Genomic DNA, 247550 nt, shown 5'->3' on the forward strand with positions numbered 1-247550 from the left:
TGGGAGTTCATTTGCACAGAAATACACAGTCAAAACAGGGATCTATTCTGTCTCTCTCTTTTAAGAAACATTAAAGGATTTTCCCGAAATTGGCTGTGGATCTGAATATCATTCAGGCTAATATTTCAAGTAATGTTTTCCTTAGGAAGTTAAGAATTTCCCCCCTTTGTTTTTTAGAAGGATGAGGAGCAAGTTGGGCAAAAGGGTAGACAGGCTTTATTTCTAGATCACAGTTCCCAAAATACAGACACCTTGACCACAAAATTCCTCTCCTTGTAAGATGAAGGATGAAAGGTAAGATTTTTAAAACTGTCCTTTTCAGTTCAGTTCAAGGAATATTGACTCTGCTCTTACTAGCACAGACCCCAGGAGTCTGTGCGCCAGGACTGCAACCCCATCCCACAGAAGGTCACAGAGTCACAACCTCTGACTTACCGAACCCCCACCCTACCACCTCATGTCAGACTGGTGCTGTGGGATCCTTTAGAGTCCCTTACCAAGATGAACTGTTAATTGTTTGCTTCTAGAAAACAGGTTTTTAAACACTCAAAGTGGAGAAGTTGACTGAGGTTTCTGGAATACACATCTCTTCTTAGAAGTGGTGTACCCACCTCAGCGGGACTCCAACAATGAGTGAGGAGGTCAAAAAGCAGATGTGTGACTTCTTGGCCTGCCACATTCTAGATCTTGTTGGGCCCCTATCTCTACCCACCAGATCCCCCAGACAAGAAGTCTTTGAGGGTCCCCAGTCATCCCCAGGGGCTCTCTCTATCCCACGGGGGCTACTCTGTGCCTTGCACAGAATCATGATGTGGTAACTTATTCAGGCAGCAAAAAGGAGAGACATCTTGACTGAACCTAGATGTGGGCTTTATAAAACGGACAGAACATTTTTTTTTTAAAGATTTTATTTATTTGTCAGAGAGAGAGAGAGCGAGAGCGAGCACAGGCAGACAGAGTGGCAGGCAGAGTCAGAGGGAGAAGCAGGCTCCCTGCGGGGCAAGGAGCCCGATATGGGACTCGATCCCAGGACGCTGGGATCATGACCTGAGCCGAAGGCAGCTGCTTAACCAACTGAGCCACCCAGGTGTCCCCCGACAAAACATTTAAAACACAAACAAGTTCACTCCCTTACACAGACATGTGAGAGGGTACCGTTTATAGATTAGTTCACATTGTCACATATGGGACATGTCTCCATGTTGTAACTGTTGGTTTTTATGAAGGCACTCTCCCAGGCATTATCTCATTTGATCCCCACAAAACCCTCTTTAAGGTCAAAGACTGATGGGATCACCCTCTTCCTACCAGTAGGGAAAGAGACGTGAAATGCTGAAGCCTCGGTTATGCAACTGTGAGAACAGAGACCTCAGTTTAAACCCCGGGGTCTCTGACATCACCGGGCAGTCTTCAGGACACAAAATGGCACCAAGCCTGTTCTTAAGACATTTATGAGAAAATACCTTGACCCCAGTTGCAAAGAATGTTCTGTCACATGGTTTGTGGTATCTTGGCAAACGCTTTGGGAGCTGAGAGAACAAAGCCATCCCCTGAAGGAACTCATGGGAAAATAACAGAAGGATGTTAAGCACCGATGCCTGAACCCTTGAGCACCTCGGCCTCCCTCAGTAGACATCAGAGCAATTATAACCTCCAGTAACGTAGTCTCTCCAAGAGCATCCCCCATTCCTGAGAAAAGCAGGTGGGAGGGGGCGAACAAAGTGGGGCTTGGGAAGAGACGTCAGCTTCCTTCCTTCCATAACTAGGGATGTAACCACTTTGCCCAAACTCCCCCCCCCCCTTTGGGAACCCTCCCCATCTCCCATTTGTACTCCTTGTGCCCTTTGGAGCCGTTGAGCCCTCCCGCCTCCCCCCAGCCCTGGAGTGGATGCGTGCCCCACCCCTCACTCCCATGTTATGGTTATGCCAAATGGCCGTAATGGTTACCATTAATAGAATGGCTAAGAGAAGTGTGGGGTCGGTAAATTAAGTGAGCATGGTCACGAAAATCATCCCTCAATCTTGGCCGTGCAAAGAAAAAGAGGAAACGTTTACCCTCTTGTGACATACTTTAATCTCACCAGAAGGAAGGAAGGAACAGAGGCAGAACCTGGAGTCAGTTGTTCAATGGGAACGGCAGATGTTATGTGAGGATGCTTTTCAGCGTGCACGAAAGGGGGATCTGTGGGCCGAGCAAGCTTGGGAACCTCTTGGACATCGTATCTGCCAGTGGGTCTTATCAGTAACAAGACAAGTACCCTGCAGGCACAACGATAACTCTCTGAACCGTCCCTGGTAAAGGAACCCCCCGGGTCAAGAGAGGACAGAGCTCCCCAACAACTTCCACACAAACAGGAGTTTTATAGTGGTTTGCCGCCTTTTGTGCTCTGCAGACCCTTCCACCAACAGAGTATCAGGCCACCGCACCAAAGAGGGTAAGATCAGGTCAAAACAGATCGCGAGCTAGGATTTCAGGAAAACAAAATTAAATCACAGGTGAGTAGAGTTGAAAGGGAGTCCAAGGGCCATCTATTCCAACTCCCTTATTCTACAGAAAAGGAGGTCCTGTGTGTCATGTCTGAGTGAATTGGGCAAGTAAGGACTCCAATACCACACACTTCATGATGAAATTGGGTTGTGGCCTGTCAGAGTAAAGAATTAAATTTAAAATACCATATTCTTCCTACTTCCTGCCGCCCTTCTTTTGTGATTGTTTTAATTAACCACAGGCCATTCTGCACACCTATCCTCTCCCTGAAATCTTTGGAGGCTGCATTTTGGCTACCCCCTGGTTGGACCTCAAGGCGAAGTTCCCTGCCCATCAACTTTATAGGCACAACAATTCAATTTTAAGGTTAGCAAGGGCTAACTTCATGTCTTATCTGCATCATGTTCCTATAAGTACCTGAGGTTACACTTATTTAAGGTCCTGGTATGTCTTATTGTCACCCCAGGATCTCAAGGGTCCCCTGGATCCCTGTCCAGAACTTTTCCCACTGCATTTAGAGTGACCTTGGGGAGCAGTTTATATGACCCAGAAACAAACCCCCCATGTTGAAATGAGAACCTAATATAACCCCTTCATCTCTATGAGGCAAGCAAGTACCAGAGAAGTTATGTTCTTGGTCCAAAGTCAGACAGCTGGTGAATCATGAAACTCAGTCTGGGACATGTGTCCTGACTCACAGACCAGGGCAGTTTCCTTATGGATCCCACTTCCCCCCCTCTTCCAAATTCTGTTCACTCTATGCTATTCTGCACAAGCATTGTGCCCCCAACACTGTAAAGCACATTTTCTACAACCAAAATGTTCCTCTTTCATTGCTTGCTTTGATGGGAAGTGGAAAATCAACCCTGTGAGCAGATTTGGTTGGATTCAACACGACAGAAATTAGCCAACGGGTTGAAGTAACATTCAAAATAACTCAAAAGGATGGACTGTTACGTCCATGTTTATTTTTATTATTACAAAATATGAACATTTTGTGGACTAAGGATATTCTCCCCACCACACTTTAAAAGATTAACTCATTCAACTAACATTTATTAGAGCCCCAGGCATGCCTCAAGGCCCCAAAGATACAAGGGTGGTCAAAACAGTTAAAAATCACAGCCTTCAGGAAACCACAAGTTCTTACATTCTCGTAGGAAACTATGAACATGCTTTCAAAGGCACAGTGGAAAGTACTAAATTCATAGTCTTTGCCTTTTATAAGTTCAAGTTTTAAGTACTTGAGGGAAGACAGACAAGGCACACAATCACAGAAACCGTTATCGATACATGATGGAGTGACCAAAGTGAATGGTTTTGAAACCAATCCTGAAAATAATTCAGGAAGAAGATAGCACATTTTGGCAGCAAAAGACTTGTCACAAGAAGGTTGGGGGAGGGGGGCTCGATTTGGAAAAGGCACAGCCAGAAGACATGATGGAGAAGAGCTAGCTCGTTCAGAGGATGGGAAGGATTCTGCTGGGCCCCACTGGGAAGAAGAAATGCCCGCACACCTTGAAACCCTGATTGAGAGGCTGCAGATTCAGACAGTAAAAATCAAAGCTGTCAAAACTTGTAAGCCCATGACTCACACATCAGTGGAGCCTTCCTCCTGGCAGAGGGAAACCAGAGAAGCCATGTGCTCTCTCATCAGACAGGCACCCTGCACACTCTGTGCTAAGTGCCCAGTGCCAGGTGCAGGGTGCTGGGTGAGAAACCCGCCACGACGGCCACTGCCTCCGGGTAGACCGACGCTGAGCACCTATGTTGTGCCCTGTGTGAGAGGGTCTGTGAGAGAATGAACAGGACACAGAGACCGAGACTCCCAGGAGAGCGGGGAGGAAACCTTGTAAGGAAGTGTAGGTTTTGCTTTACCCAGATAAAGGGGGAGGAGCCCCAGAGAGAGGTAGGAAAATTTCCAGGATAAGGCAGGAGGCTGTGAAGTCTGAGGGAGGAGCAAAGGGGTGGCTCCATCAACACATGAGGCCCCAGACCGTAATAACATACCAAAGCTGGAGACAAGACCCCATAAGCCAAAGAGAGCATTACAGAGATTTGATAAGGAATCCCAGGACTGTTCTTCCTTGGCTTTTGTTTAATTTTTTTGTGTTTTTTTAATTAAGTTTTAAAATTGCTTTAAGGAGAGTAGATTGGAGTCGGAAACAACCAAGGAAGGCAGTAGCTATGCCCCCACTGAGAAATGGCAAGAACATGGCGATGTGAGAATTGGGGAACAGTGGATTTGAACCCCAACTCCCTTTGCTGGATTGCACTCTTGGCCAGCCTTCTAGGGAGTAGAGGTCAATGCTATAGTCCAACACACCCAACAGATGCTGCTGCCCAAGCCAAAAATCTCTCTCAAACTGGCCCTTTCACTCCACTGACCGGTGGTGTGCTCTAGGCACAGAGGGCCAGCCTGACCATGAAAGGGGAAAGAGGAGGGCAGAGTTGTCCTCTGAAGTCTTCACCCAACCCTTCCCCTGCTTGTTGCCCGACTAGGACAGATTTCCTCCCAAGCTTGCAATTGTGGCAGAAGCGCTCTGGGCCCCCAGAGTCCTGCTCCTTCTCAGACCCTTGCAACCCCAAACTGTGGCCCAAAGACACAGAGGGAAGTCAACCCTCCCCGTGTGGGTGGCAGTCCCTGTGCCAACACGTCCAGCGGGTGACCCACCCACAGCAGCTGCTCGGCACAGACTGCTGTATGGAACCCGACTCTTCCAACTGCCTTTGGGGTTCCAACGGCTGCCCCGCCCATCAACTGATTCCCAGCAACTGCCACTGCCTCGGAACCTTCTCTGGGTCCCCTCCCCGTTCCCCCCATGGGACCAGCCTCTCATCTCCACTGCCTTTGCCTGGCTTCTTAGCCTGCTCAGGGCTCCCCCCCCCCCCAGAACTAGTTCCATTCCTATGAGATTCCCAGCAGTGCCAAGCATGGGTGACTGTCTCCCTCAGAGCCTCAAGCTTTTTGAAGACACACTTAAATACTCTGTCAAAGACTCAGGATTACACAGAACTATTTCTTTAAAAAAAAAGAAAAAAGAGAAAACTATATATGTATAGTGCTGTGGAGCGTTGTTTTGGCTGGGTTGACCGGCCCTATAAGATTTGTCTGAAGTCCGGTTCTGGGTCTGCCATTCCCTTCTGCCTCAATGCCAAGGTTGTGACATCCAGACTCCCATGTCCAGAAATCTATCATTTTCAAATTTTGCTGCTGGGCAGCCAGGCTTTGCTCTGAAGGCCCATGTTCTCACAAGCTGGCCGCACCTCCGGCCCATCTCTGTGTCATTTACCCTTCCCCCTCACCCAGGTACGACCTTCTCTTTCCCATACAACCAAATTTCTTGAAAGTGTTCCTCAGTTTGCTCCCCCTTTTCTCACACCCCTCCTGACCACTCTGCTTTCTGGCTTCCTTTACCATGTGGCCAACAGTGTCATCTGTCAAAGACGCCGGTGAGCTGCTCATTATCAAAAGTGATGGATACGTTTTGTCCTCATCCTGGGACATCCGGGGGCCACGTATTCCATCGAGCACTCTGTTTTAAAACTCTGTTTGAGCTCTTCGTATTGCCAAGCTCAAGACACAGTCGAGCTTCAGAAGATGAATTTAGGCCCTTTTAAGGAGTTCTGAGTCTGGTGGAAAACATAGACTATTTGGGGGGAATACACAAGGGGAGCACCAGGCCCAACCTAGAAAAGTCTTGGGAGGCTGTTCCAAATGGGGAGGAAGTCCCCAAATAGAGAAGATGATGGTCTGTCTCCTGGACCCCCAAGCCAAAATCACAGCTGGGCCTCCAACAGGTCCTGGAAATGACCTTTGAGGAGCCCTCAGCAGTCTCTGTCTGGTCTTACCTGTGATCCTCTCTGAGCATCAGTTATGTTCTTTTCTCTTTGCATACTGGCTTCTTCTTGATACTTTCTTGATAGGTTCTTGATACTAATTCTTGACTTTGTCATCCATTCATCCGAAGTTAAGGCTCCATCCAACCCAATTAGGCACGGCAGAAGGAAGGAGTCACACAGTAAGGGTGTGCAAGTCAGAGCCCCCCAGGTGGAGGGGGCACCACGCCCACAAGCATAAGGCAGACAGGAAGCCAAGCCCACCCATCAGAGGTGGATGGTAGACCAGAGCTACCACTGAGCAGGCTTTGAATTGAGTCTTCTTGCTAACATGATAAACTATCTCTTAAAGAATAGAATTAAGCTCCCACGTGTGGCATTCCCTCCCGCTCTTGTGTGTTCTTTGCCACTAGTCATCCTGGGAACCACTCTACTAAGAGTGAACTGGATATCTGTTTCGTTCCTGGGGTCCAGTTCTTCCTGATCTCCTCCTGGGATTCTGATTTGATTCCTAAGACTGTGTAGTCACTCAGGCAGTAGTGCTATGGAGCCCGCGACTGGAAACCTTCCCAATGTCTTTCCAACCCTGCTTTCGTGCAGCTGCCTGCTGTAAGCTAAAAGTGCTGCCACTAGGAAGAACAACTCTTAACGTGAATCAGAGCCATCCTGGCTTCCACAGAGAGCACTGCCATTTTCCTCTTCCATGCCCACATTGCGGGGTACTCTGCTCTTGACAGCTGCCAGAATTCTGCCAAAGTATGCCATACCCTGCACTCCTACCATGATGCCGACTGCCCAGGCCTGTCCTGGAGTCCCCCGTGCCTTCCTTTACAGGAGGATATATTTCCTGTATCCCTAGGGAGTGGGTCTCTGCCTTTCTCCTTCTCCCCTCTGCACCGACGTGGTCCCTTGCTACAAGCAAAAACCTACATGAACTACTGTAACTCCCCCTCCCCAGCACACACACACACACACACACACACACACACACACACACAAGTGCTCTGGGTAAACCTGAATTCTTCAAGCATGCCTACACGTCCACGTATTGTAATTGGTAGTGATCTTCACCCAATGCATTAATGTGGGTAACTGTGGGGACACACAGAAATGTGTGGGTCAGGGGATAAAGCAGGAAAAATAAAATGAGATAGGGACCTTCTATAGACCAGTGATGATAATGGGCCAAGAAGCAAGGAGTATGAATAAACCAGTCGCATCTTCTGAATGCTACCCAGGAGGAGGTGCTCTGCTGCCCTGTATCCTCAGGATATAAAACTGTCCCCAGCTTCTACGTCTGTGACCTTTTTCAGAAGATAACCTTTGGGCTACTGGAATGGCTTCAACTAGATGTGCTGATTGGTGGAAGTAATTGGGAGTTTGGGGTCCCTTGAGCAGCCTGTGGTCAGTGGCTGATCACCAAGGTGTGGGAGAGCGCCCCCCACACACATACCTGGAGGCAGGATCAAGACTGTAGTATAACATAGGCTCCATGGCTTCCCTTGGGATCAGGCCAAAGCTGAAACATGACCTGAAATCCAACCTGGCTTGGGTTCCTCCTACCTTATATTCCCTACTCTCTAACTATCTTCTCCTGGGAGGACTGCCTTAGCAAATCACTTGCATCCAAATCTCTTTCTCAGGGTCTGCCCCTGGGGCCCCCACCTAAGACAATTCTCAGCATGAAAACAAGAAAAATGAAAAATAGATTACGATCACAAGCATGCAGAGAATAACAGGTATTTTCCTACAACCCAAGCAAATTTCTGTTTGGAGACGTCACTCAGATTGAGTGAATTTCTGAGTCATTTACTGGCTTGTTCTCAGTGGTGTACTGGTAAACCAGGATGTCCAGGGAAGAGAAATAGGAAAAGTCCTGATTTCTAGCATTTGCTATTTCCCATGATATAAATACTCCCACCATAGCCAATCCCAAACTCCCAATATGATGTCACTGAATGGGACTGGAAAGAAGTGGCACAAAGTGTTCTCAAAAAGCCAGGAGAGCCAGCCTCACACCACTGTCCAATCAGCAACCCCCATTATTGGGGTTTTGTCCATGTTACTGTGAACAAATGTGATGCTGTGACTTCGGGTGTGGAGACTACCTACTCCCGGGTTCCCTCAAGAGACTTTTCTCATGCATGGCTGCCTCTTCCCTCAGATCTGTTGACTCTAACTTTCCTGACATACAAGGCTGTCTGTGGCCCTGTTTCCAAAGTGCAGCATCACCTCATAATTATCTCCTTCTGGGTTTTGCTGAAGTCCCTGAGGTACAGCCAGGAAGCGGGGCACTTCTCCTTACTCTTCTGTCTCTCTGTCCCCACATGTGGATAATCTACTCTGGGGTTGGGAAGTGAGATGGGGTGGGGGCAAGGGCCCCCCACTTTCTTTCCAAATGCTTCTCAATGCTTTGCCCCATCTCTTCTTTCTTTTTTTGATACTGTGTTTCAAATAACTTTATCTCACTCATTCACTGAGCTAGACACTGGATACAGGAAATTTGAAAAATTGGCTTCCTCCTCCCATGGAGCCTACATTCAGCTCCTGCTCCTTATGCCTAGCCGTTCACTCATGTTAGCTTCTAGCTGCCTGGGAATGCTGTCAAGGCAGAGGAAAGGGCAGTTGCAAAGGCCCTGGGGCAGGAATGAACTTGGTGTTTAAAGAAGAGAGAGAAAGCCAGAGACAGTTGTGCATGTTAACGGGGAATTAGTAGAAGAAGACTCAGAGAAGTAGGCAGAAACCAGATCATGCAGAGCACATAAGTCAGGGTACGGAGGTGGGAATTTTATTCCTAATGCAAAAGGAAATCCCTGGAGAAACAGAATGACATAATTGGACTTACATTTTTTTAAAGATTAGTGCAGCCACTTTGTAGTAGAAGTCAGGAAATCACTTAGATAAGGCTCCTGAAGAAAACCAGCTAAAAGGCGGCAATCATTGGACCCAGGGTACAGTTAACAGAGACAGAAATATTCAAGTATTCGAGGTACCTATGAAGGGAGAAGCGGCAGGACGTGATCACAGATGTGGAGCATGAAGTAGAGGAACAGGAGAGGCCTCCTAAGTTCCTATCTTGAGCAGTGGATGGTCTGTGGTCCCCTTATCTGAGTTGGGGAAGACAGAAAAAGGAATCCATGAGGGGGCAGGAGAATGAGCTCCATTTTGCACATGTTAAAATAAGATGACCATTAGACATGCATGTGGCATTTTCAATTAGTTTGTAAGCATTGGAACCTGGAACTCCGGAAGAGTATGCACGAGCCAGCGGTGAAAAACCGGGGTCACTAACACGGAGGAAAGGTTCAAACCAAGGTTTTAACCATGACCTGGGAAGAGAGAAAGGGCTGAGTCTGAGCACTCGCACCACTTAGAAACTAAGGAATAAACAAGTGGGGATAGAAAAGGAGAGCAAGACGGAGCAGCTCGAGAAGAATAGTAGGAGAGAGTGGTCACAAAGATGAGACCGCTTCCAAGAACTGTATCGAATGTAGCGAGCCCCATGGTGACCAGGAAGTGCCAGAGGGCTGTGGCAACAAGCAGGTCCCTGCTGACTTGGACCAGCGCTGGTTTCAGTACACCACGTGGTACAGGTGCTCAAAAGCGTGGGGCCAAAGAATGAAGTGGACCTGAATTCCTACTGGGAATGATTGACTAGAAAGGAAGAAATACGTGGTGCAAGAGAGAAAAGCCATAATTGCGGATAGCAGATGCTAGAGGAAGTGAGAAAGAATGACACCCCCCAGCAGATCTAGAGGGACAGCCTTCCACAGAAGCAAAGACCCGCCCCCCCCAAGAGGAAGACAGAAATCAGAGGTATCGGTGAAATGGTTTTCCATCTCTGGCCATGAAAAGACAAGCCTTCTGTGCTTTTTCTTCTAGTTTCTTGGTGAGATGAAGCAAGATCTCAGACTTAATCATCCTTACACAAAGAAGGACTCTTAAGGACTATCTTAACAGTGGAAAAGTACTTCTCCCCTCCCTACTTCCCTACCACCATGGGCATCTAATTCAAGACCTCATACAGAGCCCACAGAGCCGTCAGCCGTAAATGTTTATTGAAGACACTACATCTGTGTTAATCCAAAGAATACACAGCTGTAGTAGGGCCTACGATCACCATTTCATAAATCGGAATATCATTTACACCTAAATTATGATACTCTTTCCGGGGAAACCAAACTGTCCCTATAACTGTGATTTTGCTATCGAGACAAAAGCTATCCCTTGATTGAGTTTTCCACATCACAAGTTTCGGTGTCCAAAAAAAGAGCAGACTGAATCTGACCGATAATGCCTGATGAGAAAGTCTTTTTTCGAGAATGGAGCCACAGGAAGGCTTTCTTTAATATCAAAGCATTCTATGTATGCAATGTTGTGATCCCAAGGTGCACAGAGAATTGGATACTTGTTCAGTTTTATCTATATTTCGAACCTGACCCAAGAGTGCTTAAACCTCCACTACCTCTTTAAACCCCGTTAGGCTGAAATCAAACTAAAAAGAAAAAAGTAGGGGCGCCTGGGTGTCTCAGGTGTTAAGCATCTGCCTTGGGGTGGGGGTGGGGGGGTCATGATCCCAGGGTCCTGGGATGGAGCCCAAATCAGTCTCCCTGCTCAGCGCCGGAAACCTGCTTCCCCCTCTCCCACTTGTGTGTCTTGTGCTTGCCTCTCTCCCTGTGTGTGTGTCTCTGTCGAGTAAATAAATAAAATCTTTAAATAAATATATAAATAAATGTAAAGAAAGAAAGAAAAAGAAAAAGATGGTAGGAGTGAAGAAAAAATTTTGGAAGCCAGAACAGACAGATAGATCAATTGTAGATGAGGTAGCAGCCTGAAGAAAGTTGTATCTTCCGGCAACAGCAGGCAAATGAGAAAAGCCCCTGATTTATGCCATTAGACTACCAAAGACACAGGAACATAACAGACATGAACATGAATCTAGAAATGAGGGTAATCTTAGTGCTAAAAAAGTTTTTAAGAGCAGTTAAGCCCTTACATTCCCTCCCACACTCTACATAGCTGAAGGACCACCCCTCATGAGTCCCCGCAGAGGGCCCTGCCTGGCTCTTTGCAGAGTATAAATCAGGATGTCTGAACTGGGAGTGGCTGAAGAAGGGATTGCGGAACTGAAAATAAAGGAGATAAAGTGAACGTTGGCTTGCTCCATGATGAGATTCCCCACTCAGCTGTCACCATGCAAGGGGCCAAGCTGAAGCTTAGACTCTTGGGGCAAAAACGTGGAGGAAACTTCTGGAGAATCTAATCATCCAGAAGAAAAGATCCAAAGATACTTGATTAGGAATCCCCCTCCCCTGCCAGGAAACTTTTCCAGCCACAAGCTCCCCCCACCCCATCCAGGGAAGACCACACCATTGAACAGTATTGTTCGTGTGCACAGAGCTCCCAGTACACTTTGAAGGTCAGATAATGTCTAGACGGTTTGAAGGAAAAATGTAGAGAATGAAAGACACTAAAATAAACATGTAAAAAGAAACTTGGAAGAATGATTCAAGAATAAGAAAATTTCAAAATATTCTCATTCATATGCTCTCAGAGGCAAAGAAAGACATGTCTCCAGTAAACAGAGGTGGAATGGTTTTATATTTTATATATGTATCTAAAGGACAACCCAAGGAAAAAGCTGTTGGAAATGAAGAGTTTGATAGTAGACTTTAAAAATCAATCAACATCAAGGGCACTTGGGTGGCTCAGTCATTTAAGTGTCCGTCTTTGGCTCAGGTCATGATCTCAGGGGCCTGTGATGGAGCCCTGCATTGGGGCTTCGGTGCTCAGCCAAAAATCTGTTTCTCCCTCTCCTTCTGCCCCTCCCCCCCAATTTGTGCACTCTTTCTCTCTCTCAAATAATCTTATTTAAAAAATCAATAAAACATCATTAATTTGACTCAATATCATTAGTTATTAGGGAAATGCAAGTCAAGACCACAATGAGATACCACTTACACACACACTAGGAGGGTATAACCAAATGGCAAACAAAATATCAAGTGTGGGTGAGAATATGGAGGCATCGGGACTTTTTTATATTACTGGTAAGCATGCAAAAATGGTACAGCCCCTGCAGTTCCTCAAAAGTTAAACAGAGTCACCATATGACCTAGCAATTCCCAAGACGAATGAAAACATGCATCTGCACAAAATGTGTACAGAAACAGTCATAGCAGTGTTACTCACAATAACCAAAAAGTGAAAATAATCCAAGCGCCCATATCAGGTGGACGGATAAGTAAAATATGGAATACAACAGAAAGAATGAAGTAATGATACATGGATGAACTTTGAAAACATTATGAAGTAAAAGATACTGATGTAAGGGCCACATATTATATGATTCTAGTCATATGAAATGTCCAGAATAGGCAAATCCATAAAGACAAAAAGAATAGTCGTTGTTGCCAGAAGCTGGGAGGAGAAAGGAAGAGCAAGAAACTTCTAATGGATACAGAGTTTCTTCTGGGGTCAGTGAAAATGTTTGGGAATTGGAAAGAAGCAACAGTTTTACAATCTTGTGAATATACTAGGGGGGAAAAACACTGAATTGTATGATTTTAAAAGGTAAATTTTATGACTATGAGTTAGATCTCAATATATGTATTGTGGGGTTTTCTTAAAGCAAGGAATGCTTGGGATACAAAGTCAAGAAAAACCACACAAGAAGTAAAACAAGAAGGAAAATAAGAGAAGAAAAATAAAATAATGAAGTCTAACATCTGAATGATCAGGTGTCTTAAAAAGAACAGAGAAAAGAAAGGAATAAAAAAATCAAGTAATAAATTTTCTCAAGATTGAAACATCAAGTATCTGCATTGAAGGAATCCAATAGGTGATACCTTAAAATGAAAGAAAGGAAAAACTTAACACATAGATGCAATTAGACCCACAGCATCAAGACTCACATTGTGAAATTTCAGAACCCTGAAAGCAAGAAGAGAGCCCATAAACTTCCAGAGGGGAAAAATAAAACCAGGTTCCATATGAAGGATTAAGAATCAGAACAGCAATAAAATTTTTGAAAGCAACACTGGAAACTAAAAATCAACTTCATGCCTAAAACACTGTAAGAGAAAAATATTTTAAATACAAAATTCTATATCCAGCCAAACTAGCAAGTAAACATGGTGAGGGAGGCATTTTTAGATATGCAAGTTCTCTGCAAGTTTACTTACAATGCACCTTTCTAAAAACAAAACAAAACAAAAAAACCCAATGTTTTCTACAAAACAGAGTAAAACAAGAAAGAGAAATTCATAGCAGCCAGAAAGTAGAGAATCCTATATACAAGGGATCAATCATGCTCCTTGATATTTTTACCCAAAGGATCTGAAAACTTACATCCACACAAATACCTACACACAGATGCACAGATGTTTACAGCAGCTTTATTTATAATGGCCAAAATTTGGAAGTAAGTAGGTGAATGATAAATAAACTGTGGGACATCCAGACAATGGAATATTAATATTATTCAGTGCAGTGCTAAAAAAAAAAAATTAGCTATCAAGTCATGAAAAGACATGGAGGAAATTAAATGTGTATTGTTAAGTGAAAAAGCCAATCTGAAAAGACTACACACTGTATGACTTCAGCCATATGACATTCTAATAAACGAAAAACTGCTGTCAATAAAAGGATAGTGGTTGCCAGCAATGGGAAAGAAGAAATGAATAGGCAAAGCACAGAGAATGTTAAGGACAGTGAAACTATTTTGTATGATATTTGATGGTGGGGACATGTGTTATGTATCTGCCAAAGTCCACAGAAAACACCCCACCAGAGTGAGCCAAATGGGTCAAATTAGGTGTGTCATTTGTAACAAATGCATCGATCTAGTTAAGATATCAGTAATGGGAGAGGCTATGCACCTGTACTTACTGCTCAATTTTGCTTTGAACCAGAAACTGTTCTAAAAGAAAGTCTTTAAAAGAAAAGTTAAGGGGCATCTGGGTGGCTCAATGGGTTAAGCCTCTGCCTTCTGCTCAGGTCATGACCTCAGAGTGCTGAGATCGGCCCTCTATGGGGCTTTCTGCTCAGCAGGGAACCTGCTTCCCCCCCCCCCCTCTCTCTGCCTGCCTCTCTTCCTGCTTGTGATCTCTGTCTGTCAAATAAATAAATATATATATTAATATATATATATATATTATATATATATATACAAAAGTTAAAAGTTAGTTCATATCAACCAGTAATACTGCTTCTAACATTTCCTATGGAAAAAAAATCAGAATAATTAGGAAAAGTAATGTATGCCTAAATGATGAAATGTTACATAACAATTGAATTTTTGTTTTCAAAGGGACTGTAATAAAATGGAGGGAGGCGAAGACCAAAAGAAAAGAGGTGAAAACAATACCTAGGATGAGGAATTTCCTAGCGAAGGGAGAGAGCCCAGCAATACCCATGTCCCAGGCTGAAAGAGAGAGCAGATAGAAGCAGACAACGTAATTGATAATACTAATGTTTGAATGTGTTGAGAGGTGATTCCTACTATGGTAGGAATAGGAGGGTGGAAAATAGATTTGAATTAGTGATGAGAATGTAGAAAACCAAAGTAGACAGAGGATTACTCACTCTAGAGGAAATATAACCCCCTACAGAAATGGAAAAGTGATTCTGATCAGTTATGTAGCTCAGCTGTAGAGAGAATTTACCAGGGTGCCTGGGTGCCTGGGTGGCTCAGTTGATTAGGCCTCTGCCATCAGCTCAGGTCAATCAGCTCAGGTCATGATCTGGAAGTCCTAGGATCGAACCCGGCATCGGGCTCCCTACTCAGGAGCCTGCTTCTCCCTCTCCCTCTGCCCTTCCCCTTGTCCTCTCTCTCTCACTCTCTTTCTCTCTCTCCCTCAAATAAACTAATGAAATCTTTAAAAAAAATAGATTTTTAAAAATAACAGGAATTTACCTGATCATAATGATTGTAAATGTTAAATACTGGACTAAACTGCCTGCCTTTGGAGTCCCCAGATCAAAACCTGCATCAGGCTCCCTTGCCTCATGCTCTCTCTCTTTCACTCTGTCTCTATCTCTCAAATAAAATCTTTTTTTAAAAAATGAATAAAACACTATGGGATTTGGGGGAGGGCATGAAGAGTGATGTGTTTGTTGCAGCATTATTTACAATAGCCAAGACATGGAAGCAGCCTAAGTGTTCATGGATGGATGAATGGATCAAGAAAATATATATACAATGGAATATAATTCCACTGTAAAATAAAAGGAAATCCTACCATTTGCAACAATATAGGTGGACCTTAAGGGCGTTATGCCGAATAAAATAAGTCAGACAGAGAAAGATACCGCATGACCACACTTATATGCGAAATCTAAAAAAAAAAAAAAAGAAAGAAATGCAACTCATAGATACAGGGAACAGATTGGTGCTTGCCAAAGGTGGGAGTTGGAAGGCTGGAAAAATGGGTGGAAGGTTGAGAGGTACAAAAGTCCTCAAAAAGTAATGTGCAGTACAGTGACTATAGTTAATAGTACTGCCTTGCATACTTGAAAGTTGCTAACAGAGTAAATCTTGAAAGTTCTCATTACAAGGAAAAAATTTGTAACAGTGTATATTGACAGATATTAACAAGACATGCTGGGGTGATGATTTTGCAGCACACATACTAATTTCAAATCATTATGTTTCACACATAATGAATGTCTCATGTCAGTTACATATCAATTCCTTAAAAGAAAGAAGAAGAAGAAGAAGGCAATGTGAGGGGAGGAGGCAGCAAGCAGGGAATGTTAACATTTATGTTAATGTTTCCCTAATGAAACTGAACAGTCAAGCAGTAGCAGTGGAAACATGTAAATTACAAGAGTAAGATAAATATTAAAAAAAAAAAAAACAAAAAACTAAGAAAGTTGAAATTGGCTGCCTCCTCAGAGCCAGAAATGGGTGGGGAAAATTGGCAAAGGAAAGCCAGTTTTCATAAATGAGAGAACAATTTGCCTTTAAAGTATGTGTATCCGACTTTGATAAAAATAAAACTAAACAAAAAGAAGTTTCTGAGAGACGATGTATCACACACAGATGGCAACTGTAGCTGGTAAGCAACAAATGCTTCCTCAGAGCTCACTACGCGCCAGGCGTTGCTGGAGATGCAGGAAGCAATCAGACACTTCCACACACACGCTCTTCCAAAACACACATACATATGCATATTGTCCAGTATGTTCACACCGTGAGTAACGAGCCGGTTGTTCATTTGGTCCTGGTGTTCTACTGCCTGACAATAGAAACATGGTCTGAGATGCAAAATGTCTAGCTCCGTTTAAGAAAGCTAAGAGATGTGAAGCTTGTGTGGCATTTCAGGTTTCATTAGCTTGCAAAAATGTCTCCTGTCTCATTGGTGAATGATTATTTTCATCATACCCAGGATATTCGTTGCTTACTGTTTATGTGGGTACATACAAAGCCTGGTGATCATCAAATAGTGATCATCAAATAGCTCCTTTTCGAGTGCTGTGTTGGAAGTAGAGTCTTCATGCACAATTCAACCTGATATCCATGGGTCAGGCCAATGAAATTGCAGGAAAACATCTAATTTTAGATTGCATCATTATAACGTCTTATCCATCGTTAAAGGAAAGTATGGTAGTTATGTTTCTCCCTTTATTTCCTGATTTCCTTCTTTTTGGAGCTCTAGGGTTTGGTTGTTTTCAGTTTGCTAAGTGTTGCCTTTTCAAACAGAGTCTAAATATAAGGAATATCAAGAATATTCTAAGTCCATTTCCATGATGTTAGTGATTTCGCTTCTTTTTTTTTTTTTTTTTAAGATTTTTATTTATTTGACAGAGAACTAGAGAAAGAGCACAAGCAGACAGAACAGCAGGCATAGGGAGAGGAAGAAGCAGGCTCTCTGCCGAGCAGGGAGCCCAACATGGGACTTGATCCCAGGACTTTAGAATCATGATCTGAGCCAAAGGCAGACGCTTAACCAACTGAGCTACACAGGCACCCCGTGATTTCACTTCTTTGTGCCTCACTTTATCCATTCATTCCCCAACCGTGGAAGATTGTTGAACTATTTGGGGTGCTAGTTTAGAACAAATGTTGGGGATCTTCCTCATGACATTGGTTTGACCTGTGATCCACAGGCTAGTCTCTGCTTAGGGACCAGCAACCAGAACCCCATGCCATTCCAGTTCCCCACCGGAAACCCGTTCCAACAGCCTAGGAAGGTCCCACCCCAGGCCTCCCAGCATGCCTTGTGAGGAGCTCCCCAAGTAGCACAGCTGGGCAAATATCCTCTAAATCAGTGTTTTCCAATAGTTTTGTTCACCCAAGTCAGTGAATTTTAGCTCAAAACCTTAACATGTGCATGTTACCAGTCATTCTACTATATCATGATTGTTATGAAACCTACAAGACAGATACGAAAAGAATCTAGATATAAAATACAAGTTTACCAAGATGTCTTTTTATTTTCTATTGGAATTCCAGCAAAACCACTGTGCACAGCCCATGGGTGTATTAACCCACTATAGACATATCTTGTTTTATTGCCTTACTGAAGGTTTGTGGCAACCCTGTGTCAAGCAAGTCTACCAGCACTGTTTCTCCAACAGCATCTGCTGACTTCATGTCTCTGTGTCGTGTTTTGGTAATTCAAGATTTCAAACTTTTCCATTATTATTATATTTGTTATGATGATCTGTGATCAGTAATTACCACTTGCTAAAAGCTCAGGTGATAGTTAACGTTTTTTAGCAAAAAAAAATTTTAATTAAGGTATATACATTATCCTTTTAGACAGAATGCTAATAATTTAGACTTAGTGTGCACTTGATAGACTGACTACAATATAGTGTAAATGTCAATTTTATATGCACTGGTGAAGCAAAGCATTTCTTTAACTCAAATTTTTGCTGTATTTGCTTTGTTGTGGTGGTCTGGAAGCGACCTACAGCATCTCCAAGGTGCCTGTACTCTGAATGTCTCAGCTGCCTGGAATCTGGTTAGGAGAAGCAAATTCATCCCTCCTGGGTCTTAGTGTCCTTTTCTGCACTTGTGGAGATGTAGAAAAACAAAATGCCAGACGAGGTTTGGATTGAACTAGATCTCATCTATCTGCACAAATTGCAAGAAAGATGTCAATAGAATGATGGTGTTCATTAAGGGCGGGGGAGGAATGGAAAAGAGAACAAAGAAAAAAACTTACCCATAATTCAACAGAGACAACATTACTTACACTTTAGAAAGCAGGTTTTCAGTGACTTTCCATGCATTAAGATGCTTCTTTTCCACAATGTGCTGTTGTAGAAGCTCATTTTTTTCATTTTTGATGAATATTTTGTATGTCCTTAAATTTGTCAACATTTTTCATTATCATAATGTCATATATTTTTTATTAGTTCATGACTTTTAAACATTTTATTAGCAAAATTTCAAACATACACAAAGTAAACAGAAGGGTATAATGAACCCAAATATGTCAATCACCCAGCTTCAACAATTACAAACATTCTGCTATTCTTAGATCATCTGGACCTCGACCCACTTCTCACACTCCACCAGATTTTAGGGTTTTTTAAAGTAACATATAATATAACATATAATGAATAATGATATAACATATAATATACTCCCAGATCTTAGTTGTACAATTTTGAGAAATGGACATAACCCACACCCTATCCTATCAAATCTTCTTTATATCCCTGAAAATTCATTCAATGCTATCCACCAGAGAACCATTGTTATTTCTTTCAATTTGAATTTGTTATGTCCCAGAACTTCAAGCAAGCAGAATGTGTAATCTTTTGTGTCAGTTTTTTTCATTCAGCAAAATGCCAGTGAGATTAATCCATGTTGCAAAATTCATTAGTAGTTTGTTTCTTTCTATTTAGGAGTAATATTCTATTGTATGAATATACTAGAATTTGTTTAGTCATTGTCCTGACAATGGGTATTTGTGTTGTTTCCAGTTTGGGGCTGTTGTCAAAAAGCCTGCTAGGTTTTCTTCTACAAATCTTTCTGTGGTCACATCTTTAAACTGCTCTTGGATAAATACCTAGGAGTGGAATTACTGGCTTAAAGGACAAGTAAATGTATACTTTTATAAAATAAGAGTGCAAAACTGTTTTTTTAAAAATATTTTATTTGTTTGACAGAGCTCAAAAGTAGGCAGAGAGGCAGGCAGAGAGAGAGAAGGAAGCAGGCTCCCTGCTGAGCAGAGAGCCCGATGTGGGGTTCGATCCCAGGACCCCAGGACCATGACCTGAGCCAAAGGCAGAGGCTTTTAACCCACTGAGCCACTCAGGCGCCCCAAAACTGTTTTTTTCTAAAGTGATGGGACCATTATATTTTCCCACTAGAGAAACTTTAGTGTTCTGGTTTCTCCACATCTTCACCAACACTTGGTGTTGAGTGTCTTTTCAATTTTAGCCATTTTAGTTGATACAATATAAATTTGATTTTGCTGAGGACTAAAGATGTTGATCTTTTTTTCATTTGCTTGTTGGCCAATCATATCTTCCTTCATAGAGCATTCAAGTATTTCACATTTTTGAGGTATCTTATTTTTGCTGGTTTGTCAAAGCTCATGTATTGCAAATACTTTCAGTCTACCCATGTTAACGGTATCTCTTGGTTAAGCAGTTTTTAATTTTATGAAGTCCAGTTTTTCTTCTATGGTTAATTTCTTTGTATCCTACACAAGAAATTTTTCTATCCCCATGTCACAAAATTATCCACTTACATCTTCTTCTGAAAGCTTTATAATTTTAGATTTCATAGTTAAGACTCTGTTCAATGCCCATTTCTTTTGTGTGTATGATGTGAGGTAGGGGATAGGGCCCATTGATGTGAACATCCAGTTGTTCCACTGCAATTTGTTGAAAAACCTTCCTCTTGTTAAATAACTTTGGCACCTTTGTTGAAACCCAATAGACCGTGTTAGTGTGGGTCTATTTCTGCTCTGAGCATTCTATTTCACTGACAAATTTGCCTATACTTGTGTCCCACAGTATTTTTTTTAATTTTTATTAAATTTTTTAATTTTTTTATAAACATATAATGTATTTTTATCCCCATGGGTACAGGTCTGTGAATCGCTAGGTTTACATACTTCACAGCACTCACCATAGCACATACCCTCCCCAGTGTCCATAACCCCACCCCCCTCTCCCAGCCCCCCTACCCCAGCAACCCTCAGTTTGTTTTGTGAGATTAAGAGTCACTTATGGTTTATCTCCCTCCCAATCCCATCTTGTTTCATTTATTCTTCTCCTACCCCCCAATCCCCCCACGTTGCATCTCCACTTCCTCATATCGGAGAGATCATATGATAGTTGTCTTTCTCCGATTGACATATTTCACTAAGCATAATACCCTCTAATTCCATCCACATCATCACAAATGGCAAGATTTCATTTCTTTTGATGGCTGCATAGTATTCCATTGTGTATATATACCACATCTGCTTTATCCATTCACCTGTTGATGGACATTAGGTTCTTTCCATAGTTTGGCTATTGTGGACATTGCTGCTATAAACATTCTGTCCCATACTATCTTGATTACTGTCCTTTTGCAGTGAGTTTTGAAGAAAGGTGGTATAAGTCCTCCAGCTTTGGTTCTCTTTACCAAGATTCCTATAGATATTCTAGGCCATTTGCATCTCCATATCAATTTTTTATAATCCGCTTCTTAACACCTATGAAAATGGCTTCTGGGTTATAATTGATACTGCGTTGAACCTTTAGATTAATTTGGGGGAAAGAACAATACTGAGTCTTTCATGTTTATACCTCTCCATGTATATAGGTATTTAATTTCTCTCAACAATGTTTTGTAGCTCTCAATGTAGAGGTTTTTTACATATTTTATCAAATTTATTCCCATTCTGTAGTTGGGGCTCAACTGTAGGTGGAATTCTTAAAATTCCATGTTCCAGTTGCAGTGGCAGTGGTGGTGTTTTTGTTAGGATATAGTAAAGTAATTTATTTTTGTATACTGACCTGGTATCCTGGTATCCTGAGACCTGGCTAAACTCACATGTTATTTCTAGAATGCTTTTAAGATTATTCCTTTGTGTGTGTGTGTGCAGGTGGGTATGGGTGTGGGTGTGTGTATTTTTTTTAAGATTTGATTTGTCAGAGAGAGTACACACGAACAAGGGTAGAGGCAGGTAGAGGGAAAAGCAGGATTCCCGGTGCAAAGACTCCCCACCCCATGCAGGAATTGATCCCAGGACCCTGGGACCATGACCTGAGCTGAAGGCAGATGTTTAACTGACTGAGCCACCCAGGGACCCCTAGTCTTTTGAATATTCCCAGTTATGTCATTTGGAAATCCAGAGAATGTGTTCTATCAACCTTGCATCATGGGGATAAATCCCACTTGATTGTGACATATTATTTTCATACATGGATGGCTAATATTTTTAAAGCTTTTTTGCATCTACATTCGTGAGCCATATTGGCCTAAAATATCCTGGTCCTATATTGTACTGGTCAAGTCCTATATTGTATTGGTCAAGTCTTTGTATTGAGGTTGTGCCGGCTTCAAATAAGACACTGAGTTTTAAAATGCTTTCTTCCTCTTTATTCTGAGTTTAATATTGGTATTATTATTTTCCTTCAGTGTTTTATAGAATTCACCAGTAAAGTAGTCAATACTTGGAGTTTTCTTTGAGAGGACATATTCAGTAACAATTTCCATTTATTTGCTAGGTACGCCACTATTCAGTTTTTTTGTTGTTGTTGTTTCTTCTTTTGTTAGTTTCATTAAATTGTATTTTCAAAGAATTTGTCCATTCCACCTAAATCGTTGAATGTGTTGATATAAATTTGTCCATAACAATCTCCTATGTCATTTTGATGAATAAAGTTACTGCGGTGTTCCCTCTTTTATCCCTAATATTGATGATTTCCCTTTTCTCTACTTCTTGCTAGGAATTTAGTAATTCTATTGAACTTTCCAAAGAACCATGGATCATTCAGAAGTCTATTCCTTAATTTCCAAATGTGTGGATATTTTCTGGATACCTTATTGTCCTGCTGACTAAATTCCATCATGGCCAGAAAGCATGCTCTCTAAGACTTAATGTTTTACAATTTGCTGGTATATTTTTTGGCCCCGTTCTGGTCTATGTCAGTGAACATTTCACTAAAATTTGGGAGTAGCATTTTGCAATTATTGGCTATAGTGTTTGTATTTGTTATGTCTTCCTGATGCATTGACCCTTTCGTCATGATGAAGTAGTGTTTTTTGCTTTCAGCAAATCTCCTTATAATAAATTCTATGCTGCCTGATATTCATGTAGCCATTCCAGGTTTCTCATGACTAATATTTCCATATGTAGTGAGTAAAGCAGCATGTCTCAAAAATTCATGCCCTCCCCCCCCAAAAAAAACCCCAGAATGTGACCTTATTTGGAAATAACGTCTTTGCAGATTATAATTAAGGTAAGGATAGAGATGGGATCATATTAGCCCCAAATCTAATAAGACTGTGTTTATAAGAGACAGAAGAGGACATACAGAGACACAAGAAGAAGGCAAGTGATCACAAGGGCAGAGATTGCTGTGAAGCAGCCACAGTCAGTGGGCACTGGGAGCCACCAGAAGCTGGAGGAGGTCAGGGTGGATTTTTCCCCCCAGCTTGCAGAGAGAACATGGCCCTCCCAACACCTGCATTTTGACTGCTGACCTTCAGGACTGTGAAAGAATGAGAATCTGTTGTTTTAAACTTCTTAGCTTGTGGTAATCTGTTACTGCAATAGTAGGAATCCAATACACTATCATATACCTTTTTCCTTCTTTTTACTATCAACCTACCCGTGTCAGTAGAAAGTAGGGGTTCTTAGGTGGCTCAGTGGGCCTTCAGATCGGGTCATGATCTCAGGGTCCTGGAATCAAGCCCCGCATCCAGCTCTCTGCTCAGTGGGGAGCCTGCTTCCCCCCCCCTCTCTCTGCCTGCCTCTCTGCCTGCTTGTGATCTCTGTGTCAAATAAATGAATAAAATCTTTTAATTAAAAGGTTTAGTCCACTTTCATTTAATTATTAAAATAGTTGGATTTAAGTTAGCCATTTTGCTATTTGTTTTCTATTTGGTTCAGTTGTTTGTTTCCCTCTGTTTCTTCTTTTTTCGGGGCTACTTGAATATGTTGTGGTATTTCAGTTTTCCTCCCCAATTTGCTCTTCAGGCATCCCACTTTTCACTCTTTTTTGGTGGCTACATCGTCCAAAATGGTAGCCACTAGCCACATGCCACCATGGACTTCATTTTTATAAGTTATGAAAGTATCATTGACATACAACATTACATTAGTTTCAGGTGTGCGACATAGCGATTTGACAATTCTATACATTGACTCAGAGTTCACCATGGTAGGTGCAGTCCCCACCTGTCACCAGTGTTATTACAATATTATTTACTATATTCCCCGTGCTGTACCTTTCATCCCCAGGACTTACTCATTTTATAACCAGAAGTTAGTACCTCTTAATCCCCTTCACCTAGTTTGCCCATCATCTCACCCACCTCCCCTCTGGCAACCACCAGTTTTCTGTAGCTAAGAGTTTGGGGGTTTTTAAGCAATTAAAATTTAATTCTCAGGTGACAATACCCACATTCCAAGTGTGCAGTAAGTACATGTAAGTAGTGGCTACTTGAGAGAACAATGAAGATATAGAACAGTTTCATCCCTGAAGGAAATTCAGTTGATAACTTACCGCAACCTACTTATGGTTAACACTACTTTCCATCAAACACTGGAACGTGGTGAGAGTATAGTCCCTTTGCCCTCCCCACCCTTTGTAACATTTTCATAGATTGCACCTGCATACACTATAAACCCATAATACACTGTTAATATTTTTCCCTAAATAAGCATATGTTTTTTAAAAAAATCTTTAAAAGAAACATATAGTCTTCAGATTCACCCACATATTTACCATTTCCACTGGTCTTTATTTTTCCTCTGGATCTGAGTTTCCACCTGGCAACACCTGGTGTCCTCTATCACTTTAGCCATAAGACTTCCATTTAGCATTGTTCATAGTGCAGGTCACCTGATGCCCATTGTCTCCTATTTTCTTTAATGTTACTTTTTTTATGTAGAAGATTTTATTTATTTATATAACAGAGATCACAAGTAGGCAGAGGCAGGTGGGTGGGGGGGAGCAGGCTCCCTGCTGAGCAGAGAGCCCAATGTGGGGCTCAATCCCAGCACCCTGAGATCATGAACTGAGCTGAAGGCAGAGGCTCAAACTGCTGAGCCACCCAGGCATCCCTAATGTTACTTTTTTTTTTTTTCCCATTTTATTCTTGAAGTATAGCTTGGTAAGATATAAAATTCTGGGTTGGTAATACTTTTCCATATTTCAGCACTTCAGCAATGCTGTTTTGCTGTCTTGTGGCATCTGCTGTTCCTGAGGAAAAGCCAACATTTTTCATAGGCTGCTCCCTATACATCATTTCCCTGGAGTCCTTGGCTACATCTACATTTCTCTCTTCATGTTTGAAGTTCAACTCTTTTATCATACATGCTTGTGTACATTCTTCTTTATATTAATCCTGCCTCTGGTTCACTGGGTTTCTTGGATTTGTAAGTTAATGATGTCTCATCAAATATCAGAAGTTTGGGGCCACTACTTCTTCAAATGTTATTTCTATCCCAATTTCATCCTCACCTATTTCTAGGACTCTTAATTGCTCTTTGTTTAGACCACTTAATATTGGTGAACAGGCCTCAGAGAAGCTGTTTATTTTTCTTCAGTTGTTTTTTTCCTCTCTGTTCTTCACGTTGGATCATTTCTCTGGATCTAATTTTAATTTCATCAATTTGTCCTTTTTCTGTCTTCCCCCTGTTGGTAAGCACATGCAATGATTTTTTTTTTTTTAATTTCAGTTATTGTACTTCTGGGTTTAAGAATTTCCATTTGTTTCTCTTCTATAATTTCAGTTTTTCCAGATTATCCATTGGTTCATTCTTTATGTGCATATCTTCCTTTAACTCTTTGAATATGTTTGTGGTCACTACTTTAAAGTCCCTCTCTGTTAATTGTTACATCTGGTTCATCTGGTCATCAATTATTGTCTTTTTTTTTTTTTTTCTTAAGTACAAGTCACATTTTTCTGTCTGTTGTGTTTGTCTAATGCTTTTTATTGGACTCTGGGAATTATAAATGATATCTTGTAGGGACTTTATTTTCTGTTATATCTCTCGAATGAATGATTTTTGCTTTGCTATGTTTTTTCTCTAAACTAGTTAACATAGCTGAACTCAAAATCGTGTCTGTCCTGGGCACCGGGATGGCTCAGCGGGTCGAGCCTCTGTCTTAGACTTGGGTCATGATCTCAGGGTCCTGGGATCAAGGCCCATATCGGGCTCTCTGCTCAGCAGGGAGCCTGCTTCCTCCTCTCTCTCTGCCTCTTTGCCAACTTGTGATCACTCTCTGTGTCAAATAAATAAAACCTTTTAAAAAATAAAAATTAAAAAAAAAATCTGTCTGTCCTGAAGAAAGAAGATGAAATCTTTGCTCTGTCCCTTTATATTTTTTAGGTGTTCTCGTCAGGCTCCCAGGGTCTCCTCCTGCATTGTTGATAGTAGTCAACCAAAGACATGAGTGGATTTTATGTGCAGATTTGTGGGGCTCACATTTCTAAAGTTTCCTCCCTCCTAGAATTTCACTACTAATTTTCTGGGCTATTTCTCCACCTCCAAATTCTATTCTCTGAGATCTCAAGCCATTAAGTGGGCCCAGCTTCATTGGCATGTTATCTGCAAAGTCGCAGAGGACTTCATGGCTGATTTAATACTCCGTTATCATTGCCTTAAAATTCTTAAATTTTCAACAAGGGGTATGGGATTTTTATTTTGCACGGGGCCCCCCAAATCATGTAGCCAGTCGTGCCAGTAATATTGTGGCTTTCTGCCACCCACTAATGGTGAACTGGGAAGTGTCCTCAAGCAAAAAAGCCTTCAAATCACAAAGCTTACCTATGATACTTATATTTCAAGGATAGACTTGCTCTGGTTACTCTCCAGTACATTAAAATAGGAGATATAAATACCATATCTTTTAATTTATCGGTCCAACTGAGCTACTACTCTGCCAATCTATGGTAACTACGGTTTTGAACTTGAGGCAGTTTTGCCTAAGGGCATACTCGGCATACCTGGAGATATTTTGTTGTTGTTATTGTCACTACTGAGGAAGAGTACTACTGGAACCTACTGGGTTGAGGCCAAGGATGCTGCTAAACATCCTATAATACACAGGACAGCTCCCTCCCTCAACAAATTTATCTAGCCCCAAAAGTCAATAATGCCAAGGTTGAGAAAACATGCGTTATAGGAAATGAGCCCTCTTTCATTTTTAATGGATACATTATTATTGTATTCTTGAGAAGGTATCATTGTTTAATCATTCCTCTATAATACATTATGCTACTCAAATATAGCTCCACCTGGGGAGAAAGAAGCCAAATTGGCCTTAACTCATTTCTACAATTTTACTCAAGTTTCCAATTAAACAGTGTGAAAATTTGCAAAAATGTGCAATAATAATATGCTACTTTCATCAACGGAACATGATTTCCATACAAAGACCTAAGACATAAACTTTTCAACGTATCTACTTCTGATCGTTCTTAGTTCAAAGGAAAATTAATTTTGACTGAAATAATCCTATTGGATTATATCTTATATGCTATAATTTTATGTTTACTTTAGAGTTCCCTCATGATTTCTGTTTTCAGATTTGTAATCATTCTTTGACATTAGAAATTGCTTACTTGTATGACCTAATTATACATGAATTAAAAATCAACCTTGGATTGAAGAGAAAACATTAAATTTAACTAAAGTGTTATATAAATATTAAATATTTTATTCTAATTTATCCTATGCAGAGAACACATAATCCAATTTTTTACAACTGGTATGTAATTAAAAGTGCTGAAAGAAATTGAAATGTGGCCAAAATGGGTCCCCAACAGCTCTTTCTTAGGATTCTATTAACAGGATTTTAAGAAATTATTTTCAGTTTCAGTACCAACAGACAATGTTGTCTTCTATCTCTCTAAGTAAATCCTTAACTGAGTAAATTTCCTCTAGATACAAATTAATTCATGTACTTTTAAAATCTGTACTAGGGACACCTGGGTGTCTCACTCAGTTAAGCATCCAACTCTTGGTTTTGCTTAAGTCATGATCTCAGGGTTTTGATATCGAGCCCCAAGTGCTCTCTGTGCTCCACGTGGAGACTGCTTGAGCGATTCTCTCTTTCTCCCCTGCTCATCCTCCCTCTCTGTCCCTCCTTCCTCTCCAGAGAGGTCCTCTCTCTCTCTCTAAAATAAATTTTTAAAAGTCTATATTTGTTTCTGTTTTCACCTGGCTTCAATACATAAAATTTTATCCATCTCTTGTGATATTAGTTGATAAAGCTTAATAAGTTATAACAGGAAAAGAATTGGTACATATTCTTCTCAATTCAAATATCTCTTCCTCTGAATGGCTTTCCCTGTATCACACATGAACTTCTTCCCCTACCATTGTTTTTACTGAAGTATAATTAACATACAGTGTCCTAGAAGTTTCAGGTGTACAATATAATGACTTAATTCTTTATAGTACTCATTGCTCATCATGATAAGTGTGCTCTTTAATTTCCATCACTTATTTTGCCCATTTTCCCCCAGCCACCTCTTCTCTGGCAACCACCTGTTTGTTCTCTGTATTTAAGAGTCTGGGTTTTGCTTGTCTCTTTTCTTTGTTGGTTTGTTTCTTAAATTCCACATATGAGTGAAATCATATGATATTTGTCTTTTCCCGATTTATTTCACTTGGCATAATAACCTCTAGGTCCATCCCTGTTGCAAATGGCAAGATCTCACTCTTTTTCTTGGCTGACTAATATTTCAGTGTGTATATATGTATATGATACTATATATAATATATGTGTAATATACATTACTAATATAATTTTATAGTTGTATTATTGAATTTTTGTGTATTTATGTTACACTGTTGAATTTTCTGTACATAAAAGTAAAAAGTTCTCTTTCAAATATATATATGGAAACAGCTTCTTTATCCAGTCATTTATTGATGGACACTTGGTTTGCTTCCATATCTTGGCTATTATAAATAATACTGGTATAAACATAGGGATCCATGGGTTCCTTTGAATCAGTGTTTTCCTTTTCTTTGCCTCCTTTGCCAATTTTAAGTTGGGCCTTCCCTTATTACTTCTTAGAGAACCCTCTTCTTTCCCTTCACAGCATTTGCATAATTTGAAATATATCATAAATCTATTAACTTATACATATATGATTAAACATATTTTTACCTCATTAGTGTATACACACCATAAGGACCCATGTCTTTTGCTTCACCTGATACCAACCAGAATGCCCAGCATATTGTTGGTGCTTGATAAATCCTAAATAAGTGAAGGGATAAATGGAATATGGGCAGGTGAATAGCAAAAATCACACTGATATTTGATAGCTTTCTCTGTTTTCTCAGTTAGATTTTCTATAGTAGTCCTACTACTCTTCAAAAACCTAAAAGTGCAGCTAATTTTGGTGAATATGGGGGTAATGTTAGGTCCAAAACATTACATGGTATATACATTTGTTATTAATAGGGCCCTAAAATAAATGTGAATCTAGATCTCCAATTTCCTTTTTAAAAATGTAATCAAAATGTAGCCTCTCCTCCAGCCATCCAAGATGCCAAAAGGAAAGAAGGCAAGAGGAAGAATGGGGCCCCGGCTCTTGTTATTGTGAAGAAACGGGGGACCAAGAAGGCGTTCAATACCCTGTTTGAGAAAAGGCCCAAGAATTTTGGCATCGGACAGGACAAATGCCCCTGCTACATCCAGCTTTAGCGGCAAAGGTCTACTCTCTAAAAATGTCCAAAAGTGCCTCCTGTGATTTTAACCACTTCACCATGGCCTTGGACCGTCAAGAAGCGACTGCTTACATTCACCCACAAACACAGACCAGAGACAAAGCAAGAGAAGAAGCAGAGATTGTTGATCCGGGCTGAGAAGAAAGCTGCCGTCCAAGGGAATATCCCCACTCAGAGGTCACCTGTCCTTCAAGCGGGGGTTAATATGTCACCACCTGGGCAGAAAACAGGAAGGCTCAGCTGGTAGTGATTGTCCATGATGCGGACCCCATTGAGCTGGCTGTCTTCCTGCCTACCCTGTGTGGTAAGATGGGGGCTCCCTACTGCATTGTCAAGGGGAAGGCCAGGCTGGGGTGTCCATTCCACAGGAAGACCTGCTCCACTGTGGCCTTCACACAGGAAGACAAAGGAGCTCCAGCTAAGCTGGTGGAAGCCATCAGGACCAATTACAATGACAGATATAATGAGATCTACTATCACTGGAGAGCAACCATCCTGGATCCAAAGTCAGCAGCTCACATTGCCCAGCTGGAAAAGGCAAAGGCTAAAGAACGGGCCACCAAACAGGCCACCAAAATGAGCAGACACTGTTGAATTTTCTGTATGTAAAAGTAATAAAAAGTTCTCTTTCAAAAAAAGTTAAATATTTAATCAAATGTAGTATTTACAACCAAGTGCCAGTGGGTACAGTGTACCCTTGTTAGCAGGCCTTGCATGAAACAGACCAATCTGCTGCTTTTAATGGGATTTACATTAGATATATTTATCATATTTCATGTCATTTGGTAGAAATTAAGGAACACGTGTTAGAGCAGAGTTCTTAAAAACTATGGAAATTTTCAGCAGTTCCTCTCTAAGACGATGGATACTATGTGGGAAATAGTAGAGACAGTCGAGATCTCTGGTGGGGTTGTATCCAAAGGAGGCCTGGAGAAAGGGCACTTGGCCTGAATAGCCTCTGCTCCTCTCCGCCCTATACTGTGGATTTAAAAAAAGGATACAGAGTGCAATTCCATGTATTTGTTTTAGCAAATATAATATAGTAGATGACAATGACATGTTCTCCTTTTCAATATTCTAGTAAGTGTAATTTTTTAAATGATGTCATGGACCTCCGGATTTGGAGATTTTGTCGAGATCAAAGGCATAAAAGAATTAAGGTAAGAATGAAAAGTGTGCCGATGTGTGGGTGTGTGTAAATGAAAAAGAGGCAAGGTGATCTCTGCAGGTAATACACCCGGCAATTCGAGATCTGAAAGCTAGCACCTCCAGCCTTTTGTCTGGCTTCCCGCTCTTATTCACCACTGTCCCAGATCAAAGCCAGTGTGTTTTTCGAGCGCTGCAATGGCAGCTCTGGGTGGTGACGGCACCACCACCGCCACTGCGGCACTGGCCGGCTCGGGCAACCGTATTTACGGTATCGAAGACTCAAACGCGAGGCGGTGCCTACTGTCTTGGGGGTCGGGCCAGGCGGCTATATTTACCGTAACCAGAGTGGAGCCTGCGGTGGTATTTGCAACGGAACCACCCAGGCTGCAGTATTTACGGTAACGAGGGCCGGCCCTAGCGGCGGTATTTACGGTAAAGGGGGGCCGGACCCGGCAGCGGTTTTTACGGTAACGGGGACAGCCGGGGAGGCGGTATTTACGGTAACGGGGGCCGGGCTCGCGGAGGCCCGTCGGCGCGGCCCGCTCGCCGCGTTATCAGGTGATCTCCAGCCCAGGCGGCCGCCACCCCCTGCACCCAGCGGAAAATGCAAAATGGCCCTCTGGGACTGTGAGGGGCCGCGGCTCCCAGCCCGGGCCTGCCGCACCCCCAGCCCGCAGCCTGCGGGCGGCAGCGCCGCGCCGGGTCCGGGTGTAGCCCCCTCCCGCCCCTCCGCCGGGGCCCCGGCCTGAGCCCCCCACCCCCAGCACCCCGGCGTCCACATGGGTCTGTGCTACAGTCTACGACCGCTGCTCTTCGGGGATCCGGAGGACGTCTCCCGCGCCGCCTCGGAAGCGCCTGCGGAAGACGTGCGGCCCGGCCCGGCCCCGGCCCCGACCCCCGCCCGGGCCCCGGCGGCGGTCGGGGGAGACGCGGTCCCGACCCCGCTCCCTCGGGGCGCCGGCGGGAGCCCGGCGTGTACGCGGCCCAAAGCCGCCCCGAAGAAGGAGCGGCGGCGGCGTCCGGAGCAGCTGCGAGCCGAGGAGCGCGAGGCCGAGCGCGAGGCGAAGAAGGTCAGCAGGAGCATCGACCGCATGCTCCGCGAGCAGAAGCGCGACCTGCAGCAGACGCACCGGCTGCTACTGCTGGGTAGGTGCCGTCGGCGCGCGCCCCGCCCCGCCCCGGGCGCGGGGGCCCCTCTGGTTCCGCGCCGGGTGGGCCGCGGTCGCAGAAGTGTGCTCGGGGAGGTGGGGCAGGCGAAAATCGTCGCCGCGTTGATTTTTACACGGACAATATTTACTTTTGTGATGTGGCCCAGAACCCCTTTCCGTGTGATATTGCTGCTTTCCGCGCCTTGTGATTTTGGCCAGTTGTCCATTTGTTACTAATTAATGAGCTTCTCTGGGAATTTCCGCCCCCCTCGATTGATTTCCTCCCCCAGTCTGTAATCCACAGGGATGGCTAACGCGAGCATCTCATTTCCTGAAACGGTGTAGTCGTTTGGCACTTAGGTTTTAGGAACGCAAATGGCAGGAGGCTGGAAGACCTCTTAGCGCGACCACAAAGCTTTCATTCCAGTCGCAGAATGCGGGCAGAGCGGTCGGTGGGTGTGGCTTGGTCCCTTTGGAGAAGTGACTTCAACCGCTGGAGACATGGCACTTCTTTTTCATTGAGTAATTTCAACCCCGGGGCTCCCAGAACATACGCTTCCCTTTCAGAACCAGAAGCAGAGTAGCGTGGCAGGCTCCCCCAAGAGCTGCGCGTGGTGCTAAGGGCCTGCGAAGCAGTGGGTGCCAAATCACCAGCGTTTTAAAGGGAACAAACTACAACATGGTTTGCTAGGATTTTTCTCCGAGCTTTCGCTGTAACGAGCATGGCAGCAAGGCTTCTCCAAGTTAACGCCCAGAAAGCATTTTGTATACACTCTACTGTAGAATCTTAATAAATAAATAAATAAATGAAATGTAAATAAATAAAATCATGAATTCCTGATGTTGCTTGTTGCCTTTTAAAGTTTAAGACAAACAACAACAACAAATTTAATACGTGGGCTTTGACCCAAATTTTGTAACATATTAGGAAAAAAGAACTGTTTGCCTCTCTGCTCTGCCATGCATAGGAAAGGAACCAATCCCCGTGACCTGAGTAAGATACCTGGTTGTAAGTAAAGGTGGCTTTTGTTTTAAAATTTCGAGAACCAAATAAGTCGTCACTTAGAGGAGTTCACTTACGGCAAGAATGAATAACTAGAACAACACAAACCCAACTGCTGAATTCTAAGATAAGGGGAAACTGGGGAGGGGAGAAACAAAGAAGAAAAAAATAAAATAAGCAAGCAGTTTACCTGAAAAGGGAAGAGGACCAGATCAGAAATAGTTTTCATCTACAGTACTCACGTCTACCCTATGACAGAGCCATGTTTCCAGGGGTCTGAAAATAGAGAATTGTAATCTTAGAATTTCATACCATTAAACCATTACTTCTGTCTGGGATCTTCAGGAATGCAAGTGCTCAGAGTACACTCCTACCCACTTAGTTTTCTGTAAAGAAACTAATTTGAAATTACTCAAGTCAAAAATGTTAAGTGCTTCAGATTAATAGAGCTCAAAAAGGAGAGGATTGCGGTCTCAAGAAATAAACGAAGAATAAAATAAAGAAGATCTAGAGTTACGGCCATGCAATACTGTTACAGTGTGATGGTGCAGTTGAACAGAAATTCTTTTTAAATGAAAGGATATGTGAAGCAGAACATGCTTGATATATGTAAAAATTAATAAGCTCATGATTCTTTGAAAGGGAACTGGGAGATAATCTCTGAAGAAGGGAATGGTGTTCTCTAAGGAGCCCGCTTCTGGTGCATATGTTGAATGACTACCCTTGTTAAAGACATTATCTTAGAGCCTGATAGAGCTTGTGTATCAACATCGTATTGGAAATGACATTGACTCAAATGACTCACTCTTTGGGGATAAAGTATATTATATCTTTCATCCAGTGATGTCAACATGAAAACACACACTGTTGTGTCAGGATGACATCGTTTATCGGATTTTGTATAGATTTGAATTAAACTGAGAAAGGCTCTTGGTTTTGTTAGGATAGAGAGTGGATTTAGCTGGAAATCTTTGAACCAAAGTACCATTTACTGACCATTCATGCCCTCAGATGTTTGCTTCTGCCGCCATTATGTTTTGAGCAGGCATTTATCTGGCTTACTGATCCCTTTCCCTTCCTTCTTCTAGAATTGGAGAGCTCTTCTAGCATTGGAGCGCTCACAGGCTCAGGAAGGACGCATGCACTTTAGGCCCCTTCCATACTCCATGCCCACCGGTCTGAGGTTGTCCATCTTCCGTGATGATGTCCTCCCGGAGACACGCCCAGTCCTCCTATGGGAATAAATGTGTAACTCCCTTGTGTCCCTACTGAATTCCATTTGCACTTCTTGCATGGCATTTTATTATAGCCCACATGATCTCTGGGTCCTTTGCTGCCTACTGACACCCACCCCTGGGTCTATCCCGATGGCCTGAGCTTTGTTTCCTGCACACGACTTAGTACCCCACATGGTGCTAGGACTGCAAGAGTCTGGGAACCACTGTGACCTTGAGGGCCAACTGCAAGACCGTTGTGGTTCTGTTCTAACTCTTGGATGGGGCCTTCTTTCAGGCATGGAGTGGCTGGATTTAAAGGGAGAACAGAGGTGAGGTGCAGATAGGATGGACGTTCCAGTTAAAAGGCCACAGGTCCTGAAGGGCTCCTGGAGTCAGAGCTAGAGCAGTGTAGCAGGAATGGGGAGGGAATGGTCTCAGAGAAGGGGTCAGATGACCGGTATGTAGGACGGGTCACAGAGAAGGCCTCTTTTCCCGGCTTGCCGATGGCCACCTTCTTGCCGGTCCTCCCATGGCCTTTCCTCTGTACGCCTTGGCATGCACATGAGGGAAGGGGGAAAATCAGATTAGGAACCCAGCCTTATGACCTCATTTAACTTTAATAGCCCCCTTAAAAGGCCATGTCTCCAAATGCGGTCACTTTGGGGGTTAAGGCTTCAACTTATGAATGGGGGGTGGCGGGGGCGGGGCACAATTCAGGAGGAGGTTTCAGAGAGAGAGCATGTGCCCTTGTCTGAAAGGGACAGTTGTGTCCTAGTTTCAACATGTCTTTGACCAGTGAGAACGCAACCCCAGTGTTGCCAGGTCTTCTGAATTTCCAGAACAAGGTGGAAATGGCCGTCTTCATCTGACACCCGCTTATTTTTAAGCGTTGGCTCAAGTTAATAAAACACGCTCTCTGTGCCTGATGCAGTCCACAGGCCACCAGTTCTTACCTCTGATGTCTATCCCAAGCAGCACAGACCTCCGGGCGCCAACTACAGCCGCCCTGCGTCTACACCCAGTAAAAGCCCAGCTGACAAAACTGGGTGTGGGATCAGAAGAGCTCATCTGTCCAAACACCTGTAGCAAGCAAAGCTGCATTCGCCGTTCTTTGAGCAAATCTGTCTACCACTGAGCTCCCGGAGTTATAACATAGTGGTTGTCCCTGATTTTTCTTCCACATCTTTTGTTAACTGTGATGTGACTTCCCTGTTCACCACGTTCCTGTGGGGGAAGAGCGCTCACGGACCCCCTAACCGTTCATTTGATGCTATTCTTTTCCAGACTATTAGTCAATTTAAAAATTCTCCATCGTGGGTAGGATTTGTGGTATTTTTTTTTTATTTACTTTATTCCATTACTTCCTGTTATATTTTTGTGTGATTGCCACTTCCCTGCCAGGAAAACATCTTTCAAGAGGGAAGCAATCTCTCTGGGACATTTGCTGCTTTTCCTCTGCATTTGGCTCTTAGTATAAACCAGAATGACCTGTCTGTGTCTGGAGTTGCTTCAAGAGGAGGTGCTTGGTGCCATGACAAGCTCATGGAACATGGAATGTTCTTCTCTGTGGGGTTTTGATCACTTGTTTTTTTCAAAATAAATGTCGGGGTTTTGGGGGGTTTCTTTTTGTTTGTTTTGTTTTGTTTTGTTTTGTTTTGTTTTACTTAACCTGTGGTAAAGCGTACGGTGGCCAAGACAGCAGTTTCTGAGTTGTGAGCTACACTCAAGCTGTGAGGACACCTGGGGCCCAGCTTCATCGAGTCGCTGCCCCGCTTTGTCCCAGCCTCCTGTAGCACCGTGGCTTTTAAGCCAGTGGAAATCCCAGATACTCTGGCTATGCCTTCACTCTCCTGAAGACAGGAAAGCTTCACACTTCCTCACAGCCCTGGAGGGGGAGGCCGAGCCAGCGTGGCATTTTCCTCACAACTTGTGTGTCATTTTATTGTATCATCTATGAACTACAATTGTATAGGCCCGAGGCGGCCATTGTTCACGGGAAGCCAGATTCCATCCCCGGAATTCACGCTGTTCTCTGACCTGTCCACACTGGAAGGTCAAAGCCCTCCGTCAAAGCTGCTCTCTTTGACGAGGGTTTTAGTCAGCCGTGGCTGTAATAATACCTCAGACGGGTGGCTCAAGCCACAGAAATTGATTTCCTCGCACTTTACAGAGGCTGGCAAGGCCAGGATCGAGGCCCAGTAGGGTTCGGTGTCGGCTGAAGGCTCTCTTTCTGGCTTGCAGATGGCCAGCTTCTCCTGGGGCCTCTCACAGCAGGAGAGGGCACGGTCTCCCTTCCTCTTGTTATCAGGACACCAACCCTATTGGCTTAGAGCTCCACCCTTATGGCCCCATTTAACCTTAATTACCTCCTAAAGACCCTGACTCCAAATAGTCTCACTGGGGATCACGGCTTCACCATGAGGACTTTTGAGGGGACACTGTTCAGTCCATAACAACTTGCTAGCCCATCTCTGTTCAGACAGATGATTAGGACTGGCCCTGAAATGACTCAAACTGAATGCCATCTACTGTGGTTAAGGCATCAGTGGACTATATGAATACTCTCAAAACTTGGGGATACACCTATGATCCACGAGGAGATGCAGGGTGGTTAGGAACAAGGCACCAGAGTCAGACTTGGTCTGAAATTCCAGCATGCCCGTTTACCAGCTTTGTGGCCCGAAATTTGGGCTCCGGTTTCCACATGGGTAACAATCCCTATGCCGCATGGTAACTGAAAGGATTCAGTGGAACTAATTGACAAAGTTGTAGGTAAACTGACTTGGCGTAGAGCTTGGCACAGAGTAAACACTCCATTGATTGTCACAGTCTCTGAATTCTGTATTCAGCTGAGCCACTTCTCTCTGTGATACGCACACTCAAAATTGTAAATGCACAGGTCACATGAGATCACACAACCTAAAACGGCTAACCCCATCCCAGGCTCACCCAGCCTCTCTGGGACAGAGCCAGGATTCAAACCCCGGCGGTCTGGCTTCACTGCACCAAATCGGCAAATAGCCAGCTGGAGACAGTTGCAGTGGTCCAGTCACAAGATGCGAGAAGGTGAACACAGGCCGACGAAGTAATGATAAAGAAGGGCCAGAAAAGGGGCGCCTGGGTGGCTCAGTGGGTTAAGCCGCTGCCTTCGGCTCAGGTCACAATCCCAGGGTCCTGGGATCGAGCCTCACATCGGGCTCTCTGCTCGGCGGGGAGCCTGCTTCCCTCTCTTTCTCTGCCTGCCTCTCTGCCTACTTGTGATCTTTCTCTCTGTCAAATTAAAAAAAAAAAAAAAAAAAAAAATTAAAAAAAAAAAAGAAGGGCCAGAAAGGATTGGGACGGAGGCAAAATGGGATCCACTGAATCTGGTGACTGAGGAGATGGTGGAATGTAGGCATGGAGAGGAGTCTCTCCATGAACTCTTAGTCTTCTCTCTTAGGCAAAATGGCAATGACATGCCCCACCATAAAGGATTTAAGAGGAAGAAGCAAGTGGAGTGGAAGGAGAACAATGCTTTGAAGGTGAGCCACCGGGAGAAGCCAGTGGGCATCCTCGGGGAAGCAGGTGGGCGTTGACTGAAGGTCTGGAACCCACGCGGCCCACTGAGCCGAAGATAGACTCACAGGAGTAACCCCCTGGGGACCTCTCTCCCGGGAGAATGTGTACAGTAAGAAGAGAAGAGGGCCCAGGACAGGAGAACACAGAGCCCCCCTCTTTCAGAAGAGTGTTGGAGAAGGAAAGATACAAAGAATAACACAGACCCCCGGGAGAAACCGAGGAAGAAGGAGTTTCAGGAGGAAGGGAGGAGCCAGGAATTTCAGCTGGGAGTTCAAGGATTAAGACTGAAAAGGAATCCATTGTGTTTGGCTGTTTATGCAAAGGTGGTACAGGAGGTTGAAGACCACGGGGCTTGTGAGTGGGGAAGCTGTCACAGAACCCCTTCTGGGGGTGAGGTGGGGGGCAAAAGAGCAGTGACCACACCTTTCGAAGTGGGCCTTAATGGAACAGCTCAGAAGGATCCAAATGGAACCGCAGATACAGGTGGTTGCCTCCTGCAGGTGAAGAGGAAGAAGACAGGAGACGGATTATCAGGTCTTCCATTCTCAAGCGTTCCTGGCTGGCTTGGCACCGGCCAGGAGTCTGCCATCTGGTGCTCAGGTCCGTGAGCCAGCAGCAAGCAGATCGTTCAGTTGAGTTGAGACCAAGAGATCTAGCAAATTCGCTAGCTAATTCAGTCGAGGAAAGGTTTCCAAGCATAAGCATTTTCAAAGGTAAGACCAATCTACTAGGACCTAAGATCCGCTCATGACCTTGAACGAGAACCAAGAGACTGTCAAAACCCCACGACGTAAATAAAGTGATTGGAATACACGAAGAACCCTGATTCTTCCTTTCCCCACAGCGCCCAGAATAATTTACTTCGTGTCTGAATTTATTAAGATGTAGATATTTTGTTTAGTTGGTTTCAAACCAAAACAAACTCTTCAACTGGAAAAGAGGAGAATCAGACCCATCAGAGGAAGCAGTGACCCAGTCGTGTTTAGGGATCTAGTGAAAACTGCTCCCTAGTGTTTTAAAATTCCCTTACTAAGGAAGACTAGGCAGAGCACAGAGGAATTGTAAGGCAGTTAAACTACTCTGTATGATACTATAATGGTGGGTATACATCTTTATCTATTTGTCCAAACCCATGGGCTATACAACACCAAGGGTAAGCCCTAATATAAACTACGGACTTTGGGGAATCAAGATACATCAGTGTCGGGTCATCAACTCTAACAAACATACGGCTTTGTTGATACAGAGTGTGGGATGTTGGTGGCAGGGTAGGCTGCAGGAAGGCAGGGAGTATGTCGGAAATCTCTGTACTCTCTGCTCACCTTTGCTGTGAATCTACAATTGCTCTGAAAAATTAAATCTTGGGGCACCTGGATGGTTCAGTGGGTTAAGCCACTGCCTTCAGTTCAGGTCATGATCCAGGGTCCTGGGATTCAGTCCCACATTGGGCTCCGTGCTCAGCTGGGGGCCTGCTGCTTCTTCTTCTGCCTCTTCCCCCTGCTTGTGCGCGCGCTCTCTCTCTCTCTCTCTCTCTCTGACAAATAAATAAATAAAATCTTTAAAAATAAATAAATAAGGGGTGCCTGGGTGGCTCAGTGGGTTGAGCCTCTGCCTTTGGCTCAGGTCATGATCTCAGGATCCCAGGATCGAGCCCCATATGGGGGCTCTCTGTTCAGCAGGCTCCCTGCTGAGCAGAGAGCCTGTTTCCCCCTCTCTCTGCCTACTTGTGATCTCTCTGTCGAATAAATAAATAAAATCTTTTAAAAAAATTAATTAATTAAAATTAAAATTAAATACTTTAAAAATTCCTTTAATAGAAAAAGAGAAAGATTCTTATCCCTGATTTAGGATCCAAAGAGGAAGAGCTCAGGGCCACAAGCCTCTGGCCTTCCTCTTAAAAAGTCCAAAAAGTTAACCAAAGCAGGGAAGATCATGTCCCATTATTGAAAGCTATAGTTTACCAATTTAAAAAAAAAGAAGAAGAAAAAGAAAAAGCACCACTTGAAGACATTTCCATCCGCAGTACCACGGGGTAAGTTTTTCCCTCCAAAGAAGGATTTTAGACTCACACTGCCACCCAGCCCCTCCCAGTTCTGGGAAAGAGCCCACCGTGCGCTGTCCCTCCAAACTGGCCCTCCGTATGTTCTGTAGGGCTGCCTGATCTCTGTGTCTTGGTCAGAAGCAGGCACCACATACTTATCCTGCTGCTATCAAAAGGGGCCATACTGATGCCACTGAAGAAAGACGGGCTGTTGCCCATAACCCTCCCCCACCAGCCCTTCATTTGCCCTTCTGAGCAGAGAAGATGCAAGCTGCCAGAAAGGAAGTGTGGGCCACGGGTACAGCTGCTGACTGACAGAGGACAAGGAAGTGTGAAAACATCCTACCGGGTCAGCTCCTCTTTAATCCTAACAGAAGAGACCCAGGGAACGCCTGCAACCCCATCCCGTGGATTGACCTTCACTCAGTGTATTTTTTCTGCCCCTGAAAAGCGAGTTTTCCCTCCCAGGAAGTGAAACACGGCAAAAGAGTCTCCCAGGAAAAACTCAGGAAGAGCAGATTGGCATTATAGGAAAACAAAAAGCAATTCTCCCCCTCACCCTGAGCTACAAAGGAAAAAGTTGCTTTATTCATTGAATCACTTCAGCTGCCCGCCAACCACACACATTTCTTTGCGAGCCTACTATGCGGCAGGTGCTTTTCTGGGTAATACGGACATCCCAAGGGGGAGAGGACATAGTCTCACCCGAGGAGAAATCCAAAGGAAAAGGACAGAAGCCCTCAAAAGAATCAGCAGTATGCGCGTGCATGCGCTATGTGGTGAATGGACACAGCTCGGGTTAATGATACCATTATTAGGGTTCAACATAGAAGCCTAAATATGATAAGCATCCTACTTCCTTAGGGTGTGTTATTCGCAGGAGAGCCCAAGGAAGGTGGGAACTTAATTGCTTAGGGGAATGTTGGTGTTTGTGCATAAGTCCATAATGCTACTCTAGATCCTGGATGCATAACCCCCTGCAGAAACATCCTGAAACCTGCCCGGGGTTCACACCTGGCAGCCTGGTTTTCCTCTGCATCCCAGAGCAGCAGAAAGAACCCGGAAGTATTCTCAGCATCCAGGACGCCACAGAGACCTGGGATGCTGAACAAACAGGACCAGCGGTTTGGGAACATGAAGAAAGTTTGAGTGGCAGGATAGAGCAGGATGGAACGGGAAGGAGATGGCTCCTTTGATCTTCAACCACCAAAGTGCTCCAGAAATCAATACTAGCCCCTGCCTTTTATGAAAGACGCCATCAAGGGGGACTGACTCTGAAGCGGCATGAAGAAAACAATGAAAGGTTATCTTTTTTTTTTTTTTTTTTGTAAGGAATATAGTCATTGTGAAATTCAGGAGCTGTCATGTGATGGGGCGCCTGGGTGGCTCCGTCGATTAAGCAGCTGCTTTCGGCTCAGGTCATGACCCCAGAGTCCTGGGATCAAGTCCAACATCAGGGCTCTCTATACAGTGGTGAGCCTGCTTCTCCCTCTCCCTCTGCCTGCTGCTCTGCCTACTTGTGCTCTCTATCTCTCTGTCAAATAAATAAATAAAATCTTAAAAAAAAAAAAAACCTGTCCACATGTAAGCAATGGACACTGTTTATTTACTACTATTCTAACAGCAGCATCAGATTTTTTTTTTAAGTTTTCACAGAAGTGGTTTTAAAACGTGTGAGGGGGAGGGGAATAGCTAACCCAGGATCCAGGCATCAGCAGCATCTCCGTGCACAGAAGTGGGTGAGGAATTTTTGTCGGCATAATTCTAATGAACTGTTGTTTTATAGCTTGAAAGAACGTAATGGTAAGAATAAATGCCAAGCTCCAGTGTGGAACCTTAAACTTAACTGCAGAGAAGCGACTGTGTTTCGCGGGAGCTTCTAGAAGCATCGTGAGAATACAATTTTGCATCTCTGTGCTGCTCCAGCTGGGAGGCCAAGCCCTGCGTTTCTGATTCTCTTTCCCCACAAGTGGCTTTCCTGTAAGAGGCATCAGGTCGAGTCTGAATCATAAGATGAACTTAGACTCAGACCGTATTTCTTCTTTAGGGGAAAGACAATTAATCAGAGGTTGGCCAGTTACTGAAATCAAAAAAATCACCATTCTGAATGAGCAGAGCGAGACGCCGAAAACGGGTTAGGGCCCACAGAATGGACCAACACAGAAAGAGAAGGGGGTTGCTGATCCCCTGGGAGTGCTCGGGCCTCATTCTAGCTGAGCCCTCCGAGGCTGGTCAGACTCAATGGCCGATGTAGACAAGGCATAAGAGCACAGCTTCCCCAGAAGGAAACCTAGGACAAGACCAAACAAAGCCAGCTTGTTCCAGAGGGGTGGAAATTGCAAATCAAACAGCTGTTTGACGGCGGAGCAAATAGTATGTTCAAAAGGAGTCCGTGCTGTGTCGTGGGCTAGTGGTTTGCTAATTCAATCACGGTTAATGCACCTGCTCCAAGACAAGTTCTGCCGGGGGTCAGCATATATCATCCTCAAAAACTCCTGGCCTCCTGCAGGAGACACGGGTATGAAGCACCCACACCACACAGCCCAACCCAGCACCCATGTGACAGCACCAAGGACAGAGGGACAAGGCAACACAAAGGAGCTTGCAAGGGGAGGTCCCCCAAGTCCCACTGCCAGACATCTTTCTCACGAAAGAGCGAAAATACACTTGTTGAATATATTTCTGTTGATAAAGTTAAGGGGTTGGGGTTTGTTTGTTGTTTTTTTTTTTTCCATTTTGAGCAGTTTGTTGGAATACAGAACATTAAGGCCCCTCTCAGAACAAATGAAAAGCAAAAAACAGCACATTTTCCATAGTTGCATTGAAACTCTTCATCCGCGCCAGATTTCAAAGTTCAGTTCAGAGACGCAGTAATTGACTTAGGTGACCTTCCTGTAACATGAGGGATGCCCCTCTTTCTTTGGTTAGTATAGGTTTTCATTGTACAAAGAAATTCAAGGTGCTAAAGAAAGCCAATCAGACGCTGTGGGGGACGGGAGAGAGAGCCATCTCCTGAATCCGTTTCCTTCCGGGCTGATAAAGGACAGTTACATAATTCTTTATCTCTGAAGTTCTTTTAACTGGCATTTTATTGCAGAATGATTTTTTAATGTAACAGCTGAACATCCAGCTATTTCTAAGTGCTGCATAGAACCAAAAAGCCGGCAGAGAGGCAGTTGGTCTGACACGCTCTTGCTGTGGCTAATGGAGAATGTTTATTTAATATTCAGATTCACTTCCCTCTTCGGATCTAATGGCATTATCTCCGAAGGAAACTCTCCGATTTGGGCTTGGGTACAATAATCAGCTCGTAACAGGGTGCAGGGGGTCAGGGTCCATGGTCTCGCGCCGCAGGTACAGACGCCGGAGCTCTGTGGTCACCTGTGGATGGAGGGGAGTGGTGGTCTGGTGTCAGCAAGCCACCAAAGTGGACCCAGAGAGGCGAGCTTCCCGGGACATTGCCGGGGCCCAAGGAGGCCTTTAGTTCCAGCCTCAGCCTCTCCCTTGACCTAAAACTCCTAAGTGCAAATGGTCCCTGATTCAAATCAAGTGCGGCCAAATGTTCACTTAGGAAAACAGATGATGGGTTTCAAAATTCCTGTTGCTCGGGGTGCCCGAGTGGCTCAGTCGCTAAGCGTCTGCCTTCTGCTCAGGTCATGATCCCAGAGTCCTGGGATCAAGCCCCGAATCGGGCTCCCGGCTCATCTGGAAGCTTTCTTCTCCCTCTCCCGCTCCCCTGCTTGTGTTCCCTCTCTTGCTGTGTCTCTCTCTGTGTCAAATAAATAAATAATCCCCCTACCCCCCCCCCCAAAAAAAACTCCTGTTACTCAAGCCAAAAAAGGAAAAAACAGCATAGCCATTCTTCAAAATAGCCTGAACACCATGGATGGCCATGGGTCACACGGTGGGTCACAGCCTGGAGCACACAGTGTATTAGGAGTTACTCTTTTTTTATTTTTTTAAATCCTATATAGGTTTTCACTGTACAGAGAAATTCAGTGTGCCAAGGAAAACCCATCAGACACCGCAGGGGAAGAGTCTCTAGTTCCACTGGATCTCTTGTCCTGGCCCTCTGTGCCCTGACCCTCAGTACGGACCCAGGACCTACGGGGGGCCCAGGGTCTTAAGGCAGAGAGTGAGAGCAGTGAGGAATGGGCTGGGAACTTCAAAGAGGCTGGGATGGCGATGGCCAGTGACCCCCGTGGTGATGACGGGTTACCCCACATGAATGTGCCCCTGCTCCTGCCAGCCCATGTGCTGGGGGCCAACACCAGCTGCCTGGCCCGCTTACTCGCACCCGCCCTGGTCCCCAGAACCAGGCAGGTGGCCTGAGGTGGGGTCTTCAGGCTCCACGCCTGCATTTCTGTCTCTCCTCCTCTTTCTTCATAGCAGTCTTTTCTTTCAGTTTCTCCTTACAGCACCCTGTTCTTAAATGGGGCATTTCGGTTATTCCTATCAAGTTATTGAATGAGGTAAAGACTAAGTCCATTACCAAAAACATTTTATTATGAGAAACTTATCATTCCATGGGGGCTAAACGATGCCACAAAGATAGTTGTCATTTTTTTCTGTAGAGTTTCCAGTCCGATTGGAAATGTCTGGTCTCCGGCCCTGGACCCTCTGCAGCCAGCATGGGCTTTGCTCCTCCATGCTCCCTCTTTTTTCTTTTTTTTTTTTATAATTTTTTTTTTAAGATTTTATTTATTTATTTGAGAGAGAGACAGTGAGAGAGAGCATGGGCGAGGAGAAGGTCAGAGAGCAAAGCAGATTCCCCATGGAGCTGGGAGCCTGATGCGGGACTAGACCCCGGGACTCTGGGATCATGACCTGAGCCGAAGGCAGTCGTCCAACCAACTGAGCCACCCAGGCGTCCCCTCGGTGCTCCCTCTTAAGGGAGGGGAGGACACAGCCGCACCTAGTCAGGCTCCAAAGGAGAAGAGCTGTGGGGTGAACAGACTTTTTCACGCCAGTCTAGCCACCAGTCCCCGGGTACTCCACTAAACAGTCTGTTCCCTGCATCTCCCCTGCACCCCTTTCCCAGGAAGGGGCCACAGAGAGGAGAGCGAAGGACACCCCCATCCCAGCCTCCCTGAAGTTTCCAGCCACGGGCACTGTGGAACTCTGAGATGGAACAGCGCTTCTCGCAAAACACGGGGAGACGCTGACCTGTGGTGCTCCCTTGCGCTAACCAAGAACGATTTTATCGGCCCAACGCAGCCACAAGCTGCGTGCACCCAGCCCTCCACGTGTACCCAGCCCTCAGTGGCTTCTGAGAGCACACTGTGGATGTCAGTGAAGACCGCCCAAATGAGAGCAAGCAGAGGCTGTTCGTTCAGAGCTGGTGACAGCGGGAGAGTCAGGCACCATCACTTGATCTGGGGGTTCAAAGACAGCCAGTGGAGCCAGGAGGCTTTTCAGTGCTAAAAGAGCAAAGACCTCGAGTATAATCCCGCGGGATGCTGCTGGTGAGGGCACGACGTAGGCGGGCCAGCTAGAAATAGGGCATCCTGATTGGTTAAGAGAACTTGTCTGCTTTTCTCCCAATTGGTCCTGCTTTGGGGTGGAGGGCAAAAATGAAGGAAGCGGTCAGTTACTATTGGAGTCCTGGCCCTTTGGGGCCAGTTGTTACAGGATTGTTGTTTGCCTTCCTGGACAGGTTGCTTGAGATAATGGCCTCATTTCCTGGGCTGGGTGCTGCAGGCTGTGGGTCAGAATTTGATCTTTACATATGACAAAGCCATCGTCCTTTCCTATTTTCTGTCCTCCGCATGCATCCATAGAGAAAGCGGCTAAGTCAGTTAGCAGAGAGTCCCCGTCCTGTGTAGGCCCTGGAACAGGATCCAGGGCCAGGACCTATCTGGAATTCTGGCCCTTCCTACCCTGGAAGGTTACTTAGCACCTCTGAGCTCCCTTAGCTTCAGTATAACATGAAGACGAGAGTACTTTCCAGAAGAACCATAATGAAAATTAAGGTGATGCACAGGACACAGAGCAGAGCATGGTGACTGCCCTTTCCTGCCCCCCAGCCCCAATTCCCATCATGCCTCAATTCACACTGTGGTGTAAGGGCAGGATCTGATGGGTTCCCCTTCCCAGGAACATCTGCACCTTACAGGGGACAAAGTCCAAGTTTGATCTAAAGAAACAGCCCAGAATCATGGGATTTTTCTAAGGGCACCTCCAGTTGCCTGCAGCCAAACTGAACCACAAAAGGAAGGGATCCTAGGATTTGAGCCCCTCCAACCCACTCCATAACAACTTTTCTTTCCAGGGACCTGCCCAGGAGGCACCTCTGCCATGCTCCATCATTGCTGCAGCTAATGGACAACTAATGAGCACAGGGGCTGCTAAATGAGCACAGGGTTGCAATTTTAAATAAGTTGGCCAGGAAGTTTCATTGAGAAGATGGATATTTGCACTAAGGCCTGAAGGGGATAAAGGATGGGACCAGGAAAACTATATAGAGAATAGCTACTCAGGATAGGGAGAGGCAAGTGCAAAGGCCCTGTGGTTTGTATGAACATAATGTCAGGGCCACTATTAAGAAGAAAGGGCCCCAGGTATTTGGATGTGTATGGAGGCCAGCATTCAAGGCCTAGGGGAGCCTGTGGGGCCTCCCTGCGGATGGTACTAGTTTGCATGTTAGGCTATTCTTAGAGCCTATAGAGAACCGCACCTGTGAGAAATCATGAACAGCAAGTCAATGGCTTAGCAGTTGGTCGAGTTTTCTTGTGAATTTGTGAGTTCAGGGCTGAGACTGACAATTTTCTGCAAGAGTACCTTCCACCAGTGGTAGTTTCTCAGAGCAGCCCTAGCGAATTCATACACCATAGGTTTGCCTTTCCCAGAATATCATGTAGTCAGAATCCCACATGATGTAATCTTTGCAGATCGGCTTCTTTCACTTTGCAACACTCATTTAAGTTTCCTCCATGCTTTTTCATGGCTTGATAGCTCCTTGCTTTTTAAGAATATGCCGTTGTTTGGAGGTATTGTCATCCATTCACCTACTGAAGGACTTAAAGGCAGCGTGCCTTCTGGCCCTGGGAAGACAACCAAGGCTTAGACAACATTCCAGTTCAGCCCAGAAGCGTTCTGATTCCCTTTAAGCAAAGAATTTCTAGTTACTTAATTTCTTGTCTGTAAAATGGGATTGTGCTACCTGGCAGAATTTCTTCCACCAGGTGCAGGAAGGGGGAGCTCCGTGGTATGGTGGGGCAAGGATGCTGAGTGTGGTCTGGAATTGCTAAGGTGGTGGGATTTGTAGAGCAGCCTGCAAGGCAGACCAGAAGCTAGCTGTTGCAGGAGGACCTCAGCAGACCTGGTGGGAATTCCTGGGCTACGGATGGACTTTGGCCAGCCTCACAGAGACCCCTGTGCTGGGCTGAGGCTGAGCACTGGAAGGAAATGTCCTCAGGGCACAGGTGCAAAGTGCTTATTTCCAGAACATAAAAAGGAATCCTACAGACTGACATAATAAAAAGATGCCCTATTAAAATGGACAAAAGGCTTGAAGCAGACATTGCATGAAAGAAGATGCATGAAGAGGCAGTAAACAGGGGCGCCTGGGTGGCTCAGTGGGTTAAAGCCTCTGCTTTCGGCTCAGGTCATGATCCCAGGGTCCTGGGATCGAGCCCCACATCGGGCTCTCTGCTCAGCAGGGAGCCTGCTTCCTCCTCTCTCTCTGCCTCTCTGCCTACTTGTGATCTCTGTCAAGTAAATAAGTAAATAAAATCTTAAGAAAAAAAAAAGAGGCAGTAAACATCACTGGCCATCAAGGAAATGCAAATTAAAATCACAGAAAGCAATTCATACCCACTAGAATGCCTTAAAATCCAGCAATACCAAATGTGGGCCAAGATATAGAACAGGGTTCAGCAAACTTTCTCTCTAAGGAGTAGATGTTAAATATGTTCTGCTTTGCAGGCCATAGGATCTCTGTGGCAGCTGCTCAGGGCTAAATTGTACCAAGAAAGGAGCCACAGACCACACAGAAACACATGAATGTTGTTGTGTTCCAATAAAATTTTATTTATAAACACTTAAATTTGAATGTCCTAGAGTTTTAAGTATCGTGATGTATTATTTTTCTTTTGATTTTTTCCCCCTAGCCATTTAAACCCTTCTTAGCTCATGGATTATATACAAAGCAGGTGGCAAACCAAAGTTTGCTGAGTCCTGATCTAGAACCTAAAATGTCACTCTTTGTTGGTGGTACAAGTAAAATTGTACAATTAAGTCAAAGAATTAGTGGGAAATTTTTTGGGAAGTTAAACATAGACCTATCCTAAGATTCAATAATACCTCTCCTAGGAATTTACCCAGAAAAATGAAAGCATGTGTTTACATAAAGATTTGTACAGAATGTTTATATCAACTTTATTCAAGATGGCCAAAAGCCGGGGCACCTAGGTGGCTCAGTTCAGCATCTGACTCTTAGCTCAGCTCAGGTCTTATCTCAGAGCTATGAATTCAAGCCCTACATTGGGCTCCACACAGGGCATGGAACCTATCTAGAAAGAAAAAGAAAAAAGAAAGATAGCCAAAAATGGGAAACAACCCAAATTTTCATCAACGGGGGAATGAATAAACAAATTACATACATTCAGGCAATGAAATATTCAACAAAAAAAAGCTACTAATAGAAAACATAACATGGATGAATTTTTTAAATTTCATGTACTTACACAAAAGAGTGTACTAAAATAACTATTTATATGTAATTCCAGTAAAAGGTAAAACCAATCTATGATGATAGAAATCAGGATAATAGTTTCACGGGCCAGATTTTTGGAAAGAGTCATGAGGCAACTTTCTGGGGTCATGGAAATATTCTGCATCTCAATTGGAGTGGTAATTATACAAGTGTAAATGTGTCAAAACCTATCAAACTGTACACTTAAGATCTTCACTGTATTTTATTGTACTTCATTGTAAATCTTTTTTTTTTTTTAAATGCAGTCCTGAAAAGTAGTGCATGGCACATACATAGTAAAAGATTAATAAATTCACTATTTTAAAAAGGACTTTTTATAAGGATAGATACGTTAAAATTCAACAAGCATGATTCTAGGTATACAATGAGATAATAAATTATGGTTTGCTACATCATACCTAAATTTAATATGCTTCATACAGAAAGAAGGTGATTACCACTGTGTTCTAATGATCCCAAAGATTCAACACCAAACTCGGGAGTGGGACTGCAGTATTGGGCGGGCGGGGGGGTGGGGGGTCGCTTCTCTCCGTCATGAAGTTGGGATTGGAAGAGGAGTTTTGTGTCCAGACTGCCTGCCTGTTTGGACACTTACTGAACTGGTACATAATGACAGGGACCCCAGTACTGCTTTTTTTCTTTTATGCCCTGTTCCCATCTGTCTTCTCTCTACACCAGGACCCCAAATTGAAGTTATAAACCTGAAACTAAAAGGCAGAAAGCCTGATAGGAAGCCATTCACGGGGCCAATGGTGTAGAGAGAATGCACGTGGCTTGCTTTAATCCGCACTCTTTCTATCCTGAGGGATGGAATTCCAACTCAGGCTCATGGAAGTTGAGAGACAGAGGAATAGCATATAAACAAGAAGTCGATGACATCGGTGTCATGGGTGCTCCGTCGTTTCCAGGTCTCTGTTCTGCCATGTTCTGGCTGTTATCTCAGATACACTACCGGAGACCCTGTCATCACTGAGTCTCGAGAACCCCTGGGAAAGAGCCCTCTCAATGCTGGGCTGAACAGCTCAAATGAGAGTTGAAAATTGTTTCTAACTGGCATTTGTTCCTGTCACATATCTCAGGGTTGCTTTGAAAAAAAAAAAAAAAAGAAAAGAAAAGAAAAGAAACAAAGTCTAGTTAACATACCATGTTCCTACTAGTTGCAGGCATACAAGAGGGATTCAACATTACATGTATTATGAAATGACCACAGCGCTGAGTCTGTTCACTGTCTGTCCCCGCACAAAGTTGCTTTTCAAGACGAATTCACTTTAATATTTTCTAAAATTCTTCCTGACCTTAGTTTCACCATTAGTCTTTGGTAAGGTACCTATCGAGTTCTCCGTACTTTTATTTCCTTACGGTGAGGAAATGAACAGAAACATAGATATTTGCTACGTCACCATAAGGAAAGGAAATGTTCCTGGATTCCTGTCTTAGACAGTGAGTGTTATAACACCAATCAATATCGCAAGCTAAAAACACTTACGCATTTTGAAGGTAAATTGTTTCCTTGGGAGCCTACTGCTGAAGGACTGCTTCCTCTCAGGGGAGAAATCAGAAGGCATCACTTAAAGTCCTGGGGGTTTAAACACATTGGTGTGGGTGGACCATTTAGCAAAGTCTCACTGCGAAACGTCAGAACCACTGGGAGGGAAGGATCGCTGGTATCATATCCTTTATTTGTTCTTTGGTCTTTGTGTTTGGCAGCAGACAAGATATGTAAGCCATTTTTCTAAAACCATGGGAATGACATTCAGAATGTCGTGTTGGTGGGATCGAAGGCCCACAGACCCGTTGGCCATCGCATCATCTAACACACAGACATGGGACCTTTTTTCCCTGAGAAGTTAAGAAGAAAACAAGCTTCCCTGACCAAAGTTAGGTCGTTTTCAACATGACACAGCTGTGTTCCTTACCACTCACATCCTTGCCTGTGTGTGTGTGTGTGTGTGTGTGTGTGTGTGTGTGTATAATACCACCAGTAACTGCCATTCTGCCATTTCAAGAGTACTTGACAGCTGACTCTCTCTGTCCCTTTGTCCTTCTTTTTGGTATCTCTTCACACTTCCAGTTTCCACCCATGGAAAACTGGTCTTTTTTTTTTTTTTCTTTTTTTCTTATCACCTGCCTAAACTCCATCTTATCCTTCACATCGGAGCTCACTGATCACTTTCTCTTCAGAGGGTCCTTCCTGCTGCTCATTTTATTCTTCCCCAGGGTAACTGTCTCTTTTCGTCACAGAACTTACCACATTTCACAACTGTATTTTCATTCATGCTTTTGCTTAGTGTCTGATGCCCCAAAGCTCCTAGGACCAGGGATCTCATCCTTCCTGTCTTCTGCTCCGTCGCCAGGGGCCATCGTGATAGCTGCAGGAATGGTTTTCAATAAATAAATGTCAGAAGAAGACCAGAAGGATAATAAGCACCAAGTGTAAATGCTGGTGGGCACCCGTCCTTTCTTCTTGCACCCCAGCCAGTGGAAGTTAGGGGGCATGGTGCGGAAGATCCCGTGAAGAGATAAGGCAGCAAACTTTGTTTTAAGGTTATTTTGTTTTAGTATCTTTTGAGGCATGACTGAACCTGTAACATACGAGGTCCAGGTGTACAACATAATGATTCAACATCTGTAGATACTGCAAAATGATCACCATAATGAATTTGGTTAACATCTGTCACCACACAGAGTTATAAATAAATGGTTTTTCTTGTGATGAAGACTCTTAAGATCTACTCTCTTAGTAACTTTCAAATATGCAATGCAGTATTATTAACTCTAGTCACCAGGCTATGTATAACATCCCCAGGATCTACTTATTTTATAGTAGGGAGCCGAAGGGTACAAACCCCCCTTTCTAGTGAACCACTTCCCCCTTTGATCCGCACTGTGAACCCACCAGACAGGACCTCTCTGTACCCTCTGCTTGCCTTGTCCTTTGCTCCTGGAATCCCTTCCCCATGCCCTTCCAAGGCTTGATCCTCCCCACATTTCAAAGGCCATCTCAAGTGTTACCTCCTCTTTGAAACCTATCCTAATCCCTTCTGTTGGAAGTCATGTTCATATTATACGTACTTCCCTTATAACGCTTTTTACCATATATTGTAGATATTTATAAATGTAGCTTAAATCTGCTATCGGATTCTATATTCCATGGGAGCCATGTCCATTCTGGTTCATTTCTGTGTTCTCCATACAATCTGGAAGAATCTGGCACAGAATAAATCAGAAATAACCATTGACAAAACAGAAAGGAGAACAGGGACATCCCACTATGCTTTTTCATTTCAATCCAGAAAGACTGTCATCTTTTTTTTTTCTTAATTGAAATATAATTTTCTTTTTCTTTCTTCATTGACATATAATTCCCATACCATGAAATTCATTGTTTCTAAGATCTTACAAGTCGGTGGCTTTTTGTGTATTCACGAGGTTGTAGAATCATCACCACTGTCTAGTTTCAGAACATATTCACACTCCCCCCCAAAAGAAATCCCCTGCTTATTTTCCACCCCCTCCCAGTCCCTGGCAACTACTAGTCTAGCTTCTGTTTTTATGGAATGGTCTATTCTAGGCACATCACATAAATAATGATACAATATGTGTTCTCTGTTGTTTAGTTTCTTCTGCTCAGCATGATCTCATCCACGTGTGTCTGTACTTTCTTTTCATGGTGTAATAAGACTCCACTGCACAGACGTGCGACATGATTTGTCCATTCATTCAGTTGATGAGCATTTGGGTTATTTCCACCTGTTAGCCCTTATGAAGAACGCTGGCTGAACATTCATGTACAAGTTACAGCCTACACATATGTTTTCTTTTCTCTTAGGTAAATATCTAGGAGCGGAATTGCTGGGTCATATGATAACCCTGTCTACCCTTTTGACAAAGTGTAAAACAGTCTGCAAAGCAGCTGAATCATTTTACATTTCCACCAGCAACAGGTACAACCTATTCCAGGCTTTCCTCATGCTCGCTGACACTTGTTATGGGGTATTGTCTGTCTTCTTGATTTTGCCATCCTAGTGGGTATGTTGTTTTCACTGTGCTCTTAATTATTATTTTCCTAATGACTCATAGTATTGAGTCTCTTTTCATGTGTTGATTGACCATTTGTGTCTTCTTTATTTTTAAGATTTTATGTTTTTATTTATTTGAGAGAGAGAGTGAGCATGTGCAGGAGGGAGGAACAAATGGAGAGGGGGAAGCAGATTCCAAGCTGAGTGCAGAGCCCACTGCCAGGCTAGAGCTCATGACCCTGAGATCATGACCTGAGCCGAAATCAAGAGTCCACTGCTCAACTGGCTGAGCCACTCAGGCACCCCACCACTGGGCACTTTTTTTTTTTTTTAAAGATTTATTTATCTTGTAGAGGAAGGATGAGGGAGAGAAACTTAAGCCGACTTGCACTGAGCAAGGAGCCTGACAGGGGCTCTATCCCCTGACCTTGAAATCATGACCTGAGCTGAAACCAAGAGTCCGACAATCGATGGAGCCACCCAGGCGCCCCACGACTCACCCTTTTATGTGCTAGCCAACGGGTACAGTATATACTTCAAAGTATATTGAAGATGTCAATATACTTTGAATCGCTGTTTTTTTAATCAATGTCAGTGTTAAGTCTGCAGAGCCCAATGACTGATAATGAACAGAATATTTTAACAGCTAACAGCAATTATGTAGGCAGAAGTACGGGGCCATTCAGGAAGAGAGGAAACAGTATTAGGAGGAGAGAATGGAAAGAAGGAATGGATAAAGGAGATGCTGTGTATTTTTGAAGTAGCAATTTTCTGAGCTTTGATTAGCTGACACCTAAGAAACAGCAAACAGGGGGGAAAGGAGAAATGAAACTACACACCGTCCTGCTGAGAAGGAAAAGGAGGCGGTGCCTGGCAGCCCAGCTTGCATTGGAACTTGTGAGAAGTGCTTAAGTTCTGAGCTCACGGTTGGGTTATTCCTAGATCCAGCCGCCAGGTGGTGATGTCGAACTGGGAAGGGCCAAGAGCTCTTGGGAACAGGGTTTTTACAGTCAGCTACCTGTGCACCAGGGACTCTAGTAGCCAATACTGGTTACTTGAGGTGGCTGCCGCCCAAGTCAGTGTTCTGTTAGTGGGAGAAATAGCATGTATTAAGCTCCTTGGTATGAAATAGTGGGTACTGGAAAATTTCTTCCATTACCTTGCGTCAAAGGGAAATTAAATTGGTCTGTTTGATGCTTGCCCTGCCCAATGGGCTGCCACGCAGCCCCCATGGATGAGGCCGAGGCTGGGGGCGGCGGGGGGGGGGGGGGTTGCTTACCAGGACACCCCCCAGCAACACTCTGGAATTGGAGTTAAACCAGCAGCAGGCCCCATCCTCTCATCTGTATGTTCTCTTTCTTCTCTTCCGGGAGTATTTTTTCTGTGCTAGAGAAATCCAAGCCCCCAAGACGTGTGTGCATATTGTGTGCACTTGTGATTCTGCACATTCCTGGGCAGGCCACACCCCTGTCCATTCTGCAAAACTTCTCTGGTCCCCTCTGTCCCAGGGTTAGCACACCACCTGCTAACTGCCTCCTGATTCCAGTTTTGTCCTACCTGTAGTCCGTTCTCCACGGACCAGAATTCTTTTGAGACCAAACTTTCCCCATCACTGCCCTGCTTCTGACAGCTCCATGACTTCTGTGGTCCTTGGGATAAAGGATAAAATCCTTAACAGAACCCAGGGCTAGTCGGTGTGTGTGAATCACTCCTTGAGACACCTAGCACGTAGTCGGCGCTCAATAAATACTTGGGGAGATCAGTGATACACTCCACCTGAAATGCCCAAATTCCGAGACCCCCCAAAGACAACCACCAGAGTCCAGAGTCAAAGCCAAACAGCAAGGGTCGTTTATTACGAGTTCGAACCCAGAACTCCGTGCACCCGTTATTGGTGACGCTAAGAGGTCCCGAGCTCGGGATCACAACACCTTTTATACACTATTTTGGGGGAGGCAGGGACTTAGCATACATCATAGTATCGCCACATACCACGGGAAAATCATAAAGCAACTCTATAATATGACTGGCACACTACAGAGCGGGAAAAGGCTGGGAACAGATTATTGGTTAGGTCAAAGGGCTGTCATTCTTCAAACTGCTTGGTTGGCACCGCTAGGGTATGTGTCACCTCCGGATTGGCCGGGGTCTCCTTGTCAAGCCGTGGGGCGCCAGATGGTTATTATCTCTTGCACCCAGAGCCAGGTGGGGGGTCTGGGAGTGGTCATTCTGTCAGGTTCAATTCTGGGTGGGGGATGTGCAGTTACAGAGTGTCTATAGAAAGTCTGCTGGTATTTTTCCATCTCCTCATGGGTTAGCAAGTGAAGGTACAGAAGCAGAAATAGCGGTTAGCTGTATAATGGTCATAATTTTATTCCCTAAGCTTCTCACACCCAAACAAAACGCAAATATCAGGCAGGTGAGAAGGTAAGGAGCTGACAGAGAGTTAGCAGTCAAGAAGTGCTTCGTATTTTCCCCTGACTGATCTGTGCCACGTACTGGGGTGGGGGTGGGGGAGGGGTTTGCAACTGCAAGACTTTTTTCAAGACTTTCATGCTCCCAGCTCACCAGGAAAGATTAAAGCATGGGGTTGGGGGGAAGAAGGGGATGCTCTCATGTTCTTGGACAGATGCAACTGTCTTTCCAAAAGCTCAGTGGTTTCTTGGTGGACTTGAGGGGGTGACAAAGAGCAATAACCATTTCTTTATGCAAAAGGATCAAATCACACGGACTGGATTATGTTGAAACCATCATCGCTGGAGCTCTGGGGGCTGAAGGCAGGTGATGTGACCTAAGTGAATTACTCTCAGGCTCCAGGCAGCTCTGGGGAGAGGACAATGGCTTGGTTATTTGCATTTGTAGTAAAAACATGATCGACTAGATTCAAAGGAATCCAACTTTTCTTTATATACTTTTTATAGTATATACTGTACTTTATATACTTTTCTATGTTCCACTTTTAAAGGAAAAGGGGGAGGATGACGAAGGATCACATTCTTAACATACAGTCAAAACGGGATCAATAAAGATTCTGTCACTCTTCTGCTCTATTGTAGGAATTGTGCCTGGAGTTGGGTGTGTTTTTGTAAGTAAAGGATATGTTTTTAATTTCCGTTCCAATATACTCGATCAAATTATATCAGGAGTCAGGAAAGTCACATTTTTCATCTCATTGTACTTCACCACTAATTCTATAGCAATAATTCCCGTCTTGGGATTGGTGAGAGGATGGATATCCAGAGGTCCTTGAAACATCTGGATTTGGGAACTAGAGTGTGGGAACTCTCACTGAAGCCCGAGACCCAGTGTCAAAGACCCTTCTTCCACACTGACCGTGACTGCATATTTTATGACATTAAGCAATATTGTCAATTATTTTATGTAGAACTCATCATACTCTTCTGTCTTCCTTTGCATATGTTTGAAAATTTCCACAATAAAACCTTTTTTTAAAAAAAGTCTCCTGCAAGAGCCTGAGTCAGCTCAGGTCATGATCCCAGGGTCTTGGGACCGAGCCCCACATCAGGTTCCCTGCTCAGACCCCACCTCACTCATGCTCTCTCTCTCTCTCTCTCTCTCAAATAAATTAAAAAAAAAAATTTTAAGATATTCAAAAAATTTTTTTAACTTTTAAAAAATGAAGACATCTCCTGCATCCTACAGTGAAGAGTGTAGAATTTTGATCATTTCTTTTGGTTTCTATAAGATCTTATAAAATCAAAGAAAGATAAGTTACTTTAAGAACACTTTATTTGGTTAAGCAGGAATGCAAAGTAATGTTCCAGAAATATATTCCATGAAGACTCAACTATCTCCTTTTATTCTTAATGGCAGGGGAGAGGGGGTTCTACTCTGCCAGAAACATTCATATGCAGTGGTAAATCCTTTTTCCTTTATGGATTATAGACTTTAAAAAGATGCTAATAGTGTTCATGGAAAATCTATGTCCATAAATACATTACTTCAGATTTTTAATAACCCAAGATCATAATTTAGAATAGGGTAAACAGAAACAATTGTGAAACATGATCAAAACAGAAAGAGCTGAGTGTGAGGAGATTTCTGTCCATTTGGTACTGACAAGCACAGCACAGAACAAAACTAGGCACAGCTGGGTAGGGGTCCTCACGGGCATCATGGGTACCATGGGGACGTCAGGGGCCTGCCTAGGATCCTAATCTCCCCAAGGCATTGGCTTTGGGTTCCCAGAAGGATACCACCAGTCCCTTAATGGAGGCCCTGGAGTCTTTCTTTCATTCACTCAGTGAACATCAAGGATCTGACAACCATGGTAGGAAATAGCCTTTGGAGGGGCTTACTCTAGTAGAGAGTCCTGGCCTTCACAGAGCCACGGCCATGAGGGAGGGAGTTAAAACCCAAGTGGGATTTTCATGAGATGAGTCCAGGGACCTCTTTGGGCAGGAGACACTGGCAGGGGCCTAGGTTTGGGAGAGGATTTGCAGAGATGCACAGAGATGCTGTAGGAAACCTTTCCAGACAAAGGGAGGGGCCAAACTACCTTGGGAAGGACAGAGTGCTGGGTGGGTGGGAGGGTTGGCAAACACTGAGAGGATTATTAGCAAGCCCTGCTGGCAGAGCTGTGGGGCGAACTGAAGATGTGGCTACAAAGGATGGGTGACTTCAGTAATTTCCATTGCCAGTTGGTTTCTTTAAAAGAATGTAAATTAGGGGGCCTGTCAGTTGGTTAAGTGTCTGCCTTTGGCTCAGGTCATGATCCCATGGTCCTGGGATTGAGTCCCCATCAGGCTCCTTGCTCAACGGGGAGCCTGCTTCTCCCTCTGCCTGCTGATCCCCCTGCTTCTCTTTCAAGTAAATAAATAAAATCATTTTTTAAACATATAATAAAGGAGCACCTGGGTGGCTCAGTGGGTTAAAGCCTCTGCCTTTGGCTCAGGTCATGATCCCAGGGTCCTGGGATTGAGCCCCGCATGGGGCTCTCTGCTCAGTGGGGATCCTGCTTCCTCCTCTCTCTCTCTGCCTGCCTCTCTGCCTACTTGTGAACTCTGTCTGTGAAATAAAATAAATATATCTTTAAAAAATATACAAATTAATTGTAAAAAATGCAGAGAATGTGGAAGGACAGAAGCAAAAAATGAAAACCTCCCCTTCCCCCAGGCCCACAGTGTGCCTCCAGAACTGTTATTTTTCCCCCCCACTGGTGGGCTGAGATTGCTTTTATTAAAGATACTTGTGTGCAGTTTTATCTCTTTCTATCGTGGAGGCATTGATTTTACTTTTAACTAATTGGAAAGTTAAATAATAGTAAAGGCAATCGCCTGAATGTGGACTTGAAAAAGCACCAGGGCATACATGCAATGGAATATGACTCAGCCATCAGAAAGGATGACTAGCTACCCTTTACATCAACATGGAGGGGATATAAGTGAAGCAGAGAAAGACAGCTTCCCACGGTTTCACTCATCGGTGGAACAGAAGGAAGAGCAGGGAGGACCACAGGGAAGGGAGGGAAATCTGAAGGGGTAGAAATCAGAGAGGGAGATGAACCATGAGAGACTATGGACCCCAGGAAACAAGCTGAGGGTTTCAGAGGGGAGGGCGGAGGGGGGAGGGATAGCCAGGTGATGGGTATTAAGGAGGCACATGTTGTAATGAGGACTGGGTGTTATATGCAACTGACGAATCACTGAACACTACAGCCAAAACTAATGATGTACTCTACAGTGTCTAACAGAAGATAATAAAATAAGTAAAATAGAATAGAATAAAAATTTTTTAAATGAAAAAGTTCCAGGGACCCCTTGACAATGCCTTTGTACAGCATCTGTCCTAAAAGATTCACGCCAGTACTCCTCAACCCCCATTTGCAAAAGGCCCCCGGGGTGGGGGGGTGAGCCCGTGTCTGAAAGGAGATTTTGCTGTGTGTTTGGAAGCTGCTGGTGGTCATATTCTCCTTCGGCGCCTGAAAGGCATCCTTCAGAGTTTTCCCACATCAGCTGTGGGTGGACGTTTCCCAGATGTACTAAAAAAGACAGACATGACAGCTAAATGCTGTGAGATGGCAGGTCAGCTCCTGAAAGAGGGATGGAGGGGTGACTCTAAGAGTCATCTTCCTTTCTATTGGTGGACTGTCAATGGGGACTGTAGATTAGCTCATAGGACTGGAGTGATGTTAGCAGTTCGATGAGAGACTCTTGTTCTTAGGAAAGATACATTGACAAGGACCTAATATCTGCATCTTACTCTCAGATAGTCCCTGGAACATGCGTGTATCTATGAAGTATGTTTTCATAAGTATGCATGCATCATATGCATAGAGCGTATGATAAAGCAGATACAGCCAACGTGCTTACATGGGTGAAGGGTATGCAGACCAATGTTGTGCCATTCTTACAAAGTTTTGTAAGTTCAGAATTAAAAACTGCAAACATCCATGTAGCCAAATATCTATGTGGTGACGATGAAATTAGCTTGCACGTTAGTTGTCCTTGTCGCAGAATAGCTTGCTTCTTTGCAGTAATAACCCGTAAATGTTTCACCTTGTGTATATCGTCTTCTAGTCAATTCTAAGGATCTTGAGCACCTTTCCACTCACCCTCTCTGACCCCCCAAGTTCTAGCAAATTTTTCTCAATGCTTCTCCCTTCCACTCTTCCTCAAAATGTGTATTGTCTTCACCACCCTGGCTGGGTCTCCAGTTCTGTGTAGATTGGACCCCCCCCACTTGCTTGCCCCTTCCCTTATCTTTCCAGTGAGGGGGTCATTCTTCCTTCCAAAAGCATGGCCCACGTCGGATTACAGCACAGGGTCACCTGCCCAACATAGCAGTGCAGTCTCAAACCCAGGTGACTCTGCTTCCCAAACCATGAGCCTGGCACAGGGACACATCAGCTCAGAGGTATGGGTCAGGATCCTGGCAGGAAACAAACAGCCCATTCAAACCACGTGACTTAAGGGAGCTTGGTGAAGGTGTTACTGACAGGACTGCGGGAAGCACTCTGACCTGTGCCCCCACCCTTCTGTCCCCTCTGCACCCTCGGAAGCTGGGAGCAGAGAGCCCAGATGAGGTGGTGTGCAGATGCCAGCCTCCTGGGCACAAGGTGCAGAACCAGGAGAACACCCAGCATAGGATCCTCTCTGCTGCACATAAGGTAGTGGACTCGGGGATAATGGGCCTGCTGGTATCCCAGCACTAAAGGGAACCAGGCCTGATGTACGTGTCTTATTTAAATATTTGAAACTTCCCACAGACCCAGTCCGTCACCATTGGAGACAACTCTTTTCAGGCCAAACAGGGACATTGTGTGATGTGAGTCCCACGCGGGACCACTGAGGACCCATCTGATGGCAGTAGGACAGCAAATGATTCTCGGGGACTCAACAACGTCCAAGCTAAACGAACTCTCATAATCACAGAGGCTGAGGGGGGTCAGAGGCTCTTAGCTGTCCAACGTTAACACCATGTTATTCCTGTACTCCATGCTCTCGACATACCACTAAAGGACATGAACAGAAATACTGCGGCTGTGTAGGTTGTTGACAGAACAAGGACACACAGCCTGGAGAGAGCTCTGTGCAAAACTAGGTGCCCTTGGGGCACTTGATTCTTAATGAGTTTCTGAGCCTTTTGTGAAGCCTAGAATCCCTGTGGGGTTGTTCTAATTGTTTTACTTTTTATTTAGAAGGGGGATGCCTTCCCCTTTTATTTAGAAGGGGTTCCTGGCTGGCTCCTTTGGTTAAGCGTCTTCGTTTTGGCTCAGGTAGTGATCTCATGGGTCAGGGGATCAGCCCTACACCGGGCTCCGCGTGCAGTGGGGGAGTCTGCTTGAAGATTCTCTCCCTCTGCCCGTCCCCCAACCCGGTGTGCCTGCGAGTGCATACCCGGGCTCTGTCTCCCTCTCAAATAAATAAAGAAACCTTAACAACAACAAGAACAAAAGAACTCTCTGATACCTGTCGCCCGGATCCCCACTGCTAGGATTAGCTTCCTCTGCCTTACTATTTGAATTCTTTCCATGAATCTTTGGTCTAGATATAGATACATAATTTTTTTTCCCTCACTCAATGATGTGTCAGCATCACGACCCTTCACCCCTAAGAGACTTCAGCGTGCGCTCGTCTTACAGAACCAAGGTGCAGGTAGCAACTTCAGCAAGTTGAACGCTGACGTCATCGATCCATCTAATTTCCCCTCCGTGTCCCAGTTTCATCAGTTGAGCCATTTATCTCTTGTGTGGCTTTTCCCTTCCAGCACGGGATCCAGGCTCGGGCTGGGGCTGCGTGTGGTTTCCATCTCTCTTTAGTTGCCCTTGACTTGGAACAGCTCCAAAGTATTTTGCTTTTTGTTTTGGTTTGGTTTTTGTTTGTCTGTTTGTTTTTTGCCTTTTCTGACCTTGCCATTTTTGAAGAATACAGTCCTCTCCCTCCCTTTTTGTTAAAGTTCGCATTTGCCCAATGTTTCCTCCTGACTTAGGTTCTGGCTATGATGAAGTTCTCGAACCTAGGTGAGGTTTGGTGGGGTGAGGTTCGGAGCCGACGGCTAAGAAAGAATTCTTAAGATGTCTTTGGTGCAAAAAGGTGGTTTATTAGAGCACAGGGACAGGACCCATGGGCAGACAGCGATGCTGCTGTGCCATTATCCTGAGGAGTGGCTGGTTATATACACAGGAGTTGGGTAGGTGAGGACAAAGAGGTGTTCAGAAGGGCTATTGGGGTAAAGAAGACTGTCAGGGTATTGAAGACCTGGTTACTATCAAGCCAAGGCCGCTTTCCCTCTAATGAGGCTCTAACATGAAGACAATTGGGAGTCTCCTGGTGGAATGTCACATTCCTCCTATCAAGTGTCCTTGTTAGTGAGATTTAGGTTTAGAAGAAATTTTAACTTTATTTACTTTTCCTTCTACCTCAGCCTCCTTCAGTTTTTATGGAGGGGAGGGTGACATTCGGGCTTGAGGAACTGAGTTATGTGCCTTTGGAAATTGGGCTATTGATAAGGTAACTTCTTTGTTGTAAATCTCAAGGACATTTGTAAACCAAGGGAGACTCCTGCCTTGCAGGATTGTGATCTCTGCAAGTTAACTATTTGTTTTCCTTCTAGGGTAGTCAGGGGTGCCTGAGGACTGTGACACATATTACCGAGGGGAGCGGGTGGAGAGGGGGTGCAAGGTGCCAGCTTTTGCTTTGTCCTCAACCAGCCTCCTGCTCCCTCATCAGTTATGTCCCCTGGCTTGGGTACTACCTAAATGACCAGTGTCCCTCTCAACAAAGGTGCAGACCACATCTGCCCCTCCTCCTTTGATGGTGTTCATTTTAATCACCCAAATTGTTGTCTAGTTTCTCCACTGACAAGCTACTCTGTTTTACTCTGCAACTGGTAAGTAGTCTGTGGGGAGACCATGCAGAAATGTTGTCGCTCACGAAAATGATCCCCTGTGTCTGGCTCAGTCAGAAGAACATGCCACTCTCAATCTTGGGGTCGCGAGTTCAAGCCCCATGTTAGGTACAGAGATTACTTAAAAAATAGAATCCTAAAAAAAAAAAAAAAATAGTTCCCATAGATTGATTGTCATCTGTTTCTGGATCTTACCTGACCCAGACTTCACTAAGCATATGCTGATTCTCCCTTCCCAGGACTCCGTTCACATTCTCTGGCAGCTGGCTAGCAAGAGCGCTCCCTTCTCCAGCATTTATTTATCTCTTGGTTATTGGCACAGACACAGAATCTCTGTATTTTTCAGTGGTTTAGAATTCACTTCTGTACCTAAATATTTGAGTGCTTATCTCATCCCCGATTTGACTAACTGAGAGCCCCTTCGATCTGGCTCCTGTGTCTGATGACAGACCCCCAATGGTTATAAAGCACTTTCTTTCTGGCATGACCATGTTCCAGGTTTACGTGGCAGCGATCCTGCCCCCCAGGCTTTGAAGGAACCCTGGTTCCTTGGAGTGATAAGTAAGACTAAGCATCACACCTGGGTGGGAGGTGTGCTCATTGCTGCTGGTGTGTCTTAATGTCTTGCCCTTTTCAGCAGACAAAATGAAGAAATATATGCATGTACACTTGACCCTTGAACAATGCAAATTTGTACCGCACAAATCTACCTGTATGTGTTTTTTCAATACAGTACAGTACCATAAATATATTTTCTCTTCCTTCTGATTTTCTTAATAACATTTTCTTTTCTCTAGCTTACTTTATTATAAGAGTACAATATAAAATACATATAACATACAACATATGTATTTAATCAATTGTTTATGTTAACAATAAGTCTGGTCAAGGGTAGGCTACTAGCAGTTAAGTTTGGGGGAGGGGTTGATTCTTTTAAGATTTTATTTATTTATTTGAGAGGCCAGAGCAAGAACAAAAAGCAGCCTGAGCAGGGTGCCTGATGCAGGGCTCGATCGCAGGACCCTGAGATCATGACATGAGCCAAAAGCAAGTACTTAACCAACTGAGCCACCCGGACGCCCCATAATTAAGTTTTTGAGGAGTTAAAAGTTATACACAGATTTTTCAACTGTAGGGGGTCAACACCCTAACCTTGCATTGTTCAAGGTCGACAATATATACATACATATGTACACAGCATACAAATGTACACACATGCGTACCCAAACTAGCAACATACACATACATCTTTTGGAAATCATGATTTTACAGCGACCACTACAATCCCAGTTCATCCTCACAGGCTTTCCCTTGCCTTCTCTCCTTCTGTATTTGTATCTCATTCTTCATCTCTGAAAATCCTGGCTGTCAATAACAGCATTAACACATTCCTGTATTGGCTTAACCTTATAACACATCTAAGATGGACTGGGATTTATCTGCAGGCAAAGACTCCCCTTTCGAATGTCGGTCTTTCATGTAATTATAGTTTAAATCTGTTGAATCATTCCTACTTAATGACAAATGGAAACCAATCATGTAATATATAGATATATAGTCTCTATCTCCCTTATTCTTTGTCAACAGCCCTGCAAGCTTTAGGAAGAGCCATTCCAACTTTTCTGAGAAAGCTACATAGTCCCCACCTGTGGTAAAATGTGTCTGTGTTCCATTTAATTTCATATACAATTTGAATGTTGTCAAAGGAACACTGTTGCTTTAAACTCTGTAACCAAGCCAAATTCTAAAAGAAACCAGTTGCTATGGCAACTGGGCAAAGAGTTAATTAATTCATCAGTCATTATATGCAGATTAATCTGTCTAACTGAGTTACAAAGGAGGTAGGCTTGTTTGAGTTTTCCTTTTGGAATTAGAGGAAGAAGAATGGTGTGTTTTATTTCATTTTGTTTTTAATCTGTATGGGCTGGAGAGTTCCTTCTAGAAAAAGCACAGGCCTTGTGATCAGACAGGTGCTCAGCTCTTTCAGAACGCTGTGGGGCCTTCAGGCCAACAGCCTTATCTGCAAAATGTGGGTAATAATGGGCATCTTGTAGGCTGCTGTGATGATCAGAGAAGATGCCAGACATGAAGCACTTTTCAGTGTCTTTTTAAAATTAAGATGAAAGGTGACTAGCAAAGTTAAGCATGCATTTCTCCAGGAAGGGAAATTATATATTTTCTTTGCTTTTACCATTGGCCACACACACCCCTATGGGATCCCTCTGCAATCTCCAGAATTCAGAGAAATTTACCGCGTTTACTTGACTGCATGTCTGTCCCTCTCTACTAGACTAGTAAACTTCTTGAGATGGCGGATAATGTCTGATTAATCCTTACAATCTCTAGGCTATGTGTGTCTAGGCTTTCAAAAGAATACTTAATGGAGAATGAATGAATGTAAATGTACCACTATAAAACATCCTTCCCGGGGGGCGCGTGGGTGGTTCAGCGGTTAAGCATCTGCCTTCCGCTCACATTATGATCACAGGGTCCTGGGATGGAGCCCCATGTCAGGCTCCTTACTTAGTAGGGAGTCTGATTCTCCCTCTCCCACTTCCCCTGCTTGTGTTCCCTCTCTCGCTGTCTCTCTCTCAGTCAAATAAATAAATAAAATCTTTTTTTTTTTTTTAAAGCATCCTTTCAACCTCCATCTGTCCTTCCTGCTCTATATTGCCACCTTCTGGTAAAGGGCTACAATTGCAGCAAATGGAGTCCCTTAACTATATAAATCAGAAAAGTCCGAACGAATATCCTGAAACCATAACGGAGAAAGATTCTCTACTCCACCATTGTCATTATGAAGATTCTACATGCGATTTTTTCCTGTTTTTCTTCTGGTTAAATACACATAACATAAAATTTACCACATTCACCATTTTTAAGGGTAAAGTTCTGTGACACTAGGTGCATTCCCATTGTTGTGCCCAGCCACTGCCTCCATCCATCTGCAGAATTTGTCATCTCCCCAAACAGAAAGTCTGTGCCCATTAAACACTAACCCCCCATGCCTCTGCTCCCAGCCCCAGGCAACCACCGTTCTAGTTTCTGTCTCTAGGAATCTGACCACTCAAGGTCCCTCACAGAAGTGGGATCATACAGTAAATGTCCTCTTGTGACTGGCTTTTCTCACTTAGCATAATGTCTTTAAGGTTTATCCACGTTGCAGCATATTTTAGAATGCCCTCTTTTTTTTTTTTCTTTAGAAAGAGTGAGTGCGAGTGGAGGGACAGGCAGAGGGAGACAGAATCCTCAAGCAGGCTCCTTGCTCAGAACGGAGCCCCACATGGGGCTCAATCTCATGAGCCTGAGATCATGACTTGAGCCAAAAATCAAGGGTGGGCACTTAACTCCCTGTGCCCCAAATGTCCTTCCTCTTTAGAGCAGAATACTATTTTATCAGACACATAGTCCACATTTTGTTTATCCACTCATCCATCACCTATGCCTTTTTTTTTTTCCATTTCCAACCTGTCTCATTGACTTTATGTTCCTACCTAGAAGCTAGTACTTTGCTCAGCTGAGTACCTAAGCCCTCAACAAATCCATGTTGACTGTACCGTATGTCATTGCTTGTGTGTTCGCTTACTAGAAAACAATCAGGAGCTCCTCCAGGACAACATGCTGCCTCACATAGAGAAGTTAAATGGCTATGTATTTGTTACATGAATGTTGAATTCATGGAGACCTCGCTATTCGCCAGGCATTGTGATAAGATGACTGGATTCCTATCATTCTCACCATAACTCTGTGAGGTGAGTGCCACTGTCCTCACCCATTTACAGAGAAAGAAGCAGAACCACACGGCAAATGACGGACCTGAGTCCAACCATTCCTGCTCAGCAGCCCATGCTCTTAACCGCTAAGCTACACACACCATAGTAGAGCTTTTGCCTTAAGAGAAATTGCAGTACCAAGAATCTATATTTTCCTGTGGCTCATTGGGTTCACCCCACCTGAGACAGTGTTTGCTGTGTGTCCCTCCGCCTCCTCTAAAGTACCTATTCCCTCTCCTTTGCTTTTACTTAAGCAGATCCTCCTGGCCTGAAGTGTACTCCTTCTCCCTACCCGGTCCAACCCCCTTTTTCAAGACACACCTGGGGTCCCTTCCCCTTGGAGAAGCTTTTGCCATTCCCATGGACCCTCCCATCCCTGCAGGGGCCCTACCACACCTTTCGGCGCTGGGTGCCCATAGACTGTCACACCTTGCCCTCTGAATGGTGTAAGTGTGCCAGTCTGATATCCCCCAACTGCTCAAGGAGGTAATAAATTGGCCTCAGAGTCTCCTTACCCTTTTGGTGGTACATCTCTACAGATGATAGCCTGTAAGAAGAAATAAACACAAGTTCAATGCCATGAATCTAAGTTGTGTAGATTTAAAAAAAAAAAAAAATTGGATCCTCTTAGCTATCTTGCTTTACAGCATCCTGTTAACTGGATTTGCTTAAATTCTGAGAACAGTTCTAAGACAGGTAGACATTGCTGAAGTCCGACCCTGAATCGGTGTGTCAAACCCAGGATTCTTGTCTCCATACCTCGTGAAGCTCTGACCTTGCACAGGGATACCTCGCTGACACCAGGAGAGGGTTGGCAAGCATTTAAAATGCAGATGGCATTGTTTGTCTCTTTTTGTTCCAAATCAGGGGAAGAGGGTAATTCACTTTATTTAAAAAAAAAAAATAGGTTTGTGGGGAGGGTATGTGCTATGGTGAGTGCTGTGAAGTGTGTAAACCTGGCAATTCACAGACCTGTACCCCTGGGGATAAAAATATATTATATGTTTATTAAAAATAAAAAGAAAGAAAGAAATGTATTTTTTTTTAAAATTGGTTTGAAGAGAACTCTAAATCATTGGACACATTCTTATAACCCCAGAGACTGCATGAGATTGAATCTTTAAAAACAAACAAACAAACAAACAAACAAAAACTTGCGGGGTGCCTGGGTGGCTCGGTGAGTTAAGCGTCTCCTGTCGGCTCAGGTCATGATCTCAGGGTCCTAGGATGGAAGCCCCTATCATGCTCCCTGCTCAGTGGGGAGCCTGCTTGGATTCCCTCTCTTGCTGTCTCTCTCTCTCTCTGTCAAATAAGTAAAAATCTTTTAAAAAAATTAAATTAAACCATGATTCAAAATTCGCAAAACAAAGTGTAAATGAAATTTAAATAATTATGCGCTAACGCTTGAGAGGTCCTGTCTTAAATATCAACCAGAGTAAAGAACCCATCCCTCTGTTTGACCTTTGTCCTTTTGTCCCAAACTCTGTGCCTTTGCAATCCTCCTCCGGGGACCCAGGGCCTCCTCTGCCCTCCTAGGGAGGCGCAGGCGGTTCCCCGACCCGGCCACCGCCCCCTCTACCGGCAGGCAGCTGTGCGGCGTCCCTGGCTCTCCGCACGCAGGTGGGTGTGCGCATCTCGGTGAGGGCGATGCTGCCACAGCCGTTGCCTGGCAACAGAGGCCTGCACCGCCCGCAGCTCCAGGCTGCTCTCTGTGCTCCCCAAAAGGTCCGCTCCTGCCACTGCAGGTGAGCCAGCTGGAATTTGGGGTTCCGATCCCATGGTTTAAAACACCAAGGATTGATTTTCCAGACCAGACTAGGAGAAGGCCAGATGATTGGATTAAAGGGAGGGAGGGAGAAGGAGTCTTTTCTTTTCTTTTCTTTTCTTTTTTTTAATTATTTGACAGACAGAGATCACAATTAGACAGAGAGGCAGGCAGAGAGAGAGGAAGGGAAGCAGGCTCTCCGCTCAGCAGAGAGCCTGATGTTGGGCGCGATCCCAGGACCCTGGGATCATGACCTGAGCTGAAGGCAGAGGCTTTAACCCACTGAGCCACCCAGGCACCCCAAGGCGTCTTGATCTCCTACCTGATAACAGACTAGATAAAGCTGCCTTTACATGTCTCACTAAAAAAAGTTGCATCACTGTAAATGGCCATTACTTTTCTGTTTGGAATGTTTAGCGGCATGTTGTGAAACACACTAAACGTGCCCCTGTTAAGTCAGGATTCAAGGGTTTATATCCCAGATACACTGCTTACTGGCCCCTCAAAGCCTCTGTAAAGTAATGGCAACAATAGTTCCTTTTAGGGTTATTGCAAATGCTACAGAAATTACACCATGGGAAGGACTAGCGCAGTGCTGGCGGTCAGTGACCAACTAGGAGACGCTATTTTACATGGAACCTATTATTCTTGTATTGATATATTAACTTCTTGGGTGTAGTATTCATCATATAGGATCATCTAAATCTTACTGGAATTCCAAATATAAAAATGTATCTTTAAGCCTGTTTAATGATAAACTTAGGGATATTAAAATACTTAAGAGTTTATTTGAGCAAAACTTGATTCAAATCAGGCAGCATCCCATCTAACTGAAAGAAAGGAGCTTGGAGGAGCTGGGCAAAATGAAAGACTTTCATAACCAGCATAGAGCAGAAACAAGGACAGAACTCTAGGTTAAAAAGCAGGTTGGTTATTGTAAGGTGACAGTGGTGTATGAAGCAGATTACCTAACATGTGCTCATTGGGTGATTGCGGATTGACGGGTTTAAGATTTCATTTCTAGGGAAGTCAAAACTGTAATTAATTCTAAGTTTGGTCATGTGGGGCTAGCATAAGCATCTCGATTTGGAGCCCCTTGTCTTGTTTTTTGACACCCCTAATTCCTAGATCTGAACAAATGGAAACTTTTTGCTGCATTTTTAGGGTAACTAAATTATCAGGCTATCTGAAAAGTGTAGCTTTGGGGTTCTAATTTAATTCTCCCTTTATGAGTTTCCTTGGGATTTGTTTTGAAATTTTCTTCCAACTGTTTATAAAAGTCGTTGGCATTAAAGATGCCTCAGTGGTTGGCTTAGTGGCTTAAGCATCTGCCTTTGGCTCAGATCATGATCCTGGGATGCCGGGATCCCAGGTAGTCCCGCATCAGACTTCTTGTTCAGTGAGGAGCCTGCTTCTCTCTCTCCTCCCTGCTTGTGCTCTCTCTCACTATCTCTCTCACTATCTCTGTCTCTCTCTCTCTCGCACGCGCAAATAAGTAAATAAAATCTTTTTAAAAATCTTGGCATTAAGAAAACTGACAAGTCCTTATGAACATCCCACGATACTATGCAATTTTTATATACCTTTTCTTGCCTCCTGAGTGCCCACATCACCCGCAGTATATGCTGGGTTGATATTATTATGCGTGAACATTTGTGTTAACTCCAAGTGCAAGGCCAGGCAATGGTGAGAATAATCCCCTCCCACAAAACTCGAACCTTTCACCTAGCTCAGCATATAGTATGGCACTGTATGTTTGCTTCTGCCTGTGTCCAGAAGAGTAATTTATTACTCTTGTTTTTTAAGAAAGTATTAATATTTTCAGCATAGTACCAAACAGGACAAGTGCTTCCTGAACTTAAAATCTGATGACAAAATGCCTTTCATGAGACCCCTCCCCTCTTGGAGCAGGAGTTCTCTTTGACTTTCAGGAATTCATTCACCCATTTGACAAAGATCCATGGGGCACCTCCTTCTGGCCACACACAGGACACAGGTGCAGCAGATGGAAAGTACAGACTCAGGCCCCGCCCTCATGGAGGCCAAGGTCTAGCTGACTTTGGGAAAAGCTGTACATAAACCATTACAATTCAAGGAGCTGGTGGGATGATGGAGCATGGGGAGAGGCCTAACACTGAAGATGGAGGGAGTAGTGAGCCTAGAAGGGTAACTAGGAGGTGGCCAACTGAAGAAGATATCCCAGATATTCCAGAAAGCAGCAGCATGTGAACCCAATGGATAAGCCAAGGTGTTCCAGAAGTCCACAGGGTTGGAAGGAGACTCAGGGCAGTGCTGGGAAGGGGTGACCCTTAAGAGCTGAGGCCATAGAGTTTACACCAACCCAGTCTTGATGGATCATGGTCGAGGACTTGATGGTGGTGGGGACAGACATGGTAGATCTGTGCTGTTACTGTGGCAACATGGGGCACTAGACTATGAGCTGGAGACCATTGCCAAAATCCACGTTAGATTAGTGATCTAAGACCCTAGTAATGGAAGACAGTGGAAGAGACAGCTGGTGTTTAGGAAACTGACTCCATGGGACACAGGAACTGTTTGGGTTGGGGAAAAGGAAAAGGAGTCAGGAATGAGTCCCATGTTCTGGTTTGGAATCAGAGACCCTTATCACAGAGAGAGAACGGATAGGATATGGGCTGGAGATGTGAGGGGAGACTTAGGGCATGAACTCAGCCTTTGGCAGGCAGAACTGGGGATCTATGTCAGGGGGATGAAAGTGGAGGTCTGTTCCAGGATGGCAGGGGACAAGAGGGTGAGTTGAGCTGGAGATGTGATGTGGCTGCAGTCTGAGCTGTGTGCATAGACTATGGAGGGCACAGTCAGCCCTGCCAGAAGTGTGTGTGTCCAGGGAAAGAGGGTGGGTGGGGCCCCAGACACCTACACCAGCCAGAGGGTGGGCAGAGCATCAAAACCACCGTGACATGCCAGCCAAAGGGCCAGACAGTCTCAAAGGACCGTCAGTGCCAGCTCCATGGAGAGGTCAAAGAAAGCAAAGACCCAAGTTCTCAGATGAAGGTTAGTGCCTGGGAGGCCACTAATGCCCCTAAAGAGAATATTTTGAGCGTAGGGAGGGGGGGCCAAAGCCAGGATCCTAGGGCTGAGGTGTGAACAGGAGGTCAGGAAGGACAGGCCTGAGTCAGATTCCCTTTATAACTCTTTGGCTGCTGTGAGTAGGAGGGGTACATGGTGGCCCTAACAAGGAGCCTGCGACATAAGGAGGTGCTGTTGGGTTTGAATGAGACACACTGACAAGTGAGGCTGGCTGTGCCCCCTCGGGGTGCGGGCTACAGAGGGAAGAGGGCAGCAGAGCGTCGGAAGCCCCCCCCCCCCCCCCCCCCCCCGCCTGGTGCCATTTGCTCTCTATAAAGAAGATCGGGCCTTGCTGAATGTGAGAGAAATGTGGGTTGGGAGAAAACTGGAGCACTTGAAGACAGACGAACAAGGCCACATAGAAGAATCAGTGTGCAGGGCCTTGAGGCCCCCCAGAGCCTGGAGACCATCACTGTGCCCCAACAGTGCCACAGGAAAGGAGGTGATCTCTGTCCCGGACTTCTAAGTCATCCTTCCCTCAAGTCCAAGCATGCGAGTGCAAAGCTGCGGCGGACTGACCGTCTAGGCAAGGTGGTGGTAGCAGTAATCGAGGAACTCGCACTCAGCACCGTGGATGAGAACGCGGACCGGTCTCTACGCTCTTTGGTTCCGGGGCTACAGTGCCAAAGTTCGAGGCCGCAGTGTCTCCTAGGAAAGGAGTAGAGCGGCTCTGAGAACTGCGAAGGAGAAACGGGGGCTGGAGAGAAAGACAAGAGGCTAAGGGAGGCGGCGGCGTGGGTGCGCTGGAATAGTCTAGAAAATGAACGGAACAAAGGCGGTGTGACTGGTGAGCCTCTTACCGATCCTCCTCCCTGATAGAATATGCATGATCCTGAGCGAGTCCTCGCCTGCCTGGGAGCAGGGAGGCGTCCGAGGCAACGGCGGGGAGCGCACGCCCAGACCCAGTCTCCCGGGCTCGGGGTGCGAGAGAGGCACGCGGCCGAGGTGCGGACCCGGCGCGGGTGAGCCTCCCGCGGGCCCGGCTCGTAGACGTCAGCTCCCGACCCCTCCAGCCCCAGTAGCGCTAGTGCCCCCGGAGAGATCCCCGCGAGCAGGCCAGCTCCCCTTCCCTGCCGCGCGGAGGCCCCCGGGTCGCTCGGAACCGGGAGGGGGCGCGCGTCCGACGGCGGAGGCGGCGTAGGGCGCGAGCGGACCGGCAGGTGCGCACAGTCGCCCGGAGGGGACGGGACCCGCGCGCTCCGTGTCCCTGCGCCGCTGTCCGCCCGCACCCGGCGGGGGCGGAACCTCCTCTCGCTCCCTCGCGGGGCGCTTCCCCTGCAGCGCAGGCGGAGGCGGGGCTGAGCCGGGCTGAGCTCGGCGGGCGGCGCGCGGTGCGGACGGCGGGCGCAGCGCCACCCTGGCTGGCTCCAACAGAGCCCGGTGCTCTCGGCCCCCGTCTCCCTTCATTGTGTGCGATTTGTCCAGCAGAGAATTCTAAACCTGTATCTTTAAAAAAAAAAAAGGATCTGTTGGGCTCCGCGCGTCTTCCCCGCATCCTTTTTAGTTGCGAGTTTGCGGTGGGCAGAGGGAGGGAGAAGGAACGCCCGTTCCGATCGGCAAACACCGAGAGACCAGAGCATCTCTTTCAGCGGCAAGGAAGAGAAGCCGTCGCAGGATCCACACACAATCTACAACTCTCTATTGCTTTTTGTGCAAATACCTAAGTCTGCCTGACGTCCATCCAAGCGGGCAGGCATGGGGTGTCTGGGCAACAGCAAGACGGCGGAAGACCAGGGCGTCGATGAAAAAGAACGACGCGAGGCCAACAAGAAGATCGAGAAACAATTGCAGAAGGAGCGTCTGGCTTATAAAGCGACCCACCGCCTGCTGCTACTGGGTAAGGCCGGAGGGCGCGCGGCGGCTCCCGGCCCTAGCGGAGCGCACTGCCCGGAGCGCAGCGAGCGCGAGGGCCGGGCGGGCAGGGCCAGGCGGGGGCCGCGCTCACCGCCGCCCGCCGCCGGGACCCGCTCGCTCCTCCAGGCGCCAGCTGTCGTGTACTGGAAAATGCCTACGCTGGGGTAGGGCGATTGCCCTCCGGGGGGGGGGGGGGCAGGAGAGATGACGACGGCGTTGGGCCACGGACCCCAGCATTCTTTTTGTTTGTTTGCAGGGGCTGGTGAGTCTGGGAAGAGCACGATCGTCAAACAAATGAGGATCCTGCATGTCAATGGATTTAATCCTGAGTAAGGAATGATCCATTTCGCTTTTGCTTCCAAACTGCATGCAAACTTTTTCACTTCTCTCCAGCATTTCCAAACGTGCTTTCTCTGAATAGTTAATTTGATCATCGAATAAGACCTTTTTGGGGGAAGGGGGATTGAGAGAGAAGCGTGTTGTTGAATTTGGTATATGTAGGCAAATCTTTCTTTTGGTAGCATCTAGATTAAAAAAATGACATAACTTGCTTAACAAAATATGATCGATTAAATGTTCTTGCGATGTTGGTCTGTGCTGCATTTCTTAACCAATGTCAGTATACACTCTTCTCTATATCCTTGGTCTGTCTCTATTTCAATACGTAACAATCAACAGATGGCCAAATCAAGTAAAATAGATTTACAAGTGTAGCTGTAGAGTTTTTATATCCAGTTTTCATAACAACTTAGCCATGCTTTGTGTAACCTGTGTAGTTGCTTAAAACTACATTGTAATGCATGCATTCAAGTTTGCTTAGTGTACAAATTAGGAAAGAAGTATGGTTTCCTTTCCCAGTTAAAAACTATGCAGCTGCTGTTTTGGGGGTTGATGTTGACCTCTAAGAAAACCAGTCTAGCCCCATGCTGCAGCTGGAAGTTTAAAATCCCACTCAACGGATTCAGGTCAGTGCTAAAGATAAATTAAATTAATAACAATTCTCTTTTAATACAGAGAGAAGAAACAGAAAATTCTGGACATCCGGAAAAATGTTAAAGATGCTATTGTGGTAAGGATTTTTTTTAATGTTTGGTTAATAGAAAGGAAAGTAGAAAGTTAAATACTCTGCTCTCTAAAACTGTATAGACAAGAATTACATACTTTAGTTGTCATACAAGGAGCCTAAATATTATATTTATCCATATTTTTTTTCTTCATTCCATTTTAGACAATTGTTTCAGCAATGAGTACGATCATACCTCCCGTTCCGCTAGCCAACCCAGAAAACCAATTCCGATCAGACTATATCAAGAGTATAGCTCCTATCACCGACTTTGAATATTCCCAGGTAAGTAAATCCTTCTTGAAATATTTTAAATGGTGGAAGAGGGAACCATTTTCAATGAGATTGCTTGAAAATCCATGTTAATATTATTTTATCTTTGGCTTTCTTCAAAATCGAGCTCTCTGCCTAAGAAAAATGCTTTCCTTCATGCCAAAATATTAACATTTGTTAAAAATGTTAAAGACAAAGGGGTTGTAAGAAATGCTTTTATGAAGGTATTGGTGATATAGGTAATCAGGAAAATAGCCTATCTTTGAGAAATATGGGTAGTACTTTTTTCTATGTGTATTTCTAAATTAACAATGAGGCAGTTTCCCAGAGAACAAAAGAATAGAAGTGACATGAGCAGAGAGAAATAGTTATGGTGACTGCTTCCGTGGGGATAATAGAATAGAATTCAGTTCACTCTTAAGATGAGTATCCTATGGCTCCAATGAGAAGAGAATGCATGCTATAAAGAACATAGATCACTTCTGAACGTTTATTCAATGATGGGGGGAAAACATAGTTTGCCTCGCATCTGCAATATTTTGGGCCGTTTTCCTAATTCCTTGGATAGCAGTATTGCTTATGTGAAAGGGTGAAATGAATAATAATTTTCTCTTGTTTTGTTTACATACGTATTCTTAGAATATTGTTATTTCGTCATTTGATTAAGCATGCGCCAAAGGAAAATATACTTGTTAGATTTCTCAGAAAGTCATTTTTCTTACAGTTGTGCCAAAAGAGCATATTTGTGTGTGTGCCTGTGTGTGTGTGTGTGTGTGTGTGTACTCCCAACAGTAACAGAATTTTAAAGGGTTCCTTGCCTAGCACAGTGCTCTTGAGACATTTTGCATTCTTACAATCCCCTCTTTGAAAGGAAGGTGATGCAGAAAGCAGCGTGTAAAATAGATGGGTCCTGCCCGGCTCTGACTGAGGTCTGGGCCAGTGTGCATCTGCTCAGCTCTACTCCGCTCACTTTAGCAGAGCACCCTTGTCTCGGAGCTTTTGTAGCAGGATGGTAGATAAGAATGACCCTTTTTGTGGAACATAAGGAATAGCATGGAGGACGTTCGGAGAAGGAAGGGAAAAATGAAGGTGGGCGCGGGAAATGGAGGGGGAGAGGAACCATGAGAGACCATGGACTCCAAGAACCAAACCGAGGGTTTCAGAGGGGAGGTGGGGGGGGGCATGGATAAGCCTGGAGATGGGTATTAAGGAGGGCGCATATTACATGGAGTACTGGGTGTTACACGCAAAGAGTGAATCATGGAACACGACAGCAAAACCTAATGATGTACCGTATGGTGACTAATATAATAATAGTAATAAAAAGAATGACCCTTTTGAAAGCTTTTATGTGCATCCTCTCCTGTGATTTTTGCATCTGATAAGCATTCCAGGGTAGCTACCAAGAGTTCTAGAATTTCTAACAGGAAGGAGTTGGAGGTGGCAAACTGGCTAGAAAAGGGGGTTGGGTGTCTGCGGCAGCTGGCACCCTTTCTTTACTGAACTGTGTCTTTAACTGGATGGCTTAGAGGGGTAAAAGGAGTTGACAGGACGGAGGTGTCCGGGTAGGACTAAAGTAGTGATTCAGCTGGCTAGAGCTATAGGGTGTCATCCAGGATGTGTGACATTGCATCTATCAAAGAAGTTGATACTTTGGGGGAAAAATTAACTTTTATTTAAAAAAATGCCTATTATTGTTAAAGTCATAAAAATAGAGCTAAATCCAGTATCTTAATAGTAAATATAATGCAAACTTACTAAACCTAGGACTTTTGAGACTGAATCCTTGAGAAAGTCTTTTGGTGTCATAATCCAACACCTTAAAGGTTCATTTTCTTGCAGCTATAAAATAATTTTATAATAAAAATTAATTTCAGAGTTCTTTAAGAAGGAAAATTCAAATAATATGTATTAAAATTACTTGAGGCTGCCCCTTATAATATAAAGGCTAACCTTATCTTGAGATATCTTAATGATTCTCTCTAAAAATGTGACACTTAAGTTAACCTTTTGGTTTTCGGCTTTGGGCTGTTGTTTTTTGTTTTTTGTTTTGTTGTGTTGCTGTTCATATTGCCTTCCGTTTGAATTTCTTTCTTTTTTTTTAAGATTTTATTTATTTGGGGTGCCTGGGTGGCTCAGTGGGTTAAAGCTTCTGCCTTCGGCTCCGGTCATGATCTCAGGGTCCTGGGATCAAGCCCCGCATCGGGCTCTCTGTCTCTCGACAGAGACAGCCTCTCTGCCTGCTTGTGATCTCTGTCTGTCAAATAAATAAATAAAATCTTTAAAAAAAAAAAAAGATTTTATTTATTTATTTGAGAGATGGAGTGGGGGAAGGTGGGGAGGAGCAGAGGGAGACGGAGAAGCAAGCAGACTCCCTGCTGAGCAGGGAGCCCACCAAGGCGCCCAATGCTAGAACCCTGGGATCATGGCCTGAGCAGAAGGCAGAGGCTTAACCGACTGAGCCACCCATCCACCCCTCCATTTGAATTTCAGTTGAATTACAGGAAACCTAAGCTTTCACAGAAAAGGCCAATGTAGATGGTGAAGAGTGCCCAGTTGGCTAACTATTGATGGGGTTTAGAGAAAGCATTCAGGGTCAGACCTCACTGGCCTCGTAGGCCAGGTCTGTGTTGATCGGCGGGGGGGACCTTCAGAGAGCTCCGAGCAGGGCAATTACATGACCTGGTTGTGTTTTATCAAGATCACTCTGGCTGTAGGTGGAAAATGGTGCCGAGGAAGGCCAGGTTGCAGTGGAACAATGGTCTGGGAGTCCGTTATAACGATCCATACGTAAGATAATGGGGCAGCTTGGTGTGGGGTGGTGTAATTCACTGATAGGTGCCTAGTTAGTTCTTTTCTCGTTCATATAGCCAACACTTGTCTTTCTGTGGACTGGGGTCCATCCAGGAGCCCCTTTGCTAGTGGGCACCATGCCTTTGCATCTACACATGAGGAGATAGAAAACAGTCTCAGTTTCACGGTGACTAACATAACACAATTAAAAAATAATAATCATAAAGAGAATATAGTCTCAGGTGATGATCATGACAGATCCTCTCCACCTCCCAAAAAAAACTCGTAGCAGGACACCACACCAAGAGCAATTACTTAAATTGAATTATTAATTCGTCTGTTTGGTTTTTTCCTTCTTAAAATGTGGGTATTTGATCGGTTCTTTTAAAATTATAGTGTGCTAGGTTTTTAAAAGTTTTTTTAAAGATTTTATTGGGCGCCTGGGTGGCTCAGTGGGTTAAGCTGCTGCCTTCGGCTCAGGTCATGATCTCAGGGTCCTGGGATCGAGTCCCGCATCAGGCTCCCTGCTGAGCAGAGAGCCTGCTTCCTCCTCTCTCTCTCTGCCTGCCTCTCTGCCTACTTGTGATCTCTCTCTGTCGAATAAATAAATAAAATCTTTAAAAAAAAAAAAAAAAAAGATTTTATTGATTTGACAGAGGGAGATACAATGAGAGAGGGAATACAAGCCAGGGGAGTGGGAGAGGGAGAAGCAGGCTTCCCGCTTCTGGGATCGTGACCTGAGCCAAAGGCAGATGCATAACTGACTGAGCCCGTTGGGCGCCCCTTGCTAGGTTTTTTTAAAGGGGAAGATGAAAAAGAAGACTCTGTGAGAAATGTGACAGCAGTCTGACCTGTTGATCAGGGATCTGTCATTACCGCCTGGCATTTCCTACGTTGACGTTTTATCAGAACTGTGTGTCAGCATCAACCCAGAGAGGGGAGAAAGGACACTGTCCCCTCCTCCCGGGGAAAAGGACGGGTGGGAGGGTTGGTTAAGGAATAGGTTGGCACCCGGCAGGCACAGGGGCAAGGCCCAGGGAGTCTGGCTGCCCCCTCTGGGTCTTAGATCCGTCACTCTCTAAAGACACAGCCCGAAGCGGGTGGCATGCCACTCGGCGAGAACGGCGGTGGGAGCCAGGCTTCCCAGAGAGGCTCTCAGAGGGGTGCGGACGCCCACAGAAGGGCTGGGAACCGACCCGTCCAATGCTGAGGTGCCCTTAGTGGCTCCCGCCTGTGTGCTTGTCCTGTGTCCTCTGGGGAAGGCACGCAGAATTCTAGAACATCACATCATCAAGGTTAAGTGATCCAGTGTTTTTTAACCAACTGAACTCCTCATCCTGCCCCCCACCACCTTCCCACCACCACCATCCAGAAAGGCTTTGAAGCCCACAAGTTGCATCAGGAGCAGGTTTTCCCTCCGGAGCCCAAGATGCCAGGTCCACCTGGATCCCCAGCCTTTGTCCCTGAACCTCATCAGAGCCCTCTGGACTCCCCAGCACTGTTGGAAAACAACGAGCCACTTGTGTTAGCTCCTGGGGAACAAACGTCTTCTCTCTGGGCTGTCTGCCTGTCCTCTTCTCCCACCACTCGCACCACTCACACTGAAAACCATCCCTGAGTGCCTTAGAATGTAACAGAATCCTCTGTCCACTTCTCTAGGGAGCTGCAGGTGTAACAAGTCAGGGGCCTGGCCCCCTGGGACGTCGCACTGCATCCCAGAAAGGAAGGTTCCCCTCCATAGAGTAAACCAGCACTTTCGCCCAAGATGACACACTCAGATCCACCTCCCAAGCATCCACTCTTTCGAGGGAGTGAGGTTTAGCTTGCGTTTTAAAAGAGAAAGGAAACTAGAAAGTGTAAATTATGGGAACTACTCCTGTGGGGAGTGAACTCTTAGAGATTCGTCTATGTGGCATCCAAGAGAAAAGTCATCTTGGATCGTTTCAGACGTCATGAGTAAACCAGGATGACTGCACAGGGGCGCCCTGGGGCTGTGCTCTGAGCCCACTCTTCTTCCATCTCAGCTGCCCCTGGCGCGATAAACCACCCAAAGGGGGAGGAGACTGCCCTGAACCAGAGCCCAAGGGGAAACCAGCTTCACGGGGCTCAGGCTGCCTCTGTGCTTTCAAGTGCCAAGGCAGGATCTAGAAAGAACGTCCGCCTGGGGCAGGAATGCTCCAGAGGCACCTGCCCAGGACCTCTGAGTCTGCGGACTGGACAGTGTCCCTGTCTCAAGGAAATATACTGGAGCCAGATCACCTAGGCTCAGATTCTGACCTTCCTGCCACTGTGTGACCTTGAGCAAATCACCTCCTTGCTGTCTGCCTTTTCTCAACCATGAAATGGGGGTAGATGATCATAATACCGACTGCATGACATTGTTAGGAGGCTGGAAGCAGGGATGGCGTGTGGGAGGGGCACCTTCAGGATCCGCATCACTGCTGTGTGGAAGGGCAGGGGCTCTGGGATTGACTGGGTGCCGCCATGCCTGGCTGGCGCTCTTCATCACCATCCATTGTCCCAAGCCCTGGTGGCCTCAGATCAACTCCCAACTGTCTACACACTGTCCATTCCTCTCTGGGTCCAAGGAGGGGAGACAACTGAACCCTCTGGCTATTCCCCCACCAGCCAGCCCCACACTGCAGCCCTGCCTTGAGCCAGCACCTATAACCATGTCCTCGGTCCATACCAAGAGCTGATGTCCCCAACACCTCAAAACATACCTGGGAAGTGGTGACTGTAATTACCCCCAGAAAGCCAGAAAGCCATGGGCTGGCCCTGACTGCTCAGGAACACTGGCCTGCAGGCCTCCTCACGGCACCGACGTCAGGGTGGGAGGTCTCCCAGGCAGTGTCCCACCTGGCCTCTGTCACCTGAAGCTGCACCTCCCCCAACCCCCCGGATCTCAGCCTTCTTCCTCCTCCTTCACTTACTTCCAGTCAGATTTTCTGGAAGTAACATTGGCAGTCTTCCTCCTTTCCCACCAGCTCTGCCCATCTTTGTCCTCCCCTTCCGCTCTGTGCCTTGCCTAGCGACAGGTTCTCTGAGGCCACCTGGAACTGTCCTAGATTTGCCAGATCTCTGTCAGACTTTTCACCTTTCTCCCTGGGGCTACAGTCTGTGCCCAGTTTTGCCACAAGCTCCAGCAAACTTCTGGCTTATTCTTATAACCCAGTACTCACCTCAACATAGGCTTCATAGGCTTTCTAATAATAGGAAGATGAGCTGTATCCTGAAACACCCCCTCCCCCCACAAGGGGAGTTAATACTGAAATGCATCGAATGTCAAGAATAGGTGTCTCCTCAGGAAGGTTATCAGCATTTGACTTTCTAAATAAAATATTTTAAATGCCCTAGGTATGTTCTCTAGTTTGTTTGTTTGTTTGTTTTTAATAAACAACAACCATTCTTTTTTTAATTTGCACAACTGGGTTTTTTTTTTTTCCTTTTCTGAAGTTTGCTGAAAGTGGTGAGTGCCTGTGTCTTAGAGCAAGGCCACCATACTGATTCTATAGGGCATTGTCAAAGTCATATTTTAAAAACAGCACTGTTGAAAATAAACTGTTGGTGAGGTCTTAGAGACCACCTAATCTGAGCGTTCCCGCTGAGGAAACAGCAGCAACAGAGAGAAAGAACTTGCCAGGGAGGCAAGAAGTTTGATTTCCTGCTGTGCATGGAGCGCTGTGGTAGTTGGCAAAGATGGAACATGGCTTCCAGTGAGAACCTCTTGTAACAGAGTAGTCCGAACAGCAGTCTTCAGTGGGATAACATTAATGATCCCCAAGACTTTTTCTGACAAAACTAAGTGTGAAGGTGCTGCAGAGGGGGAGGAGTGAGATGAACAAGAGGTTACCTCAGCTCCTCTTTCTTCTTCAGTATTTAGTCAGTGAACTTAAGTGTCTGTGGATACTAAGATCCTCAAAGAGCTCATCTAGAGGGAATACAGCCTTATAAACAAGGTTGATGGTATTGTATAATGCTACAATAGAGGTATTTGTGGGGAGCTACTGGAAGTATGTGGGGGACCCCACCTGACCAGCTTCATGCTGAACCAAGGCCGGAGGATTTGGGCCTCCTCCTCAGGGCTATGGAGAATCATCCAGTGATTCTAGTCAGGGATGGACAAAAGGCAGGTTCTCTTTGGAAAGACCACTCCTGAACTCAGGAAGAGGCCACTATGGCATGTCTGCTCTTGGCATGGCGCTCTGAGTGTTCATCTGTCTGGGCAAAGGACATCTCCTCGGTCAGAAACCTGCTTCCGAGCCTTATTGCTTATGTCAAAAGGCGTACCTTTTGCACATCTGGAATACTAATGAAAGAAATTGCTGTTAATTTAATAAAATATTCCCATTGGATCCATCAGCTACACTAGAGCTTCAGTGGAAATGTTTTTCTAAATTTCCATTTTTTGTTCTTTGAAACATTGTCATAAGGGTTTTCCTAACAAATAATAACTTTTTTATTTTGAGACAATTTTAAACTTACTCCCAAAATGTAAAGTAGTACCGAGAACTCGCAGACATTCATCAGACAGATTCAGTAATAGCTAGTGGCCATATTTGCTTCCCCGTTGTATCCACATGAACACACATTTTCACCAACCGTTTCAGAGTTGGCTGCAGACCATGTGGTCCCTTCCCTTTAAATACCGCGCTGTGGATTTCCTATGAACAAGGACACGCATGTTTATAACCACAGTACGGTTATCAAAATGAAGAGATTTAACATTGATACGCTCTTGTTTTGGAACCTATAAGTGTTGTTCAGATTTGACCAATTGTCCCAATAATAATACAGTGAAGTTATAGTAGTAATAATGATAGTGATGACTCTGGCCAATAATCCAATCCAGCATCAAGTACAAATTCAATTTCCATTCCTCCTTCTTATATAGCAGTTCCTCGGCCCTCCTTTCTGGCACGACATTGACCAGACCTTAGTTTTGTGGAGTGCCCTCACTGTGGCTCATCTGATGTGTCCTGACCAGAGGCGATTAGGGCTTTGGCAGCAAAAGCACAGGAGTGATCTTGTGTCCTTCCTACTGCATCACAGACATGAACAATGAATCTCTTACTGAAGGTGGGGGTCTGCTACCCTTTTCCCCCCTCAGCAATTCCGAAGTATGTTCTAAGAATGCTTTTTGGGGATTGTATAAATATCCTGTTTTTTGGGGTTTTTTTTAAGATTTTATTTATTAGGACGCCTGGGTGGCTCAGTGGATTAGGCCTCTGCCTTCAGCTCGGGTCGTGATCTCAGGGTCCTGGGATCGAGTCCCACATTGGGCTCTCTGCTCAGCGGGGAGCCTGCTTCCTCCTCTCTCTCTGCCTGCCTCTCTGCCTACTTGTGATCTCTCTGTCAAATAAATAAGCAAAAATCTTTAAAAAAAAAAAAAAAGATTTTATTTATTTATTTGACAGAGATCACAAGTAGGCAGAGAGAGGGGGCGGGGAAGCAGGCTCCCTGCTGAGCAGAGAGCCCCCATGCAGGGCTTCTGAACCTAAGGCAGAGGCTTTAACCCACTGAGCTACCCAGGTGCCCCTAAATATCCTATTCTTATCAAAACAGTCACACTCTCTAATTTTAGCAGACTAATAAATTTTTTGTGCAATACATATTGAAGGGGTAAGCTGGGAGCAACTTTTTTGGCTATTTCTAAATACTGCAGTGAAAACCAAATACAATGTAGGTCATGACACTCTGCCTTTCACATAATTAAAAAGCACATCACTCCGTGTTCTTAATAATATAAGCGTGTGGAACGACCTCTGACCTAGACCGACACACCAAGAAATCCAAGCTGGAGGCACAAGGCAAGTCTTCCCTACAGTGTTTTTCCTGACAAAAGACACATGTTCAGGGTCCCAAAGTAAAGCAACATGTTTTGTTTTGAATTCCTGATACATTTTAAGGGTCGCAAAGTGAGACACCATATTTTTTTTAATTCCTTAAGTAAGAAGTCATCAAAACTTAAAATCCTTTGAAAGTACGAGGTTTTTGTTGTCAAGGCTCACCTCAGATTTTGATATATTGAGAGTTTGTCTCTCGGCTTACCAAAGCAGAAGTTCACTTCAAAGGACACTTGATCTTTTCAAAAGAATATGACATTAAAAATACCTTAGCGTTAAAGCATGTTGTCCTTATCGTTGCTCGTTTTATGTAACTGTGAGAGAAAAGGTCTTGAACTTTGCAGTTCTCTCTCTCAGAAAATGGTGGAAGGTACAGACAAGTAAGCTGTTCTTTCGACATGAAGCCTTGAATGAGTTGACACATGTGATTTGTGAGAAAGGTATACTGAGGTTTTAAGAAGCAGAATATTGAATTTACTCCTGAAAAAGATTCCTCTAAAACACTGACTTTTAAATTTTTTTCGTTTTGCATGAGAACATCATCCAGAATGTGTGGGGTTTTTTTCCTCACCTCTTAAAATAATCCTGTACATTTCTTTTTTATTCTGCCCTTATTATAGCACTGGGATTAAATTAAATCGACTTTATGCATAAAATTTTCACTACACAAAGCAGTTTCATTTTTTAAGTTGTATTTGTGGTTTTTTTGAATAGGAAGTATTTGTACACGGCACAAAATCCAAAAGATGTAAAGATGAGTGAAAAGTCTCTCTCATACTCTTGCCCTCAGACACCAAATTTCACACCCAGAGACAACCTATGTGGCATAAAATTGACTTAGGGCCCTCAGAGAGCAATGTGTTTTTATCTCAACGTGTTTTTATCTCACAGGGAGTAGTCAGTTATAAAACACAATTGGAGTCCATCTTATTGGTATGGAGAAAAGATCTAGCCTGAATCGCCAAGTAAATGTTTTTGAAATAAAATTTAACATGAAAGACTTAACTTTTAAATTGTAAGGTAACTGTCTTACTGCTCAGGCAAAATGCCAGAGTACTTGATTATGAAAATATAGAAAGATTGTGTTAGGCATCCATTAAATATCCACCTTCTAAAGAAGCCACAGTCTTCATGCCTCTGAGGGGAACCTTACAGTATACAATTAACCCCAGCAGAACACCTGGAGGGCATTTGACCTTCAGAGTCTGCATGGCTAATAACCTGTCAGAGCAGCTGGGGGCCCTTGGGGGCTATTTCTCTGGCCACATAGGGTCGGACCGCATGCCTTTCCCACATGAGTTTCCCATTCATTCCTTACCCATCCTGTAGTGTTCCTTCTTGGCTTTAGGGCATTTGGTCCCTCCCATGCTTCCCAGCCCTTGAAATCTCTGCACAAGGAAAAATCCCTTGTCTCCTCCCATGTGATGTGCTTATGTCCATCTGCATGTCGTACATTGCCCCGCCTGCCCCTCCCCCATTCTTGCTTTACCACCTGCAAAACCCGCCAGATGTTTTCTTCTTACTCTACCCGAACAACCAAGATTCCCAGAACAGTCTGGATGCTGTCTGTCTGTCCTTATCTAAATATTGACTTGCCCAAGGTCCATTTCAAACTCTTAGTATATCCTCAATTAATGCCTAGTGGTTAAAATAACTAAAGAAAGGCCTTATTTGCTCCATTTAAATTCCTCCAATTAACAAGACAAACTCACTCCAAAAGCAGATTTTGTGTCGTGATTTCAAATGTTTACGGGTCCTTTTTTTTTTTTTAAAGATTTTATTTATTTATTTGACAGAGAGAAATCACAAGTAGATGGAGAAGCAGGCAGAGAGAGAGAGAGGGAAGCAGGCTCCCCGCTGAGCAGAGAGCCCGATGCGGGACTCGATCCCAGGACCCTGAGATCATGACCCGAGCCAAAGGCAGCGGCCCAACCCACTGAGCCACCCAGGCACCCTTTACCTATCCTTTTTATTTAAAGTTCGGGTCATGGTCCTGTTGTGTTTGGCCACTGAACATACCTTTATTGGGCATTGAATCCATTTCCTCCTGGCTTGCTATGACATTTGCCACCAAGTTGTGCTCAAAAAATGTGTCCCAAAAAAGTCCCTAAAAGGTAACTGCCAAGTGCTTAACACTGTACTTAGGACTGTGAGTTGCACAAAGTTATACCAAGACTTCTAGCTTCAGGAACCGGAGGACCCAGTGAAGAAACAAAATGCACATACAGCAAAATCTCCAGTATGTGTTGTAGAATGAATGTAGAATGAATGAACAACCCAGTGTCGTGTGATGTCATGCTACCTCACGTGGGATAGACTAGAGGCTATGTAGCCACTCAGGATGACAGGGCTCAGACCAAAGGCTTCAAGGTCACACTGATGTGGTGGGTCTGCCGGGAGAGCAAAGCCAGAAGAGCCAAGGACAGTGGTGGGAAAAAACCAGCTTAGCTCAAGTCAAGCTGAGTGTTGAAAGGAAATGAAGGGTTAGGGAGTTGGGAGGCAGGCTGCCACCCCAGCTAGAACACTTTTTATTCATTATATTTAAAAAAACATGACACACTGTGTATTTGGAACATGGCTGCTGGGGTACTGAACAAGAGAGCACTGACGGGAGGGGATCGTGGCAATCCATAGACTCACACGCACACTCATCTGGTCAGGAAGCACATCCCCATCCCAAAATCAAGATACGTTTGCCAGAGTAGCCACTTCCCTGTCCTTCAGGACTCGGGAACTGTGAACTTGGCTGAACCCAGGGTGCACCCCTGGTCTATCAGCTCTGTTCCATGGTGTTTGGAAAAACAGAGACTGTCATCCTTTAGCTTAAGTAGTGAAGTCACAGTTGTGGCAGTCACCTTATGACACAAGCACATAGTTACTGAGTCTTTAAAGACGTGTCAGTAGTAAAAACTGTGTTCAGACTCATTGTCTTTTCTTCATTCTATAAAGCACGTAAATACAGGAAAAGAAAAGATAAATAAATATGCTGGTTGGTTCACTCATTTCCATTGGAACTTGTTCATCCCAGACTGAGGTGAAATGAACCTTACTGAAATCTTGTTTATCCTACGTATTTATCCACATACACATCTAAAACACACACACACACACACACACACACACACACATACACACACAGGCTGAATCCCACACAAAGTATTATGTAAGTTATGAACAGTGTTTTAAACATATTACACTTAGTTCAATGATTGTACTTCAAAAATACCTAAAAGGAATGAAAGATGTTACACAGCAAAAACTGCTTTTACGGTTATCTCTGGAAAAGGAAAACAGGCATTTTTCTCTTTATTTTTCTTCCCCTGCTTCCATCCATCCACCAGATAAGAGAGTGATGTTTGGTTTCAAAAATGACTTTTACCATCCCCTGATTCTCTATTGGGTTCTAGAACTATCTATGCAATCTCAGTCAAATGAGTATTTGTAGAAAAACAAGAATTGTTCCTTGCGTTTTCATTTTTATCAAAAATATTAGCAGTTTTATGGAGTTGTTATCGGGTTTCATTTATTTTTATCCCCAACAGTGTGTTTATTACTCTAAAGAATACCTTTGGTGAGAACATGATTGATTTGAGAAATTACTGGGGGAAGCCTAACCCCTCTTTCTCAAGCTTCCTCTTCTTACCCAGTATCCTAAATTTTGACATTATCTAAGTGTCCTATTGCTTTGCATTTTAAATGATGACCTCTCATTTCAAAGTACTAGGTCTTACATTTCTTTAGTTTTTTTAAAAATAATTCTTAAACCATTATATTTGTATTTGTTTTTATTAAACTATGTAATTGCTTACCCGAGAAACGAAAATGACTCAACTGGCATCTGCATCGACTTGAATGAATTAAGTCAATAAAGATTATCATCAATGTTTCCTATTTTTACTGTTACAAAGTTACTATTAATTAGTATGTCATATCATCACGTGAATTTCTCTAATTTACTAGAAGATATTATCTTACAAATTAACCATTATGAGTTTTATCTGCATAGCATTCAATTCCATTCAGTTCTTCAAGAATGATGAAGGAGTCAGGAGCTTGGAAATACCGAGGTGAATTTTTATATACCCAGAAGGAGTGACAGGGTGCACAGGGTTTGAATAAACAACCAGGACACGTTGAGATGTGTTGTCCATGCAGAAGAAAGTGGGATTCGCCTGTGAGGGAGCAGTTGGTGGCTCTGTCCTGGGCAAGTGATGCTTGGACCAGACTTTGAAGAATGAATGAGTTTGGCAGGTAGACCGGAGATGGAGGGCACTGTTACCAAAGTAGTGCCATGTACAAAGTGTGACACATCCGTGGAGTCCTTCTCACAACTAGAATTTAGAAAGAGAGTCTAGCCCTGCAGAAGTATCATGGTGAGACATTCTTAGAGTCATGGCTGTCTTGAAGTGAATTGTTATGTAATTCAGCTGGAGACTTTTATACTTTCTCTAGCATAAAATGTTATAGTATGAATGCTGTGGTAGAAATAAATAAAATCTATAGTTCTACAGATCATAGAAAAGAATTACAAAAAAAAAAAATTTAGAAAATGTTTGAGCTTCGGTAGAAGGATTGCTTTAAATGGTCCAAGTCAATTTCACTGAGGATAAAATTGCAACTGCTTTGTCTTTAAGCCAAATGACTACTTATGCTTCTCTGGTGGTTTTTGTGACCTAGAAATTTGGGAGACTCAGTCTTCACAAGGTTCTACTTCAAGTCCTTGCTCTGGCTTCTGTATTACTCTTACCCCAGTTCGTCATGGCTCATATGCAGTTGACTTCTTCCCCTCATTTGACCATACCTCCTCCCTTTTCTCTTTGATGGCTTCTCCTTGATTCATAACACTTCACTTGGAAGTGGAATTAAGTGTGTCCAGTTTAGACTTAAGTGTGGACTTACTTTATAGATGAGCAGGATGTGACAGCAGAACTTTAAGAGACTTATCTGGAGTCATCCAGATGTGTTGACTCAAGGGTCAAGTCAGAACTAGAACACAGAGTCTCCTAATCCTCGTTCAGTTCTCTTCTCATTGTTTTCATTTTCATCTCATTCAGCTCCCTTCTTGTCGTTTTCATTAAGTTTGTATAGCAGACTTTTATTCTCTACTAAATGAATAATAAGGGGCGCCTGGGTGGCTCAGTGGGTTAAAGCCTCTGCCTTCGGCTCGGGTCGTGATCTCAGGGTCCTGGGATCGAGCCCCGCATCGGGCTCTCTGATCATCAGGGAGCCTGCTTGCTCCTCTCTCTCTCTCCCTGCCTCTCTGCCTGCTTGTGCTCTCTGTCTGTCAAATAAATAAAAAAATCTTTAAAAAAAAATAAATAAATAAATAAATGAATAATAAGAAATCGGCAGTGGGACTACCTCAAAATAAAAAGGTTTTACTTAGAAAACTAAAAAGGTTTAACTTAGCAAAAAGTTTTACTTAGCAAAGGCAACTGACCTTAGGGAAGAAGAAATTTGCAGCTGATACAACCAGTAAGGGGTTAATGTCCCAAAATGTATAAAGAATTCATATAACTCAACCCAGAAAGAATTTAATTAAAAAATAGAAAAATGATTTGAATAGACATTTCTCCAAAAACATATAGGTGGCCAAAGATACAGGAAAAGATGTTAAACACCACTCATCATCAGGGAAATACAAATCAAACCCCCAAAGACATCTCACCTCACACCTGTCAGGATGGTTCTTATCAAAAAGATAAGAACTAACAATTGTTGGCGAGGATGTGGATTAAAGGGAGCTCTCATACACTGTTGGTAGAAATGCAGATTGGTGTGGCCACTGTGGAAAACAGTGTGGAGATTCCTCAAAGACTTAAAAGTAGAGCTACCATGTTGATGTAGCAATGCCACTTCTGGGTATTTATCCAAAGAAAACAAAAACACTAATTCAAAAAAAAAAAAAAAAAAACATGTACATCACTACGTTTATTGCAGCATTATTTACAGTAGTATAGGCAGGGGAGCAACTTAACCATCCGTCCATAGGTAATGGATCTACAATGGAATATTACTCAGCCCTGAAGAAGAATGAGAGCTTGCCATTTGTGACAAACATAGAGGGACCTAGAGGGCTCCATGCTAATTGAAATAAATCAGATAGAGAAAGATAAATACCATGTAATTTCACTTACATGTAGAATTTCTGAAACAAAACAGCAACAGAGTCCTACATAATAAAGAACAATCTTGTGGTTGCCTGAGGAGAGAGGAGGGAGCTAGGGGGAGGGGCAAAATTGGGGAAGGGGATTCAAAGGTACAAATGTACAGATTACAAAAAGAGAAAATTGTCCATCTATCGCCCTTTTTGACCTACAGTTGGCAGTTTCATGTGGCTTAACCTTACAGTTGGGTTCCAACCAGCAGTCTTCAGTGCCTCCACTGGCCAGGCTGCAGCAGGGCAAAGCTCTTCCCTTCTTGTTCCAGAAGTCTCCCTCTCCTCTGCCTTTCTGCTTCACGCTGGTCAAGTACCATCTATGAGGGTCCCCCCTTCTCATCATCCTCTCTCCTCTGAGGTATTTCTTCTCACATCCTCAGTCTCCTCATATGTTTGGTCAGAAGCCTTCCAAGGAGCCATCTCCTGTGGAAGCCTTCCCCGGCTGGGAGGTGAGAGGTGGCAAATCCTCCTGTTCGTTAGATCCTCGGGGTCCCCTTGTCTTCATGCCCAATGTCCCATGTCCCGTGCCCTGATCCATTTAATCTGAGCTGCATCAGTGCTTGTTGGGTCGAAGTTACACATTCTTGGTGGCCAAGGACATAACAGATTTGCGTGTTTCCAGTCATAACGAGAACGTCAAGCCATCTGCATAAAGGATTTGGTGTGTGGTTACCCTGGGAGAGTCTCGGGGTATGTTGGAGGTGGGAGGGAAACAGGAAGGTGCTCTGTGTAACTAGTCTCTGAACTAGTTCCCTTAGTCAGTTTGGTATCCTTTCTTCAGACCCTCATTTGAAAAGAAAGGAAGCAAAATAGTGCCAGAAATTTAATAATAATAGCTTTACATATATAGTTGTATTAAGACAGTTGTATCTGAGTCATTTTGGTGACTAGAGGAAAGGTTCCTTAACATTATGGAGCTTCTTGTCTTATTTCTGCCATCTACTCTATAACATTGGGTGAGCTGAATGACATCTCTGTGCTCAGTTTTTTCATCTATAAAACGGGGATGATAATACCAATAATAATAATAATAATAATGCTTACCTTGTGATGGAAATTAAATGCACTAACGCATCTCGGTGCTTGGCACTGTTCCTAGCACCCTGGAACTATCCAGTAAATGTTAGCTACTACCTAATTGCCTTCCTTATGGCATTTTAAAATGTACTTACACTGCCTTTGTGGGTGGTGCCACGTGCTAGAGCTTTGGAAACTTTCCTTAAGGGATTTTGCTATCAGACATGTGTGTGCCAGAAACATGCAGAGTACCTCTGCTCATGGGGAGGGGGACACCCCCTCCCCAGAAGACAGTGTAGTGCTCAGGATCCTTGCTGAATTCCTGAGCCCAGCAAGGCGCTCGGGAGCAGGGAGAAGGGAGCAGCCACCGACGTGGGAGGCTCGCACTGTCCACGTTAGCCGGCACTTCTGGGAGTGGCCCCAGAGCAAGTCTGGCTCAGGGCACAGGCTCAGACTGTCGCATTTGCAGGGGACTCTATCTCTCTGCGGAAGCTTTTCAAGGGTTGGGCTTGCGTGGGAAGAGCTAAAAATATTCTGCAGAGAATGTGTTCACCTGGAGTAAATTCTATAGCTTCGATAAAAAATATAAAGAAAAAACCAAATTGGGATTGTAAAATGTATTCACAAATCGTGAAATATCACCAACATTTTTTTTACCTCTCGGTTTTCATCGGAGTTTTGTTTTAGAGTTGTTGGTTTTTTGTTTTTTGTTTTGTTTTTTGGGGTTTTTTTTTGTGGATTTTTTGGTTTGGTTTGGGTTTTTTTGTTGTTGGGGGGTGTTGTTTTTTGGTGAAGTTGGTAAATTGAATTGATAGCTATGAAAATAGTAAGTGATGCTCAGACACGGCTCTTCAGGGCAAGGGCTGCCCGGGCAGGGTATTTCCAGCAGGGCTCTGTGGCGGGCACCCTTTCCCTCTGTCCTTTCACACCGGAGGAAACACAAGCACAGAGAAGCAGTTGACATGCCCAGGGTCATGGGGCTGGCGAGCACGTGGTTTAGGACTGGAGGCTGGGTGGTTGGACTTCCAGAACATGTTCTGTCACTTCCTGGGCTCAGGGACCAGTGGTCGATGCCACGCGCAGAGTCAGCCTGATTCCAGCAGCGGGGTGGGACCTGGACAGGTCACTCACTGTCATCATTTTGATCTTTGTTTTCCGAGGTCAGGTCAGTGGAACTTGCTGGTTCATGCGTGGGTCTCAGATAAGAAGGAATCAGTCCCTGAGTGCAGTCCTGTATCTGACTGTGTGATCACCTACCTGAAGGAGGGAGGGGTTCGCCCCGCTGGGGCCAACTTTCAGGCCCTCATTGGAGAGATGACAGCTCTTCCCACGACAGAGGCAAGGCTGCCATCTTGTGGGGGAGCCCAGTGTGTAGGCGGAGAGCTCCCGCTGAACCTGCCCTCAACGGTGATTTCTTTCCAATTCCTGATCACTGAAGACAAACCTAATGCCTTGAAGGGATTGCTCTGTATCATGTCCCAAGTCGGAGGGCGGGATGAATAACCAGTTGTTGACGCTCACTATGCAAGGGTAAAGAAGGTGGCCAGGCTAGTTTTGTTTCAAGTCCCTATGGCTTATCCATCCTCCCATGAGCTCTCATTTATGAAAATATCTTTAAGCCATTGGTTTGGGTATCACTGGATTCTGAGCTCTGCAGCACGTACCGTTCTTAAGTTTTACACAGATTATCTCATTTCCTTCACACTCGCGCATGCACACGTACACACCTGTGAAGCCGCCGCCATTACAAACCTTATGAAGTGGATGGAGAGGTTCAGGTGAACTAACTTGACACACATCCCTGAGCTCTGCCGAGAGAGCTGGTTCTTGCTGGAGCCCACACTCCAGGCCACAGTTTCAAAGGGTCTATCTATAATTTAGACGAGGAAGCCTGTATCAGATTAAAAATTAAGAAGGGGCAGCAAAAATACTATGGACAACAAGGAAAAAGACAGAAATGAGTAGAACACTTGCATCAGAACTCAGAAGCAAATCCCCAGAGGCATTCTGTGTGGTGACAAGTTTCCTGGGGTGTCACTTGTCTACAGTGATTGATGCTTGTGATTTCTATGCTGGGTCTTTAAGAAGCAAGAAGTGAAATACCAGATTTTCAAGAAGGCAGGGATGTATGGGCTGATTCAAGAAAGATTTCTGATCCCTGCCCCCATCCCTCATTGACATGGGGGAAGAAAGTTAAACCCATAAGTATCTAGAAGTCTTTGATTTGGATTGATACGTTCTCTAGAATCTTGTTAGCTGTTGGTTTACCTAGGGTTTAACTGTCATAGTTAATGCCTAGAGAGAAGAGTCTGGATAGAAGTGACCTGGAATCTCTCTACCCATTACCATGGTCCAATAATGCCTCAAAATAAACAGCTTCAGTTTCTAGAATCGCTCATTTTTCAGTAGAATCTGGAACATTTTGCAGTACAATTCTGAAGGATACGCATTTTTGCTGGCACTTGGCTCAAACCCACTTTTCTTGTTCTTACATTTCAGCTGTCCGTGTTGCTCTCTTGGTTTCTCCAGCTATTCTTGTTTTGACTATACAAAATGTTGTTATAGGTAACAACGCAATTTCATTCGGCTCACTAGAAAAAAAGAATTCCATACTTTTTAGAAAAGAAGTATTTTTATGGGGGCGCCTGGGTGGCTCAGTGGGTTAAGCCGCTGCCTTTGGCTCAGGTCATGATCTCGGGGTCCTGGGATCGAGTCCCGCATCGGGCTCTCTGCTCAGCAGGGGGCCTGCTTCCCTCTCTCTCTCTCTGCCTGCCTCTCAGTCTACTTGTGATTTCTCTCTGTCAAATAAATAAATAAAATCTTTAAAAAAAATTAAAAAAAAAATAAAAATAAAAAAAATAAAAATAAAAATTAAAAAAAAAAAGTATTTTTATGTCAAGAGCATGTTGAAGAGAGGTTTCAAGTCTTATAAGATCCACGCTTTCTGATGTATATAAATAATGAGAGATAACGCCTATAATAAGATCTGAAAACTTAGAAATAGTAGTCTTCTCTTCATCCTTTGGCTTTGTTGAAATCTTTAATTTTTTTGAAAATTTACTTTCTGTTCATCACTAAGATTTCCTCCTGGATCATGTACTGTAGGTTCCCTTTGCCATTTGTCAAAGTTCTTTACCTGTTATGCTCCCAGTCACTTGTGCATAACAGGGGGAGCACCCCAGGAATGAAACCTCAAAAATAAATAAAATCATAAAAGCCTAAAGATTGTATCAGAATAAAACGCCGTTTTGCTTTTCCTCAACATTAGGAAATCGGAAGGCCAAAAGCATTTTTTGCACCCTTCTTTCCTTTGGTCCTCTTGTAAAAACTCAGTTTATGGCGTGCATTAGTAAGCCCAGAGACGGCAGGAGTGACGTCATAGACAAGGAGCAAGAATCCCAGAGAGACGGAGGGATTTGCCCACATTCACAGCATGACTAGAAGGGACAGCCCTTCCTTCTGGGATAAGGTTTCTTCCTATTCATGTGTCAGATGACACAGAATCAGTGAGAATTTCTCACTTTAAGGTACAATGAACCATACGGCTTAAAATCCCATTAAATTCCCTGTTACTCCAGCTGACCTACTTCAGGAGCTCTGTTTGTACGGCACCTCCTGCGTGTGTGAAGGCCTGGGCAACAGGTACTCAGACTAATTCTACTTCATCTCCCAGCAAACTGCCCCAAGAATGAAGGAACGTATACAGATATACATTAGCCCAAGCAAGGCGTTCATTCGGACACTGCCGTTGGATGCGAAGGGTAGGCTCACGACAAGCGTCTTCAGATCTTAATAAGAATGACAGGATAAGAGAATAACCTACCGTTGTTCAGCCTGTGATAGAATTAGCACTTGGGAATTTTTTTCCTGAATGCCTTTCTACCTGCTCTTCTTTGCACGTTGTTTAGACAAAACCCAGTAGGTCACCTAGATGGGCGCCCACCTCTGTGGGGAAGGTTGCCAAGGATTTCAAGCTCCCCAGGAGAGCAGACACTCACCCAGCACTCTCTGAGGGCTGCAGACATACATGCTCCCGTAATCCTCACACACCCAGCCCCCCAGCAGCGGGGACTCGGGGCGTCCCATCTTATAAACAAGGAGATTGCAGTGCAGAGATGAAGCCCTCACACTGCTGCCTCTGGGTCCCCGAGTCTACACCCGCCTACTGGCTTGTCCGGTACCTGAGGTTCCTGTGACTGGCTTGCCTCCCATGCACAACTGTGTTGTCCCTCCTGTTTGGGAAGGGACTCTGACAACCACCCATGACATAGACACAGTGAGGAGTGACTGTTGTGGAAGGGGGAAGAGCAGCGGGCTAGCTACCTGCCTTTGGAGTTGGAAACTGGTTTGTCTGTGTGATTTTGATCCATTCTTGGAACAAATAAACATAGTTCAATATCAGAGAAGTTAAATTCTCCAGAATATCTGAACCCTCTGTGGTTCTCTAGACAAGGTACCTTTTGTGTCCAAATTAAGTCCCATTTAGTTCTCTTCTTTTCAGTTATTTCTTCAAAAGTGCTCCTAACTGCAGACCGACTGACCATCCTCTAGATCATTATGCAAGTCTTCTGAGCCTGGAGTCAACATCCTGCAGAGAAACTCTGTAAGAAGAGTCTTAGCTTCTCCTCCCTCAGTGAGGACAAGTGATGAAACTTTCAGAAGCATCACTCAATATCTAGGGGGTTGGTTACATCATCTGTAAAAATGGGTGCTGAGCGAGATGATCCCCGAAAGGTCAATTCAGCTCAGCGAGCCAGTAGAATTATGACAAAGGTCTCGTTTAAACAATGCAAGGGGTACATGGATGAAAATTCATATAGAAAGTAAAAATCCAGGGGCACCTGGGTGGCTCAGTGGGTAAAGCCTCGGCCTTCTGCTCAGGTCATGATCTCAGGGTCCTGGGATCAAGCCCCACATCAGGTTCTCTGCTCAGCAGGGAGCCTGCTTTCCCCCACCTCTCTCTCTCTCTGCCTGCCTCTCTGCCTGCTTTTGATCTCTGTCTGTCAAATAAATAAATAAAATCTTTTTTAAAAAAAGAAAGTAAAAATCCCTCTTCTCAAGAACCTGTTTTTTATCAGTTCTCAGCATGGATCAGGAGATACATTGACTACAACTACTGAAAGAACTAGAAACAGGGTATAAATGTCATGGAAGGATCTGCTCTTCCTAGCCTGGTAACCATGACATTGGTGGAGTGGAGACAAACACACTGTGGGTCAGAGAATGGACCTCATGGTGTTGCCAAAAGTAGGGCAAGAGATTATAAGCCATGGTTAGGAAGGAAGCAACTTTCTTGGTTCCCAAATCTAGACCTTTCTGATAGTTGGCCATTGTACCCAAAATTTCCATTAGTAGGTCTCATCCCATAGGTTGCAAGTATATGGTATCCATATTATGACTCATTACTGTCCCTGACAGATATTAGTGAAATGGATTGGTGGACACTGAATGGAATAAGTCGTTTGATGAAGTGCCTTGAGATTAGTGGGTAAACTCCCTTACAGAGAGGGACCTGCTGATAGGAGCTTGTGTAGCAGGGGCTCAATTTCCTATAACAGCCTAAAAAGAGGAGATTACCTGGAACGATAGGGCATTCTTTCAGTTCACTCTGACCTACCTCCAGCTAGTCCGTAAATAATCAGATGTAAAAGCCACTCTGTTTCTTTTTGGAGCAAAAATGCAAGTAGATGAAAATGGAAATATGGGAAAAACTGGATCATTTTTTTCAAGTAGCATTTCCTGAGCACCCCCTCGGTGATGTCTAGGGTAACCTGGGATGGCCTGGAAACTGCCCTGAAGGACAGTTCATCAACCCAACTTACACTTGCAAGGCAGCCATTTTCACTCGCATACTATTGTAGCTTTCTTTATTGCAACCTACCAGAAAAATTCAGTCTTGCCATCATGAACAGAAAGCAAGGGGAAAAGTGGGACCTTCCAAGTAGAGATTTCTTTTTCCACTCAGTTGAGGAATTCTGCAGCTTACTGCACCGGTTGAGAGAGGTCTTTAACATTATCATTGGACTACATGCTCCATTAAAACATGAATCTTGTTGGCTCACTTAGTGCCTTTTGCAGTGTTTGGCTATATGGTCCTCTTCTTTTGTAGGGTCTCAGGTGGTTTGTGTTACTCTTCTCTGCTGTAGCATAAAAATATCTCTGTGATAAGTTTCTATTATAAGTTTTTAAATTTCTTTGCAAGTGCTCTTACGCAGTTACTCTATAGGGACTTGAAATCAGTCCCTGAAGTTGAGGGATTTTTGCTTAGTCACATTCCCACTCTCTTGTCCAGGAGGTTGGCCTAGCACACTGCTTTTATCTATTTGAATCTTAATACGTAAGGCCTTTCTTGGAGCACGTATCTAAAGTTTCATATTATGCCCCTTCTATCTAAAAAAATGATACGTTTCTGTCAAATTGAAGACGTGCTAACTCTAGATCTTTAAATATTTTAAGGTCTTCCAAAACCATAAATACTTACTTACAGTTATGTTTTGAGAAACTGTTTAGCTCTTTAAAATAAAAATATTTTAGCTATATGGAAGATGGGTCATCTGTCTAAGCAATTTTTCAGAATTATTCCAGTCAGCCCTAGTGAAGCATGGTATAATAGAATGAGCCCGAGATTAAAAAGATTTAAGTCCTCTCTTGGCCAGACATGGCCTCTGAGCCAACTTGCCTTTGAATTTTCCCATCTGTACCATGGGGAGAGTTATACCTAATTCATAGAGTTGCACTGGGGAATGAATTAGATCCCATACATGAAAAAGCTTGGTAAGTTAAAGAAACACCATAAATGTAAATTATTGCTATTACCATTGGCCAAATTCCAATACTAGAACCAGAAAGGGACTTGAATCATAATAAAAATTAGCAGGTAACACAAAGACTTTGATGTACATGGTCCTGACAATTCCATGCCCAACCCTGGAGAACTAAGTCTCACCAAGGTGTGAACGACTGATACCAGACTGCTAACCCATTCCCCTATCAAGTGTCTTGCCATTTTAACCAACTCAGAGCCTGTGGCTACAGGATCGAAATTCTAAAGGATTAAAATATCAACCAGAGCATGACTGAAATTACAAGTGATTTTTAGGGCTGTTTCAAATGAAGACTTTGGGATGGGAAGGCGGTTTGGCTGGGACACCTGTCCCCCTGTTAATCGCCAGGATTGATTTCCCTGGTCAGGCTGGCGAGGTGGTGGCCTCTTCCTCCCTCACCACTCCATGTGTGTCCCTCCTAATCAAAGAGGGCGACCTTCCCCAAGAGAAGAGGACCAAGGACCGTTCTTTGGTCAAGGGTATACAAGTATACCATATACCCTTCTCTGCTAGAACCTCCAAACGAGGTCTCAAATTCTTTCAGTGTAAAGAAAATAAGTTTTCTTTTTCCTTGCCATAGCTGTGGTCCCTATCAATAAAACATTCCCTGATATATACATAAAAAAATGGACTTAGAAACACCCATTGAACTACAGCTGTGAATGATTCAAGGTTCCTTTATGTCACCCATGCCAGAGAGCCCATCCTGGGACTGAGAGTGCCTATTGTACACCTCTTAAAAATGTAGAGTTTCTGAAGTTGTATCTTATAATAGATGTGCACACTTAATATGGTAGCCTTCTCCTCCCATCCACCCCCATACCCTCAAAAGTCTATCACCAAAACAGTAGAACATTAAGAATGGAGAAAATACAGCATTTTGTGAAAAATTAAACATAAGATTGCTTTGAAAAAAGAAAAGAGCACTTGTAAACATTTCCTTGGCTAATTGCATAATTCTTTAAAAGAAGCATCATTTTGCATAATGAACAGATTACTGAGTTCTTTGAAGATAAAGCTTGTCTTTTGTGAGGATGGTAAACTACTTTGTGATTTATGTATAATTTATGATTTATATATATAATATGATTTCTACGTGTTCTATTTGTGATGAAAAGGACTGAAATGCTGGGTTTGATAAGTAACGTGGAAAAGAAATTATGAATTGCACAAAATAGAATTATCATGCTACTGGGTCTTTGTTTATTCTGCCATTTTTAAGGAAAACCTAGGTAATGCTATAGCCAGAAGGGCAGGGATTACAAATGGGTTTTAAAATTAGATTTGTTCTATTTATTTTTTCAAAGATTTCATTTATTTATTTGAGAGAGAGAGAGCACATAAGCAGGGGCAGGAGAAAAGGGAGAAGCAGACTTCCTACTCAACAGGGAGCCTGATGTGGGATTCAATCCCAGGACCCTGAGATCATGACCTGAGACTAAGGCAGCGCTTAACCGACTGAGCCACCCAGGTGCCCCTAAATTAGATTTGTTGTAACAAATAAGTGTTATCACTAGGAATATGTAACAGGAAATGTGTTCAAGAATATTCGTAAGGGTACTGTTTTTAAGAACAAAAGCCTGGAAATAACCCAAATGTCCAGTAACCGGATAATGGGTGCATAATGCGTGGAAAGGGCACAAAAAGAAGTGTGCAGCAGTAAAATGAACGAATTACACCCACACCGCAACCGATGAAGATAGATAGATCTCAGTATCTTAATGTTGAAGGAAAAACTGCCGTGTTGAAAGGTCATCTATAATACAATACCATTCTGTAAAGTTCAGAAACAAGCAAAACTAAATATCATATTGTTTCCGCATACATATATGTGTGCTAAAATGTTTTCAAAGAGGAGGGAACGGTCATTGCACTCTTCAGGGGAGCAGAGAGGAAGCAGAGAAAGGGCGTGTGAAAGAGCACCTGGGTAAATGTCAGTTACTGGTCCTGTCTGGTGGGGGGAGGGGTGGGGGGAGGGGCTTGAGGTGTTCATTGTATTATTGAACAAATAAATAATCAGATAAAACAGCAGAAGACCCTGTGAGGACCAATGGTGACCTTGTGTGATTAGCCAGTAGCTGTTCGCCTGTGGCCCCCATTAAAAAGAAATTCAAGTTTTTTGAAGTTTATTGACCTATGTGCTTCTTTGCGTTGTGTCCTCTCTTAATATCAAAGATGATATTGAAGGGGCTGCATGAGCATACTGTGTAATGAAGAGAATCATAGACCTTAGGAATTCTATTTGAGATTTGTACTTATTGTGATTGATGACAATACTTTAAGATTCATTGGCATAAAACAGATTCTGATTATGCAGAAGATGTGGCAGAGAATCGATGTTTGTAAAAGTAACTGTTGTTCTGTAAATTTCATATCACTTTCTAGCAGTCCTTCTTGCACTTAATCAGACTCCAGTTCCAGAGACTGATGCCTCTCCCATTTCTTTTTTATGCTGAGTATAACCCAGGTTATTTTTAAAGTAATTTAAGGGCACCTGAGTGGCTTAGTTGGTTAAGCGTTGGCCTTCAGCTCAGGTCATGATTCCAGGGTCCTGGAATCAAGTCCGGCATTGGGAATCCCTGCTCAGCAGAGAGTCTGGTTCTCCCTCTGCCTCTCCCTCTGCACCCCTCCCCCTTGTTTGTGCGCATGTTCTCTCTCTCTCTCTCTCTCTCTCGCAAAAATGAATAAATGATAAATTTTTTAAAATAAAAGTAATACCTTTCAACAGTGAACAGAAATGTTTGTGATGAGAAGCCTGCTTCCTGGAGCCAGGCTGTCTGAGTTCAGATTTCAGCTCTGCTTTTTGGTGTGCTTCAGTCTGTTCCCCTTGAAAATGGGCAGGATAATGGTACCTACCTCACAGAGCTGCATTGAGGATTAAGTGAATTAATATATGTGAAAGATAACACTCAGTATTTGCACATTGGAAGTACTCCATATTAGCTATACAGAAGGAAAATTTTTAAATCAAACTTTTATATTATGTGTTCACAAAGGCAAAACTTCTACTGATCTCAGAGTGACTGCATCGACACATGTAACTGTGGCCACCCCTCTTTTAAGGAATGTGTTCTCTAGACCAGCACTGACCGAACACTGAAAATAGAAATGTCATGTAAGCCACGAATGCAGACCACATACTTTCACATTTTCTAGTAGCCACATTTTTAAAATGTAAAAAGAAACAAATAAAAAGCCACAATATATCCAAAATATTCAGGTGATGTGCAATTTCTAGAAATTATTGATGAGATTTTTTTAATCAACTTTCAAAATCCAGTATATATTTTACATGTGCAGCATACCTCAATTTGAGCAAGCCATGTGTCAGGTGCTCCAAAGCCACCTGTCACTAGTGGCTGCTGTATCAGACAGGCGGGGCTGACAGCAGAGGATGTGGGCAAAGAGAATAACAATTTCTTTTTCTTCTTTTTTTTAAAAGATTTTATTTATTTGTTTGACAGAGAGAAAGAGGCATCGAGAGAGGGAATACAAGCAGGGGGAGTGGGAGAGGGAGGAACCGAGCGGGGAACCGATGCGGGGCTCCATCCCAGGACCCTGGGATCATGACCTGAGCCGAAGGCAGACGCTTAACCGACTGAGCCACTCAGGAGCCCCTCTGCTGAACTCATTATGGTGTCTTTGGAATAACAGAAGTTCTTACCTTTTTAATACATTTTTTATATATTTTTATATTTTTAATGCGTTTTTATTTTTTTTAGTAATCTCTATCTCCACCGTGGGGTATAGAGATTTACAACCCCAAAGAACAAGAGTCACATGCTGCACTGATTGAGCCACCCAGGCGCCCCTAGGATTTCTTCTTCCCTGGCCTCAGCATTAGACTTACTGACACATACAGGGCCAGGTGAGAAGCACCATTTGTGGCCGTTCGTTGTGCTTCTCGAGTCCCACTGCACCCTCAGAGGTTGGAGGGTGTCGTGAAGGGTGGCCCATGTTAGCTAGCGTTCACTCAGGAGTGGGCCCAGGCCCTGGAGCCATGCTTCCTCCTCAAGGGGCCAGGAACACTCGTCTTTGCCCTCCGGGGGCTGACAAGATCCTCTTACTCTTGTAGAACTTTCTCTGCGACACTTTTCTTTCTTCAGGCCAGTGGATGAGTGTCCTGCCAAATGGGCACGACCCCTCATCCAGCTGACTGCTTCTAAGACTGAATCCAAGCACATGACCCTTTTCTGACGTTGCCAACAGCCGTGTTCTCTGAGTATGCGGCGGGTGTGACTGTGAGACCTGACCTTGCCACACCTGAGTTACCGAAAGCTGCGATCCGCCTAACGCCGTGTTTTTGAATGTATTCTTCCTGCTGCCTTTGCTCAAAAAGAGCTGCCTGGTTATGTGTTGCTGGAGCAGAGACAGATTGTGTGATTTTGTTCTTTTCATTTTCTTTTATGCATGCACTTTTTGGGGTGTTTAGTAATTCACTGAAAACATACAGATTAGCGTTTTATTTCTGAGCCAAGAAATCGGGTTCTGGTCTGTGTGTGTTTTAGAAGACTATATTATGAATCTGAATGGGATACATGGGTGGGGGAGGCTTTTTCGGCCTCAGTGAAATTGGAAGGGGGGGGGAGCCAGTGCCTGATTTCTGAGCCTTAAAGGAGCTCGCTGTGCGTGTTCTGTTGAATTTGGAGGAAGCTGCGCGGGCCTGGGTGTCCTGTACATGAGGCAGTCAGAAAAGTGGGAGGAAATAATATGAGTCATGGTGTACAAAGAAGTCAAGTTTAGAAAAGGGGCATAAACAAGAGGCATTACTCAGTCACTACTATTTAAAACTGAGAACCAGAAGACAATTAGCACAATAGTGTTCGACGATAGAAAGTTCCAGATATTGTAACATTTATAGTTCCTCCAAAGTCTAGAATGACTGTGATTCATACTCTTTGTCAAGCCTCACATCGGGGCCCTTCTCTATCAGATGCCATTTGAAATTTCCTGCCTCACTCCGCTCCAGTGACGTTGCTGGACAGTTCTTCTTCTCTAAGACTTGCCCCGGCAGAATCTGGAAATGAAGTCTAGAAAGCTGAAAGATGAAAGGGTCCAGAAAAGCTGATAGAAAGCTTAGGTGGGTGCCCTTGAATTCTGCCCTAGTCCCGTGCTGCCAGCCCTTAGCCAACTTCTGGAAACGTGGGGTGTGGGGCGCCTGGGTGGCTCAGTCAGTTAAGCAGCTGCCTTTGGCTCAGGTCATGATCTGGAGTCCTGGGATCGAGTCCCGCATCAGGCTCCCTGCTCAAAGGGAAGTCTGCTTCTCCCTCTGACTCTTCCCATCTCTTGCGCTCGCTCTCTCTCTTTCTCTCAAATAAATAAAATCTTTAGAAAGAAAGGAGGGAGGGAGGGAAGGAAGGAAGAAAGAAAGAAACGTGAGTGTGTATCCGCACAGCAGAAGGATGCGGGAGTGCTCTAGAGTTAAGCAGGAGTGCCTGGGCCCTCCCAACAAGTAGAACAAATGGAAAATACACTTCACACAGGTCTAACAATTAAAGGGAACCGGATGCTGGGCCCAGGGTCTGGAATTGCCAGCACTAGCGCCCCCGCAACCCCAGCTCGGGCAGGACCCACCCAGCAGTGGCCACGCCTCTCCAAGAACATTGTCCCAGAAGTCTCGCCATCTAGCCTCTCTAAGGGTGTTGTTACCGGCAAATTTAAAACCGAATTGCCTTGTTTTCCTTCAGTTTTTTTGCAATGTGCCCTTCCTAAGTTGGGTTCCAGGCTGGTGCATGGGAGGCCAGAAGGGGTCATTCTGACCAGGGCCCCAGTTTCATTCCCAGCCTCCGGCGAAATCCCAACTGTGGCCTCGGCTCTGAACGGGTTACAGAGCCAGCTCAGCTCTGTGTCAGGCTGTTATTGAAGGTCTTTAAAGATTTCCACCCACCTTCCTCCCACTCCCCTGGCAAGTGAAAGACGTTTGAATTCCTCTCTCAAGGGAGAAAATTATTAAAGTGAAAGAAAATGACTTGTTCTCTGTTCTAAAAAGGAGAGAGAAGAAAAGTGGGTTCTGCCCCTCCTTTATTTTTCCTTACCTGGGAAGGCTGCTCTTAGAAACAGGGTACAGAATCCCGGCTCTCAGAAATCGGGAGAAGGGGACGTTTATCCCCTGTGCTTGTGTGTGCTCATTCCAGTTTATAATCCAGAGTCCTAAAATACAGAACAAGTTCTAATACAGAATGGATAGCCATGATGGTCGTCCCCCCCGGGGCAGTTTACTCCAGGACCCCAGATGACTGAAATATAGAGAAGAACATGTAAAGGGAATAGAAACTCTGTTTATTCTTCCTATCCCCTTGAGCACTAGAACTTCCATTAAAAAGAAAACCATTTGGCCGAGGGCTTGGGTCAGATCCGAATGAGAAATACTGTTTGGTAAGGATTCTTTCCATGTATCTAAGGAAAAGTAGTGAATGGATTTCCACAAATGACCATTTAAATCTTTTTATATTTTGAGAACATCGTTTCTTAATTCCTTTGTTAATTCAGCTCACTTTTGTACATCCCAAGCCAATGAAACAATACAGCGTATGTTCCCTTAGCACCATCAGCCTTCAAGAAACTGAGTTAGGGGCTGAGAAGGATATAGGAAAGATCTTTTTAAATCTCTATTTTCAGGCTTATGGTTTAGTAAGGGAGAGAGGACCAACATCCATGAGAAGCTAAAGACCAAGAGATCATAACATTTAACACGGTCCTCGTTTGGAATGGTCTCTACTTCCCATGACCAGATGAAAAGGAAAATAAGAATCTGACAGTGGCAAAAGCCTGTTATTGTACAAACTTGAAAACAGCCCATTCCTACACCTAAGATGTATAGATCTTAGAACTAAAGCCTCTGCTAAGAACACATCACTTTTTTGGCAACAGCTCTTGTGCCTGGAGGCGACAATATGATATTCAGGAAGATGGGCTGAAGCTGCTCTCAACATTTACGGCATCGCCTAATTTTATCATTAGTGACTTTTTGCAACATTGACATAAGATATGGAAGTAGAACATTTCAGACTTTGGCATCATTTGACAGCCATCATTTAACTGGTAAACGTTCATCCTGGTTGGATGGTTTCCTGTATTTGAGATCTATCAGCCCTGATGAATTTTACTTCCCTCATGAGGTTTTTCATGTGTTTAGCGGATCATGGGCAACCTGCTCTAGATGGCCTTGATCGTAAAGAAAGGCCCAGAGTGGATTTCAGTGCCAGGTCTCAGACGCTGCCCGCTTCCCACTTCCCTCTGTAGATTTCCCTTCTTTATTTCTTTCTGTCCCCACTAAATGAATCCTTGGTCGGAAGGGCAGCCGTTCCCATAACCAGGCCTTTGAGATCTTAGGGAGCCCTAAGAATTTCAACTCAGCCAGGAGGTCAGGGCATTATTCTCCAGAATCACCTGGGGAGCTTTTAAAACAAGATTCTTTTTTTTTTTTTAATTTTGTTTATTTATTCAACAGACAGAGATCACAAGTAGGCAGAGAGGCAGACAGAGAGAGAGGAGGAAGCAGGCTCCCTGCCTATTAGAAAGCCCGATGTGGGGCTCGATCCTGAGACCCTGGGATCATGACCTGAGCCGAAGGCAGAAGCCTTAACCCACTGAGCCACCCAGGCGCCCCTAAAACAAGATTCTTTTTTTTTTTTTTTAAGATTTTATTTATTTATTTGACAGACAGAGAGATCACAAGTAGGCAGAGAGGCAGGCAGAGAGAGAGAGAGAGAGAGAGATGAGGAAGCAGGCTCCCTGTTGAGCAGAGAGCCCGATGCAGGACTCGATCCCAGGACCCTGAGATCATGACCTGAGCCAAAGGCAGTGGCTTAACCCACTGAGCCACCCAGGTGCCCCCTAAAACAAGATTCTTAAGCCTGCTTTCCGAGATTCTGATTCAGGAATAATTGCAGGAAGGTTGGAGGAATCCATTTTACAAGCTCACCGGTGGTTTCTGCAGCACCCTTGGGTGGCAGGGAGGGCAGAATAGGGTGCAGCTTAGTCAAGCGAGATTGTCCTCAAGAATGTTCTGTGGGCGTCCTGGAACTTTCTAGTTCCACGATGAGCGGTCACCAGTGCAGGTTGTCTGACTTACGAAGGTTTCTGTGGGACCAGTCACGGTCATTGTCATAACTGCATCTCCCTGGAGCCATTTTTATATTTACGAGAACAGATCTCGATTCATTAAAAGTCATCAACAGTATCTTCGTCTAACAACAGAACATCGATCATAAACGTGACGGAACGGTTTGAAAGAGGGTTTGATGCCCCACTCCCTCTGCCAGACCTGTGTCAGTTCAGGTAGCTGTTCCCCCTCTGGCTGGGCTCCCGTCCAGCGAGCAGGAGCTGGGCCTTCTTGACCTGCAAAGTCACCCCCGCTTTGTCTGGCAGACACAGAGGGGCAGCTGGGGCGGGTTTTGGGGGGAAGCTCCCAGCTGCAGTCATGAGGACTTGGGCTTTGGAATGCCCAGAAGTAAGTCAAGGCTAACCCCAGGCAAGATTATATAGGGTCTGTGACAGAAGGCCCTAAAATAGCCCCAAATGGTCCTGTTCTTGCAGCGTGCATCTAAGCCTAGGGAGCTGTGAGTGACTGATGAAGCTTAAAATGGTGGTGGAAATTCTGGCCCCAACAAGGGTCTCTGAGTGGTCCATTCCCACCATGTTGGCATTGCTTCCAGGCGGTTGGCTGACCCATGTTCAGCATTTTCTCACAGCCCATACTCAGGTGGGGACTCACCATATGGGGAGTGCAAGGTAGAAGGCAGTCCCTGTGAAGCATAATGAAGGCAAGACTCTGCCTGTATGGACAGATTCCCCACAGATCAGATAACACAGTGATAATCTTCTGGACCATAAACATAAAATTATCCTTTTTTAAGTGCATTTTTCACTGAAGTACTCTGTGTATCTCCATCCCACTTACATTTTATCTCCGCTTTTGTCTTGGCGCTTACTATCATAATTTGGAAACAAGCTTAACCTGACAAGAGTTTCACATGCTGTTTATATAAATTATGTTCATTTGACTTTAGGCCAAGAAATGGAAAGCATAGACCTGGGAGCTTTAAAAGACCCTGTTATCAAAAGCCAGTGTAACCAGAGGTAGCCTGCGACCCTGTGACCCTCCAGTGTCTCAGAGTGAAAATCTCAAAGCAAACATTCTGTTGGAAGTACCTCATGAATCTGATTACTTGCAGTATACAGCAGCAGTGGAAGAAGGAAAGGTTCATTTGCAGGATATAAAAAAATTAAAACAGTATGTTGTACACCTGAAACTAATGCAGTGTTATATGTCAATTATGCGTCAAATCACGAGGAAGGAAAGGCATTGAAAATAAGAAGAAAAATCTAGAAAACCAAGTTCAAGGCTTCAGTTTTCTAGGACTCTCCAGTGGCCCAGGAATGGTGCTTTTATTTTAACATAATGAGAGACCAGATGTATACCAAGTAAAAAATTAAAGGGGAAGAATGGTTTTTGATAGCTTGAATTAAGTCACCCTGGGCCTTGGGTTGGGTGGGTGGGGTGTGATTTAGCACTCTGGGACCTCACGGCACCATTGCTAGGACAGGAGAATTCTCCAGAGCATTCGTTAGTGCCTCATGTCTCCCCAGCTTCCAACACTCTGACATCACTGCATCCCTTGGGGGGGGGGGGGCGTGTTGTTTATGATAGTGTGGCATTCACGCTCAAGAGAGACCTCATCGTTCCTGCAAATGCACCAAGAGTTTGTAACATTGATTTGAACTCGGTAACTCTTTTTATTTTTTAAAAGATTTTATTTATTTATTTATTTGACAGGGAGATCACAAGCAGGCAGAGAGGCAGGCAGAGAGAGAGAGGAGAAAGCAGGCTCCCCGCTTAGTGGAGAGCTCGATGTGGGGCTCGATCCCAGGACCCTGAGATCACGACCTGAGCCAAAGGCAGAGGCTCAACCCACTGAGCCACCCAGGCACCCCTGAACTCAGTAACTCTTAACATTAGAGGCACACTCACCATGATGACTGTGAAGGAAAGCGTCACGTTGGAAAGCGCGCAGGGATCTGTTAGCCACCGCCAGCGTCCTAATGAAGGTTTCCAAGAATGTGATGCTGACACTCTAAAGAGATCTCCTGGCCACAGTTATTTTTAACTTCCCTGTTCCTTTGTATCTGTGTTACCAGCCACAGTAGCCGAAACAGCTCGGTGTTTTTCTGGAGCCACAGCTCCCTCGTTGCATGATAGAGACACCCAGGTTGAAAGGTGATCAGAGAAGCCATCAGGGACTTTTCCTTGCCTTCTAAACAGAGGGTTGATTACCAAGAGATCATGCTTGTTTGTTTCAACTAAATGAGGTGGCTTCTCTCCTGGGTGTTTTTCTTGGTAAAACATTTCAAAAGTTTTTTAAAAAACAAACAAACAAACAAAAACTTGTAACCAACTCCCCACTATCTAAGTAAGATACTGGGCCCATCTGGTAGACAAGCGCGTGCACATTAACCAGCTGTGCATGTGATGTATTTGGGTAAAACATTGTTACCAGGGAAAACGTTAGTCACCCGGACTGCTGAGCCCCACCAGCAACACCTATGTGTAGGGCTTTCTGTTCCATTGGGTGTAGTGGTGAGGACCCAGAGGAGGACGGTATGAGGAACTCTGGGCTCGAGTAGCTCCCCTGTGTCCATCTCTGCTCCGCCTCCACAGTGGCCCCACCAGCCTCACCCTCGGGGCTCCCCACTCTCAATTTCTCCACCCCACAAGTTCAGCCAGTCTATTCAGAGGCTCCTGGCTATGACCACCTTCGTTGTTCACATCCTGCTGATTCTTGGGAGTTAAACCTACCTTCTTTGGAGACATTTCCAATATGATCTCTCCCTTTCCCGATTTCCTGCAGCTTTCACTTCCTGTGGCTGCCCTAGTAGACACCATAACTTAGTCATTATATTATATTCAGTACTTTACTGCCCTTTATTATTTTCTAATGATTTGGTATTCCTGAGCGTGGTGTCTGTACTAAAGAGCAAACTGCTTGAGACCAGGAGTGGTGACTTAAACTTGTGGCCCACAATCCGCAAAATTTCAAATTCTTTCTCCCTCACCATGGCCTCCCCACCCCCTAACATGGTACCTAGCACACAGCTGGAACTCAATAAGTGTTTGTTGAATGACTGATTGATTGTTGGCACTTAGCAAGTACTCTGGCATTGAAGACAAGTTTTGAGGAAGAATGTAATCCTTGTTTCAAAATGTCTTTCACGGGCACCTGGGTGGCTCAGTCAGTTAAGCGGCTGCGTTCGGCTCAGGTCATGATCCCAGGGTCCTGGGATCAAGCCCCACATCGGGCTCCCTGCTCAGCAGGGAGTCTGCTTCTCTTTCTGCCTGCCGCTCTGCCTGCTTGTGCTATCTTTCTGTCAAATAAATAAATAAAATCTTTTTTTAAAAAAATGTCTTTCACAAACTGCCATCTCAGTGACATGATTGTGAAAATTCTGTGTGAGACTCTTCACATTCCATTTGTGGGAAAGAGGACACTACAAAATTCCTTAATAAAATTAGGTGTATTTATGTAGTATAGACTTCCTATAGTATTAAAATATGTCATTTCCCAACAGATGTTCATGTGGTTTGAGAAATAATCCAGACTGAACTAACTTTAAACAATATACATAACCTCACACCACACACAAAAGTTAAATCAGAAGGGATCAGTGACCTAAATATAAGAACTGAAACTATGAAGAGACTTAGAAGAAAATACAGGGATAAATCTTCATGACCTTGGATTTGGCAATGATTTCTCAGCTATGACACACCAAACACCCCCAAATAAATAAATATATAAATTGGACTGTATCAAAACTCAAAAATTTCGGGCATCTAACGACATTATCCACAAAGTGAAAAAATAACCCACGGAATGGGAGAAATATTTGCAAATCGTTATATCTGATAAAGATCTAGTATCCAGAACTTATAAAGAACTCTTACAACTCAATAACAAAAAAGATGAGAAAAAGACTTGAATAGACATTTCTTCAGAGAAAATGCACAAATGACCAATAAGCATATGACAAGGTGCTGCGCATCGTTGGCTGTGAGAGAAACACACATCAGACCATAATGAGCTACCACTTCACACCTACTAGGCGTGCTGTCATAAAAACACAAACAACTCTCAGGGGTGCCTGGGTGACTCAGTTAAGTATTCAACTCCTCATTTCATCTCAGGTCACAACATCAGGGTTGTGAGATCGAGCCCCAGCTTGGGCTCCACGCTGGGCTTGGGGCCTGCTTGACGTTCTCTCTCCCTCTCCCTGCCCCCCCCCATATAAAATAAAATAATGAAAAACAACACTGATAAAAACAAGTATTGGTGGGGATGTGGAGAAATGGGAACGCTCCTGTGCTGTTGGTGGGAGAGGAAGATGCGGTGGAAAACAGCTTGGCCATTTCTCAAAAGGTTAAACGGTATTACCATATGACCTGGCGGTTCCGAATAATCGAGAGCAGGGAATCAAACAGGCATCCATAAACTAATGTTGATAGCAGCGCCCTTCACAATAGCCTAAACGTGGGACAAACTGAATGTCCATCAACGAATGCAGAGATCAACAAAACGTGGTCTGTACATACGATGGAATATTACTCAGCCATCAAGGAATGAAGCCCCGATTCAGGAACGAAGGAGCCTGGGGAATGTGGTGATGAGGGAAAAAAGACAGACATGAAGGCTAATGTGTTATGTGATTCCAGTTAGGTGAAATCTGCAGAACAGGCAAATCCATAGAGACAGAAAGCAGATCAGCAGTTGCCTGGTACTGGGGGAGGGAGAAAGAATGGAGTTTGCCTACTGGGTATGGATTTTCTTTTGAACCTATGAAAGTTCTGGAACCGATTTAAACAGAGATGGTGGGTATACAGCATTGTGAATCTACAAATACCACCAAACTGCATGCTTTAAAACGGTCAATTTTATATTATGCAAGTTTCAGTTCAATTTTTTAAAAAAATCGCAGGGCACCTGGGTGGCTCAGTGGGTTAAGGCCTCTGCCTTCAGCTCAGGTCATGAACGCAGTGTCCTGGGATCGAGCCCCACATCGGGCTCCCTGCTCAGAGGAGCCTGCTTCTCCCTCTCCCTCTGTGGCTCCCCCTCCTTGTGTTCTCTCTAGCTCTGTCCAATAAATAAATAGAATCTTCAGGGCCCTGGGTGGCTCAGTTGGTTAAGCGACTGCCTTCGGTTCATGATTCTGGAATCCCAGGATCGGTACCCACATCAGTCTCCTTTCTCAGAAGGGAGTCTGATTCTCCCTCTGATCCCGCCCCCTCCTGCTCTCTCTCTCTCTCATTCTCTCTCTCTCTGAAACAAATAAATAAAATATTTTAAAAATAAATAGAATCTTCAATAAATAAATAAATAAACAGGCACCTAATAAACAATAAAGTAAAAAATAAACAAATAAGTAAACAGGCACCTAACAATGTTTGTGTCCTTCATCAGGAACAAATCGCTTTCTTAAATTTCTGCTTAGTGAAAGATTAAAATAATTTAAAATACTGCAGTTTTTCCAAGTATCATTTACACTAAACTACAGATTTGAGGACAGTGATGAAGGGGCAGATACAACAACAGACTTTATACTTAAAATATTATAAATCCCATATGGGAAAGGTTTAGCTGAGACCCTTTTTCAGACCGATATTTCCTTGAAACTCGAGCGTGGTGGTGTCTGGGGCTCTGTTTGCATGTCTGGGCCGTCTGGCCGTGTCAAGAGCTGGTGACAGCAGGACACCTGGCCTCGGCTCTCCTGCACACTCTAGTCAGAGAAGACCAGCCTGGTGCTGAAGGTCTGGAATTCATCCGGGTTCTTTGGATCTCCTCAGACCCCAGTAAGGAGGAGAACAGATTTCTCTGAGGAGAAAGGTTTCCCGTGGGGTAGACATAAAACAGTCCCCGTTTCATCAGCTCCGAGTGACTGGGGACCGTAGCATTTCACTCATGCAGGAATAGAGGGGCCATCCATGAGGCTTATTAAAGCTGCGGTCTGCTGTCAGACTCCAGAACATTCCCCCGCCAGGAGACTGTTACTGCACTACAGGAAAACGATCGTTCCATTCTGTCCCATTACTTCTGTGCAGGCACGCCGTACATGCAGAGATGAACATAATTAAGCAGAAAGCCTGTGAAAGGGAACCCCAATACCTACAACATGCTAACATGGTGAGGGTCCATAGCTGTTGTAGGATTTTTTTTATTTTTAACACAGGAAAGTACCATGAAGGAAAACAAAGTCCTTCTGTAACCCCATTCTCCAGAGATAAACATTATAAACCTTTGGTGACATCCTTCCAGTATCTTAATGGACAAGCATACCCAGTTTTTATTAAACTGGAATCTTCGCCCACTACTGATTTCAAATCTACTTTTTAAACTTATTAGAAATATTTTTCATTTAATAAATATGCCTTTACAACTGGGTTTTTAATGATTGCAGAGTATTCATCATATGAGTATCCCATTACTCATTTCACAAACTCCCTATTGTAGACATGGACTTTTTTGCTATTCTACAATATATGTAACTTATGATATATGTAAAATACTGCATGTAACTTTTTACAGCTCTTGATTTTTTTAAAATTTAGGATAAATTCCTGACAGTACTGTTTAAATATACAACATCTTTAATGCTTTTGATTTATACTGCTAACATTTACTGCTTTAGGGGACTAATTTTAACTTCTTGCAGTCAGAAAAAAGAAATGTTTTGGGGCACCTGGGTGGCTCCATGGATTAAGGCTCTGCCTTCAACTCAGGTCATGATCTCAGGGTCCTGGGATCGAGCCCCTCATTGGGCTTCCTGCTCGGTGGGGAGCCTGCTCCCCACCCTCCCTCTCCCACCGCCCCCCCCCGCTTTTGCACTCTCTCTCTCAAAATAAATAAAAATAAAATTTTTTTAAAAATGTTTATGGTAGACAAAGTTCTTTCCCTTGAATTACTTAATTGTTTGGTATTCCTTTTTGATAACTCTTTGGGAACAGCATAATCAAAGAAATAAGTTTCCAGTTGAGTTTAGAAATGAATCGGTCAGAATCTGCTATGTAGTTTTTGCAAACAGACCCACACACAGAGAAAAGCAAAACAGAAGGTCCCAGTGGCTTTGGACCAGCCATGAACAAATGTCATTACGCAGAGTCAGAGAGAGGAGTTATCAAACTAATCACTCAGTGCTCGTGTAAACATTACAACCTCCATGAGTAAATTAGATTTTCTACAAGAAACATACTCGGACAAATACTTTCCATAACAGATACATAATGAGCAGGTACGGTGGCAGAGGTGCACAGGGCACTGTGATACTCCTGCCCTGGGTTTATGTTACGCACCCCAAGAGGTACTGTGGAACCTGTGGGGCTGATGACAGGAGGCTTCTCCTTGCACACCTGGAGGGAAGTTCGATTTCAGGAGGACAAAACACAGAATCAGGTGGACTGGACCTCAGCAGGACCTTCCCCTGCATAGCTACCTCTCTTCATCTTTATGCCTTTAAAGTCGGTCATGCTTAAGTCTTCCCCGTCTTCTGTCACCTTTATAATAAAAGGCAAACCCTAATCTCGTTCCTCAAGGATGTATGAATTGTGTTTGGATTTAAACACTCATACGTACAATGGTTTGCTGACATTTCAGAATTATATCCTTTGACTATAACGTTGATATATTTGTGGTTAAATGTCTTCACAGAATTAATTCAGTGTTTATATCATAACATGGGACCTTCAGTCTCACATGTGGATCCCAAATCATTAGCTCCAAGTACTTCAGTAGCTGAACATATTTTAAATGAATGTACCCTCTCTAACAACATCTTTAGAAATTACACTTCACGCTAATGAGCCCTAAGCTCCCAAGCCTGATTCCCCAGGCACAAGGCCGCTGTTGGCTCTGGGACTGTGCTTGTGGGAGGGTTTTCTCTCTGGCCCAGGAGCACTGTGAGTGCTTTGCTGTCAGTACCATTGTCTTCTTAGACCCAGGGTTACAGCAACATATTTAAATGTCTTGTGACATCTTGTCATTGCCCTGTCTTAAACACGGAAGTTCTACTTTTTCTGCAGTGAGGCTGTTTCCCTGCTTTTATGCAATAACACAGTCATATAATTGGTCACCATCCAGCCCGTGCCAGCCACAGCCTTCTGTTTGTTAGTGACTGACCGACCCTTAGTTAGTATTACTTTTGCTTAAGCGCTGGCTTTAGCGTTTACCTAACAACGCCTGAAAATGACATGATTCACGAAATGTCCCTCTGTCTCCAGGCTGCCAGGCTTGTGTGAACCCCTGTCTCTCTGAGTCTTTCTCTTGGCCTCTCGGCCTGTCTCCTGTCTTCCTTCCTCTTTGTTTCATGCTGCCTTTCTGTCCCCAGTATGTGTCTGTTTCCTATGTCCCCTTTCTTTCCTTCTCTCCTATGTCTCTCTACTCTCCACAGGCCATGAAACCAAAGTGCCATTACTGCGTTATTATTATTGTTTATTTTACTTTGTAAGTTGAATCTAATAGGCCATGTTCTGATCTTTCCTCTGGGGACCAACAGCCTTAAAAAATGACAACTATAGGGGTGCCTGGGGGGCTCTGTCGGTTAAGTGTCTGACTTTCTGATTTTTGGCTCAGGTCATGATCTCAGGGTCGTGAGATTGAGTCTCACACTGGGCTCTGTGTTCAGCGGGGAATCTGCTTGGGATTCTCTCTCCTTCTCCCTCTGCCCCACTTGCTCGTTTGTGCTTTCTAAAATAATTAATTAAATCTTTTTAAACATGATAACAACTATGTATTTGTGTATATCCTTATCTCCATATATTTATTTCAACTACAAACATACCAAGCAGATGATAGGCAGATGGGTAGGTGGGTGAGTGGTTGTGTACATGAATAGATGAATGGTTGGAACGACGGTTGGCTAAAATGACCAACAGCAAGTGTCCTATCAACCCTTGTAGGGAGGCCCAGTATTTAAGAATTATGTGAGACTTGGGTGACCAGATGTACGGAAGGATAAATGGAGAGATAACGGTACACGTTGGTTGTCTGTTATCCGTGAACACCTTTGGTCATCATTCGGAATTTTATCCTATGGAATAAAAGGCCCTTGCTGGACATTCTGGGGAGGTGGGTAAATGGGAGGGGGCAATTTGCTGCCAGGTAGAAAGAGCGTTTGATAAGAGGAGAGGTATAAATCCTGGCAGAAGCCAATGGAAGGAGAGAGGCCACTGCCTTAGTAGAATTCCTTCAAGCCACAGGCCTGGGCAGAACTTGACCTTGCCAAATTATATAGCCAGCCAAGGGTTGGGAAAGGGCTGGGCAGCCTTGGACTTGCTGAGTGTGTTGTGGTCAGTGAGGCCGGGCTGCCGTGTGGACGGCTTGGCTCTGCCTGTCAGAGAAGAGGAAGCTTTTTCCCGTGTGGTGATCACTGCACTGTCAATCACATGAGTTCTCTATAACTTTCTAAGGACGATAATGTTCTTGGGTTCCGGAAGAGTTAATTTTTAAATTATTTGTGGGGGAAAACCAGGACAAACATTCTGCTAAATGTCAAGTTATAGGAATGTCTGAGTGGCTCATTTGGTTGAGCATCTGCCTTTAGCTCAGGTCATGATCCCGGGGTCCTTGGATCAAGCCCTGCATCGGGCTCCTGGCTCAGCCTGCTTCTCCCTCTCCCTCTACTGCTCCCCCTGCTCATGCTGTCTCTCTCTCTCTCTCTCTCAAATAAATAAATAAAATCTAAAATTGAAAAAAAATTGTAGGGGCACCTGGGTGGCTCAGTGAGTTAAAGCCTCTGCCTTCAGCTCCGGTCATGATCTCAGGGTCCTGGGATTGAGCCCCACATCTGGCTCTCTACTCAGAGGGGAGCCTGCTTCCCCCTCTCTCTCTGCCTCTCTGCCTACTTGTGATCTCTGTCTGTCAAATAAATAAATAAAATCTTTAAAAATTTTTTTAAATTAAATTTAAAAAATTGTAAAACCCACTTGGAGACACACCCAGGTTCCCATCAATTCAAAGTTTGGAACAAATCAGGTATATAAATTTTCAGCTTTCTTAATTAGCAATAAACTTTTGGCATGGAGGTGATCATTGACAATAAAGCAAGTGGAAGACGGAAAGAGAGAAGAGAACTGCCCAGAAAAGTTTATTCATCCACTTGCTCCTGAAGCAAATATTTATTGAGCTCTTAGTGTCCATTAAGACTGTCTTAAGTGCTTGATAGACATCAGGAGACAAGCAGCAAGATCCCTGCCCTCATGGGGCTTATAATCTAGCAGGGAATGCAAGTAATAAGTAGGACATAATAAATAAATCTGTAAAAGATTATTTTAGGGGGTGCTAAGCACTACAGAGACAAGGGCCATTGGGGCAGGCTAGGGGGCAGGGGATCGGAGGAGTGGGAGCAGCGTGGTTTTAAAGAGGATGGTCAGCGAGGGTTGCATTGAGAAGCAGATTAAGGACAGAGCCTCGAGAGGCAAGGCAGCAAGCAAAGCAGGCTCAGGGAAGCACAGTCCATGCAGCCTGAGGGGCAGCAGTGCTAAGGTCCTGCCCTGGGGCAGGAGACCCCAGCGGTACAGGGAAGATCAGGAGGCCAGTGTGGCTGGACAGTGAGCAGGCGGAGACTGATGATGGTGTGATTGCAGAGAGATGCATGGAAAGAGGGGCACCACAGAAACGGGGTCTTAGAGTTATTGTGGGGACTCTGAGTAGGGCCCCCCAAGAGTGACCTGAGCTGACCTTCTCTGTAAAAGTGTCATCCTGACCCCAGTTGCAGAAGATACTGTAGGGTAGAAGCAGGGAGACCCAACAGAGGACTCTTGCTGTAATCGAAGTGAGAGGTGTTGGTGGTTAGAGCCGTGCAGGTGGTGAGATATTTACCCAGGAGAAACATTAGAACTGCTCTTCTCCAGCATCTTTAGGTACCGGGTGCTTCTGAGGACAATGCTCTGTGGGTGGGGAAAGAGGAGACATTGTCAGGTACATGACCCAGGCTAGTCCTTAGAACAATGATCAGTGCAATGCTTAACCATCATATATAGTGGGGTGTTTTTTTTTTTCCAAAGCTTTTTTCAAATATGAACTTAATTAGCTGTTTCACTGAAAGCTGAGGGACATTTTTCTTGTGGTAGGAAGAAAGGTGGATTTAGGATTAAAAAAAAAAAAATGCTGGGACCCTGGGTGGCTCAGCCAGTTAAGCGTCTACCTTCGACTCAGGTCATGATCCCAGGGTCTTGGGATCGAGTCCCACATCGGGCTCCTTGCTCAGCAGGAGGCCTGCTTCTGCCTTTGCCTGCTGTTCTCCCTGCTTGTGCTCCCTCTCTTGTTCTCTCTCTCTCTGACAAATAAATAAATAAAATCTTTTAAAATATATATATATATATAATATAAAAAATGCTATGAAAAATATTTCTTCTTCCTGTAATCTGACAGATGCCTTAACTTATTCCCTCTCGATACTCCATTTGCTGAGAAAACATCGTTTTCTTGATATTTAGAGTCAAGGTAGGAAAAAAACCTGATAAACCTCATCTTTCTTTTGGACTTCCCCCTAAAATCTTACAGCTGCTCACTCATTTTATCATTTGGCCCTAAAAGATTCCCTGAGACAGGAAGAACTAGAACCATTCTGTTTGTGGGGTTCCCTGGAAATTGTTTTCAGTTCTTATCAAAGTAACTCAACTGATTCAAAGGAAACCATCTGTCTGCCACCTTGTTATGCATGGTTTTGCACTTTGACCTTGGTAATCTGACCTTGGAATTCCACCTTTGCTAGCGGCCCTGCCCCTGAGTACGTCTTGATTTTCATTCTCCTGGCTCTCCTGTTCCTCTAACCTTCTAATCCTCCAAATCGAGGGGATTTCTGAGGTCCCGTCCTTGTCATCCTTCCTGGCTGTCTCCCTCCGTTCTTCCCTCCCCTGGCAAGTTCATTCCAGTCTTGCTGTATACAGTGGTTTATCCCTGTGATCCACGTCCCTGTCATCCCTGGATTTGTATTCGTAAAACCGAGGTCTGGGGTTCTCTTAATCCAAACCCCCAGTGACCTCCCATCCATTCACAGATTCCAAAAATAGCCACTGACATGCGCCATCAGAGCTTATGTTCATGGAGCCGATGTTCTAGTGGAGCAGGAAAGATCCCAGCCGCTGAGTAGGTAAGCTCACAGGGTGTTGATGGCTGGTAGTGGGGAGAAGGGAGAACAAAGCAGGACAGGGACTACAGCGTGACCCTTAGAGTCGCTGTTTTCTGTAGGGTTGTGAGGACAGTGTGGTGTTTGAGCAGAGGCCGAAAGAGAGTCCAGCCAGTGAGAAGAGCAGGAGCAGTGTAGGGGTGTGGTGGTGGCAGAGTACTGGGAAGAGCCAGGCAGAGCCACTAGGCAAGAGGTCAGGGAGGTGAGGTCAGAAAGGGAATGCAGAAGAGGGGAGGAGTCAGGTAATGTGGGGACTTTGGATTTCACTCTGAGATGGGAAGCATCGAATGGGTTTGGTTTGCTTTGCTTCTCTTAATACAGTCTTGCTTTAGTATGGTAAAATATATAAAACATAAAATTAACCATTTTAACCATTTTTAAGTGTACGGTTTCTCTTGCGTTAAGTACCATCCCCATTGTTGGACGACCATCCCCGCCGTCCATACCAGAACTTTCTCGTCTTCCCAAACTGAAACTCTGTCCCCACTAAACACTAACTCCTCGTTACTCCCCTCACCCCACCTACTGGCAGCCATTATTCTACTTTCTTTTCTATGAACCTGACTACTCCCGGGGCACAGTATTTGTCCTTTCGTGTCTGGCTTGTTTCATTGAGTATAATAGCCTCAGAGTTCATCCACGTTGTAGCCTACCACAGAATCTTTTTCCTCTTTAAGACGGAATAATTCCGTTGTATGTCTCTACCATGTTTTGTCCATTCATTCATCATCTGTGGACACTGGGTGGTAAGCGTAGGATTGTCTTGAACCCAATTGTAATGTGATCTGACTTATATTCTCAAATAATCCATGGCTCCCGAGCTGACTAGACTGTGGCAAGAAAGGGTAGAAACAGGCCAGGTGGATTCTGTGACAATACCTGCCAGTCCTAGATGACACCTTCCACCAGGAATGCAGCGGTGCAGGTCTAAGACATGATCAGAATCTGGGCGTGTTCTGAAAGTACAGCCAAGGAGATTTCCTGAAGGATCCCATGTCAGGTGTGAGAGAGGTGTCTCTCACACCTGACATGGGATCCTTTCCTGAAGGGAAAGGATTCCATGGGATCCTTCAGGAAATCTATTGGATGGAGCAAGTGAATCATGTCATTGCCGTTGACTGGGGAAGACTTCAAGCAGAGCGCGTTTTAGGGAGGAAATGAGGCCTCCCATTCTGGACCTCCTCAGTTGCAGTTGCCTGTTAGAATTCAAGTGTTGCTGTCAGGCAGGCAGTAGGGCTGTGAGGGCAGAAATCAGAGGAGAGGTCCAACCTGGAGATGTCAGTATGAGAGTCACTAACACCTTCGCATGATTGAAGCCCCAAGATGGAGGAAATAGCCAAGTAAGTGAGCTTAGACAAAGAAAAAGACCCAGGAGGATCCATAAGTCCATCCAGTGTTAGAAGGACCAAGCAAAGAGCACCAAGCAAGAGTGACCATGGAATGAGAGGAAAGTCAGGAGAGAGGAGACAACTTGGAAGACTGGAGTACGGAGGCAGCTTGGCTGGTCAGGAGCCTAATCATCCGCCAACAGGAAATCCCCTTTTCTTGCCCACCAGGCCATTTGTTTTTCTTTTTCTTAACTTTGTTCTTCTTGCCCTCATAAGTCTTTTCCCATCCCAGGCCCTCAGTAACGTCTGCTGGGTCCATGAATGAATAATACCTGTGGTTTTGTGTGAGCCCACGGGTGGAGGATTTGGAAGGAACAGACTCCTCCCCTTCCCGACACTCATTTGGTCACTCTCAGCTCCACAGCAAGAGAACCGGCTCTGCCCCTTCCCTGATGCCTCCCGTTTCTACACAACATGGCCCCCAGTGAGCTCAGGAGGGGACTGTCGACCACAGGAGCAGAAGAGCAGAGGGGTGGGGTGCAGTCCCGCGGAAGGAGCTGGGCCTTCAGCTCATGTTTGAGGCTTCCTTATTGTTTTGCCATTGTCTGGAATTCAAGAATGCCAGGTCTGTCTGTGTTCAGATTTAAACCTGAACTAAATTCCAAATCCAAACCAGATCCACCATTTTGTAGTATCTGCCACACCATCTGCCTGGGTGAGGACACGTAAATGAGTGTTCTGTCAGGTTATGAAACACTGAGGTGAACGAAACAAACATGTGGAATTAGAAACCCAACTTGTAACTCTTGTAAGTGGTTTCAGATGTTTCCCTCGGGAAAGGAAGGAGACCTGTTCCTAGGTATATGCCCAAGAGAATTAAAAACATATGTCCACCCAAAAACTCATACGTGGATGTTCATGGCAGCTTTGTCAAGAGCCAAAGAGTGCCAGCAACACAGATACCCATCGTATGGTGAATGGATACATGAAATGTGATCTTCCACACCATGGAGTGTTGTTTAGCCATAAAGAGGAGTGAAGCACTGATTCATCCTCTAACATGAGTCAACCTGAAAACATGATGCCAAGTGAAAGAACCAGAAACAAAAGGTCGGTCACATCTCACACAGTCCCATGTATATGGAATGTCCAGAATAATCCAAGGAGACAGAAAGTAGATTGGTGGTTGCCAGAGGCTGGGGGCAAGGAGGAAAGTTGGAGGGGTACTAGTGACAGTATGGGGCTTCTTTGGAGGGGTCATGTTCCAGAAGCAGTGGTGGGGATGGTTACTCAGCTCCGCGGATATACTGAAGAACCGTTGAATTGTACAACTTTAAATGGGTGCATTGTATGGTATATGAATCACATATCTCAATAAAACTGTTGCATACAAAATTAAAAGGAAGAGGGAAAATATAAAACTTAAAATCAGAGAGTGCCCGAACTGGAAGAAATCTGCAAGACTCTTGGACAAGCGCGTGAGGATAGCATTGCGAGGTGTTCAGCACTTGGCATCAGGGACGGTTTCCTTTCCCTCTTAGGTCAGTTGTCTGTTGTCTGAGTTGTAGCTGCTGCAGAATTGCGAAGGGGCTCAGCCACTTTCGAAAACAGTATGGAGATTCCTTAAGAAATTGAAAATAGGGGGAGCGCCTGGGTGGCTCAGTGGGTTAAGCCGCTGCCTTCGGCTCAGGTCATGATCTCAGGGTCCTGGGATCGAGTCCCGCATCAGGCTGTCTGCTCGGCGGGGAGCCTGCTTCCTCCTCTCTCTCTGCCTGCCTCTCTGCCTGCTTGTGATCTCTCTCTGTCAAGTAAATAAATAAAAAATCTTTAAAAAAAAAAAAAAAGAAAGAAAGAAATTGAAAATAGAGCTACCCTATGACCCTGCCATTGCACTACTGGGTATTTACCCCCAAAGATACAGATGTAGTGAAAAGAAGGGCCATACGTACCCCAGTGTTCATAGCAGCAATGGCCACAACTTCCAAACTGTGGAAAGGGCCAAGATCCCCTTCAACAGATGAATGGATAAAGAAGATATGGTCCATATACACTATGGAATATTATGCCTCCATCAGAAAGGATGAATACGCAACTTTTGTATCAACATGGACGGGACTGGAGGAGATTATGCTGAGTAAAATAAGTCAAGGAGAGAAAGTCAATTATCATATGGTTTCACTTACTTGTGGAGCACAAGGAATAATACGGAGGACATTAGGCGATGGAGAGGAGAAGGGAGTTGGGGGAAATTGGAGGGGGAGATGATCCATGAGAGATTGTGGACTCTGAGAAACAATCTGAGGGTTTTGGAGTGGAGTTGGGGGAGGGATCAGGTGAGCCTGGTGGTGGGTAGAGTGGAGGGCACGTATTGCATGGAGCACTGGGTGTGGTGCATAAACAATAAACCTTGGAACACTGAAAATTTAAATTAAATTTTTTAAAAAACAGGGCAGGAAAAAAAAAAAGAATTGCAAAGGGGCTTAGTGAGCAGATGCCTTTGAAATACTTTTCATTTACCTCTACATAGAGATTTCAGTCACCTAATGCCTCCGACGGAGTGCGAGGTGTCGAATTTTCTGGAAGCTGGATGTTATCTCCAGAGAAGGCTCTCACTGATTTGGTGCTGCAGAGCTGCAGGGCCCCACATTTCACGGAACAAAACTCCCATGTAGTTCTGTTCCTTCCCACTGAAGGCACCATCCTCTAACTTTAGGGTCAGGGTACACAGGGAGCTGCCCCACATTGTGGCTCCTGGCTGTACCCTGTTGCTGCTGCAGAGGAGAGCTGTTGGTCCCTCGAGGTCACTGGCCCCCTCTCCCTGGGCAGAGGCTCAGTTTACAGCACCCGGCCATTAAGGCAGATTTTCCAAGCCATAGCACACGTTCTTTTGGAAGCAACCTGTGCCCTTTGCTTCCCTTCCTTCTGGTAATCTGCCACGGTTCTAGAAAGCCAGCTTCACTCCCTCCCCGGCTGGTAAGTGCATAAATCTGGACAAGCCACATTTGCGGAGGGGCCTTTCCTGCAGGGTCTGAAGCCTAGGGCAAACCCAGGAATCAGAAGCCTTCAGCTGGGAGTTAAGCGCTGCCCATATTGTTGGTTCTTAGCACAGCCACACTGTAGCCTGCCTTGAGCTGGTGATTGGAGCTCATCCCTCTCCTGGCGTTCTGAAATCATGTGCCCTCTCTTTCCCACACCCAGCACCAGGTGTTCTGTAGATGTTTCTAGAACTCAGTCCTCAAACCCACCCATGACTTCTGTGTCCTTACCATGTGCTTCTCTCTTGGCTCTTGGAATCTGGCAGGTCTCGCCACATTTTTACCAAAATTACAGCAGCACCACCTTCTGGATGCCGTCCTGTGTCCAAAGCCAGAGGACTCCCCCTGACTGTTGCTGCTCATCAGCATTCAGCATTTCACCCTATTGACTTCTTGTCAATAGGGCGACTTGACTTCTTGACTGCCCTGAGTCAGAATCTCCCCCGCTCACGTCACCCCATCCTGTTTCTCATTTGGTCATTTTAGCCATCCTTTCTTCGTGTCCTTCCCGCCCACACCCATCACATGTGCACTTCCTCAGCCCCCTGCCTTGACACCCATTCACCAGATTCTGATCTGTCCCGGCCCACCTCTGCCCAAAACTGCTACATCCCTGTGGAGCAGAGGAGGAAACTGAGTCCCAATCACTAGGATTTGAACCCGGGCACCCAAATACAAAATCTATGTTCAAACCATAAATACCTTCTGATCCCTCCTTAGACTCATAGTAGATTTTACACTAAAATGTTCCCAAAGAAATGTGTATCTAATTCTATAACTGTTGCCAGTTGGAATACAGCAAATGCGCTTTTAAAGACATTGCCTTTAATTCTAACTTTCTTCCCAAAAAGGAGGGTTCCTCACTTCGTTTTGCCTCTCAGCACAGAAAGGATTTGGAGTGACTAAGAAGACCAAGAATAATACCTTAAAATGTTATGTAATTCGTGCCTGATGTTCCAAGGAGAACTTTTGTCAGAAAACTTGATAGAGAATTGTCTGGAAGCAAGGACCAAAGTCGTGATTCTTTGAGTCTCTTATCCCTAATGAAAATACCTAATTATTTTATTTCTGTTCCCACACAAATAAGTTTCTCTGGTGAGTCTCTTAGGCATTCTCCAAGTGCAAAATTTTCTCAGAGAATGAAGATTTTACAGAGAGACTTTTAGGCATAAGAGTGGGAGTATTGTGAAGGGGAAATCAAAAGCTAAAAAATTAAGTTTGTGGAAGAAAAATACTTGAGGAAAATTATGTTCTCATCACTAAAGGTCGATTTATTTGATTCTCTGTTATGTTTCATGGATCTGAGTAACTAAACTTTATACTTATCACAGTTGTTTTGTGACATAATTTGGAAATGAAAGAATCGCAAGACACATCTTAGTATAGCTTTTGGGGGGTGGGGGGTGGGCAAAGTGTTTAAAAGCAGCAAAAGCAATGGAAGTTGGCCACCGTGGGGGTGAAGTCCCTTCAGATCAGAGCCCTGTGCTCAGAATCACAGAGAATTCTAATATGTCCCAGGCCTTATGGGTCATGCTTTAGGAAGAGAAAGAGGGAGAAGCCAGAGCTATGCAAGTAACTGTTTCTGTCCACAGCTGCACTTTTTGTTTTTATTAAAGATTTTATTTATTTATTTGACAGAGAGAGACAAAGCGAGAGAGGGAACCCAAGCAGGGGGAGTGGGAGAGAGAGAAGCAGGCTTCCCACTGAGCAGGGGGCCCAATGCGGGGCTCGATCCCAGGACCTGAGCCGAAGGCAGATGGTTACCAACTGAGCCACCCAGGCGCCCCACAGCTGCACTTTAAAACTTCTAGAACTAACAGGTGAAATTAACAAGGTTGCACGAGACAAGCTCAAATACAGACACCAATTGTATTTCTATGTACGAGCAATGACAAAAATCCAAAAGTGAAACTTTAAATCCTGTACATTTAAAAATAACATCCAGGGACGCCTGGGTGGCTCAGTTGGTTAAGCAGCTGCCTTCGGCTCAGGTCATGATCCCAGCATCCTGGGATCGAGTCACACATCGGGCTCCTTGCTCCGCGGGGAGCCTGCTTCTCCCTCTGACTCTGCCTTCCACTCTGTCTGCCTGTGCTTGCTCTCGCTCACTCTCTCTCTCTCTGACAAATAAATAAATAAATAATCTTATAAAAAAAAAAAATAACATCCAAGAAATCTACAGAGGAAAAAATTCAACAGATGAAATGAAAGGTCTATACACAGTAAATGTCAAAGTATTCTTGAAAGGACTTAAATAAATAATATAACACATAAATAAATAAACACATCTTGTGCATGGATTAGAACACTCAATCTTGTTAAGGTGGTACTTTTCCCTTCAGTGAGCTATGGGTTCAGTGCAATCTCAGATCAACAGGCTTCCTCATAGAAACTGACAAGCTAGTTCTAAAATGTATGTGGGAATTCAAAAGACCTAGAACAGCCAAAATGATGTTGAAAAAGAGGAGTGAAAGTTGAAGACTTCACACTACTAATTTTAAGACTTACCATGAGGCCACAGAAATCAAGACAATGTATTGTAGACATAAGAATAGACATATGGGGGACGCCTGGGTGGCTCAGTCGGTTAAGCAGCTGCCTTCGGCTCAGGTCGTGATCCCAGGGTCCTGGGATCCAGTCCCAAATGGGGCTCCTTTCTCAGTGGGGAGCCTGCTTCTCTCTCTGCCTCTCTGCCTACCTGTGATCGATCTCTCTCTCTCTCTCTCTGACAAATAAATAAATAAAGCTTAAAAAAAAAAGAATAGACATATGGGTCAGTAAAACAGAACTCAGTGTCCAGGAATAGGCCTCACATGTATACAGTCTATTTCAACAAAGGTACCAAGGTAATTCAGTGGAGCAGAGTAGTCTTTGCAATAAACATGCTGGGGAAGCGGATTCCCTGTATGGAAAAAAGTGAAACTTGACCCTTTCCTCACACTGTACTCAAAAATGAACTCAAATGGATCATTGACCTAAATATAGGAGTTACAATTGTAAAATTTTAAGAAGAAAACTTGGGAGGGAATTTTTCTTTTTTTCTTTTTTTTTTTTTTTTTTACTTCGGGTTAGATGGAGATTTCTTAGAACACCAAAAAAAGCAAAATGCTAAATGGATAAAATGGATTAACTAGACACTGGCAAAATTTAGAATTTTGCTCATCAAAAGATGCTCAAGAGGGGCACCTGGGTGGCTCAGTGGGTTAAAGCCTCTGCCTTCAGCTCAGGTCATGATCCCAGGGTCCTGGGATCAAGCCCCACATTGGGCTGTCCTCTTGGCTGGGAGCCAGCTTCCCTTCCTCTCTCTCTGCCTGCCTCTCTGTCTACTTGTGATCTCTGTCTGTCAAATAAATAAATAAATAATCTTTTAAAAAATTTTGAAAAAATGCTCAAGAAAATTAAAATGCAAGCTGCAGTTTGGGAGGACATATTTGCAAAACCTGTAGTTGACAAAGGACTTAAATCCAGACAGTTTTTTCAAGTGTCTTATTCTTGTAAAAGAAATAAAACTTGATAGTAAGAAGTCATACAACCCAATTTCTTTAAATGGGCAAAATATTTGAGCAGACACTTAACAAGAAGATATGCAAGTAGTCAACGGTCACATGAAAAGATGTTCATGGGGCACCTGGGTGGATCAGTGGGTTAAGCCTCTGCCTTTGGCTCAGGTCATGATCCCAGGGTCCTAGGATCAAGCCCCACATTGGGCTCTCTGCTCAGCAGGGGGCCTGCTTCCTCCTCCTCCTCTCTCTCTCTCTGCCCTACTCTCTGCCTACTTTTGATCTCTGTCTGTCAAATAAATAAATAATTTTAAAAATCTTTTAAAAATGGGATGCCTGGGTGGCACAGTGGGTTAAAGCCTCTGCCTTCGGCTCAGGTCATGATCCCAGGGTCCTGGGATCGAGCCCCGCATCAGGCTCTCTGCTTGGTGGGGAGCCTGCTTCCTCCTCTCTCTCTCTGCCTGCCTCTCTGCCTACTTGTGATCTCTGTCAAATAAATAAATAAAAATATTTCTAAAAATTTTTTTAAAAATAAAGATAAAAATCTTAAAAAAAAAAGATGTTCAAAGTCATTGTTCATTAGGGAGATACAAACTGAATCCATAATTAGATGCCACTACATACCCACCAGAGTAATTCAAATTAAAAAGATGGACAAAACCAAGTATTGAGGATGTGGTGTAACTAGAATCACTAGACACTGCTTGACAGTGTATAAGGGAATGGCCACTTTGGAAAGCAGTGTCACAGTTTTTTAAAGTTAAACACATTCCATATAATTCAGCAATTCCTCTTCTGGTGGAATCAACCCAGTCCGGTACACAGATAATCCAATCAGCAGTATTCACAATAGTCAAGAACCAGAAATATCCCAAATGTCCATCCACTGCTGAATGAATACACAAAACATGGTATATTCATACAGCAGAGTAGAACTCAGCAATTTTTTAAGAAGAACAAACTGCTAATATACATAACAAAATGGGTGAATCTCAAAAACTCCATGCTAGATCAAAGAAGACAGGCACAAGAGGACAAGGTGACTTCATTGATATGAAATTTCTTGAAAAAGGCAAAACTGTAGGGACAGAAGTGAGATTAACTGTGTCTGAGATGGGGGTGGGAGGTGGGGGAGAGCTGGGCTTGGCTCCAAAGAAGGGTAAGGAGATGATGGAGGTGTTCTAAAACTTGAGTGTATGAATAATTGGGTGAATTTTTTGGTATATATAGTATACCTCAAAAGCTGTTAAAATGATCCTAAGAATAGTTAAAGTAGGCTGTCCTAAAGGGAAAAAAAAAAAAGAAAACAGATGAGTGTGGGGTATATTACAAATTTGCCTTTTTCCTCTCTGGTCTCCCAGGCTCAGGGAGTAGCCACTGAGCAGAGGAGAACAGGGAAGGTAGAAAGCCTCAGAACACGCTTTTGAAGCCAGGTTTGACCACTTCCTTCCAAGAGAATATAAAATATCCTTAATCATACTTGTTTTGTCATCAGTCAAATGGGAACTGAATCGCCTACAAGGCAGGGTTGTCTCAGATGAGACCTTGTACATACCACCCTTAGAACATTGCCTGGAACATATGAAGCGCTCAGTAAATGCTAGGGGTGACCTCTTTTTCTATGTGGTTCCTTGACAAGATTCTTTCCCAGGGTGGTCAGCAGAAAGACATGGGCAAGGGGACTGCTAATGATTTTAATGTTTGGGGTTTGGGTTTTTTTAGCACAGTTTCTGAAAGTTGTTTCTAGATAGACTTTTCGACATACTGTATTCAATTTGATTTGAGGATGGACAGATTATGAATAACAAAATCATGGTGTCGGCAGGCCTGATAGCGCCCACAGAGACTTGATACCCATCAGATCTTTGAAAAAACAAATGACGAAAACCTATTGTGTCATTCTCTTAATCCGAGGGCTAAAACTGAGTGTGTTTATGTGTATTTTAAACGAATCAGACCTAAACTTGAGCTTTGGACAATCCCATATAAATAAATGGGTTCCGACCTGAAACTGCCTATTTCTAAGGTCCCTGGATTGTGGTGGTGGATATTATCCACTATGTTCCCCTAAAAAGTTCGGTCAGACATTTATTTTTGTTTCAGCTTGTTCTGGAAAGTGTTTAGTGGTGTTCCCAAAGTTATAATACAAGGTAATAAAATATCTGAAAATGCAGGAGAACAGAATTAGGAATACGAGTTAAGTTAGGTGGGACCAGAAGTGAAATTCGCATCCAGAATATAAGGCCAAGCCCTACACAAAACATGAACACTGACCCCCAAATGGGACCTGTATGCTTTCCTGAATCAACTCAGTAATGTAAATAAAAACAGAGAAGAGCCACAGAGCTCTGAAGATTAAAAATCAATAAGAAAATATAAAAAGCGTCTTCAGAAATGCAAAAAAAAAGAGTCATCCTGATACTAAAATTCGAGATTTTTCCATAAGTCACCTCAGAAGGAATATCGGCTAACGAGCATGAGGAAGAGTGTTTTTACACTCAACCTCGTGACAATTTCCACCCGTACTGTGTGTGAAAGCAGTTCTTCCCAAGACCTGTGTGTGTACCCAGGGCGTTGACTCCAAACCACTGCACAACATTCCCTTTCAGAGACAAGAAATAGGCTTTAGGTTCTCATTTCAAAAATGAAAAATAGGGGCACCTGGATGGCTCAGTGGGTTAAAGCCTCTGCCTTCGGCTCAGGTCAGGATCCCAGGGTCCTGGGATTGAGCCCCGCATTGGGCTCTCTGCTAAGCAGAGAGCCTGCTTCCTCCTCTCTCTCTGCCTGCCTCTCTGTCTACTTGTGATCTCTGTCTGTCAAATAAATAAATAAAATCTTTTTAAAAAAAATGAAAAATAGATCTCAGGTGTAAGTGCAACCAGAAAGTTGTATCAGCAGGGATATCATGCAAGAATTTGTGTTGCCTACTGTTGCATGATTTCCATTTTAGAGAGGTTAGGAGGAATTTAAAGAAAAAGAAAAAAACTGGTTACCCATCTGAGAATCCTATGTTAGCTTTGTACTTCGTGTGGAAAGGGAGATGTAGACCGCAGGACCAGAAGGAAAATGCTGTGACACAAAACACAAGAGCTAGATACTTGCATTTTTTAAATTTTAATTTCAATTTTGATTGAAAAATCAGAATGGTGTTATGAAAATGTTAGAGCCTTGCCTTTTCAAAAGTAAGTTTAAATTTTTTATCATTATTATTTTTCTTTCTATAACACAACTCAATCTCCCGTCGGTTTTTTTTTTTTAATTTTTTTTTTTAATTTGAGTTGAGCTGATATACAATGTGACATTGGTGTCAGCTGTACACCTCAGTGACTTGGTAAGCTTATAGGTTATGCTATGTCAAAACTCTTTAAATAAAAGTAACAAATATTTACATATTTCAGTTGCTAAATACATGAAGATCTCAAGTCGATTCATTTTTGTTTGTTTGTTTGTTTGTCAAGTCAATTCTTATTCAGTAATCAAAAAAAAAAAAAAACAAAGAAATGTCAGTAATTTTCTTTTTATACTCTCAATTTCTCCATATTCTCAGTTGTCAGAAGTGGGTTACATTTCTCTGTGAATCATCTTTTTTTTTCCTTAGGCACACACGCACACTGAAATTAGTTTTATTTAATATTATTCATCTTAGTTGCTAATGGAGGCATGCCAAAATTACTCCTCATACTTATCTCCCAGTTGGTTTCACAAATGCGTGAGAATTCTAGCCTGGCTCTGGACAACAGGTTAAGTATAGCTAGAGAGGCTGCATTGGCTAACTGAATATTTAATGATTTTACAGAATCCTTTCTTTTTTCGTTGTTATATTTTTAGTTGAGATAGTGGTGCTGTGACTATGATTTTTTAAGAGCCTTTATCTTTTAGAAATAATGTTGAAATAAAATTATATGACATAAGAGATCTGCTGCAAAATAATAAATGTGGGGAAGACATGAGTTATTAAAAAAAAAAAAGAAAGAGAGAATTGGCTATGTGTTGGTACACACAGAGGAGGCTGAGTAATGAGTGGCCTGGGGAATTCTCTCTACTTTTGTAAGTTTGGAAATTTTCTCTAATAAAAGGCAGAAGCAACGGCAGTAGCAGCTCTGAAATTTTCCACGAGGTTTTTGGAACTGCTTAAAAAGTAAACATGAAGGGAAGCCTGGGTGGCTCAGTTGTTAAGTGTCTGCCTTCCATTCGGGTCATGATCCCCGGTTGGAGTCCCACAAGGGTCTCCCTGCTCAGCGGGAAACCTACTTCTCCCTCTCCCACTCCTCCTGCTTGTGTTCTTTCTCTTGCTGTGTCTCTCAGGCAAATAAATAAGTAAAATCTTAAAGAAAAAAAAAAAAGTAAATATGGAGAATCCTGGAGACCTAGCTATATTCTAATCCAGTATCTTTGTTCATCAGCACGAACTGGAAGCCAAGATTGTTGTTGCTTTTGTGTTCCTCCGGTGTTGTCCAAAACATCTGCTTTAAAAACACAGTGCCCACCATCCCTATTAACACGGACCCCAGAAATCATGCATCTTGGTTCTTAATTCGAGCTCTCCTCTCTAATTCTGTCTCAGAGGCTTCAGCTCAGACTGCTGCAGAAAAAAAAAAAAAAATGATTCTGACACCTGATGAAGACTGTAAAGGGACTTTATTCAGGAAACTACTACACTGGGGGTTTGCAGGAGGGAAGAGAGATGGAGCTTGATTCCAAAAATCACCATGACACTAAGGTTACCGTTGTCTTTCAAGAGCATCTTTACAATAGAAAATAGAGGATTTCTCATTTGGGGTGTGTGTGTGTGTGTGTTTTCATATGGCTCTTTGAAGGGAAAAAAGAAATTTAAGGAAGCCTATATAAACACCCTCACTGGAGTGGTAAGAGCAGCAGTGCGAGATTCCAGAAGGAACCATAAATCTAGGGAGACAAAAACTGAGAGGTTCAGCTCCTCTCCATCCTACGGAGATTTACCTTCATTGTCAGCTGTGGGTAGTTGGAGTTGTTCGTGACAATGAGGAGCCCAACAGACCATAGGTGTAGAGACTCGGCAGACCTCTAAAGATTGTCCCTGATACTAGGACGTCAGAACCTCACGGCCCCTCACCTCTCCTGCCCCTTCTGAGGTTTTGTACCTAATTGCGAACGTGTGACTTTAAGTTTCTTTTTTCAAAGAGGGCCCCCACAGTATTCAGGTGCACCCTTGTATGGAATCGTGAATCTTCCAGAAAAGAACCAGCTCTTTATTTTTCTTTTTCCTCCAAAAAATCAACAGACATGAAGCATCAGAAGCCCCAGATTTGGTGCAGATCAGAGATGGGAATGGGTGCTTCCTGGGGCTGCCGTGAGGATGACTGATGTGGGAAGGGATATAAATATTCTAATGAAGGGGTTTGTGAAAATTTACGTAACTTCTTTTATATTTAGCAGCTGATGTGTTGTCATTTGCTTCCATAGCACTGTTAATTTAATTTGGGTAATTTTGGAAATATGAATTCATAAAGCCACCTCTTACTTGGAGAGAAGGAGAGCTTGCCATCATGGGTGAAATTGAGCTCTGTGCCCACAGGGGCTTGAGGAACCAAAAATCACAGTTTGCTTGTAATTTGTAGTTTTAGAAAATGCCCAAAAAACGAACAAACAAACACACAAAAAAAGTGAATTAGTAACCCAAAGAGTGAAATTTTCAAGGTTTCCTTTCTAATATACCTAATGCTTCTGGGCCATATTTAACCCATCTGCTCAGTCACGGCTATTAGTAATCGTGGCTCACGGAAACCTGAAGGGACAACAGCTAAAACCGAACTTACCGTTACGATAGGCATGCTTTTCCCTGCTGACGTGATGGTACCACTAGGCAGGTGACTGAGTACGAAGAACTTTAAAATTACTCTTAGAATAGCTGTTGTATGTATCATTGGTGAATGCCATAAAATTACTTTAGACTCATAATTTTCATTTGGTGGAACTTTCTGGAAGGACGAGAATGTTTGGCAGATGGAATCGAGTGACGATAACACGGGTGTATCCATTTCTCCTCAGGCTGATCTCAAGTCCTGTGCATTTTACCATGTGTGAAGTCAACTCCTATAAGGAAAACAACTCATGGGCTACCTGCAAAAAAAAAAAAAAAAAAATTGGTGGGGTGAGGGGCAGTTTCTTTTTACTTGTAACTTTTTAAAAGATTCTAACACCTGTGCTTTCTTACTCGAATTTTTTCAAATGTTAGGAATTCTTCGATCATGTGAAGAAGCTCTGGGATGATGAAGGCGTGAAGGCGTGCTTTGAGAGGTCCAACGAGTATCAGCTAATCGACTGCGCGCAATAGTAAGTCATCTCCTGAGCATGGCCCAGCCTCTCTGAGGCTACCCTTCCCCCGCCCCCAATTATGCTGCCCTCCCAGGTCAATGAAGTCTCTTGAGTGAAAGGAACAAAGCATTAACGTCTTACTACAGAAATCAGTTTTTCAAAGGGCCCGGGTTTGGTAGATGGAAAACTGAAACTCCGACGGGAATCAGTGTTTCAAAGGAAGAACCAGAAGCAGGTGTGTTCATTTTCCCCGGACCCGTTTTCAGTTCTGTGCGTCCTTTTGCTTTCTATAAAAAAACAGGCATATCTGTGAATTGGGAGGTGCTTAGATATTCATTATCATATTTTCACTTAGGAACAGGACCCCCAAATTAAATTTTAAAATACTATTCACGTCTGCCGTCGAGCCCAAGCACTTACTTGAATGATAAGCGATGCCCTATACCTGTTAGAAATAGAGGACCCTTGAAAGTAGATGGTAATTAATAGAATAAGTAAAGCCTTGATGGAAAAAAATGCAATGAAGAGAAATAGGAAATAAGGAAAGAACTCTGGTGCCTAGGCTGGCTCGTTGTTTTTCCCTGAAATGCTCACTTTCCTATTTTCTTTTGCTATTTTAGATTCATTCTATGACCATTAGATAATAGTGGGCCCAAGAAGAAAGTTAATCAAGAATGTCTAGATATATTTGCTATTTTGGTGACAAAAACTGTATTTAAAGTTGTTTTATATAACACTTGGAACAGCAAGAAATGAGTGCTTTTACATTTTAAGTCTGGAAACTCTAAAAATGCTTACCTGAGGAAGAGATTCCATAAGCATGCAATCTGGTGGAGCTACGCTCGGAATGATTTCCAGGAGAGGGTCGCTGGGTGGCCACTCCAGCCCCTCCCCATTCAGAGGAGGTCAGGCACCATCACCTCATGACAGGCACCGAGAAAAGCCAACGGCAAGGGTGCTGGGTGTGTCCCAGGCAGTGACAGGAAGCCAGTCTGGGGACAGAAGGGTGAGGGAAGAGTGGCCATAAACACATGAGAGGGGTCAGTGAGGCCAGACCCTCCCGATGGCCAAAGGTTCTGCCAAGGACCTTGCATTTCTTCCAAATGCAGTGAGTGACCATCGGCTCCGTGACGGAGATTGTTAGGGTCACTCGGGCCACTGTGTGGCACATTAGAAGAAGGGAACAAGGACCCGAGCGGGAAGGCTGGGGTCAGGTGCAGCCATGGCGGTGAGCCCTGGGACCCAAAGGGGTTAGAACGAGGCGGTGAATCAGAATGCTGGGGGCAGAGGAAAGTGGGGATCAGGAGGTCAAGAGGGAAGGTCATGGTGCCATTTATTGAGAGGGAGGAACCTAGGAGATGTTAGGTGGGCGAGGGTGGGACAATATCAGACTCCGATTTGGGAGAAGTTAGATTGGAGATAGAGGGGCTGCCCAAGGGGAGAGAAGAAGCAGATGGGGGCTTATAGGAACCTGGAGCTCAGAATCGACAGGGGCCTGGACAAGGAAGTTCAATCCCCAGAGATTAGTTTCAGGAGGAAGAGGAACCCAAAACCACAACAGAGAAGTATGTGGAGAGGGAGTCCTTCAGAGGACGGGGAGGATCTCAGGGTTGTGATGGGGAAGATTGATGATGTTAAGAAGGTTCACTTAACCTCCTTCTTATGATGACCAAGAACTGGCTCACCGTCGCCCCAGCCCATGAGCGCTGGGTGAGCGGCCGGTGTGTCTCGTAAGCGGTCTTGGTGCAGCAGGGATAGTGAAAAGGCGTTGCATGCCCACCTGCTGCGTATACCCTGAAATGAGCACCATGAGCATTAATGGCCCTCCACTGTATACGCTGAAGAAACTATTTACTAATTAAAAATTTTGTGATCTAGAAAAGTATGTAAAATTTCCCGTCTCCTGCCACTCTTAACCATTCCCTCAAGATTTACCTTCAGTCAATATTCCCTTTAGTTGACATCTGTGAGTACACTGCTGTGGTTACTGTCCTGTCATTTGTTATGGATGTTTGCTTCCACGAGAGCGAGGCTGGGTTAGATGCGGATGTAGAGTGGGGGAGTGTTCCCCGTGGAGCTCCTCACCCTGGGAGGGTCTCAGGAGGCACACCCCTTCCCAAAGGGCCCTTATCTTTCCTTCTGGCTCTCACTAGCTCTTTCTCGAACCTGTCATCTCTGTTGTTTTAAAAGCCACCACGGTGTCATAGAGAAAGAGTACCCTAAGTTAATGCTAGCAATTTTAAGCAAAGCTCATAATGACTTTAAATTCACTTACATTGGCATTTCGAGTTGATGGGAATGTGTGCTCTATCGTCCTTTTCTGGTATTTCTTGAGCAGAGAGGTGGTGAGGGAGCGTCCCAGTGCTACTCAGTAGTAGCATATCAGGAATTTCCCTTTCTTAAAAGAAAGACCAGACCACTTACTCTCACACCACTCCAGGGATAGAATGAATGGCTTGATTTAACGTAGAATATGCAAGTATAAATTTTTTAAAAGGAAGAGTTCGTATGCGCCTTGACAACAGGGAGTTAGGATTCAGATGTCTGCTCCGCCACGGACAGTCATGTAAGGCTCTGGGCAAACTCATGGGGACAATTACAGGTCCTGTTCGCATGCAGTTCTCATAGCATTAATTATGTATATCTCCAAAGTCCTCAAAATAGTGCCCGCAAGCCCTAGATCAGCTCTTGCTGTTACATCATCATGTGGAAGCTGAGGGCCAGAGAGGTAAACTAAGGCACGTAAGATCATGGCTTCCCAGAGCCAAGGTCTGGCTTTCCTTTGGTCCCATCCTTTCAGATGACTGAGAGCCATGGGCACAGGCTGCCTCGTGCATGAGGTCAAGACTCCCTCTCAGACTTGACGGGAACAAGGCGCCAAAGCTTGAGCGGTGCTTTCTTAACTCTGGGTCTGGCCGAATCACAGAAAGCAGTTGCCCACGAAAACCTCACTATCTGGGTTAATCCTCACTGCTACGACGTTGCTTTCTTTATCCATTTTAATATACACGGGAATCAAGTTGGATCAATAACCTTTGTTATTAATAGCTTAACAACTATTAATAGCTTATTGATAGCTTAATAGCTACTGTTTTGCCTCTAAACCCAGATTTCAAGGTAGGGGGTGAGAGATTTTTTTAAAAACAAAGAATGTCATGGAAACATTTGTTAGAGCAATATAGGGCTAACAGAAATATTATGTTGTCAAATTAGAAGTTAAAGAAATAGAAGCTGCCGGGGCGCCTGGGTGGCTCAGTGGGTTAAAGCCTCTGCCTTCAGCTCAGGTCATGATCCCAGCGTCCTGGGATCGAGCCCCGCATCAGGCTCTCCACTTCTCGGGGAGCCTGCTTCCTCCTCTCTCTCTGCCTACTTGTGATCTCTGTCTGTCAAATAAATAAATAAAATCTTAAAAAAAAAAAAAAAAAGAAGAAGAAGAAAGAAAGAAATAGAAGCTGCCTCCACCAGTCGTCAGCATCCCTCCAATGAAAGAAAGGACATGTCACATCAAACCTGAGACAGTGATACTCAGGCCATCTTGTCCAACCCTTGTAATCTTTAATTCTTCAGGGAAGGTGTCTTATTCCTCCTTAAATGTCCAGGTGAATGTTCTTTCATGGAGTCTGTGCACAGTAGGCGCTATTTGAAAAAAATAATTAGCAAAAGAGGAGCCTGGTGTGAGCTATGGTGGTAATAGGAAAAGCTGGTCCGTCCCTTTAGAAGTGCACACCCTACCCCAGATTCAGGTTCTGTGGCCTCCTTCTCGCCCCTTGCAAATCCCCAGTGTTCTGACACGTTTTCTTTTTTCTTCGCATCAAAATTGCCCTGAGAAAAGATCTGACTTACATCTCGGTACGAATCTAAGTCACGGTGTTCCCTCGCTCAACAGTATTGCATTTCGAACCTTAACACTTATTAGGAAGGGAATAATTCTAAGCCCCATTAAAGTCATTTCTTCCATGGCAGAAACCAGGAGAATATTTTGGGGAAGAGGTGTTCTCAGTGATGCTGAAATTCTGTTAAGGCAGAGCTGCCGATGAGGAGTCTGGGAATATCTGAAAGGTCCTTAAAAGCTTATACACAGAGGTACCCAGAAGTTCCACTCTTAAATTACTCAAGAAAATTAAAAACATATATCCAGGGTCACCTGAGTGTCTCAGTCAGTTAAGCGTCTGCCTTCGGCTCAGGTCATGATCTCAAGGTCAGGGATCGAGCCCTGCATCAGGCTCCCTGCTCAGAGAGGAGCCTGCTTCTCCTTCTCCCTCTGCTTCTCCCCGTGCTTGTGCTCGCTCCCTCTATCTCTCTCTGTCAAATAAATAAATAAAATCTTAAAAAAAAAAAAAATGCGTCCAAACAAAAACTCATCCAGGGATATACATGACAGCATTCTTCAAAAGATCCAAAGAGTGCTAACAACCCAAATGTCCATCAAATAATGAATGGGTACAGAAAACAGGGTCCATCACACAATGGAATATTTTTTGGACTAAATATGGATGAAGCACTGATTCATGCTACCACATCAATGAACCTTTAAAACATTACATTAAGTGAAAGAAGACAGACACAAAAGGCCACATATTATATGGTTGGGTTTATATGAAATGTCCAGGATAGGAAAATCCACAGAAACAGAAAATAGATTACTGATTGCCAGGGGCAGGGAAAATGGAGAGTGAATGCTAGTGGGTATAGGATTTCCTTGGGGGATGATGGGAGTTTTCTGGAATAGGATGGTATTGATAGTTGCACAAACTTGTGATTATAGTAAATACCATTGTACAATTCAAACTGGTGAATTTTTATGTTATGTGGAATATATGTTATGTGAACTATATCTCAATCTTTTAAAAAAAAAAGACGATTATGGAGGATGGAGGGAGTCAGGGCAGGAAAAGCAACGGGAACACTGGTCAAGGTCGGCCAGAAGGGCAAAGTCCTCCCTGAGCCGGGGGTCCTCTTGTCAACCACAGATGAAAGTCTATGTTTGCATTTACAAAGCCTACTTTTTAGAAGGCCTCCATCAATCACAAAGGCGTGCCACTCTGATTCTAAAAACACATAAAAGCAAACAGGAGCCCCCAAATTGTAAAGCACCCATGATATAAAAATGAAAAAAGCTATGGTGATCTTTCTCATGCTATTTGACATGCAAGGAGTGGATACTTGCTTGGGCTTCTTCAAGAAATTGTGAATTTGTTCTGAGTCTCTCTGGGGAACCACTGCTGAGTCAAAGGCACTGTGGGGACCAGCTCTTCTGTTCCTGCTCTCTGGGCACTTCAGTTCTGCTTTCCCTGTCTGCTTTTCTCAGCCCTGGATTCTGACGGCAAGTGCACGCTGTAATCTGCAGGCCAGATCTCAGAGGAAACAGAGAGATCGGTTTTGCTAAAGGCCAGGTGGCCTGCATCAGGCCGTGGCCTCACCCACTGTCCCTGGGACCCACAGGTCCAGTCAGTAGCCACCCCTACATCCCTGAGCAGAGGGTCAGTAAGGCAGGCAGCCAGACCTACCGCCCTGGCTGGAGGAGTGTGGGAACAGTCATTATAATTGAGCATTAAGTATTGTACTTAGGGGGAAAATGAGTCTTTGAGGCACCAAGCAAGCTGTGCAAATCACCAGAGATTATATTTTATCCGGAATTGCCCAGTTCCCACTGTGAAAATTAAAAGACAATCTCTACTGCCTTATCCCCCAAAATGCATTTCCTCTAAATCCTAATAATAAGTGATTATGTAGCCATGGAAACAGCTATTTTGGGAGAAAGAAAATCAGAGAAAATTGGATCTTTAGAACAGGTTTATAAAAATCAGACTTTGCTTAATGTAACTTGAAACTCCACAGCTCAGAGTGTAGGTTCTTGGGCTTTGTACTGATTGTTTACATGAGAAGCCCTTCTGGGCGCGCACCCATTTGATTAATTGGTTTTAGAATACTCTCAAAGACCGAGAATATTCCAGAAAAAAAGGGAAGAGTCATGAGAAGGGTACAGTGATTTTCTGCCGCGTCCCAGTCTTGATGGTCTGTCAGGAGCCTTGATGACCGCATCGTCCACATTTACTCCCCAGCGCCATGTGGCTCCCATGGCTCCCAAGTTCCCGAATCTAAGCTTTGGAGACAATCAGGATATTATTAGCAAAAATGAGGTTTCAACTTCAAGGTTGATTTCCCCCCCCCCCCAGGTCATTTTAAAATAAGAGAAACTATAATTTAAACTGTGTGTGTTGCTCTGTACTGTTGAACTCATTAAATATATAATCAACCGCATGGGAGCACGTAAACCTTCTTAACGCTCATTTTGATCTTCATCCCTGGCCAGATGTGTTGTCAGATTTATTTTCTTGATCTGCAGAATTGGAAATGTTGCTGTTCATGGGCAGTACAGTCTGCCTCTTTTTAGATATGAGGAATAAATTTAGTATCAGGGCAAAGGAGGTAGACCAGATAGCTCAGAATAAGACAGTCAGCCCTTGATTATATCCGTTTCTCCCATGTCCATTTGGAAACCCTGCCCTGAGAAGGAACTCTGAAGAGGGCTTGTGTGACACACATGCTTCCATGTGAGGAGGAAGCCCACACTTCTCCCCCTGTGTCCCCTTCACACTCACCTGTGAACCACACTCACAACACTTCTTTTTTTTTAAATTTTTTATTTTTTATAAACATATATTTTTATCCCCAGGGATACAGGTCTGTGAATCGCCAGGTTTACACACTTCACAGCACTCACCAAAGCACATACCCTCCCCAATGTCCATAACCCCACCCCCCTCACAACACTTCTGATACCAGACGTGTGAGGTATTTTCCTCACACCAGGCCATTCACCATGACACCAGCTGGGTGTCGTCCCATTCAACTCAATTCTGACACTTTCTACCTGGAGCCCATGTCACATGCCACAGATTAAGGGGACGGTCCCAAGAGATGCCGGTCTCAAGGAACAGGTTATGTACGGTGTCAGCCCTGCCATTGACAACTCGAAGAACTCAGGGACACTTACTTAAATTTATTGGTTTATTAAAGGAAATGACAAAGGATACAGATGAGCTGCCGCATGAAGAGATGTGCAGGGTGAGATCAGGAAAGGTCTGGAGCATAGGAGCCTCTGTCTCCGTGGAGCTGGAATGTGTCATCCCCCTGGCGCAGGCACACGTTCACCAACCTGGAGGCTCTCCAAACCCCGTACTTATGGAGGCTCCATCATGTAGTCATGATCTAGCCTCAACTCCAGCCCCTCTCCCCTTCCCAGAAGATGGAGTAGTGGGGAGCTGAAAGGTCCAAGCTTCTAATCATGGCTTGGTCCTTGCAGTGGCCAGCCCCTTTCAGGAGCCCAGCCAGAGTCACCTCAACAAAACAAAAAATGTTCCTGTCACACAGAAAGGTGCAAGAGATTTAGGAGCTTAGTGTTGGGAACGGGGAGCCAAAGATGAAATATTAGAACAGAAGATGCCCCTAGTGCTCTTCCCACTTAGGAATTTACGAGGATTTCAGAAGCTCTGTGCCAGGAGTCAGGATCAGAGTCCAATAGAATTTTTTAAATCTTTCAGAAAACTACTTCCTTGAGTGGAGAATCCTGGTGGGTTCCCACACATCACCTCATTGAATCCTCAGACCTCCTATATAGAGAGGATGCTGAGATGGGGCTCCAAGTCCTGTCCCTTCCAGCACATCACACTGGTTTCTGGTGTTTCCCTTTCCCTAGATATTGTTAGATTCATTTTGAGGGCTGTGAAAATCAAGCCTTTGAACTATATGTGGTAAATAATAATAATAATAGTAATGTTGTTGCTGCCTTGGAACTGCATTTCCCCAATGATTTCTTAGAAGTAGAACCCTTGTCCAACTGCCCTGTGCGGGGTACCAGGAGTGAGGAGGAGTCAGTAGCAGTGAGAAGCCCAGCGTGTCGCCCTTAGCCTCTCCCATGCTCCTTGAGGTGGCTCATTTGGTGCCAAGAAACACTCCACAGGACCCAATTTAAAGACTAAGGCCAGTGGGACGCCTGGGTGGCTCAGTCAAGAAAGCGTCTGCCGTCGGCTCAGGTCATGACCCCAGAGTCCCGGGATCGAGGCCTTCACCGGGACCCTGGCTCAGTGTGGAGTCTTCTCCCTCCTCCTTTGCCTCCTGGCTTGTAATTGCTCTCTCTCTTTCTCTCTCTCTCTCCCAAATAAATAAATGAAATCTTTTTTTTTTTAATAAATTTTTTTAAAAATTAAAAAGTAATAATAAAGACTAAGGCCAGATTCCAAAATTGTAGTAGCTGGACCAAATGCAATTTGCATCAAATACCAAACCAAAGTCGTGTTTTATGAGAATAAATGTATCAAACCAGACTGGTATTTTATTAGAAAGAAATTTATTTTAGATGCTCACATGGATTACACTGACTTCATATAAGATCCATGTGGCCGTTTTGATAAAAACAGAATTGAAACCCAGTGCTCAGAGATGACAATTGAGTCTTTCACTTGGGAATACTCTGGTTTATGTAGATGAATAACAGCAAATAATAGCAAAAACAGGGTGGTGGTTGTTGTTGTTGTTCCGTTGTTGTGGTTTTAATTTGCTTTGTAATCCAAAGAAATATTTTAAGTGAAATGATGCCGAACATGAAAAGGAGAAGAGTAAGAAATTATCTTCCTAGCAGCCTCCGCCCATTTCTGAAGATTAATGCAAAGTCTGATAGACACTTAAATGTTTTGGTTTTGTAACTTTTAAATGCACAAAGACAGTCTTGAAGACAGAATTCTGTTCTGGGCCACATTTGCACCTGTGGTGATGTGATCGTTGCTCTGTGATAAGAGCCCAGGGCTCAGCATGGGACCGGCCGTGGTGCAGCTGGGTGTGGCACCGTCTGTATCCCGTGGGAACTTACCTTCGTGGTTATACTACGGGTCAGGTGCTGGGCCATCTGGACGATGGCCAGTGTCCTCCTACAGATTTCCTGCCAAACAGCAGCACGGCTGCAAGAAGTGGAAAATATGTGCATAACAGCTTGATAGGAGCTTGGGTTCCACGCGTGTCCATTCACACGTGTCAAGATTCCACAAAGGTATACTCTAGAGTCATGTTGCTTTGGACCTAAATTTTACCTCAACAGAAGAAAAAAAAAAAAAACCTGTGAGCAAATACTGATGTCCAGACAAAGATCTGTGTGCTGGAGTATTTAGGAGGAAGTGAATTGGTTTCTACCATTTCTTTGAAATGCATCAAAAGTAAGGTAGATAGACAGATACGTGATTTTTTTTTTTAAAGTATGATAAAATGATAATGGCAAAATCTAGATGGCGGGTGTTCAAGCATCCACTATAAAATTATTTCAAGTTGTATGTTTGAAGTGTGTCATAATAAAGTGTAGGGGGAGGGATACACACGTGTACAGAAGGCTACAGAAAAATAAATTACAAAGCAGCACTAGTTAACCATCAGTCGTACTCCGCACATTATAACATGCCACGTAAGACGTTTGCCTGTAGGAGGGTTTTTATTACAATTCTCTGAAGTGTTTGCTAAATTCTTTGAAACTTTTCCAAGGACCCCAAGGACCTCAGATTGAAAACCATGAGTAAAGTGTGCAGCTTCAGAAAGACTTGCAGGTGTGTCCCAATTTCTAAACCTCTACCGCTAGCTTTGAGATAGCCTGTAGTTATAGAAATTTACCAGGTGGGGCACTGTTCTGGCACATCCCACAAGTTGACCACTTGATCTCACACTAACCCAAAGAGGAGGAAACCAGATCACCTAAGATTCCCAGGACCACATCGTGCCATCTCACAACTTGATTTATCCAAGATTTCAAATCTTAAATCTAAAGATGTGAGAGACTGTTTTAGGTTAAAAGTTCAATGTTATGTGAGCTTCAGGTGTGTGCCAGGTGCCACCAGGTGCTGAATTGTAAAGATGACGAGGCCTCGCCCTAAGCTTATAAATAAGTGGATTTTTCACCCATTTTCTTCTCTGAAGCCACTCTCATCTACCTTCCATTTCCATCCAATTCCTATCATGAGCATAGTTTGCAGGTGAAAGCCAGGATGGATTTTTTTACAGACCTCCTCATGGTTCAAGAAAGTGAAAAGACAATCACAGAAGGGAGACTATATTTATAAATCACATATCTTATAAGGGACTTATATTCCTGAATATATAAATAACCCCTATAGCTCAGGAACAAAAGGTTAAAAATAATTTTAACGTTAATGTTTTCATCAATTTTAGAATAAGCAAAGGATCAGAATAGACAGTTCCCCAGTAAGATATGTGAATGGCCAATACGCTCATGAGAAGGGGCTGAATAGCATTAGCCACTGGGAAATGCAAATCGAAACCACTTCACAGCCACGAGGATGGCTGTAATCGAAAATCAAATAAAAACATGTTGGCAGGCATGTGGAGAAATTGGAACCCTCAGATGTTGCTGTTGGCAATATAAAATGGTACAGCACCTCCAGAAAACAGTCTAGCAGTTCTAGAAAAAGGTAATCACAGAGTTCCCATATGACCCAGCAGTTCCACTCCCAGATACATATTCAAGAGAATGGAAAACATACAACCCCACAAAAACTTCAGGGCAAATAAATATGCCCGGGATCTTATTCCTAGGAGCTGAAAAGTGGAAACAACCCATATGTCCGTCAGTTGATGAATGGACACACGAAATGTGGTCCCTCTGTGCAATGGACAATTATCTAGCTATGAAAAGGAATGAATCACTGATACAGGCTACAGCATGGAAGAGCCTTGGAAACCTTATGCTCCGTGAAAGAAGGCAGATACAGAAGGCGACATGTTGTGTGATTCCATGTCTATGAAATGCCCAGAACAGACATATAGACACAGAAAGTAGATGACGGTTGCCTAGCGTTGAGGGAGGGTGAGGGGGGCAGATGAGCAGTTACTGCCTAACGGGTGCAAGGTTTCCTTTCAGAGTGATGAAAATGTCCTGAAAGTGGTTACATGGAATCGTGCACTGCAAATGCACCTTCAGCCAGAATTCCCTGTTGGAATTAGTCCTGTTAAATCTTAACTTGGACGCCTTGGTAAAAATTAATTTGGACACTGCTGGTCATGGGGATTTCCTAATTTCAGGGCCTTTCTAGTTAATTCCAGGCAGGGGAAGAGACTCAATTCAAAAGTGGTGAACGATTGCTTGATTGAAGTTCGTATTCCTGACGCCGTCCATTGCGTTCTGGTTCATCTGTGCGCTCAAACTGCCACTGTAGTTACGCTGTGGAAAGCATTCAGTGTAAGATTTATAACATTTCACATTTTACGCATGCTTCCGTTTTTAAATCAGTGTAAGCCAGAAAAGTGAAGAAATGCAAAAGCACTGATTGAAACTATGATTCTCATGCTGAAAATACATCATGAAGACCTATATTAAATCTCTAAAAAAAGAATTGTCATGGAAGTTAGCAGGTAATTTTATCAGAAGTTATTTCCATGGCATTTTGAGTTACTCCTGTCCATGCAGAGCCTGACACTGTAAAGACTCATTAAACAGATGTTGAGTGAATAATATATCTGATCAGGTTTTTTGAACTCTTCCTCATGGATGGTTCATGGGCCATTGTTGGCTGCTCACGTGGGATTGTTGCTTGCTGTACCTGGAACCATGCCTGCCTTGTAGTAGGTGGTTAAGAAATAGTTGTTAGTTGAGTGGACTTTAAAAACTTTTCCTTCTCTGTGTTCTCTATCATTCATAGTCACCATTCTCGTGTATGCAGACTCAGTTTTGCTGTAAAGCTCAGATCGAAGCACAATATCCGTTTGTAGAAGCATTATTCAAAATAGCTAGAGAGTAGAAACAAAGTCCATCATAATGATGAACAGAGAAACAAAATGTGGTCTGTCAGTACAGTGGAATATTATTCAGCCCTTTAAAGGAAGGAAATATTGATGGTTGTGACCACATGGCCTCCTTTAGGACAGACGTGCCCACCGTCTCAGAGAAAACCGTGTACCATTGCAGTACATTGAACAACTACTTCCCTCCTCCTGGTATACGACAAGAATCTGTTCACAGTCTCAAGAAATTTAATTATAAGCCTTTAAGTTGGATTTAGCAAATAAGAAAGCTACCCTTGGGTAAGGTATCAAAGAAACAGGGAGAAAGAAAAAAATACCACTGACATGCGTCAGTGGTTAGAATTATGTATCTTTCTTAACACCAGACCATGTTAATCACATAATAATTAGAACCCATGATATCAGTGAAAAGCCACCTTTCAAATACAAGTTTATTCTATTACTATTTTTAGATTAAGGAAATCTAAGCACAAAGAGAATTTCCATTTGCTCACTAGCACTTGTATTCATATGACAACAGTTAAGTGCGTGGTATGCCTTTGTGTCTTAATTTATTTTATGTTACTGGGAATCTGGAGTTCATATTTTGCATTAAGGTGAATGTCCTGCATTATTTCTGTGAGGAAGGAAAGAAAGAGTCTTCCTATCAGCTACCTGAGACAAATGGTAACTGCTAAGAAAGAAATCACTTTGCCATACTCTGCCAGGAGGCAGGCAGTGACTAAATATATCTTCTAAAATCTATGAGACTTAATAGGCTCGTTTCTCATTCGGGTTCTTCCTGTGACACACAGTGTGATCTGAACAAATCATATACTTCGTTGCTGAAAATAGAGAGCCCCAGGGGCACCCCTCCTCAGAAGGCTCTCCCTACAGCTTCTTTCTCCAACTACATGCTTCCACAATTAGATTCTAAAGGTCAGCTTCCTTGTAAGGACCTGGGGCAGGTAGTGGGACACTGTTGTGGGACGCTGGCAAAAAGGAAACACAAAGGAAGCTTCCAAGTGAGCAGGAACCATGCTGACTGCAACTTGTGGTTGTTTCTTTGTTCTCTTTCATGTAAGTAGCATTGAAGAATTCACAGAGTCTCACACAGTCCTGTAAGGTGAAATTCATTTAGCTTTGAATTCTCCTTTAACCCCTAAACTGCTCAAAAAATTTTTTTATTTTCTTTTTCCTGCAGTAGTCAGATACACTATTAAGTATTGTTTTCCAGATGTTAGTCTTGGCTGGGACTTACTGTATTTAGGACATGGCTAATCATGTCCTGAGGCAGCCTGGTGGTTTCTAGAAAGGAAGCCACACGTTGAATTTGTCAGGAAGTCTCAGCTGGCACCTCCGTGCCTCGATTGGGCAGAACCTTCCAGGAGAAGAAACGCTGGGGAAATGAATACCCCTGCTTTCTGGAACATTGCACAAACATCACGTTTGCTGATACTTACCTACCATCCCTGAACGGTGAACTCGGTAAATATTTATGGGATATAGGCATGAGCTGGAAGATTCTAGCCCAACCCCATCAAAGATGAAAGGAAAAGAATGCATATCCATTACGCTTTAGTTGAGATATCATCCTTCCAGTGACTTGAGTTCAAAACCATTTTGAGGTTAACACTTTATTTTTAAAAGAGGCAAAGTTTCTCTTTTTTTTTTTTAAAGATTTTATTTATTTCTTTGAAAGAGAGAGACAGCATGAAAGAGAGAGAGTACACAAGCAGGCTAGAGGGGTTAAGGGAGAGAAGTGGACGCCCTGCTAAGCAGGAAGCCCCATGTGGGGCTTGATCCCAGAACCCCAGATTCATGACCTGAACCAAAGGCAGACGCCCAACCAACTGAGCCACCCAGGCGCCCCATGACATTAACACTTAAATGTATATATTTTTATATTGTATATATATATTTATATTTATTATATTTAATACATATTAAATTTATATGTAAAATTAATATATTTTTATTATATAAATATATATTTCTATAATATAAATATATAATTATTTATATATATAAATTACATATAAATAACATATAAATATATAAATATAAATAAAATATTTTAAAAATATAATATAGATATATAGATATATATCTCGATCTTTGGCTTCCTTTTAAATCACCAGTGTTCACTGTCTCAGAGAAAACTGAATCCTGCCATAGTACATTATAGAAGTATAGATGTGACAAGAAATACTCTGCTTTGTTACAAAGCTTTTTACATTCTATACAGAAGGGTTAAAAATGAATTATTTGGGGCACCTGGGTGGTACAGTCGGTTAAGGGTCTGACTCTTGGTTTCACCTCAGGTTATGATCTCCAGGTGCTGGGACCAAGCCCCCGCCTCAGACTTCACGCTCAGCAAGGAGTCTGCTTGGGTCTCGCTCTTCTTCACCCTCTTCAGCTCTCACTCATGCACTCTCTCTAAAAAATCAATAAATCTTTAAATAAATAATAAATAAATAGTTTCTAGTAGGGCTCACTGAATTAAGTTGTATTTGGTTTCTAAAATGTTGTTGCTTCTTAAGCTGAAGAGGCCAGCTGAAATTAACAGATGTTTATGTGTGCCTTTAATTGCTTTAATTTGGTTTCATTGCCTTCTTCCTTGACTACAAGGGATGACCAGGCTTAGCCTTGCATGGACACTAATGGCCAATGACTCCTTCCTTTTTATCTATAGTGGGGGTTAAACTAGAATTGAAAGGACTCTAAATGGTTCTCAGAATATGCAGTTGTTAGAACTAGTACTGTCTGCCCTGTGGCCATGGGTATTCTAAGTCACTTGACTTAAGCATAATTTAACTGTGACTTGCAAGCTGTGTCTCGTGGCAGGTCAGACACAGCGCTGATTAGGAATAGGAGTGCGTCTGCCGCATACACTTGTTCCCAGGAGCAGCAGCAAGACCCCACCACCACCACCATCTCGCAGGACCCTGTCCAAACTAGCTCTGGGGATGCTCCCAGCTTCCGATGATCTGATTTCATGATATATATATACAAGGTGCACCGAGAGAAGGACAAGAGCAAGTTTTCATATGCAGTGAAATTTACTGCCTAGTGTGCAGGTGAACAATTTTTTAACTCACGGATTATAAGTTTAATGTTCAAGTTTTGTTTTTTTTTTTTAAAGTGGTGTGGGAGCAGCCAGCTTCCTGGTTCCCAGAGTGGCCTGGACAAGCCAGTGTGCAGTCCTGCTCATTTGCCCCAGATCGGTAGTTGTGAAATTGCTCTCCATCCAGAACTGTGGCTTCAGGATGCCCCACCAATGTCCCATTAGACAGTCAGGCAGCAGGAGATATCACCATGTGTTTCTTTTCTTTCTTTTTTTTTTTTAAGATTTTATTTATGTATTTATTTGACAGAGATCACAAATAGGCAGAGAGGCAGACAGAGAAAGGGAGAGAGGAGGAAGCAGGCTCCCTGCTGAGCAGAGAGCCTGATGTGGGGCTCGATTCCAGGACCCCGAGATCATGACCTGAGCCGAAGGCAGAGGCTTTAACCCACTGAGCCACCCAGGCGCCCACGCCATGTGTTTCTTTGGAGGGAAACAAGCTTTTCTTAAAAAAAAGAAAAAAGTAGCATAATAAAGATTTCTGGTGAAAAATGGGAACAGTGATTAGAAAGAGGAATACACTCATCTCACAGACAAAAAATTTTTCATGTTTTTGTTTTCCTTCTGTAATTTAGTTTTTACTCAAATTTTTCTCTCCCTCTGAGGCAGGAACCCCATCAAAGAAGTAGATTTTCTTTCTACAGAATGTTCTGTAAATGGAGGATTCACATAGAAATAGACACAGTCTGCCTTCTCTTTTTTTTGCTTAATCTACTCCACATGTTCCTGCGAGATCTGCAAACATCCATCACCAGTTGCTGGCAAAAGGACAATTTAGATAATACACATTTTCTCTTAGTAAATTTTACAGTAAATCTATACAGATTGTTTCAGAGATTTTTTTTTTTTAAAGATTTTATTTATTTATTTGACAGAGAGAGATCACAAGTAGGCAGAGAGGCAGACAGAGAGAGGAGGAAGCAGGCTCCCCACTGAGCAGAGAGCCCGATGCGGGACTCGATCCCAGGACCCTGAGATCATGACCTGAGCCGAAGGCAGCGGCTTAATCCACTGAGCCACCCAGGCGCCCCTCAGAGATTTTTTTTAAATGAGATTTTGCAGTGTATACCATTTTGGTCTGGGGGTTTTTTGCTCAAATTAAGTTTCTAAGATTTATTCATGTGTTGCGTATCGTTATAGCTATTTACTTTCATTACTACATAATATTCAATTATGAAACTCTACAATTTATTTTTCTGTTCTGTTCATGGACAGCTGGGTTGTTTCCAGGTTTGGGCTATAACAAATAATGATGCCCTGAACATTTTGTTTCGTAACCCGGTATACATGTGTGAAATTGTTTCTAGGGCAGATAATAGACATGGAATTAGGTGATTCATAGTTTAACTTCATTAGATAATGCTAATTTTTTTCCCCAAGGATTGTATCTACTGACACCCTCACTAGTAGTGTATGAAAGTCTTCGTTGTTTCATACCTTTGTCAAAACACATTGTCTGAATTATTCTAAGGGTTTTTTTTTTTTTTAACTTAGTAGTTTTGAACAGTCCTTCCTGAAAGTGCCAAGGCCTGATGTAGGCATTATTGCTCACTGTTAGATCATGGTTTTATATGATGCCTTTCCAGCTTTATAAATGATGAAATGAGGTCTTGGTCACACAAATGATCACACAGCTTTGCCCAGAACAGAAAAAGAGCCCGGTACCCAATGCCCAGTCAGGACCACATTGAACATGGCCCCCACGGCTTTCCTATTGCTTCATTACTTGGGAAAGTCCAAAAGCATCTTAAAGTAAGACTGAACTAAACAGAGTCTAATAAAACCCAAGCAGGAAAAGTCATGTTTAGAGACTACTTAAAAAAAAAAAAAAAAAAGTGACTTCCACTGATTTTTCCTAAATCTAGATCTTTCTTTGTTACAAGGACAACTAGAAAGGCATATGGAGCACACACCCTTCCCACCGGGTCTATGAACATCTAGAACAAGGTGACCATTGCTTTGCTCAGCATGGAAAGAATTCCTGGACTGTCCTCAAAGGGCCAGGAGTATCTAGATTTAATTTTCAGCCTGTCATCAAATTGGTAATTATTCAGTGTAGATTAGGAACAGGAGAATCCCTGTGTTAGTACAGTGGTAAATGCCAAATGAGACCATCAGGACATAGGGAATTCGGATACTCCCAAGAGTGTTAACTTCCCACATCATCATGAGAACTGATAACCCAGACATCACCAGCCAGCATGCACAACAATGTGGAAGCCCACTCAAGTGCAAATTCTCTGTTTCCAACCCTTTCTTGGTCTCATCTTATAAACCTTGACATCATGTTAACATAATTGAGGTGCAATGACTTTGCAGTTTCCCAAGGTTTGAAGACTCTTGAAGTTTTAAATTATAACTGTGTTCTGAAATAAGAAAGTGATAGATATAAATGTAATATATACAGTGATACCGTAAGTATGTAATATAGTCCTTGAAATGGTCACCAAGTGGGTATATATCCAATGCTGTTTTCTTTGGATGCATTCATACATTCAGCAGAAATTTACGAAGCATCTGTGTGTCCCAGAGGTTGATCAGTATCAGGGGTGAAGTCTGACTTAAGAACCAAAAGTCACCATGGAACCATCTAAAAAGACAGACTACTGCGGAGCAAATCACAAATATATACACCGCACAAATTGTGATGAGTGAGGAGGAGCTCTAAAAGAGAATGCAAGGCAAAACATTTCAAAACCATGGGAAGACTACCTGTGAGAAGCCAACGTCATTTAACACAAACAATATTTATTTTTCATGTATATTTAGTTCCTTCATTTATTTTGGAATGTCTTTAGATTTAACACGTGACTCTTTTCCAGTGAAACCAAGCCATAGGTCCTGCTTAAATATCTCATGTATTAGTTCAAAGGAAGAAAATAGGCCATAGGAGCTAAATTGAAACATATTTTTCTTCCTCGTTTCACAATAAAAATAATTAACTGGTTTGACTCACAGCTTTCTGGAAATGTCTGTACTCTAATCAAAATTTTCTTACAGTCCCTAAGAAGAAAATTTCTACTTTGGCTGTGGGTGCTAGAAGGTGGTATTATTACTGCAGAAGTTCTGACTAGTCCCAGGATGGTAAACTGTATACAGAGGGTCCCGGACTTAACGATATTTCAACTACAACTTTTCAACTTTACAATGGTGTGGGACCAATACGTATTCAGTAGAAACCATACTTGGAATTTGGAATTTGGATCTTATCCCAGGCTAGCGATGTGCAGTGAGCTCCTCTCCAGAAGGCCTGGGCAACAGAGTGACAAGCTCCCAGATGGCCACATGATCACAAGGATAGCACACTTACAACCATTTTGTACCCATTCAGCCCTTGTGTTCGTTGCTTTCAGTACAGTGCTCAATTCCTTAAGATAGTCAATACTGGATCATAAAATATGGGCTTTGTGTTAATTTGGCCCAACTGTAGACTAATGGGAGTGCTCTGAGCATGTTTAAGGTGGGTGAGGCTCAGCTATGATGTTCAATAGGTTAAGTTTATTAAATGCATTTTCAAATTATATTTTCAACGTACAGTGGGTTTATTGAGATGTAGCATACTGTAAATCAAGGAGGGTCTGTATTCTTTCTTTGCACCATGAAATGAATCCAGAAGATTCTCATGTGCAGGCAGAATTGCCACAGGACCAAAGTTGCCTTTGAAAATCTTTCATAAACTAAAAATAATCTCCCCTTTGCTAGCTATGCAAGAAAGAAAGCATGCTAGTCAGAAACAGACCCTGAAGGTGTTCACCCTTGATGGGAAGTAAAGAATGAACAACTTAGTGACAGAATGTAGGTATACAGAAGGGAGTTGTCCAGGATTATTCCTAAGGACGTGGCTTGAACAACTGCAGGGACAGAGGTGTCATTTAAGCACCTCTGTTGGGGGTTAGGACTGACAGTTCAGTCCGTTGAAGGAGTTGCCAAACAGTCTGGCTCCCAAAATTCTCCAGTGTCAGGAGACAGTTGGGGATACAGGAACACGGAAGGAAACTTTGCTGTAGAAGTGTAGAAGTGAGAGTGGTAGCTATAGATCATACTGAACGCAATGGGGTTGGCTGAGAAGAGGGGAGAGAACAGGACGGGGCCCGAGAACTGCTACTCCTGAGCTCAAGAAGAAAAAAAAAAAGGAGGATCACTGGCCAAAGGCAAGTCTGGCCTCTTCTGTGTTCCTGGCTGTCCTGTATCTGACCTCTTCTGTGTTCCTGGCTGTCCTGTATCTGCAAATATGGCTTCTGGAACCCCACCCCAGCCCAGAGAGGAGCTGGGCCATCCGTCAATGACTGTACCATCAGGGCATGTCAGTTGCTTTTATCACCTGACTTAGGTCACGTGAACCTTGCAGTCAATGCAATTCCTCAGTCTTCTCAAAAGAACAGCTAAGTCACCAGCTTCTTTTAAGCCAAAGTTGGTTAGTCTTTTATTTTTGTTAACCGATTGGACTCCGCCTTGTTTTATTACTGGTCTCGCTGTCTCCGCAGAATCTTATTTCTAACGCTTAGCAGGTGTGTGGTCTTGGGCCTGTTGCTTTGCTCTCTGTGCTGCAGTTTCCTGACCAGTATATCTGTGGTATAGCATCCACCCCACTGGATTTTCATAATACAGTAGGTGCCCTCAAACTCACAGGCCCTGCATCAGGAATTAGGCCCTGTGTGCTAGGGCAGAGACACAGGGTACAGGGGCGACCCAGAGGAGAGGGCTCCTGGAAGGCTTCGTGGAGAAGGTGGCTTTTGAGAAGGGGCAGGATGTTAATAGGCAGAGATGAATGCAGTGTAATGCCAGGCAGCAGGGACTAAGTATACACAGAGAGAGGAGCATTGCGTGTACCTCACTGTCCACACTGGTCAAATGACACAAATGATCCTAGACTTCCATGCTTCCGTCTGATTTGACTGGCACATAGGGGAAGGAAAGGAAAGAAGTTCGGGGACCCAGTATGTCTCCTAGAGAAGTTCAGCGTTTCTGCCCAGGTTTTGGAGCGAGTGAGCCATGTAGTCAGCACTGTGTTTTCAGAAGATACAAGGGGCACCAGCACTCCTTTACTCTGCGGTTCAAGACTGCTGGCAAGTTACCACAGGAAACTGAAAGGGACGGTTGGTGAGACGCCGAATGAAAATTTTCTCTGAACAGAATGAGCTCTCAGTATTCATTTTCAGCCTTGCTCCTTAGGGCAGGTTGGGCCTTCTTGTATTTTGTTATTGTGTGTACCTGACAAATCTTGCAGGGAAAAAGAAAAAAAAAAAAAACCAGATACAAAAAACTACAGCACACACTGATACCATTTGAAAGCCTGCATTTTTCAAGTGACAGTTTGATGTATCCCAGTGGGGGTGGGTCCCCATACTTCATCATTCTTTGCCTTCATGATTTCAAATGACAGTGTAGCCTGTCAAAGTTAACTGTGAGTGAAGTTCTTGGATATTTATAAAACATCAAATAGATAGAATTGTGTCAGCAAAAGATGGGTCCTTTTATGACTAAACCACAGAAGGATTTTTGGATGATCGTTGCTGGCGACACATCTCTACGCTGAACTGAGAGCTGTGGGAAGGATATGGTGGCCCACGGTTGTGAAGGTATTTTCATCCCTTGCCGTAAAAAGAGTATCCGAATACTCCAAGCAAGTCAATGATGCAACTTCTGTTTTGTTTTGTCAGTGATTTATTGATCCACGGTTTCAGGGTCCCCTGAGAAAGTGGCAGTTACCCATGCGAATAAAGAAAGCATTAGTCTGCAAACCTAGTTGACGCTTTGCTGCTTTTCAGCCCTTTTACCAGATACCTTAAGGCCTGCCAGGCTGGAGTTCAGAGATTTTTTTTACTCGTAGTTCTAGACACAGCCTGCCTGATTCGATGGATATATTCCCAGGTGTGCGTGGACACTAGTTTTTGTGAATTTACTGATGCATAAATACTTTCAAAACTGGGTTTAGAGAGCGAGAGCCCTAACGGACAACCACAGCGTCCAGAGCGACCAGACCGGCGTCTGCGTTGTCGGTCCGAGCCCTGCCTCCGGCGACGCGTCCGGGCTCTCCTGTCCCCCTAGGCCCCTCCCCTGGCCCCGCCCCGCGTCCCGCAGGCCCCACCCTGGCGCCGGGTTCTAACGTCACCGTCTGCGCCGCGCGCGGCAGAAACAGGAAGTGGGACCAAAACAAAGGAGCGGCGGCCGGGAGCGGATCTGTCTTTTTCTCCCTCTTCCGAGCTCATTTTGGCCCTGGCCACCGACCCTAAGGAACCGTCCGACTATGTCCAACATGGAGAAACACCTGTTCAACCTAAAGTTCGCCGCCAAAGAACTCAGCAGGAGTGCCAAAAAATGCGACAAGGAGGAAAAGGCCGAAAAGGCCAAGATTAAAAAGGCCATTCAGAAGGGCAACATGGAAGTGGCGAGGATACACGCCGAAAATGCCATTCGCCAGAAGAACCAGGCGGTGAATTTCTTGAGAATGAGTGCGCGGGTCGATGCGGTGGCTGCCAGAGTCCAGACGGCGGTGACGATGGGCAAGGTGACCAAGTCGATGGCCGGTGTGGTTAAGTCGATGGATGCGACGTTGAAGACTATGAATCTGGAGAAGATCTCTGCTCTGATGGACAAATTCGAGCACCAGTTTGAGACGCTGGACGTCCAGACGCAGCAAATGGAAGACACGATGAGCAGCACGACGACGCTGACCACTCCCCAGAACCAAGTGGATATGCTGCTCCAGGAAATGGCAGACGAGGCTGGCCTAGACCTCAACATGGAGCTGCCGCAGGGGCAGACCGGCTCCGTAGGCACTAGCGTGGCTTCCGCCGAGCAGGATGAACTGTCCCAGAGACTGGCCCGCCTGCGAGATCAGGTGTGACGACAGAACCCGTTCGGAGGTTTCCTGACCGTAGCCACCTTCTCATATGCTCTGTATATTAGTGAGATATTATACAGTAGAAACTGAACATGCAAGAATGCTGAAATGCTCTTTACTTAAGATGCTTCTACCTTTGGGTTTACAGTGCTCTCCAGATACACTAAGAAAATCCATCTTAACTGGATTTCAAAGTTCCCTATAGCTTGTGATGTGTATTTTTATAGCTGCCTCTTAACAGAACTAGTGAATTTGGTGTGTATGAATCTTTCTCAAAAATTTGGTCAAAACTGTTGTTCCGTGTATTCCGTTTTCTGCCTGAATTTATCAAAGTGGAACTTTTTTTTTTAATCTAGTGTAATTGGTAATATCTAGAATTGACAGGTGGTGCATAAAAATTACAGAGAGGAGAATGATTACTTAGATTGATTACAGGGCTATCAATACGTCATTCAACTTAACGGACACTGCTATTTCTGTATATATCTTCTTCTTTGCCATCACATCCAGACTACTGTTCTATTGATCTGTTCTGGTAACTTATACTAAAATTATGGTAGGGCATTCTGCGTAATATTTCTTGCTGTTTATGTTCCACAAATTTTCTGTGTGGTAGTTCTTTTGTAACTGGAAAAAATGCCACATAATTTCATTTATTATGAGAAAAATCTTTTGGCTCATTTATAGTTTCATTTACTAAAGAGTTTTTCCAAAAGACACAGTTGAACATGACAGTTTCAAATGAACATCTTGAACACATTTTTAGTTCTTTTTGTATTTCAACACTTTAATTAGACTTGTCATAAAGTATGTTAATTAGCATGGCAGTCATATGACTCTGACATTGCCAAAGAACTGTTGATTGGTTTGAGAAAACCATGGGGTGGTGTGTTTGTAGGTTTTCTTTAATTATTAATAACCAAAAATAGATATGAAATTAGAACTGCTTTTTAAGTTCTAATTATTTGCATTTTTTATTTTCTTTTAAAGCAACAGCTTGAGAAAAACCTTAGAAATAGAAGTTGAATGTTTTATTTAGCCATGCAAATAACTTAAATATACGTGCAGCCATCTGGAAGTCTGGGAAGAAGGCAATATGCAGAACGGGACAGCAGGGTTGACCCTCCAAGCCTAGAGCCCATCTGTGCTGCCTTTTGTCTTTCTGGAACAGCAGTGTGTATTCTCTGGCTGCAAAGTAAAGCCTGTAGCCACCACTTTCTCATAGCCTCCAAACATGGAGGCTTTGCCCGGGCAAGTAGATTAATCTAAGTCAAATACTTCAGGATGTTTCAAATTCCCCCTTTTCCTTCACTGGTAGATTTCCCCATACAAGAATTACAGTGTTTTGGAAGATAACTTAAAGGGACTCTTCCAGGGCCTTTGAAAGATTCATGACCAAATTAGTCACCGTTATGTTTTCCAGTATGAATGAGTGTGTTAAAAAAAAAAAAAAAATGAACAGGTATATGCAGATGAGGGTGACCCTCATATTTAAGTGTCTTTATAACTGACCGGGTGTTATTCCGAAGTTTTCCGTAAGGGACACCTGTCGATTGTCCTCCCTGTATCTTCTTTCTAGAACTCTCCCCTTTTGGTGTCTCTTCTCATCCACATGGTTGCACAGAAGCAGCTATGTGAGTATAGCATGAGTTGTAACCCCTCTTTAGACTGGAAAAAATAATTACAACTTAAAATATAGCTAGTGTTCAATCCTTTGGTAAATTAAAGACCCTTTTATAGTACAAATATTCCCAACAAAATTAATATATTTTGTGAGATTAAACAATGCTTGTAAATGCCTGAACTTTCTTAAAATATGTTCATTTCAAACTATATGAATGTACATTTTTATGAACCATAAATATTTTCAAAAACATACCAGGCCCATGAATTATTTCCTCACTTTTGCAGTTGATGAAATGCTGAAATGTAAGCCACAGAAGTTTGTCAAATAAATCAGTTTAAATTGCATATTATTGCATGTGAGTGTACATCCTGTTTGAAAAACTATTTTAAAAAAAAACAGTTCAGGGACGCCTGGGTGGCTCAGTTGGTTAAGCAGCTGCCTTCGGCTCAGGTCATGATCCCAGGGTCCTGGGATCGAGTCCCACATCGGGCTCCTTGCTCGGCAGAGAGCCTGCTTCTCCCTCTGCTTCTGCCAGCCTCTCTGTCTGCCTGTGCTCGCTCGCTCTCTCTCCCTCTGTCTCTGACAAATAAATAAAATCTTTAAAAAAAAAAAAAAAAAAACAGTTCAGAGGTAGATTTGGTTCAGAAAGTGTGGTATCTTTCCAAACTCCCTGTTACCACCTTAATTTCTGTTTTGTTAACATGGAATGTCCACATATATTTCTAGAAACCCTAGCTATTAATTCTTTACTATAATAGTTTTGTCATGGCAACAAGATTCTTCCCCCCATCTTGAAACTAACCTGGGCTTTAAAAAAAAGAAAAAAAAAAAAAAAACTAACTTGGACTGATGACAAAATTTATAAAAGGCTCAAATCAAACATACCAAGGATATAGTTAATGTTCCATACAGCCACTAGTACAATTTTTACTCTTACTTCTTTTTTATTTTCTGCTTTCACATGCACAGTTTTAACATGGATTTGGGATATAGTTTTATGAACTATTTATTTTAGTTCAGATGATACATGTGCCATTGGAAAAGTCTTACTAAAGCTGTTTCTTCTGGAAGTGTTAATGCATATGTGTGCCCTTCAGATAGAGGTGTGCTATGAGTCTTGTACACTTTGTTGCCTACACTGTGTCCTTGATTTGGCAAAGAGCCACCTAAAATAAGCACCAGTTTGATAACCTGATAAACTGAACATAGTCTCAAGTTAGCCACACAAATCTCACATCATAAAGCAGATGCTTCCTCTGTAATATGCACACCATTCTGTAGGAGGCATTTCTATAACCAAAATCCAAAGCTCAAGACCTTCAATACTATTGGCAAAAAGCTATAAGCCAGTGGACATTGAATAAACTGATGATAACCACCTGCAATTTTTTCTTTTAATCAACTGACACATTAGTAAAATATGTACCTCCTTTACCTAGGTTATTCTACGACTAGATGGTAAAACGATGTCTGTCTTTGTCACAATTACTGGGCTTGGTGTGGTACCCAGCTCAGCTCGCTCCTGGTCATGTCCCTGGTGTGAATGCATAGCTCTCTTGGGGCTCTTACCACGGTGATGCCTAGAGTTCTCTAATGACAACAGTGGGTTAAGGGGTGCAGTGGGCACTCAGCCAGCACGCTCTCATGTCTCCTTGGAAGCACTGTGTCCTTTTTCTTCAGAGCATTTCCCCAAATTGAAATGTTTACTCCTGGTCTTCCAGGTTTATACACTGCCCCTCCCTCTTGAATAGTAGCAGAACAAACAATTCAGCAGTTTTTATTCAGAATGAACACAGTAAAAGATTTAGACTAAAGTATATCAGATGTTGGCTATCTGGGGCTTCTTTCTAGAGGAAAAAAAAAAAGGCACACTTCTGCCTTAAACAGTCCTCAGGAGTTAGGCAGATAAACCATACACGTAAAGAGAAAAATGGACATGAGTGTATACAAATGTTACAAAGCCATCAAGGTGAACGTTTAAGATTAGTGCACTTGACACACATGCTGTGTTTTATACCTTGACTCTGAAAAGGGAGTAAGTCACCGTATAAGGCAGGAGCCCACGCTAATCAAATCATGAACGTGAACTACATAGAGAAGGGAATCGGTGTCGTTAGTGGTTAGAACTGGCTTCTTGCAGGAGATAGGGTTGAATCTGGGGCTTCAGAGAAAAAGAAGTAGGAATTACATGAAGATTGGAGAGGCCCCGAGCCATATGGGGATTTGAAAGGAGTGCAGGGTTTGTTCAATGTCAAGACATCAAAAAGAGTGAAGAGGTTGACCAGTTGGGAATGGCTTGGAGGCCAGGTTGAAAATATGAACTTTACCCCAAGGGAAGGGAACAGGAGCTTGAGTCATCAGAAGCTGTATCATCCAGGTGAAGCGAGGTAGAGCCTAGAGCAGGGTGGCAGGAAAAACAGAGGAAAGGTGTTCTGCAAACTTCAACGTGCACAGGGCTCCCTGAGTCGCCAGGGAAACTGCAGCTTGGAACCACCTGGGGATATGGCTCAACTGTAAATCCCCATCCCCAAGGTCTACAGGTGCTGCTGCTGCTGCTGCTGCTGCTGGTCCTGGTCTGAGCACCTACCCCCTTCTAAGTAGCACGGATCTTTTTCTTTTTTTTTTTTTTTTAAGATTTTATTTATTTATTTGACAGACAGATCACAAGTAGGCAGAGAGGCAGGCAGAGAGAGAGAGAGGAGGAAGCAGGCTTCCTGCTGAGGAGAAAGCCTGATGTGGGGCTCGTGCCCAGGACCCTGAGACCATGACCTGAGCCGAAAGCAGAGGCTTTAACCCACTGAGCCACCCAGGCGCCCCTAAGTAGCACGGATCTTAACCTGCCACAAGCACAGCAGAATTGCTTGGTACTTCGTCACTGCAGGGATGTTTTTCTCCTCTACAGTAGTTTTATATCATGTGCATTAGCATTAGGAAGTAAATTTCAGTAACACACTGAGAGAAGTCTCTTATTAACCTTAGACAGAGTTCCAACTTGCTACATTGTCACAAACAAAATAATCATGGATACTTTTTAATTACATTTAGTTGGTGCTTTTTCTCAGATCTCATAGTTTAAAGGTATTTAACAGAATGGTTTTCATCTTTTCGTGATCCCTGGTCCCTCCTCATGATCAACTCCCTGGTTATAAGAAGTCTGTGACTTTTGAGTCATTTTAGTGGGATAGCGGACAGCAGGTGAGAAATAAACAATGAATGCTGTTTTGTGCCAGTATCCAGCAGAGGGGGATCTAAATGACAAGAATGAAAACGTTTCTACAAATATGACTATCCTCAGCTGTAACAGGAAGTAATTCAACAAAATATCAAAAGTAAATTGCTTTTAAACTACGTTTTTATAGAGTCCATATCACTGTGGTGATTTTTTATAGTTACAGCTTGGTATTATCTTGCAACTCTGTATCTAGTGTGAGTGAACCCTCAGGAAGGTTGATTCTTTTATCTGGTTAATTTTTCCACTAAAGAGGCAGTGGCATATTTAAGAAGATAATTTTACTGTTAGGCCCATTATTAAACAAAACAAGACTGAGACAAAGTGAAAAGTTATTTAAAGCTTTATTTTATGATAAGTATTAGAAGTTAGACTGATCGGCCAGGGGAATGTGACTGAGACAAGGTGAAAGTTATGCAAAGCTCTATTCTATGCTAAGCATTAGAAGTCAGACTGACCGGCCAGGGCCATCTCCAAAGAGAGCAACCACCCCCAGCTTCCAGGCTCAAGAATTGACTGACTGACGTCAGGGCCGCCTCCGAAGAGGGCGACCCCTCCCCATATTACTGACTCCCTTTTATAGAGCAAAAGTCTGGCCACACATAGGTGGCCAATGAGATTGTAGTCATGTTAGGTCACACACAGGTGGCCAATTGAATTACAATTTACCCTATAGTAGCTGTTTGACCTAACCTATTAGTCTGGTCAGAATTGGTACTCTAGGTTGGCGCCCAAGCAGCGGGGTTTACATTCTTTGGTGGTTAGGGAAAAACTATGTGTGTTTCTTACTGATTGGATGTCTCTACCTGGCCTGACTCGTCCTTGTATTCTGGGCTCTGTTATCAAGAACTGGTCGACCTGGCCGTGTATTCTGGGCTCTGTTATTAGGAGCTAGCTGACCATATTTTACTGGTTTCCCAGACTTACTTCTAAGTAAGTTTCTCTGGGGGGAGGGGGGCAGGGTCAGTTTAAGTTTTACTGCACAACAACAAAATGATTTAACCAAGATGGATGTCGCGCTGGCTAAATAGGTCCTTACATTACTAACCCTTTAAAATGTAAGCCTACAAAATTTAGAACGCCCTTTTAAAACTCATAGATACTATCTTAGGAGCTCCAATTTGAAGTACTTCTAAAACATGCTGGAAAATGCACCGAGTGAACCAAAGACTAAGGCAAAAAAGCTGGCAGAAATCTACTACTATAGATTCTCTTTCGTTCCTTTATGCCTTAGAGGGTCACATTCACATTCGGGGGGGAGTTTTCATATTTTATTCTCATTGCACAAATTTGAAATGCATGAACTCACAATACCATTCGGTATCAGTAACGATGCGGAAGGGACCCTTGCAAATGTTCATCGATGCCTCTTGGGTCTCGCTTAGATCATTAAGTATCAGAGCCGGAAGAAACTTTGAATATCCATCCTGGAGATTAGGGATGGGAACCAACTTGACATCTTTGCCTTTGTCATTGGCATCTCTGAGCCTCTTATTTTTAATAGTGTTCTGTGAGGTACTCCCACCGCTTCCTTTGGAAGGCAGTCTCTAATCATATCTATCAAGAACTTTTGATGTGTTTTTTTCACCATGTTTCACTGTTTCTACTTGTACTAGTTATTACCATCTGAATCAATTCACCCTCCTACCTTCACCCTGTTTGCATCCTGTTTGAAATTAGTTGCTTCCTAAACTCTAACTATAGCCGAGGGTTCCATATTTAGTTTAATCTTCTAGCCCAGTTATTTGGAGATGATCGGTTTCCGTATTGCACATTCAGTATTATAGGTCTCCTGCCAAGAGCACAGATCATCTCTGAATCAAATTCGTGTAGCCCACGCCATGTAAGGGAAGCAGCTCATCTCCCCACCGGACCCACCTGGTTGTCTGGGTTATAGACCAGAGCCCCTTTCCAGGAGCTGTAAACTCTCTCACTCTGTCAAAAGAGTCTTTCTGCCCCTTTTCTGCTAGATGGTCAGGAACTCACTGTGTACTTCGGAGGTGCTCTCCACTCCGCCAAATTGAAGGCCAGCAACGACTGAGCCAAACTACACCATGGCTCTCAAACCACGCCTCAAGCAAGCCGGACCCTCCCTGGGGCCTCCCATGTTTTCCCCAGCTCCCAGGTTGTCTGCACTCTGTCCAAACTCCTCCCCCTTGAGAACGAGCTTTGTCCCCAACCAGTTCACCCCCATTCTGGTAGGCACACAGCAGCACCTACTAGGACTCACGGTAGCCACTCTGGAGAGGCCGCAGGCAGATCACAGTCCCTTTAGCCTCTCTGCAGCCTTGCCACCCAGCCATCCTTCTGCAATCCTTCTCCAGAAGATGATTCTCTGACAACACCCATGGCGGGCGGTGCCATCACATACCCGCCCACCACCACCATAGCTGAAATGACCTCATTCCTGATGCTGTCCTCCTGCTGCTTCCTGTCTCTGACAGGAAATCCCTACCGTCGGCAGACCCCCTCTTGCTTCTTCCAACATTCTGCTTGTGGCTTACCTGCGCCAGGAGGCACCTCTGTTGCAGTTCTAAGGGAGGCTTTGGCTGTGAAGATGCTGGCCCTTATGCACAAGCGTGCGTAGGTGAAATGTCACCGGTCAAAATGTCACCCCAGCGCCAGGCCACCATCCTGGACCACTGGGGACTCTCTTTAGCTCTCCAGGAGGAAGGTGATACAATGGCCAAGGGAATTAGGTGAACTTAATGTGTCTTTGGCCTCCCTCTTTCCCATGCTGGAAGCATCTCATGGGCCTGCCATGCAGGCTGGTGGAGGGAGCATGTGGAGATGGGAAAGTGACACCCTTCTACCCTGTGCAAATGCCCACAAGCTTTAGAGCGTTAGAGGAAGGCCCACCATCACTTGACTTCAATAAAGGAACCCAAACCATGCTGAATTGGACAGGCAAGGAAGTCAGCCATGTCCCTTTAGTCTGGGGCACATTTACTCTCCCCAGGGCTGGAGCCTCACCCCCGATCAGGAGCCCCTCAAACACCTCCCTCCCCTATATGCTCTCCTCCCCGTTGAAGCCTCTGCTGCCCCCTCTGTCTCCAGAAGTAGTTCTTGCTCACCAGCTGACCAGTCCCCATGTCCTTCTGTGCTTTGAAAATCTCCACAGTGTCCATTATGGGCTGGGCCTCTCAGCCACCTGCTGCAGGAGGACGAGGGGAGCAGACATTCATTCCACAAACAGAGATTCAGGGCCTGTGCTAGGTGCTGGGGATACCCGGGCCAACAGGATGAAGACTTGTCCTGCAGTTCTTGCATTTTGGAGGAAGAAATAGATAATAAGTGTAAAATAAACACATGCAAATCGTGTCAGGCCACGGTAGGTGCCACGTCAAAAAGTAAATCAAGGTTGGGGTGGAGACGGACAAGGCGCCATTTTAGCTAAGATGGCCAGGGCGGCCTCCCTGTGAGAAGGGAGAGCATGCACCCGTGGGGCCCCTTGCGTCCACGTCTTCTTCCATGCACAGATATGACGTGATTTCCTTTCCCTTCACTCTCGTCTCCCTCCTTCCATATGTCCCTCCAGGTGCCCACACCAGATGAAGCCTGGTGATGGGTACACACAGGCACAGGACTCTGGGACTTTATTAGGAACTTGTTACGCTAAAGGAACGTCTCTGAGCTCCCGTGTCGTATTTGCACTGCAACATGGTCTTCTGCTCCTAGCTTAGCCTCAGAAGAGGCCCCGTGCCCCTTTCCAATGTCTGAATAGCCCCTCACCCCCAACTGTGGGTAAGAGGGAAGATGGAAAGCAGAGGTTAAAAAAAGATAAAAGAAAGAAGGGAGGGACGGAGGGAGATAGAGAGAGAGAGAGAGGAGGAAAGAGAAAGAAAGAAAGAAAGAAAGAAAGAAAGAAAGAAAGAAAGAAAGAAAGAAAGAAAGAAAGAAAGAAAGAAAGAAAAGCAGAACTTACCCCAGGTCCCCCACTGGCTCCTGCCCTCCTGTGCTGCTGTGACTTATCCCACCCCCTTGGCCCACTGCCCAGGAGAAAGCCACCCAAGAACACTTCTGAGCATGTGTTGGCTTTCTTTTCAGCTTCCTGGAGAGAATCGACAGTGTCAGTTTGGTGGACTACACACCCACAGACCAGGTAGGTGAGCTAGAGCCCACAGCCACCTGCTTGAACTTGGTGAGATTCGGGGAACTCTCACTATTAGTCACTGATTATCCGTAAATGGCTTAAGGCATGAAATCTGTAAAGCAGCCACTTCCTGCAATTGTGTCCACTGTCCCCTGCACGTGCATGGGGTATAGTTACCATACCCTGTGATTCGGGCCCTGACTTAGCTCTCTAAAATCTACCAGATTTCTAAACTGCCAATATGGAAATAATCTTATTTGTGGAATAGGAACAGGCAGTTCCCAGTCCTCTTGGAGCTGTCCACAGAGAGCTCCACCTTTGCTCCTCTAGCTTCGTCCCCTCTGCCCATTGTGCTTTGAGCCCTGGCCTGGCTCGCATATACAGGTGTGACTCAGAGTTCAGTCTTTGGGCTGAGCTGGATGATAGCGCCCTGCAGCCCATTTGTAAGTAGCAAGAAGGAACCTTCTTTGCCCTGCCCCCCCCCCAACCCTTGACCATCAGGCATCTGCAGAGACTCAATCACCCTGAAGTGCTCAGCTTAGGAGCCCCGCCCCCAGGCTCCTCTAGAGCTACTGAACTCCAAAGAAGCTGGGTACTCCCTGGGTACTCCCTTCAAACTGCTCCTCTGAGACTCCCCCAGGGTCAGTGTCCCCTCCAGGAGGGCCTCCCTCCTGGAGGCTCTCTCTTCTCAGGCCTGAGCTCCTGTCTCCCCTGAAATTCATGTCTCTGTAAGGCTGACCCCAGGGCTCAAAATTACCCCACAGAGCAATCAAGCCCTTGATTTCTCACGCAAACGGCGGCAGGCACCAGGAGCAGATGGCGGTCCTGGAAGGTGCAGGGCTCTGTGAAGCCCCATCAGGGTCAGCCGCGCCTATGACAGGACATCCTGGGACCTGCACAGAAGTCTTTTTTTTTTTTTTTTTTAAATTCCCAAAGGAAAAAGTACAGCTCTTAAGTCTCTAAGACCAAACCAGTACATTAACTGTAACTTTCTGCTTGGGGGGGGGGGGGGGGGCAGCCGGGGGGTGGGGGCAGAACATTTATCTGACTTTTTAAGTATTATTGTCTCTCGCACATTTGAAAGAAATGGTTATTTGAAAAACTTGGGGAGTGCCTGGTTGGCTTAGTCTTTAAACATCTGCCTTGGGCTCAGGTCATGATCCTAAAGGTCCTGGGATGGAGCCCCACATCGGGCTCCCTGCTCAGTGTAAAGCCTGCTTCTCCATCTCCCATTCCCCCTGCCTGTGTTCCCTCTCTCGCTGTGTCTCTGTCAAATAAAGAAGTCAAATCTTTAAAAAAAAAAAAAAAAAAAGAAGGAAGAGAAAAGAGAAGGATGAAACTTGGTTATTATGGTTGTGGTTGTGTTCAGGGCTTTCCTTCCAAAGAACAGTGATGCCATCTGGTTTGTCTTCTTGTTCTCAGGACCTTCTCAGATGCAGAGTCCTGACATCAGGAATTTTCGAGACCCGATTCCAAGTGGACAAAGTAAACTTTCAGTAAGTCGTTGAGAGCAGGCCTCCCAGACATGGGGTCAGGGAGTCCAGCCTTCCCCGCATGGGCCCTGGGGCTCCAGTCATCCCAGATGTGCCTCACTGCCCTGCTGGACACGTCCATACAGACTCCGTGGCCCTAAAGGGGAAGCAGTAAGTTTAGGGCAGGGAGGAAGGTGGGGGCCATGGCCACCCGAGGTGAGGACACTCCAGCAGCATTTGGGTTGGTCCAGAACAGCCGCTCAGGCAGGAGGGTGTCCCGTGCAGGCCGCCCTGAGAAAAGAGGCCCGAGCCGGCCAGGTGACTGCAGGGTGAGCGCTGTACCCCCAGAAACAGCGAGGTGTGGACTCCCGGGCCCGGCAGGGATGCAGAACCTCAGAGCAGGCCTTGCCGTCTGCCCCGGCCACACGGGGAGCAGAGCCACGGGCCAGGAGCCACGGCAGAGGAGAAACACAGAGCGGGTCTCACCTCACGGGATTGTGTCCTTGTGTTCCTCCACAGCATGTTCGACGTGGGTGGCCAGAGGGACGAGAGAAGAAAATGGATCCAGTGCTTTAACGGTGATTGCTCTGCTTTCTCAAGACTAACTATGGAGTCCCACACTCATTCCCGCTGCTGCCCTTAAGTAGCTTTGAATTCGATCCATTACATGCCTTAAATGTGAATCTCATCAGGAATCAAAGCATCCAGGGGCACCTGGGTGGCTCAGGCGTTAAGCATCTGCCTTCGGCTCGGGTCATGATTCCTGGGTCCTAGGATTGAGCCCCGCATAGGGCTCCCTGCTGGGCGGGAAGCCTGCTTCTCCCTCTCCCACTCCCCCTGCTTCTGTTCCTTCTCTCACTGTGTCTCTCTCTGTCAAATAAATAAACAAAATATTTAAAAAATAAAAATTAAAAAAAAGGAATGGAAGCATCCCAGCTTCACGTTTCGCACGGGCTCCTACGGGTGTGTCACGGAAACCACCTATTGGACACATGATGCTTCTTTAAGTCTTTCTCATAATCTCGGGGTGAAAACGAGGAGCGGTTGGACGTGGGCTTTGTCATGACCGCACAGTAGCTCTCTGGCTAACGGAGGCTCTTCCCTTTCTCTCTCTTCTCCCACGAAGACGTCACGGCTATCATTTACGTGGCGGCCTGCAGCAGCTACAACATGGTTATTCGGGAAGATAACAATACCAACAGGCTCCGAGAGTCCCTGGACCTCTTTGAAAGCATCTGGAACAACAGGTGATAAAAATCAGAAATTCAGTTGCGCCTCTGGAAATGGCAAATGTTCCTTTGTGACAAAGATACCACTCAGCTCACTTTCATTCTTATAATCCGGATATATTCATTCTTTCCATACTGATAAATCCAGAACCGTTAGCAGGACCTCTTTGGGTCCATCTCATGTATAGACACACTTAATAAGAGGAGTGTTCTTTGAGGACGCTCCGATTTGTCAAGAAAATTTAAATATCTGCTTTGAAAGCTCAAAATCATATCTAGAGTTCAAAACTGGTTTTGTTTGGTTTTTGAAGTTTAGAAAGTACCACCCACGCATCACTAGATCATCTCTAGAAGATCCCCTACAGGTCAGAAGCACAGCATAATCATGTTTGAAACTGCTACTGTTGGAAGGGGTCATTATTTTAGAAGGGAATACCCACCAAATGCATACACACACGCAATACACACAAAAATATTAAAAATCAAAGTATCAAAAAAAATTTCAAAGTATCTTCTGAACTACTTAAGAAGAAATATCGCCAAGGATGACAGGAAATATTAAGCTGAACTTGCAAAACATTTGGTTTATCAGAGAAGTATTTCTCTATCAAAAGTGTTCAACAACTGTTCTCAGCGGTATAGTATTAAGACAATGAGAAAGAAAGTGTCAGGAAATACTGGATGTACGGAAGAATACTTTGGAGTCATTAAAAATTTATATGTCTATCAATATATATGTTATATATAATATATTATATTAATCAAATATATATGTCACTTGCTGACATATATAATATATACCTATATACATATTTAATATATAAACATAAAAGTATAATATGTGAATATAATATATGTGTGAATATATTATATATATTTATATATACATAAATACACACATGAGAAAATGAGCACAATATTGTTAAGTGAAAAAGCAGATTTTAAAATACGATGATCTTGTTTTTATAAATATGTCTGAAGGTAGGAAAAAACCTGGAAGTAAAAACATAGCAGTTCTAATAGTTGCCTCTAATAGTAATTATATTTTTCCCTATGTATGAATTTTTCTATAACTACAAATTCATTTTTACCAGGATTCTTTGTAACAAGGAACAGTAAAGCTATTTCCATTTGGAGGAAAAATGGGTTGTGTTTCTACTTCATAATAAGATTCCTGGGCATAAGGAATCAGCTTGATTCCTTGGAAATAATGGAATTTAAAAAGGCTTTGCTGGGGCACCTGGGTGGCTCAGTGGGTTAAAGCCTCTGCCTTCGGCTCAGGTCATGATCCCGGGGTTCAGGGATCGAGCCCCGCATCGGGCTCTCTGCTCAGCAGGGAGCCTGCTTCCTTTCCTCTCTCTCTGCCTCTCTGCCTCCCTGTGATTTCTGTCTGTCAAAATAAATAAAATCTTAAAAAAAATAAAAAATAATTAAAAAATAAAAAGGCTTTGCTGAGGCACGTACTGAGTTCATCTTGAGCCTGTTCTCGATGTCTGTTTAATAAAAGAGAATCTTCCCTTTCTTCACGGTCCCCGTACCTGAGACCCTCCTCCCCTTAGCTCGTCCACTGCCAAGGTCTTGACCGAAGTCTAACGTCCTGCTCCACCTTTGGAGAACCTCAGCCTGCTCAGCCGCAGCACAGGAAGAACCGAGCCAGCTACAAACTACATTCGGTGTGACTAGCTAATGACTCATGTATTTCCTTGTTGTTAGTAATGCTCCAACGTCTCATTTTCCCACCCTTTATTAGTAAACTGCACTCAAAAATCCAGGCGTATTTATTCCATAAATAAATCTTAGCTTTGGTAACAGTAAATTTACGTTCCCAGTAAAGATGAATTCAAAAATACTGAACTATGGGGCGCCTAGGTGGCTCAGTGGATTAAAGCTTCTGCCTTCAGGTCATGATCTCAGGGTCCTGGGATGGACCCCGCATGGGGCTCTCTGCTCAGTGGGGAGCATGCTTCCCCCTTCCCCCCGCCTGCCTCTCTGCCTACTTGTGATCTCTCTCTCTCTCTCTGTCAAATAAATAAATAAAATCTTAAAAAAAAAAAAATACTGAACTACTACATCAACTATCAGTATTTATTTATAATAAGGTTTACTTATTATAAGAATGTGTTGCTTGCAGCTGGAGTGGGGGGTCCATGAGGCTGGTATATCAATTCTAATTCCTATACATATCAGGAAGGTGGCAATGCGGTTCTTTTCGGCAAGTCACTCCTGTGTTACAGGTACTTTCACATACTAGCGGATGTGAACTTTGAATGTTTATTTCTCTCTTCAGGTGGTTACGGACCATTTCTATCATCTTGTTCTTAAACAAACAGGATATGCTGGCAGAAAAAGTCTTGGCAGGGAAATCAAAAATTGAAGATTATTTCCCAGAGTATGCAAATTATACTGTTCCTGAAGATGGTAAGATTTCAAAACTAGTTTTTCCTAAGGAAAAGGATTGATTGATCAGTTGTTGTTGTTGTTTAATACTCCTATTACTATAGTTCAAACAGTTTCGATGATTTTAGGGAATTCCAGTCCTCTGGACTACTGCCCTCCCTTAAAGTACTAGTGTATTAAAATGTCCCATTTAGGATTCCATGTGTAAAAATGTCAAGGTTTGACTTTCCATTCAAACTGTGCAATAGGAGACAGGACGCTTTGGAGCGTCTGTCATAGGCTGAATTAAGTTCTGTCTCCTGGTGCTTTGGTTGGGTCTGTCGTGAACTGGGCACTGTGTCAGCCCTTTACATCGACCTTGACCCTCACTGTAACCCTAGGAATAACCCTTTCTGTTATTGGCATGCTTTCCTGTGGAAGTGAGCTAAGAGAAGGTGTCGCTTGTTCAAGGTCAGTCAGGTGGAGCCTGCCAGGACAGGCAGCCTCTGAACCTTCATGTCCAAGACCACGCTTTCAGCCACCACGTCTAACTCTCTTGTCCCCAGAGATGACTTTGGCCACCACCACCAGGGCGGTCAACCACCCGCTGGCTTCAGGGACTGGGTGGGAGCCTATCAGTGCTAAATCCCAGAAGGCCGGGAACCGGGCAGACCCCCTTCCCACTGCTGCTCCTCAGTTCATTTTGCTGCAAATAAATCCCTCTGGGCTACCTTGGAGGAGGGATTTATTTGTGGCAAAATGATACCACTTCTTAAAAATTTGAACCCCCAACTAGATAAAGCAGAACGAAAGGGACTGTCCTAGAAACTCAGGGAAACTCAGGTAAGACGTGAAGAAAATCCATGGTGATCCTTGAGCTAACCTCAGCCAGCCTCGGGGCCAGTCCCCTGTCTAAGAGAAGTCAGCAGAGCTGGGTGGACGTTGACCTCTCAACCCTGGATTATGGCCTCCAGCGAGCCGGGCCTTCTTTCTTCTCCAGGTAGCCAGGCCCCCATGGCCCACACCCTGGACAGTCAACACTCAGGCATCCCCTGTGACGTGTTCATCCTTCTTTCCCTCCTCTCCACCTTGGTCCTGGCCCTCGTTCGCCTCTTCTCAGCTCTGGATCTGGTCAAGACGACGTCCTGCCCAGGCTCCCTTACACTGCTCACTCAGCTTGCCAGAACATTCTCTGAATTTCTGCCAAAATCTTTCTGAAACACAACCACAGCCCTACCTCTGATCCCTACCAACATGGATTTAATCTCACCACAAGCTGAGGCCAAACCTGGCCTGGCCAGGAAATATTACAAGCTGGGTTCCCCACCACAACCCTCCATGGCTCCTGTGCTCCTCCCACACACACCCTCCGAGGATCCTGTGCTCCTCTCCCTGCCCCCTCCCTCCCCTCAGGAGGGCCCGAGCCCCGACCCAAGGCACCTGCCTGGGCCAGGCATGGCAGGTCTGCAGGTCAAGCCTAATTCCACACCTGTAGCCCTCCCCATCACCTGCTCATGTGAGTAATGATATAATCGTAGTAGTTGCAACAGAGAAGGAAGAGGGTAATGCAAACATGCAGTGAAGCCTAGATTCTAAGGAAAGTATATTTCAGGGGTCACAGCAAATATCGAATGATCCCATGAACTCCAAATCTGCATGGGCGAATCAGGTCACTACAGCTGATTTCATAGAAGGGATCCAAATCCCTTCGTCGGTGGTAGGAACAGCAAATGGAAGGTCTTCCCTAAAACAAAGCTAAGGAAACAGAATGCAGACCAGATGAGCACAACCACTAAAACCACAGGCTCTGGAACCTTCTTTCTCACCAGAGCTCTGAAGGGGATGGCAGCTGTGGTCAGTGCCCAGTGGCGTGCTTTCGTTTTACTTGAGTGGGAGTCCTCCCCTACCACTAAAAACAAAACTTTTATCAGAGCTAAAGGGGAGGAATAAAGTTACATTTTAGCTTTTTCCCTTCCTGTAGGCGCCTTTTAGTGCTATGAGTCTGCAGCAGCCCAACTTTTTAGTTCCTCCTCTATTTTCCCTAAAGTTGGATCTTTGTTTCATGCTATTTAAACTGAATTCCACTTGTCATTTTCACAGCAACACCAGATGCAGGAGAAGATCCCAAGGTGACCCGGGCTAAGTTCTTTATCCGAGACCTGTTTTTGGTAAGCACTTTCGCTCTTTGTCTTCCTACCACCTTATTTATTGTGTTCTTTGCAATTTACATAGTATCTACCCTTTCATGATCTCACTTAATCTCCCCCCCCCCCAAATTATGAGAGATGAGGGGAGGTGTTGCTTCCTCTCACCACTGAACATACCGAAGTTCAGAGAGTTTGGACTTCTCACCTCGGGTCACACAGCTTCTGAGCAAGAACAGGGAGCACTTCTCCCACTGTGCCCAAGGTCCCGGGGAATGACACGGAGACGAGCCAGACTGTGTTCCTTTGCATTTTCTAAAACGAAAGAGACCTTTGACAGACTTCTCCATTCACCACGAGGAGGCTAATTCAGACAGGCAGACAAATTCCAGTATCTCTCTCTTTTTTTAAACTTCTTATTTTGAGATGATTTCAAACTAACCTAAGAAGTAAAAGACTTCCCACACTGGTACCCCAAAACAAATAATACATTATATGTTAATAAAATTTTTTTTTAAAAAGTAAAAGACTTATACAAGTAACTCCTGGATACTCTTCACCCAAAGTGACCAACTGGTAAAATTTTGCTGCATTTGCTTTATTCATCTATCCGTCCATCCATCCATCCATCCATCCGTCCATCCATCCACAGTCTCTTGAATAAAGTGCAGCATGTAACTGCTGGGAGTTTTTACTCGATTGAAAGTAGTAGATGCCACAACACCAAGGACATTTTCCCAGCAGTGCCCGACAGCTTCCTCCCAGTCTGCGGTGGGGGCGCTCCACATCGGGCCCCGCCTGACCCAGGGGAACCTTTTTCTCTACCCTCTTCCCACCACAGCCCCTTTGGGTGGCCTCCTGCCTCACATAATGAGTGTGAAAGTAAAAAGGAGAAGAAAATCCAGTCCTCGAAGTGAGTTCTGACGCACAGTGTTTCCCCGGGGGTTAACAGGTAGCGGTAGCACGGGGAAGGGTCCTGCAGTGAAGGGGTCAGGGAGATGCCGCGTAAATCAAGTGAGACCGGTCTCTCCGTTGTCAGAACCTTTGCTGTGCCCATGTTCATGGCGAATCTCTTCAGGAAGGTGAATTTGTTTGTCCCTTTTTGAGGAATATCTTGCAAGACCATAAAATAGAAAAGCACATAGAGAGTGTCCCATAAAATGCTGTCCTGATGAGAATTGGAAGGTAACCAAGTGTGCACAATAGCCACGTAAAGATTAGAAACAGGGCTCCCCCCTCCCAAAATGAATGGCCATGCCACTACCATGAGGAGGTCGCGCAGAAATCTTTTCTTCTCTAACAATGGACATAGTCTGGCTCGTGTGCAGTTTGCAAGCCAGGGAAATAAAAGCCTAGGGGGTTACTGACACCTTTTTTTTTTTTAATGATGGAATTTGCCTGGGTCAGTGAGTCGTCTGATGAGTTTTGAGTTGGGAGCCCTGACCCCAGACTTTGAAGGAAGCAGGGCGGGCTGCAGACATGGTTGTTGATCTGTATTGAATCTGGACAGAGCAGGTGTGGGCAAAACAGTAACTTTGGCCATAAAAGGCCCTGAGACGGGATGGGGAATACGGGCTGTACATGGAGAGGGCGAGGTAGTTGGGGGGACCTGGCCTGGAGGAGGGAAAGGTGGGCTTGGGCAGAGAGGAGGAAGGCATAATGAGAAGAGCCCCTCGGTGAGACAGGGCCACACACTGTCCAAGTGGCCTCCTTACATGTCCTCCCATGTAAGGTGCGCTGGCCCACCAGGAGGCTTGTCCTAGTCAGGTCACTTCCTCCCACAATGGGAAGGCCCAAATCATCTCCCCGTGGGACGAACTCAGAATGGAGAGAGCCAGGAGCCAGGAGGGAGGGAGGAGTGGGTGATCAGCCCCCAGGGTTCCCCTTATCACCTTCAGGTGGTCCTGTCCCTCAGACTGGAAACCACCCACAAGCCCACCATGCCCAAACTTGGGCCGGAGGGGCCCCGAGGGCAGACAGCACCAAATCTTTTAGAGCAGAAGGTTTCAAAGGCATAGCGGGAGGTAAGTATCCTGTACCCTGTGTTTTGATGCTCTGGCACCTGGTAGAAGCCTGTGTTTTAACTGGGCTCCTCATCCTGGTATTTTATGGGCTCCCCTCCGTTTTACCCTGAACATCATCTCCCGCCAGTCAGGCAGAGTCTGGAACGGCCCAGCTTTCCTTGACAAGCTCGTTTCTGTCATTTAAAATGAAAGGTTTAGAAAAGCCAGGAAACGGTTAGAGATAAGCTGAGTGCCGCAGGCTCTGGAGTGGCTCCGGCTTACGTTCTGTGGCCCCAGGCAGAGACAAGCGTCCCATTAGTACAGAAGGAAGCCTGTTTCTTGCCCACTGCGTGCTTCCTCCCCAGGTGCCTGTCCCTCCCCCAGTGCTGTACGTCTCCCTCTGTCTAACCCACACATTTCAGGGTCCATTGGTCTTGCAAAAGTTGTAATTGCTCAAGAGAAACCTGACTATTGCTAAAAATAAGTCCTCCCAGAAGGACTTTCATAACCTGAAGAACATCGTTAGACAGTCCAGCTGGGGGTCTCAGCATCTCTCCAATAGCTGATTCCCAAGATGCTTTGCAGGAAGAGGGGTTGGGTTGGTGGGGAGGGACAAGGAGGATGTGCAGGGATCCCTGTGGGCACCTATTAAGAGAGCTCCACATGACCTCTGCGTTCCCCAGATGGGGCGGCCATAACAAAGCACCACAGACTGGGGGCTTACCCAACATTTATTTTCTGACACTTATGGAGGTTAGAAGTCGAGATCAGAGGGTCAACAGGATTGGTTTCTTCTGGGGCCTTGCTCCTTGGCTTGTAGATGTTCACCTTCTCGTTGTATCTTCTTCACCTGGCATCTCCACATGGCCTTTACTCTGTGTCCCAATCTCCTCTCTTCCTATGAGGATACCCGTTTCATGGGATTAGGGCCCGCCCACATGACCACTGTTTAACTTACTTACTTAGTTTAATTACTTCTTTAAAAAGAGATCCTGTCTCGGGGCGCCTGGGTGGCTCAGTGGGTTAAAGCCTCTGTCTTCGGCTCAGGTCATGATCTCAGGGTCCTGGGATCGAGCCCCACATCGGGCTCTCTGCTCAGCAGGGAGCCTGCTTCTTCCTCTCTCTCTGCCTGCCTCTCTGCCTACTTGTGATCTCTCTCTGTCTATCAAATAAATAAATAGAATCTTAAAAAAGAAAAAAAAAAAAAAGAGATCCTGTCTCCAAATGGTCACACTCAGAGGTGCTGGTGGTTAGGACGTCAGCATATGAATTGGTGTGGGGAGGACACAGAGAGCCATGACAGGCTCTCTCCACATGTGCCCACTTAGTTTCTCAGTGCACTGGGCATGTCACCCCAAGATGTCCTTATGAATCATGACCAGCCATGCTTTTTCTCCTCTGGGAGAAAAGCCATGAACCTCCCACAGAACCTCCCACTGCTCACTAGAGGACACCCCCAGGAAACACGCAAGTTCTAGGTGGAGGAGGAGGCAGCGTGACCAATGTGCAATCCGCCTGGAACCACTAGTCATATGTGGATATTTAAACTTGATCAAATTTAATGAAAAAATCCATCTCTGTTGCATCAGCTAGTAATAGGGGCTCCTGTACTGACAAGGCAAATAGAGAATATTTCCATTATGCAGAAAGTTCTGTTTGATAGCGCTAGTTTAGGAGTGACCTTCATTTCTGGAAAATTCTACCCTGATTTCTCTCAGTGGCCATCTTTTAAAGGTGTTTCCTATCTCAACTGAACCCTAAGCTTCTGTGGGCAGAGGTAAGTGTGAGTTTCTTTGAGTTTCCAACAGTGCCTACAGCTAAGTGTTCCTGTGTCAAACACACCACAACCCCAGATTCTCTTAACTTTGGTCAAAGAGTTGCCTAAATCCTTCTCCAAGAACTAATGGGGGTGGTGGCCCCAGTGTTCCCACGTACCCCATGGGCGCGGTAACCAGGGCCCCACCGCACAGACAGCTTTTCTTTCTTTTTTCGCAGAGGATCAGCACAGCCACAGGGGATGGTAAACATTACTGCTACCCACACTTCACCTGCGCTGTGGACACTGAGAACATTCGCAGGGTGTTCAACGACTGCCGTGACATTATCCAGAGAATGCACCTCAAACAGTACGAACTCTTGTGAGGCAGCCCTGGCGGGGAGGGGGGAGGGGGCGCGCCTTCTCGCACCTTCTCTCTGCCCGCCTCGCCTCCCCTGGCCACCCTGCCAGGTGGAGCATTTACTCCAGCACTGTCACCCCCAAGCCGTGGTCAAAAGTAGGCAGTTCCCAGTCTCATCCAGCTGCCACCTGTCCTGTTCTGTGTTCGCTCCTGTGTGACCACCAAGCCTCTGGCTACCTCTGTTCCCCTCGGGTTTGGTTTGTAGCTTTCCTCTTCACTGAGCACAACCTTCCCCAGCGTCCCCACTTGTACCCATCTGTGTCACTGCAGACACCACTGTCACGCAGTGGGGTGCTGCAGTGAAGTCTCTCTGGGCGAGGGCCCCTCTTATTCATCCACTCAGTGCTTTATTGATTCAGCAGGAGCTTGATAAATGGGGGAGCAATGGCCCTTTTTTCCAAATGATCAAGCATGATTTGTAGAAGCAGGGGAACGATACAGTCAGGTGGATAAGTGGCCTCCCTTTCGGAGCTGAGTCGGCCCAAGAGCGAGGCCAGACCTCAAGTCACAGAGTGGAGGGAAATCCTCTTTTCAGTCCTCTTTGAGTCACTGCCGACCTCAGGCATTACATTGGACCTACTTGGAGCCTTTTACATTTAGGCAGAAAACCTACCACATGCACCGCTGTCCTGTCTCAAAATGATTCTCTAGACTTTGATTATGCTTGGACAAGAGTCTCCTTCCATACCTTGTTGTTGTTGTTGTTGTTGTTGTTTTATGGCTGGTTTATAGTAACTGTACAGACCACCAAATGTAATATTATTTTATATAACTCCTTCAAAAGTCCTTGTAGGTCTTTGTGCCTTGATTACGGCTCTATCTGTAAAGAAACCATGTTTTTATCGTGAACAGCTAAATGTCAACATTACCTGCTGCTTGCTCTAAAAAAGAGAATGGTATCTGTAGGATTTAGAATATTTTATCAGGTTAGTGCTTTTAAAAATATCCTTGATTAAATATATATATACACACACATATATAATTATACACATGAATTAGTCACATCTTACAATTTTGTACCCACATCACAAGCTTCTTACAGAAACCAAGGATTTTCTTTTCCTCCAAACAATACCTTTTGAATTTTTGCAATTTAAAGACTTTTACAAGCCCTCTGAGTAGAAACAGGCCAAGCATTCCCTTAGTCGAAGCTTTTGCACCACTCATTTGACCAGTTTCTATTGTAAGCAAATAGCTAGAAGGAAACAGAGGACGTCAGTGTCTGTGTCCAGTCTAAGAATCAAAGGATGGCATCTCCATTTGCCCCTTGAAGAAGAAATATTACGAAACCTTTATTTGAAATGTGAAATGCAGAGCCAAAAACCTATGGCTGTTTCTCACACAGGAAAGACTTGCAAATGCAGCCTTATAAGTTATAGTATGGTACAAGATCTAGAAAGCAAGAATTACTATAGCAGTGATGCTTTACATGTTCTGTCCACAGCCAGGCTTGGAGGGCAGTTTTCTTGGGTCCAAGATAACCTGCAGAGATATCCAAAGTTCTATTTCAACAATACAAATCCAGAAGTGACAGCCTCACTGACGTCACTTCATTTCCTTTTAGTCTTTAATATCTTAAAGTTTACTCTGGAAGGCAGCATTTTATAATCCTTTATATTTTAGTATATGTGCTGCCGAAGCGAGCACTTATAATCCTTTATAAATGCATCCAGATTTAAATTCGACTTTTCCAGGAAAGAGAGGATGACAACTTTCCAGATGATCGATCAGGGTAATAAACACATAATTTACATCAGCCTCACTCAATTCTGCACCTCTCATCCTTGTTGCGTAAAACCCTGATCTGAAATGAGACACATAAAGTGGCAATTATTTTCTTTCCGTTGCGCTTTCAACGTAGAACATGGAAGAACTCCAGAGCCACGCACCCCCCACGTGTATCCAAAAAGCAAAGTTATGCGCTTATGTACATTATTCCTCAGCAGTCCCCCTGGGACTAAGCTTCCTATTCAGAGACAGAGCCAGGCTCACAGAAGACACACAGAAAGAACACATTTTATCTGGTGGAAAATTATCAAAACATATTTATTTTTAAATACTATAAGCCACTTCCCAGTCCTTTTTTTCAAGTCCCTTTGGATCATGGACGGGCATTACATTCAGATTTTAACAGCCTGGTCTGCTGGAGAGAAAATTATCTTCTCTAAAAATCCGATTCCATGATTAGCACAGAAGTACAAAAGTCTGCAAAAACATATTCCTGCTTGTAACATCTGTACTTTTATTATTTTAAGTGTACAGCTTTATCATATATAATAGGAGTTTGTGGACCACTTCATAAGGGGACAGAAGCAAACCCAGTGTTTGTGCACACACAACCCTGAGTGTGTTCCCGGGCCGCCGGCTCCATCCTCGGGAAGGTAGGACAGCCTAGTGCATGCAAGTGATGACTTTAATAGCTTTTACATACTGTACAGACACGATCTTTGATTATACATATATTTGATAAAATGAGACAAGACTTGTTGTAGAGTACACGTTCCATTTTTATAGCATGAGAACAGTACCGTCAACTATTTATTCTGCAGGAATTTGCATCAGTGATTTACAGTTTCCGTGATGTGTATAAAGACCGCCTCCTTTGATCTCATCTCCCGTGAGCCCTGCCCAAGGTCCAGTTTCTTTGGCTTTGTACTTATGACAAAATACACAAGTCTCCTGCTCTTTACGTTGTCTTAAATTTTCTGAGCAGGTTCCAGCCAAAAAGAAAAGGTGAGGGCAGAAGTCTGGAGTGGACTAACAGGAGGACCACCAGGAGCGCAGCGGCTACACAGTATGTGGCCAGAACGGTAGTCTCGTGAGGCAGGTAGCACTTGGCAAGGGCGTACTCTGTGGGCGTCATACTGCCCTAGAAAGGAAATGAGGAGGTTAATGCTGCAGCGAGAGCCCTCCCACAGTGCCACGCAACAGACTTAGACACAGTTGAGGCAAGGCAGCCATCTTGGTTGAGTCAGATGAGGCCAGGAAGTAGCTCTTCTCCCCAGAGGAAGGGGAACAGCCTTGGGCCTCCACAAGCCACCACCCACCAAGTGGAAGCACTGGTGGAGACATGCAGGCAAGGCTCCCAGCGTGCTGAGTAGAGCTGAACCCTCCATTGAAACTAGCCCCTGGCACAGCAGGTCCCCCCCTATAATGCACTGGGCAACATGACAGAGATGCAAGACGCATGGAGACTTTACATCAGTGGGCACTGAGAAACAAGGATTACAAGGCCATTTCTCATGCCACTTCTGCTAAATTAAGCAACCTGTTACCCAGAAATGCATGGGCCGGGGGCACCTCAGTGGTCTTTTCTTGTAAGTGTTTTTGCGGTGTGGACTGACACGGAGGAGTGGTCTCATTCACTTTGAACTTGAAAACATGAGGGTTTCCCTATCTTTTCATGAAGTAAAAGTAGCCACTAATTGAAGTGACATGTCAAGGGCACTTGCCAGAGCTGTAGCGTTCTCCTGACATAAGACAAGATGATGGCGTCTGGCCAATGAAGACAGGCTCCGGTTTCCTTTGAAAATTAGACATGCAGAGCCTCCTATCTGAGGACCACACCAGGTCCGTGGGGTTGACGCATTCTGTAGGATGCCCAGCACCCACCCCACCCCCTCCAGGGCCATGCAGCGCTTACGCATCCCCAGAGAGGCACGAGGCATGGGGAAAGGGGTCTGGGAATCAAACCAAGTGCACATGGGGAGGAGGGCAAGTTTGTATTCACAGCGTTTGTATGTTTTTACAGATTGCAGCAATTAAATAGTTGATTACTGTGTTGATTTCAATACTTCTATGCGAGCGTTCAGATGAAAATAAACGTTCACATTACCATGATGAAGCTGGGGTTGTTTCTGTTCCTCCAACTGAAAGATGGCACGCTGATCTCGGGGATTCCCGCCCCATGGAGCACCTCGCAGGCACTGTGCGTGTGGCCACTCAGGATGAGACGTGGCTGCAGCCACCAAAGTAGCTACCACACCCGGTGGGGTGGGGGAACACAGCAACAGGTGGTCAGTGCCTGCACAGAGTCTCCTCAGGGCGCAGCGACCAGCCACCCACTTATCTCATGAAGCTAAATATAAAATCCCTACTTGGTCGGGGGCTTTATCTTTTCCTTAACATCCTTTAATTGGCTGAGACCCTATCAAGAAGTAAGCTCAGGCTTTTAGGGAGACTCCGTCCATCTCTCAGATTTTATATTTTTACAAATATTTTTATAAATTTATTTTATATTTCTATTGTATGATATAGTGTATCATCCACTATACAAATATGTGTTTCTATAATATAAATATAGTTATAAACATATACGTAAGCTCACCTGAATCAAGTCCCCCAAAATTAACTCTTAAATTCCATTCACATTTTCCAAACACATTTAAGGTTGAGAACAAATCTCAGACTAAAGAATAGCTGAGGATATTATTACTCACTTGATATTAGGAAATAGAATTACTGGGGGCAGGGGAGGAACCAAAGGAGGACATGAAAACCTGAGCCCCCATCCCCTCAACCCCCCACTCCTACCCCCCAAACCCCCCAATGCTCCACTCCCCCACCGCGCCTCCAAGTGTGCCAGTGGCTGTCCATGGCGGTCCGTCAGTCCCGTGGGTGGGTAGTCATCCCACTCCCCCGCAAACCTGCTGAGAGGCCTCCCGGGAAAGCACATCGTACCGCTCCTTAAAGGGGATGCCCCGCTCTTCCAGAGGTGCAGCATCCTCCCCAGAACAATTAGCATCGCTCCTCCGGTAAAGTGGGAAATGCTGCCCAGATATTAGAGGGTCAGATGTGAGCAGGGGGGCCTCCGGCCATTTTGGCCCAGATCCGGGGAGACGGAGCTGCGTGGTCCCCGCTCACCTGCAGGAGCACCGGGGCGGACACGGGCAGCAGCAGCACATCTTGGCAGGGGCCGGAGCCATGTTCCTGCTGGTGAAAAATTGGTTAACCTGGCAGAGCCAGCGTCCCTGAGCCCTGAGCGGTAGGAAAGGAAGAGGGAGCTGAGCGATGCAGGAAATACCAGGTGCAGTGACCGCCCCCGTAGAAGATGCCAGAACAGAAGCCCCTGTGCCTTCAGGTGCTCCTACCTCACGGGAGCAATTCAGTTGGTGAGAAATTTCCAGGAGTTCAGCTTCTGCTTCAGAGCAGATGTGGCAGCCGTCCCCTTCCAGGGCAACGCTGTTGACCATCACGAAACTGAGGCAGAGGGAGCAAGCGGACAGTCAGGGCCCCTGGGCTTCCCGTGTCCGGACTCTGGCAGTTCTGCTCCCATGACACAAAAGCTGAGGGGCCACAGTGTGAAGAAACCCGTCCCAGAGCGGCCTGAAGCCTCAACTAACCTGTTTTAGGTTTGAGCTGACACTAAGAAGGCACCAGAGCGTTATACTGGGAGGGGAGCCTAAGACACAGTCAAAGGAGTTTGAACCTTGAGTGTGTGAGAAATCCCTGAACAGTGAAGCACAGGTCATCTTCACTAACATCTGTACACGCAGCAGACAGGGCAAGGCGGGGCGGGGAGAGGGTGCAATGGCCAGAGCTAACGCATGCAGATGACCCCAAACCAGGATGTCAAGCCAGGGACGGCTGCCCTCTACAAACCACTTTACCTAGATCTGTACAGACTACCATTAAACAGGCTTTTGTTTCTGACACACATATCAGCTGGGCCTGAAGAAGGCACCTGTCAGTAAACACTGCTTGAAATTTAAAGAATCTTAGCGATGGGGAGCGAACTAAATGATATGAAATACGATCAGTGTGTTTCTAGTTTCTTAAACTCTATGCCTAAGGAAAAAGAACTGAAACTGTGCCCAGTCTTCATAGGACTCAGGAAAAGGAAGCTGCTAGAGACTCAGTACTACAGGTCAAGGGAGGGAAGGAGTGAGCATTGGTGGAGAACCCTTGACCTGGTTTCTGGGAGTGTCACAGGTCATCTCTTGTGACGGACCCAGGGAGCTGCCATGGCCAAAGCCATGAGCGCCGGACACCCACAGGGGCCATGATCGAAAGAGGAAGAGCCTTCCTCTCCCATCTTTTCTCCCTCCAGTAGGTCTGCAACCAGAGCAACATGTACAGTCTTATCCACCACCCTGGGAACACACACCCACACATGACAGCGTCCGGGGATGGCAGGAGAATGGCCACACAGAGGGGGAGCTCACGGTCTGAGGAAAGGGTGGGGAGGATTTGGTCTACAAATCAAGGCTGTGTCGGGGTGGCACACAGCTAAAGGACAGTGAACATACCCGCCCCCAAATCCTGGGACAGCATACCCACGAGGGCATCCTTTATAAAGGAAAAGAAGTGCATTTTGAACAAATAAAAATAAGATCCTTTACGGAGTGGGTTGATGAATGTTCTAGCACCCAGAGACATGGCAGGCAGGAAGGGAATGCCCTCAGTGGCCAGGCAAAGTCATCAACTGGCCGGTCCACTTGCAGCTTGTTAAGGAACACCGGGCTGGTGACCCTGATGGTGACCATCAGGGAGGGAGGAGGCCTGAAATGGTACAGCAGGCCACACGCAGCCCAACTCCAACCCAGGACAATGGCTCCCTTAGAAAAAGAAGTCCAGGGGCGCCTGGGTGGCTCAGTGGTTAAGCCGCTGCCTTCGGCTCAGGTCATGATCTCAGGGTCCTGGGATCGAGTCCCGCATCGGGCTCTCTGCTCGGCAGGGAGCCTGCTTCCTCCTCTCTCTCTCTGCCTGCCTCTCTACCTACTTGTGATTTCTCTCTGTCAAATAAATAAATAAAATCTTTAAAAAAAAAAAAAAAAAGAAAGAAAAAGAAGTCCAGTCTACGGCCATACCACCCTGAACGCGCCCGATCTCGTCTGATCTCGGAAGCTAAGCAGGGTCGGGCCTGGTTAGTACTTGGATGGGAGAAAAAGAAGTCCAGGGGCGCCTGGGTGGCTCAGTGGGTTAAGCCGCTGCCTTCGGCTCGGGTCATAATCTCAGGGTCCTGGGATCGAGTCCCACGCATCGGGCTCTCTGCTCAGCGGGGAGCCTGCTTCCCTCTATCTCCCTCTCTGCCTGCCTCTCTGCCTACTTGTGATCTCTTTCTGTTAAATAAATAAAATCTTTAAAAAAAAAAAAAAAAAGAAAGAAAAGAAAAAGAAGTCCAAAGGAAGGAAAGGGCTTCCTAAGAATTTAGAAATAATACTCACTTTGTTCCCTTCCAAGAAAACAGCCTTTTGGGGTTGAAAACTTTCTCAAATCGTTTTATTTTGTATGTGCTCATCCTAGATTCAATTGTAAAAAGAAACATTTTTCAGAGCAAGCCATTTTAGGACCTCTTAAGAGTTAGCATAAACACAGGAAATAACTCGGGATCTGAGTGTTGGACTAGCCTTGTGAGGTGCGGGCTCCAGCCGGCCCAGGCTGTCGGGGCAAACCCTCCACCACTGAGTGACCACAAGCACTGGGGCAAGTGACTTAGTCCCCAGAGCCCCAGTTTCCTCACCGGCACAATGGTTAAAGTAACAGGACCATTAGAAAGATTAAATGAGTTGATATATGGAAGTAAAGTGCTTAGCCCTGATGTTTATAGCAAGATTATCCACAACAGCTAGACTATGGAAAGAGTCCATCGACTAACAAATAGATAAGAGGTGGTCTATAACCATGGAATATTACTCAGCCATCAAAAAATATGAACTCTTGCCATCTGCAATGACGCAGATGAAGCTAGCAAAATAAGACAGAGAAAGACAAATACCATGTGATTTTACTCATATGTGGAATTTAGTAAACAAAACAGATGAACATAGGAGAAAGGAGAAAAGAGAGAGAGGAGGAAGCAAACCCTAAGAGACTCTTCAATAGAGAACAAACTGAGGGTTGCTGGAGGGAGGTGGGTGGGGGATGGGCTAGATGGAGGATGGGGATTAAGGAAGACTCTTGTGACGATAAGCATTGGCGATACACGTAAGTGATGAATCACTAAACTCTATTCCTGAAACCAGTATTACACCACAGGTTAACTAACTAGAATTCAAATAAAAATTTGGAGGAAAAAATAATACAATACTTAAAACTGACTGACACATCGTAAGCACTATGTAAAATACTATTTACAAAAGTCGAAATGGTCTTGTTTTCTGAGTCCCAAAGAAAATAATTGGTCATTAATTGTAAGCTTCAAGTTCATCACCCAAGGGCACAGACAAATCATTTATTCAACAGAGATTCATTAAAGGTGTACATTGTGCCAAGACAAAAATCTTCACCCTGTGGAGTTCATGCTCCTAGGGCTTCTATCTTTCAAGGACAACAAATGTCCGCGCCCTCCCCCAGCACAAATAAGGCTCTCACCTGAATGGTGGCAGGTTTAAAGCTCTAGTTAACGAAGTTCTCAGGGGGCAATGCTTCACTGAACGACTTACTGATAGTGGAAGCCAATGTCATGGTTGCCAGCAACCACCTTCAGCTGCACGTGACGTGGGTGTCTGAATATTTTCTGAAATCGCTGCACATCATCTGCCCAGGCCTATGGGGAAAACGGATCACTGCTGAGACCCAGAGAACCTATCTTCTCTGTGGCTAAAAAAAAAAAAAATGCTCCCTATTCTGATGATGAGACATTAATTCCCCCTCCAAATCAGATGCCCAGAGAGTTAATGTAGAACTTAGAATGTCTTTTTTTTAACTTTTTTAAAATAGATTTTATTTATTTATTTGAAAGAGAGAATGAGAGAGAGAGAGACCACAAGATGGAGGAGGAGGGTCAAAGGGAGAAGCAGACTCCCTGATGAGCATGAAGCCTGATGCGGGACTCCACCCTGGGTCTCTAGGATTATGACCGGAGGCGAAGGTAGTCAGTCACTTAACGAACTGAGACACCCAGATGCCTTAGAACCTAATTTCTAATTCTATGTCACACTGCATTTTCTAAGACTTAATATTTCCATGATTTAATTTGATGCCAGCTTTTAATTCAATGGTATTCCCCCATATTAAAACATTAGATGGCAATTATATACCCATTATTTTAAGATCCCCTAAAAATATCCCCTGAAGCCCATGCATGGACCCCAGGTTAATAATCACTCCAGATTGGGACACACTGTGAGAACAGGCTTGTAGGAGATGTCCAGTAAATTCACGTGTCTCAACCAAAACAAAGATGAGCACATCCCTCATTTTATCATTTCCCTGTGGCTACCACTGTGGGAATGAGAACAGATAGAATGCAGAGGAAAGAAAGACAAAATCCAACAAATATTTCAACATTATTCGGACATTTACTTTAACTATTAAAGCTTGAGAATTATGTTTGTATCATTCTGGCTCTTATTAAGTCAAAAAACATCAACTGGACAGACACAGGAAAGACAATACGGAGTTGGAGAATAATCAACTTTATCCTAAGAGTTTTAAGTAAGGCCCAAACCAGAGAACCATGCTAGAGAGAAAGTTCAATACATTTACAAAAACTTCACTTTAACAGATAATATTTAAAGTTAAGATAAGATAAAAGCAGAATAACATAAAATGAGAAAAACAAAAACAGGGGTGCTGGGCGGCTCAGTCAGTTAACATCTGCCTTCCGCCCAGGTCAGGATCTCAGGCTCCTGGGATTGAGCCCCGTGTCAGGCTTCCTGCTCAGTGCAGGGCCTACTTCTCCTCTTCCCTCTGCCCCTCCACCCCCACTTGTGATTTCTCTTTCTCTCTCTCTCTCTTTCTCCCTCTCTCAGATAAATAAATACAAACTTTTTTTTAAAAAAAGAAAAACATAAAAACATAAAATGCGGGACGCCTGGGTGGCTCAGTTGGTTAAGCAGCTGCCTTCGGCTCAGGTCATGATCCCAGCGTCCTGGGATCGAGTCCCACATCGGGCTCCTTGCTCCGCAGGGAGCCTGCTTCTCCCTCTGACTCTGCCTTCCACTCTGTCTGCCTGTGCTTGCTCTCACTCTCTCTCTCTCTTACAAATAAATAAATAAAATCTTTAAAAAAAAAAAAAAAAAAAAAAAAAAAAAAAAAAAAAAAACATAAAATGCTACCCTCAATTTGTAAAAGCAACATATACATCCAACTTCATTTTATAACTACTTGCTTGTTAAATATACTATATCCATTATCTCATATTTAATTATGAGACCCTATAAACAGTGGTTTGCCTTTTTTTTTAAGATTTTATTTATCTGACACAGAGAGAGCAGAAGCAGGGGGAGTAGTATGCAGAGGGAGAGGAAGAAGCAGGCTCCCGGCTAAGCAGAGAGCCTGGTGAGGCACTCAATCCCAGGACCCTGGGATCAAGACCTGCACTAAAAAAAGACACTTAACTAAGTCACCCAGGCACTCCAAACAGCAGGTTTCTAATCAGATCTGGACCAAGACTTTCTTTGTAAAGCTTTTGGATTATCCTGGGAAATGGCTTTTTTTTTTTTTTAAGATTTTATTTATTTATTTGACAGACAGAGATCACAAGTAGGCAGAGAAGCAGGCACAGAGGAGGAAGCAGGCTCCTTGCTGAACAGAGAGCCCAATGCAGGGCTCGATCCCAGGACCCTGGAACCATGACCTGGGCCGAAGGCTGAGCTTTTAATCCACTGAGCCACCCAGGTGCCCCAAGAATGGCTTTTTAAAAAATCTCCCACCCCAGTGCAAACTGATGTAGTCACTCTGGGAAATAGTATGGAGGTTCAGTTAAAAACAGAGCTACCCTACCACCCAGCAACTGCATTACTAGGTATTTACCCAGAGGATACAGACACAGTGATTCGAAGGGGCACCTGTACCCCAATGTTTATAGCAGCAATGTCCACAGTAGCCAAACTATGGAAAAAGCCCAGATGTCCAATGACAGGGGAATGGATAAAGATGTGGTACCCACACATATAAACACAATGGAATAGTACTCCGTCATCAGAAAGAATGAAATCTTGCCATTCGCAACAATATGGATGAACTAGAGGGTATTATGCTGAGCAAAATAAGTCAGTCAGAGAAAGACAAATAACCACGTGACTTCACTCATTTGGGAATTTAAGAAATAAAACAGAGGATCATAACAGAAGGGAAGGAAAAATAAAATAAGATGAAAACAGAGAAGGAAACAAACCATAAGAAAACTCTTAACTCTAGGAAACAAACTGAGGGCTGCTGGATGGGACGGGGGGTGGAGGGCATGGGGTAACTGGGTGATGCACACTGAGGAGGGCACATGATGCAACAAGCACGGGGTGTTACATGCAACTGATGACCTCTGTTGCTGAAACTAGTAATATACTCTATGTTAATTACATTGAGTTTAATTTAAAAAAAAAATTTTTAAATATCCCACCCCAGAAAAATACTTCTAAAACCATTTATGACCAAACATTTTCATAAGCAGCAAAACAGCTTTTTTCTATTTTCCATTAATTCCAGGAATACAGTAAGTAAAATACTGGACAGTTAAAGTGAGACAGCCCTTCTCTTTGGTTATAGAAAGGCATATGTCACCACAACACCCAGATGGAGTCCCCTGAAGGCACAAGAACCTCACACCAGGTCCCTGAGACTCCTTCTCCTAAGAGGAGGGGTGCCTGGGAGGCGCAGTCCGTTAAACATACAAATCTTGATTTCGGCTTAGGTCATGATCTCAGAGTTGTGAGATCAAGCTCCATGTTGGGCTCTGCACGCTACACAGAGTCTGCTTGAGTTACTCTCTCCCTCTCCATCTGTTCCTCCCCAGCTCACTCTCTGTCTAATAAATTTAAATTTAAAAAAAAAAAAATTAAGAAAAGGAGGGTAGCAGTCACATTTATAGCACAATTCTCATAATTTCATGGCTAAGTAATCTAGTGTAAAGTCAAAATACATTTCAATATATATTTTATAATTTTGGTGACAAGTGAATTTACGCACCTTGCCTCTTTTTCCCTTTCCCGAGAGGCTCATGGGAATTTGCATTCCAGCAAAGCCAGTTCTGACTTATCTACCTGTTTCCTACGTAAACAGATACAGTTGACAGTCAAACAAGTTTGAACTGCGTATGTCAGCTTATACATGGACTTTTTTTTTTATAAAGACAGTTGAGTACTGTAAACGTATTTTCTCTTCCTTACGATTTTCTTAGCAACATTTTCTTTTCTCTAGCTGACCTTATCCTAAGATTACAGAATAGAATACACGTAACATATAACATACAAGCTGACTGTGTTATCAGCAAGGCTTTCAGTCCACAGTGGGCTACTGGTAGTTAAGTTTTGGGAGAATTCCAAAGTTATACAAAAATTTTTGACTGCACAAGGTCAGCATCCCTAACCGGCATGGTGCAAGCATCAACTATCTATGATTAGCCAGCCTAACTCAAGACTGGCAGGAGATACGGACCCTAACAATCAAGATAGACTACATGTGGGGCACCTGGGTGGCTCAGTGGGTTAAAGCCTCTGCCTTCGACTCGGGTCGTGATCCCAGGTCCTGGGATTGAGCCCCACATCGGCCTCTCTGCTCAGTGGAAGCCTGCTTCTCCCTCTCTCTCTCTGCCTACTTGTGATCTCTGTCTGTCAAATAAATAAATAAAATCTTAGAAAAAAGAAAGAATTAAAAAAAAAAAAAAAAAGACTACATGTGTTTAATGTTGGTGCTGAGCAAAACCTCCAACCCTCCCGGATACTGCTTCATGGGTTTTCTGGGCTGCCTGCCCTGGACCCTCAAAGCAGGATTAGGGTGGCTGGATCACGGGGCCCTACCTGGGGGGAACTCCACTTCCCTTCATCAAAGATGTCCCCTAGAATGAAGACAACTTCAGGCTGCAACAACCACAGAGCCGTCTGGAAAGCTCTCTCCATTTGCCATTCCCTAAGGTCAACAGAGAAAAGCACAGCATCAGTTTCTTTCTTATGTGCAGCCTAGATCTGTCTTACGGGCCATTTAAAAAGTCAACCAAATGGCCCCATTCTCCTTCCACAGCCTCACCCCTGCATTCCCTTCCCACACTAGCAAGGGTCAGAGTCCACGTGTGATTCAGTGTGGGAAATAAAGGGTCTGAGGGAGAGTCGGGCTGCCCCACCCATGCATCTTAAAAGCTGACTTCCCCCCAACATGGCACACACAGATCAGACACCACACTGCACCCCAGAGGCCATCCCTCAGTCATAACAAGCCCCAAAGTTCAGGGAGAGCTCAATGCAGCTTCCAGACACTCAGTGTAGACTGAGTTGACACCCCAGAGAGGAGAGGATAGCATCTGCCTCAACTTCCACTTCTTGAAGGACCTCAACTTCCTACCTGCCTTCAGAATTGGGGGAAGATAATGGGAGAATCAGACTAGCCAATACCGAGACTATAAATGCTGCAGACTTCAGATATCCAAGGAATCACCCCATAGGTAAGACAAGTCAATGAAAAGAGTCTGGAGGGAGCTTGGGTGGCTCAGTCGGTTAAGCATCTGCCTTTGGCTCAGGTCATGATCCCAGGGTCCTGGGATCGAGCCCCACATTCAGCTCCCTAGCTCAGTGGGGAGTCTCCGTCTCCCTCTGCCCCACCTTCCCCCCTCAGCTCGTACTCTCTCTCACTCACTCTTTCTCTCAGATAAATAAAATCTTAATTAAAAAAAAAAAAAGCCTGTGCTCTTGAACCTGACAGGCAATGGCTTAACACCCCGGCTCCACCCATAACCCCCTGTACGGCCTTAAGAACGTCACCCACTCCCTCTGATTCCTATTCTTCGTTGGTGAGCAGGAATTGTAAAACCTTCTCTCACAGGGCGGTTAGTAGGAGTTCAAACGTCCACGCTTTCTCGAACCACCCTCCCCTCTCCCTGACCGACTCTGACCCGTGTCATTCTCCTAAGGAGAATTCTTCCCTCCTTTTTAAGGCATCATCCCGGCTGTTTCTTCCCTGCCAAAGGGGACTGTGACGTCCCGGGGCACAAATAGGGAAAGGTAATTTGAGGTCAGCAAGGACCATCCAGGCCCCACGTAAACTGCTTGCTGCATGTGCACCACCTTCACTCAAGATACCCCCAAAATTCAGTGCTGTTTTTCTCGATGAATGTAATTCACCCTGGAGAAGAAAGATCTAGAAACAGCAGCAACAATGGACAGGGAAGAAAGCTCAACTGGTAAGGTCCAAATGGAAGCAAAGGAAGTCTCACCCTGGCCCTTATCTCGTGCCTCCTGTGGTTTAAAACTCTTGAGTACAGAAGGACGGCAGCCCCTCCAGCTTTCCTTTTTCTGTCTGTCTTGCTTCTCACCCCTGGGGACGTTATACCTCTTCCCCCTCCCACTCAGCATAAGGTTCCTCCATATCCAGACTACTCCAAGGATATTCCTGCTCGCAAGGATAAAGACCTGTTTAGAGATGATGAGGAAAAGGGGTCAGGGTGGAGGGGCCTCTAGGGAAAGAAGAGAGCTTGGCTGCCATGATGGCTGAAAGCCCCATCAGTCACCATCAGCCAGAAGGTAGACGTATCCATCCACAGAGGAACGGAGAAACAAAACATGGTCTAAATACACAACATCATTATCCCTCCGCCTTAAAAAGGAAGGAAATTCTACCACATGCCCCAACACGGATGGACCCAGAGGACATTCTGCTCAATGAAATAAGCCAGACACAAGAGGACAAATACTGTATGACTCCACTTGTATGAGGTTCCAGAGGAGTCAGATCTATGGAGACAGAACAGCATGGCGGGCGCAGGGGCCAGGAGAACGGGGAATGGGGAGTCAGTATTTAGCAAGGACCAAGTTCCAGTTTGGGAAGAAGAAAACGTTCTAAAGCTGGCTGGCAGGGATGGCTGCCCAACACTGTGAATGTACATGATGCCACTGAAATATACAAAATAAAATAAATATAAATATCTGGAATAATTAATAAATAATATATATAAATATTATATATAATAATAATTTATATATAAATTATTTATTTATATATAAATAACTGTTGACCATGGTAACTTTCATATTATGTGTATTTTACCACAATTAAATTTTTTAAAAAGAATTCTGATGGGAAAGCAGGTGGACTCTGCTTGGGCCGGTCTAAGTTGGACAAATAGGACCTGATCCTCTCTCCAGAGTGACAGCCACAGACCTGCTCGGCTCCAGCTGCCCAGAGCGGGCAAAAACCGAGTGGGCTCCAAATGACACCCCAGTGGCTGCGAGAGGGGACCACCACCAACCCAGGTATGTCTCCTCCGCTGCCCAGGGAAAGGGGAAGCCAACCTTGGCCCACCACACCCGCGTGCCAGACCTTGCTGGGGGAATTTTCCTCACACAGCCTGCGAAGTCTCTGGTATTAACCAGTTACAAACAAGGAGGCAGAGACAGGCTTGGAGAGACCCTAGGAACTTGTCCAAAGTCGCAAGACTCTAATCCAGACGTGCCTTCCAAGTCCTGGGTCCTTAAAAATAAGAGAGGCTCTGCAAACACTATGTTCAAGGAAAAGTCAAAGGGCCCATATGTCTCTCTTTGAAGGAAAGTAACTATAATGACCTAGAAGGAGAGGGATTCGCCTTTGGTAAAATTTTAGAAGGATTCCTGATTGTAGCCCCTACCTTCGTAATTTGTCTAGCCAATGGCCTCGTACTTCCCCAAGCAAGTGGGTATCAGCCAAAAACATGGCTTTCAAAGTCTTTTGTCCACTCTCATGAGCCGGAGTTTTCACCTCAGGCCAATCACATCGAAAGATCACCAAGTAATAGATTAAAAATTCACAAAATAGAACCGTGGCAAAGACAACAGCAGTGAGTTTCAACAGCAGGAAACTTCTTCTCTTGAGCAGACACAGATCCTGGTTTCCAAACCCCGGCCTGATCAGAGCCATGTCTCCTGCCCAGGAGTCGCCAGCATCCAGGAGTGAAATCCATCAAGAACTGACCGCGAGAGAAGTGTGGAATCTTGGGTAAGGCGCAACCTGCGGGGAAAACAGAAAACAGAAAGGATCGGATTACGTTTCTTAACACTGCCATAAACTCTCCTTCTAGTAAGAACTATTAAGTTACTGAATTCCACCAATAATCCCGAATAAATGAAGTGTCCAGTACTTGTACGAGGCTAGTAAGTCAGATTACACTGTAAGAATGATCCTCCCACTAACACGATAAAGTTTGACTACCACTTTGGAAGTCATTAAATAAGAATCTACCTAAAGGATGTTAAAGTAGGACACATAAGGGGCACCTGGGTGGCTCAGTGGGTTAAATCCTCTGCCTTCAGCTCAGGTCATGATCCCAGGGTCCTGGGATCAAGCCCCGCATCGGGCTCTCTGCTCAGAAGGGAGCCTGCTTCCTCCTCTCTCTGCCTGCTTCTCTGCCTACTTGTGATCTCTGTCTTTCCAATGAATAAATAAAAAAATATTTAAAAAAAAAAAGTAGGACACATAATGGAACAGTCGACAAATATTAATAAGTGTAACGTGACTCCCAAAACTTGACTCCCACGTCCCTGACCTTACAAATCAACAGGCCAAGCAGCCCCCTGTATCGTGTTGCCTCTGGTGTGAATTCCTCACTTTTCCATATCGTTTTCCACAGAAGAACTGAATATTCACAATGTGCTTTAGGAATGCAAGGAATACATGCCACTCTGGGCTCAGAGGCCGGGGTCTCCCAGAGCCCCCCATCTGTCAACACGGCAGCTGGGTTATACATTTCCATGAACGTGGGTTTTCATCTGCATATGAGCCTTAAAATTCGGGATGGCCTTCGGTTAGAAGACATCTGTGGGTAGTGGTTTCTCAATGGGAAACTTAAGGTGGTTATGGATTCTTCTGAATCATAAATGAGGTTTGTTTCCTATTTAAAAAAAAAAAAAAAGCAGCCACTTTTGACACATCTGAAGAGCAAAGCTGGCCTGAGGATGATCTGAAATGGACTTTAAGAAGTGACATGCTGGGGGCACCTGAGTGGCTCAGTGGGTTAAGCCTCTGCCTTCGGCTCAGGTCATGGTTCCAGGGTCCTGGGATCGAGCCCCACATCAGGCCATCTGCTCAGCAGGGAGCCTGCTTCCCCCTCTCTCCGCCTCTCTGCCTACTTGTGATCTCTATCAAATAAATAAATAAAATCTTAAAAAAAAAAAAAAAAGTTACTGAAGTTCCTCACCTTAGGCTCCAGACAAGGATCTTAAAGGGCAGTGACCTGAAAGCTGCAGAGAACTCATCTGGAAGAAGCTCAAAAGTCTCTCAGTGAAGGCGTGGGGGAACTGACCACAGATCCTCACTGAGCCCATAAATATAGAAAATCCCTTTCTGGGGGGGATGCTTTTCTAAGATGAATCCAGGAAACTTCATATGGTTGATTGACAGGCAAGGTGTCAAGAACACACTTCTCCTGTAGGGTCCAAAATAATCTCCGCAAAATTCAGTTTCCAGAACTTTCCACATTTGCACATAAGCCTGAGTCCCTATAAGAGTACGTAGCTTACGGCACGGTGGCATTCTATATAACAACCAACCATCGAGATATGGAAAATTTTTTAACTCTTTCCTAAAGAAAAATAAATGGAGGCAAACATGTATTTTGAGCCTTTAACAGAAGTTTAAAACATAACCTCAGAATTGAAAGTGATAAATGATGGATGCCCTTCCGGCTCCCCGCAATGGGGCACTGACAGCTGTCGGCTCTAGCACTGGGTCCTCACCTGGTCTGTGGCTTTTTGGAAAAGAAGAAATGTCAGGATCATAGGGCAGGAATGGCTCCGGGCCCAAGTGATCAACCCTCCTGTGCCTGTTCTCCAATGGTGGTGTTTACAGTAAATACTTGATTGAAGAGGCAACAGGATGCCAGATTGTAACTGTGTCCTTTCAGATCAAGAGGTCAAAGGCAGCTGTGCATGTAATCTGGGATCCAACGCTCTTCCTGCAGTTCTACTCCAAACATCCACACTACCTTCATCAAGCGCATCCGGCCACCAGTGACCACATGCCACACGCTGCCCTTGTCCCTAGAACCTCCTCGCCACCTCGGTTTCTCGAAGGACAGACAACACGTGCCCCATAACGGGAATCACTGGACACTTTATCTTCCCACTGGGGACATATTTGAGAGGGAAAGTGGCATTAAAGATAAAAAAACAGGGCAGTGGTGCAAACCATGACGTCTCCAGGTCACTCGGGGAGCACAGTCCCCCCTGTGCTTGATTCCACCCTGTGAGGCTAGCACTTAACTGAATGCCGGTGGGGAGAAAGTAATGCGTCTGTCTCCTGCTATCACCCATCTATCAGCACTCAAAGTCCAGAATGTGGTATAAATGCCCCTAGTAACCATTCACTGGGGAGACCAAGGACAGGGACCCTCTCTTAAAAGAGAGAGACCCTCAAAGGACTCATGAATACATTTCTTGATACCATCTCATTTCCTTTGGTTTGATTCAATCAAATGTATCAGAAGCAACCATATGGCTTTACTATCTTTCTTTCAAAAAGGCCCAAGAGTGTTCTGAAATCCTAACCACAGCAGCTGAAACTTCCCCCAAACCCTCCTGTTTCCTCAGGCTTTAGAGGGTGAGGGAAGAGGAAGGAGCCCAGCCTTCTGCGGCCCGCCCTACAATTCTCTTAACATGCACACCTTTGCTCTTTAGAGGCTCTGAGCTCCCTGAGCTGAAAACCAGAAGGATGACTTCATAATTGCTCCTCTACACCCACTTCCTTTAATCTAAGAAGCCGGTTTCAGCAGTGGTAACTAAGATCCAGAACGCGAACATGACCAGGGGAGAGGAGCAGCCTGGAACCAGGCAGGCCCAGGCTGCAGTCCAAGTACAGCACACAATGGGGGGGTCAGGGGTTGAGGGGACTCAAAACTGCAGTCCTGGGGCACCTGGGTGGCTCAGTGAGTTAAGCCACTGCCTTCGGCTCAGGTCATGATCTCAGGGTCTTGGGATCGAGTCCCGCATCGGGCTCTCTGCTCGGCAGGGAGCCTGCTTCCTCCTCTCTCTCTCTCTCTGACTGCCTCTATGCCTACTTGTGATCTCTCTCTCTCTCTCTGTCAAATAAATAAATAAATAATCTTAAAAAAAAAAAAACTGCAGTCCCCCAGCTTCCCTGGACCCTTGGGAACAGGATGGGACCCACAGAGACAAGCCAGGGCTTTGTACTCACGGTCGGTCCGCCCAGCTCTCCGCCAACCCAGCTTCCCAGTACCTTTGATCCCACTGAGGCTGGGCCTGGCCTCTGTCACCAGGCTGACAGCTCAGATAAGGAGGGCGAACCAACAAAAGGTCGGGGAAGTCCTTGCCCTTCCCTCCAGCATCTGCGTTCTTTTTTCCATAAAGATTAAAAAAAAAAAAAAATACCCTACACAAAGCCCTTCAACCAGAGGACTAAGAATAAAGAAAGGGAAGAAGAGGGAAGGTAGGACGGAAGGAGGGAGTGGAGGAGGAGGGAGGGGATCCATTCTCTCCCCAGAAATGGCAGAGCCAGGCCAGCGTGCCAGGCACACACCAGGTAAGGAGACACCGCTCCTACCTTAGGGTGGCTTCCAGATGGGTATCAAGGGACCTTCTCTTTGTGCTCAGGCTGACCTCAGGGACAGCACCTCTCCTTCATTTTCTGACGCAGTTGACCTGTGGAAAGAGCACGCTGACTGCTAGGAATTGGGAGCAACGGACATTTCCAGCACCGGGACAGTCACGGCACAACAGAGCCTACCTCTCTCGGCAGGAAAGAGGAAAACCTCAGAGCTCTCTAGAGAACCAGCCACTTCCCCCTCTTCAGTATTTTATCCTAGGTTATGATACCCACCAGCAGCAAAGAGCTATGCTGAACCAGAAAAAGCCCAACCTACAGTTTTGCTCTGTGACCTTGGGCAAGCCACTTACCCTTTCTGAGCCTCATAATTGGGGTCACAGTACCTGCCTCCTCTGATATCATGGGATTGCTAGAAATGATGCTCACCAATTGTTTGAGCAAAGCTCTTTCCAGGAGGCAAGTGTGGCAGGATTTGATTAGAGAGCAAGCCTTCCAGTCTGGGAAGTTCAGAGCAATGGAACTTGATTCAAACAGCCATGGTGGGAGGGAAGGGGGAGAATGAAGCCCAGCAGAGAACAAAGGCCAGAAATCGGAGAGCATCTAGAAGCTGTGGCCATTGTTCTCCACTCATTTACTGAGTTGGACTAATACTTGACATCCAAAGTCCCTAGACCCTCTGCTCACTAAATGTAAACCTGAACTTTTATCTCAACCATAATAAGCAGGTTAAGGACTTAAAATCCCCATAGCCACACAGCCCGAATAACTAAAATGCTACTCTCTCTTACACGTCTAGGCTCTTACAGGCCAAAGGAGAGAAACTAGGTTCTTTCCAAGAATGATAGGAGGGTCCGGTCCTTCATCAGAGCACTATGGAGCACTCTACCCAGGCCAGAATATGGAGAGCTCTTCTGCCAGCTCTTCCTGCCTACTCAATGAATACATGGGGGAAAAAATGTGTTTATATCCATCTTTTATCACTAGATGTAAAACTAGGCCATGAGTGGCTTCAATAAAGACAATATTCTCTGTGTGTTGCCTTCTTGTGGTTAAGTGACTAAGAATTCTGTCCATATTAGACACTTAACTTTGCATTAGCAAGTTTGGGTTTAAAAAGCAAAATTACTAAAATGTTACTGTTTTCACACACACACCCGCCCTGAGGTAAATCTGTCAATTTTATTGAGCTCATCAAATGATATACCAGCAGGAAAACTATACAGGCCTCCCAATACTGTGTGTTCTGGTCATGATAGAAAACATATTTCTTACTGCACTAGTCTGTAAGCTCCCTAAGTTAGGGACCCTACCTGGTCCATCCTCACATCCCCCCTCTGCTTGCACCCAGGATCCCGCCTGCAAACAAGTGATTAATAAACAGCCTACATTTATTCTTACTGTCCCAAACCTTTTAGAGTTACAAACATATATTATCACTCCTTTGGTCTTTAAATGCTTCACAGTCTCCAGCCATAGAAGCAGGAGGAACAAATGGAGAAGATGTTCTGTTTCCCTTGGTCAGAGGGCCAGGCAGGAATTTAAAGATGGGCAAACAGGGACACAGAACACATTTTCTCACAAGCCCCTACGTGGAAGTCTTCCAAAGGAAAACCTTTTATGGCTGCTGCCCTGGGGCACACAGAGAAGGAAACTGATCAGTGTTTAAAGTGAAAAAAAAAAAAAAACCAGCTAAAGAAAAGTAACTGACATGTTATTGTTCAAGAATAGCTCTTTTAAATTATAGCATAAAATATTAATATATAATACATGCATGCCACATTGTTCTATATTGCCTAACACATAAAAATAGCAGCTGCAATTCCTAACTAGGAACAAAATATTTTATCCAGTGACTGAGTTTTAACTTCAAAGCCACCATTAAATACCTGAATTCCCTCCACCCAAAAACAGCATTAAAAAATGTTTAATATGCCCCGACCTATAGTTTGGCCTCTTACTTGTCCATTATCTTCAATATACTCCCAGTGTCAACCATGGCTATTCGAATGTTAAATGTTCCACTTTAAATAAGACGGATTTTTTTTTTGGGGGGGGGGGGGTCAAGCTTCATCAGTAAATCAGAAAATGAGAGGCGCCTACGATTTAATACCCGGGCCTGAAGTAATCGTCACTCACCAGCCAATAAATGACTAATTCCCAGAACCCCGTGTTTTTCAATCAGCTAACTCTCAATCCTAAAAAGGCGAGGGGGTTCCAGTTTGCAGCAACAAGAAATAGCAATGAACCTAGAAGCCTAAATATTACAGCACGGTCGTTAGAATCCTCGGAGAATCCTGCTTGCAGTGGGCGGCCAGGCACCCAGCGAGGCAGATCGGAAAGTAAAGCCTCCCGGGGGGAGCCTGGCCCCCATCACTTCACCTGTCCTCCGGCCCGCCGGGCGTTCCCGCCACTTCCGGTTTCCGCGCACGTGGCCCAGCGGGTACCCCCCCCCCTCCCTCTCCCCCTCCCCCTACGCCGTCGTCCCTGGCACCTTGGGCGGGCGGGCGACACTGAGTGGCTGCAAAGATCTCGGCCCCGCCCCAGGCCCCGCCCCCGCCGCGCCGAGGCGGAGACCCCCGCTGGCCTCCGCCGGCGTCCCGTACAGTGGCTGCCAGAAAGCAAAACCTTACCCTCGGCCGTATCTTCCTCAACGATTCGGCTGTTCGTGCCAGCCTCACTGTCTTCTAGACGTTCTTCTCCGCTCAAGGCCTTAGCGCCGCGGCTCCCTGCATCCCCCGCCGAGCAACGTCCGAGAAGGCGCCGCAAGCTGTTGGCGCCTGGCAGGGGGCAGGCCGGCCGGTGCGGATCGGGGCGGCCCCGGCGCCCGGCTCGTGGTCAGGGCGGCCCCGAGTTCGCTTCACGAGTGCACGGCCGCGGCTCGAGGCGGGCTCCACGAGCCTTCGGAGCGCCCGGGCTCGGCGTCCCAGGCGCTGGGGGCGGGGCGGCAGGAAGCCGAGTCGCGGGACCTCCGCGCGGCGCCGACAGGTGGCGCTGTGTGACGGCTCGCTCCGGCCTCCTTCCCCGAGTGCCGTGCGGCTCGGCCTCACCTTGCTTGATCTTCTCCAGGTCGGACAAGTGCCTCCGGGGAGTGTGTGATGAGTTTATTGGGCCTTGCTTTCTCTTTTTCTTTTTCTTTTTTTTAACCAGTGTTACTTAGTATAATATGACCTGGTCTAATTTCCAAAGAGCTTTCACATCCATTACTTAAAATAATCCTCAAAATAACCGTGTAAATCAAGAGCAAGAAACTCATTACCCCGGGTTACGAGAAGTAAACTGAAGCCCGAAGCAGTAACACACAGGGCTTCCAACCAACCGGTTCTAGCATATTTTTGCACATCTATGAGTATAGTTGATAAACGGAGATATTATAGAAATCATATAGAAAGCAACCAGCAAAATGCCGGGTATCTAGGAAGCAAGCAGTAAATCGTAGTATTATTATTAATTAATAATATTGTAATATTTTCAAATACGTCCAGATGAACAATTTTACCATCACAAAAAGTGGGACAGTGTATGTGCACCAACACAATGCAATAGGAAGTATGCAGGATTGACTGAAGTATTCTTGTTGACGAGAAAAGCGAAAGAAAAAACAAATGTGAATCCTGGTAAAGCCTGTAACTAACTCCAAGCTTAAGGAACTGTAGGAACCAGTGAACAGGTTAAATCACGTCACCAGGAAACAACCAGCTGGATCCAGAATGTGCAAGTTCTACAGACCAAATGACCTAACTTCTTAATTCAACAAATAAACAGCATCAGAAAAAAAAGGAGAGAAGAGAGGGAGATTTGTTACAAAGCAGGCCTGAGACACATTAGCCAAATGCAAGTTTGTGAGCCTTCTTTGGTTCTTAAGACAAAACTATTTTTAAAAACAAAACCAAAAACACCCAAAGATTGGGGAATGCCTGGGTGGCTCAGTTGTTAAGCGTCTGCCTTCGGTTCAGGTCCTGATCTCAGAGTCCTGGGATGGAGCCCTGCATCAGGCTCCCTGCTCAGAGGGAAGCCTGCTTCTCCTTTGGCTGGGACCCTGCTTCTCCCTCTCATACCACTCCCCACCCCAGTGTTCCCTCTCTCGCTGTGTCTCTCTCTGTCAAAATAATTTTTTTTATTTTTTTTTAAAGATTTTATTTATTTATTTGACAGACAGAGATCATAAGTAGGCAGAGAGGGAGGAGGAAGCAGGCTCCCCGCCAAGCAGAGAGCCCGATGCGGGACTCGATCCCAGGACCCTGAGATCATGACCCGAGCGGAAGGCAGTGGCTTAACCCACTGAGCCACCCAGGCACCCCATTCAAATTAATTTTTAAAAATAATAAATAAATAGGGACGCCTGGGTGGCTCAGTTGGTTAAGCAGCTGCCTTCGGCTCAGGTCATGATCCCAGGGTCCTGGGATCGAGTCCCACATCGGGCTCCTTGCTCAGCAGGGAGCCTGCTTCTCCCTCTGCCTCTGCCTGCCTCTCTGTCTGCCTGTGCTCGCTCGCTCTCTCTCCCTCTGTCTCTGACAAATAAATAAAATCTTTAAAAAAAAAAAATAATAATAATAAATAAATAAAGATCAGGAAACCTGGGTATGGAATGGATGTTAAATGCCACTAAAGAATTATTGGAGATTTTGCTATGATAATGCTATTGTGGTTATTGCTTTTTTTTAAGATTAGAGAAACTATTTACAGCTAAATTATATGGTTTCTGGAATTTGCTTTAATATTCCAGAAAATTAAAAAACAAGAAAGTAGGAGAAAAAAACAATATTGGCAAAATGTTGATAATGTTTAAGTAGGAGGCAGGTGTGTGCCATAGTGGTTGGAAGAAACAATGCCCTCCTCCCCCACAAAGATATCCACATCCCACTCCCTGCACCTGTGAATATGTTACCTTACAGGGCAAATGGGACCTTGAAGGTGTGATTAAGGATAAGGACTTTGAGGTAGGAGTTTCTCCTGGGTTATACCACTGAATCCAATCTACTCACTGGGGCTGTACGTGTGGAGAACCTCTCCCCACTACATGAGAGTCAGGGGAGATAACACAGGAGTGGGTCTGTCCGTTCAGGCTGCTATAACAAAACAGCACCCACTGGGTGGCTTCTAAACAACACAAATGTATTTCTACAACTCTTGGAGGCTGAAGTACAAGATCAAGGTACCAGCATGACTGCTGAGACAGTGGTGAGTCGCCTTCCTAGTTCATCACCAACGCCTCCTCACAGTGTCCTCACATGGGGGAAGGGATGAGGGGGCCCCAGGAAGTCTCTTTCTTAAGGACACTAATCCCATTCATGAAGGCTCCACCCTCATGACCTGACCCCTCCCGAAAGCCTCACCTCCAAGTACCATCACATCTGTCATTAGGATTTCAACATGGAAATTTTGAAGGGACATGAACATTCAGTCCAGAGCAGAGGGTCAGAGAGAGATGCAGCTCGACAAGGATTCTACCCGCTGTTAATGATGTTGAAGATAGAGAAAGGGGTCACAAGCCACGGAATGTGGGCAGGTGGCTCCTAGAAGCTGGAAAAGGCAAGGAAATGGATTCTTTCATAGAAGCACCTTGATTTTAGCCCAATGGGACTTCAGTTGGAAGAACAGTAACAAATTTGTGTTGTCTTACATCACTAAATTGGTGGTGATTTGTTGCAGCAGCAATGGAAAAACAATATAAGCAATCATTGTACGGCTAAAGTTTTTTGTTAGGTTTGTTAAGTCCACAAAACACAGACCTAACTGAGAAATACATTTTAGAAGTATTTCATTTATACCTGAAGCATAACCGAATCTGACCTAACAAAATTATTATGATGCATTTTAATTTGAAAAAACTATATGGGGGGCGCCTGGGTGGCTCAATGGGTTAAACCTCTGCCTTCAGCTCAGCTCATGATCTCAGGGCTCTGGAATCGAAACCCACATCAGGCTCTCTGCTCAGCAGGGAGCCTGCTTCCTCCTCTCTCTCTCTGCCTGCCTCTCTGCCTACTTGTGATCTCTCTCTCTCTGTCAAATAAATAAAAATCTTAAAAAAAAAAAAAAAGAAAAGAAAAAGAACTATATAATACCCTTTTAAAAGTATCATTGAGAGTCTAACTGTAAATGAAGAGATGGAGAAACATTTATAATGCAAGTATAAGTGACAAGAAACCTGGGATACTAATACTTATATTAGACAAAATAGACTTTAAGACAAAGACTGTACTAAGAGACAGAGAAAGACACTAACAATCCAACAAGAAGGTAGAACAACTATAAAGATTTATGCATCCAACAGGGGACCACCCACATACATAAAGCTGCCAATAACAAACAAAGAAAGTAATTGATAGTAATACAATAATAGTAGGGAACTTTAACACCCCACTTTCATCAATGGATAGATTATCCAAACACAAAATCAAGAAGGAAACTGTGGCTTTGAATGGCACAATGGATCAGGTGGATCTAACATATATTCAGAACATCCCTCCTAAGACAGCACAATACACGTTCTTTTCAAGTGCACATGAAACATTCTCCAGAATAGACCAAATGTTAAGCCACGAAACAAGCCTTAACAAATTCAAAAAGGTTAGAGTCACATCATGTATCTTTTCCAACCACAATGCTATGAAACTAGAAATCAACCACAAGAAAAAAATATGGAAAGAGCACAAATACATGGAGGTTAAATACCATGCTCCCAAACACTGAGTGGGTCAACTGAGAAATCAAAGAGGAATCAAACAATATATGGAGACAAATGAAAATGAAAACACAATGGCCCAAAATCTTTGGGATGCAGCAAAAACTGTTTAAAGAGGGAAATTTACAGCAATATAGACCTACCTCAAGAAGCAAGAAAAATCTCAAAGAAACAACCTAATCTTACACCTGGCATGGCTAGAAAAAAGAGAAATGAAAAAAACAAAAACAAAACAAAACAAAACAAAAAAACAGTAGAAGGGAGGAAATAAGAAAGATTAGAGCAGAGGGGCATCTGGGTGGCTCAAACAAAGGTTTGCCCTAAGCTCAGGTCATGATCCCAGAGTCCTGGGGTGGAGCCCCACATCAGCTCCCTGCTCAGTGGGAAGCCTGCTTCTCCCTCTCCCACTCCCCTTACTTGTGTTCCCTCTCTCACTGTGTCTCTCTCTGTCAAGTAAATAAATAAAATATATTTTTAAATCAAAGCAGAAATAAATGAAATAGAAGCTCAAAAAACAATAGCCCAGATGAATGAAAGCAGGAGCTTGTTCTTTGAAAAAATTAACAAAATTGATAAAATTTTAAGAAGACTCATCCAAAAAAAAAGGGGAGGGATTCAAATAAACAAAACTAGAAAAGAAAGAGATATAACAACCAACACCCCAGAAATACAAAGGATTATAAAAAGATATTATGATAAACCAAATGCCAACAAATTGGGCGACCTAGGAGAGTCAAATAAATTCCTAGAAACATATAGTGTCCCAAAACTGAATCAGGAAGAAATAGAAATTCTGAACAGATCAATTACCAGCAATTAAATTGAATCAGTAATCAAAAACCCCCAACAGGCAAAAGTCCAGGACCAGATGGCCTCAGAGACAAAGCTGAGCTATCATTTACATTTTAACCATAATTTCCCTATAGAAAAATATTTACCTGCATCCTATCCATGGACACACTGGAGAAAAGTGAAACACATGAAGCAGAATACTCCAGAGTATTCAGATGTTAGCGTTTTTTACTTCATTCACTTCTGCAGCAGATACCCACAGAATCTTTGGTCCTAGGTACTAAGTTTTCAAAGATCATTCCAGGTTCGGTGGGCTGAGGTCCAGAGCCGATGACCAAGAAAGAATTCTTGAGACATCGTTGGTGCAAAATGGTGGTTTATTAAAGCACAGGACAGGACCCCTGGGCAGGAAGAGCTGCTGCCCAGGGTTATGAGGGGTGGCAGGTTATGTACCCTGCGGTTGGGGGAAGGTGAGGGGAAGGGAGGTTTCAATGGAGTTTTCATATGCTAAAGAGGGCCTACCAGGTGCCAGGATGTCCCAGGCCTACTGGAGGCCTTGCCCTTGCGGCTGGATCAATGTTGTCTTTAGACCAGCCATTAACATTAAGATAGTTGGGAGACTTTTTGGTGGGGTGTCACAATCCTGCTATCAATCGTCTTTGTTAGTGAGATTTAGGACATTTGTAAACCAAGGGAGACTCCTGTCTATCAGGATTGTGAGCTCTGCAAGTTAACTATTTGGTTATTGTTCTTGGCAGTCAGGGCTGTCTGAGGGATGCTACACATATACTGAGGGGGAGCGGATGGAGAGGGGGGTGCAAGGCGCCAGCTTTTGCTTTGTCTTCAGCCAGCCTCGTGCTCCCTCATCAATGTGACTGTGGTCTCTCTCTCTCCAGATATCTAATTATCTAATTGTACTGTACTCATCTTTCTTCTTTTTGCAATGACACAAGTTGATAAAATGCCCATGTGATGAGAAGAAGTGAGGAGAGTCACTTAAGCATTGTAATGTAATGTAACATTAGACCACCACTGACCTTCCCATCTGATCACACACCAGAAGGACAATTGCCTGCTTCCCAACCATGGTTGACCACAAGTAACTGAGACCATGGAAAGCAAAATTTAGATAAGAGGGGTGTGGAGGCCCTACTGTATATTGGATAAATTGAAAACTTTAAGACACGTGAAGTTATTGTCTGAGATTCTAGTTTAGGGAACTTTAATTACTTTTAAGGACAATAGCTTTTAAGCACCTTGGCTAGGGCTCTCCTGGGAGGGTCACTCTGATTTGTTCTGCATTCACATGTTTATTTCAAGTCAGAGTCCAGAGGGCAAATTATTAAGAGTGATTCATTATAAGTTTCCTTTTCTTTCTTTTTAACATGGATCAGGGGACCATTTATCTATTATGGTTGGGACAAATCTAGCTGACGAGGTGTCCCTACACACCCCAAAAATGTAAAGGTAGTAAGGACCAACCGCAGATAGCTGCTAGCCCCAGTGCTATCAACTTATGTGCAGGTAGAAACAGGGGAACGATGGGGAAACAGCCTAGAGTTTCCCCAGGAATGAAGAAGAGAACATCAGCAGAAAATAAGGTCACCCATCCAACAGCACCAAGTGCCAGGAGCCCATGGATAGACTTGCGGAAGGACTGCAACCCCTCCTTCCCTACCCGGATAAGGATAAGACCCTGCATGGAGGGGAAGACCCTGGGATGGAATAAGAATTTTGCAGGGCATGGACAAGAGAGATGTGGGAAAGAGAAAGTACAGATAAAAGTCGGAAAGGAGAAGACAAGATGGTTCCTGGTGGCTCAGTCAGTTGAGCGTTTGCCTTTGGCTCAGGTCATGATCTAGGGTCCTGGCATCAAGTCCTGCATCAGGCTCTTTGTTCAGCAGGGAGCCTGTTTCTCCCTCTGTCTGCAGCTCCTCCTGCTTGTGCTCACTCTCCCTCTCTATCTCTCTCTTTCTTTGACAAACAAACAAATAAATAAAATCTTTCTCTTAAAAAATGGGAAAGGAGAAATTTCAGAAGGCAAAATTGTGTATTTTAGCACACTCATGAACAGCAGAGGGCATTGCTAAGTGAACTTTGCTCCTGAACTCTGTGCCTTTGGGATGCTCAAGAGAAGGAAATGCACATAAGAGTAAACATTAGAAAAGAATTACATTTGAAAGCTATCAAAGTTATTATCAGGAAAAAAAATAGAAAAAGTAGTGTAACATTCCCACAGGCAATGAAATTAGCCAGGAATGTTATGCCACAAAGTCATGCTTACCAAACAGAACCAGGCTGGAGCCATTATTGCAAAACAAGCTAAAGACATGAAGAGAATGAAGGAAGATAAAATCAGAATTAGGGGAACTCAGAAATGAAGAGACAACTTGGGAAAAAATTAGAAATAGAAGAAGAAAATTTAAGAAATAGAAACTACATTGAAATGACTATGAGAGGAAATACACAACCCATAGCACCTTAAAACAAATGAGAAATGAAGAAAGAGAAAATGAGTTTAAAAGTATATGACAGGGGGCACCTGGGTGGCTCAGTGGGTTAAAGCCTCTGCCTTCGGCTCAGGTCATGTTCCCAGGGTCCTGGGGTAGGGCCCCGCATCAGGATCTCTGCTCAGCGGGGATCCTGCTTCCCCCTTGCTCTCTCTGCCTGCCTCTCTTCCTCCTTGTGATTCCTCTGTCAAATAAATAATTAAATCTTTAAAAAAAAGTATATGACAAATATGGACGATAGGGAAGAATATTGTACAGATAATAGGAATCCCTGGAGGATGAAAAGTAATAAGAGAGAACAATTCTAAAACCTGTCATTCAAGAAAACTTTTCTGAAATAAAAAAAAATTCACATATTTGAAAAATATTGAAAGCACACTCTACATACCTGAGACTCTCAATTCAGAATGCTGAGCATCAGGACAGAGCCCAGTGAAATGATGAGACTTTCAAGAAAAATGTAGGAAGAAAATGTGTTTGGGCATCTAGGCAAAAAGATCAAGAAGTGATTTATGAGGGAATAGAACTGAGATTGTAGGGGTCAAGGTCAGACTGACCCAAGACAGACCACTTAGGCATATAGATGATTTTGATTAAAAAAAAAAATCAACCACCCCCCCAAATCAAAACCCAGCAGATGCAGGAAAAGCTCTTTATTTCCCCCATGGCTGCCTAAAAAGAGTTCAGATCGAGAACCTGCTCTGGGAAGGGAACTCTCACCATGGATTCCTAAATTAGAGTATGAGCTGTGGTGGACAGGCGGGAACCCGGCAAGGCCTGTGTGACCCAAGCCCTCATTTACCTGACATTTACTCTTTTTCGTTATTCCCGAGGACTGTATTCCCAGACCACTCCCCCCTTCTCCTGACATGTGTCAGGAGACACATGTACCCCATTCCCTCTGTCTTTGGGACTTCTGTGTCTGTGGGGATTCCCCCTAAGTACCCTATTGAGTTTGATTCTCTCCTGTTACTCTGTCTCATGCCAACTTGGTTCTTAGTCCAGCTAAAAAGACTCTAAAGGGGACAGGAATTCTTGCTACCTGACAAGATTATCATCAGACTTTGACAATACGCTTTATGCCCGAAGAAAACAGAGCATACATACTTAACATTTCATGAGGAAAGAAAATGTGAACGAAGGATTCTATACACAACAAAAGTGAATTTCAAAGGTCAGGGTCCCAGACGACTGTAATCAACACGCGGGAATTCAGTGAATTGAGTTTCCATGATTTCTTCTAGAAAACAAGCTTCAGACAGTCAAAATGGTGAGGGAGAGACATGGACATAAAGGCCAGCGGTGAACATCGCAGATACAGTTTCTTTTGAACTCAGACCAAGTTTGCGTTCAACGAGAGTGTAGACAACGAGAGTGTCCACCCCAGACAGAAGAGATGGAGTACAACTTCGTCTTGTTCTTAATGGGGGAAGAATGGAGAGCACAATGCAAAAACAAATTGCTGATTTCAGTAAGCCTACTGATAGCAACATTCTTGGCAGTGTTATTCTAAGACTTTTGCACATAAAACAGGGCGGAAGCGACTTCATGACTATGGGGTATTCTAATCTCCCAATTCCTGTGCACCTGACCCCAGAACTCTCGGTGTGGAAGAAAGGAGGTACATACAGTGCTGTGCTGAAGCCGGTTGTGTGCACCTCTTCCCAAACCGACAAGCAGTCCCAATCCACTGGACACATCCCTTGAAATCGGCTGGGGGTGTGTGCACTGTTGTCAGGGAGCAAGAGCAGCCCGCCCCCTTCAAGGTCTCTCTAGCTGGACTGAGAATCAAACTGACGTGAGAAGAAAATCCAATTTCATGTTGTACGTTTGGGGAATCCACAGAGTCATGGACGTTCGAAAGTTGGTCAGGCAAAATGAGGTCTATGTGTCATCTCGAGGTAAGAAAAAGGTCATAGGATGTGGGACTTCAGAGAGAAGGAATGCAGTTCACAGGGCAAGAAGAAGAGTGAATGTTCTTTAATGAGATGTTGGCCCCACCATCCTGATGGGTCACCCAGATAAAATCTATTTCTGGTTATAATTCTTATTCCTGGAAAGACCCTCTAATGGAGAGTCTTCTATGTAGTTAAGGGAGGAAAAGTTTCTCTGGGGCCCACAGTCCTTCAGCTCAAGAAAGTCTACTTGCCAAAGGGGTACGTTTTGGGGGGGACCTGTCCCAAACCTCTTCACTCTGGAAACTTGGGAAGGGGACTAGAATGTGTCACGTTGGCATAATGATTATTTTGATCTGAAGGCACTGAGAAACAACAAACAGGGCAAGAGCTCTCTGAACCCCCACCCCCCATCTGACTAGAAGCAGAAAATACCTTTCATTACCATTTATAATAGAAATTTCCATTTGTAAAGGTGTCCTTCTCTCCTGTACTGGGAAGAGAGCTAAGGAGACAAGTCTTAGATCACCTGAGACTACATAAGAAACCTTACTAAATAACCCGTTTCCCGTACATTTCCTATGCCTCCCCACAATTTACCAAATCCCCAGTTTCCTTTGTCTCGTTTCTTCTCTGGACTCACCATCCTTTTTTAAAATGACACATAAGGGGCACCTGGATGGCTCAGTTGATTAAGCGTCTGCCTTCAGCTCAGGTCATGATCCCAAAGTCCTGGGTTCAAACCCTAAGTCAGGCTCCCTACTCAGTGGAGAGTCTGCTTCTTCCTCTCCCTCTGCCCCTCCTCCCTGCTCATGTGTGCTCTCTCTCTCTCAAATAAATAAATAAAAATAATAAAATAAAATACCATGTAAGCCTCAGGCCTAACAGCTTCTCTGAGTTTTTACTTCTTTTCTGAGAAGGCTCTGTATGCATGCAAAATAAACCTTTTCTCCTGTTAATCTGCCTCTTGTGGCTTTAATTCACAGGCCCCAGGTATAGAACCTCAGAGAGTAGAGGAAAATATGTGGTGTTTTTACTCCCCTAGAGCTCTGACTACCACAAAAGGACAGGCAGGACACTGCAATCATTGAGGAGGTTGTAGGTAAGAATTAGGGATGACTGCCAAAACCGGCAGCTTCTCAGATTCCTGATCCGATGATCTAAATGCAGATGAGGAGACACTCGGAAGAACTAGTTGTTTGGGTATTACTCCTGGGGGACTCTCGATTTGGAGTACTTAATGGTTATTGATTCTTGCTATCCCAGGGACAGTCACTGCTTTCTGTTTTGTCTCGTTTTATGTCAGGATGTCAGACCTGCTTCTGCAGCTAGCCAGCCTTCAGGTTGGGGAGCCCCAAGAAATTATAGCTGACCAGACAGAGATGTGGGCTGCACCCCACTGATGCTGACATTCCCTTGTCCCCTGCTGTCCTCGGTTCACTTAGGTCTTTCTTTTGTCTGTCTTTGGCAGTGGCTCTGGAGGATGGTGGCTGCATCTTTTGTGCCCTCTTTGGAAATGCCTCTTGTGTCCCTGGTAAAGCTATAAAAAGGCTTATTGATTTTTGTTTCGAGTCACCTTGGTAATGGATATCCTTTTGGAAAGAAAAAAAAGTGCGAGGCTCAACACTGCCAGGAAAATTCACTGTTTGTCTTTGCCAAACCTGATAATAATACATTTGAAAAGATTTTTGAAAAGATTTTATTTATTTACTTCAGACAGAAAGAGAGAGAGAGAGAGAACAAGCATGAATGGGGGAAAGGGCAGAGGCAGAGGGAGAAGCAGGCTCCCTGCTCAGCAGGGAGTCCTACCTGGGGCTAGATCCCAGAACCCTGGGCTTGATCCCAGGACCCCAGGATCATGACCTGAGCCAAAGACAGAGGCTTAACTGACTGAGTCATCCAGGTGCCCCTTGAAAGGATTTTTTTAAAAGAGTGCTATGGTCAGAAGTTGCCCACTTGGAAGCCAGTATGTAGGGCCTGAGAGGATCTATTTTTAGGGTGCCTCACCTATAAATAACTGAGCTAAAATGGAACTATGTGCTCAGAGGGAAAGAAAACAAACTCAAGCCTTTGTGGAATGCTTTATATAAAAAAAATATCCCAAAGGCACATTCCTAAATCCAGAATCTAGGAATCCTTGGATTTTCATCTTAGTTAGAAATCTTCCTGAAAAAATCCAACACAATGTAGTTGGACATGCACGTCAGCCCCTTGATATTATCACTGAGGTGACTGAATTCTTTGGGGTTAAAAGGAAAAACAACTGTCCCTATATTACTAACTGAATCTTTACAAAGACAGAAACTGAGGCCCTAGAAGTAATTCAAAACCCAACCACCATTCTTACCTGTTCCCACAACCCCCTTGTTCATCGTATAAGACTTACAGATACTGTAAAAGGTCAGGACCTGGGAAATTGGAACTATTCTGCACTTAAGGGGGAAAAAAATGAATTTTAAATAATAATTGCCCCAAAACTCTGATAATAGGAACTGTCCCTACAAGAACCTGAGAGCCCCTTCTTTGAAAAATAAACTTCCATGGAGGTAACAAATGGTTCCCTGACTGACAGCCAACTTACTCCAACTTCTTGAAAATGAACTGGATGTTTTATCCACTCAGATAAGCTTTTAAAATCCTCCAAACACCTGTTGGTGTTTCCAAAAGGTCTCTTATCCAAAATTCAATCCATACCCCTGTAACATTACATATCAGGGCAAACAAAAAATCTTAAAAGTCTTCTCCACAAATATTGGTAAAATTGAGTAGGTTACCTAAACCCATTCCATCTACCAGGAACACAGTTTGGATCTAACTATTTTAGATAAACTCGTGGGGTTTGAATTCTATGTTTGCCTCACTTGTAGCTAAAATTTTAGGATGAAAGCTTTAAGATTCTTGTTTGTATCTGCCCGCATGTTTGTATGTCTGTGTTTGTAGGATATGTATATGTGGTATTTCATTCTTCCAGATGGTATTGGCAGAATTAATCCATAAATTTCCATATAAGAAATCTGTTTGGGCATGCCTGGGTGGCTCAGTCGGTTAAGTGTCAGACTCTTGATTTTGGCTGAGGTCGTGATCTCAAGGTGGTGGGATCCAGCCCCGTGTGCACTCTGCGCCTAGCACGGAGTCTTCTTGTCCTTCTTCCTCTGCTCCTGTCCCTTGCTTCTATCTCTATCTCTAAAATAAAATAAAATCTTTAAAATCTGTCCCTTAAAAAAAAAAAAGAGATCTCTTTCAATCGGCTTAGAAAAACATAAGCGCATACATAAAATAGGTATGCCTAAAACTTTCAGAAAAATAGGAATTAATCCAAGTAGCTCTCAAGTTCACATGAACTGGCATAATTTTTGGTAAATAAAGCTAATTTCATATTGTTGGTTTAATTAAAACAGATATATCATCAAAGTTGTCAGCATTTAGAATAATGCAAACATGCCATTTTTTTCTTAAAGATTTTATTTATTTATCTGATAGAGAGATCACAAGTAGGCAGAGAGAGAGAGAGAGAGAGACAGAGGGAAGCAGGCTCCTTGCTGAGCAGAGAGCCCGATTTGGGATCGATCCCAGGACCCTGAGATCATGACCCGAGCCGAAGGCAGCGGCTTAACCCACTGAGCCACCCAGGTGCCCAGACATGCCATTTTTCTTCTCCCTGGGTTATGTTATTTCTACAAGATATTTAAGGTTGTTGAATTCAATAAACAAGGAGCCCGTCACACTGAAGTGTCTGTAAGGCTCTTGACAGCCTACCTAAGCAAAACAAAACCAAAGCCTATACATACCTTAAGGTTGTGAAATTGAACCTGAGGACAACCAAGCATGAACAGCCAACTAGGCTTTCAGCTGCAAACAATCCTTTTCTCACTTGGCTTCCACCCTTCTCTGAGTCTTCCCCAGGCTCCTGTCTACAGAGTGCTTCTCACCACTTCTGGTTTGGCTTTACCCCATCTGGACAGACTTTGGTTCAAACAGTTTCCTTTTTTTATGGAGGTATATGTAGTTCACACACAACATTACATTAGTTTCAGGTGTATGACATAGTGATTCAACAACTGTATACATGGGGTACCAGGTGGTGGGTATTATAGAGGGCACGGATTGCATGGAGCACTGGGTGTGGTGAAAATATAATGAATACTGTTTTTCTGAAAATAAATAAAGTGAAAAAAAATCATATTAAAAAAAAACAACTGTATACAATATTATACATTAACTGTATACTCCTCTCAACTGGGGCTACCATAGGTCACCCTACAATACTATGACAATACTATTGACTACATTCCCTGTGCTGTACCTTTTATTCCCATAACTTACTCATTCCGTAACAAGAAGCCAATTCCCCCGACTCCCCTTCACCCACACTGCCCATCCATCACCGCCTTCCCTCTGGCGACCGTCAGTTTGTTCTTTGTATTTATGGGTCTGTTTCTACTTTTTTTGTTTTGATTTTTAATCCCACCTACAAGTGTAATCATATAGTATTTGTCTCTCTGTCTGACTTATTTCACTTAGCATAATACCCTTTGGGTCTATCCATGTTGTTGTAAATGGTAAGATCTCATTTCTTTTTCGAGGCTGAATAATATTCCATTGTAAATAGATAACTCATCTACTTTATCCACTCATCTATTGGAGGACACAGATTGCTTCCATATCAAATAAATTCAAAGATTGTAACATGCCTCACTTGGTCTTTTAATGAGACTATAAAATTATAATTTACTTGAAAAACAAAAAGTGTAACAAAATTGTCTGATATAGGGGCACTTGGGTGGCTCAGTGGGTTAAGCCGCTGCCTTCAGCTCAGGTCATGATCTCAGGGTCCTGGGATCGAGTTCCTCATCGGGCTCTCTGCTCAGCAGGGAGCCTGCTTCCCTCTCTCTCTCTCTCTGCCTGCCTCTCTGCCTACTTGTGATCTCTATCTGTCAAATAAATAAATAAAATCTTAAAAAAAAAAATCCTTAAAAAAAAAAAAAATCCTTGAAAAACCAGCCTGGAACCTGGTTTGTAGGGTTCCTTGCCTTATGGGTGAATAAGGAAGGCCACTTCCAAGAGACTCGGGATTTGGGGGGGCCTTCAAGAAAAGGGATTCGCCCAAATCTATAGGTATTGCCAGAAAGTCTGTTAGGAGTTCTTTACATGGCTTCATAGTCTCCAGATCCTTTTAAAAGTCTAATCTGAGATTCCTTATAAAAGTTCCAGCGAGGGGTGGGGGCTGGGGGGTGCACGCCTGGGTGGTTCAGTGGGTTAAGCCTCTGCCTTCAGCTCATGGTCCTGGGATTGGGCTCTGCATTGGGCTCTCTCTGCTCAGCGGGGATCCTGCTTCCCGCACCCACTTGCCTGCCTCTCTGCCTACTTGTGATCTCTGTCTGTCAAATAAATAAATAAAATCTTTAAAAAAAAAAAAGAATCAAACCAAACATTCGGGGCCGCGCCTCTTACAGAGAGGGCGACCCCTCTCTGTTTCACAGACTAGCTTTTATAGAGCAAAGGCCATGTGGTTGGGCCTGGCCACGCACAGGTGGCCAATGAAGTTGTAACACAGAGAAAGCTGCACAGTCATGCTAAGTGACCAACTGAATTACAAGTTATCCTAGTAGACATTTGAACCAGCCTACCACCTTGGTCAGAATTGGTGCCCAAAAGGTGCCCAAAGGGCAGGGCCCATACTCCTTGGTAGCTAGGAGACCGTATACACACCCACTGATTGAATACCTCCTCCTGGCCTGACCCACCCTTGTATTTGGACTTTGTTACCTAGGACTTGTTCTTAAGTAAGTTCCTGGTCAATTTAAGTTTTACTGTATAAACAACAAAATGGCAGTTCAACCGGGGTGGGGCCGCTCTGGCTAAATAGGCCCTTACAGGTTGATCATTTGACTCTTGATTTTTGGCTCAGGTCATGATCTCAGAGTCATGATCAAACTCCTTGCTCAGTGTGGAGTCGGCTTGAGATTCTCTCTCCCTCTCTCTGCCTCTCCTTCTACCCCTCCCCCAGCTCTCACTCTCTAAGTAAGTCCTCTCTCTCTCTCTCTCTCTGCCTGCCTCTGTGCCTACTTGTGATCTCTCTCTGTCAAATAAATTTAAAAAAAAAAAGTTCCAGCAAAACAAACTTCAAAAAATCTGAGGTCCATTACTATGCTTGCTATGAATAATCAGGCTACATTTGATGAGACTAGGCTTGTTTTGCAATTAAAACACTCTTGCTTTGACCATCTTTGCTAGAAATGGGGGGTAATTTTCATGAGAAAGTTCATGTTTCAGTGGAAAACCAGAACCTACCCTTGTGAGTGTTCATTGTCTCTAAGCTATTTTCATTTCTTTGTAAGCTGGATGTGGCCATTTTATGGATTCTCTCAGGGATCATTGTTTCTGTGTTTTCTCTGACCCTGCTGCCCTGGTGCCTCCGAGAAGTCACACCTGACTCCTACCGACTAAACAAAGAAGCTCTGCAGACTGATGCTGAATGGGTCCATGCTCCACGGGAGAAGTAACGGTGCTCTGACATTAAGGTCTGCGCCATCACCAAAGACACTCAGACTATAAACCAGGAAAGTCAGCCTCCCCTGCCGGCCCTCCTCCCCCAGCTAAAGATGCTTTGAGTCCCACATCTGAAAACCTTCTCCAGAGAGCCCTCCAAACTCAGAAATTGTGTGTGTGTGTCTGCTCTAATCATTGTTTCTTGTTTTTCTTTTCTTTTTTTTTTTTAAGATTTTTTTTTTAATTTATTTTTTCGAAAGGGAGAAAGAGAAAGAGTGAGAGAGCACCCGCTGGGGAGGAAGCAGCAGAGGGAGAAGCGGACTCTCCACGGAGCGGGAAGCCCCATATGGGGCTCGATCCCAGGACCCTGGAATCATGACCTGAGCTGAAGGCAGATGCTTAACCAACTGAGCCACCCAGGCGCCCCACCAATTCACCTATAATATGTGAAACTTCCTGTAAAGTTTCAGATGTGGAAAAGGAAGGAAATCAGCATAGGTCACCTCAAAATATGCCTCTATTTGGGGCAGGTGGGTGGGACTAGAAAGTTCTTCCTGTGTGTATTTTTTCTTTTTTTTTTTTTAATTTTATTTATTTATTTGACAGACAGAGATCACAAGTAGGCAGAGGCAGGCAGAGAGAGAAGGAGAAGCAGGTTCCTTAAAAGACAGCGCAATGCGGGGCTCGATCCCAGGACCCTGGGATCATGACCTGAGCCGAAGGCAGAGGCTTTAACCCACTGAGCCACCCAGGTGCCCCTATTTTTTCTTTCTTGACTTCAGATCAAGAAATCCTTAGGCTGAGGTGGCAGGAAAGTCATCAGATTGCCACTGCAGTCCTCACTCTACCAGTTAAAGCTGCTTCAAGCCCAAAATCTAGAGCCCTTCTCCACTGACAGCCCTCTGAACTGGCATATGGTCTACTCGAACCACTACTTTTTGGTTTTATGTTGATTCCTTAGCAATGCCCATCATTAAATGCCTGATTGCTCACACCCTATGCAAACCTTAGATGGTCTTCCATTTGTTAAGGAAATTTCCACTTGCAAAGGTGTCCCCTTCTCCTGTACCCAGAAGAGAACTACAGAGACAACCTCATCACATGGGATGACTTGAGACTGTGCAACAAACAACCCTGAACCAACCCTGTTTACCATACATTTCCTACTCACCATCCCACAACTTACTATATTGCCTTTTCCTTTGCCTAGTTTCTTCTCCACAATTTATGATCCTTTTTAAGGATCTTTTTAAGGATCTATCTTAGGCTCCCTCAAATAAATAAATAAAATCTTAAAAAAAAAAAAAAAAAAAAAGGAAACTCAAAAGACATATGAAAAAATGGACAAGACCAAACTCTATTGTCTACTTGGGTAATAAAACTACAAAGAAACATAGGGAAACTGGTATTATGAGAGACAGGGTAATGATTGCTTTTGGGGGCTGCGTGATGTGCCTGGGTCAGACACATGGTAAGGGTGTTCTGGGGTGCTTGGCACAGTTGTGCTTCTTTTTTTTTTTTTTTAAGATTTTTTTTTATTTATTTATTTGACAGATAGAGATCACAAGTAGGCTGAGAGGCAGGCAGAGAGAGAGAGGAGGAAGCAGGCTCCCTGCTGAGCAGACAGCCCGATGTGTGGGGCTCGATCCCAGGACCTTGGGATCATGACCGGAGCCGAAGGCAGAGGCTTTAACCCACTGAGCCACCCCGGTGCCCCACATTTGTGCTTCTTGATTTCAGTGGTGGTTTCAAGAGTGTTGCCCTCATAATAATTCATTAACCCATACATTTGGTCTGTGTGGTTTTCTGTGTTTTATTTTACAATTTTTTTAAAATTCCAAAACCCAAAAGGAAAACTGTGAAACTGGAGTTAATATGTTTCACTAACACTATCAAATGTATCACATTTCTTCATTGCAAAAGTGAGTACTCATAAAAATATTATGACATTTGAAAATATTTTTTCTCACTTTGATTCAAATCCCTGAGCATACCCAATGATTGTCAAGAAATCATAAACTGAATATTATTCAAAATTAAATAATTTCAAAAGCAAAATTACTCTTTTTTAATTCCTTCCCAATGCTTCACAACAAAAATACAAATACATATATAGTTTTTAATATGGATGTGGGTGCATTTTAATGTTTACTATAATGTTCAGTGAGACTTAATTTAAAACAAGCCTGGAGCTTACAGAGTTTTTGAAATGGCCTGGAACAGGTGCCGTGTGACAGCTAGGAACTGGATATAACTGGGTATGTGGCTAGGACTCTAGGGAACCTTCTGCTTAGTGCAGTAATTAGGCATTCCAACTGGGGGCTAACTTCCTGGATCAAAATACATACTCTACCACTCATTAACTGTGTGGTCTTGGACAAGTTCCTTAATCCCTTGCTCTGCATCTGTAAAGTGGGAATGATAGCAGTAAGTATTTCACAATATTGCTGTGAAGACTGTGTACTCTACTAGATACAAAATGTTAGAATAGTACCTGGCACATGGTAAGTCCTTAGTTGGCTTTAACCATTGGATGACCATAAACTGGGGTGGGTGTTCCACACTGCGCAAACAATGACATGGGCGTCTATCTTGTCTGCTAGTGCCTCTACTACCCAGAGCTAGAGAACAAACTTCCATGGTCGGACAAGGGAAGGCAGACTTTAGATGACCGTGACTGCAGCCCTGGGCCCTCCACACCCATCACCCCACTCGGCTTCTAGCAAATGCTAAGCACAAGTGTCTCCCCAGTGCCCATGTTCAACGGACACACACACACACACACACACACCAGTGGATATATTCTTTAAAACAGCCATCAACCTTTACTCTATTCTCTAACACATCCCAACATTCTGTTCTGAGGCTGGGAATTTAAACAAAATAGAGCACAATATGTGTATCAGAGTTACAAGTGCTAAACACACTCACAAGACAGTAAAGTTCCCACACATTTTGCCCAATCCTGCCATCTAGTACCACAATCCCTACTTTGTTTTCATTTAAATTTGAAAATTTTATGACTATTTTGGATTGCTCTCTTAGTAATCTTGTGAATTTGAATACATTACAAATACATACTTTTTTTCTGCAAGGAACTCTTACATGACTTAAATTTCTTTTCTTTTTTTTTTTTGAAGAAGATTTATGTGTTTATTAAATGTGTTATCTTTTTATGGTAATTGATAAAGGATTGCCACTTACGGTAATAATGTAACATCTCCATTTATTTATTTATTTTTAAAATAGGCTTCATGTGCAGTGTAGGGCTTAAACAAATGACCTTGAGCTTGAGAGTCTCATGCCCACCAACAGAGCCAGCCAGATGCTCCTTAAGTTTCTTTTTTTCTTCAAACTAGGATTTTCTGTAACTGTATCAATACCCCAGCCATACACCTGCTGTCAGCACTTCTCCCAGAGCTCTAGGAAAATGTTTATTAAATCACGAAACCCAAAATTACATTCTCTCAGTATCCTGGGTCCAAGAATCACTGTCATCTTGATCACTTTCATGTATCCACCTCACTTTAAATGTCAAAGGCTTAGAATAAACCAGTGGCCCTTGTTAATGAGTACTTCATAGTGCTCCGGGACCCATCAGCTTGACGACGATCATACAGAGAGGCTCCACTTCTCTTGGAATTCACATTCTTCCTCTTCTCTTTAATGTTCACCCCAAAATGAAGACCCCGTGAAGATTACCCCTGACAAGCTGGTCTAAATTTATGAACACAAGAGTCTAAAGAATTATTTCCGCATCAAAACTAAACTTGTAAAAATAAAAGAAACAAAACTAATCCATACTAGATCTGTAGAGTGAGACTTAGAGAGCATCTAAGGAGTGGAAACCCTGAGCTGGAGTCCCAGTTCACTAACCTGATGCAGAGCCTGTTTCTTCTTCTTTAAAAAGGTGGGGGAGGGGCGCATGTGGCACCTGAGTGGCTCAGTAGGTTAAGTGCCAGACTCTTGGTTTTGGCTCAGGTCATGATTTCAGGGTCATGAGATCAAGTCCAGCTTTGAACTCCACACTCAGGAGTCTGCTTGTGATTTTCTCCTTCTCCCTCTACCCTTTCCCCTGCTTGCACTCTTCCTTCCCCCTCTCTCTAAAATAAATAAATAAAATCTTTATAAAAATAGTATAAAATAAAATAAAGGAAGAAAATCAAATAAATAAGGGGATATACCATGTGGCCATTAATTCCCTTGTAGCTCCTTGATAATCCCCTTTCCAAGTATTTGCTCTTAGTTCCTCTGGTTTGTAGATGTCTTTACACACAATTTCTCCACTGGGCTTTTCCACTTAAATCTTGGGTTTTATACTAAAGAGACCTCAAGGGGCCCCCTACATTGGGCTCCCTGCTCAGCAGGGAGTCTGCTTCTCCCTCTTCCCCTCACCCCACTCATGCTCTCTCTCTCTCTCACTCTCTCTGCCTCTCTCTCAAATAAATAAATAAAACCTTAAAAAAAGAGAGAGACCTCATATTACATTATGACCATAAACTAGCCTTTGAGATTGTGTTAATCATTGTCAGCCCCTGTGGCAGTTAGACTAAATGTATCAGAAGAAAAAGTTATTACTAATTCTAGTATTGTAATTACTTTTTATATTTTTTAAATTTTAGCTTCCTATTCTGTTTGCTCTTCCCGTCATTTTTCTCTGCCTTTTCCCCTTTAATGGTGATCTCTTCCTGGATGTATTCTGGTCCCCCAATATCACCACTGGGAAAAAGAATGGTCCATAGTAGTATGTAAAATCCTTTATTCACTGCTGTATCCCCAACACTTAGCACAACGCAGTAAACAGAACTTACTTGGGCCACAGGTAACTGAATTTGGATATTTTCAGGCAAAACAAAACATTAAAAAAGCAAAAAGCAAAAAACAAAACAAACAAACAAAAAAAAACAATTTATTCTGATACAGATTTGAAGATGTCCTTTCTCTACCCATGCAACTGCAGTTTGGTTGTCCAGACACTCCAGCTCCTGGCAGTCGCCCTCTTTCTAAAATTCTATGCCTCGACCTCTGCAAACACGGTTGGACAGTCATCTGTATGCGAGTCTTGCCTTCTCAAGAAGAATGCATTCTCCTTCAGGGCGAAAACCACTCCTCATCAGCCTGGATTGATTAATCCAGAGGGGAATGATTAAACACCTAAAGCTTTGTGGTTACAAGAGATTTTCTAAAAATTTGATTTTCATTTATATACTTATCTTCATGCAGGGATCAGTAACAGACGTTCAAGCCTAAGTGTATGTGATGGAAATACGATTTTAAGATGAGAGAAAAATGTAAGATTTCTAACTTTACAAAGAGCTTGTTCATTTTTCTTAAATGTATAGCGGTGGATATAAATCACTATTGACATTCATATTTCCTCAGATACATTTTTTTTTTAATTTGACAGAGAGAGATCACAAGTAGGCAGAGAGAGAGAGGAGGAAGCAGGCTCCCCGCTGAGCAGAGATCCCGATGCGGGACTCGATCCCAGGACCCTGGGATCATGACCCGAGCCGAAGGCAGTGGCTCAACCCACTGAGCCACCCAGGCGCCCCCTTGGATACATTTAAAAGACAGATGTAACGGTTTCATTTAAATGTACTGATGTTTGCATTGACTAGCAATTAAATCCTTTGCAACTGTTTAAGCTTATGAAGAAAATGTTTGAGGACAACTTAATATGGGTGAGGGGGTACACAGTTTTCAAAATTCCTTTGAAGTTATATCATCGAAAACTGAAAATTGCTGAGCTAGAAGACAGGAAATATTCTCCCGACCTAAAATGAGAAAGTTGAGCCCTCAATCTTCTAATATAGACATGTTTTTGTTTTACTCACACAAATAGGGCTTAAATAAACCAAACAGTTATTAGAGAACATTGAAGTATTTGGGAACTCTTCATCTCCAGTCTAAGTTGAGCCAAACATGGGAAGATATTACATACAACAAATAAAAATCACTACAGGCCATGCAAACTACAAAATGCATCACATAGGGGCACCTGGGTGGCTCAGTGGGTTAAATCCTCTGCTTTTGGCTCAGGTCATGATCTCAAGGTCCTGGGATTGAGCCCTGCATCGGGCTCTCTGCTCAGCAGGGAGCCTGCTTTCTCTCTCTGCCTGCCTCTCTGCCTACTTGTGATGTCTGTCAAATAAATAAATAAATATTTTTTTAAAAATGCATCACATAACTTCATTAAGAAAAAAAAAGTTATCTGCTCTATTTCTCCCCCCACAATCAGTCAATAATGTGTTAGTCTGGGGCTCCTGGCTGGCTCAGTCCGTAGAGCATCATTGGACTCTTCATCTCACAGTTGTGAGTTTGAGTCCCACATTGGAGTAAATATTACTTTAAGGGGTGCTTGGGTGGTTCAGCAGGTTAAGCCTCTGCCTTCGGCTCGGGTCGTGGTCTTAGGGTCCCGGGATAGAGCCTCACATCGGGCTTTCTTATCAGTGGGGAGCCTGCTTCCCCCTCTCTCTCTTCCTGCCTCTCTGCCTACTTGTGATCTCTCTCTCTCTCTCTGTCAAATAAATAAATAAATAATTTTAAAAATGTATTACTTAAAAAAAATAATGTGTTAACTTGTATGAGTGAATACAATCGTTTCTCTTTTTTTGAGGTATTCCATTATGTGTGTGTGTGTGTGTATGTGTATGTATATGTATACCTGTGTGTGTGTGTGTGTGTGTGTGTGTGTGTGTGTGTGTTTGTAGCTCACATCTTTATCCCCTCATCTGTCAATGGACATCTGGCTCTTTCCATAGTTTGGCTACTGTGGATTTTGAATTTTTTTTTTATATTTTATTTATTTATTTGACAGAGAGAGATTATAAGTAGACAGAGAGGCAGGCAGAGAGAGAGAGAGAGGGAAGCAGGCTCCCTGCTGAGCAGAGAGCCCGATACGGGACTCGATCCCAGGACCCTGAGATCATGACCTGAGCCGGAGGCAGCGGCTCAACCCACCGAGCCACCCAGGCGCCCCGGCTATTGTGGATTTTGATGCTATAAACGTTCAGGTGCATGTGCCCCTTCAGATCACTACATTTGTATCTCTGGGTTAAATACCCAGTAGTGTGATTGCTGGGTCATAGGGTAGCTCTATTTTCAACTTTTTGAGGAACCTCTATACTGTTTCCCAGAGTGGCTGCACCAGCTTGCATTCCCACCAACAGAGTAGGAGAGTTCCCCTTTCTCCGCATCCTCACCAACATCTGTTGTTTCCTGACTTGTTGATTTTAGCCATTCTGACTGTTGCAAAGTAGGACAGTGGTATCCCACTGTGAAGTAGGAAGTGGTATCTTATTGAAGACAGCACTCATTTTAGACACCAGTTGCAAGTATCGGGTCCCCAGGATAGCCTCATTTCTCGTTGAACCTGCTACAAAATTGCAGGATCCCCCACACCCCCAACCAACATTCAACATTCAACATTCAACATTCAACGTCCGCTGTTACTACAGCGACTCAAAGAACTCAGGCAAGTGCTGTACATGCTATGAGAGTTTATTTTAAAGGATACAAACACAGCCAGATGAAGAAGTACATAGGACAAGGACCAGAAGTACCCCAAGTGCAGGAGCCTCAGTCCCGGTGGAGTTGAGGCATGCCACCCTCCCAGCACATGGATGTGTTTGCCAACTCAGAATCTCCCCAAATCCCATTATTTAGGTGTTTTTTATGGAAGTGTCATTATTTAAGCATGCTTGTGGCCATTGTCAATGAACTCAATCTCCAGGTCTTCCTCCCTCCCCAGAGGTTGGGGGAGAGGGGGTAGGGAGAATGAAGCAGAAAATTCCAAGATTCTGATCAACTCTTGACCTTTCTGGCGACTGGATGCTACCCTGATGCTATCTAGGATAGCAAGAGTCACCTCATTGGAACACCTCATCATTCCAGAAATTCTAAGAGTTTGAGAAGCTCTGTTTCAGGAATTGGGACAAAGACCAAATATCTTTCTGATCTTACCGCAGCAACTTTAACTCTCCTTTGCCAGGGAGGGTAACATTTCACAGGTTCTAGGGGTGAGATGTGAACACCTTTGGCAGGGGAGGGGATGTTGTTCTGCTGACCACAGCAGACTAGAGCAGTTTGCGAGCACCGTAATGCTTTGGGAAACTCAATGCGAGAGCATCATGGTACACGGAAGAAGTGGTAAGCCAAACCACTACAACTCAAGTGTTATATTAGAGTGATGGAGAGAAAATAGAAAGAAAGGCATCTGCAGGGCACTGTGAGGCAGAAATAATAATTATGTAACAAATATGGAGCTCATGAAAATTCTCTTAGATCACGCCCTACAATGAATATGTCAGTTCTCTGATGACCTAATAAATGCATTACAAGAATGTTCACGATCTACATAAATTTAAGCACATGAGAGTCTGATGTTACGGACCCAACTCTCCTCCGCTGACAAACTACCTTCTTGTCACCATGGAGAAATTCCGAAGCATCTCATTTATGTTCCTTACCTCCTCCCTCCTCACCTCACCTCACACTACTTCCAACACTGGCTGATGTGGATGCGGGATGTGGGGAGGGAGCACAGAGAGAGACACCTTCCTCCCTAAGCTTCATTCTATCCCATGATATCAGTGACCAACCTACCAGTGACTTGTGGGCGAGATTAATAAGCCACAGAATAAAGTCCCCACGTACCCAGGTGATTCACAATCACAGACTTTCTCTCAGTGCCTGCCAAGGACACCTTTACAGGTTTCTAAGTCATCAGCTCCTCTTAATCTTCAACACCACCCATAGCGGCACCTTCGATATAAAAACAATTGCGTATTGATAGGTGAGTTTCACGGTTGGTCAGTAATAGCCAAAATCACTCTAGATGGCAAATGTGCCAGGCACCTCTGTTTCAAACACCGTCATTTATTCCAAAAATAAAGATCATGGCAGTTAAAGAAGTATGGTTTGGGGGGATGGGTGGGGATTGATCATGTAACTATGATATGATTTAGAGAGATGAGAATATTTCTTGAAATCTAAGCCATCATCAACTGTGAGATGCATCCCTATTTTAGACTCTGGGGATCTGGTGCAGGGTCTTTTATGGGGTTGCAGTGAAGCTGTCAGCTGGGGCTGCCTTCATCTGGGGCTCAAGAATTCACTTCCAGGCTCGTACACATGTCCAGGTCCTTCCAGGACTTCCAGGTCCTTCCGGCTGTTGGCCGAATACCCCAGTTCCTTGCTAAGTGGCCAAACTGTCAGCAACCTGAATGTCACCCCCAGAATGAGGAGAGCCCAAGATGGTGGAAGGAAGCCCCAGTCTTTTATAGTCAATCACAGGTGTAACCCTCACTGACTTCTGCTATGTCCACAGACAACCTCTGGTACAACGTGGGGGAAGATTCTCCAAGGGCCCGAATCTGGAGGCTAGTTACCACAGTATATATTACCAAAAAGAACCTGAAACTAATTTGTTTCTCTAGGTAGCATTTATTGAGCACTTACTACATAACCTGCCCCAGTAACTCATTTAAAAGAATTAAATAAGGGACACCTGGGTGGCTAAGTCATTGGGTTTATGCCTTCAGCTCAGGTCACGATCCCAGGGTCCTGGAGTCGAGTCCCACATCAGGCTCCCTGCTCAGCAGGAAGCCTGCTTCTCCCTCTCCCACTCGCCCTGCTTGTGTTCCCTCCCTTGTTGTCTCTCTCTCTCTCTGTGTCAAATAAATAAATAAATAAAATCTTTTTTAAAAAAAAAAAAAAAGGAACTCAGTGAAGGACACCTGGGTGGCTCAGTCAGTTAAGCATCTGCTTTTGACTCAGGCTGTGGTCCCAGGGTCGTGGGATTGAGTTCCTTATCAGGTTTCCTGCTCAACAAAGAGCCACTTCTCCCTTTCCCTGCCCCATACTCATGTTCTCTCTCACTATCTCGCTATCTCTCTCAAATAAATGAATACATTATTTTTTTAAAAAGAAATAAGAACAACAATCCTATGGGATGAACCTTATTATTATCATCTGTTGTTGTTGTTTTTACACGTGTGGAAACTAAAGCTTAGAAAGGTTTAATAACCTATCCAAGATCACCAGTGAGTCGAGGGAGGGCTGGGACTTCTGATCTTTTCCCTAAAATGCCACCCAGCCTTTGCTTCAATATAAATTATTGAAATGTCAACAATGAAATCCCATTATCAAATTAGACTTTTTGAGAATCTCCAAGATTTTTTGTTTTCTTGACTATTGCCATCACCAGTGCATAAGAAAGTACTCCATTGTATTGTGACACTTTTAAACTTTACCTAATTTATTATTTTTTTTAAAGATTTTATTTATTTATTTGACAGAGAGAGATCACAATTAGGCAGAGAGGCAGGCAGAGAGAGAGAGAAGGAAGCAGGCTCCCCGCCGAGCAGAGAGCCCGATGCGGGGCTCGATCTCAAGACCCTGAGATCATGACCTGAGCCCGAGGCGGAGGCTTAACCCACTGAGCCACCCAGGCGCCCCTAAACTTTACCTAATTTAATTTGTTATGATAACTATTTACAATTTTTTAAAATCAAGTGTGATGGTCACTGGCTCCGGTGTTCTCTAGACTTTTAGGCAAGAAATGAGCAAAACTGTCTGCTAAAACCCTTGGTTCACAGTAGTAGGTATCATCCTGAAAGACAGGACAGAAGAATAAAGTGTAAACCTTCAAGAAAATCTGAACAATTTCCTCTGAAGGCATAATTGTCTCAGAAGACAGTATTTAAAATAATTTTCGTAACTTTACAAAAGGGATGTTAGACAAAAGAGACTGCTTTTTATTCTAACATAGAGATGTTCAAATATTAATTATCTCAAACTCTTGTCAAAGAGTAGACATAATCACACTCCCCCCTATACTCAGGAACAATAAAAAAGAAAAAGTAATATAACGTTTAGACTGCTCTCTGAGCACAATGGAAGTACAGGCAAGCCCTAAGTCACAAGTCCTTGTGACCCTAAGACTCATCACCTACAATGACTCACTCTAACCCAGCTGATAAAGTAGCAGAGCTTATGAAATTAGTTCACTGAGTTTCCAATTCATATAAGACAAAGCAATTTTTCTTAGATTTCTGCAAAGTAAAACCTACTGGCATCATCAGTGTGGAAACAAAGCCATCACATCCAGAGGAAATTAAGGATTTAGGTTGGACAACTGGATGGAGCTTGAAATAGCAACCAGTTGTAACCAAGCAAAGAAAGCTGTGGATGGGGTATTCAATTCACTGTTAAATCTTTCCTTGAGGAGCACAGAGCTAATGAAGTCTGTCCTTGGGTGGCGTCTGGCTGGGGTCCAAGAGAGGGAGCAAGGAAGAGCAGACTAAGAAGGCCAGCAGTCCAGACCATCACAGAGTAGGGGTGCTCCAGGACGGGGGGGGGGGGGGGTAGAGAGGAGTGCAGGTGTGGGGCAAAGGGCAGGGATGAGGGGGTAGGAATCCAGCAGACAATAGAGAGTTCAGGGACTCAGCGTTTCTGCAGGCTGGACAGTGATCAAAGAAGCAACTGATACTGATAAATCGTAAGTGCCAAGTTTTGAACCCCTAAGCCCAAGTCTTTGTGCTCTTCCTGTCTCCTTAGGGAGCAGAGGCCCCAACAGACTGGCTTGTGGCAGGGTATTCTGAATGCAGCACTGGAGAACCACACAAACACGGAGTTGGTGGCCACTCTGTTTCCTCGGTGCACACCACAGAATTCTGCAGGAATCTGAAGCTTGGGAAGTTTGCCAACATGGGGTGCTTGGGTGGCTCAGTCTGTTGAGCGTCTGCCTTCAGCTCAGGTCATGATCCCAGGGTTCTGGGATCCAGCCCCGTATCAGGCTCCCTGCTCCGTGGGGAACCTGCTTCTCTCTCTCCCTTTGCCTGCTGCTCCCCCTGCTTGTGCTCTCTCTTTCTCTCTCTATCTCTATCTCTCTCTATCTCTATCTCTATCTCTATCTCAAGTGAATGAATAAAACCTTAAAAAAGGAAAAAGAAAAGGAAGTTTGTCAACAGAAGAATATACATGGAGCTATTTCGCTCACAGTTTTTGTTCCAGAGGCATACCAGATTTTCAATAAACAGTTTTGTTCATTAAAGAAAGAGTGAGGGAGAGGGAGACAAAGATGAAGGAAAAGAAGAGGAAGATGAATAAGGGTGGAAGGGTCAAGGAAGGAAAGAAAGGAAGGAAAATGACAAAGAAAAGGAAGGAAGAGAGAGGGACATCACTTTGGTGGGAATAAAAGTATACACACACACACACACACACATGCACACACACACACCCCACAGCAATCACCCTAAAGAAATTAGGTATTTTCTGGCTTTACCTATTACCTTAGCCCCTCTTGAGAACATCCTTTGGGGTAAGAGCAGATAATGGCTGAGATATGTCTATATATTTTGGTTTGAGTTTATTTTTATCTCTAGGGTAAGTTACATTTTGTTTTTCTCTGAAACCTAATCTTAAAGACAGAGGGTCTCCAGGCGAATAATTGTCAGAAATACTAAAAGTAGTCAGAGACGACAAGAACTGTCGATGTCCCCAGCAGGTGGCGCAAGCGGCCCTCTACTGTGATGAGACTCCGCAGCCTGATCCATCCAGGATCCAAATCGGCTTCTCCTTCATATGCTAATTCAAACAGTAGATCCCAACGAGGTGAGGAGTTAGGTTAGGAAGGAAATCAGTCAGCAGAATTCCAAGAGACATTAAGAAGGGAAGACAAAACCTGGAGGCTTTTAATATTATTTCTCATGTTGAACTATTTAAAAGCACACAATGACCTCACACACAGATTGTCCCATTCATATCGTTTTGGGCTCTGAAAAGTTAAGAATTCTTTCAAGGTAGAGTTTTACATTAAGTAGCAAAGGACAACAAAGTACCAAGAATTATGGTATCTGGAAATATTTGTATTAATTGGTGAACGGCTTATCACGGAGAAGGATCTCCCGTAACAAATTAAGGATAAATCAATTCCCAAGGAAACCTCAGGAAAGGGCATGTTGATTAGAGATTGTTGAGATCAACCAATGTTTCTGCTGCTTCGCTAGTTTCTTACAAACAAATACAGTGTTCTTGCTCACACTTTGAGCTCGGGGCTAATGCATTTTTTTGGTAAGCAAACAAACAGGAAGTAAAACTGAAAACATCTGTATCCCCAGGGACAAGGTATCCCTCTTTGTGAAGGCAGGGAACATAGTATGTTATCCTCGGAATCATCTTCACCAAAATCTGGGACAGAAAACAGAACTTTATTAATTAAGGCTTCTTAAACGTCTGCCCTCAAATAAGGATTTGGAATGTTCAGGTCAGTGACTAATTTCCAGTGAATAGTTGTCCTGTCAGCACCTACTGTCTTCCTTTCCTCACATCCACTGATGTTTTAACTCCTGGCCGTCTGCTTCCCTGTCCGTCTAACACCAGAATTTTATTTTTTTAAGCTCCTTTAAAATCTAAAAGTAATGTATGTGAACGGCAAGAAACTCACAAACATGGCACTGCCTAAAAGAAATTTCCCATGCCTGAGTAGATATTGGCCACACAGACTTCTAACAAGAGCTTGTGTCCAGAATATACAAAGTCCTACAATCAATTAAAAATAAATAAATAAATAAAGAGAAATATGAGCAACAGATGTGAATAGACACTTCCCCAAGGAGGATACTCAAATGGACAGTCTCAATTTTGTTAGTAACCAGCTGTAAATGAAAACCATGGTGTGTGTGAGGGCTTTAAAATAAGTCCAGGGATGCCTGGGTGACTCAGTCAGTTAAGCGTCTGCCTTTGGCTCAGGTCATGACCCCAGGGTCCTGGGATCTAGTCCTGCACGGGGCTCCTTGCTCAGTGGGGAGCCTGCTTCTTCCTCTGCCTGCCACTCCCCTGCTCATGCACTCTCACGCCCTGAAATAAAATCTTTTAAAAATAAAATATTCTTTGACATATTCGCCTTGCGCTGCTGCTGGTGGGTGTACAACTGGTACCACCATTCTGGAACACCGTGTGAATGGTCTCCCTAACCGTGTGCATGAACAGATACATACCCTATCATGCAAGTCCACTTCGAGGACACCTGTACAGAAACGCATGCACATTAGACATCAACCCTCACGTGCAAGTATATTCACAACAGCGTCATATAGCAGCCCAAACTGCAAAACCACCAACAGTATTTGGATAAATAAATGGTGGCGTGTCCACACGATGGAGTGCAAATCAACTGCAGCGACAATTCCGAACTCTATCTAGCTGCACGGACTAAGCCCGGGGAGTCTCACAGGATGCGGGCAAGAAGCCAGACACAGAAGAATTAACCCTGAACAGATTCTATAGTCAGCATCCAATAAGGGGAGACAAACCACACGGTGGCTTATCCCAGTATACAGAACTGCGAGCTAGGTATAAAGCTATTAACTAGACGACTAAAAGTCAAAAAGAGGTTTCAGGGAGGTAGCTACTAACCCCCTCGGCCTGGGGAATAAAAAGAGAAAAGTGGGAATTCCTGAAATCCAACAGCTTGAGGGCAGGGCCCCGGCCCAACCCCTCTGGGGCTGGGATCGGCGTCCCGGGGTGCGCTGAAGCTGGTTCTGTAAATGCGGCGAAACTTACAAACCAGACGAAACTACCGCGGCAGGAAGCCGCAGCTGCTGCGGGCGGAGAGGGGCGTGCGGGGGCGGGGAGCGGGTTGCTAGGGTAACGTTGGCAGGAAAGGGAGCCAACAGGAAGCCAGCAGGAAGAAGCAAGTCCCGCCCCCCCCTCCGCCCCGCCGCAGGTTCTCTGCAGCTTTCTGGTCCGTCCCGGGACGAAGGGGTCGGTTGGAGGGAGTCTCGCCCGCAGTCGGGTTTGGAACCAAGAGGCTGCAGCTTGAGAGCTGGCGCAGAAGACATATATTAACGTTCAGAAGCAAACAAAATGGATACGTGGTGTTAATATTGGGACAGTGGTTACCTCGTGGAGGGGGGAGGGAGGAGTAGCGGGGTGGGGGGTGGGTTAGGCACAAGGGGAGCCTCCGGGGTGCTAGGATAGCTTGCGCGTTCACCTGGGCGACGAGTATACCGCAGTGTGGGGAGAGCTTTCCGTGAACACCCCGCCTTCTGGTTATAAAACGCAACAAAGATTCCAGGAGGCTTAATTCAGTGTAACCCAATGAGTACGGACTGGAATCTCATCTAAACTTGAAGATAGGCCCTTTCTTGGAATGTTGCCCTGATTTCCTTTTTTCTCATTGATCACTTCTCCTCCGAAGTCTTAGAAAAACCGTCGTCTGATTTCGCAGTTTAACGCAAATTGCATTACTGTGCCATGTATGACGTCCAAGGCGCTAGTTTCGTCCTCCCAGAGAAAATAAACCTGAGGACCAGAAAGCCAAGGTTACGCCTTCGTACCCCCCGAAATGGCATAGCTCAGACTAAACTCAAGTGTCCTGTTATCTAATTAATAACTAGCTTCAAACTCAACTGAAGTGCTGATGAGTTAAAATAACTCTTCATTTGGCACCGGGTCAAGATGAGATCGTTGTCAGTTTCTTTATTAAGAAAGGGGGGAAAAGGGGGAAGAAAGGAAGGGAGGGAGGGAAGGAGAAAGAAAAGAAAAAAGGATTAAAAAAAAAAAAAAAGCCGCCAGGCCAAAAGATGACCAGGGGAAAGTGTACCCTGCTCCAGGAGAGGGAGAGAGGGGAAAGTCATTTAATGAAAAAATCTGTTTTCTCTATTATCTTGAAAATACAAATGCCTTGGCTGAGCTTTGGGCACAAGAACCACAGCGTCTGGGCCTCCGCAGGCAGTGGGTCCCACGCGCGACCTTTGTCCCACTTCAGGCGGCTGCATTCACGCTTATCCCTGCAGGCGGCCACGGTCCCTGTTTGTCCTCTTCACTGAGTCCTCAAGCTTGCAGTTGAGCAGGCACTCATCACTTGCTATAGAAAGTCCCTCTTCACACGTCAGCCAGGCTATTTTTAAAATCCCTCGTGGAGATCCCCAAAATAAAAGTACCGCGGGGCCGGGCCACCGCAGCCGGGTCCTGCCAGCCTCTGCGCTGCAGCCTGGCCAGCGAGAGGACCGTCCTGCACCCCCCGCGAGAGAACCGCCTCCGGACCCCGGAGGGAAGACAGTCCCGAGCTCCCCCCACCCCCGGAGTGGGGAACCGCCTCCAGACCCTGGGGATCCGCCAGGAACCCCCGGAGGGGCGGTCTCCACGCGGCCTTGCTCTCTTCCTTCTAGGCGTGGCAGGCTCTGCCTTCTTTCCCTGTTCTTTCTGGAAAAGGCCGTCCTCTCCGCCTCCTTGCAGTCCCCTTTCCCAGGACTGACAATGGCCCTCTGCCCACCTTTGTGCCTGATCCGCCCGGAAGCTTCCTCGTTGGTGGCCAAGGGCCCCTAAGACTTGAGTCCCCACCCCACCCTCCGGCCTCTGTAACCCCCTTCCCCCACCATGTTATGCACGCGGGGACGGGACAGGGACTTGGAGGGGTGCCCCGGGCAGGACTTGGGAGGGCTGTTGGCTTGAACCTGGTGTCTGAACCCTTCTCCTTGGCTACTGTCCCTGGGCAGTCTGGGCCAAGCAGAGGCTGGGACAGGTTCAGGGGCCTTATTTGGCTCACATAAAGAACCTTCCAGGACTTCATCCTCCCTCCCCGCACCCAGCCCTCATATAGCTGTGAGAAAGTCTGATTTATAAAACCATTGGTTCAGGCGCCTGGGTGGCTCAGTCCCTTAACGTCTGCCTTGGGCTCAGGTCGTGATCTCAGGGTCCTGGCAGGTAAGGCTCCCTGCTCCCCGGGGAGTCTGCTTTTCCCTCCCGCTATGCCTCTCTTCCCCACTCATGCTCACAGGCACACGAGCTCTCTCTCTCAAATAAATAAAATCTTCTAAAAAAGAAACTCATTAGTTTAAAAAAAAAAAAAAAAAAGACTCCTAACAGTAGAGGACAAACTGATGGTTGCCAGAGGGGAGGTGGGTGGGGAGTTGGGGGAAATCAGTGAAGGGGATTAAGAGTACACTTACAATGAGCACTGAGTACTGTATAGAATTGTTGAGTCACTATATAGTACACCTGCAACTAATATAATACTGTATGTTCACTATACTGTCATTAAAGTGTTTTAAAAATAAATGAAGCCCACTGATTAAGAAACTAGAAACAATGTTTTTTTCTAGGAAGGAGAACTGGGTGACTAGAAAATGGGGTAGGGGTGAAGCTCATTTCATACATACCCTTTTTGACCTTCCGGATTTCATTCATATGCAAAAGTATTCCTGTTATTAAAATAAAACTTTGCTTTTTCATTGTGGCTAGTTGCATAGGTATGTTCAAGTGGTGAAAATTCAGTGAGTTCTATGTTTAAGAGCCAGAAAAACTTTGTAAGAAAAAATTCCGCTAGGGCCCCTGGGTGGCTCAGTCTGCTGAGCACCTGCCTTTAGCTCAGTCATGATCCAGGAATCCTGGGATCAAGTCTCACATTGGGCTCCCTGCTCAGTGGGGAGTCTCCTTCTCCCTCTGGCTCTCACCCAGCTCTCCGGCCCTCTATCTCAAATAATAAATAAAAATCTTTTAAAAAAAGAAAAGAAAAGAAAAAAAGAAAAAATTCAGTTAAGTTCTATGTACTTTTCTGACTATATATGTACATCAATAAAAAGTTTTTAAAAATTAAATAAAAGCTCTAGACAAAGAGCAGAGCACCGGCCACTATTGGTCGTGCAGGCCTGTGTGCGCTTGGCAAGCCACCTGGATGGGCTTGGGACCCAGACCAGCTCCAGGCACCCTCAGTCCCTCCTGTCTGTTGCCTGCCTTCTCTCAAACCTCCCGGGTGCACACTCTGAGTACATTCCTACTTTCTAATCTCTCTAGGAAGTCAGCAAAGCCTGGAATGTTAACATTTGTATTTCAGTGGAAAATCATTCATAGCAATTCAGTGACTCAAAATGTAACTGTGTCCTAGATTCCTGCCTTTTAGTTGGAAGGCATTGTTCTCTGTTAAAAGTGTTCCAGACTATAGCACTTCAGTTGGAGAGATTATATGCCTGTAGTAAGGGGGCCTTTTTCTGCTCTCCCGGTCTCCTTGGGAATTCTAGCATGCTTCAATCAGGTTTTGAAAGCAAACATGCTTTACTCAACAGAGTATGTGCCGGCACTAGAGTGTAATCCCCACAAGGACAGGATCCCAGGGTCTGAAAGAGGGCATGGCACATAATAGGAGCTCACATGCTTGTGGAATTAATATTTGTAAGTGAACTGAGTCAACAGTGACTGAAAGGACCTGTCCCTTCTCTTTTCTCTCTTTCTGCCATTTGCAGGCACAGACACTAAGGTAACAAAAATGCAGTCAAAAATCAAAGGAGTGCTTTGGTATGTAAATATCACCTGTTCATACATAAACAGTTTAACATTAATGTCTGATAGTCACAAAGCATCTTACTGATTTTGAAGTCATGAGAGATATGAAAGCATATTTACATTTCAGTCTTCTATCTCTAACCCCTAGGTTCTGGCTCCTAATAGAGTATGGTAGTTGTCAAACAAATCCAGAACAATGGCCAATGACATATATAAGGATTTTAAAAGAGCGGGCAGTCCAAGCGAGGATTCCAAGATCTAAATAGGTACACACTTGTGTAGCAGAAAGGTTAGATGGTGTGATTTAATCAAACGGTTGGGGGAAATAGCATATAGTATGATGCATTCAAGCTGGCAAGAGGAGGGGTCCCTGGGTGGCTCAGTCGGTCAGGTATCAGGCTCTTAATTTTGGCACAGGTCTTGATCTCAGGACGGTGAATTCGAGCCCTGTTTTGGGATCCAAACTTAGCACGGAGCCTACTTAAAATAAACAAAAAAAGTTGGCAGAGGATAGAGATATGTCAGAAAAGAGAAGAGGGTGGCTTAGGGAAGGAAACATTGAAAATCTTATTTTACATCAGATAGCTTTAAGTAAAAAGAGCACTCAGTAGAGATGGGGGTAAAATTAGATACAAAATGTGAACTCATGGCATTTACTCAAGTGGCCTAAGTCAGTGTCATTTCCCCAGGGTCCCTCAGCTGCTTTCACTCAGAGCAGCTACTTCCGTGCTGTGAGAGAGGAAAAATAAAACCCAGCCTGACACAACTCGCTTGCTGTCAAAGATATGAGGTATGTCATGATCACTAAGGAGCCAGTTTAAATAAAGGTCTCCCATGGGCTACATTGTGACAATTTGAGCATTAAAAAGAAAATAATCATTCTGTAAAAAACCATAAGTCCATTATGACCTCAAAAGAGGCCAACGGTATGAGGTATGCTTTGGGAAAGCTATACATAAATTTCTAATAACAGATTCAGAAAATGCTATGCATGGATAACCCCTGATTGTACACCAGGTTTGTATTTGTTTGTATATTGTATTTTTTTTTTGTTTATATAATGTCAGGCAGAGTGAATCAGGGCATGGAGAGTTGATCTGCAGCTACAGGACTGACTCTGAGCTCCTCTGAGAGGGATAGGGGACCAGAGAGAAGGAGGTAGGGACCAGGCAGGGGGTAGCTATAATCAGGGGGAAAACATTCAGAGTGAAAAAATTTAAAAAAAAGCAAAGAAGTGAGTTACCAGGTAGCAAGGAGGTCTTTAGGAGTGAGGGTACCAGCCTGACTCACTGGGCCTCTGCTTCAGTCCTGAGACCCCACACCTGCTCTGTTGCCTGGGATGTGGGCTCTGATGCCTGGGCTGGAGAGCACATTTTTAACTCTGGGATGAAGAAGGAAATGAAGGCTGTATTATATGGGACTTGCTTGAGTTGTGTTTATATAGTTGAGACAGTACGTTAGGGAATCTTTACACTATTTTATGTATGGTTTGCTGTGAGGATGTTTGATAGGGTTGGGGAACCTGATTTGTTGGGTTCTGATCTTTATTAGTTGGAGAAGCACACTTAAGTGCATAAGGTGATTTTGCCCCTGAGAATTATAAAAACTCCAAGTTGAAGTATTTGAAAGAATTAGATATTACATTCGTAATTACAGCTTGAAATATCTAAGATAATTTAGCCAAGCTGGGAAATACTGTTGTTTAAGGGAATTTAATCTGTCAAATTAATACACAAATTGAGTGTGGATGAAAGAACAAGGAAAAGTTGTCTTTTGACCTTCTAACGTTATTAGATGGTTGACTAGTTGCACAAGATTTATCAACGGAGGGTAAAGGGTAAAGAACTTTTGATTTTTAATTTTATAATTTTAGATCATTAACTATTGATTTTTTAAAAAGTCTTTTCTTTTTGGAGAATAATGCTACCTCCCCATTGACAGCTCTCTACCACAGTTTAGGAAAGTAGAAGAGGTGCAGTTGCCCATGCCACAGAAAGGCCAAGGCTCTTTTCTCCTAAAACCCATACAACTTTTTTCAGATTAATACAATTTTTGGAATATTTATATAACAACTGTGTTTTCTAAGGGGGTTCTTTTTTTTTTTTTTTTTTTTTTTTCTTCCTGGAAGGACATTTTGCAAAAGAGACAGAGAGAGAGGAAGTGGAGTTGGAGGGGGAGAGAGAGAGAGATCTGTTTAGTACTTGGAGAAGTTCATGAACCTGGAAAGTTCTAGGGATTCTCACCAATGACTTGTTTTTCTTGCTTTATTAACAAGGATGAAGAGCCATGTTCTGTTGACCCCCTCCCCCCCAATACTTTCCCTCTTGGTTAAGGAAAGACTCAGGTGTTGGGGGGGGTTGGGGGGTGTCCCATGGGACATGGCTTTTACCATGGTTCCCAGACTTCTGGGAACATCTGGGGGGAAAAAATCTAAAAAAAAAACCCAAAACCAAAAAAAAAAAATCCCAAAAATACACATTTTTTTCTTTTCCTTTTTTTTTTTTTAAGTGACCTACATAGTTTTGTCAATCATTTATGTGGCCAAATGGGAAGGAAAAACAAAAACAAAACCCTGCCATTTCGCATCACAATCATTTTATTACAGATAGGACATTTTAACATCAAAATGCAGAAAGGACACGATTGGCCAAGGACTTTTTTTTATTCACATGAAATGCACTTATCTAAATGGAAATCTCACAGAGTTGTCCCTATTACTCTTGTGTGGTTGTAGCTGTCAGCTGACGGTGCTCACCTGGGAATTACAGCCCCAGAGACAAGGCTGACTGCGCAGGGTGGGGTGGGGAGGGTGCGGGGGCGCGGGTCCCCTGCCCCACCTCCTTTCCTCGGTTCGTACTCCTCACGCATGCGCAAGGACGCCCCTCTGGGTCTCCTCCCTCTGAGTCCTGAGCTGCCTGGCCTTCCTTTCCTCTTAGTGGGCGCAAATGTCAGCTTCATACTCTTTAAAGTGTCTGTGTCCCTTGTTTAAGGAGCCTTTCGAGTTATTACTTTCCGCATTATTTTAGCCTCCAGAGTTGTCACTGGGCCAGTCATGAGCCCAAAGACATCATTTGAGCCCATCCCTTCTCCAGGGGACAGCTGTGAGAAGGAACGCCCTCTTCAGAGCTGGGAAGCGTCCTCTGTGGGGCCCGTGTGCTTTCCTGGGAGAAGATTTAGAATTGTTTTGCTGTTTCTATAACCATCTTTCCCAAAGAAAATGGGAAAAAAGAAAAACCCTTCCATGTATTAAAACACCTCTGTTCTCAGACCACAAGTATTTTCCATGTGTTATCCATCTCGGAGAGAGATGGAGGATTTTAAACTTCCTGAAAAGCTCCTAATATCTTTGATTACTAAAAGGAAGTTATAGTAGAGTTTTAGAGACTCCTGAAAAGCTAACCTAATACATTTAATTACTAAACGAAGTTATGTTAGAGTTTTCCACAAACTCGGAAAAATTAAAATATAAATTTCAATGTGCAGTATGCTTCACTTTCCTTTAAACACTTTCAATTTGTGGGACTCCAGAGTGACTCAGTTGGTTAGCCTCTGCCTTTGGCTAAGGTCATGATCCCAGGGTCCTGGGACAGTCCCCAACTTTGGATTCCCTGCTCAGTGGGGAGTCTGCTTCCCCCTCTCCCCCCCCAACCCTCCATCTCTCTCTCTCTCTCTCTCTTTCCCCCTCTTTCATGCTCTCTCACGTGCTGTCTCTCTGTCTGGAATAAATAAACTGTTCAGAAACAACAATAATAAAGACTTTCAATCTGTATATCAATGTTTCATATGACCTCTTCCAATTGGAATATCAGTGCCATGATTAGGCAAACATCTAAGACATGTTCATTCACTCAGCAAGTGCTTTTAAAGTACCTACCGTGTGCCAACTATAGCTTTGGCTTTGGAGACACAATAATGAAAACTCACCCTTTTCTACCAAGACGCTTAGGAATTTATTAGGAAGAAACCGACATGTTGATCAATGCTTGGGAAGTGTTCCCAGTGCTTTCTTAATGACCTGGGCAGGTACAATGGAGCATAAGGGAGGGGGGCATCATCAGTTCTTCCTGAGAAATGGCAAGGAGGGACAGCAACCCTTCACCAGGGTGGGAAGGAGACACAGGGAAGGCAAGTCTGGTCAGCAGACCAGATCGTGAGGGGTCTGGGGGTCTCCCACAGGCAGGGGAGGCTGTGCCCGTTATTAAGCTATTGGCCTCCAGCTCAGCACCATCCTTCTTTGCTCTGCAGTTAGACGTCAAGGCTAAGGCTCTGCAAATCCATTGCCCTTTGCCAGCTGGCTCCCTGGGGATCTACCAGTAGGAGTGCAGAGAGGAGACTGGGAGGCTTGAGGAGGGAATGGGCACCTGCTTGCCTGCTGTTCTTGTAACCATGGCACTGGTGAACTCCCAGCTCTTTTCCAGACCCTCATGCCAAGCTGCATGTGCCTTACAGAGGTGACAGTTCCACCAAACAGCACCCTTGCTCTTCCAAGGAAGCTTCTGTCCTGCCTTCTGAGGAGGCCCGGCTCCCAGCCCCAGGGAACCCCTCCCAGCTGGCAGGTTCTGGCATCCCAACCTCTGCCTTGTTTTCCCAGCCAGCCCTAAGGCTGGGAGCTGCTTCCTGCCCCAGTGTATATTTTTATACTGTCTTTGCTGACTAAACACTTTGCTGTTTCTTGCCTTTTTACCTGCTTAGCCAATTTCTTAGATTCAGTTCTCCCTGGTCCTGAGAACCAGGATCAATATCACACTGGGTGTGAGTGGTCCAAGAAAACAGACTTTTAAAGGTCAGAATAGGGGATTGACCCACATGTGTTTGGCCTTGAAAACGCAGTGCAGGGGCGCCTGGGTGGCTCCGTGGGTTAAAGCCTCTGCCTTTGGCTCAGGTCATGATCCCAGGGTCCTGAGATCAAGCCCCATGTCGGGCTCTCTGCTCAGGGGGGAACCTGCTTCCCCCCACCCCCGGCCTGTCTCTCTGCCTGCTTGTGATCTTTGTCTGTCAGATAAATAAATAAAATCTTAAAAAAAAAAAAAAAAGAAAGAAAGAAAGAAAGAAAGAAAATACAGTGCATAGTTTCTTCCTGATGAAAACGGGACGCTAGTAACCCAAAGTGTATAATGGCTTCACCATTAGTGAAATTATGGTCAGGGGTTCATGGTGAGGAAGTGTCTGCTGACATGCCTTGGAGGACCAGTGGCCACTGCCCTTGGATGTCCCGGCAAACATTACTGGGATGGTGGAGTTGCCTACTACTTCTCCCTGCCCCAGAGAGCTTTCAGGAATAACACAACCATGCGTGTTCAGCATCTAAGAGCATGGCTACAGGAGCAGGGTACTAGGAGTAATAGATTAGGAGTCCACTGCAAACTAAATTCAGTAACTTCCTGCTGGTTTGAATATGTTTGAGAAAGTCTATCCTAAAATGCTGAATACTTTTGAATATTTTTATTATATAATTATAATACAGTGACTTAAAGCTAGCAAATTAATACATGTCTGAACTAGGGTTACCTACTATTGGTACATAGCCAAACAAATGCTTTCCCAGTGCTCTATAGCTTCTCTCAGACACCGATTCCTAGAACTGGAAGAGATCACCACCCCGACTTACAACACTCCTGCCTCACGCACCTCTACCCAAAGCATCCAATGACATACTCTCTGGTTTTCCACAGCCCATCCCAATTTTTAATAGCTCTAACTGGGAGAATTTCCAGATCTTGAGCAATGTTTGCCTCACTGTAACTTTCTACTATTAATCCTAGTTTTGTCCCAAGGAATTATGTAGACTAATTCTAGCTCAAGGCAGGATCCAGAATTAGTGGAGCTAATCTTATTCAATTTGGGGGCCGGGGTGGGGTGGTCTCTCTTTCAGAAAAGAAAAAAAAAAAGAATAACAATTATGAACAGGGTAATAGGTTGAAGGCTTCAAAGAAGACAGGGCAAGGCGGGGTTGGGGGGCTAGGGGGGTTCCGTGCAGAAGCTTCTGTTCCATGAGAGCCAGAGCAAATCCACTTCTGCTCCAGTCTTTTTTCTGGAAAATTCTTCGTGTCACCTTATTCTCCACCATGTTAGGAAGTCTTTCCTTGTCCATGATAAACATCCTTCATTTATCCAGTTGGTTCCTTGGACCTCTTCAGGTTTGTCACCCACCCTCCTAAAAAATGGTGTGTAAACAGTAATTGCCTCTGGAGAAGAAAAGTGGGAGACAGGTGCTGGTGATGAAAGGGGAGCTGTCCCTCAGTGCCCTTGTGACATTTTTGTGGGCTTTGCATGGACCGCTGCACATTGAAATGCCTGGAATCACTAATTTAAGCAAATAACTTTTTAGAACATGCCAAAAACAGAACAAGATTTTCCAGGATGACCTACCCAGCGAGAGTACAGTCAGATTCTAACCTATATGGCTCTAAATATCAAAGAATCCTAACACTTCCATATGCTGATCCCTACCACTTCCAGGTAACCCTAGGCACTCACTCCACACTGGCACCTTGACTCTGAGACCTAAAGAGAAGAGTCTCTATGGATCCCAGTTAAGTTTTCCTTTATCAAGCTATCCACAAAATTCCTTGAAGGCTTTTTCTATCATCTGCTGTGAATTACTTCTCTTGGGTTTGCCATCTGGAAAACTGACACACGCGTTTATTCATTTGGTTGTAAAATCATGAAGTGTTTCCTAGAGTCAAAGACAAAGAGCCAAATAATTCAAGTAATTGCATAATGTGACTAGGTCTACAGCCTTGCCCAGAAAGAGTTCAGCTGCCAGGACCTGGGGGCTGAGACAGAGTGGGGAAGGCTAAGAGTGGAAAAGGACTGAATGCTGAGTCAGAGTAGAGAGAAGTGTCTTCAAGGACCCCCAGACCAGGTGGTCTTGGCAGAGGTCCTGAGAAAAGTCTCATCTGAGGCACCTCCCCCACAAAAAGAGGCCATGGGAATGGCGGTGCTTGGACCAGACTTGCAGATAGGCCTCAGAGCATGGCTGAGGGTGGGAGAGCACCGTGGGGCTGACCTCTGGATCTTTCCACGCTTTCCAGAAAACGGCAGTACTCTGGCTAAGCACCAAGTCTAGGGTGGGAAGGGCAGAGCCCACCCGCTGTGAGACCTGCCAGGTAAAACTTTGTATTGCCTAAGTTCTGGTCTGAAACAAATCACACTTAGAATGTCGGCCTGGAGCCAGACTCCTCAGACTAGAGTTAAAATATCATGTCTCAACCTCAACATTAATAACATTTGGGGCTGGAAAATTCTGCATCATGGGCAGTATCCTTGGTCTCTCTCTACTAGATGCTGGTAGCCCTCCCCACACTACGAACACCAAACTTGTCTCTGGACATTGCCAAATGTCCCCTGAAGGGCCAGATCACACTGGTTGAGACCACTGAAAAAGAGGGACATAGTACCTCGGGGACTTGAGTTGCTCTGATTTTAGTTGCATAAATCTACTTCCACCTACCTTTTTGGCAATGCCCTGAGAATGTTTCCTCTACATGAAATAACCTGCCTTTCCTTTCCTATCTGTGGACACCTACTCTTCCTCCTACATCTCCGTGAAGCCTCCCATGACCGCGCTCTGGCCCTTTCTGACTGTGGGTCTGGTCTTTACGCTGCTTCTGAATACTCAAAAAACACTTCTTCTATTATTGTCTTAGTCTCTCTGCAACACATCCATCTGCACAGGTCTGGCCTTCCATAGGCACCCAGTAAATGTTGGAGAGAGTGGACTTAGATGAGAGGGACTAAGAGTTTTCAAAGGAGACTTAGAAAGAAGCAGAAGACATATCAGCAGATATCGAGGTTCTAGAAACAAAGAGAAGGGCATGCCAAGGAGAAGTAATCCCCAGAGTGAAATTGCTGTCGAGAACTGAAGTAGGAAGAAAGATGAGAAAGTGTCTGATATGCAGGACTCAGAAGGGAACTGGTGACATTTGAGAGCAGGTGAGGCAGGGTGTCACAGGGAGTCACACTGCGGCAGGCTGCACTAAGGAGAGGGAGGGCTCCTTCAAGAAGATCCAGACACAATGGGAAAGTGGAGACTAGAAGGAGTGTGGGGCTATACAGAAGACATTTAAGAAGAGGCAGACGTAAGATGTCTATGGGCTGGGCAAGAAGGAAGAGAGAGTCAGTGGACATGAATACAGAGAGTAAACATACCACAGAGAGGAGGTAATTGGTGAAGTGAGGTCTAGAAGGAGAATGGAGGAGCCGGTCCAGAGCACAATGGGGAGGAAATAGAGGAGAAGAGCATCTTTCTTTGAATCAGGAGAAAATAGGTACAGGGGAAGGGTTTTGTGTGTCCCAAAGTGAATTACCTCCTAGTGAAATAGTTAATAGGGCATTTGAACAGTGAGCAGAGAGGATTTGGAAATGTCAGTGAAGGGGAGAGGAAAAGCTCTGTACCTTCAGTAGCTTCAGTAGCTTCAGTAGTTGAGGAAGTAGAAAGAAGAAGCCAACATTTAATGAGCACCTACCATGTGCTAGATCTTTTAGACGTTACTTCATTAACTTCTCTAGACTGTCCTATTGAAGTTGGTATGATAGCCACTTTCTAGATGACCAAGGGAAGATTGAAAGAGGCTCACTCATCATGAAAAGCCTGATGTCCTAGCCAGTAGCATACCTGGAATTTGAACCCGGGTTGGTCTGAAGTCACATTCTTTCCAGTGCCCCACTCCCGGAGATACTGAGACAGATAAGGGAGTGGGAATAGGTGCAGGAGAGAAAGAAGTATGGACAGTTCAGACAGGAAGTGGAATATGGGAATGGACTATAGAGATGACTAAGAGCCAGGCAAAGATGGCACAGGCAGAAGACTGGGGAGCTGGAAGAGGGGGCGGGAAATGCTAACCTCCTTCTCCCAGCTCCCATCTTTCCATCCTCACAGACCCCAGGCCCTGGGGATGGGGAAGAGCTTTGGAAGGGGGACTTTATTCTTCGAAAAAGCCAAGTTTCATTTAGGACCAGAGGAGAGAAGAGCTTTCTGGGAAGATGTTGAGTGTGTGTGTGTGTGTGTGTGTGTGTGTGTGTGTGTGTATGTGTGTGTGTGTGTCTGTCTGTCTGTCTGTCTTGGGGGCAGGGGTCTAACAGGGAATTGGGTGTCGGGGATGCCCGGTGATCAAGCCTGGCACAGTATCAGCAGTGGGAGAAGGATGCATGAGAAATGAGGATGGGCTCAAAGCCCAGAAAGAGAACAGCCTTCTACCATGTTCGCTGTCAGGGTTGATCTAAGTTGACTTTGGACAGTACTGACTATGAAGGGCTCAGAAATAGACTTTCCGGGTCCACACCTCTTCTCTTCCTGGACACAGCCTATTTATACCACTAACTGTTCTACCTAAGAACAGATAGACCCAAGACCCATCCAAATACTTTGAAGTTTCAGGATAATCTATCACATTCATGAGCAATTCTCCTTCCACGTCCTGAATTACTCTGAGAGGACGATGCTGTTTGCCCAATAAATCACATCTGTAGAAAGAGTCCTTACGCTCTCTTCCCCATCCCAGGCATCACAGGGTATTTCTTTCTCCTTCCTTCCTTTCTTTCTTTTTTAAAGATTTTATCTATTTATTTGACAGAGAAAGAGAGAGAGAGAGAGTGCACACAAGCAGGGGGCATGACAAGCAGAAAGAGAAGCAGGCTTCCCGCTGAGCAGGGAGCCCGATGTGGGGCTTGGTGCCGGGACCCCACGATTGTGACCTGAGCCGAAAGCAGAGACTCAACCAACTGAACCGCCCAGGCGCCCCACAGCCTATTTTTTATAAAGACATTTGATTCTCAGTGATCTTAGAAGGCAGGGAAGCTATGAACCATTTTGGCTGCAGCTGTGCTCTGAGTACCGAGCAAATCTTTCTCTCCCTACTTCAGCCTTTTCTATAGAGGATCCAGAGCAGCCAACAAGGAAGGCAAGCTCCCTGCACTGGGGGGCAGTTAGGAGTCACCCAAAGGGTCTCTTGTGCCATAAAGAGCCTGCAGATCACGATTTGAGGACCTGGAAGGATAAGCGAGTCTGAGTGGACACTGCTGTCCCCCCTTCTCCATTCACATACCCTTTCTTCCCCTCCTCTCCTGGAAGCAAGCAAACCTACTAGAAGTCCCATTAGCCTTAGGACAAGGTTGAGATTATACTTTTGGAAAAATCTGATCCTTTCCTCTCTCTGTGCCTTATATCCATCCTTTATCTGCATTTTGTGTGGCAGACCATATGATCCAAAGTAATTTGATTAAGAGGTAGTTAATCCAGAACAGTAATTTAATGTACACCAAAAAAATCACTGCTGGACAGTGTATCATCTATTTTGTGGGGGTTTTTTGTTTTGTTTTTTGTTTTGTTTTGTCTTGTTTTTTTCTTTACTGAGGTATAATTGACAAAATTGTAGGATATTTAAAATGTGAAATGTGATGATTTGACACATTAGTTTGTGTGAAACAGTTCCCCGCATGGAGTTAATTAACACACACACACACACACACACATCACCTCAGTACACCCCCTCCTTTTTTAGGTGTAAACATTAAAGTTCTACTCTCTTAACGAACTTCATTTTAGGTTTTTTGTTGGTTTTCCATGCCCAGCGTGGAGCCCAGTTGGGGGCTTGAGCTCACCACCCTGCGAGCAAGACCTGAGCTGAAATCAAGAGTCAGAAGCTCAACCAACCGAACCACCCAGCCCCCATCCCCACTGTTGGCAAATTTCCTTTCTACATACAGTCTCATCAGCTTTATTCACCGAGTTATATATAAGATCCTCTGATCTTAATCATCTTAGAGCTGGAAGTCTATAACCTTTTACCAACCTCTCCCTATTTCCCCCAACCCCAGTCCCTGGCACCATTTTTCCACTCTCTGTTTCTATGAGTTCCACTTCTTTTTTCAATTCTGCATATAAGTGATACCATGCTTTCTATCTGGCCTATTTCACTTAACATAATATGCTCCAGGTTCATCCATGTTATCAGAAATGACAGGATTTCCTTCATTTTAAAGGCTGAACAATATTCCATTGTGTTTGTGTGTACTGGTGAGTATATATACACATACACACACCATATTTTCTTTATCCATTCATCTGTCAATAGCACTTAGGTTGTTCACATACTATTGTGAATAATGCTGCATTATTTTCACAATTTCTTATTTGAAATCTTTCTTATTCATTTTAAGCAAATCAGAATCTATGTTTTTGGTAGTGTCTTCACAATTTTTTAAATTTTATAAATCGGTTGAAAACGAATGTTTCCAATCATCTGCTCATATTTGCATAAGTGTTATTTATTTGTGCAGTGGAAAGAGAAGGCATTATATTTAGAAATGTCCAAGCCATTGAGACACAGACAAGTGGTGCTGGCTTGAGTTGCTGGTCCAATAAAGCCAAGCATAAGGAGAGAGAAACTCGTTGACCAGCTGGACTTTATGCCTAAGATTTCTGTTCATTCCATGCTGGGCAAAATTCAGAATCTTTTCAGGTTACTTATTGTCTATGGGCTCACATTGCAAAATAAAGAATGTGCTTTCTTTGGCCCTGCTTAAATCTGGAGCCTACCACATACATGTACATACTTCCTGAGGGTAGCTTGCGAGTGGCCATATTGGTGGCCTGAGGAATTCCCAGAAGTCTGTGCTCTGCAGTAGGCCTGACACAGGAGGCCCCAGGTTTGCTGTAATGATGCTTTTACTGTGGGTGGGATCACACAATACCTCTGGCTTAGCCTTAACAATATGGCCTCAGAGTGTGTCTCCTTGTTTTTGATTCTGAAACTTAGGGAGAAGTGGATGGCAGCCCCTTTCTCTTTCTGTACTGTTTCCAGAAGACTTTTTTTTTTTTTTTTTAGATTTTTATTATTTTATTTGACAGAGAGAGAGAGAGGGCGCACAAGTAGGCAGAGCCGCATGCAGCAGGAGAGGGAGAAGCAGGCTCTCTGCTGAGCAGGAAGCTCGATACGGGACTCCAGCCCAGGACCCTGGGATCATGACCTGAGCCAAAGGCAGCTGCTTAACCTACTGAGCCACCCAGGCACTCCTGGAAGACTTCACTTTTAATCACAAAACTATTTGGAATCCTGGGGAAATATGCTTTCATCTTAAGTAAACCGTTTTATAAGACACCAAGTTAACTCAACAGTCCACCAATGTGAAATAAGAAACTTAAAACCCTAGCAGCTTGAGAGTTGAAGTGTGTCCTTTATTATAAATGTTAAAAGCATTGCAAATACCTAACAAAAGGCAAATTAAGTTCTGGAATGCGGCTGGCATAAGAACGATGCTCATGATATAAATATGAACACTTTTTTCCCCCTAAGTCGGGAAAAGTAGGGTTGCCTTTGTAGAAGTTAACTTTAACAAATTCAAGAGAGCTCTTCTATATGGAAATAAAAGGAGTGTCTTGTTTTACTTTGTTTTCTGTCTGTGTTCTCTGTGATGGTCCCCCCACAACCACCATTACCTCCAAGAGATGACTCAGCGAGTTTTTTAGTGTCCTCAAGGATGGTACTGGTGCAGATGAAAGGGATGTCTTTGGTCCTAAAAATTAGTATTTATTAGTAAGTTTCTAGTTCAACTTAATTCATTTTCTATTTAGCAAATTTAAACATTCACTTTTAAAAGTGATTTTTATTAAGATTTTATTTGTTTATTTGTCAGTGAGGGAGAGCAGAAGCCAGGGGAGTGGCAGGCAGAGGGAGAGGGAGAAGCAGACTCCCCACTGAGCAGGGGACCCCCCCATCCCCCCTCACCCCCACCCCCCACTCCCCAGCCCCGACCTGGGACTCTGTCCCAGGACCCTGATATCATGACCTGAGCCAAAGGCAGAGACTTAAACCACTGAGCCACCCAGGTGCCCCAGAAATGGAAATTCTTAGTGAAGTTCTGTATTTGCTAGCTTTATTCTGTCAGCTATATATTCCCCAAAGGTATATGGTGATGTATTCTCTCTCTCTCTCTCTCTGTCTTCATGTGTGTATACACAAACACACGTAAACATACACCCATATTCACCTATCCTAGAAAGTACTTCCTATGTTTAAGTTCAGAACGGATTTTGTAAAGTTAGGTAAAAAAAAACATTGCCTTAATGAAAATGTGACTAATGTTGATAATTGCCAGAAACTCCATTTTAATAAACTTAATCTATCTTCCAAAGGCATGAGAACTTTTCTCTCTTTTTTTAAGATTTTATTGGGGCGACTGGGTGTCTCAGTGGGTTAAGCTGCTGCCTTCAGCTCAGGTCATGATCTCAGAGTCCTGGGATAGAGCCCCTCAGCATCGGGCTCTCTGCTCAGCGGGGAGCCTGCTTCCTCCTCTCTCTCTGCCTGCCACTCTGCCTGCTTGTGATCTCTGTCTGTCAAATAAATAAAGCAGGCAGAGAGAGGAGGAAGCAGGCTCCCCGCTGAGCAGAGAGCCCGATGCGGGGCTCGATCCCAGGACCCTGGCACCAGGGCCCAAGCTGAGGGCAGAGGCTTTAACCCACTGAGCCACCCAGGCACCCTGGCATGTGAAATTTTAAAAGGGCTTTATGCAACAAAGCTGGTTCAGAAAGTTTGTTTAACTCTAAGAAGGGGAGCTGATGCAGACTATTATTACGAAAAAGGGAGTATTTTAACCGCAGAAGGATGTGTGAAAAATAAAGAACTGTCAGGTGAAGAAAGGTCTGGCAGGACTGAACACATTCATATACTTCCCCCTTTCTGCAGTTGTCAAAATAACCTAAAAAAGAAAGTGCAAGTATCCACACTTTGAAAGGCCAGCGTCTTTGTAATGAAGACATAAAGCTTTGAAATGAATTTCCTTGACTCAGGGCTGGTCATTGTTCCATCCACTTGGAAATGTCAAGTCAAAATGCAGCCATAATTGGATTAAATGCAGCTGACTCTCACTACGTCTTCCTCTCAAATGTTATTAATAACTTGGTAGCATTTTGTATGTACCAACAAACAAACTTTCCCCACAATAATGTAACAATGCCTTTTTAGGTTAAAAAAAAAGAAAAGAAAGCTTTGCAAATGGAACATAAGCTTTCAATAAAAAGGCAGAGAAACATTTCCCTGAAAACAATCCAGTTTTAAAATACAGGCAGATGGAGGAGTTTGTTAGTAAGGTCCCGTCGCCTTTCATTTGCAACCCCAAGAAACTTCCCCCTTCAGGCAGTGAGATCCGAGGGTGAGTTACCCTTGGTGGGTGGGAGGGGTACTATCATGAGAACTCAGAACAAAGCTTGCCCATTTGGTCAGTGCTGACTAAACAAAAATTCTGAAAAAAGATATGGTGAGGCAGAGGCTGTATCCCTCCCACCCCTAGTAGAACGCGGTGGGGGAGGGGCAGAGGAGGAGCCCTGGGAGGGAAGAGTTAAAGCTTAAGGCCAGCCACTCAGCCCACTCCTGCAGAAGGGCGGAGCTGGGGGTAGCGGGAGACGAGATCTTTTCCTGGAAAACTTTAGGAAGCCTGGGCCCCTTCCTGGCTGGATCTGGGAAGCATACACGACCTGATTTCCTTCCACACGACACCAGCTTGGGGGAGGGTGAGCCAGCAAAAGCGAAAATGTCCAAGCTGGAAAGACGAGGCTGGGAACCTCGCCTGGGGAGCATCCCATATCCGCAGTGTCCCCAGAGAGGGGTTCCCAAGACCCGAAAGGGCCCAGAGGCCGAGGGAAAAACTAGCACCATCTGTCAGTACCCCAGAGCAGGATGGCCAAGGCTGTCAAAAGCAGGAATGACCATAGTGGCCTGGATGGGGCTGTCCCATCTCAGCCTCCTGTTAGCGTAAGATAAAGCGAGGTTCAAGGGGGAAGGTCTTCTCCCAAGGCTGAGACCTCTTTGCATGGACCCCACCTAGGGAAAAGGGAGACAGCCCAAAGCTGAATTCGTTGAATTTTGAACTTGGAAAGTCTGAAAATTCACGGACATATCTGAGTTGTCCTAGAAGTAAGTTTTCTGCCATCGGCAGGAGGGGAAGCTAGAAAGAATCCAGTCGCTGGGAAATAGAGTAGGATTGTGAAATACCATCTGCTTTGCTTGTATGATTAATTTCATAAAACCCCTCATGAAGAATTTCAGGTACATGGAACAGGAAATATTGGAAATTTATTTTACAGGACTGAGGTCTTGCAGGTTAGGTTAACATAATGAAGGTGGCATCTGAACTTATTGAAGTATAATTTCACTGTCTCCAGGATCTATGATGGTGGGATCCACAGACACAGAATCCAAGTAAGCAGTGAGTTGAGAAAATAGCAAGAAGAAACAGGAGCCCTAGAAAAGCTTTGCAAAATTCTGAAAGCCAGCACACCTGGTGAATTCTCAGGGATTATCGGGTACAGGGTCACATTCAGCAGGAGGGGTAATGACCACCACACGAACCCCTTCCTCAATGGGAATAATGACTTGGAGAGTTTTTCCATCTCCAGTTTTCCCACGGAAGTAAAAGAGGAAAAATAACCTTCTGAGAATGTTTCTTAATAGACAACTCCTCTGGAACAGAGCTTTGCAAGGACTCCTGGACTGTTCTTTGTTGTGGAGTCACGCACAATATGTTGGGCAATATTTAAATACAGAGCATTTGTGGGTCATCACCTGTCTGACTCAATTTCATGAGAAGTTGTGATGTTGGCTGACTCCGATTATGCGTAAGTGACCTCCCCCACCCCCCCACCCCCACATGCACACAGCTTGGCAGGGAGCTGGGTGGTGGGCGGAGGAGTTGGCTCTGTTGTTCCATCCTGGAGAGCCAGGCTCCCTATGGCCCTCTACAAGACCTCCTGGCTCAGAAAAGCTCCTTACAACTCTTAAGTGTGGTGATGCACAGGCAGCCTTCTTTGGGAAACTGCTATAACTGCCTCAAGCTCCCAGACTGAGTGACTTAGAAATGTATTTTCCCACAGTTTTGGAGGCAAGAAATAAAAGGTCAAGGTGTCCATAGGTCTGGTTTCCCATGAGGTCTCTCCTCTCCGCTCATAGCTGACCTTCTCTTTTAATGTCTATGCCCAAATTCCCTTTCCTTCCTTCCTTCTTTCCTTCCTTCCCCCCCCCTCTCTTTTTAAAGATTTATTTATTTATTTTAGAGAGCGAGCACAGTGGTAGTGGGGGGGGAGGGGGAAGGAGAGACTCTCAAGTAAATTCCCCACTAAGCACCAAGCCCGACCCGGGGCTCGATCTCAGGACTCTAAGATCATAATCTGAGCTGAAACCTAGTCAGACGCTCAACTGACTGAGCCACCCAGACATGCCCCCAAATCCCTTTCCTTATAAAGATACCAGTCATATTGGATTGGGGCTCACCCTAACAACCTCATTTTAACATAATTCTCTATTTAAAAGCCCTGTCTCCAAGTACGGTCACATTCTGAGGTACTAGAGGTTAGGCCATCAACATATGAATTTTGGGGGCAACAAGCTTCAGCCTGTAACACCAGCTTTCCATACCAGAGGCTAAGAACAGTCAAACATTATCCTGGGCCTAACTTCTAGGAATTCAGATGACATGAACCCAACAAAACTCATCAAATGTCACAAACAGTGAGTCTTGGCCCTGGAGAATCGGATATCAAAGTAATCTGGAGTAAACTAGAAGTATGTAGAAAGAAGAACTTTGTTGACATTTTATTTAGACTTTGCTTTGTTCCAGAAAGGACCTCAGGAGAGAGGAATACCAGATTATTAAGGGTATAAAAGGCACAGCAAAAAGGAGACAGTCTGTCCTATCTGGCCTTCTACTCTCTCACTGCCTCCCCCCGACCCCCCCACCCCAACCCTTTGGCTTCTTCATAGTCACCTTGCATTCCATCTCCTGATGGAACTAGAGTGTCCAATGAGGCTGCATCCTCAGGGTCAGGGCAGAAGGGACAGTTAAATAGTAGTTTTGCAAGGCAGAACACTGTGCTCTAGGGGCTTAACAAAGTAAATGTGATTTCCCAGGGCCTCTGAAAGAGGTAATGAGCGGACTAGCATACAAGTCATGATGGTGAAAGAACTATGTTGTTTCCACGGAGAATGGTCAGTAAAGCATGAGAAACTTGGATAATCTATTAGACAAGCTGATTTCAGTATTCAATGATTAACAGATAATTACTAAATTCCTATTATGTGCCAAGCGATATGCTGATCACTGGTGAGCCAGTCTTTTTTTTTTTTTTTTTTTTTTTTTTTTAAAGATTTTATTTATTTATTTGACAGAGAGAGATCACAAGTAGGCAGAGAGGCAGGCAGAGAGAGAGAGAGGAGGAAGCAGGCTCCCTGCTGAGCAGAGAGCCCGATGCGGGACTCGATCCCAGGACCCCGAGATCATGACCTGAGCCGAAGGCAGCGGCTTAACCCACTGAGCCACCCAGGCGCCCAAGCCAGTCTTTAATAACCAGGGCAAACACACAAGTGCCAAACACCTGGATGGGAACCTATATAATACCCCCCAAAAATCATCTTTTTTTTTTTTTTTAAAGATTTTATTTATTTATTTGAGAGAGAGAGAGCATGAGTGAGGAGAAGGTCAGAGAGAGAAGCAGACTCCCTGTGGAGCTGGGAGCCCCACGCAGGACTCGATCCCGGGACGTCAGGATCATGACCTGAGCCAAAGGCTGTCGTTCAACCAACTGAGCCACCTAGGTGTCCCCAAAGATCATCTTTTGAGAACAATTGAAACTGAAGCGAAGACGGTTATTTGTAATTTGCTCAAATCCACACAGCAAGAAAGAAACGAGGCCAATATTTTAACTTAGGAAAATCTGGTTGGCTCCAAACTTCATACTCCAAACCACATGATTCTACCTTAAGATATCTCAGAGTTAAGCAATGAAGTTATGAAGTCTTTTTCTCTAGATGTTTAGATAGAAGAGCTTTATCTGAAGATATAATTGAGCACCCAGTTTGGTACAGGACGGCTTGGGGGGCAGGGGGAGGGGAGATGTATGCAGAAAGGTGAGCCAAGAAGGCACCAAATAGAAATTTTGTTAACTTCAAATTTTGCTTGGTGTTGGAAGGGACCTCTCATGAAAATTGGCCATGAAGATCCACAGCTGAATGCATTTAGTTTTAAAGTGAAGCATTCAGAAAATAGTCTTGTGTTTTTTCAGAAGTCTAAATCCATACCTTGGGGGGAAAAAAAATGAGAACAAAAAAGATGGAGCAGATCATGCCTTTAGCTGCCCCCGAATGGCCTTTGTGGGAGCTAGGGCAATTCTCTGCCTAGTTTTCCAAGCTACTGGGCAAGGCTGGAGTGCAAACTAAAACCCTGACCAGCTCTAGCTTCCTAATTCCTTATTGTTTGCAATTTTCATCTCTTTACACCATAAACCTACCATTTCTCTACAAGATGTTTCAACATAATGTGCTCACAAAATCTAAAAACGTTTAATCCCATCGTTAGGTTGTGTAAAAGATGTACCAACAAGGCTCTTGTACAAACTCCCATTGTTCTCCCAGACTGCTAAGTGACACTCCAGAATAATTTAATATGGGTCAGCATATTTTATAAAAGGGTAGGCAGAGCAGCTTATGAAATTAAACTCTTGGAAACTCAAGACACCTTCTCAGGAAATGCCTTGTATTTATGTTTCGGTGGTGCCAGTGTTCAGCAGCATTGAAGAATCCAAGGTCGAATAGGTCACTCCTCCTTACGAATAAAGACTAGTCACAGTTTGGGCTCAACATCGGAGTTCTGAGTTCAGACAAGTTTTTAAAACCCACTGTCACCGTAGTGTGTGGTTTTTAGCTGGGGTGAAGGCTTTTCGCTTGCATCCAAACATTTGGGAACACAGGCGCTTTGTGAGGGCGGGCGCCCGCGGGTGACCGAGCAGGCAGACAACCCCAGCGTCCCATGGCTTTCGGCAGAGGAAGAGCAACCCGTTAGTTACTGAAGGAAGCTCCTTCAGCCTGGCCGCCCCTCGGGCCACGTGCGTGCCGACCGCCTGGACCGGACGGGAGGGTCGGAGGCGCCCGCAACTGGCGCAGACACATGGGGGCCCCTTGCATAACCGGTGCCCAGCTGGAGTCGTGGCCACGGGCGCTCACGGCCCCTACCCCGAGACCTTGCTCCAGTCCTGTTCCGATGCTCCTGTCCGAGGCCCACAGTCCCCAGCACCCAAAGCTGCACGGAGAGCTCGGAGAGGGCGGGGGCGTTCAGCGAGGAGCGGGCGGGGCGGGGCCAATCTCTGGGCGGGGCCTAACGGAGAGACGGGGT

General features: G+C 44.4%; 3 protein-coding genes and 1 pseudogene across 8 annotated transcripts; 3 read left to right on the forward strand and 1 right to left on the reverse strand.

Moving 5' to 3' along the window:
• The first annotated feature begins 29030 nt into the window (after positions 1–29030).
• Positions 29031–29805, forward strand: LOC131810968 (large ribosomal subunit protein eL8-like; annotated as a pseudogene).
• Positions 29806–30908: 1103 nt separating this feature from the next.
• GNAL (G protein subunit alpha L) lies at positions 30909–176175 on the forward strand. 3 transcript variants are annotated; one of them, XM_059138933.1, is made up of 13 exons: positions 70935–71039; positions 71667–71914; positions 72188–72260; positions 72946–73000; positions 73160–73279; positions 130157–130254; positions 160889–160943; positions 162357–162430; positions 162926–162984; positions 163533–163653; positions 165923–166053; positions 168112–168179; positions 172154–176175. In XM_059138933.1, the coding sequence occupies exons 2-13, from the start codon at positions 71773–71775 to the stop codon at positions 172298–172300; spliced, it is 1143 nt and encodes a 380-aa protein (XP_058994916.1). In that variant the 5' UTR covers positions 70935–71039; positions 71667–71772; the 3' UTR covers positions 172301–176175. The 3 variants fall into 3 exon arrangements, with proteins under 3 accessions (XP_058994914.1, XP_058994916.1, XP_058994915.1); XM_059138931.1 differs by lacking the exons at positions 70935–71039; positions 71667–71914 and adding an exon at positions 30909–31506; XM_059138932.1 differs by lacking the exon at positions 70935–71039 and having other exon boundaries at positions 71534–71914.
• Positions 151257–153956, forward strand: CHMP1B (charged multivesicular body protein 1B). The gene has a single exon (XM_059138938.1). The coding sequence runs from the start codon at positions 151389–151391 to the stop codon at positions 151986–151988; it is 600 nt and encodes a 199-aa protein (XP_058994921.1). The 5' UTR covers positions 151257–151388; the 3' UTR covers positions 151989–153956.
• Positions 174554–194677, reverse strand: MPPE1 (metallophosphoesterase 1). 4 transcript variants are annotated; one of them, XM_059138937.1, is made up of 11 exons: positions 194367–194677; positions 191734–191831; positions 187829–188187; positions 185016–185124; positions 180720–180823; positions 179502–179576; positions 177426–177534; positions 177199–177264; positions 176982–177104; positions 176171–176311; positions 174554–175204 (listed from the first exon to the last, which is right to left on the reverse strand). In XM_059138937.1, the coding sequence occupies exons 3-11, from the start codon at positions 188095–188097 to the stop codon at positions 175022–175024; spliced, it is 1179 nt and encodes a 392-aa protein (XP_058994920.1). In that variant the 5' UTR covers positions 188098–188187; positions 191734–191831; positions 194367–194677; the 3' UTR covers positions 174554–175021. The 4 variants fall into 4 exon arrangements, with proteins under 4 accessions (XP_058994920.1, XP_058994917.1, XP_058994918.1 ...); XM_059138934.1 differs by having other exon boundaries at positions 177199–177267; XM_059138935.1 differs by lacking the exon at positions 194367–194677 and adding an exon at positions 193983–194116 and having other exon boundaries at positions 177199–177267.
• Positions 194678–247550: the final 52873 nt, after the last annotated feature.

This window comes from Mustela lutreola, chromosome 11 (assembly GCF_030435805.1).
Source record: "Mustela lutreola isolate mMusLut2 chromosome 11, mMusLut2.pri, whole genome shotgun sequence".
In the NCBI taxonomy this organism is placed as follows: domain Eukaryota; kingdom Metazoa; phylum Chordata; class Mammalia; order Carnivora; family Mustelidae; genus Mustela; species Mustela lutreola.

What these genes read in the sequence shown, in the direction of transcription:
- MPPE1 (XM_059138936.1), bottom strand. Translation starts at nt 188,097, where the DNA reads ATGGCTCTGATCAGGCCGGGGTTTGGAAACCAGGATCTGTGTCTGCTC. An exon ending in TTTTCTTGGAAGGGAACAAA is followed by an intron (nt 177,535 to 179,501) that starts GTGAGTATTATT and finishes CCTCTGCCTCAG; the next exon opens with TTTCGTGATGGTCAACAGCG. An exon ending in CCGCCCCGGTGCTCCTGCAG is followed by an intron (nt 177,105 to 177,198) that starts GTGAGCGGGGAC and finishes ATATCTGGGCAG; the next exon opens with CATTTCCCACTTTACCGGAG.
- CHMP1B (XM_059138938.1), top strand. Translation starts at nt 151,389, where the DNA reads ATGTCCAACATGGAGAAACACCTGTTCAACCTAAAGTTCGCCGCCAAA.
- GNAL (XM_059138931.1), top strand. Translation starts at nt 31,140, where the DNA reads ATGGGTCTGTGCTACAGTCTACGACCGCTGCTCTTCGGGGATCCGGAG. An exon ending in ACTACACACCCACAGACCAG is followed by an intron (nt 160,944 to 162,356) that starts GTAGGTGAGCTA and finishes TCTTGTTCTCAG; the next exon opens with GACCTTCTCAGATGCAGAGT. An exon ending in ATGGATCCAGTGCTTTAACG is followed by an intron (nt 162,985 to 163,532) that starts GTGATTGCTCTG and finishes TCTCCCACGAAG; the next exon opens with ACGTCACGGCTATCATTTAC.